Raw genomic sequence first — 288,358 nt, 5'->3', positions numbered from 1 at the left:
GCTTTATCTCTGAAGGAAGCCTGTCCTACATACTCCTGATTCAATAAAAGGGATGTAGCTTGTGTTACACTTGCCCTCACATGGGTTAAGAACTACTCAAGGTCATTTCAAAGCTTGCTTGAGTCCTCAAAGTCAGGCAGTGGTTCTTGTATTCTTTCTGTAGCTCTACTTCCTGAACACAGTGGCAGGCAGGCCATGGGAATAAATGTTTATTTGTTGCTGAATAAATATCTTAGAAAACCCAGTCAACCCTAATTTCCTCCACATGGATGCTTTTATTTTTCTGCCTAAAGACAAGTGTTTCCTCAGTGGACTTTATAACAGAGAAACAAAACTGATTTTGAAAAAAGTGCAATAAAGCAACTATGAATACAAAGGTATATATCATAATATGAATTGGAGGGGATTAATTACATTTTTTTCAAGAAATATTTGCCTGTGGCTTAGAGCTCCGTTTGGTATTTTCTAAACTGTACTAGCATCATGTTTCCTTATCCCAGAGTAATAGTGGTCAGGAGTAGCATGAATAAATTAAATCTCTAAATAATGAGTCCCAAATCCCTACCCTCTTTTTAATGTTTCAGGAGTGCCATCACACAGAGTGACACTGAATGGATGGAGTTTCTCTCTCCTCTCTCCCCATTATTATCTCATGGAAATTTTAATGAGAAAAAGAAGTCTAACCTCATCATTAGTCTCCACTCTCATCCTAAACAGGCATAGTAGGCGATCAAGAATCAACTCCTTCATATTCCTTTTTAGCATAATATTTTCCTAAAACAAGCAAAGAGACCCGTCAGCACCCATTTCTAGGAATATTTGCACAGTCTATAAGGTGTTGTCTTAGGCACTGGACATGCAGTCTCAGCAAGTTAAAGGACCTAGACAATTGCTTGCTGTGTTCTAGGGAAATACATTCGTTACACATGGGTTGCTTTCAGGGGAGATGATTCAGACATACTGGGTTTCTGTTGGAATGAGCTGTAGCGTTTTTTGCTGCCTAATTTCTGGCTCTCTGTTTCAGGCCAAAGGACCACTCTCTTCCTGGTTAGCTACCTCTCAGAAGTTTACCACTCATCTTCCATGTCATTACCTATTAAGATAGCCACCATGAAAAAATAGAAAATCAAAGTGTTGATGAAGATGTAGAGAAATTAGAACACTTGGACACTGATGATGGAAATATAAAAGGGTACAGTTGCTACAGAAACAGTATGGATTTCCTTAAAAAATTAAAAATAAATGATCATATGATTTGGCAATTCACTTCAGGAATATTACTTCCAAAATTGAATGTAGGACCTCAAGGAGATATCTGTACATCCATATTCACAGCAACATTATTCACAATGTCCAAAAGTTAGAGGCAACCCAAGTGTCCATAGACAAACAGATGGATAAATAAAATATATATACATTCAATGAAATATCATGCAATCTTTAACAGGAAGGAAATTCTGACATTTGCCACAATATAGATGAGACCTGAGGACATTATGCTAAATGAAATAAGCCAGTCAGAAAACAACAAACACTGTAAGATTCCACTTATATGATGTACCTAATTAGTCAAATTCAGAGATAGAAAGTAGAATGGTAGTGACCAGGGGCTGGGGAAGGAGGGGAAATGAGTAGAGTTTCTGTTTTGCCTGAAAGAGTTCTGAAAATGGATGGAGCTGATGGCAGCACAACAGTACAAATTTACTTTATGCCACTGACCTGTGCACTTAAAGTGGTTACGATGGTAAAATGTGTGTTGTAGCCCTGGCTGGCGTAGCTTTGTGGATTGAGCGCGGGCTGGGAACCAAAGTGTCCCAGGTTCGATTCCCAGCCAGGGTACATTCCTGGGTTGCAGGCCATAACCCCCAGCAACCGCACATTGATGTCTCTCTCTCTCCCTCTCTCTCTCCCTCTCTCCCTCTCTCTCTCTCTCTCTCCCTCTCTCTCCCCTTCTCCCTCCCTCTCTTCCCTCTCTAAAAATAAATAAATAAAATCTTTAAAAAAATTAAAAAATGTGTTGTGTGTATTTTAACACAATTTCCAAAAAAAAAAGGATTAAAGTTTATCACTGATCCAGAGTGGGTCTAGGATTGAGTAGAAGTATCAAGACAGCGTGGCTGGTCTACGGAGTCAACAAACAGGGCACATATCTCACCAATCCCTTTCCACTGCCCATGACAAACATTGTTAGTCAGTCATTCCAATACCCTTTCCTCCTGAGCCCAGAAGCAACATCATAACCATTCTTAACACAGGCTACTAGCAAACCATTTGACTTGGTATGTCAGCTTTGCTGGCATAGGAGAAAATTGTGAATATCTTCGAAATCCATGCCAGAGCAAAGGAGGGTATGATAATATAAAACTTTACAAGACAGGAAAAATCAACATGGACTTGATATACTAAGAAAAATTTCTTTTTCAGCACTGTCTCAAAAAGTCCTGAAATAACTGAAATCAAAGCATTGGCTTTGGCCAATTTGAACCCACATAACCCAGGTTCAGGTCTCTATAAATGAATCAGAACTCTTTGAAGGAGAATTGATGTCAAGTTTTGGGACAGGAAAATTCAGAATGGATCTAGGATATCCTATTGTTGCCAGAGAGCAAAGATGATTTAGAAAACCACTGATCAGTGCTTAAAAGGACAAAAGACAAACTTGGGGACAGGGCTCCTACTGCCCAAGATATACCCACGTCAGCATAAAGTCATCATCATCATCATCATCTAGAACACACACAAAAGTGGAAAAAGTTAACATAGTAGGGATATAAAACAAAAATGATAATTTTGTTGCTTTTATTAAGTTATAAGGTATTGACTCCATAGCCAATCTCTTTCTTTTCTATTTAATACAAAAACACTGTTAAGCATTGGTTCTGTCAAGTAGGAATGAGAACCTGTTTCTATCCATATGAGCAGGGAAGATTGGGCAATGTAAGTGGGTTGAGCAGTTGATTAAAAATTAAAGCTATCCTGTGAACACGATCGGCTCTGTGACCTCATGTCATACTATAGCAGGGAACAAGTAAAGTCTATCAGTTCATTAATGATTATATTATACACAATAAACAATAAAAAGAGAACCCAATGGTGTGTTTTCAGATGATAAATTAGCTGAATGCCATGCCCACTCTCCAAGAGAGTGCAAGGACCCACTCCCTCAGCCCTTAGGGGAAATAACCTCTAGATGACCCTACTAACAAGATGCTAAGACGTAAGTAAAGTGCCAGTTATACCAAAGAGGTCAACATATAGTGACAGAAAAATGAGGCAGGTTCATGCCATGTGTTCACAATTTCTAATAAAAACAACAACAATACTGAATTTCAAAAAAAAAATCTTTTTGAGGGATAGGGTTATAAATTTTCCGTGATCTAAATAGAACACTGTAATAAATGGCACTTGAACCGCTGGACTATGCAACCTATATCCTGACCTGAAATCAAAGGGCTAACAATGTAGAACTTGCAGCCTCACAGGGTCTTTTCTTTCAGGGTATGGCAAAGTTTCCAAAATCCTAGGAAGATGTGAATTTTGTATCACGTAGACTTACTAAGGCAGAGTAAAAACTGGACCTCAGGAATAGGTAAGAATAAAGATAAAACATAGGTTTTTAAATTATTGAATTAGTTGAATATATTTTTTGCCTTTCAAGGTATTTAGTTTATTTAAGGAAATCTGATATATTTTATTATGATTTTTAATCAAATGTTTAAAAGAGTCAGGTTGTAATCACTGTAAACAATTTAAATTTTTTTCTGTGTTAAATCCATAAATTTTGATGACTTTGTTGAATAAGTAGTATGTGACTATTTGAGAAGTGTCAACAATTGCATTTAAAGAAATACTGCTTAATAAATTCCTAAGATCCTAAACTGGACATTGAACAATGCACAAATGATCATGAGTATTCCTCCCTAAGCACAACTGTCCATTGGACACTGAAGACCATCGAAAGGATAAAAACCAATTTGCCATCCCAGGAGACTCAGGAACATTTTTTTTAAAAGATTGTTGTTCAAGTAAAGATATCACATGCTCAATCTTTTCTATACAAATGGTGTTAATTTCTCTAATTTGGTGTAACTTGACTTTTGGATCACCCTTCCAGGGGTGGTGAAAGTTTTTGCTTCCTCAATTCCACTGCCAACCCAGAAATGTCAATTCCATACCTTTGGGCTCATCTGTTTTTCCTCCTGGGTTATCATCTTTTGTGGAATCCTTCAAGGTTCCATATTCCTTTTCCATCTTAGCTGCTTCTTGCTTGGTACTATCTGTTTCTTCATGACTCTGCATTGATGGCGCTGGAATCAGATTGTGCACTGATGTTATAACCCTACTCTGTTATCTATTTGTTAATTCCTAATGTAGAAATAAACTTTATTGAAAAGATGCAGAAACACTTTTTGAGCTGAAAGAGATCTCAGTGATTATCTACTCCAACTCCCTACTCCCATTTCACAGAAGAGGAAACTGATGCCCAGAGATGAGAAAGGTCAAAGTCACCTACTGAGTTAGCAGAAGAGCTGGGCCAACCCACTGGCTTTCTGGATTTTGGTGTAGTGCTCTTTCTCTTTTGCCACACTGTGTCATTAGAGTGTAAATTATTTTCCTTACTTTAATTAATATAGGCAATCAAGTGGGATATGTCAGGTCCCAAAGTAAATTTGAGTCTTGATTCCAAATGCAAATAAGTCTACAGTTGCCCAACCTCTCCTTTATGTTGTATTTTTTAAAGAACAGTTTATTACTCATAGAAGCAGCTAAGATTTGGGACTATAGCAGCTGTGTGGGCCTATGGCCACCTTCTAAGAATCTTCAATCAAGGTGCACATTGATTTTCAGTACTGCTTGGGACCAGATTTCTGTGCTGAGACTAGCCTCAAAGTAACCAAGGTTGTAGCTACTTAAATCTATGACTGGATGCCAGATTTTAAAACTTTTAAAAGTCTAAAATTCTTTATCAATGCTTATTGAAAGTTCATTATTTATCACTCAAAAGGGATGTTGTGCTAAAAGCTAAAAAAATCATTAAATAAGTCATACCTGGGAAAAGCTTGCTTATATTGTCAGTAAAATTTTTTTCTAGCTTGCTCTTGGTCTGAAGAGCAATCGTTTCATCCAAGTTTTCTGGAAGGAAGAGGGGAAGAAATATAATTTTAGTTTCTGAAAGATGATATCAAACTTCTACTAAAAATGTTTACATTTCACCAGAAGTATCGCAATAGCAATTCCACAATATTAACACTGCCAATAAGATGCTTTGACACAGATTTTATTTCTAGGAATCATAGATTCTCAGGGTAAAAAAGAATACTACTTGAGATCCTCAAGTTAAGCCTCCTACTCAGTTAACTGCAGAAGTTCCTTCCATATTTTTGTGGCCACTGCTAGAACATGCCCAGGGTTGAAACTTCTAGTGGATACCTGTGGTTTTGGCCTCCTCCACACCTTCCCATAACTACACCTTGATTTCCTGTTGGAGAACCCAGAGCTCTCTCATTCTCAGCACATTTAGTTCAAGTAGGGGCTGAATTAGCCATACCTGGCTCCTCAGTGTCTTCCATCCCCTGGGCTGCAGTGATTGGTTCAAGGAGAATAAACTGACTGAAGCCAGGCCAATGAAAGTCAGTGGTAGAACCTTTGGGAGAAAGAGGCTCTCTTTCCCTGTAGAACTGTTGTAGTGTGAGAATGTGAGATTGGGGTCATGCTAGCCATATTTTTCCTATAAGGAAACAGCTTGTCTGGAATAATTTAACATATGAAAAGTCAAAGCTGTGAGATGGAGAAGGATAGGCTCCTCACATGTTGCTGGGCTTCACAAACCTGAAGCCAGACCATCCCCAAACCTGGAATTTTCAGTTACATGAGACAATTAAATTTTCTTTTTGTTTAAGCCAAAAAGTTGGAATTTCCATCATTTAGGGTTCTCATTAATTCATGAGGCACCCAGTTCTATTGTTAGGTAGTCTTAGGCAGTGTTAATAATTTCCCTATTCTATCAGGATGAAATCTGTATCCTTGTCTTTGTTCTAACTTTGTGCTAACTTTGGCCTAACTAGACATGGGTCTAGACGGTAAACCGCCTCAAGGGAGACAATGCATTAAAATCCACACTCTTTGTATTCAGTTATTCAACCAGCCACATTCATCTCACTAATAGGGCTGGGTTTTCCTGCTATTTGCACACAAGCATTTATTTGCAATTAATATGTAAAGAATCCATTATTATGGATTGTGTTATTTCTCCTTCAGTAAACTTCTCCTTCTATCCTACAGCATGACTCTTTTGAAGAGATGCATTCTGTTTTATTTCAGGTAATATGTTGGTATATTTCCTTCCAATTTTCTATACATACATTCATTTTTTTACCACCAAGATTGAGGTTACATTTTAAATGGCTTTAAGTATTCAACAGCATATCATGAACATTTCCTCCTGTCATTAATCTTTATAAACAATAATTATATTGCATATGTAATAAACATACAATTATTAAACACACAAATATTTAAAAGTACAGTTTAAATAGTCTAACATAAGAATAACTAACTAATTTATTTTAGATGTTCCCTCTTATGGAGTATCTAGGTTATTTCCATTGTCTTGTTCCTATAAACAGTGCTGTCCAATAGAACTTTCTGCAATGATGGAAATAGTTAGTTTTTTATTGTTCAACAATGGTAGCCACCAGGTACATGTGGCAACTGGGCACTTAAAATACACCTAGTGTAAATGAAAAACTGGGTTTTAAATTTCGTTTAATTTTGATTACTTACAATTTTAATAGCAACATGTTGTTAATGATTGCCATATGCACAGCACAGCCATAAACAGTAGTGGAAATATCCACCTTGTTTATAAGCCTTGTGACATCTCTAATTTACTTCTATAGGATAAATGACTAAAATTTGGAAGTTCTGAGTCATGGAATATTGGTATGAAACAATGACTGGTTCGAAACAATGTCTTTGATCTACTGTTAATTGAGTAAGTAGGCCGAGAAGCACTGTGAATCCATTTTTTGTTAAACAAAAGAAAAGGAGAAATGACCTAGGTATACATGTGTGCCTACACACACACACACACAGAAAATATCTGGAAAGACCTGAACCAAAATGTTACATCACTGCCGGTATTGAGTGATTTTTTAATTTCCTTTTTTGCACTGAAAGATTTTTTTAAATAAATATGCTCTTTTATAATCAGAAAAAAATTGTAAAACTCTTTTTAAGTAGAAAAAAGGGAGTTCATACAGAATAATTCTACTTTGTCCCACGAGATGTTCTCTTCTATTTGTTTCTCCCTCCCTCACCCGAGATCAAAGGACTGTGAAGGCGTCTTGCCCAAAGGACATCAGGGGTGAGTGGTATTTGTTGATTAACTAAACCATGCAGGAAAATAAAAGACTTGAAAACAACAACAACAACTTACATGCAGTATCAAAAAACATCCAAGCTTATTTATAAAGTTCCAGGAATCAAGGATAGAAAAACGTTTTCTGTGAAGGGCCAGATAGTAAAGGAAGGTTTTTGGCTTTCAGGCCATAGGGTCTCAACTATTCAACTCTTCCACTGTACCACAAAAGCAGCCATGGATACTGAAACAAGCGTGAATGGCTACGTTGCAATAAAACTTCATTTACTAACACTGAAACAAGAGTTTTACATCATTTTCTTGTGTCACAAAATACTATTCTTGTTTTTATTTTTTCCAACTGCTTGAAAATATAAAAGCCGTTCTTTGCTTGGGTGCTATACAAAAACAGGCGATGCACCGGAGTTGGTCATGGGCAGGAGTTCACTGGCCCCGCTGCAGATAACCAAATCCATTACTGATACAGAAACTGAGGCATTGGCCTTCAGCCACATGACAAAGCTGGTCTCAGACAGAACTTCTGGTGCCCAGTCCAGTGTTCTTTCCTCCTTATCACCTACAGACCTCACTGGTTAAAATCAAGACTCTTTTAGTCCCAACATTCAAATACAATTGAAAAAAAAAGTCCGATTTTAATAAAATTGTCTCTGTCATGGAGATTATTAGAAACTATTAGCAAGACAAAATATAACAAATATGAAATGTTTGTACTCAAGCTGGATCAATAAAGATTAAAAGCTGAAAACTTTTGTTTAATTGTATTTGTATGTATTACCAAACTGGGCAATTCTGGTTACCCAGAGGATTCAGGGTATTTTGGCATAAATTATCAGATTACTGAAGTAATTACTACCAAATCCCTACCTCCCTTTGGATGATGAAAACTAAAACAGTGAAAACAAAACAGACAGGACTCTCACCCAAGTAGGAGACTCCTTCTTCTGGAGATATAGTGCCATACTTGACCATCATCTTCACAAAGTCAATCAGCGTTTTCATGATGGTAATCAGTGTTTCTTTCTCTTTTGCCTCTTTTTCTATATAGAAAGACAAAAATTTTTTTTTAAAAAAACTAGTGGAGTACAGCTTTACCTTTCAATGTCAGTTGATGAAGTAGAGCATCTTATTGAAATATTTCTCCCCACATTTATACTTAAAACCACTTGTATTTAATGTACAAAAAGCCTAAGACTTGATTGGGGCAATGTACAGGTATACTAAACTTTCCTAAAGTGGATAATTATTACTTCCCCCAAAAGATTTATTTGAATCTGAAATGCTTTATTAGTGGAGTAGATGACGGAGACAGTTTATGACCAAAGACAATGTGAACTCGAAAGGAACGTCAGGAGATCGGTGACCCAACAACTTTCCTCCACTCAGGCTGTACATGTGGGGAGGCAAGATCTAAGACTTCCGGCAAGATGGAGGAATAGGTGGTCGCACCGTACCTCCTCGTACAACCAAGATTAGAAAACCAATAATTTACAACAATAATTTACTATCAGAATAACACCCAGATCCGGCAGAGGATTTATCTGAATGGAAGTCGGGCAGCCAAGAAGTTGAAGTAGACGCGTTCATCTGGACCGGTAGGAGAGGACGAGCCGGCGGGCACGGGGCTGGCTCAGGTCGGCGGCGCGCGCGGAGGTCGGGGGAAGGTTTGGCGCGAAATCGGCGCAAAAGCCATCGGGTGCGTAAGAAGGCAGCGGTGATCCCTGAGTACGCAAGCTGCGGCTGGCAGACCCAGAGGGGCAGCGATTGTGGACCAGGGCAGAACTCGCGGCCCAGAAGCCCAGACAAGGGTCTGAGTCCAGGGGAACGGAACTACCACCATCGTTTTCTCCCGCCCAGCTCCCGCCCCGCCCCCACATATAACGTCACAATCTAGCGACCGGGTGCCCAGCCCCGGTGAGCACCTAAGGCTCCGCCCCCCACCGTAACAAGAGCAACCAGACCAAAAAAAAAAAAAAAAAAAGGAGAGACAGGGGGAAAAAAAAAACCATGTTTTCAACAGAGCAAATCAGTCCCCCAGGACTCATCCTTTTGAGCGACCAAGAATTAGCCAATCTATCAGATGCGCAGTTCAAAACACTGGTGATCAGAAAGCTCACGGAACTGGTTGATTTTGGACGAAATTTAGATGAAAGAATGCAGAATACCATAAAACAGATGCAGGAAGACACGCAGAGGAGAGCCAATAGTGAAAGGAAGGAATATGAGTCTCAAAACAATACAGTGGACCAGAAGGAAGATAGAATCAACCAAGCAGGAAAGCAGGATGAAATAAGAATTCAAAAAATTGAGGAAAAGATTAAGAGCATCCAAGACACCTTTAAACGTTCCAATATCCGAATTATAGGGGTACCAGAATCGGAAGGGGAAAAGCAACAGATTGAGCACGTATTTGAACAAATAATAAAGGAGAACTTCCCTAATCTGGCAAAGGGAACAGTCTTCCAAGAAATCCAAGAAGCTCAGAGAGCCCCAAAGAAGTTGGACCCAAGAAGAAACACACCAAGGCACATCATCATTACATTAGCCAAGGTAAAAACGAAGGAGAGAATCCTAGAAGCAGCAAGAGGTAAGGGGACAATCACCTACAAAGGAGTTCCCATCAGACTGTCAGCTGATTTCTCAAAAGAGACCTTACAGGCAAGAAGGGGCTGGAAAGAAATATTCCAAGTCATGAAAGACAAGGACCTACATCCCAGATTGCTCTATCCAGCAAAGCTTTCATTTACAATGGAAGGGCAGATAAAGTGCTTCTCAGATAAGGTCAAGTTAAAGGAGTTCATCATCACCAAGCCCTTATTTTATGAAATGCTAAAGGGACTTATCTAAGAAAAGAAGATAAAGAAAAGATATGTATAGTAAAAGGACAGCAAACTCACAAATATCAACAACCACACCTAAAGCAAAACCAAAAGAAACTAAGTAAACAATTAGAACAGGAACAGAACCACAGAAATGGAGGGCACATGGAGGGTTAGCAGCAGGAGGGTGGGAGGAGGAGAGAGGGGGAAAAGGTATAGAGAATAAGTAGCATAGAATGTACGTTGAAAATAGATAGGGGGAGGGCAAGAATAGTACGGGAAATGTAGAAACTAAAGAACTCATAAATATGACACATGGACATGAACTAAAGGGGGAAATGTGGGTGGGAGGGGGTACAGGGTGGAGGGGAGAGAAGGGGGGAAATGGGACAACTGTAATAGCATAATCAATAAAATATATTAAAAAAAAAGAACAGCTGCTTTCATTAATCAAGCTTAATATTTTAAATAAACACACACATATCTTTATTTTTAAAATGTAAAGTTTATTCTAACAGTTGTATATATTTCTTTCTACACTGTATTTCATTTGAAAGAATATATGTATACACTAAAAATATTGCAATAGTACAAAAGTAAGTAAGAGTCAAAGTAACATTCTCCTCCACCTCGGGGCTCCTACTCCCTGGGGGTAACCACTAGTAAGAGTTTCTTGGGAGCTTTTCATATTTGACACACTGTTCTGCATCTTGGTGTGACAAGATGGCCAATGATTCCATAGGAGTTCAGTAGATGTATTAATTCCAAAAGCAGAAAAGAATCTATTTCCACTTTTGAAGAGAAAAACTATGATGCTAGAGAGCTCATTTCCCCTATTCTTTTAGCTGCTATGAAGGATTTTCTCTACTCACTTTTAGCCTTTCCCCCATCTTTTCACCCTCCCCACACTTGAGGTTAGTAGCCAATAGGTATCAGTCTACACTTCTCTACCAATGGAGATTGGACATCTTTCTATTTTCTGCTCCCCTGGAACAGTGGAAGGCAGGGACCTGAGAAAAGCACTGGATCTGCAGACTCTCACTATCCCTGGAATTGGCTGTTTCAAGAGCTAGACTGAGGAGCGAGAGCGAGTAAGCCCATTGTGGGCTCTCATACTAAGCTACATTCCACAGCCTCATCTTTATCAGTATCAGAGATATTTTGGTTTTCTACCTGCTTTATTATTTCTCAATTGGTTCAGACCTTGAGTAAGAAAGATAGGCACTATCAAAGATGTCAGTGTAAGTATTTAAATTAAAAGTCTACAGATATAAAGGCAATATGGAATGGGGTCAAAGAACCTAAAAGATTAAAAACAAATAAAATGAGGAACACTCCATACAATGGAATCTTTAAAATACCATAAAAGTCACAAGGTTGGGAGAGAGAAAAGGTAGGAGGAAGAAGTGTGGGGAGATCTCTTGAAAAGGGGCTGGTAAATAACTTCAGCCATCCTATTAGTTACTCAAGGTCACCTCCATATAAGTATTTGGTATCATGCTGATGGTCTTCACTGACAAGAAGTGAGTCACCAGGATGACAGAGGTTCTCAGCTGGGCATCTGCCAGCCAGTGGGGCAAGATGGCTCAGAACAGACCCTCAGGATTACAAACCTTGCAGACACCAGTAGAGGGGCTGGTGCCGTCTGGCCACTGTCTGGAATTTAAAGACAAGGGATGTTGTTTAGTAATGAAAGTTCACTCTAAGGTCACTTCCTGGGGAAATATTGTTACATTTACAGAAACCTTTATTACAAATGCTCAGTCCAAGCCTGAATCTTTGAATAGGAAGAGGAAGAGCCATTGAGGCAGTGCAGGCCATCTGTGTGGACAGTATCAACAACAGAAACTTTGCCCAATGGTATCCTCCTCATAGATCAACCAAAAGTAGAGGAACTGAAGTCTTCAGTTAACTCATTTTGATACACATGTAAGAGAAAAGAGCAAGGCACATTAAGGACTTTGTTTTGAAAAAACATTATCATTTTCCAAGTGTGTTTTGAGCTCCTGACCTCCTTTAGTCCAATGTTTATTTCACTGTGAATCATTTGAAAGGGGAAGCTAAAAATATCTAAAAAGCAAAATTCTGAATCATTTAAAAATAATCAGTTATGGTCCACACACTGTTCCCACTAAGAAAAAAATGAATAAAAGCTTTAAAAAATATTTGCAATAAGAGTTGAGGCTGAACTGGGTCAGACAGGGACACTGATTCACCTCCCGCCCGCACCAGGTTCGCTCCAGTACCACGACCGCACACGTGCTCAGTAACTGTTTGCTGAGCAAATACATAAGCCATCTGTCAACAAGAGGATTAAATTGTCCAGAAACTCTGCCTTTCCTGACTACCCTTTTCTCAATATTTCCATGACTCGTACACTTTAGAAAACATGTATGTGAACTGTTGTTCCCCAGGTCACGATATATGTCATCGAGGATTCCATCTAGATACTGAAAACAGGAAGAGAAAGCCACCCACACATTTCCTGGAATTACTGTTTCTGTTCCACATGGTCAGAAAACAGTTTTTACCTGAATCGATGCTTTTCAGCAGTGCATAGAAGTTTGGGAAATACTGCAGTTCTTCAAAGTTGTCTTCACTGTAGGTTTTAGTTCTCCTTTCTAAGCCATTTGTCAAGGTTAAGGTGTTAGATACGGTTTCATCATTTTCTCCATTAGCAAAACCATCCTGAATTGCTGCCATTGGAGTCTCCGGTGGGAATTTAAAAATCAATAAAAAATAAACATTTTGTTAGAACTAATGACACTCCAGCTTGGTTCTTTCCTCTCTCCTGCCCTTGACTGTAGGAATACCTCCTCCTCCGCCTGCTCTGCAGGATCAAACTAGAAACATGAAAAAGTCATTGGGACATAGAGACTGAAGACCCTGGATCCTGCTCAGCAGAGAAGTAGGGAATTTCTAGGTTTCTGCTCTGACCGAGTTCCCCTCCATCAGTTCTCATGAGTGTTTCCTGGTAAAATTGCCTCTCACCAAGCTGGGGTGGGGCTGGGGAAATTTGAGTTCACAGACTCTTACTAAGAAAGATGGTGCAAGGTATAGGAAATCTTGTCAGAGTACCTAAAACTAGTAGAGCAGTCACACCATGGAGGTTTCTGCGTAACATTTTAAGGACTGTCTTGTCTAGAAGGGTGCACAAGACTCCTTTACCTAGACCTGACCCATGTCTGGGGTTCTCATATTAATGACCCATTCTCCACTCAGTGAACTAAACAGAAGTTTATAAGCTTTTTTTTCTTCTTTCTTTTACTTTTCTTCCATTCAATCAATCAGTAGCCCTTTGGTCCTACTTTCAAAATTTATCCCAAATTTGTACATTTCTCTTTTTCTCCTTACCCAACTCTAGCCCATGCTGCCTTTACCTCTTACCTTTTAACTGCTACACCACCCACCTACAAACTATTCCTCACACTGCATCTTCCACATTTGTATCCAGAGTAGTCTTTTTAAAAAACTAATCATGTAACTCCTTTGCTTATAATCTTTTAATGTTTTTCCATCATTATGATAAAGATCAGAATCCGTAACAGGCTCATAAGGCCCTGCCCGGCCTGGCCTGCCCTGGCCTGGGTCCACTTCCCAGTCTCATCTCTCATTGCTCTCCCTCCACAGTGCCAGCCTGCGCTTGTTTTAGTTACTTGGATACTCCATATGTCCTTCTTTACATGCTGCCTTTCCTGGTCACGAGTTGAGTCATTCAGCTTTCAGTTTTCAACTCAAGTCACTTCCTCAGGGAAGCCTTCCTTGAGCCTAAGGCCAGGATAGGTTCCTTTTTTTATAAGGACTCATAGAACCATGTTTCTTTCCTCAGAGCACTTAATGCAGTTGTAGTTAGAATACATGACTATTTGAAGACCATCTACCTCTTCCATTAGATCTTAAGCTTCTTGAGAGCAGGGGTTGTGTCTTTTTAAATGGGCATTATATCCCCAGTGCTTGTACACAATTGGTACCTCAATAAATATTTATTAAAGAATGTTTCATTTGCATTGATGCATTTAGATAACATGAGTGAACAGGTGAAGAACATGGATATTTTAGAGATTGGAAACAAGGAGTACATACTTGGAGTGAAAAAAAGTGAAAATTGTTATGTCAGTTTCAGTTCAGACTTGTAAGCTTGAGTGAAAGTCATAAGTTCTTTGACAAACCTAGAAAGATTTTTACAGTGGGTAGATCTTCAAAAACTGTTTAAAAAGATGGCAGCTCATGGGAATTGGAGGTAAGGGAGAACGAAGGAGAGGTTTCAGACTACCTACTAACAAGAAACCAGACCCATTTTCTGTGTTCTAGCCTCCTCTAAGGCAGGGGTATAGAAGCTTATATAGATGTTTTCCTTGTATTTGGGGTAGGATGTTGAAGGGAATATGAAGCCATGGGGTGTGGGTGCTCTGGTGGAGAAAAACCAAAGAAGAGGTGAGGAGTTTGATATCTTCCTATCATTAGCTCCATCTAGAGTTTTAAAGAGAATTGAAGAAAGAGACAAAGATTTCAGAGCAAAGGGCTCCAGCAAGGAAAAGGAAGAATGAATGACTGGTCTAAGTAAAGGAACACAGACAGACCTCTGAGCCAGTGAAAGAAGGCAGGAGAAGGTGAGAGAGCACAGGGTAGAGCAGAGGCAGCATCAGGCAGCTACCTCTGGGGAATAGAAATGCTGGTATGGCAGAAGATCAAATCAACCTGGCTTCTAGATTTTTTTAAATCTGGGGGTACATATAACGATATCCACAGTGAACAGGAGTTGGATACCAAAAAAGCTTGGAAATATTTAGTTTCATTACACTAGGATTATACAAATAGTTATGTGAAATATCCATTTTACATAATATCATGTTATTACACTGCAGGGTATAAGATGTAACCTTTATTTTTAATATAATATCACACATATGTCTAAATTATTGTCAAAGTAGAGTTCATTTATATCTTTTAACTTACTAGTACTTCATCAATATTTAAGTTGGCTAAAAATGTCACATAACCCAAATCTTCTTTGGCTCCAAGTGAGGTACTGATTATATACAGATCGTGTTAATTATATACAAACACAAGTATACACACACAAACTCATGGCCATGCACATGTATGTATACATATGTACATAGCATATTCATGTACATTCACATATACATACCACTTTCTCTGGTATTTTTCCAGTCTGACTCTCAGTCTTGCTTGTGGGTTTATTGGCTCTCTCCTCATAACTGTTGGCTTCCTTAGAGATTAATTTTTGTAAAACCTCTGCCACTTCATCTTCCAGTGTGTGTGCCTGACTTTCTGTGATCTGTTATAAAGAGTCAAAACATATGGTAAAAAAAAATCTAGACTAAACTGTAGTTGAACACATTTTTAGAAGACAAGAGTACCATATTTTTCGGACCATAAGATGCAGCTAGGTTTTAGAAGTAGAAAATAGGATAAAAGTTTTGAAGCAAAAAATGTGGTAAAATATTTAATAACATAAATAACATAATATTTCACCAATATAAATGTAAACAGAACTCAACAGCAGCATTAACAACCATTATTCCTCCTAAATGTGAGGGGTGGGGGGGTGCATCTTATAGTCCAAAAAATTTTATGGTGTTTTCTGATCTCTCTTCTGGACAACCCTTGTTTATGCCTCCCCACAGGTAGGCCTTCACAGTGAGTGACCGGCACTCCTGGGATGAAGTATCTTGGGCTCATGGTACAAGTAGTCAGGCTTGTCTGTTGAAACCCACAGAACACTTACTTTGAGACACTTCTTGACCATTATTTCTCAATCCTCAGCTGCAAGTCAGATAACCTGGAAACCTACAAATTCGGCACCCTACTAAAGCCTGCCAGGGCTGTGTAGGACTGGGGAGCCAAGCTGAAGCAGGCTCAAATTGGATTGCTTTGTTTCCCAAACATAGCATGCCTTTGTTCATGTTATTTCCTTCTCCTCTCACAATGTCTTTTACTTAAGCTGGTTAAACCCTAAGCATCCTTCTAAGCTCACTTCAAACACCTCCTCCTCTGAAGATTTTCCTTATAGCTCAACTGGATATAATCCATCCTCTGACAAACTAAACTGATCTTCTGGTTCTTATGCTGCTTCCATTGTATGCATGTGTGTAATTGTCTAATTCCTCTGATAGACTATAAATTTCTAGAGGGAAAGAACAGTGCCTAGTATAAAGGAGATGCATTATAAACATTTGGCTATTTGAAGCGAATGACTTGGCTTCATAGCATACTCCAAACTGTACTACGGATTTGGTTTATTCTCATGCATATGACTCACTAGACCAAGATTCAGAAGTTTAGAGACGATCTTGTCAAATACTCCTCTGTCATTTTCCTCGTAAATCCTGGTAGCAATTTTCTGGACGATGTCTTCAGCGGTTAAAGGAGTTCCATCTAGTTGATGAAGGCCATCTGGATCATCTAGGCAGAGCAATCACAATTTCACATCCTGGTGAAAACATATATCTATTTCTCGGATCATGTGAAATTTCTAATCTATACCTTGCTCTTGTATACTTAGATATGCTTGGAATATATTTATAGTGGTGCTTGGCCCACATAAACTCTTGGTTTGAAATAAAGTTTGACTTCAAGTGAAGAACCTAGGATGACAGTGGAAATTCTGAGAGCCTCTTAAGTAATTATAAGAGGCAGAAAAATCTGAAGTCAATATTACTAATAATACAAACAATATTATACTTTTTATTTTTATAGTATGCCATATTTATCTAATATACCATATTGTTTACAGCACCCTTTTATATATTATATAATGATATTCCATTTCCATGTAAGGAGTAGATTAGTAGTATCCACATATGTACTTCATTTGCAGGCAAATTCCTGGGCTGAGAGTGGGGGCACCTGCTTCACACTCAGAGTATGTACTGAAGGTTTTATGACTTACCTGGAATAAGTGTTTACTTCTAAGTGAACATGTGCCAGAGTGCCTTTATATAAAGCAGCTTAATGTGACAAGCCTCTTTCTCCAGAGAATAGGGAACTTATTTTATGTGCCTGGAATTTAAACTTTTAAAATGTGACAACCGATCTGCACAAAACGGTATGTAAATCTGTGTAAATCTCTGCAGAGAATATTGCAGATATGTATCCTTCCCTTTCCTGGGAATACTTTTCGCAGCATCACTTCAGGGAAGGGAGGAGGTGACAGGGTTGGTGACAGGAAGCGTTGTACCTCATCCATGGAGAACTCCCAGCAGTTTGCTCGTTCATTTGCTTTTCCAGTCTATATCACATGGAGCAGTATATTCATATGTGCAAGTCTGTGAGGCACTTAACTGCCCTTGCCACCTCTAGGCAGATTGCAAAAATGAGAATTTTAGCCCCAGTGATGTGTATTGTTATCTATGTATCATTGGATCACTGTAGAAGAATATTATAAGAGTATCTATTTCATGGGTTGGTAAGGATGAGATGAAATAAGATGTAAAAGCACCTTTTCAATTACAAAGTACTTTGTGAAAGTTATTGTCATATTAATAACAGATAGTGAATTTGTACCTGAAATCAAGGAACTGTAATTATCTTCTAGAGAAAATAAACATTGAATCCCTGGCCAAATTCTGCCCAAATAATGTTGACCATATTCACTTAAAGAAGGAAGAACCTAGTATTTCTTTTCTAATGCTGCCCTTTTCTTTCATGGTTTCTGGGGACTTGAGCAAGAAATTTTGTTCTTGGTCTGTCCAGATTTTATGGAGATGAAAGTATATGAAGCTTCAGGCAGACTATTTTCTTGTTTGGAAAGAAGCTGAGGAAAATAAGTAGGGGGAGTATGCCCAGAGGACAGGACGTTTTCTGGCAGTGTATTGGAATAGATGAGCTGTTGACCACCCCATGAACTCTGACCCCTTTGAGCCCTGTAAATGCCAGTCAACCATGAACACAAAAGCCCTAATAAAGATTCCGTGAAATCAGTTTCCCTCCTGGCTGACTTAAAATTGGGTTTATCATCTGTTTTGTTTGTTTGCTTATTTATTTGTTTTTCAGGAGCACAGACCCATTATCAGTTAGGTCTGCTTTTTCCCACTTGTGGGCTGAAGGCCAGACTCTTGGGAACTAGTGGAGCAGAAACTGCCCAGGTCTATGCAGAGGCGGAAGAATATATTCTTCTTTCCACTTATCCCTCAGGATCTGAAAAAGGAAGACTATTGGTAGTCTTCCTTTTTCAGTTGTGATCCTGAGGGATAAGTGGGAAGGAAAACAAATAACTGAGATGACTGTTTTTCAGTTCATTTACTTCTCATCAGGGAGATCATTAGCAACACTCAAGAAATAGCCTCTTTCTTCTGCTGCACTGCTGTATTGTTTGAGCCAGGAGCTTAGGCCTCCCCTAGCAGAGCTTTGCTAGATGAGGTTAATAATTGAGCAGTTGGACCTTGCTCCTCGCCTTCTACTGATTTCCCCTGGCTCCTCTAAAGTGGACAGAATACCCAGAATGATCTCTCCGACATTCATGAAGGGATAGTTCACCCTCCTGTGCAGACCATTAAGGGAAAGCCAAACATGAGGCCAACATTTGTAACTTTCTTTAAGCAGCTATAACATTCTAAGTGAATACAAAAGGACCATGTTCTGCCTGGTTATGTTTTGCCCAGTTATGTTTTGAATCTCCAGCATCTAATATGGCATTTGACATTCACTTGCTCAATCCATTTTCATAAAAGTCTTAATGTGGGCCAAAACTGGAAATAGAGTGATGAATAGTTTAGTCATGGTCCCTAAGTACACCAAGCTTATTTTCTAGTTCAGCGATTTTCAACTGGTGTGCCACAGAATTTTTAAAACATGCAATACCTGACTATTTAGACAGGGACACTGACCTCCTTTCCCTTAGACTATCAAATAAAAAAATGACAACAGCCAATACAACAATAGCCATTGGGTATAAATGAACCAAAGTTATACTTAATTTTTCTTGTCAGATAGACAAAAAATATAACATATTTTTGGGTTTGCTGCAGAATTTTAGTAATTAGTTTATATGTGCCATGAGATGAAAAAGGTTGAAAATCACTATCTAGTTCATAGTCTGGTACATAGTAAATGCTCAACGAACATTTGTTTGGTGAATGTACACAGAGGCCTGAAAGCACTATTGCATAAAATAAACTTGGAAAATATCCTGAATCTTACATACTGCAGAACACACTGAAAAGGAGAATTAATGGCCCCTGTAGCCCATTTGGCGGTTTCCTAAAGATGTGAAACACCCTATAATACAGTATAGTATAGTATTACTATACTATAAGGCCATAGTAATCAAAACAACATGACACTGGCACAAAAACAGACACATAAATCAATGGAACAAAATAGAGATCCCAGAAATAAACCCACACCTTTATAGTCAATTAATATTTGACAGAGGAAGCAAGCACATACGATGAGTTAAAGCTAGTTTATTCAATAAATAGTATTGGGAAAACTTGGACAGATATGTGAAAAAATAAAACTAGATCATCTTCTTACACAACACAGAAGAATAAATTCAAAATAAATGAAACATTTAAATGTTAGACCTGAAACCATAAAAATTATAGAAGAAAACATAAGCAGCAAAATCCCAGACATTGCTCATAGCAATATTTTATCATATATATCTCCCAAGGCAAGGGAAACAATAGAAAAAATAAACAAATGGGACTTCATCACACTAAAAAGTTTTTGCACAGCAAAGGAAATCATCAATAAAATAAAATGACAGCCTACAGAATGAGAGAATATATTTGCTGATATATCTGCTAAAGGGTTAAATCCCAAATTTATAAAGAACTTACAAAACTCAACACCAAGAAAACAAACAACCCAATTAAAAAATGGGCAAAGGACCTGAATAGACACTTCTCCAAAGAGGACATAAAGATGGCCAACAGATATATGAGAAGATGCTCAACATCACTAATTGTCAGAGAAATGCAAATTAAAACCACAATGAGATACTATCTCATGCCTGTCAGAATGCCTATCATCAATAAATCAACAAACAGCAAGTGCTGACAAAGATATGGAGAAAAAAGGAACACTTTTGCACTCTTGGTTGGAATGCAGATTGGTGGAGTCACGGTGGACATAAAGAAATTAAAAATGGATTTGCCTTTTGACCCAGAGACCCTACTTCTGGGAATATAGCCCAGAGAACTCAAAACACTAATTCGAAAGAACATGAGCACCCTGTGTTCATTGTAGTGTTATTTACAATTGCTAGGATATGGAAGGAGCCTAAGTGTCCATCAGTAGATGAGTGGATAAAACAACTATGAGACATTTACACTATGGAATATTACTTGCCCATAAAAGAGAAGAAAATTTTACTTTTTTGAGACAGTATGGATGGACCTGGAGAACATTATGATAAGTGAAATAAGCCAGTCAAAGAAAGACAAATACCATATTATTTCACTCATATGTGAAACCTAATGAACAAACTGAACTAACAAGGAAAACTGGGACAGACTCATAGATGGACAGCAAAATGACAGCTAGTAGGAGGGAGGTTAGTGGGTGGAGGGATTGAGCAAAAAGGTAAAAGTTCTCATGGACATGGACAATGGTGTGGTGGTTGATGAGGAGAGGGGATATAAGGGGGCTAAATGGTAATTGGAAAAATACAGTAAAAATTAAATAACAAAAAGAAACAGAAAAAATTTGACAGATACAGGATGTAAAATTGATAAGATTGGTGGATTATAATTTGAGAGGCGAGGAAAAAGAGAAATAGTTTGATTTCTAGATTTCTGTCTTGAAAAACTGCATTGCCCTAACTGGTGTGACTCAGTTGGTTGGGTATTATCCCACAAAACAAAAGGTCACTGGTTTGATTCCCAATCAGAGCACATGCCCAGGTTGTGGGTTTGGTCCCTGGTCAGGATGCCTGTAAGAGGCAACTGATCAATGTTTCTCTTTCACAGTGATGTTTCTCTCCTTCTCTTTCTCCATCCCTTCCCCTGTCTCTGAGAATAAATAAATAAAATCTTTAAAATAAAAAGAACAATTGCACAGTAGTAGTGTCTTTCTTAGAGAAAGAGCACTTTAAGAGGGCTAGGTTGTAAGATGTACAGATATGAGATTAATCTTAGCCATGTTAAGTTTGAGCTGCTTCTGAGACTTCTAAAGCAAGTTATTAAGTAAGTAGACTGACATATGTGTCTACATAGCTGAGGTCTGCCCAGAAAAAGTCCATCCATTGTTAACATAACAAGAATGGTTTGCGCCTCACCTGGATAATTTGATGTTTCGTCAAAAACTCTGCAAGAGATATGATGCAGTAGCAGATGTGTTGTAATGATAAAGCTCTTAATCACCAATTGGCCATAGCTGTGGCCTTCTGAACAATCTGAATAGTTCCCATGGAGGAATGTTCAATTTAATGCAAAATTCGATGCAGATTAGTTGCTGTACTTGCTCAGTCATTTTGAATGTGATAGCCACCAGTTCACATGCTCAATGGTGTTTACTGAGTCCATTGACTAGTAGAGTGAAGTTGTCATTGTTTACACATGAGCAATCTAGTCCACTCTCTTTGGTTGCCAGCTTACATCGATGTCACACAAACCATTCTCATTATATTAACAATGGCTGCATTCTTTCTGGATAGACCTCATTGTATCTGTATATATGTATGTATGTATGTATGTATGTATGTATCTATAGCTCAGAAAAGTCTATACTAATGATATGTTACAGCAGGATAGAGATGGTAACTGAAGCCATGAAAAGGTTAGAATGACCTAGGGAGAAAGGCTATAGCTAGAAAGAGAACCCTGAACAGAGAGTAATGGGTATTTCACCTTTGGGAAGTGGGTGTTTTGTTGATTCAATCATTTGAGAATTATAATATTTTGTTGGTACTAATAGTTAAAATATTACATCTTAAATAGCATAAAATATAGATTTAAATTTTTTTTCAAAGCATCAGTAAAGGGACCTTTAATGAAAAAATAGAATTTGGACTTCTGTGGAGCTGGGGCTTTGTATACTGTTAGTAAATTTGGGCTTTTTCTCAGTTTTGGACCTGACTAATCCATGATTATGAGTCTATTTTTTAAGGTATAGTACTTTCTCCTCACCCATAATTGGAAATGCCAAATTAGACAAACAGGTAGCAATTATTTTCCTCATTTACCTTGAAATTTCTGGTCCAGTCCACTCTTAGTTGAATCATAATCGTCAATTAGTCTTCGATTTTTGGTTGAATCAACATCTTCCATGTTCAATTTATTATCATATGGGGAACTTCTTATGGATTGTCTTTCTTTTTCAATTTTTTCCTTTTCTGTTATTGCCTTTAGCAGGTTCAAGTTATCAACAAAGGAATAATTGCTTTCACTTGGCTTGTTTTCTGAAAGAAAAGCCCCCAAACCCAAAACATTCATTTTAGTTAAGGTTTTCATAGCCTACATCATGTAAATTAATATCAATATACTTTCTTTTTACCTGGAGAGTATGTTTGTTTAATCTTGTCTGCTTCTGCTTCAGCAATCTGTGAAACAAACAGGAGATAGACCTGGTTTTAAATCATTGCTCTACCACTTACCAAATATGACAGCTAAATGATTTAATCTCCATGGGATTTGGTTTTCTTGTTTGTAAACTATAGATAATAATTTCTATATCAAAGTATTGTCATAAGGATTAAATGAGGTAAAAAAGAGCAGATGGTCTATAACTATTAATCCTCTTCTCCTACAATATTGGTGAAAAGTAAATCCCTGATAAATCAAGCAATCCTACAATAGAGTGGATGTGATGTGGACCTCACTGGGTTATTATACAGTCAACTCTATAATACAGATACTACATAGATATTATGAAAATTGTATTTCCCATCCTAGTTTCTGTCAATTTATCATTAATCTCCTGAAGTCTGTGAATTCAAAATGGCTAAAATGTCACAGCATAATTACATTAAATTATAGCAACTAAAATAAATAGAAATAGCATGTATATTTTTTATTTTTGACTTACCTGTTCATTCAGAGGTCTTTCTGCACTTAATTCTCTATTATGTACAGGCTTGTCTAGAATAAACATACAAATATAAATTTAATTGTGCATCGGAAAGACATAATATGTCTCCTAAGAAATAAAATTTTCACAAAGAAAAACAAATATTAGCAGACATATTTTGGATAACCATGAAACAAAATTATGTATTAACAAATATTATTAAGATTATACAATAACAATGAGCATCATGTTATCTTGCTTATTGTCCTGTTTATTTCCTGAGTTAACTGAATTACACTTTTTTTCTTACCAGAAACTAACATATAGTTCTACCACTTGGCTTTCCAGCTGTTTTCAACTAGACAGACCATAATTTGGATTGGTATTATAAGCACATTAAAAGCTTTTAACATATACTGTACCTGTTATGAACAGAGTATCTGAGAAAGATTGTTAAGGCAACTAGAAAAAAAAAAGCCTCTTTATTAGGCAGAAAAGCCACCCTCTCCCAATTTCAAAACAAAATCTTTCAAAACAATCCAGATTATTGCTCCATTATACAAAAAGTGAGGGAAGAGATATGTCTCTAAATTCGAAATGATTTCTCTGTCAATATGCACTGATCTGATCTGATCAGAAAAAGAGGCAAGGTGATTTACAGCTCACGTATATTGCCCAGCTTCGCCTTTTCGTGGCGAATAAAGGGGAGGTGGGAAGGAAAGTGGCCACGTACCTTGGATGCCTCCCGGTTTGGGGAAAGCTTGAATCGGGCTGCTGTGGACCACCAACACCAGAATCCAAGTGCCGGTCCACAGGAACCCCATTCTTCGCTCCTGGCTTCAGAAACAGCCTGGCGCCGGGGTCCCGGGGCTGTAGCTTTTGTTATGAATGAAAAAGAGGACTAACGACAGGAAGAGCAAGAGCGCGGAGGGCGGGCGAGGGGAGGGAGAGTGGTGGGAACCCTGTGGCGCGCGGAGCTGGACGCGGCTCCGGAGGGAAGGTTAGCAAGGCTCCGGGCTCTGAGTCCGGTCTTCAGGTGCAAGGGAGCGCTGTCCGCCCCTTGGGTGCTGAAGTTCCTGTGACGAGAAGCCGGCCGCGGATCCGCTAGGGCGTAGCCTCACTCCCTCTCTCCTGGAGAGGAAGTGAGGAAGGAAGCGCATGCTCCCTGCAAGGCAGAGGCGGGAAAGGATGGCGTCAGCGGCTCCGACGCTACTCCAATCTCCTGGGAAAGGGATGAGGGGGAGGGTGGCAGATCGGCTAGCGTACTTTCTGTGCCGCAGTCCCAGGGCTGCGCCTTGCAGCTGATCCAGGGCTGATCCAGGGCTGATTCAGGGTCACCTGGATCACCGAGAGCTTGGACATCATCGTGCTAATTCCCCAAGTAAACGCTACTTCAAGGACCAAATGCCTTTTCTGCCCGTGCACCTGTCAAGGAAAGCTAGGTAACCTGTGTGAAGGGTTCTGCTTTGGGATTATTCTGGGATATCTGCACCAGAATCCCTTTCCATTGCACCTTCTACTGAAAGGTAAATATAATCCCTAGAAAGCCCTGCTTTTTGTAATTGGGTTGACGTATCAAGGGTCTCTTGGTGCACTTATTTGTGTCTCAGTTCCATGGAGTTCTTTTAATGGGAAAATCAAGAAGCATTCTTTCTGATAGATTGCTGCAACACACTCTCAGTTTCCTAGATGCTGAAACAACTTAAAAAAAATCATTGCCTGTTCCCCTAGAGCGAATAGCCTCACATTCCTGGATAGCTGGTCAGCAAGGGCCAGTTTTATTCTAAAATTACCCATTCTCACCAAGGGAGACAGCTGCCCCTTCCCCACCACCACCATCTAAAAGTAAACAACAACAATAACAACAACAACAACAACAAAACAAACAGCTACACTTCTGTAAAATTCTTCCCCAGGACTCAATTTTGCCTAAAAACCTGGTTGTTTCAGGGGACCTTGAAGAGAGGGGACAGTAATGAAAAAGCATTTTTGATCATAATTAGGTCAAGGAGGTACTCCCTGTGTTTTGAAAATATTCCCAGAAACCTAAGATTATTATGTAATAAAGGGCATTTAAAGATGAAAGCAAGGAACACTGCTGTGAGCAGGGTGCTGAATAAGCTCTTTAGTCTAATTTTGAAACTACTTGGACACTTTCCTTTGGACTGTAGCATGCTGGGAACCAGACTGAATAACAATGAAAAGAGAAGGATTCAGCACAATCAGGCCTTTGATTTCTGCACCCCTGCTTTCCAAGGAGCAAGTCAGTCATTCAAGTAACTAAAAACAAATAAAAAACAAACTAACAAACAAATCTCCCTCCTCCTGGAGGTTGTTGAGTTTGGAAATCACTCATGTACTTCCTTTAAGAACCTAAAGAGTACTTTTTATTGATTATGCTCTTACAATTGTCCCAATTTTCCCCTTTTGCCCCCCCTCTACCTAACATCCCCCAATATCCTCCAGTGAAACCTTCCCCTTTGTCCATGAGCCATGCATATAGTTTCTTTGGCAACTCCATTTCCTATATTTGCTCTTAACATCCCCCTGACTATTCTGTAACTACCAATTTGTACTTCTTAATCCCTTCACTTTTCCCCCATTTCCCTAGACTCCCATCCCTACTGACTACCATCCCAATGTTCTCCATATCTGTTATTCTGTTTCTGTTCTGCTTTTTTGCTTAGTTTGTTTTATAGATTAAATTGTTAGTAGATATGTATTTATTGCCATTTTAATGTTCATACTTTTGATCTTCTTTTTCTTAGATAAGCACCTTCAACATTTCATGTAATAATGGTTTGGTACTGATGAACTCCTTCAGTTTTTTTTCTTGTCTGGGAAACTCTTTATCTGCCCTTCAATTTTAAATGATAGCTTTGCTAGATACAGTAATCTAGGTTGTAGGTCCTTGCTTTTTATCACTCTGAATACTTCTCATCGATCCCTTCTATCCTGAAGTTTCTTTTGAGAAATGAACTGACGGTCTTATGTGGATGCCACTGTAGGTAACTAACTGCTTTTCTCTTGCTGCTTTTGAGATTCTCTCTTATCTTTAACCTTTGGCATTTTAATTGTGATGTGCCATGAAGTGATCCTCTTTGCATCTATCTTGATTGGGACTCCCTTTGCTTCCTGGACTTGCATGTCTATTTCCTTCACCAAATTATGGATGTTTTCTTTCATTAATTTTTAGAATATGTTTTACATTTCTTGCTTTCTCTCCTTCTTCCAGCACCACCAGGGTGGGAATGTTGGTATTCTTGAAGTTGTCGCAGAGTATCCTTACACTATGCTCATTTTTTTGGATTCTTTTTTCTTCTTGTTGTTCTGTTTGGTTGTCTTTTGTTTCCTTATGTTCCAAATCATTGATTTCATTCTCAGCATCATCCGCCTTACTATTGTTTCCCTGTAAATTCTTCTTTAACTTAATTAGTGAACACTTTGTTTCTGACTGGATCTTTTTTATGCTGTTGAGGTCCTCACTAAGTTCCTTGAGCATCCTTATAACCAATGTTTTGAACTCTGCATCTGATAGATTGCTTATCTCCATTTTGTTTAGTTCTTTTTCTGGAGTTTTAATCAGTTCTTTTATTTGGGCCATGTTTTTTTGTCTCCTCATTTTAGCAGCCTCCCTGAGTTTGTTTCTATGTATTAGGTCAAGCTGCTATGACTCCCTATCTTGGTAGTATGGCCTAATATAGTAGGTGTCCTATAGGGTACAGTGGCACACCCTCTCCTATCACCCTAGCTGGGTACCTGAGGTGTGCCCTTTGTGTGGGCTGAATAAATCCTTCTCTTGCAGTCAAGCTTTGATTGATATTAGCAGGTCAATGGGAACAATTTACCCAGGCCAGTCAGCTGCAAGGACTGGCTGTGACCACTGATCACCAACCTCCCCCCTCCACAGAGGATCAGTTGTGCAGGGGCAGAGTTGTGGTGCTCTGATGTGGTCTGTCACTGTCCAATGGGTGCAAAGGCTCTGCAGTTTCCTGGGTGGTGCAGGCCAAGGTCAGCTCCCACCTGTATTTTGCCTGGGGCCATCCTTCCTGGGCTATAAAGGAATCTGATATGGCTGCTATTTGTGCTTGGTTTAGAGATTCCCAGGCTAAGCAAAGCTGTGCATTTAGGCTGGCTGGTGCTTGTGCTGGGCCTGAGGCTACTTAACAAGAGGTATGGGGACTTGGGACTCACTGAGGCCAGCTGTTGCTTGTTTGGGAGGATTTGGAAAGTTGTGAAACATGAGCCAAGACCTGTAATTCATATGGAAAAGTCTCTGTTAACAGCTTGAGTGTGCCCATAATTTGGGTGGAATGGAGTCTTAGGGGATCTCCAGGGGATCTAAATGGTATTAGCCAGGTCAATGGAGTCTCAGATATGGCACCTAACTGCTGGCAATGTGGCTCCATGGGGGGAAGGCTCAGAAAAAGAACAGTGGCCTCTGCCTGCCTTTCTGTCTTGGAGAAAGCTGTCCCCGAGCTCTTGCCTTGATGCCAGACACTTCTTTCCTGTGTGCTACTGGTGCCTTTCAAGCTGCTACCCTGAGAGAGTGAGTCTGAGTAAGTCCGTGTATGAGTTCTTTAAAAGGAACTGCTTGACTACTCCAGAAATTTCTTCTACTGACTCAGTCCCCACTGGTTTCTGCAGCCAGAAGTTATGGGGACTTATATTAATGGCACAGGTACCCTGGGTTAGGGGACCTGGAGGGGCTGGTGTAGGACAGGACTCCTTGATCCCTAGATATTCCTCCTGAATTTTTAGAGTACTTTTCCTAAAGATTTTACTTACTTTTCAGAGAGAGAGAGTGGGGCGGGGGGAGGGAGGGAGAAAGAGAGGGACAGAAACATCAATGTGTGGTTGCCTCTCACACGTTACCATGGGGGATCTGGCCAGCAACCCAGGCATGTGACCTGACTGGGAATCAAACCAGCAACACTGGTTCTCAGACCAGCACTCAGTCTACTGAGCCACACCAGCCAGGGCTTAGAGTACCTTTCATCTAACAGTACTTCAAACACACAATTGTTTCTTGGCAGGGATAATATAGCATTATTATCTCAGTATAATGCATTAAAAATTTTTAATCGGTGGTAGGTGGGGGGTGAGTAGGGCAGGGGAGAGTAATGGGGACACCTGTAATTGAACAATTAAGAAAATTTAAAAAATTTAAAAATAAAAAAAATTTAATCATAACTGAAAATTCCAGCTAAGTTAAGAGCAGATTTCCAGTATCCTCTTCTTTAAAACAGACATGGTAGGCTGTGTTTACCTCACAATGTTATTGTGGAGATTGAATGGATACACATTTAGATCAAGTAATTTTAATGCCATGAATATTTTGACACAGACTTTAAAAAATATCATGAAATGGTTTCAGCTTTTAAGAAACATTACCAAATATCATGTGAAGTAGTCATTCACTGATTCTGAGACTCTATCACTGACCTAATCTCTCAGCCTTTCTCCATTCTTTATCCTGTTCCTGACTCAATTCTACCCTCAATATATGTTTGAAGTTGGGAGAAGCAGCTCAGGACAGAAAGAGGTAAAGCATGGTTGTTGAGGACGTTGCATTGCTTGTCAACAATAAAAAAAAAAAGGTATTTGACTTTTCTCTGCCATTTGGACTGAAATTGACTGTGTTAAATGGACAGTAAATCTAGGAACATTTTATGTTTCTGATAATATGAGCTGTGGAGCACTGAGTAAACATAAGGCATGAATTAGTTTACATTCCTCAGTCTTAAGCATGATTTTGCTGAATTCAGTATGGGTCTATGAGGGGAGTACTCCTAAGTCTTACTTATTCACTCATTCATGTAATAGATGTTTATTGAGCAATTTAAATGTACCAGATATTGAGATAATTTCTGGGTATACAAAGACAACTAAGATATGATCACTGGTTTTATAATCTGATAGAGAGAAAAGACTGTGATTATAACAATAACAACAATAACCACAACTATTTACTAAATAGGTTTCATGTGCTACACTCTTATCTCATTGAAATATGAATGAACAAATAAGCACAAGAATGTATTATGGGTTCCCTGTTGTATGTGCAAAGTTGAGGTTGGGTGCAAAAATTAAATGAACAATCAGGAAAGGTTTCAAAGAAAAGATACCTCTTTTCTTAATAATGAAAAGATTAAAATATTTGATTATTGTATGTAAGCACACTATAAATGTTGAGTGATATAAAAATATATGTTGTGCCCTGGCTGGTGTAGCTCAGTGGATTGAGCACGGACTACAAAGCGAAGTGTCGTAGGTTCGATTCCCAGTCAGGGTACATGCCTGGGTTGCAGGCCATGGACCCCCAGCAACCGCACATTGATGTGTGTGTCTCTCTTTCTATCTCCCTCCCTTTCCTCTTTAAAAATAAATAAATAAAATCTTTAAAAAGTATATGTTGTAATTGTAAGACAAGAGTCATCGACACAGATCAGATGACCATGAAACAGACAACATGCATGCCCAGTGAGTTGCAGCTGCTTGCAGAGGCATTGGCACGCTTATAGGTTGGTTGTCATTTCCTTATTCATTAGTGAAGGTACCTTTTGAGCTGAATTTTGAAGACTTATTTGAAAGACATTGCTATTTATTATATAAAATATTGTTATATGAATTATTATTGCCTATTTTTTAAAAATATAGAATGCTTCACAAATTTGCATGCCATCCTTGCACAGGGGCCATGCTAATCTTCTCTGTATCATTCATATTTTAGTGTATGTGCTGCTGAAGTGAGCACTTGTTGTACATTTTATCATTACAAAATTTCAAACACAAAAGTAGAGAATATATTGAAATGTACTTTCACGAATTCACTACCCAACTTCAATAATCGTTAACTCATGTGACCATTCTTTTTATTTTATATTTCCAACCACTTTGCACTCCCAATGGATTATTTACCCATAAAAATCCCAAATTTCATATCACTTCGTCCATAAGTATGTCAGCATGTTTACCTAAAAGATAAGGATTCTTTTTTCCCAACATTACTGGAATATCTTTATCATACTTCATAATAATAATAGTACCTTATTTTCATCAAATGTCCAGTCAGAGTTTAAATTTCCCTGCTTGCATTACAAATATTTTTACAGTTGGTTCGCTTGGGCCAGAATCTGAAGAAGGCCAGGCATCTCATTCGGACGGCCTGTGCAGGACACACGTGGGTGTAAGACTGGGAAGGCGGATGCTGCCAGGTTTCTCTGACTTCCCAGACAATTTACTTCTGCGGAATACTGTGCACATGTCCAATATAGCATGTATCCCCATGTGCTTTTTGTACATGCCTCTTTTCTTCTTATTTCAAAAATAATAAATATACATCAAAGGAAAAATTCTGAAAATACAGATGGGCAAAAAGGAAAAAGTCATCTGATAGAGATAACCATTGCTAACTTTTGATGTATGCAGTTTTGGTGCATGTTTTTTTTTCTAAATAATATTTGGTACATGTAGCTACAAAATTGTATCTCTGACTGTAATTATCTGCTTACACCCTACTTACACATCTAGCTATCTATCCCGCTAAACTGTGACCTTCTCCAAGGAAAGGATCTTGTCTTAGTCATCTTTCATTTTTCAGCCCTTCTTACAGCATCTGGAAATCCATTTGCTTAAATCAATGAAGTGACAGAGGATTGCCTGTTTACCTTTGGTCTTCAAATGCTAAGATTATTATGGCTGTGCCACAGAGGAGGATCATCACAGTCTTGCAGTGCCAGGAGCTGCCAGCTCCTTAGAGAACTATTAGCCACTCTGCTGGTGTGATTCTCCATGGAATACCTTATTAGCAGGGCTCAGTCCTTTACATACATATCTTTGCTAAGAAGCCACGTTTTCAGGAAGGTGGACTGTCTCAGGTTGCCCTTTCCTGGGAAGCAGACTCTGAAGTGGAGATTAGCATGCAGGGAGTTTATTACGGTATCCTCTTGAATAAACAACTATGAAAGGGAAAAAGACTGGGAAAGATGCAGGATTTGGCAGAGAAGGAAGTTAAGCTGCAACATAGTTTTAATGGAAGCTTTAGCCAATCTGTTCTGAGTAGAAGAAGCTAGAGGCGTAGGCATTTATACCCTTGCATAGATCAGTCATTGGATGTAGGTCTTCCCAGGAAAGAGTCATAACCTTGGATGAAGGCGTTCTTTTCAGCAGCTGGGGAAACACGTTCTTCTGTCCTGAAGTGAGATCTGAGCAGTGCCTCCCAAAGTTTAGCACACACACCCTGACCCCCTTGTTTAAAGTTGTAACCCCTGCACCTGCACTTCCCTCCTCTCCCCTGCCTTATGTTTATTTCTCCATTGCACTTGACACCTAATATACCATCCATTCACTTACTGATTTTGTTTTTATCTTTCTCCCCAATTAGACTGTGAAAATTTTTTTTACCAAATCTATATTCTTGTTTTGTTCATATCATGATTAAATATTAACATCTTAAGTTAGGGCACAGGTGCTCCTGACTGACCCTCTTTTATTTGCTCTCACTGATGTCACTGTCACTGCTGCTGTCACTCTCTCTGTCACAGGTCAATGCAGTTAGGTTAGATTGTACGATGTTTGTGGGCAGGAATTTTTGTCTATTTACCCTTTTGTTGCTGCATTTTGAGCATCTAGAATAGTGTCTGACATATAGTAAGTGCTCAACACATATTGGTGCCTGGGATATGCCTTAAAATACCCCAGAAAAAAAATATACAGTTGCATAAATAGAAAAATAGAGTTGCCCATTAGTTGATAATTATTGAACCTGGGTAATGAGTACTCACAAATTTAATATATTATCCTCTCAAATTTTATATGTAACTGAAATTTTTCATAATAAAAAGCTTTAAAATTTTTAATTAATTTATTTATTTTTAAAGATTTTATTTATTTATTTTTTAGAGAGGGAAGGGAGGGAGAAAGAGAGAGAGAGAGAAACATCAATGTGCAGTTGCTGGGGGCCGTGGCCTGCAACCTAAGCATATGCCCTGACTGGGAATCGAACTTGCAACATTTTGGTTCGCAGCCCGTGCTCAATCCACTGAGCTACGCCAGCCAGGGCTTAAAAATTTTTATTTTAAATTTAGTGCTCACAAATGGAGAGAGTAATAAGAGAGACTTTTTCTTTTTTTGCTCCCAAAGATATTCTGAAAATACAATGATACATCTTCCTCAGTGGCACAAAAATCAGTATCTTCACTCTGGGGCTCTGAAGCCCGTCCTCCAGCCACCTGGTAGGCATGCTGCTGCCATAGGGGACTCTGAGTGACTTCGCTGCCGTGCCCCTGCAGGGTTAATGGTGTAATTTCATTTTTCTTCTCCCAGGAGGCCAATATTTTACAGACGCTGGAGAATTAGGCCATCTTTTTTTTTTTTTTTTTGCTAGACACTGCATAGATGCAATTAGACAGGACTAATGCATTCTGAGAAACTAAGAGTGATTACTGAACCTCCCCTCCTGTCAGTCATGGAACAGTGGGTGGAAGGAGACTGTGTGGGAGTGCTCACCTCTCCCAAGGTGGAGGGCAAGTTGACTCACAGGAGGGGGTAGAGAGGAGGGGGAGCAGTTACCTCTTCTCTGCTGACTGTTCCCCAAACAAATCCCCAAGAAAGGCCCTGACTGGTATGGCTTCTGCAGCCTCTCTGACCTTATTTCCTCCCCTCACCCCCAGGTCCCTGAGCTCCCACTGCACTGGCCTCTGCTGCTCCTGACATGGTCAGACCTGCCCTTGTGTTGGCACCTTGACAGTGACCTCCTCCTCTGCATGTAATAGTCTCCACATGGCTCATCCCCCCACCTTCTCCAAGCCTTAGCTCAAGTGTCACCTTCTCAGTGATGAATTATTTACAACTGCACCCACTTCTACCACCCCTGCACTCACCACCCCATTATCTTGCTCTACTTCTTTATTATTCCTTGCCACTTATCTCTTTCAAGTATATGATTTATTTATCGATTTCTCCTGAGTGCCTACAGTAATGCCTGGCACACAAATAGTGATTGAGAAAGTGGAATAATAAATAAAGCTCAGACTGCTGTGTTTCTCAGTGTCCACATGTTAAGATTCTAAAAGTCAGTCCTGGTTTTAACTGTTACTGTCAAATCTCTCTGTTTCCATTCCTCTTGCCCTAAACCTCCATTTCTCCAGTTCATAGTTTAAAACAACCATGACTGGTCTTTTAAAAATATGTCTGATCACAGGTAAGGGCGAAGCCACGTGGAAGGTGCAGTACCCTGTGCCTACTTACAGCTGGGAGCTATGTTACCAGCCAAGCAAGGCCTGAGAGCTGTGTAAGAGGGCTGCTGACAGGGACTGTAGCCTTCAGTAGAGGATGCAGCCAAGAAAATATTGGGTTGGCCAAAAAGTCCATATAGTTTTTTCCTTATAATAAAAGATACATTTTTCATTTTCACCAATAACTTCATTGATTTGGATATTTTGAGTATGTCAGCTATCTCCTGTGTGGTATAATATTAATTGTTCTCAATTAATATCTTGATTTGATCACTATCAGCTTCAACTGGTCTACCCGATTATTGAGCATCTTCTAGAAAGAAATCTCCAGCACAAAACTTTGCAAACCACTTTTGATGCATTTCATCAGTCACAGCATCTTCTCCATACACTGCACAATATTTTTTGTGTGTTTCTGTTGCATTTTTACCTTTCTTGAAGTAAAGCATAATGTGCTGAAAATGTTGCATATTTTCTTCCATCATCAATATTAAAATACCTACACAAAAGTTTACCAATTTTGATGTTTTTTTAAATGCACACTGATATGACAGCTGTCACAATACAATCTAGCAAAGTTGTTTTGAATGAAGTTCCAGACAACTAAGCACTACTAGAATCATCTTATGGGAAAACAAAACAAAACAAAACAAAATTTTTGGCCAACCCAATATATCTATTGTCCAGGTATTTGAGTCATTTTTCCTTTTTGTTCAATGTCTGGTGATTTTGGAGGTAGGAGGAGGAGGGTGTAAGGGGAGACAAGTGGTAATGGAAAAAATATACAATAAAATTTTTTTTAATCTAAAAAAATAATAAGCTCCTGACTCCACTCTCCTCCATTCTCATCTCCTACCAGTGCCACCCTGTGGCTGAATTCATCCAGAAAGCAGAGGGCAAGGGAGCAGCTGATGCTGTCCTTGGGAGTCAGCCTTCTGGGCACAGGGTGGGTGGACAACGGATCCGGAGGGAGGGGGGAGATTAAAGATACCACTTTTTACCTCCTTTCATGCAGTTTATATCATTCCTAGAATATGACAAGCTTTCTCTCAACTGGGACTTTTTTACTTGCTCTTTCTTCTGCCTGAGTGCTTCTTCACACAGCTAGCTGCTGTCATCCTGGTAAATGACCCCTCCTCAAACAGGCCTTCCCTGGTCAATGTCCTTGTGGAAATCAGCTGTAACTGGGGTTCAAAACAAACACACACAAAAAAAGAATTGTCCAAAGAGTTTTTCAAGAGATATTTGAATACATTAAGGAATATAAATAATTTTTAGCAATTCTGAATTCCATGAAAAAGGACAGTTGTTATTAAGTTCTACAGTGTATGACAAAAATGAACACCCAAATATTATTGAATATTGTATGCATTTCACAGAACATTTTTCTTTTACAAATAAAATTTTAAATATATATCTAAATATTTAATTTCTATACTCCTGTATAATGTTTCATGCACATAAATTCACAAATCAGGAAAAATCTCTTATTATATTATGATTCCTACATTGACATCACAAAATATGACAACTTTAACCATCTATAAAAGTTAGAACCATTATATTGTTTTTCAATTTATAGAGGGAGAGGAAGGGAGGGAGAAGGAGAGGGAGAGAAGCATCGATCAGTTGCCTCTCATGTGCCCTTGGTGTGCAGGAAGACACCCAGCACACTGAGCCACACCAGTCAGGGCAGGAGCATTATATGCTTGAAATTTCAGGAGAGGTCAACAGACACCAGTAGGAAAAAAGGAACTTGTTCTGAATTTCCTGATGTGCTAATCTTGTACTGTTCCTAGTCCAGTTGCCTCTCTTGTCCTCTCCATGCAAAGATGTCCATTTCATTTTTGGTGTTTCTTATCACTCAGGTGATTTGGGAAGCAGAAGTACCTCATCAGATTCTCTCAACAGTTAGTGGCAAATGAAAAATAAATGGCTCTTTTACGCTCTTTTGTTCAAGCCATTGTTCTACTACTCAAAAGACAGATTTACTGTGAAGCCAATGAAACTTCTCAAGCTTGTAGAAGCCTCTTTCCAGGTCTGGAGAAAAGCCCTAGCTCTTGTTCACATAGCCATATACTTTTGTAAAACTTGAAATAAGTGTTTAAAATACAACTGGTTAAGACCTTTGTCTTTGCACTCCCAAATTCGTACCAAAATTCCTCTCCTGTTGACTACTGAGTGAATGGCCATGGCCATTTCTGGAAGTCAGATACAATTGAGTTGGTGATACACTGGGTTTGGTGGGATATTTTAAGTGATCCATAGTCACTCCTATATAAAGTTATTGCTAGTCTTCCCGATATAGCAATGGATTCCAGGAACACACCTACTGCCAGCTGTGCCAGTGGATCTGGCGTTTCAGAATGAAGGTGCATAGATAGAGGTCCTATCACAATATGAGTGTGTCCTACAGATTCTGTCAACAAAGTATGTCAATAGTGGATGAGACACAAAGTCATAGTTATGATGAAATAACTTGGGGATGATCAATGTGGGTACAAAGTACAATGTGAAGAGCATGCAAATGCACTAAATACTTCGACTGGTGTGGCTCAGTTGGTTAGGCATCATCTGGCAAAGTAAGGATTGCCTGTTCAATCCCCCAGTCAGGGCACATGCCTGCATTTCAGGTTTGGTCTGCAGTCGGGGCACATATGAAAATCAACCAGTCAATATTTCTCTCTCATGTCGATCTTTTTCTCTCTGTCCCTTCCTCTCTCCTCTAAAATCAACAAACATATTAAAATAATTTTTTAAAAAGACATAGAAATGTTGAAAGTAAAAAGATGGAACCATACTGAGCCTGAGCTGGCATGTAGAAGTGTAAGGTTATAAATGGAAGATTCAGCTCCCCATGCTTAGTCAAAATAGAAGCTCTCTCTTTTCAGTAATATACTTGATAATGCTGCATAAACAGTTTTAAATACATACCTTTTATTACCACACAACAGATTTTTTCACAATCCCTGTGTTTATGGACATAAAATAAATCTGTAGTAGTCCTAAGTGTTTGTGTATGTGTGTGTGAGAGAAAATGTATATTTCAAGATCCCAACAATCCAAAATAAAAAACAAGCTTTGATCATCATGCCATTGAAAAGATTGACTATGGAAACTGATACTAAATTTCCATAGCCAATTTCCTCTATGGAAATTGATACTAAAAAAACAATGTCATGTGAAAAACTTGCAGCCCAAACATATGGGGAAGAAAGATAGTATACAGGCATGTCACACAGTTAATGAAAATGTTATGTATTTTTTGGTATTTGTCAGCTTCTCAAAATCTGTAATTTGTCATAACTTTTTGCTCATCCAAGTAAATATTCACCTTTGGGTATATACAAATACCACAATTTACTATTTTTATTTCTTTTTTTAAAAGAAGGCCTCAAAAATTGTATAAGCTTCAGGCATCCCTCCTGCCTAAAAACTGGTTTCTTCTCTGCCCATATGTCTATGAATGAACTGTAGATAATAAATTAAAGTCAAACCATTTGTTTTATTTAAAATATGCAATTAAACAGGTTTCACAGTTGAATAGGCTACATCACTCTGAGAACTGAGCTTAGCACAGTTCCTCTGAAAGGGTGAGTCTCTGACCCATCCCTTCAGAAAAATATTCAGTCTTTCACGTAGATTTGCAAATATGAAATTCTTTGCACTAACTGATGAAGCCATGCCCAGAGCCTCTTAGAATTCTCGGTTATGTCGTGCTCATCAGATTGATGAGGGCAAACGGTGAACAGTGACGATGGTGCAGCAGGTTACTTCCTCTGTATTCATACTTAGAATGCCTACCGAAGCTGGGTAGGTTCATGTTACCTCTCTCTTATTTGCCCAGAATTGGTTTTCACATTGTTAAGTGTGACAATCTTAGAAGCAGAAAACCCATTTTTAAAGCACACAAATTCTTCCTTTTTATTTTTTATTTATCTTTATTTATTTTTATTTTTTAGAAAGAGGGGAAGTGAGGGAGAGAGAGAAGAAGAGAAATATTGATGTGTAAGAGAAACAGCAATTGGCTACTTCTTGCATGCCCCCAACTGGGGACCTGGCCTGCCACCCAGGCATGTGCCCTGACCAGAAATCTAACTAGCAACCTTTCAGTTCATAGGCTGGCACTCAACTCACTGAGTCACACCAGCCAGAACAATTTTTCCTTTTTATTAAAAAAAAATTTAAATCTTTTATTTATTTATTTTTTGACAGAGGGGAAGGGAAGGAGAAAGAGAGGGAGAGAAACACAATGTGTGGTTGCCTGTCAGGCACCCTCTACTGGGGACTTGACCCACACCCAGGCATGTGCTCTAGATTGGGAATCGAACCGACAACCCTTTGATTCTCAAGTGGGCACTCAATCACTGAGCCACACCAACTAGGGCCAATTCTTCCTTTTAAAATAAAACACAGAACCACTAGCATTGAGCATTAGAAGATCCAGCTGTAGGTTGGCAGGAAACCTGAGTAAACACAGCGGGCCTAACTCTGCCCTTTACATTTCGGATTTCTCTGGGTCTCATTTTCAGAGGCTTGACTTCTCTGAAAGCTTTATGTGTGAACAAGAACCCCCATGTGTTTTGGTTAAGAATTAGGAGCATGGGCACTGGAGTGAGAAACGTGGAGACCCCACTCCACCACTCACTGACTGGGAGACCATTGGCAGAGTTCTCAAACTCTCTATACTCCATTCAGTCAGTATTCTAGCAAAGGGTTGTTTATATTTGTATTTACATTTATATATTAATGAGCAAATACTGGAAATACACTAGACAAGACAGATGCAGCTTCTGCCTGCGTGATGCTGCCACTTTTGGGGTGATACAAATAATAACTCAGTAAATAAAGGTAGAGAAGACTGGTGCCTTCTTCTCTTCTTTGCAGCCCCCAGTAAACCTTCTGCACGCAGCTCTACACTAGAGTCTGTTTTCAGAGAATGGGAATGAATACAATAAAATATATAGAGAGGATAACTATAGATTGTGGTAGGTGAAGGAGCTCACTTAAGTGTGTATGTGTCTGGGAAAACTCTGGGGGCTGGGGTTGCACCAGGGCGGTTAACTCAGACAGCGGCTCATGTATATGTGAGCCAAGGAGGAGAAATGAAATCCCAGAGGAAATAGGGTGATGCCATAGAGAACAGGGAAAAGCCATTTTATCTAGGATAATAACTGGTAACCACCTCTCCTAGAAATAAGTATTTTTAACATTTTAATATATTTTATTTCAATATATTAATTTTCAATGTGATTAATGCTAGGAGAAAAGATAAGTTAATTCATGTACAGTTTGATTACAACTATAAAAATATACTTAGAGAAAGAAGGACTAGAGAGGAATGTAATAATATGCTAACAGGTTATATGAATAAAAATATGTGACTTCTTTTCTCTACTTCAAAAAATGTCTGCTACCTAATAGTTTAGTGAGAAAAATTAACATAAGCTTTTAAAAAGAACCTATTCGGTGAAGCAATCCTCAAAGAAAAGTTCTAGAATTACCATGCCAGTGTACTGACCTCGTAAGGACCTGCCAAAACAATCCTACCTCTTTCCGTTCATGTGACTTTGGACATCACTTTGTAGGATTGGGTTTACACGGAAAGTACTCTTGAAATAACAGAAGGTACTTATTTCCTCCCTGACATTCTATAACAGAAGGTACTTATTTCTTCCCTGTAGCCTATGTAACAATAAGGAAATACTGCCACCAAGTGGGTGGTAGAATTTAGTTTTGGTTCCTGTTGCTTTAATTCTACGTAGGAAGTCAGACTAAGATAGACCAGACGAAGGGTGTGTGTGTCTGGGGAAACTCCAGGGGTTTGGGTTGAACCCGGAGGATTAACACAGAGATTTGCTCATGTATGTGTGAGCCAAGCAGGAAAGATGAAACCCCAAGTAGGAGAGAAGGTAAAGCAAAAATCTTCAAACGACTGAACTGTGTATCTAGCCATACTGAGTAATATGTCCTGAGTAATCATGGATGTGCAAAGATTTAATGTGGCTATTTATCATGTTTTTTTTTTCATAACAAGAAAAACAAGAATGTAAATGTCCAATTACTGAGGATTAATTGAATAAATAATAATACATCTCTACAATTAATTACTCTTTGACTTTTAAAGTGATACTAAAAATGTGTAGTGACAAAGAATGATGTCACTACATACGATATGTAGTTGACCCTTCAACGTTAGGGGTGCTAACCCTGCGCAGTCAAAAATCCACATACAACTTGTGATTCCCCAAAGACTTAACGTTGGTATCTGAGGGGGATTGGTTACAGGACCCCCTGCAGATACCAAAATCCTGGGTGCGCAGGCCCCTTATACGTGGTGTAGGAAATGCATGCAGCCAGGCCTCTGTATCCTGGGAGTTCCCAATAATGGATCAAAGATGCTGTTTCAATCTGTAGTTGATTGACTTCTCTGATGTGAAACCCAGGAATATAGTGGGCAGACTATATAGTTACTGAAAAAAAATCTGCATATAGGTAGACCTGTGCAGTTCAAACCCATGTTATTCCATGGCCAAATGTATTTTTTATTGAATAATGCAGGTCACAAAGTAGCATATATCATACACAGCTAAAACACCACAAGGGTATACATCAAAATGCTAATAATAACTATAATAATTTATATATATGTTTAGGGCTTACTATAATATGTGCTAAGCAGATTAAAATAGTTATCTTGGACCCACCTATTCCTCTCTTCTTCAGTTTAATCCTTCTAATGTTTTCCTCTCCTTCCATTCCTAGCTTTCTTGGGCCCTGGACCTCTTTAGCAGGCTGGTCATGCATATGGAGTCCAGAAGGATCTCTCTAAATCATTAAATAAAACATATTGCATTAAATAAGAAAAAATTACAGTGAAATACAGTTATTAAAATAACTCAGAACCAAATTTGTGACATAGTAATGTGTATGTATAGTATAGATATATTGTATGTAATATCTTTCTATATACTTTATTAATGCATCAAATAAAATATAGTAGAAAGTATAGTAATAATTTCTGAGTAGAGATATTAGTAAAAACTATTCAAGATAATTGCAACAACTGTGATATATGAAAATATTTGTGATTTCTGTTGCTGACAAAGTCACCGTGTTTTGTTGGCTGTATTCATAGTTTAAGTAAATTTTAAATTGCAGTGAAAACACAGTGACAATAAAGATGTATTTGTTCCTATGTCTGTAAGACATAGGCTGAGAGCTCCTGCCCTTCAGTCTGTTTTGCAGCAGCTGCCAGATCATGTCGTTCCCTTCTCAAAACCTTAAAGAGCTTTCCATCTCACTTAAGGTCCTCGCCCCAAGGAGATCTGCTCCGTAGTGTCCTTTCCGCTCTCATTTCCCACAGTTTCCTACCAGTACCCTCCTTGTTCATTGCCCTCCAGCCACACGCCTTCTGTGCAGTTCCTCGAAGACAAGCCAACCACGGCCCTGACTTTTGCTCTTGCCATTCTCTTTCCCAGAGCATTCTTCTCTCAGACAATGACAGGACTTGCTGCCTTATGTCAGGGGTGGATATTTTCCATACAGGGACAGACGGTAAATATTTCAGGTTTTGGGGGCCATATCATTTCTATAGCAACTCTGCTGCAATAGTGCCAAAGCAACCATGGACAACATATAAATGAATGGGTGTGGATGTGTTTCAATAAATCTTTACGTTTAGACACAGAAATTTTGAATTATATGTAATTTTCACAGGGTATGAAATTATTATCTTTCCAATTTTGTTTTTGCATTTTGATTATGTTATCTCCTTCATCAGCTATCCTAGCCATCTACAAACCTGACAACTTTTATGTTTTCTTCCAAACCTTTCAGAGTAAGGCAGAGAGGGGGGCTGACTCCGTATGACTCCTAAGGTAGCTGAAGCACCCCCAATCCACCTTTGTGAGATAAATCCTGTAGGAGAGGCTTTAGGTGAGGGTAACAGGGAAGTCTCTCCACATTAGAACTGGGAGTGGAGGAAAGGGGGACTTCAGATACTTCAACTAAATACCAACAGCTGAGACAGTCAAAGCACATTCTTAAAGAGGGAAATGCCTACTATTGATATTAATATGTCTGAAGAGAAGATGTGTCAATCATAAGATGCAAAGGAGAATCCATGAGGCAAATGTTGACCTTACCCAGCCTTATGTCAAGCCTCCTGATAGAATATCTCTTTTGAGAGCTAGCTAATTGAATCTAACAAACTCCCTTTGTTCTGATTCCAGACTCATACCAACCCTTTCTGTGAAGATTCAGTTTCTCCTGTAAGGAATCCACAGGGAGAGCATGGGCTGGTCAGCTTGGCTCCACTGTCTGCGCCACCAGCCTGTCACATTTCTCAGTGAAAATGAATAAAATGATGTCTGTTCCAACAAAGTATATGTTCATCAAGAAAGTATATAAACTAGTAAATTCATACATTGCAGTACTTCTTAGCAGGAAAAATATAACAAATAAACAAAAATCCCTGCCCTCCAGAAGCCCTGGATTCAGCAGTGAGGACCGGCCCTCACTGAAGAAGACTGGAATTAAGCATTCCGATCACATTGCTGTGTTAAGTGAAGTTCTATGGTAGTGTTTGCTTGAGAGGGCTCAGTGATGCGGACGCCGTTTCTGCTGATGTGACTAAGAGAAAGGAAGCAGATCATAGCTTCATTATAAATTTCTGCTGAAGTCTCCAAACACACAAGTAAAAGGAGAGGCCATTTTTTGAACACTTAGTTCATAATAAGTGTTCAATAAATTGTGTTTTGATTACTTTCACCAGTACTCTCACTAGGCTTTCTAGTGTCTCCTTAGTGGTACAGATGCATTGGTTAGGTGAAATTTAATACTTTTTTTGGTTATTATCATTAAATTTGACCTGAAACACTTAACATAGCACTTATTCTGTGCTAGGCAGTGTCCTAGGTGTTTTACATGTGTTAATTTATTTAATTCTTACAAGAACTCATCAGATACGTGGTACTATCACCCCCATCTCACAGGTTAGAAAACTAGAGTGTGGCATGGTTTATTTGCTCAAGATCAAGTAATTGGCAAATGATAGATCTGGTTTTGAACCTAACATATTTCACTAGTCTTTGTGTTACTTGTCTGCCACTTGGGATTGTGTTCATTAGAAATACCAGGGAAAACCTTCATCAGCCTATTAAATCAGAACCTCCAGGAGTAGGACCCATAATCTGAGACTTTAACAGGTTTTCCAGGTGATACTTCTCCAATGAGCCCAGCATCAGCCAATGGGCTGACATGAAGGAACTAGGGCTCTGGTTCCTCTTGCTTCCTATTGCCACTGTTGCTCAGGCAACCATCACGGCACAGGTGTTGCCTGTGTATGTGCATCACTTCTTTAGAATGGGTATTAGAAGCTTGGTGAAAATCCCACAGACAATAATGAAACACTATTGTAGAAATTCTGCAACACTGATGCTTTTGATGGTACAGAGAGTGATATGGTGTGGAAACACCCAGCACTGACAATTCTAATTTAAAGAGTGATTCGGAGGAGTTGAAGTCTGAGTAAAAGTGGGTTTTAGGAAATTCTCACCAATTAATTTTGCCTATGTTTTCTTTTTTTTTATGTATTGCCAAGAGAGAGGCATTTGATAAAAATCAAAAGATCTTTCAGTAGGTTTAAATATCCTTAGTAATAAGTAAGGAATGTGTCGTAGTTTAATTGGCAGTTTTTGTCCTTTCCTTGTGGTCTATAAAATAATGATACTCTTAGAATCAGTGGCATCTTAGATGAGATGAAATACAAAAAAAGTGTCTCTAATCTTTTAGAATTACCCTTTGGTTCCTGGTGAATGAATGAGATATCTAAGTTCCTTCTCAGGAGACTTGGGTTCTCACTTAGGAAAAAAAAACCAGAACAGCAAATGACAAAGAGAAAAGAAATGCTGTAAACCCAGAAGAGTAGGTAGTAGGCTCTATAATATTCCTTCATCTCCACCCCTTTCTTCCACATACTTTCAATTTGGTTGTGGTGTTTGAGATGGGGCTGGGACAGGGGGAAGTTGAAGGTAGGAATAACACAGGCATATTTCAGAAATATTGTGGGTTTGGTTCCAGACCTCTGCAATAAATGCGAGTCATAATATTGCTGGTGTAAGGTCTTGTCTTCAATTTGTAAAAGCAAACAAGCAAAAAAACAAAAAAACCCAAAACAAAAAAAAAACACCCTGCAACATCTGTGAAGCACAGTAAAATGAAGCTCCATAAAACAAGGTATGCCTGTAACTTGGTCTTCCACCCACCTTGATTCAACTGAGGGTCTCTGTGTCCCAATTTTCTATTCCTAGCTCTGAGAAGATTCTGATTGGCTCAGCCAGCCTAACCGTTGGTTCATTTGAACAGGTATATAACCTTGATCCATCCTGCTGCTGCAAGCCTCAGTGGGAGTCAGATGGGACAAACTTGGTCAGTAAGGCTTCCCCCTTAAGCAGAAAAGGTAGATGGAGGCAATTTCAAAGAAGGGAGCATGATTTGGATTGGTAAGCCAATATATGTCTATTATATTTGTCATAATTAATTACTAATCTGTAGCTCTTGATACCATTATCATAATGTTTGTGACAGTGTGGTTTTTAAATTTTTTCCTACTTCATTGGATTCTCAGCTCTTAGAAGGCAAGATTTTAGCATTGTATGGCTTCAATGTGCTCTGTTTCCTCATGTACATAAAGGGGTTCATAAAAGCATCTAGGTAGTTAGGTGGTGGCAAGCATTAAAGAGAATGTGCTCAGTAAACATTACTATAAATATCCTTATCTCAGCTTCTTCAGTCTCCCCATTCTCCACATACCAATAATGAGTGGCTCTCAATTTTTTTTGTTGTGTATGTAGTTGAATTGAATTCTCAGTAGGTAAGTCATGAATGGCTTTTGCCTTAGGGTTATGTGGAATCACTTCTTTCCTAAGGATAATTCTAATTGTTCCCTCTCTCCCAATTCTCTCACCATTCCCTTAATGATGTCACAGATTAATCTTTCTAAGTCACAGCTCTTATATATTGTATAATAATTATTTGTTTACATATCTTTGATGTGTACTGAATAGGTCCCTGAAGTCAAAGAAGATATTTTTCTGCCTGGCATGAAGGAGTTCAATATTAAACCATATCTGAAGATTCAGTTTTGAGCTCATGTTCTAGCAGAACTATACACAGATATCCAAGCTATAAAGTGTCAAGAAATACTGTCCTAAACTTGGAAATAGGCAAAATAAGTTATTGGATGTACTTTCAGTAGATTGTTGGGCATTGGCTACAGGAAATTTATGGATTATCTGATTCTATTTGATTGATTGTTAGGCTATTTTAAAGTCCTGTAGGAGTAGAAGTTAAATTTTAGAAAACTGATGGAAGTACAAATAATTCATGTTCCTAATAGTGCAAATGAGCTTTGTCAGGTAAAGGACATGAATCTCTGTAAATCAAATTCTTCTTTGAACTAGTTTTAACATGTCACTGGTTTTTTTAATTAATGAGTTGAATAAACTCTGTAACACAATTTCATTTTATATTTGCATGGGAGTATCTACCACTTTTCACTCTTTGAAAAAGTACACTTTAATAGAAATAATATGATAAATCCTATAATGGAAGCACAAATATTTGTGGAAATATAAGGTGGGATCAATTTATTCGGTATCATGGGGGAGGGACGATTTCAATTAGGAGGTGATTTTTAAAGCTGAGATTTGAACACAGAGTTCAAGGGAGAAAGGGAGGAAAAACTGCAGAATCTGTCTATTTGCCTCCCCTCCCCCCACTGCTTAAAGGCAAATAAGTCTTAGAACTACCACTGGCTCCGTACCAAGCACTTTTAAAGGTGGGGAGATCTCGAGGGTACATCGTCTGACACTGTTGTAGGATGATGGAAGTCATCGTCAGCTCCAAGATCAAGCAGGGTCTCTGATCCCTTTACATCCTCTTTACATGTCCCAGCACACACTCCAGGTAGGCTTATTCAGAATGGAAAGAACCCACTGAAGTGCTTGTTTTTAAAACAAATTTAGACATGGTAGTTGCATTCCTGTTTGGAATTTTGTATATGACTATATGGAAATAAATGTATTTTAAAAAGTGAAACATATTCTATAAGCCCCTTATATCTGCCCTTAAAATTTAACCGCAACAGGAAATCTGACATAGGTTATAAAATATTAATCATGAACGTGGTGTCCTAGTTTCTTAATTAAATCTCTTCATAAACTTAAAGGCCTATATTTAAAATTTTAAAGTATTTTTTCTCAATCTAAAAGCAATTAAAATTTATCTACTCATTGTAGAAAAATTGGAAACTGCAAAAAGGTTAAAATTAAACTTGTTCATAATTCTACCAACCAGACATGATAACTGTCATATACCTTCAGATATTTTTCTTAGTACACACACACACACACACACACACACACATATGCACGAGTGCACATGCACACTGTTTCTTTTTAGTTAACAAAAATGTTATTTTTTATTAAGGTAAAATTCATATAACAAAAGTAGCCACTTTTTAAATTTTTTAAGCATTTTATTTATTTTTAGAGAAGGGAAGGGAGAAAGAAAGAGAGGGAGAAAAACATCAATGTGCAGTTGCCTCTGGAGCACCCCCTACTGAGGGCCTGCCCCTCAACCCAGGCATGTGCTCTGTCTGGGAATTAAACCAGCAACCTCCTGGTTCTCAGGCTGGTGCTCAGTCCACTGAGCCACAGCAGCTAGGGCAAAAGTAGTTACTTTAAAGGGAAAAAAGTTTCCATCATCACATAAAGATAGCCAGTATCCATTAAAGAGTCACTCTCCATTCCCTCCTCCCCCAGCCCTTGGCAACCACCAATCTCTTTTCCGACTCTATTCTATGCTAGGTTTTCATATAAATGGAAGCAAACAATATGCAACCTTTTATGTCTGGTTTCTTTCACTGAGCATACTTTTTCTGAGGTTTCTTTATGTTAGAGCATGTGTCAATATTTCATTCTTCATCCTGACTGAGTAATATTCTCTTGGGTGTATATATGGTATGTATTATGAAAGAGCATAATACAACCATGAAATGTAAAGATCTGATTGGCTTTATTAAGTGACTCACAAATTAGGCAGCATCCTATCTAGCACCTGGAAGGGTGCACTGATGAGTTGTACAAAAGGTAAGGTTTTTGCAGGCAGGAAGAGGATGGAACTAAGACATTTAGAGTAGTTTATTTTAGGTGAGATCACCTTCCCTTTGGTGAAAGCAAAAGTTTTATCAGACAGATCACCTCTTGAGGGTTGATCAGAAAATTCTAGACTGTTTGGTTTAAAATTCCAATCTTGGGAGAGGCTGAAACTACAATTGGGTTAGTTTATTAAGTTTTGGATTGGTGACATGGCTTAGCAAGTGACTCCTTTTATTTTTGAAGTGAACATATCCTCAAGATTTTATTGGCACATAATGAAACAGAATATGAAGCTTAGAAGTGGACCACTTGGCCCTTTCTCTTCCTGTCTCCTCCCAGCTCAGAAAGCTCTCATCTCCTAACAGCCAGCATCCTCTTAGACCTGCAGCTGGCTCAACGCGTTCAAGCCTCAGCACATCTTTGTAGTTTTAGTCTTTTCCCAGAAAATTGGCTTAGTCTGCCCATAATAGCCATTCTGCTTCCTGTTATAACACCACTTTCCCTGCACAATCCTTGCCCATCTTGCACTGTGTTACTTTGTGAGGTTGAACAAAAGAAAAGAAAGGATTATTTTGGAGCAGGACGGCTGGAAGGGTTTTTCTTGTCATGCACATTGCGTCTTCTTTCTATAGGTGGTCCAGGGTGGGGTGGAGGGAATGAAGCCCCATGTAACAGATTACCTTTCTGGTGCTTGACCAGAACATTTCAGACTGGATGACTTAGATTATGTTTCTGGCAGAAGATGAAACTGCAATTAGATCAAGTATTAAATCTAGATATGGAATTATGGACTTTTAGCACAAGTGACACCATTTTGGGCCTATAGTTTTTCTCTTTAACAATAGCAGATTCATTATATTCTCTAAGTCTAGGAATGGATTAACTACTTACTCTCTACTTAAAATTTTATTTTTTTCATGCACCATACCAGCAAAACTAATTCATTTCTCCAGAGGCATAGAATGGTCTGTTTACTACTTAGCAGACTGTACCTAGCTTTGGTAATTGTTAAAGAGAAAACCACAGGCTCCAAAAGGCCTACACTAAAGATTCACAATTATAGGAAACAGTACCTGTTCTTGCTAATACGTCCTGATAAAAATTCACCTCAAGGAGTTTCAAAGCAATGTAATTGATTCCAGACCATGTCCCCGGACTCTCTGATGCCAGGGGGCACAATGACGCAGCCTTATCTTTCCTATACATTCCTTCCATTTGATGTAAAACAGTTAATGATTAAAAATGTATGTACCCTAATTCACACTTCTGCCAGACCACTTTTTTTGCTTATCCCTCTCCTCTGCCTGTTACCAGTCCACAGTCTGCATGCCTGACATTTCAAAAGGCCAAAGCTCAGAACATCAGGGCTTGGAGGAAGTAAATGTTTATTGATAGAGAAGACACCAACTGAGAGAGAAAATGGGAGCCCTAATCCTCAAATCCATTTTAAAAGTACAGAGTTTAGGCTTCTTCAGTGTCAGGGGAAGGGAAAATAGGAGGGGTTGTTTCTGTAAAATCTCCAGTCCCAAGCGGGATTCCTCTAATGATCAGCGTGTGTAAAGCAGGAGCTGTCAGCCTGAAAGCCGTGGGCACAGCAGGCCCAACAAGACGAGTCAGAGAGACCAAGCACCTCACTCTGTTACATTCGTATAAAGTGCTCCTGACTTTTCCAAAGTGGTCCAATTTGGGAGCAGTGTTTCAAGGCTTCCTGAAGTTCTACTCCTGGCTTATAACATTCTTTTTAAAATTTTCAGAGATTCAGGTTCTTTTCATTGACAGCATAAAGGGCACAGTAGCCACCTTTTAAAGAAAATTTCCAGAAATTGCTGTAGAGTTCATCTTCAGCTACCATCTCATTTTTTCAGAACTTAATCAATGACCAAGTAGCAACATAGTAGGCTGGGAAATGTAGTCTTTATTCCAGACATTCATTTTCCAGCCAAAAACTGGAGATTTTCATTAGGAGAAACAGATAATGAAGAAGGCAATCAGCAATTGTCATCCAGACACAGTCCCGGCTTCTAGACAGAGGAGGGGAATGCCTATATGAGTGTATAACATAATTGACACTGGGCAAAGCTCTCCAGGGACAGTGGTTTCTGAACTGAAATTTGAAGGCTGTGGTGGTGGTGGTGTGATGGTGGTGAGGGAGTTTCCAGATGGGAAGTAGTGAGTTTCCAGAGGTTTGAAAGATCAAAGTAATTACTAGTACTTCAGTGTGATTGCAACATATATTAGAGGTCAGGAATACCAAAAAATGAAGTTGGAAAAGTAAGCAGGGGTCAGGTCATGTTATGTCTGGTCCACTCTACATAACAATTATTTAAATGATAAAGTATTTTAAAAATTACTTGCCACTTAACCTCCCACTTAAATGGGCTTATGACACCACTAAACCTTGATGTTTAAGGAACTCAGTTATATTTGTAGAGCATCCTGTTTCTCACAGCGCAATCATAAATAGTGCCTACAAAGATAGGAAACATTTGCTACAATTCTTTTAAGATGGTCAGTCTTCTCAGGTCCTAGCAACAAAAGAATCCAACTAGAGAAAAATGCACTTTGTTCATCTGCTTACAAGATTCATAAAGATTCATTCCTCCTCCCTACCCTGAAAAAATGTTTAAGAATTTCCCTGTGTATAATGCATCCATATTAGAGACAAAAAGCCAAAGGCTTAAGGGGTGAGTTAAGTAACTAAGATTCTGAGGTGTAGTCACCAATAAGGCAGTAATTTGATGTTAGAAGAGAAAGACATCACAGAAAATATGTAAACTGTTCACCCTATAAGTTGTATTCTTAATTAAAACAAGGGAAAAATAATGAATCAGAGTCCATAGAGATGATCAGAGGTAGAGTCTGGGTCTGTGATAAACACAATTTGCAAAGATGACTATGACAGTTTTTCCTGTATCTCTTTGCAGTGTGACTTTTCTGTTCCTCCCATTGAAAGATGGAATTTGTTTCCCTAGGCCTTGAATCTTAGCAGACCCTGTGACTTATTTTGACCAAGACACGTGATAGAGGTGATTCTATGTATTACCTTCAAGACTGAGCCTGAGACTGCTTTGAAAGTCAATCTAGGCTTATGGAGGATGGGAGGCTACAGGGTGGGGAACCAAGGCATCCCAGCAAGCATTAACCACCAGCCATGAGCCTATCTTGCACCTTCCACCCCAAGCTGCCACTGCAGATGAATGCAGCTGTGTGAGTGAGCCCAAGTGAAACCAGCAGAGGAACTCCCTACCCAACCCACAGAGCAAAAGAAGTAATAGATCATTGTTCTTTTAAGTCACTAAGTTTCAGAGTGGTTTGTTACCTAGCAATAAATAAATGAAATAGAGTCATTCCTATGACCCAGAAGCAATGAAGGCATTGCTATTATATCAATTTCAGGCTTAGTTAATAGACTTTGCAAAATGAACTGGTAATAGGGAGTCAGGGCTTTCATTGCTATCTACCCAAGAAAATAGCAGGTACATTGTTAAATATCTGTAAGAAGTGGTAAGGTTTCCACAACCAGAAGAAATATTTTTAAAACATGGATAGTAGACCCATCACAAAAACAAATGGACTCACTTGGGAAATTCAATGTTTAAAACATAGAGAGAGCTTAACAGTAAAGAATGGATAACAACAGAAACATTAAAGATCAGCATTATGACACTCTAGATTTATGAGTAGAAATTCCAGTATCTTCTGTAGGTAAGGATAGGAATGACCCAAATGGTGCTACTTGACACTTGATACTATCCTTGACTTCCGTGGTATGCTAGTCAGCCTCCAGGGTGGCCCCCAGTAATATCATTCCCTGGTATTCACTCTCTCAGGGAATATTCTCCCAAATGAAGTTATGGCTGGCCTGTGTCTCCATAAAATATGGTGGAAGTGATAGTGTGCGACTCCTGAGGCTGGGTGATAAAAAGCATGGCAAGTTCCACCTCGGTCTCTCTCTTGGATCACTTGCTCTCAGGGAAGCCAGCTGTTATGTCATGAGGTCACTTGTGCAGCACTTTGGAGAGGACCACAAAGTGAGGAACTGCGGCCTCCAGACAAACGCCAGGATCGCCTTGCCAGCCATGAGAGCGTGCCATCTTGGAAGCTGGTCTTTTAGTTTCAGTCAGTCCTTTGGATGACTGCAGCTCTGGCTGACATTTCTCCTTTTAGATGGGGTTATTGAGGTTACAGTTTATTTATAAGACTCACTAAGTCCAATTCGATGATTTCTAGTACATTTACAGAGTTGTGCAGCCACGACCACAATCTAATTTTAGAACATTTCCACTGTGCCTGTGCCTAAAGAAACCCCATGCCCATTAGTAATTACTTCCCATTCCACCATCAGTTCCCAACAACCACTAATCTGTTTTGTGTGTCAATAGATTTGCTTTTCAGAAAACTTAATCCAATTAGAATAGTATAATGTGTGGTCTTTTGTTTTTATTCGGTATCTAGCTGACATTTTGACTGAAACCTCAAGAGAGACTCTGAACTAGAATCTCCCAGCTAAGCTACTACTGAATTCTCGATGCACAAAAACTGCGAGAAATAAATGTTTATTGTTAATTGTAGCCTGCTTACTTGTGGGGTAATTTGTTACACAGCAATAGATAACTAGTGCACATGGGTATGTGATCACTGCTTGGGAAGAAACTAACTCCCTCTGACATGCGGTGTCCCAGTAAACTCAGCCCAAGAGGTACCATGTGTGCTACTGTTAAAACTTGTGGATACGAAAAATGCACGCCTTACAATTGTATTGGCATGTTTTGTTAAGGACACAAAATTGACTTTTTTTCTAATAAAAAAGCCATTTTCAGATCAAAAGAAAGAAACTTCACTTTATTTTTACGTCCATGAGAAAGGTTTAAGGAACAAGGAAGAAATGAAATTGTGGATACTTAACATGTGGCTTAGCATCCTGGTTGGGTGGGCTACCAAAGAAACTTGCCATATTAGTCTGGAATGAGTTTTGTTTGATTAAATTAGACAATAAAAGGCTCATCTCATCTATAATTTCAAGAGACTTCACTAGCCAGTTGCAGCCTTGGGATATCGAGTGATCAAGAAGTCATTTAAAGGATTCATGAGGGAAGAGGGAACAGGTGTATGGGGGCTTCAGGTTTTTTGAGTTGATACCAAAAGAAGGAAGAGACTTAAATTTCATAGCTGTGTGAACAGGTCAGAAGTTCATGGAATGCTGTAAAATGAGAGTCAGTTGTGAAATAGTTTAAATAACATGGAATTAATCTTCTGAACAATCTGACCTCAATTTCTTGTTTGATGATGATTTTGACTCAGTTTCTAATGCAGGGAAGTTTGAAGAGTAAGAAATTCATCTAGAATTCAGTAGTAGCAATGTTTTCCAAGATTTGAGAATATTTAAGTTTGGAGGGTAAAGATTAAAATCTTTGTAACACTTTGAAAGTGTTCATTTTTAATTATGCAGTGATTATTCACTAAAACATTAGTTACTATAACAGTTTTTTCAAGCCATTTAATGTGCATTAATAGTTTGTAAAATATTTGCCTTTAAGTGTAAGCATGATGTTGGAATTTCTTCAAACTTATTTTTGCTGTATGTTTTGTTCCAGTTTTTACTGAAATGTTTGCCTACATGTATTAAACCTTTTGTGTAAAGGTATTTTATTTTATTCTATTTAACTACTTGATTTATACAATTTTTACTGAAATATGTTGTATTTATAGAAATTCTCTCAAATGTATTTGACACTGTGGTTTGCTTTTTAGTTGCTAGTACCAGTATTTGCCTTCATGGTACATCACGCACAGCATGGGTTCATTTACCCATCATTTGTGTGTGTGTGTATTGTTGTGTGCCATATTTTCACTATATATTTCTTTTAGCTGTGTGGCTTAGTACCTTTAATCACAGTTAATAGGCTATAATTAAATACATAGAACCTCTGATTTCCTACAGCCCAATATATTGTACATAGTATGCTATATTAACATGATCATGCAATACTTTGGGGACTCAAGACTTGGAAAATTTTAGTTTAAGTAATAGCTAATAAGCTTAGTAATCAATGTACGTAAAAGCTATTGTTCCAGGAATTGAAGGTGTGATTCACCCTGACTCCAAGAGACCATAAGCAGTTCCACCTTTGTGCCTCAGGGGGACTGCAAGCAATTCCAGATGATATCTGAGCCATTGTACTCTGGGGTGAGATGACCACTGCCCAAGACACAGCTAAAGACCACCCAAGGTGAGAATACTGCAGTTTTTTAATCCAATTAACTTTTCCCTGAATTCCAGACTCCTTACCAACACTTTGTTCTCCTTATAAAAAGGACCATTTTAAAATGGAATTTAAGACAGTAGACGTTAGGGCATGAACCTGCCGTCTTCTCAGATTGCTGGCCATCTGAATAAAGTGCCCCCAAAGATTCAATCTCTGTCTCAGCTTATTGGGTTCGGTATGTGACAGGCAGCACGGATGCTTGTTTTTTTTTTTTTTTTTCTGGTTTCAAAACCCCTGTAAACCCACTTAAACATTTTTACAGATATAAATAAATACATGTATAATCAAAGGCACTTAATTTTTTTTTAATTTATAGATTTTAGAGACGGAGAGAGAGAAATAAAAATTTGTTGTTCTACATATTTATGCATTCACTGGTTGATTTTTGTATGTGCTCTGATGTGAGGCATCGAATGCCTCCCACAATGTTGGCATACCTGGATGACGACGCTCTAACCAACTGAGCTACTCAGCCAGGGCCTTGAAAGTTATTTTGCCCCAAAATTTTTTCTTTCAAAATTGGGTGCTCCCACTCACATTCAATCTTGTATGTCAGCAAATAAAGTTCTATGATTCAGGCACTGGGTTGACAGAAAAATGAGATACTGATCCTGACTTGAAACATCTAAAACCCTAGTGGAAGAAACAGACACAAACCAATAGTTACATTGTTATGTGATACATCGTTTCAACAGGAGGAAGTCTAAAGGTGTCTGGGGGTAGACAAAAAAAGCTTTGCTGAATAGGGTACTTTTAAACTAAATTGTGGTTTGTCAGGTCCAGAGGCAGAGGAAGGGCATTCCACACAGAGCAAAGAGCAGGAACCAGGGCAAGGAAGCAAAGAGAACACAGCATGCTCCGGAAACAACAAACAGCTCAGAGGGGCTGGAGCATAGAGGCCAGAAGGGAACAGCTGCAGATGACAAGATAAGGCTGAAACCAGAATGAACAGGTTTTTCAGCCAAGCTAAGGAGTTCAGATTTTAACCTGTAGGGAGTCGGGATTTTAAGCGGAGGAATTTTTCCTTTCAAAGGCTTCTCTGGCTGCAGTGCGGTAGATGAACTGGAAAGCAAGAGATGGAAGGCAAACTAGTTAGGAGGCTATATGGTAATTAAGTGAGAAAGGATGAGGTCTGAAATGTAGAGAAATGGCAGTGGGGATCATGAGAGGCATGGATTAGAGACTTCGAAAAGGGGTCCTTAGATATGGGCAAGAAAGAGAAAGGAACCAAAAGTGGCTCCGTGGTTTTTAGGCTGGGTGACTCCGGGAAGAGTTACGCCACTAACTGAAAAGGAAAATGCCCCATGTCACCAGGATGATCTCTGACTCCTTCTCCTTTCCTCTGAACAGATTACCGGTTCCGGCCAGGCCTTTGCCTCCAATCTTCCCCGCCCTTCTAAGTGTGCTGCAAAGTCATCTTCCTAAAGCAGTTTTGATTGTATAAACTCGCAGAATGAAATCTAAGCTTCTTAGCGGGGCATTCAACACTCTGCACGTTCAGGCAGGCCACAAGCTAACTCTTGGGTACCTTGATCTCCTTAACTATCATTTCCCCTCCCCACCTCAAATATCAATCTAATCTTTTAACACATCCTGTCAAAAATATTCTTCCTTTTCTGTGGTGCGAAGACTGTTGTGTTTCAATCATAAAACTTGGCGTTCTGTGTTGTTTTGCAGGTAATTGTACCTTGGTATCTTTTCTACTCCTTTGCCCCATTGACTTACACACAATATAGGATAAAAAATTGTGATGAATTGACCTGCAGCCGGGATCTGAACCCCGTTTAGCAGACAGTCAGAAAAACTGAGGTGATTCTGCGAATCCATGACATCACGCATGAAAAGCCCCCCCCCCCCCCGAGGAATCACACGTCTCTAGGGGGCCCTTTCTCCGTCTAGAACAACTGTCACAAAGGTGGGAGCAAAATAATTTGCTGTCAGGGATGTACGGCATCTCCAAGTTTCAAGATGCCTATATTGTTTATATAAAATATCTTACGCACGGTACTATGAAAAAGCCGTGAGGGATCTAAGGTTTCCTGAGGTGGAATTTCCCGGTGGTGGATATCCTTCTGAGGTCAACTGCACTGACCATCACACAGTGTACTTCGGAGTAGATTCAACACAGCAAAACACTCTCACCGGTGTTTCCGCAGAAGTTAGAGAACAGCGTGACCCCGAGCGGCCTCCGTCCCGCCCACGTCCAGCCCCCGCCCCCAGCGGCCACCGAGAGGAGGCTCCGAGGGAACTCCCGCAAGTCTGCGCGCGCAGTCCCCGGCCCAGGAACCGCACAGTGAGCGCAATTGCCTTGGAAACCACTGCGCGCATGCGCAAACTCGGGGCTGGGAATTAGGGCTGAGCTAAAAGCCTAGCGGCGGGAGGAGGGTTTTACTCTCCCTCTTGACCGTTGCGCCCAGCTTCTTCGGGCGGAGCGTCCCTTCCAGCACGCGCCGGGCTCGCGCATTCCCTCCGGCTCTCCCCCGCCTCACACGCACCCTTGCCCTCCTCCCGCATTTGTGCGCCGGTGCAGCAGGCAGTGGGAGCATCCGGGCATTCCGCAGCCGTGCGGAGATCCGGGCGGCGTCGGCGGTTGAAGAGCTCTCATGGGAGGGACAGGGCAGGGGAAGGCGAAAGGGGAGTGAGGCGATAAGCCGGCCGCTGCGCGGTGGGTCCCGAGGGAGGCGGAGGGAGAAGCGCTCTCGCGGCCGGAGGAGGGCCGACGCGGGGCTCGTCGAGCCTCTCGGTGCATTCTCCTGGCCAGCCAGGGCTCCGGACATGCATCTGCATCAGGTCCTTACCGGCGCTGTCAACCCTGGAGACAACTGCTACTCCGTGGGCAGCGTCGGGGATGTCCCTTTCACGGTGAGCGGCGTCCGGGAGCCCGAGGGGGAGAGACCGGGGTCTGAACTCGGGGGTCGACACCCCCTGTCCCGGGCCCACACTTCCCCCGGAGGTAGAGGGGGTGGGCTGCGAGGTGTTGGTGGGCCCCACCTGCTCTTTCTCTCTGCAGCCCAATTAAGGGGGGAGGGGACGTGGGATTGTGAGTCCTGCGGCTGGTGTAGGAAATTACCCTTCCAGGGAAAGGATTAGGAATCCATTCCTCTGTCCGCCCACAGTAAACGGGGCCCCGGGAGTGACTAGACGGGAAGGTTCCTCTCCTAGGGCGGCCCCGCTCTGCGGGAGGAAGAGGATTGCAACCGCTGAAACCCCAGATCGCCAGTTTCGCACCTGCTCTAGGCGTGGAGACCAAGTGACTTAGTCTTGTCTCGGAGAGTGGAGGCGACACTGCTGCGCTTGGCTCCCCTTGCCCGCTGTGTTAGGGTATCGAGGAGACGTTGAAGCCTGCGGCTTTAAACCCATCCCAACCCTGTGTCTCTTGATATGCAGAATGCTAATTCCAACAAGAAAATAGAAAAATTTATTCTCTGCCCCTGAAAAATTTAGAATGTAAATGTTCGCGTGACTTTGGCTTGGAGGGCTCTTATTTATCACGAGATCACAGTTTGGTAACCTTCCTAGGTAATATTTTAATCCATTTGCAAGGTAGGCTGGTTTGTTTTTAAGCTAAGGCAATGTAAAATTTCATGACATGCTTTTCTTGTTTGTGCGAGTACGGTAACAGGTTAGAAGCTCTTTAAAACCTAAATGAAATAGGTATGTTTCTCAAGGAGCGTGGATGCATCCTTTCTGAGAACGGGATGTTGTTAGTATAGCTAATTCAAACCGAGCTGTAGAGGTTTCACCCATAGACTCCCTTTAGCCTGAGTTCCTTTATTTATGTTAAATTTATACATGGTCCTCTTTAGAAGGAACTGTAGGCAGTGAGACCTTGATGAAATACACATTGTTATTGATAACTGTCTGCCTGATAAAATTGGAAGCAGCATAATGGTAGGCTTTTTTTTTTAGATAAGGGAAACACTTTGATCTGATGTCTGCTTTCCAACAGCATGTTTCTAAAGCTGCAGAAATAAGAAAGCTCCAGCAAAACTGCACAATCATTATGTAGCACAATCATTCTGGAACAGAATTTATCTGTCATTGTGATACATTAAAAATAACTACAGGATTGCTTTTTGGCCATTTTAATTTTAAGTGTAATGAACTTGGCTTTGTTCCAGTTGAGAATGAACATACAATTTGCCTGACTTTTATCGTTATACCTTTATCAATGGTGTCATCTGTGTTTTGTGTACATGTGACTTAAAAGACCCATCTAGTATTGAGCTTGGACTTCAACTGTGTAGAGAATACTGGGGCACAGAGAAATTTCCCACTCCCCCAGTTGTGTAGGTGGGGAAGAAGTTCCTCAGGGTTAGAAAAGCAGACTTCCTCCATGAAGGAACAAATCTGGAACTGTGGGTAATGGGTTTTTCTCACACTATCATGGTGGTGGTAGTTGCCTGTTTTCATTTAAAGTGGAATGGTGTCTCACTGCAGGACTGGTAAAGAGCGCTCAAATGGGTTGAGATGCAGTCTGGAAAGGCCAGTGCAGGAACTATGAGTGCTGCGCAGGTATAGTTATGCTGGAGGCCACCCATAACCAGGTTTTTGGAATCATTTTCATATCTTTTTCTACCTCCCTAATTCATACCTGTCACCAAGTCTAGCTGACTCTCTGCAGTGACTCTCAGATTTACCCCCTTTCATGTCCTTAGTTACTACCTTTTTATAGAACCTTATTTATATTATTTAATGAGACAGCTTCCAAACTGGTTTTCGTGACACTACCTGCTCACTTCAGTTCATCCTTTACACAGCTGCTGGGATGATTTTTTTTCAATACCATTTCACCATGTCATTCTGGGCTCAGGAATATGTAGTTGTTCCTAATTCTATGAAATTTAAACTTGTCAGATATTCTTCAATCTTTGACTTTATATTTGATTATATGTACTTAATCATCTTGATCCTACTGCTTAGACATACTAATTTCTTACTCCAGCCTTCATTTTTATGTTGCAACAAGAGAATCTTGGCTTCTTAATTTCCCAAATATGACTCAAAATCACCTGGTTTAGGATGCCTACCTGTTGATACTGGTTATTTGGCCCTTTGGCATTATAAACCCATTCTTATTTTAATAATCTTAGTTTTAAGTACACTGATCCAGTTATAATTTTGTCTTGAACTAGATAGGACTTTCTGGACTCTATGAAGAAAATATTTGTTTGAAAAGAAATAAGAACAAACTGTTTTTAAGCACTCTAGAATTAACTAGAGTGCTAAATAATTAAATAACATTAATTATTTAATGCCTATATTAGTAGAAGAAGAATTTTTTATTTTTTATTTTTATTATTTTTTTTTACAAAAAGTAAAGCTCCTTTACATAGAACATGACATTTAATTTGTAAGTACAGCAATCAGATGGTAAAACTTTAGTTCTGGGTCAGAGGACAGAAAATGGGACCAGCCAGGTCTGGAATGGAAGTCTTCGACTTCTCATCTGGTGAGCTTTTTTCTGTTGTATGTTTCTTTCCTGTCAGAGTTCTTGCTCTGAAGGGAGGGGTGTGTGTGTGTGTGTGTGTGTGTGTAAGGCCAAGACATGGCTGTTGTAGGTAGAAGACTTTTTGTAGCTAGCCAGTGGTTCTTAGCCAATGATAACCTGATTCCCTTTTCAAAATAGGGTAGATCATTTATTTAGGAGTCTATAAATGGAAAGTTTTGGAAAAGGAATTGTTCTAAACAGATTTTGAAGTGTTCATGACATTCGTAATTGAAAAACAGTGTTATATATATTGCACTGTGCCTGGTGGGTGGTGTGATTCGTGGTGAATGACTGCTTGGTTATGTCACTGTGGTCCAGTGTGTTCTGTGTTGACATGGTGGTGCAGTTTATACTGGACAGTCCTAGTGATGTGTATACTTTAGTGGTAACGTGAGTTATGATGGTTTTCACTTAAGTTTTGGCAGTTAGCAGTTTTTTAAAAACAATTGTGATTTTATAAATATAGTGTATGTATCACCTTTTGAATACTGTTATTCTGCAAAAGTCAGGTCCCAGATAGTTCAAGGAGATGATCTTCTACCACGTATGAGCTTCTGTATTTTATTTTGCCATTGAGACATTTCCAACTACTTTCTTACAGATAAGTGAGTTTCAAGGCTTAATGCAACAAATACTCCTTATTTATGTTATTTTCTGAAAAACATAGTCCTTAGATTTATTAATTAAAATAATGATGGTACATGATGATTATTAATCTAATTTAAAATTTTTACCATTTGGCCTTAAGGGGTGCAGACTGTATTTTCAGGCAGATAGGGGCAGTAACAACTTACTTCACTGAAGTAACATCTTACTTCAGTCCGATATGAATTAAACACATTGGTCAAAGTTTACAAAAATTAGTCATTTCCACTCTCAGGGAGCTTATAATACACTGGCAGAAATAAGAAAAAGATGTACATAATTATAATGTAAGGCAGATGAAAGATCACATGTAGTTGGGAAGATAAAATGTTTCACAGAAGATTGACATTTGGAAAGACAGTAGTGTTAGGCCTTTCTGGATAGCAAAACCAACAAAAGCCAAGGAATGGTGTGATATAAAGGATAAATTATTGGGTATAATGGTGTGATGTGAAGGATAAGTTTCTTCACAAAAGTGCTTTAAATAAATAGAGCTTCTTTATTAAATAGCAAACACCCTTAGATTGTTGAAAAATATAATTTGCGAGCATGACCCATAGCTTTTTAGGAAAATTTTTCTATATTCTGACATTTCTTGACTTTTATTGTTGGTTTTATTTTTCTTAAAGTCACCAGATTATAATGAATGACAAAAACTTTAAAAGTTAGAAGATAATGTTATATGACCTCTTTTTCTGGCACTTAGATATATTTTAATTCTATCATATAGCATAATAACATTCCAGTCTTAGAATTATGGCAGCACCTAACTTTGAAAATGATCAGCCTGTTTATACATTTAGGAAATATTGAACTCATAGGTGTGTGAGGCTCTGTGGGGATAAGAAAAATAAAAGGAACACAGAAAACTTAGTCTTGATTTCAGGGAATTTATTAAAGAAGTGTAGGAACCTGGTAAAATACTAGGAGAATTAAGACTTGCACTTAACACAGCAGGCCAGCTGTGCAGTATTGTGAGACATTTAAATCCTGTTGGGAATTCAGGAGGAATAATAGATTGCTTGTGGCCAGGGAAACTGGGGAGATGGACAGAAAAATGCTTCTGTATTGGCTGGTTGTCCGTAGGTGTCACAACTCCCAGAACTATTGTCAGCCTATGCTGAGAGTAAAGCAGAAGATGGAAGTCAAGAACTTAGAATGGTCTTGTTTACCAAGAGAAATTGGCCCGTTTTTTCCCTGGAGAGTAGCTTCTTGTTTATTTAAATAGGTTTTTTTATTTTTTTATTTTTTTTTTTAGAGTTTGTGGGCTTGTATTTGGTGTCAGCCTGTAGGTGTACTGGATGGGGCAAAAGTAGGTATATAGTTGTGAGAACGTGAAACAGAGTTTATTCTTACTTATTTTCCATAGGAACAATAGTAAACCTACCTTTACTCCACCCTGTATATGAGGTCATATAAGTTCTTCCTTATGTCCTCCTGTAGCTGGTTAATTAGCCTTCCTACTTACAGTGAGAAGACTCCTAGAAGCTACCCAGAAACTCTGGTATAGTCCTGAATAATGCTTCCCCAGAAATGGGAGGTCAGAGACCTACTACTTATGTAACCTTGGCTAAATCACTTAAACTTTTTTAAGTTTTTCATTTATAAATTAGGTTCTCTTTACATGTCCAGACCTCAAATGAGTGTTATACCAACTTCTTTTAAGATTTGTAAGGGGCAAGAGAGAAAATGGGCCAGAAACATAAAGTGGATGTGGTGAAGTTATAAATTTGGAGTCTACTGTGTATTTCCCCTCCACTTGTATGTACAACACAGGTGGCAAACACAAGGCCCGTGGGCCGAATCCTGCCCTCCACCTTGTTTTATCTGGCCTGGCACCTTGTTTCTACTGGACAGTAGTGCTGAGCTCTCTCTTAACTGTTAAGGAATAGTTTCATTTATACAGTCCTAAAATTACATTCGGCCCTTTTGAAGGCAACCATGAGGCTGATGTGGCCCCTGGTGAAAATGAATTTGACATCCCTGACACATTGGACAATATTGTTGGTGAGACTTTATAGTCAGCCTGACTTCCTTTCTGGCTCAGGGGATAAGCCATACACAGTGTTTGTGAAATAGTGGGTCTTTGGACTCACAGTCAAGAAGAAGGCTCCTGTTTATGATTGTATCCTCAGCATCTGGTTACTGGTGGCTTCCTGGGGCTGTCACATGCAGTATGGAGTGGGAGATGGGACCAATGTAATGGTATTCAGGTTCTCTACTCTCTAAATGTATTTACTCCTTTACTTTTCTGTCCTTAGGATTTGGGGTATTTGAAAGATGACTTTAGAAATTATCAGTATCTTAACTTGGATCTTGGGAAATTTTGAGCACAAATCAGAGTCTTAGTTTGCTTTTTTTTTCTCTTTTAATCCTCTCCTGAGGACATGCTCATTGATTTTGATGAGAAAGGATGGGAGAGGGAGAGAGGAGAGAGACATCCATTGAGAGAAACATTGATTGGTTGCCTTATACATGCCTGACCAGGGACTGAATCTGCAACCCAGGCATATGCCCTGATGGGGAATTGAACCCGTGACCTTTTGGTTTAGGGATGATGCCACAACCAAGCCACACTGGCCAGGGCAGAGTTTCAGTTTTTAATCATCAAAAAGAACACAGGATGTTGGGTTACAAGTGCAGTGACAGAGTGGAAAAAGTCATATGCCTGACAAATTTAATTTTTTTCTATGATAGAAAAGCAATATTTAAAAAGGGATGATAATAATAGAGAATACCTGAAATTCAGATTTAGTAAGGCTCTTCTAACTTGTAGGTGGTTTTTTAAAGCAAGTTTGGAAGCCAGGTATTTTCATAGAAGTTCTCGAGTTTCTGATCTTTGAGTTTGGGGAGTTCTTTTGCATTATAGTTTTCCTTTGGAACCTTAATTCATGGTGTAGCAGGATAGGATCTGTTGTTGAGGAAGCAGGTACAACTTAGGTAGTATGACTTTATTTTCTTTCTTTTAGATATAGCTCATGTAACCCCGGGACTTGATGTGTACACGTGAAACTAGTTGTCTGTACTTGTCACTCTCAAACCTTCTCATTTCATGATTGCTAAGGGCTCCTTGACCACTCTCCTTTACACTTGTCCTAATATCTAAAAAAACATGATGGTTGCCTTATATTCCTGTGACAGGGAAGTACATATGTATAAAGAGGTCAATGAATATGAGAGTGAGATTCCTTTAAACACTGTACTATATGGTAATTTGGTTGGATGATTTGAAAGCCATAAATAATGTCCTTTTAACTTATCATTGGAGATATGTTCCTTTTAGGCCCCTTTCTCTAAACATTGAGCCCTCTAAGGAATATATCATTTACTGTAATTCATACTAAGTCATGATATTTGCATTTTGTGATTTTAGGAAAAAACCCAGGAAACCTGAGTGCGCATTATGCAAAGAGGCATAGGTGGACCCCTGAAAAAAATACATGGAAGTTTTGGCTTAGACTCAGTTCAAAGATACACCTAGCTTATATGGTAAAATGCCAACAGTTTCTTTGGAGTAATGACTTTGGTTTTGTGATATGCTAGCAACTTCCCCACATGTTGTCTGGCTTTGACTGTATTGTAGTTATGAGGATCTAATAGGAAGGAGATACTCAAATTATTATCACCTACTTTACCCATAGCATCTTCCCTCATTCCTTTTATGTGGATGGATTGTGTTTCCAGCAAAGGCCAGTTCCTCCACTTGTATTAGTGATTTTGCTCCCTATGGGACATTTGGCAATGTTTGGAGGCTATTTTATCATAACGGAGTTGGCAGGGAGGACTGGCATCTAGCAGCAAAAGGCCAGAAGTCTTGGTAAATGTCATACAAGGCAAAAGACAGCCCCCTCCCCCCATGAAGAATTACTCAGCCCCAAATGTAAATATTCTCAAAGTTGTGAAAAACCCTGATATACCCTAGTTCCCATCCCTTCTTATTGTCTCAAGGGCATTGCCCTAGGAGTTTCTCCTTTTTTCTCCTGTAAAATTGCTCTTTCTTCTTTATTGAAATACTTTCTTCATGTAGCTTTCCTGGTTTTCCTCTGCTTCCCTTAACTGCTCCTCAGCCGGATTCCAGATTTCCATATCTAGCTGTTTCTTTGACATCTCCTTCTTGAGTGTCTAATAGCTACCTCAGAGTGCCCATCCTCATAACATTCTCCTCCTCCAGCCTTTTCTAGATCAGCAAATGGCTACTTCATTTTTTCCAGTTCCTTTGATATCTTCCACTCTTTTTAAATTTACATCCCATATCTAACACTGGCAGATGATGTTGGCTATACCTTAAAAATGCATCTAGAATTGGACCAGTTCTTATCATCTGCACTGCTACCACTGTGGTCCAAAACACCATCATCTCTTTCCAGGGCTATGGCATTCGGCTCTTAACAGGTCTCCTTGCCTTGTCTGTCTTTAGTTTGATCCTTCTCTAGTTTATTCTCAACCTAATATAGCCAGAATGATTCTATTAAAATAACAATCATAAGCTACTTTATGACAGGGACATATTCTGAGAAATATGCCACTTGATTTTGTTATTGTGCTATCATCTTATAGTATACTTAGATAAACCTAGATGGCATAGCCTACTACACACTCAGGCTATATGGTGTAGCCTGTTGTTCCTAGGCAACAAACCTGTACATGTGTTACTGTATAAAGCAGTAGGAGATTAAATCAAGCACATGGGAAATTGGTACAATTGAGATGCAGTAAACACAGATGTATAAGGCTGCTGCCAGCGTAAATGGAATCCTATTGTACACAAATTTTTTTATAAATATACTCTAACAATAAAAAGTATATATAGTAAGTATATAAATCAGTAGCATAGTTTATCATCATCAAGTATTACATACTATGTAATCTTATGTGCTGTACTTGTATATGACTGGCAGTGTAGCGGGTTTGTTTACTCCAGCATCAATACAAATACGCGAGTACTCTGTTGAGCTGTGACATTAAGACCATGGATGCAACATCACTAGGCAACAGAATTTTTCAGTTCCATCATAATATTACAAGACCATAGTCATATATTTGGTCTGTTACTGACTGAAACATTATATGGCTCATGACTGTATAAATCAAATCTTTTTAGTTTCTTATTCAAAACTTTCAGACACTTTTTTTTACACTCAGAAAAAAGACCTGTATGCCTTCAGTGCCCTTCATTGCTATTTCTTTAGCACCTAGAACAAAAATGTGTGGGGTCCAAAAAAAATACCCAATAAATTAATAAATGTAAAGGGCACTTGGAGTAATATACAACATTCTTAGGGTAAAAATAGTGACCACTTTTATAAGGCTATTTTTGATAGTATCTGTTGCTATAGATTGATGATGTTAGTCCATATTTGGATAAATGAATTTTATAGGATGGGGGCAGAGAGATCTGATATAAGTCAGGTGTAGAAGCTTTTCTGGTCTGGTTTAATCCAAGGATGGGGTATGTGAAGGTATTGAGAGGAATTGACAGACTCTGTGCCCATTAAGCAGTTCTCAAATTTTCCTCCATTAAGATTTTGAAAAACTTCAGTCACAGGGGTGTCCAACCTGCGAGTAAAGTTAAGAGGGAAAGAGCAAAATGAATCCAAACAATATAGAAAGAAAAAAATAAGAATAAGTTAATGAAATGGAAAATATATACAATACAGAAGAGTAAAGTTAGAAGTAGGTTTATTTTAAAAGATTAATAAAGTTGATAAACTTCTGTTGAAGAAAACAAGGAGTCACAAATAACCAATGGCAGTAATGAGAAAAGAAGCAACACAATACAGGTTGCTGTAAACTATTTTAAACTAATAAATTTGGAAATCTACACAAAAGAATAAGTTTTTGGAAATATAATGACCCAAATTTCATTAACAAAAAGTAAAGATAAATATTCTCAAATTGGTAGTGTAAGCCTCCTGTGTGAGCCCTTGGTCCAATTCACCAGAATGTTAAAAAGGGTTATCTCTGGATTGTACCTAACAGATGATTTTGTCTTTCATCTACATTTTTCAAATTATCTATAAGGGCATGTGTTACTTTTTAAATTTTGAGGGGGAAGAAAAGGACTGGGAACTTTAAGTTCTAGTTTTAATTCTGCCACAGGTCTAGCTATATGACTTTGATTAAATCATTTAATACCTGGATATAAGATTCCTTTAGTAGATCCAAACTGTAAAATCATTTCATTTCATGTACCAATTTAATATAAACAGAATCAATCCTACCACTACAAAAAACACACAAATTGTTTCTATATACTAACCACATACAACTGGACTATTAAATACTGCTAGAAAGAAGGGCTACAGTTCAGTTATTCTATAACTATAACCAAAGTCATCACTTTGGTACATGGTCTCCGATTTAACTAGTTTATAGTTTATACCAATAAGCTTATACCAATTGCATGAGCAATTCCAGGGCCAGCTGAAATAAACCATTTCCTCTTGTACAGCAGTTCACATTTAATAGCTGGTTTGCCTTACGGGTATGCACAATGCGTAGGCACTCATATTTTTGAATAAAAGATAACCAGGAAGTTTGGCTAATTGAAATTATGCTGGAAAATGGAAACTCCTTTTCAGTTTCCTTTTCACTTTCTGTATATCAACGTTGTTTGAATTGTGAGGTTTTTAGAATGCAGATATTAATAGTTTTTTCAAACAAAAAACTTGAATTCTTTAGAGCATTTTTTGGGGGGAGGGTTTTTTTTTATTTTTATTTTTTAAAGATTTTATTTATTTATTTTTAGAGAGGGAAGGGAGGGAGGGAGGGAGAGGGAGAGAAACATCAATGTGCGGTTGCTGGGGGTTATGGCCTGCAACCCAGGAATGTACCCTGGCTGGGAATCGAACCTGGGACACTTTGGTTCCCAGCCCGCGCTCAATCCACTGAGCTACGCCAGCCAGGGCTGAGGGGGGTTTATTTTTAAAAGCCAAATTGGGCTTTTGATTATATAAAAATTTTCCCAGCATAAAATTGTGATAGCCATGTTTGAATGCTCCATGTGTATGTGGATTGGCACATTCTTAAAATTACTTTCCCAAGAATATTCCTCTGGCTGACTTCAGTTTACCACCAAGTGGGAAAGCCATTGCTTCAATCATGTCTTTGTCGGGCTCCTCAATGAGCAATTCCAGGGCCAGCTGAGCTGATTGTTAAAACATGTAAAACATGTAACCTTTAAAATACAGAATCACTATGCTCCATCTCGAACTTTTTATGTGCCAGCAGCAGGGGTGTCCCACCTTTTGATATCTCTGGCCCACACACCAAAAGAAGAACAGTTGTCTTGGGCCACACATTGAATGCACAAACACTAATGGAAACAAAGAAACCTCATAAACTTTTAAGTAAATTTATGATTTTGTGTAAATTTATGGTAACTTGTTGAGACAAATGCTTAGCTCGTTCCAGTCTTTTTATATATGCATTTATGGATGTAAGTTTTTTAAAAAAAATTTATGTATTTATTTTTAGAGAGGGAAGGTAGGGAGAAAGAGAGAGAGAAACATCAATGTTTGGTCGCTGGGGGCCGTGGCCTGCAACCCAGGCTAGTGCCCTGACTGGGAATCGAACCTGTGATGCTTTGGTTCACAGCCCGCGCTCAATCCACTGAGCTACACCAGCCAGGGCTGGATGTAAGTTTTATATTCTTCAGACCTACATACTGCATATCTGCATACCACAAAGTAAATTTTTAAATCACTAAGTCAAATAACTTAGAAGTATGTTTCTACTGTAGAAATTACAACATGCATTCTTCATTTACCATGTGACTTACCAAAGTTTGGTGAGGGTTTATAAACTTACCAGACAATAGAATGCTTTGCATTGTTTTTTCACGCTCTTCCTGCCTATAATCTATCCTTCTGTGTGTGTTTATTTATAAACCCTGTAAGACACCATTATTTTACATAGTGCTTATTTAGATTTACGTACATACAGTATTTACTGTTACTTTGCTCTTCTACGTCTCTCACACTCCATTTGGGATTATTTTCTCCCTGGAGAACCTTTAGAATTTCCTTTGTGTGGATTGGTTGGTGTTGTAATGTCACCTTTTGCTTGTCTGAGAATGCCTGTATTTTGTTATATTCTCGAAAGACATTTTTGCTAGGTCAAGGATGGCAGTGTTTTCTTTTCAGCACCTTGATATCAGTCCTTTGTCTACTGACCTCTACTGTTTCTGTTGAGAAGTCAGTTGCCAGCCTATTTTTTAAAAGTTGTACTTTATTTTCTGTAGCTGCTTTTAACATTTTTTTCCTTGACTTTCAGGAGTTTTACTATGTTGTTCCTAGGCATGCATATTCTTTTTTCAGTCCTGTTTGGGACTTCTGAGATTTTTAAATCTGTGAATTGATGTATTTCATCAAATCTGGAAAATTTTCAGCTAATATGTCTTCAGTTATTGCCTCTGCACCATTGACCTTATGAGACTAATATTGTCAGTCACTGCTTAATAACATTTTGCTCATCAACTGCATATATGCAGGTGGTGTCATAAGTTCATAATGGAACTGAAAAATTCCTTGTGTCATAGCTGTCCTAACTTTGTAGTGCAGCACATGGCTTATGAATTTGTGGTGATGCTGGAGTAAAGAAACCTGCACTGCCAGTGGTATAAGAGTATGATACATACAATTATATACAGTCCATAATACTTGATAATAACCATGCTACTGGTTTATATACTTCCTATTCTGTTGTAATTTTAGAGGGTGCCCTTTCTACTTACAAAAAAAAGGCTTGCTTGCTCTAAACAGTCTGCTGTGCTACACTGGCAGCAGCCTCCTGTGTCTTGTGTTCACTGCTTCTTTTGATTGCATCATTTTCTCTCTTTGTTTTAATCTTGTGCTGTTCTGTGCAGTGACATGGGTACAGGCTTGTAGTCTAGGAGTGATAAACTGAACCATACAGCCTAGGCATGCAGTAGGCTAGAACATCCAGGTTTGTGTAAGTGCACTGGCTGTATTAAACATGTATTAGACTTTCTTACTCTGTTTCTGTGTCTAGTACCTTCTCCTTTGTATTTTGTTTTATCCTCTGCAGCATTCTGGATGGTTTCATCTAATCCATTTGCTAATCCTATCTTCAGGCATGTCTAATTTGCTTTATGGTACTTACTGTACTGACTAGTGCTAGGCATTGGTTTTTGTTTGTTTTTTTTGTAGATGCCCTTTAGGTTGAGAATGTATTCTTCTTTCTTTTTTTGAGGAAAGTTTTTATCATGAAAGGATCTTGAATATTGTCAAATGTTCTTTATCAATTGATATACTCATGTGGATTTTCTTCTTTAGACTGTTAATTTGGTGAACTACATTGATTTTTGCAAATTGAATCACTTTTTATTAATAGTATAAGCCCTGCTTGGTTATGATGTGTATTATCTTTTTTACATACGGCTGGGTTTGATTTGCTTGTATTTTTTGCTTGTATTTTATTGAGCATTTTTGTGTTAGTGTTCATTGAGGATATTGATCAATAGTTTTTTCCCTTTTTAAGTTGGTTTTGGTATCATTGTAATATTGGTTTCATAAAATGAGTTTTGAAGTATTTCTTCCAGTTCTGTTCTCTGTCAGGGATCATGAGGAATGGGTGTCATTTATTCTGTGAATGTTAGAATTTGCCAATGAAACCATCTGGGCCTGGAATTTTCTTTTTTAGGTTTTTAACTACACATTTGATTTCTCTCATAGTTAAAGATTATTTAGATAATATATTTCATATTCATTGTATTTTTATAGTTTCTTTTTTGGCAGAATTAATCATTTTCATCTATTGTCTCATTTATGGGTATAGAGATGTTTATAGTATTTCATTGTTATTCTTTTAATGCCAGAAACTTTAGTACTGATGTTCCTTTCTTTTTTGTTGATATTGGTAATTTGTGTCTTTTTTTCTTTGCCTTGCAGGAAGTTTATATGTTTTATTGACCTTTTCTAAAGAACAAGATTTTGACTTCATTCATATTCACTATTGTTTTTGTTTTCAATTTCATTGATTTCTGCTCTGATCTTTATTAACTTCCTGCCTTCTGCATGCTTTTAATTTGCTTTGCTCTTCTTTTCTAACTAAGATGAAGATGAGATTATTGATTTAAGAGTGTTCACCATGTTCACCTACATATTTTTATGAGAATTTTTATACTAGGCACTTTAATGTCTTTGATAATTTTTTTCTTTTAATATATCTTATTGGTTATGATATTACAGTTGTCCCAATTTTTCCCCTTTGCTTCCCTCCACCTGATACCCTCACTCCCTCCAGCGGTCTTCTGCTTAGTTCATGTCCATGGGTTGTGCATATAGGTTCTTTGGCTACTCCATTTCCTAGAGTGTTCTTAACATCCCCCTGTCTATTCTGTACTTACCAATTTGCACTTCTTAATCCCTGCATCTTTACCCCCATTCTCTCCCATCCACCTCCAACTAATAACCCTCCAAACGATCTCCATATCTATTATTCTATTTCTGTTCTGCTTGTTTGCCTAGGCTGTTCTTTAGATTCAGTTGTTGGTGGTTGTGAATTTATTGCCATCTTATTTTACTTTTATGTTATTAACCTTTTTTAAAAAAAAGATTTTAGTTATTTTCAGAGAGTGGGAAGGGAGGGAGAAAGAGTGGGAGAGCAACATTGATGTGCAAGAGAAACATCAGTTGGTTGCCTCTGACACACCCTCTACTGACCTCCTGGCACACAACCCAGACTTGTGCTCTGAACAGGAATCAAAACTGTGACCTTTTAATTTGTGGACTGGCACTCAGTCCACAGAGCCACACCAGTCAGGGCATTTATTGCCATTTTAATGTTTGTAATTTTGATTTTCTTCTTTTTCTTAAATAAGTCCCTTTAACATTTCATATAATAAGGGCTTGATGATGATGAACTCCTTGAGCTTTACCTTGTCTGGGAAGCACTTTAACTACTCCTCCATTCCAAACGATAGCTTTGCTGGATAGAGTAATCTAGGTTGTAGGTCCTTGCTTTTCATCACTTTGAGTACTTCCTGCCAATCTCTTTTTGCCTGCAAAGTTTCTTTTGAGTAATCAGCAGACAGTCGGATGGGCACTCCTTTGTAGGTGACTGTCCTCTTATCTCTTGCTGCTTCCAGAATTCTCTCCTTCATTTTAATTTTGGGTAATGTAATGATGTGCCTTGGTGTGTTCTTCCTTGGGTCCAACTTCTTTGGGACTCTGAGCTTTCTGGACTTCCTGGAAGTCTGTTTCCTTTGCCAGATTGGGGAAGTTCTCCTTCATTATTTGTTCAAATAAGTGTTCAATTTCTTGCTCTTCCTCTTCTTCTTCTGGCACCCCAATAATACGGATATTGGAACGTTTAAAGATGTCCTGGAGATTCCTAAGCCTTTCCTCATTTTTTTGAATTCTTGTTTCTTCATTCTTTTCTGATTGTATGTTTTTTTCTTCCTTCTGGTCCACTCCATTGATTCGAGACCTAGTTTTCTTTCCATCACTATTGGTTCCCTGTACATTTTTCTTTTCATTTAGTGTAGCCTTCATTTTTTCATCTAATTTGTGACCAAAATCAACCAATTCTGTGAGCATCCTGATCACCAGTGTTTTGAACTGTGCATCTGATAGGTTGGCTATCTCTTGGTTGCTCAGTTGTATTTGCTCTGGAGCTTTGATCTGTTCTTTCATTTGAGCCTTTTTTTTTTTTTTGGGTCTGGTCTCGCCTGTTCTGTAGTGAGGGGTGGAGCCTTAGGTGTTCACCAGGGTGGGGCAACCCAGTTGCTGGGTTGTGACGCTGTCTGTGGGGGCGAGGTCTGAGAGGGAGCAATGGTGCTTGCTTGCTCTCTGTTGGATTTCAGTCCTCTCTGCCACTTCCCACAAGCAAATTGGGCCCTTCTGGTGCTGGTTCCTGGGTTGGTGGGCTTGTGTATGTTCTAGGACCCCGTGGGTCTCTCCAGTGAACTTTCCTGTGAGGCTGGGAGTCTCTCCTGGCACCTCAACCCCCACAAGTGTTTTCAATTAGTGCTTTTAGGCTTTATTTCCCAGTGCTGGGGCCCTGGGTTGCACTGTGTGGTCTCGCTGCCCATTTTCACCTGGTTAATCTGCGCACGAATGTGTGACTACGGACAGCCAGCTCCCTTGCATGTCTCACTAGGTCTGCTCATTGCCTCCACATGCCCACGCCCACACCCACTTCTGGGATCTGCCACTGGGGTCTGCCAGCCATCACTTTTTCCTGCCGAGACCCCTCTTCACTGGCTGCCGACTCCGCCCCTCTTATTGGTCTGGATGACTGGTTGTCGGGACTTCTGTACAATTCAATTTTCTGTTGTGGTTGTTTTTTTCCTTTCTAAATTTTTGTTGTCCTTAATTTTGGTTGTGTGAGGAGGCACAGTGTGTCCACCTATGCTTCTCTCTTGGCTGGAAGTCTCCCCATTAGCTTTTTAAACTGGTGGTTTTAATTTCAAGTGTGCCTGGCTGGTATGGCTCAGTGGATTGAGTACCAGCCTGTGAACCAAGAGGTCCCTGGTTCGATTCCCAATCAGGGCACATCCCTGAGTTGCAGGCCATGTCTGCATTTGGTCTGCAGTTGGGGGGTGTGCAAGAGGCAACCGATGCTGTATCTCTCATGCAGTGATATTTCTTTCCCTTTCTTTGTCCCTTCTTCCCCCCATCTCTAAAAAGAAATAAATAAAAATATTTTCAAATTGCACATGGTACTTAATAGTAGCCTTATTTCTGAATATGCATGACTTCTCAGCTTAACTCTTTCTGCTGACTCTGGTTGTTTTGGTGTAAGTTCCCCAGCGTGGTTTTTGATTGGCGTATCTCATCTTTTCCAGCTGGCTGTTAGCCACTGGTCATTATTCTGGACCGCCATTGCCTCCTGTCACCTGTGAGTAAAGAAGAGTCACAAGATTAAAAAAACAACGCTAAATCGAACTCTATATGAATAGTGCACACTGGGTTATTTAATCTTTTCTCAGACCTTTTTGAAACAAATTTGTGCAACCTTATAATTTTATAACTTAAAAGGAGTCTGAGCAGTGATCTAGTCAGTCTTTCCTTTGACTGGTGAAGGAGAGATCTATAGAGAGATTATGATTTTCCTGTTGTTATAGTCAGGGTTAACACCTCTAGAGTCTCTGGAATGTATTCTTTTCATTATATTGAATGTATTGAAACTTTAATTACAATTTAATATTTTAATTGCATTATTTGGGAAATACTTTTTTGAACACTGTCAGGAATGTTGTCCTCAAAATATGAACACTTAGGTTAAATGATTTTCTGAAAATATGCAGTAGTTACAAAATAATTGGTAGTTGTCATAAACATTATATATTAATATTGCTATATATTACATAATATGTGTACTATTTAAAATTTTTTCAAATGTAAAATGTATTAAGAAGGAACTAAGAAACAATGAGTCACTTATTTTATGTTTCTAATAATGTTCAAAAAGTGTTCATTTAATTTCTTTAAAGTAGCTATTTTAAAAAGTAGTGTTTTACTTTATTATTCTCCATGAGGCAAATTGTTATATACTCTAAGCTTTAGAGAAAATGTTAGAGGCTGAAAGGTGGCTCTAGGTTTTTATACATGTTACCTAGTCCGTGGGGCTTATTTTTACCAATGTGACTATGCTTTCCTTTAGAAATTTGTGATAGTTAATTTTTTGAGTGGTTTATTCTTAGCACTGACATATTTATAAGAGATGATTTTTGGTTTCCACTCCCAGGCCTACCTTTTAATGAGAAGGTAGGCCAGCTGGACACAGAGCTGGTTTTGTAATGGTTAATTAGAGCAAATTAATTAATTATTACATTTCTCTTTACAAGGTCTCATTTTCCCTTCAGATGATACTAGCATGAGTAAATTAAAAACATGTTTTGTTCAAAGACACAGAAATAGGCTTAGTCTGGACTGCTGGTGGCTGTGTTTTGTGTGTATGTTTTTTTTTTTTAATCTTAGCATTTAGAATTTGTTATAGCTCTATTTTGTTAGTAAATTATCCAATTTGGCTAGTTTTTGACTCATAATAAGATAGTTCTTTTTTAAATTTTAAGTTTTAATTTTAAAGAAAGATCTATTTTTTTTAGAACATTTGCTTTTTTGGGGTTGTTGGGCAGAAATTAAAAATAATTTTGTCTCTTACCACTTAATCACAACCACTTGTAATATATTTTAAAAAATTTTGTTTTTTTCTGGTCATAGATTTTTGTTTTTACATATTATTAAGCTTTGTTTTATGTTTTACTCAGCATACCACTTGCAGCTTTGCTTTTTTCTCCTGCTACTTGTAAGCAGTTACTTTTGCAAATCCTGATATGAGTTGTTTTCTAAAAGAAATAGTCCCCTTGGTTACCACACAAGTAGTCTTTATTAGATTAAGTCTGACAATTCTCCACCTGTTGTTAATTTAGGTTAATGTTTTTGCTGTAAGCTTTTTGAATACTAATTAGCTTCTGATTTATTTATTTTGCTCATTCAGCATTCTTGAATCATCTCAGTAAAGTGTATTCTTAGTTATGTGGAAAGAAGAGCTGCTTATTTAATTACTACCCTCCCCCCTTTTCTCATTATAGTGAGGACATATCTGAATGACAGTTTTACTTATTTTTTGGGGGGGCTGGTGGTGATGGGTAGAAGTTGATAAGGGTTTGACTTTGTGAAGAAAATTAGAGTAAGACAACTTGTTAGCTATTTGTGACAAAGAATGATTTCCATAAAGACCTCTTAAATAATTTAGAACAGGGGTGTCAAATTCATTTTCATCATTGGGGCCACATCAGCCTTGCGGTTGCCTTCAAAGGGCCAAAATAATTTTAGGACTGTATAAATGTAACTACTCCTTAACTCTTAAGAAGCTGAAATTAGCCCTGAATGGCGTAGTTCAGTGGATTGAGTGCAGGCTGTGAACCAAAGTGCCGCAGGTTCGGTTCCCAGCCAGGGTACATGCCTGGGTTGCAGGCCACAGCCCCCAGCAACCGCACATTGATGTTTCTTTCTCTTTCTCTATCTCCCCTCCCTTCCCTCTCTAAAAATAAACAAATAAATAAATAAAATCTTAAAAAAAAGGCTGAAATTACATTTAGCCCTTTGAAGGCAACCATGAAGCTGATGTGACCCCTGGTGAAAATGAGTTTGACACCCTCGATTTAAATAACAAGACTAAAGACCCAGTTAAAAACAGACCAATAACATGAATAATGCAGTTTGCAGAAAAGTAAATATAAATGGCTGATAAATAATGAAAAGGTGCTCAACATTCTTCCTAGTAAAAATAAAAATGAAAACAACAGGGAGCTGCCAGGTTTTGTTGGATTGGAAATATTGAAAGGTGTGGTAATGATCAGGTTTAGTGAGAAAGTGGAAAAATAGACACTTTTATATACATGGGAAGTGTGATCTTTTTGGAGGCCAGTTTACAGTTGTTACTAAATTTTAATCACTCACCAAGCAAATTATATCTTAGAATTTATCCTATGGTATACTTGTATACATATGCATAGTATCAGTAATGCATAATATATTTTAAATATAGATGTTTATTGAAGCATTTTTTTCCTTCGATGATAAAAGACTGGAAACAACCTAACTTAATTATGACAGAACCACAAAATAGAATATTATGCAATAATTAAGAAGGATGAGGTAGTTCCTTCTTTGCTGATATGGAAGGATTTCATGATATATTAATTAAGTGGGAAAAAGCTGCAGAATTGTGTGTAGCATAATCCCTTTATGCTACAAAAAGATTTATACATAGATACACTTGTATGTACACTAAACATTTCAGGAAGGGTTCATAGGTAACTTTTAAGTGATTGCTCCTTCAGAATGAGGAAGTCAAGTTAAATTTAGTTTTAAAATTTAGTACATGTGTTTTTCTCTATAAAAAACCTTGTTACCAAAAACATAAAATTAAACATTTAAAATGACTTATTTACTTTGTAGGTGGCTTTAATGGATAAGTAATATATGAAAGCTCTAGATTAATACAGAAACCTATTTGTCTATTTTATTTATTGATTGATTTGTATTTATTGATTTGGGGGGGAGAAAGAAAAAACATTGATTTGTTGTTCCACTCATTTATGTATTCATTGATTGATTCTTGTATGTGCCCTGACCAGGGATTGCTGATGCTCTAACCAGTTGAGTTACTCAGCAGGGGCTAGGAGTTAATTTTTAATTCTGAGAGCATCATAGCAGTTAGAATTTTAATTAGGTGACTAAAATTAAGAGAGGGAAACAATATTGGAAAGTTTTTGTTAATCTGTGCTTTGTTTTCTTGGTTCTAGGATTTTCGTAGGTCTGCATTGGCTTTCCAAAAGTATTTTCTCAAGATAACTTGGTATAAACCAAGTAACCATTAAAGCCCACATAACCCTGTCTTCTCTTTAGCTTTTTGTTTATGAAAAGAGGAAAGATCATAGCAGAAATGAAGAATTTAAATGAATATGTGATTAACCAATAAGAAGAACAAAAATCTGAGCAATATAAAACCTATAGAAGATGGTCATTATTTAAGTGGATAAAACAGTGTAAAGAAACCTGTATTTGCGTCCCAGCACATGGTTACTTTGTTACTTTGATTAAACCATATGAACTTTTATTTACTTATATTAAAGTGGGATTAATAACCAACTTCTAAGATTGAAAGAAAGACTGGGAATGCATAGTACAATACCTGTTACCCAGTAGGCTTTTAATAAGTACTACTTTTTAGTAGTTATTTTTCTCTTAACATATGCCCTCTTTTGTAGAAGAGTGAACATAGTTACATGAATCAAATCTCTGTCTCAGGGAGGGTGGGAGTTTAACAGTAAAACTTGGAAGACTACACCGTGTTATAGTAGACAAACCTCTCAACATACTTTATACCTCGTGATTCATCAGTGCTTTTCTTTTAAATTTAGCCATCAGTCAGCGGTTCTCAATGATCTCAAACTTTGACCCTGAAACTACCAGGATGTTAAAACATCCAGCTACTTCTTAGAAAATGCCGATATAATTGTCTGTATTCTGAATTCTTACAGGAAAAGTCATGTTTCTGTAAGATTTAAAAAAGGTTTTTATTTTCTTTACACTTTAATTTATCTAAGACTTAAAGTAAATTTGATAAAGTAGAACAGTGCTTGTAGAATGTGAGTATTGTTTGCTTTTCTGAAAGTGGTGTAGTCAAGGCAGTTACATATAAAACTGAAGTTAGAGGAGACAGAGTGTGTTATGCCTGTTTGGATATGCTTAGTCATTGATCATAGAAACATTAAACACTTTGGAGATGGCAACGATATCTTTATTAAGGTAATGATAGTATGCTAAATCAGAGTACTTTATGACTTCAGAAGATATTTAATCTTTTTCATCAAGTGTAGCATTTTAATGAGGTAAAAGAAAATGGTTACTTTGTTTTTCAGCCTCAGCTAATTGGCAAGGCTCTTTTAATGAAGTTTTGGGTATCATAACTAAAAACAAAAGAATCTTGGTAATAACAAACACTCAAGTTTTAGCTCCCATATAGTTATTGTGAGATAATGTGACACACTCTGTCTAAGGAAGAGCTTATCTTAGACAAACCAATAATGAGATCCGTGGACCCAAGGGAAACGAGTACATTCTCGTGACTTTATATATAATTTCCAGGACTTCAGACCATCTGTGAGTTATACCCATTACACTCTCGGTTGTTAGATTCAGTGCTCAAAGTGGGGATAACATCTCTTTTTCCTAATAGGATGGATTTGGTCTCTAACTGTAAGGCTAAAACAAATGAGGATTAATATTTTTAAAGTGTGTCATTGATTTTTAAACTCATAGTACAGGATTGTCTCTTAGTTATGAGTTATTGTTTGCTAGTTATTCATTCTTTATCATCATAGAAAGCTCAGTCCTTATACAATAGAAACCCTTCCACATGAATGGAAGGAAAGGGTGTTTTTGTGACTCTCCTTCTCTTGGTCTTCCTGTGTGTTTGGGCCGAGCTCCTTATGTTTGGGATAAAATGTTTTATAGGCCAGTACTGTTAGGAATGCAAGATACTTTCATGGTGCAGTGGCACAAGGGCAGTTCTACCAGGAACCTTGAGGAGGACAACCTGGTTAAGGCATTCCATTTGCTCCAGAAAAGTCTTGGTTGGTCCCCCTTTTCCTGCTCCCCTCTGATGATCCTGTGGCCTGTTTTCCACATGTTGAGTAGTTAGTTTATCCTCCGTTAAGTCAAAGATATTTCATTTATCTAGTACAAGGGAGCCCACATCCCATATTCTCTGGGGTCATTTTAGTATTTACTTTTTACTCTGTGAACACTCTCTTTCTTCTGCACAATTCATTCATTCTTCCTCTGGTTAAACTGAGTTCTGAAAAAGAAGGATGGAACAAATTTGCTTTTGACCAAAAATTGAGACAATGGTAATCTCTTTAGTAATTATAGATTTTGTATAAACCTTTGCAACCATTGGTCTTTACTGAGTGCTTACTTTGGGCAAGGTGCTGTGGTAAATATCTTAGGATTGCATAGTTGAACATGGACCTACTAGCACTAACAAGACATCAATGGAATAGAAGTGGGGTGTTGCATGGAAAAAGCAGGGGCTTTATTATGAAACAAATGTATCTTCCTATGAACTTGGGCAAATTACTTATCCTTTCTGAGCCTCAGTTTCTCCATCTTTAAAACAGGGCCTGTTAAGACATAATATTCATAAAGACCCTAGCAGACTGCCTGATCATAACAGGTATTCAATAAATGGTAAATTATTAAGAAATGCTTTAGTAGATTCCCTTCTGGTAGGTCTTCTAAATCCATGATACTGTTAGACTACAAAAATCAGCCAAAATCTCTCTTTTTATAGCTACTGTCATAGACTTGGCCAAATTAGGTTATGTCAGCTGTCTGAATTCCATGTTCTTTGACCAAGTTTCTAGGTACTTAGGCTTCTGGAGCCAGACGTTAGGAAGATTTTGAATTATTTATTAGTTATACAGATATTTACTGCGGGCTGCTTATGTGCTAGGTGCTAGGACTACAATGGTAAACAAGGACATGGTCCTTGTTCTTATGGACCTTTCAGTACTGGGAATCAGGCAGACACTAAACACATGTTTATATAAATCACTGCAGTCTTATGAGCCTTCAGTTATAGAATGCATGTGACTCAGTACTATGAGTCCCCTGTTCTTCCACACTTGGGTTATTAGTGCCTTAGTCTCTTTAAAGAAGATAAAGAATAGTATTCTTCTGTATTTTTGCAAGCTCTTAGTGTGAAATAGTTTAGGGGATTCTGTTCTAGCCATGACCCTGGATATTATATAAAATGGCAGGCATCATCTAACTGTAGTTTAGCAGGAAACCAGTACCAGACATAATTGTTTCATTATGATGGTAATCACCAGTTTGATAAGGGATTTGAGACCATTTTCGACTGTTGGTCTCTAAATTTTCATTAGCTGCATAATATTCCAGTGTAAAGCTATATACAAATTTATTTAACCACTCCCCTACTGATGGGTGGTATGATTATTTTCAGTTTTTGCTACCGTAAATAATGAGTCAGCAAAAATCCTTTTATATATTTTTTGGCAAACTTTTGTAAGTATGCTTATAGAGTGAAGTAGGGATTTATTTGCTCAGAGGGTGTATTGTATTTAAGTTTTGATAGATTATTTGCCAAATTCTTTTATCCATGACAATTCTGATTTAGTAAGTTTGGGGTGGGACCAAGCAATTTGTATATTTAACAAGTTCCCAATTTTGGCAATTTTGATGCAGCCAGGTTTGAGAACTATTGCAGGATCTGAAAAATGGTAAGATTCCCTACAGGTAGGGAGTATGATGCATCTCTTCTGGAAAAAAATCTGGCAATTATGAATATCTAGGGAAGTGTGAACATCCTTTTTAATGACTGAACAATAAGAGCCTCTCTGTCTATAGTAACAGTTGCTAATGATGGTCCATTTTTAGAGAAGCAAGTATACTAATAACTGGAATATTTTATGTCTTTTGAGAAGTAATGTCAGGGGATAGAAAATAAGAATTGTAAGGACCTGAGTTTGAACAGCTTCTACTTACTAACTATGAGATCTTGGGCAAATGAACGAACTTGAATCTTTATATTACAGTGATAATGAACATATCTTCCAAATTTGCTGCAAAGATTTAAACAGGGTTATATAACATTTATTGAGGCCCTTCTGTCTTCTGCCAGTATTTTTGACCTGGCAGTTTGTTATAGTTGTGATTGGTGATTCACTTGTTCATTTTCCCATTAGACACTGAGACCATATTTTGTGGTTTGTATTCCCAGTCCCTGGCCCAGGCTTGGAATATTGTGCATTGTTTTGTTTCTTAATTGAATGATACATGGTAAGTACTATGTGGATAGATTATCTGATTTAATTTGTTACCATTACCCTAAGAGTTAAGTATTCTTTATTCCATTTTACCATAAGAGAAAATGCTCAGAGTAACTTGCTTAAGATCACACAGTATCTCAGAACCATAATTAAAAACCCTGTGTGTGTAATTCCAAACCAGATGAAGTTGGTGCTCCTTCCATCATCCACTTTGCTGAGATAATGCTATAACACTTTGGAAATTGTGAAATGTTCAAGGGTAGTGTTATTTTGATAATATAGTTTTAAAGATTAACAGCCATATGTGGATCTCCTTCAGGGCACAGGTCACTGACTTAGGTGTCTGGGCGTGTCAGACCTGATTATTGAGTATCAATATTTTGTAGGGCATTACCATATTGCTGTTGTAGAACTAGTGAGAAAAAATATCTTGTAAGTTTTGTACTTATGTTGCTTTTAATGCAGCTTTTTCACTTGAGAATTAGATTGTTAGGTTGCTTTGAATATTTAATCATAAGGTGACTTCGGAAGAAAAAGAAAAATGTTTGCCAACTTCTGTCCCATATGTCATCATAAAATTCACAGAGTTTCAAAACAGGAATTGCATGCACCAAAATGTTTGGCAATAGGAAGAAATATGTGGTTTTACTCATTATAATTATGTTGAACAAGGGAATTTTTCCAGGACCTAATTTGTGTTTTACTTTATTTTCCAGACCATATAGCTCTATTTGCCAACATTTTATATAGATCGGTTTTTTATTTTCTTTGACTTTTTTTTTTGGTGTGTGTGAAACCACTTTGGGTTGGTTTCCTCTCTTTCTCTTGTTTGGTAAGATGGTGGGGAGGGAGCAGGCAGGCCGCATCGTGGATTCACTTAGGTGGTTGATGAGTTTAAGTTTAGTGTTTGCCTCAGTGCATGTAATTCTGTCTCAGGGTTTCATGTCTAGCTCTTTAAGCCATGTAGAATTGTGTTGGAAAATGCATCTGATTTCTATCTTTCTCAAGACTGGTTTGAACCCTGGGAACACAGTCCCAGCCTTCTATGCCTTAGTACTTTCAGATGGAGGTTTTATTCTTTAGGGTTTACTGAGATGAGCTTTGGAGAGAAGCTCTAAACAGAATGATTTATAACCTGCAGGACAGAGGCTGTAGTGTTTAAGAAATGAAGAACACTTCTCCCATTAGTAGTAGTCGTTGAATGATAATGTGTGGGGTGTCATTACCCCATTTTTATGTGATTTTTAATGTTATTATTTAGAAATTGATATTCTTAACATTTTTACATTTATTTTTTCAGAATGTGTCAAAGTATACATTATAATGGCAACAAAATCTAAGCTGAATTATTATATAATAATAATTAAAAAGTTACATATCTTACATATTATAAAACTTTTCTTTTCTTAGGCGTATGGATCAGGCTGTGATATTGTTATTTTGGCCAGTGACTTTGAATGTGTGCAGATCATTCCTGGTGCTAAGCATGGAAACATCCAGGTCAGCTGTGTGGAGTGCTCTAACCAACATGGAAGAGTAAGGGATTTAGTTACTTTATTTAATATCTTTTAATATATTTAATGGTTTCAGAATATTCTTACCCTTTTCTTCAAGTTTTGCCCACAATTTCCTATTAATATACCTTGCTTAAGTGGCTGTTGATAGGAGTGGGTGCAGTGACAGGTTGTACACAAATAGTAAAAAGCCATTAAGCTGATGATGTGATAATTAATTGTACAGCTGTAGTCTATCTTGAAAGATCTGTGGGCCTCGCAGTCCTGTGGGTACTCACATTCTGCCAGTTAATAATTCTAGCAGCTATTAAACCACTGGCAGGGAAGTAAACTTTTCTCTACCTGACATCTCTTATCACTCCCAAATTATAATAACATTAAATTTGTATTAAGAAATTTAGCAAGTTGTTAGAGTCTACTATAATATTTGTCATATGACATGTACTTTATAAAGTTTCTATTAATTAAATGCAAGTTTATTTGTTGAGTGAAGAATCTTAAAGTTCATTCCTTCACACTTTAAAAGTTTATTTTGAAATAGTTCAAATTTCATCATATATACCCCTCCTCCAAAATTTCAAGCATAATGTACATCAAATTTTGGCTTTATATAGTAAATATAGCATATTGTATACTCCAGCAGTTCAGTACGGCTGATATTGTGTGGTAGAGTTGAATGGCTCTACAAGAGTATGAAAATGAGATTTTTCCTGTAATATAATAACTTAAACAGTCTTAGTGTTGTAGAAATTATTCTTTACGAGTAATAACAAATTTTTTCAAGGATATGTTAAATCATAATACTCATGGTGATAAATAGTGATCATGCAAGTTTATGTCAGATAGTGAGCTATTATACACTTTCTACTGTTCCACCCTGCTGCTTATATCAAGCTTTAATAGTTGAATAAATGTACCATAATATGACAGTCTGGTGATATAATTGACCTGGTATTGAAACACTGAATTTCCAGGTGTTTTCTGAAACTTTTTTGTTGCTTTTCTCATTTTTTTTCTCATTGTTTTCCTTAAGCAGGCATTGTTAACTTTTCAGGGAACACTGAGAGTGTCATCTTTCTTTCATTAATTTTTTATTGCTCATCTCCCTAGGCCAAGCAAGGTAGCTTTAAACCTACCTCGAGATGTATGATAGTTGTCAGAGATGAATTTTAGTAAATTATGTATTTTCTGTGATAAACACAATAAACGAATCTCTGGGAGCAAAGTTAAAAAAAATATATGTAAGAACTTTACGTTCATAACTATGTTTCTACTTTCCTTACTGGGTTGAAAGTAAAGAAGGCAAAATTGTGATATGTTTGATATATTGTCTTTTATTTCTCTCCTTTTTTATTTCCGTTATTCCCAGCCCTTGTGACAAACTTTCACACTTACAACCTTATGTTAGCCAGCTACAGTTGTTTATTCATTCATTGACATGTTGAATGTGATCATTCATAACACTTTTGGCTTATTACCCCAGGTAGGCATTTTAAGTAGCTTCCCCCAACCATTGTGGATGAAAAGTTTTTACCCTAGCAAAGAATGTTAGATGTTGAGTAGCAGTTGAAATCACTTCCTGGTGTGAGAGTACCCTGAAATTACAGTAGATCTTTTTGGCTAGCTTTAAATGAATATATACCTTACTCAGTTTCATAGGTTAACTGATAGGTCCAGAGGTGTGAAAAGGGATGATTTTTGGTCTGTTCCCTGTAGTTAATTCCCTCATGCTAAGATGAGGATGAACTGGGAAATGGCTTTCGAGGAATCAGAAAGCAGGCTCTGGTAGTTTCTAGGAGCACAGGGATTTATGTGCCCTCTTATCAGGTATATGACCTAGAGCACGTTTACCCGGGCCCCCAGATCCCAGCAGAGTCCAGTGGAGATGTCTGCCGCACTCTTTCTTCTCTAGTTGCAGCCTGTGTCTGTCTGATTTCTCCGTAGTCCATTTTCCCTGTTCCTTCTTTTAGATGGTTTGCCCAGTTGCTATTTTTGTTTGCTTATATAATTAATGTCATTTTGTTTGATATATTTTTAATACTGTTACTCTTTGATGTCTTTTTCTACTTCTCATGGTTTTTATATTACATTCACTGGACTATAAAGTTTCTGACACATGTACCTTTGAAATGTATTTTTGTTAATAAAGTTATTTCTATGTTAAAATAAAACTTCTTATAGAAAATTATGATTTCTTTGAATAGGTCAACCTTGTATTTGATGTGTGAATTAAAACCTGCTGAATTTTTGCTAACAGAAAAGACATTCTTGAATTCATTACTTTTCCAGTTTTGTGTCTGGAAGGGAATAAACCATGACTACTGTATTAGGATTTTATTGTATGTAATTAGTTTATACATTATTGTGAAAAGAAGGTTATTTTTATTTTTTCTTTTCCTAAACATTAATGCTTTGTTTATTCTTTTTTTAGATTGCAGCTTCATATGGTAATGCTGTTTGTATTTTTGAGCCCTTGGGCATAAATTCTCATAAGAGAAATTGTGTAAGTATTAAATGATAGTACACAACTTTCAGAATAAAGTTTAGAATCAAGTTGTTAGCAATAAAGGGCCTCTTAGGAGCTGATGCTGAAGGTGGTCTGGAATGTCTGTCAACTTGGTCTGATGCTTGTGGTAAGACCTTTTCCATTCCATATATCCCTAGGCCTTCTGGAAACTCGGTTTTTTGGAATATTACTAATTGAGATTTACCGTGTTAATCCTCTCTGATATCACTCCAGCCACACTGGCATTATTACTGTTCTTAGAACAGTTATTCTCCTATTTTAGGGACTTTGCTTTGGTTGTTCTTTTCTGTGGAATGTTCTTTCTTTAGAGGATAGCTGAAGCTCCTGCTACTTTGTCTTTGCTCAATAATATCTTCCTAGTGGGTTCTTCCTTGATCACTCTTTTAAAACTTGTCACCATTGTCTACAACCTTTATTTTAAGCCCCATCCTTCCACTTTTAACATTTTTCCATAGCACTTACCTTGTTTTTTAATTGTAAGCTTCATGAAGGTAGGGAGCTTTGTTTCTTTTGTTCACTGGGGCATCCCAAGTACTTAGGATGTTTCTGGAACATACTAGACTCATAAATATTTGTTGAATGAAGGAGTTAGGAGCCTCGGTAAATTCACTTACTAGCTAAGTGGTCTAGCATATCACATTGAGAAACATTAAGATTCATTCTTTGTGCTGTGTTTTGTTTTACCTTACTTCATATTCAGAATATCCCATATGGTTAGAATTATTAGCCCCTTTAAAAATCACTACATGAATTAGAACTCCACCATCACTCACAAATAGTCAAAACTGCCAATGTGAAATTTTGAATGCCAGGAGTATGTATTACCAGTAATTTTTTGAAAAAAAAAAATATATATTTAAAAAAAGATTTATTTTTAGAGAGAGGGAAGGGAAGGAAAGAGAGGGAGGGAAACATCAATGTGTGGTTGCCTCTCATGTGCCCCCTACTGGGGACCTGGCCCGCACCCCAGGCATGTACTGTGACTGTGATTTGAACCTGGTGCCCTTTTGGTTTGTAGGCCCATGCTCAGTCCACTGAGCTACATCAGCCAGGGCTGAAAAAGAATATTCTTAAGTACATGAAAGCAAGTGGTGTTTATGTTTCGTAAGATATATGATTTGATTTCTTTTTACACTTCCAAAAATTATAATTAAAATATTAGTCTTTGCCCTGTGATAGTATTATGAAATGTATTGCAAATTTTAGAATGCTTATAAGTCACCTAGAGTGACTTAAAAATTCAGTCTACAGGTCTCATTTCTCAAATTTCTGCTATGTATTTGGTCCACAGATTATACTCAAAGTAATATTAAAGGAAAGCATATTAGGGATGTTTATAGTTTTAGGAATGATTTAATTATTATTTTGAAATAGATCTGTTGAACAGTATTTAAAATTCTATTGTGACTGTTCAGCAGTGGTATAAAAATAACATTTTTGGATAATAAAATTCAAGTTTCGCAGTTATATTTTTTAATAGGTCTTATTTATTTATTTTTAGAGAGAGGGGACGGGAGGGAGAAAGAGAAGGAGAGAAACATTGATCAGTTGCCTCTCACATGCCCCCAACTGGGGACCTGGACCACAACCCAGGCATGTGCCCTGACTGGGAATAAAACCAGTGACGTTTTGGTTTGCAGGCTGGCACCTAATCCACTGAGCCACACCAACCAGGGCTGCAGTCATATTTTAAAATTCTGTCTGTAGATAGTCAGAAACCTTGAATAAATTATTTAATTGTTAAATATTCTAAAGATATTATAAAGAGAGAGGGGATTGCCACTTACTGTTACTGTCCAAGCTGTTAATGTACAACTTGCCTAAGGTCACATAGATTTATGTTGCAGAATACTTTCACAAAAGGCCGTTTTACATTTATATACTATAAAGAAATATCTAAAATTCTTTTTACATGATATTCTATTTCATGGAAAAGTCCTTTTGACTTTTTAAACTTCGCATTTATTTCTATTTATTTCTACTTTTTAGAACAAAAATAGAAAAAAAGGATGGAAATTATTCAAATAAATAAATATAGGTCAGGTTTGTGGATTTTATATGTTATATAACATATAGACTTTTATATGTCATATAAAAGTCTAATTTATTGACTTTTGGGGAGGTATATCTAGTTTTATTATAGACATTGAACTTCTTTCTAAGGTGCATTTATTTTGTTTCTATAAACACTTATTGAATATTTGTGTACTAGCCATTAAAAACACTAAAGACATAATTTCTGCGCTAGAGTAGTAATTTCATGGGAGAATCAGGTGTGTATGAATGAATACTAATTCAGAGTGACCAGTGAGGTGACTGTTTAGCTAGATCTTGATGTACATATAGGAGTTTGCAGGTGGAGAAGAGAGGACAAGATATTTTAAGTATAAGAATGTATGAATAGACATGGAAGGAAGCCTGAAATAAGTTTTGTTTAGGCATGGCAAGTAGCTTGATAAGGTACAATGAAAGTAAGTGGAACCATTGGAAGTTTTTTTAAAAAAATAGTACTTTGAAAATAATAGTGCAAAATTTCATCTTTGTTTTAGGTCATGCGGTCTTAAATTGAAGAAAATGATGAAATAGTAGTGTTTGTGGAAATTATTTTAAAAGCATATTTTTTTCTTTGTTCTTTCTCTTTGTATGTTTCAGCAACTCAAGTGTCAGTGGCTTAAAACTGGGCAGTTTTTTTTGAGTTCCGTGACATACAATTTAGCATGGGACCCTCAAGGTATTCAGTGATTTTATTTAGAAATTTTGAAAAGTAAATCATTTGTTTTAAATGTATGATTACAATGTGATATAGTCTCCTATAGTAAGAAAATGATTAACAGTATATTTCCTTTTTGCTATTGTACTTTTTTTCTCCTTGGTATACACTGCTTTATACAGTGCTGAATTTACTACTAATTCTGTGCTTTCCTCCTCTGCCTTTGAATGTTTTACTTTCCAAACAGTGATGATTTGTTTTTTTAGTGAACATTTGCTGCATTTTACCCTTAACTGTTTTTATTAAGAAAGAAAATCAGAAATTAAACAGGAGCTTTCCCCAAAAGCGCTATCCCATTTTGTTATTTGTATTTCAGGAAGCTATTGTCCTTAATTTTGAAAGATTAGAAACCTCTAATGATAATGATTTCCCCCCCTTTTACATTCACAATTAATGAAGGGTAATTTTTATATTCCAAGTAGAAAAACAAATTTTGTTAATTTTTTGTTATGTCTTACATCCTAACAACATTCTATGTAGTATTTTTTTGGCTTTTTAAATTCTACTTTTTATTTTAGTTAAAAAAAAAAGATTTACCTGATACATAATAGCTGTTTGCCAATAAAGCTTTTCTTTTTTGTTCTCGAGTTTCTCCCCAGAACTACTCTTTCTTGTCTAGGGATTCTTAGAACTTTTAAATGGGTATACCCCAAGTGTTCTGCATAGACAATAGTGCTTATTTTCACTGTATAGTTTAGAAGCCCATATGTGTGTTCTCTCTCTGGATAATCTTTGCTTCTTCACCAGAACATTCTTTAATTTTCAGATAACAGATTGTTGACAGCAACTGATTTTATTCAGTTGTGGGCTCCTCCGGGAGGTGACATTCCAGAAGAAGAGGAAGAAATTGATAATAAAATTCCTCCTGTTTTAAGTGATTGGAAGTGCATCTGGCAGTGCAAGTTAGTGTCTAATTCTGTTGTTATGTTTATTCATTTTTTTAAAAAGTTCCTTAAAATATGTTCCCTTTCATAATCATCTTTATTTTTTGATGGTACCATTGCATTTAGAAGCATACAACACAGAATTTTTCTAACCGAAACTTATTATAATATCTTTGCTCAATTTGTGTTATAGTTGATTGTGTAAGAAAAGGACAAAAATATTTTATAGTATAACCTCAGGACTTGGATTGTCATAGTTGGCACATAGGAATTACTCACTAAGGGAAGAGATGTGGCTGGTGATGGTGCAGGCGTGGGGGGGGCCTGATGAAAGTTGCCAGCCACTCTTATGAGTGGAAGGATAGTTGAACTGTTAGCAATGTGGATTATGTGAAGGGGACAAGTTAGCCAGGGAAAATGATGAGCTTAGTTTTTGACTTATTTAGGATGTTGGCAAGACTTGTAGGTGGAGATACTTATACATGTTAACTGCACTCCTTTTTGGATCCCCAAAGGGAACTTTAGATTAGTTTTAATTAATGTTTATTTTTAGGGAGGTAAAATATTTTATTTTTAAAGAGTTGAAAACACTCTTTTTCTGGTGATGTTAATAATTGTATTTTGACCATTTATATGTACAGTGTTCCAAATTTTTAAAATGTTAACTGTTTAACTTTCTTTTTTTAGAACCTCAGTATCTGTACACTTGATGGAATGGTCCCCTGATGGTGAATATTTTGCTACTGCTGGAAAGGTAAAGGACTAAACAAAACATAAACAAAAGAAACAAACAATTAAAAATGTTCTTATTCATTCTTATTTTCAATTTTTTCATCTGTAAAATTGGAATAATCTTACTCTGCAAAGCTGGCCTGAGGAATAGTGATAAATTTGTATATAAGATCAGGTATATTTCCCGTAGGTAGTAGGCACTTGGGAAATAATGGCTATTATTATTCTTATTTGACCTTTTAGAAAAAGTCTTTTTTTTAAGATTTTATTTATTTATTTTTAGAGAAGGAAGGGAGGGAGAAAGAGAGAAACATGAATGTGCAGTTGCTGGGGGTCATGGCCTGCAACCCAGGCGTGTACCCTGACTGGGAATCGAACCTGCGACACTTTGGTTCGTTCCCTGTGCTCAATCCACTGAGCTATGCCAGACAGGGCTAGAAAAAGTCTTTTTTTAAAAAAATAATTTTGTTTCAAAATATCATACATTCATAATTTAAAAAGTAAAACAGTACCACTGGAATTACAATGGAAAGAAGCACTCCCTTCTTCCTGGAGGGAGTTGTCAAATTGCATACTTTGGTACTTCCTTCCATGTTCCTAAATAACTTGTTTTTGCTCCAGTTCCTTCATTCTTTTTCATTTATTTTTAGGAATCATCCCCTTTCTTCCCACCAAGGGAGCTGAGACTTCAGTTCCCTAGCTGACGATTCCAACCCAACTCTTCTTCTAGTACATACATACACATATCTCTTCTCTTCATATATTCCTGTTGTAGATAGCACATAGTTTTCTGTAAATCAGTATTTATCATTCACATTATTGATTGTGCAATATTATTATTCACAAGATAATTATTTTGGTATGAATAATCACTTTGTTTTTCTATTTGCTTAGTTTTCTTTATACCTGATTCATCTCCTAGACAGTTTTTGAATCTTCTCTCATTTACAGTCTCACATAGGAAGTATCTTGGAGATGTGTGCTCCCTTTGCTCCATTTGGCTTTAGTTGCTCTCTGAGTATAAAATAGCAGAACTGTAATTTTGGAATTTTCTTTTAGTGATCTCAGGAGATTATCTTTGCCTATCTTCTTTGTTAAATTCCCAGTTTTGTAGCTTCCTTTATTTTCCTCTTTCCTTGTTTTGATGGAGATACCATCTAGTAGTTTCCTTACAAATGCTGACTGGGAAAAAACATTTTGAGGACTTGTAAATGTGAACAAATATATCTTCTGCTTTTATAGCTTGATATGGCTGGGCAGAGAATTGGGTTGAAAATATTTTTCCCCTCAGAATTTTGTAAGTCATGGTTCTGTTGCCTTTTAGCTTCCAGTGTTGCCATTTGAGGAGTAGAGTGCCATTGTGACCATACTCCCCCATCTTCAGCTTGTAGGGGTTTTAAGACTCTTCCCCTCTCCCTGATGTTCTGAAATTTCATGATGATGCCATGGTATGGGAAGTCCTCTATAAATATTTTAGAATATATCTTAAGGAATAATGACTTTTTTTGTGCAGATAATTGATGGGCCTGTTCAGTCTGAAAGTTCATGTCCTTCAGTTCAGGGGGATTATTTTATATTATTTCCTTTCTTTCATGTCGTCTTTTCTCTTGGATCTCCCCTTAATCAGATGTGAATCCTTCCATACTGATCCTCTAATTTATGTTTTTCCCTTCTCTCATTTCTATCTTTTCATCTTTTAATTAAAAATTATTTTCATTTCTTTATGTTTTTGTTTAATTTCTAGGGGATTTTTCATCTTCCACTTCCATAATTATTTCCTACTATTTTTAATTTTCCAGAGTTTTTTCCCTTATACTGTGAATACTCCTTTTCCAATTATAAATATTTCATAAATATATAAAATATAATTAAACAAATATACATGTCCCTATTATCCAATTCAAGACAAAGAATATAAAACTAACGGATTCCTTATCTTCCTGCTTACATTTCTTTCTTCCCCTCCCACTCAGGCAACCAGAATCCCAAATTTTATGTTTTATTTCATTATCTTTTTTTAATAGTGTCTTATGTATGAATTATCAAATAATATAATGTTTAGTTTTGCATAGTTTTGAACTTATAAAAATGACACCATACAGTTTTTGAAATACAGCTTTAAGATAGTAAAAATATATTTGTGATAATAGTCATAATGTACTTTTATATTAATGCATTCAGTAACAAAAAATTACATTTAAAAATCACAGTTTAAAGTTAAATCGTATTGTTGTTAGGGAATTAAAGTTCCATATTACACTTTATAAGATGAGGATAGGTGTTCTAAGAACACCAGGATTTACCCAAGGCCTTTGACTTAATCTCTAGTTGTAGAATACTCAACTGTTTTGTGGCTGAGTAATTACTTGCAGAGAGGTAGTTGCTCAACAGTTGATGACATCACAAACAGGAAGAATATACAACATTACAGGCAGACTATAATTGTATAGCAGTTTAGCAGTTAACTAAGTAATAACTCACAGTTTTGAAGTACTGAAGAGTGTACGAACTATTTTGAGATACCTGTAGAACTATAATGTCATACTAAGACATCTGTGATTTTTATTAGAAATAAAGTCACAAGTACAGCTCATATTACTTTGGTTTACTTATATCATAACTGAAGTTTAGCATGAGTAATTTCATAATTAGCAGTTATAAAACTAGAAAAGTAATTGTTGTTTTCCCCTCTCAAAGTCATGGTAATTTTGGGTCTTAGTTTTCTTAATTTCTGAAGAAGCAGACCCTGAAATAAAGATTCAAGTATAAGTAATTAACTTGAGGAATTACCACAAAGAAATATACTGGATTTGAGGCTGGGAGGTGAAGGTGCTTAGTAAAGAGTATATCATCACGCAGGTGATTAATAAGCTTAAATCTCCAGGTAACTCTGGGAGCCAGTGTTCCTCACAACAGTATGTTCCTCAGACATGTTCTTCACACACACGAGTCATTGATTGAGGGCTGGTGGGGCAGCACGTTAATTCTTAGCACTCGCACAACTCCTAGAAAAAAGCTCAGTTAGAACTAAAATGCCAAGGCACGAGGGGATACAGTTATTGTATTTTATATCTTGAATTTTGTCCACTGGCCTCACATCTTTACCATCTACACTGTTATAATCTGGTTGAAGCCACCATCATTTATCACTTGTATTATTGTGTTACATTCTTAATTGGTCTCCCAACTTTAGCTGTGTTCCTATACAGTGTATTTTCAAACCATCAACTGAAGTGATCTTTTAAAAATATAAGTCAAGGCCATCATTCAAGATGGCAGTGTAGGTAAACATGGCCTGCCTCTTTGCACAACCACACTGAAATTACAACTAAACTACAGAACAACCATTATTCAGTTATTCAGAACCACCAGATATGGAGCTCAATGGAAGTCCTTCAACTACGGAATTAAAAAGAAACCACATCGAGACTGGTAGGAGGGTTGGAGACACAGAATGGGCTGGCCCCACAATCACATGTGGTAGGTAAAAATCAGGGGGATATCTGGGGAGCAAGGGGTCCCAGTCCCACATCAGGCCACCCCCAGCCCAGGGTTCCAGTGCCAGGAAGATAAGTCCCCATAACTTCTGGCTGTAAAAACACGTGGGGATTGAGGCTGTGGAAGATGATTGCTAGAGTCCCAAGCAGTTCCTCTTAAAGGGCCAGAACACAGACTTACCTAGACTTGCTCCCTCTGAGCTGTAGTATGGGAGCAGCAGATTTAAAGGCACCAGAGGCACATGGGGAGGAACTGAAGTGTGTATCATCAGGGTGAGAGTTGAGGGACAGCTTCCTTACAGACATAAATGCTGGCAGAAGCTGGTGTTTCTTTCATGAGCCCTCCTACAACCGACTGGACAGGTGGGCATTACATTGAGACTCCATCAACCTGGCTCACACTGTTTGCTCCACCCTGGTGATTCCCCAAATCTTCACCCCACCCAACTTTCAGGCCCACCCAAGATGTTTCTAGTGGCTTTTCCAGATGAATGGTTTGTTTTGCCTGATGCTTCAGATTCTCCTAAATTCTCTTAAACAAGCAGTATCTGGCTTCAGTGAGCCCTGTGCCTATTGCTAAGTGGCCCCAGGCCTGGCACTAGCAGTAGCTGGCCTTGGTTCACAGCTTGGACTTGCTTGGGTACCTCTAAGCCCAGCACAAGTAGCAGCCAACTGCAGATTGTTGTATAGCTTATGTCAGGTGGCCCTGGACAGAACACAGGAGGTGGCTGAGCTTTGCCTGTGCCTCCATGGAGGGCCTAGAGCCTGTGCACCCAGTGGACAGCTATAGACTATGTCAGAGCACCATCATCCAACCACCTCCATAAGTGATACACTCAAGGAGCAAACTCAGTGGGCACCAGAGTCCTGCTGAAGTAAGTTCTGCTCTGAGGAGTTGGCCCCCACATAGCTGATCCTCAATGGTGGTTGGAGGTTGGTGGTCAGTGGTGACAGCCAGTCCTTGGACCTGATTGGCCTGGGTAAGTCGCTCCCAATGACCTGTCGACAGCAATCAAGGCTCAACTGCAAGAGGGGGGTGTACACAGCTCACATGGTGGGCGCACCTTGAGTACCTAGCTTGGGTGATAGGGGAGGCTGTGCCACTGGACCCTACATAGGCCACTTACTACATTAGGCCACTCCTCAAAGCCAGGGAGTTGTAGCAGTTCTAGCTACTAACATAGAAACAAACACACGGCTGCCAAAATGAGACAAAGAAGCATGACCCAAACGAAAGAACAGAACAAAACTCTAGAAAAAACCTAAACAAAATGGAGACTAGCAATCTACTAGATGCAAAGTTCAAAATACTGATTATAAGGATGCTAGTGTAACCTTTAGCTGAAGGTTACATTAGCTGAAAAAACAATTTACAGGGGCTCAACAGTAGAGTGGATGGATGGCGCCTAGAATCAAATCAGTGATATAGAATCAGCAAAAAGCACTCAATCAGAACAACAAGAAGAAAAAAGAATCCAAAAAAAGTGAGCATACTATAAGGAGCCTTTGGGACAACTTTAAGCGTACCAACATTCCCACCATGGGGGGGCCAGAAGGAGGAGAGAAAGTAAGAAATTTAAAACATATTTAAAAATAATAAAAGAAAACTCTAATTTGGTGAAGGAAATAGACAGGCAAGTCCAGGAAGCACAGGGAGTCCCATTCAAGATGGACACAAAGAGGCCCACACTATGGCACATTACAATTAAAATACCAAAGGTTAAAGATAAAGAGAGAATCTTAAAAGCAAGAGAAAAGCAGTTAGCTACAAGGGTAGCTCCTATAAGAATGTCAGCTGATTTCTCTAAAGAAACTTTGCAGGCTAGAAGGGATTGGAAATACTGAAAGTGATGAAAAGAAAGAACCTACAACCAAGATGACTGTAACCAGCAAAGCTGTCATTTAGAATCAAAGTACAAATAGCTTCCCACGCAAGAAAGGGCTAAAGGAGTTCATCTCCTCCAAAATAGTGTTATTTGAAATGTTAAAAATGTCATCTTTGAGAAGAACAAGATAAAAAATATGAACAATAAAATGGGAGTAAATACATGTCCATAATTGAATCTAAAAAACAAAATAAATGAATAGGAACAGAAAAAGAATCACAGATACAGAGAACATTTTGATGGTTGCCAGATGGATGGAGGGTCGGGATGGGCAAAAAAGGTAAAGCGATTAAGAAGTACAAATCGGTTGTTACAGAATAATCATGGGGATGTAAAGTACAGCATAGGGAATATAGTAGCCAAAGATACATATGCATGTCCCATGGACATGGACAGTGGTGTGAGGATTGGCTGAGGGAATGGGGGGTCTGGGTGGAGGGAGCCAAAAGGGGAAAAATTGAGACAACTGTAATAGCATAAAAAATATAATTTAAATTCAAAACAGTTGCCCTGGCTGGCATGACTCAGTGAGTTGAGCTTCAGCTAGCAAATCAAAGTGTCACTAGTTTGATTCCCAGTCAGACCACATGCCTGGGTTGAAGGCCAGGTCACCAGTTTGGGGCAGGTGAGAGAAAACAGAATACTGTTTCTTCCCCACTCTTTCTCCCTCCATTTCCCTCTCTCTAAAAGTAAGTAAAAGTCTTAAAAAACATAAGTCAAATCATGTCATGCCTTAGTTCAGAACTGTGAAAAGTTTTCCCATTTCATTTAGTAGAATTTTCTGAAGTCTTTCTGATGGCTTACCAGGAGCCATACTTAAACCATACCTCCCATTACTTCTTTAACCCATATCTCCTGCTACTCTCTTGCTGACTTGGCTCCAAGCGCATGCTCATTGTTTTTTCTGAACAGAGTTTGTTGTTCCCTCTACCTAAAAGACTCCTCCCAGAGACCTGCATGGCCTTTTTTACTTAACTTCTTAAATGTCCCCATCTCAGTGAGGCTCTCCCTAAGCACCCCTTTCAAAATTGCATCCCACCTCCCACTGTCCCAGTTTCTGTTCCCTTTGACTGATTTGATTTCACTCATAACACTTAACACTAGGAGTCTGTGTTAGTTTTTGATATGGCATAAATTACCACAAATTTAGCTGATTAAAACCACACATTTATTTCCTAAGCCTTTATGGGTTAGATGTCTGGGCATGGCATAGCTGAGTGCTATGATCAAGGATTCCAAAGGCTACAATAAAGGTATCACCTGGGCTGAATTCTAACCTTGAGGCTTGACTAGGGCAGAAGACTCTTTCAGGTTGTTGGCAGAATATTTCTTTGTATGGCTGGGGCTTGGTGTTTGCTGTCTGTTGGCTGGAACCCCCTTCAGGCCCTGGAGGCTGTCTGTAGTTCCTTGCTGTGTGGGCGTCCTCTCCCTGTCCCCTTTCCTCTGCTCTACTTCTTGCTCTCCCTATTCCCCTCTTTCTTCCCTTCCCTTCTTCCCCCTCACAAATAATAGAGCTATTCAAACAGTTTGGCAAGACAGAAAGTAGGGAGCCAGAGGGAAATAGAAAATAAATACAGATTAAAGTAAATGAATTAGGAGAAAAAATTAAATTAGATTTTAAAAACAAAACAGTGAAAATTTTGATAAGCCAGTTTAGTCACCTACAAATAAAGATTGGATAGAATGTAGAGATGCAGGCAGAATTTTTCATAGTGTTTGAAATGTAAGGTTAATAAAGGAGAAACTTACCAGAATCATAAAAAAAAACGAAGCAACCACCTTTAATCTTTGGTTGGAGTGTTGTCCCGATTTGCCAAGGTTGTGGGCTTGATCCCCAGTCAGGTCAGGGCACATATAAGCATCAATCAATCGGTGCATAAATAAAGTGGAACAACAAAAATCGATATATAAAAAAAAATAAAAACAGCAACCTAGCATCCCATTACTCCTAAAACTTGACCGTGAAAATACCTACCTACAGATTTGTTTTTTTTGTTACCCGTATTTCTTAGGGTTACCATATAGTCATGAATGATTAGTAAAGTTAGTCCTGTGATTTAATGAGTCCATATTAGGTAAAACCATGGTGATTTAGTATAGTGTGACCAGAAAGTGGCTCTAGATTCATACTGGGATGCAGCTTTATAGTATTCCTGGTTAATCATTGCGCCGACATCAGTTTAGATATTGTCATGTGTACCGTGCATCATTTGAAGCTTGTTTTACTACCCTTTTCCAAGTAACATCAATAGCACTATGATTATGGGCAGGTATTATATATACTTAAGTTTTCCTTAAAACAGATATTTTAATATGTATGTTGTCTGATATCCTTTTTATCATGAACTAACTTACCAAAGAAGATGTATTTCAGAATTCTAGCAATCCGTAAGGCATACAAGAATCTATTACAGTTGTATTCACGTCATGATAGACCTTCTAATAAATAATATATTATTTTGTATATATATGTGTATATATACATATAAGTATATATGTATATGTGTATATATTCTTACATATATAATTTGTCTTGGTTTGACAGTGTATTTTTTAGTGAAAACCAACCTGAAATTAACAACCTTCATATGTTTGGCAAATGTTTTTTTGAACACCACCATGTATGCTGAACTGTTCCATGTGCAATCTTACGATGAAGAGGACAGGATTCCCATGATGGAACTTAACTTGAGGAAAGACAGAGAAAACATTGTATATTAATAAGTGCTATCAAGAAAATTAACACAGGATCATGTAGTAGTGTGGCTTAATGTTGGTTAGAATGGGTGAACTTTAGAGAGATTTTTCTGGGGATATGTCTTTAAACAGAACTGAATAATAGGAAGAAGAAAACTAAAGTTTAGAGGAAAGAGTTCTTTTGGCCAAGGGAATACACTGAGTGTAAATGTTAGCAGGGCTTATTAAAGAACAACAGAAAGCTGAAGTATAGTGGCTAGGTCAAAGTTTCACATACTTTCAGGTTACGATATTGTGTAGGATAATATAGGAGCTTCCTAGAGAGGTCAGAGTTAGAGATAGGGAGTTTGAATTCATTAGCTGAAAGACAGTGTTTAAAGTTATGGAGCTGGGTGAAATTAATGATGGAGAAAATGTACAATGGAAAAGATAGTGAAGCTTAGGATGAAGTCCGAGAATCCTTGAAAATTAAAAAGTGGTGAGCCCTGGCTGGTGTGGCTCAGTGGATTGAGTGCCAGCCTGTGAGCCAAAGGGGTTGCTGGTTTGATTCCCAGTCTACAGCACGTGTCTGGGTTCGGGGCCAGGTCCCCAGTAGGGGGCTGCGAGAGGCAACCACACATTGATGTTTCTCTTCCTCTCTTACTCCCTCCCCCTTTCTAAAAAAAAAAGTAAAATTTTTTAAAAAGTGGGGAAAAAGGCATGAAGTGTACAAAGGATGCTGAGAGTGAGGCCCATTGAGGAGGAAAATCTGGAGAATGTGATATTAGAGAAATTAGAAGGAAAAAATTCAAAACGGAGGGAATAGTTATAATTCTGTCAAGTGATCTACTGTGCATGGGAGAACAGCTTGAACATGCGTAGAAAGGATAGGCCTACCTATTTGGCATAAATTACAATATAAACTAACTACTTTTAGAGTCATAGGATTCTAGTGATCTTAGAGGTCATAGAAAGAGTTCAACAGCTGGCCAGGATTTCCCTCATACATTCTTAATGTTTTTGATGATCTCCCTTTGTTTACCTCAGCTGTGAATCACAGCTGCCTGAACTTTGAGACTATTTTAGGATATCTGTTGACAAGGCCATTTGGTGCTTTAAAAACAATTAATTACTCATGAAAGATGAACAGTATTCACTGAACATCCTTTGAATATTTGAACTTCTGTCCTTAATGAATCTGAAAGATGCCTTTGTACTTCAAACAGAAGTAAATAATGATACTAAAAGCACATCCTCTTGCATCGGACAACTAGATTTTAAGTGCCTTAAAGGCAGTTCTGTTTGGATACTCCATCTCCTCTCTTTGAGTTTTTATTGCACACAACCTTAAGGATTGATTATTGAGTATTTTTCTTTCATTGTATTAGTCATGTTTACCTAAGCTTCTTACATTCAGTTCTCCTAAGAGCTAAGTGTTTCATAGTTCTTATGAAAAGATAAGAATGCCTTACTGGTAAACATCCTTTGGGGGTTCATAAAATGTATCATGGATTTAAAAAGCTTATTTCCTCACGTTTTTTGTTCAGATACCATATCTAATTAAGATCCTCCTGATAAAAAGAATAGAGATTAATTTTGTAATGTTGGCATTCCTCCCCTCCATCTGTTCTGCTTCTGTTAATAAAGTCAAGTTTGTCTGACTTGATGAGACAGATGGTAACTGTGAACTACCACTAGAAGGCATTTCCCACCACCTCTGCTACACATGGCAGGGTTTCAGTTCGTGTTGTGGGACTTAAATCCAGCTACCTTCAGGATTTTGAGTCTTATTGAGCACTTTCAGTGGTGATTTATAAGTGTGGTACATTAAATTTTTCTTGGATCTAAGAGTATTTTCACTTTTTTCTGACCTTAAAGTTTTACTTAGGAAAGAACCTTTTATCTCCACAAGATACATGATTAAATCTTTGCATCAAGAATTATTTTGGGGTCAGTTTGATTGCTAGGTGTTTATTTAAATTCTGTTTGTGTTACAAAGTTTATATCTGAACACTTTCTGTAACAGTTGGTTATTTTGTAAAATTTGAAAGTGATTTAAAATATTGTTTGCTCCAAAAACATTTTTCTTGATCTCCCTTTGTTTACCTCTATAATAGAGGATTACCCTTTTCAGTGAAAAACTAGGCTTTTAAGAGCTAGGATGAGAAAACTTTTGGGGTAGGGTGATTTTATCAGAAGGGAAAGGAGAAGGCCACAGAATGTTCCCAGAAGTTTTTCCTCTTCAACTGCTTCTCTATTCTTATATTGTGTTTTGGTTATTTCAGGATTAGGTTATCAACCTTTTCTCCCCCTTTAAAATGAAAATATATTTACTTTTTAAAAAATACAATATGTGTTTATTATAAAAAACACGCAGAGAAAGTGAAAACCTCTACCAAATGAAGCCCTACACCCAGTAGAAAAAATGGCCACTGTTTTTTATTTAGTGCATATTTTTTCAGACTTTTTGATGCCTTTGTAAACCAGGTAGAAGTGTGTATGTGTGTATACACATACTGCAGTGAAAGCGTATTCTTGAATCTGCTTTCTTCACCTAATACAGCATATATAGATAGATTGTAGTATCAGTATATCTGTATTCTAAAAGTGATACAATTTTCCATTATATGAATCAATATACCATATTCTAACTTAACCAGACAACTATTAATGAACATTAAGGTTCCAATTTTTTCTATTGCTATTAAAAAAGAACAACCTGGTACATTAATCATGTGCTATTTCATTTTTATAATTAACTTTATTGAGGTACAATTAACATACAATGTATTTTTAAGTGTGAAGTTACATGAGTTTTGACAAATTTATAGACCCACATAATTACCACTAACATCAAGTTGTAGGCCATTTCAGTCATCTCAGAAGGTTTCCGTTAACCTCTTCCCAACTAACTCTCATTTTCATCCCTTGTGCCAGATCGTAACTACTCTGCTTTCTATCATTGTTGATTTGAGTTTCTATCGTTGTCTCTCTAGAGTTTCAAATGAATGAGATTGCATAGTATATACTTTTTTGTGTGTGGCTTCTTGCACTTACTGTAATGTTTTGAGATTCACCTGTGGTCTGTGCATCGGTATTTTTATTGCTGAGTTATAGTCCATTATATGGATATATCACAATAAGTGTACACATTTTCCTTCTTTAAAATATTTTATTTATTTATTTTTAGAAAGGGAGAGAAACATCAGTCAGTTGCCTCTTGCATATGCCCCAGCAGGGGTCTGGCCTGTAACCCAGGCATGTGCCCTGACTGGGAACTGAACCAGTGATCTTTTGCTTTGCAGGACAATGCTCAACCAACTGAACTATGTGGGTCAGGGCCCCATTTACCATTTTTAAGAAAAAGATTATTGATTTTAGAGAGAGAGTGAACAAGGGAGAGAGAGAGACAGACAGAAAGAGATAGAGAAACATTGATTTGTTGTTCCACTTATTTATGTACAAGGTGGGGGCCCAAAAAGCTGGAATTATCGTCTGGAGGGTGGGCCCCATGTATTACAGGCTTCCCCTGGTAGATGAGTGTTCTAGGAACCCATCTGTATCAGTGTACCAGCTGGCATTGTGAGAGGCTGCATTCGGCTTTGGTGAAATTTTTGAAGACTCTTTAAACACATTTTCCTGTTTCATAATGCGTGATTTACAGGGCACTTGTCCACAGTACACTGAGTGTTAACAGTGTTTGACCAAAAATGGCATAACCCCCGTGCCCCACCCTCCCTTTTCATCTGATATTGGCCCAAGTGACTTTGTTTGTTTCCTAAGATGAAAAATGTCCTCAAAGGGAAACATTTTGCCAGTGTGCAAGAGGTGGAACAAAAATGGCAGAAGCACTAAAAGGCATCAAAATCAACACGTTCAGAAGCTTTTGAACAGTGGAAAAAATCTTTTGATGGGTGTATTGCATCAAATAGAGAGTACTTAAAAGGTGACTGAAGTTTAAACATGTAAAAATACATACACAATTTTTAAATAAATAAATTCTAGTTTTGGGGGGTTCCCCCTCATATTTGTTAGTTGCTTCCTATATGTGTCCTTCCTGATCAGGGATCATACCCACAATTTTGGCATATCAGTATAATGCTCTAACCTACTGACTACCTGGCCAGAACTATCTATTTACCTTTTGATGGACACTTGGGTTGTTTGGAGTTTTAGGCTAAAAGGAATAAAGCTACTATGGCCATTTACTTGGAAGTCTTTTTGTAGACATTTATTTTAATTTCTAATGGGCAAAAAAATACCTGATGGTCATATAGTATTTTACCAAAAAAGTGTCAAACCCTTCTAAAGTTATGTCATTTGCATGCCCACCAGCAACTGAATAATTTTAGTTACTGTATTTTCTTGCCAACATTTGGTATCATCAGCCTTTTTAACATTAGCCATTCTATAGTTGTGTAGTTGTGTCTTCTTGTGGTTTTAGTATGCATTTCCCTGATTTTCCAGTGATGTTGAGCATGTGTTTATTGGCTTTTTGTATAATTTCTTTTGTAAAATGTTTATTTCATCTTTTTCCTGTTTAAAAAAATTGGGTTTCCTCATTATTGGGTTGTAAGAGTTTTTTGGTATATTTTTGTGTAATTGAAAGGTCAGTGCATTGCAGATGTTTTCTTTGCTGTGACTTGCCTTTTTATTTTTTTTTTAACAGTGTGTTTGTCATGCAGAAGTGTTAATTTTGAAGAGGTCTGCCTTACTAATTTTTTTGTATTGGTTTATGCGTTTTGTGTCCTAGGTCTAAGAAATCTTTGTATACCTCAGAGTCACAAAGATATTATATTATGCTTTTTTAGAATCTTTATAGTTTTGAGTTTTACATTTTGAAGTAGTGTTTTTTAGTATTTGATTTGAAGTTCATTTTTTCCCAAATGGATATCAAGACACTAGAGTGGCATTCTCAATTGAATTTCCTTCAACTTTGTTGAAAATCAATTTTTTATATGTGTTTGGATCTGTTCTGGCCTTTCTGTTTTGTTCCATTGATCTCTATATCTATCCTCATGCTAATAATATGCTGTCTTGATTACTGTAGCTTTGTAGTAAGTTTTGAAATTGAGTAGTGTAAGTCCTATAACTTTGTTCTTTTTTTCCAAATATCTTTGGTATATCAGTCCTTGGATTTACATACAAATTTTAGAATAAGTTGTCAGTTTCTATGAGAAAGCCTACTGTGATTTTTGATTATGTTTACATTGAACCTTTATAGATCAATTGGGGAAGGATTGACATTAGTAACATTTGGCCTTTGGATCCATACTTATTAAAAGATTTTATTTATTTATTTATTTGAGGAGAAAGAGAGGGAGAGAAACATCGATGTGAGAGGGAAACTTTGATCAGTTGCCCCTTGTACATGCCCCCACTGGGGACAGAACCGGCAACCCAGGCATGTGCCCTGACTGGAAATTGTACCAGCGACCTTTCGCTTTGCAGGATGACACTCTACACACCAGTCAGGGCCAGATCCGTATTTGTTTAGATCGTTTTTCTCTTAGTAATGTTCAATTTTTACTGCGTATGTCTTGTACATAAATTACTAAGTCTATCTTTTTAATGTAAAATATATTTAAACAAATTACATTTCCAGTTATTGCTAACAGAGAAATAGAATTTATGTTTGGATTTTGATTGTTAGTCATGTGACTTTATCAGTTTTAGCTTTTTTAAGTAGACTTCTTAGGATTTTATGAATAAAGACAATTTTGATTCTTCCTTTCTAATATCTATGCCTTCTGTTTTTTCCCTTTACCTAATTTATTTCATGTTCTTAAGACCTCTAGTATAATATTGAATAGAATTGATGGGTGCAAACATCCTTGTATTGCTCCCAGTTTTATGGGAAAAGCATTGAGTCTTTCACACTTCTTTGTTAAGTTGTAGGTTTATGTAGATGTTCTTGAACCAGTTGAGAATGTTCTTTTCTATTGTAAGTTTCCTGAGAACTTTTTTCTTTCCATAAATTAATGTTTATTTTTGTCAAATGCTTATGCTACATTTGCGGTTGACCCTTGAACAACATGGGTTCAGACTGCATGGGTCCACTTATACGCAGATGTTTTTCAGTAACTGTACAGTTGGCCCTTTGTTTCCCCAGCTCTCACATGCACAGATTCAATGAACTGCAGATCGAAAACAGTGTATTTTCTTTTTTTCCCCCCTAATTAATATACATGGCTTTTATTGCATCTTTAAAATATTACAAATCTGAGGAGTCATTCAGCATCTTGCTATTTCTGTAGCTGGACAGTATATTTTCAGTCTGCATTTGGGATTCTGCTAGTGTGCCTAGAACCAATACTCTGCAAATACCAAGGAACGACTGAGGTTTTGGGAGGGTCAAAAGTTATACATGGATTTTTGACTATGTCAGGGGGGAAATATTGGCACCCTAACTTGCCGGGGGTGAATATTGGCACCTTGAACAACATAACCCACATGTTGTTCAAGGTCAACTGTATTGAGATAATTGTATAGATTTTCTTTTTTACTCTGTTAATATGATGAATTACAGTGATTATTTTTCAAATGTTAAACCCACTTTGCTTTGCTAGAATAAACTCCACCTGGTCATGATTTTTTTAAAAAAATGTACTGTTGGGTTAGGTTTGCTAATAAGTTATTAAAGATGTTTGAATCTATGTTCATGAAAAATATTCATTTACAGTTTTCTTATGTTTTTGTGTGGTTTTGTACTGGTCTTACACAATGAATTTCTTTCCTCAATGATCTGAAACAATCTGGGTAGGACTGGTGCTGTTTCTTCCTTAAATGTTTGGTGAAATTTATCAATGGAACCATTTGGGCTCAGGGTTTTAGTTGTACTTTTATTTATTTTTATTATTTTTTAATGATAAGATCTTAAATTGTAAATTAAATATCTTTAATAGATGTAAAACTATTCAGGTTTTGTATTTCCTCCTTTGTCAGTTTCCAAAATTGTCTTTTGAGGAATTTGTCCATTTAGCCTAAATTGTTGAATTTATTGGGATAAAATTTTTCATAATATTCCCTCATTATTATTTTATGTTTGTAGGATCTACAGTCATGTCCCCTCTCTCATTCTTGTTAATGATAATTTTCTTTTCTCTCTAAATAGTTTTGATCACTCTAGATAATTAATTTTATCGATTTTCCAAAAAAGCTTTTGAATTAATTGATTTTTTAATTTTTTTGTATTTTATTTCATTGGTTTTCATTTTTCCTTACATCTACTTACTGTGGATTGTTTGTTCTTTTATTTGCTTGCTTCAGGTAAAAGCTTAGACCATTGATTTAAGACTATTCTTTGTCGATGTAAGCACTTCAAGGTGTACCTATCCTTCTAAGCACTAATGTAGGTGCAAGCCCCAAATTTTGGTATTTTGCTTTAAATTTCTTTCAGTTTGACATTCTTTAAAATTTCCCTTGTAATTTAAAGGTTTAACTTTCAGATATTTGGGAATTTTCTAGCTGTCTTTCCGTTAATGATTTCTACTTGACTTTGTGGTTTTTTGAGTTTTAGGCAGTAACAGAGGAAGTGGGGCTGCTTCCTTTGGGGAGGGAATGGGAGAAGGGGTTAGAATGTCACCACTTGTGAAGGCTCTCTACCTATGCTTTATGGCTCCTGAAGGGTTCTGAGGTACCTCTGGGGTTTGGATGGTATGTAGTATGAAGCATTGCCATAAATTGTGCAGTAAATTGGGTTAGATTAAAATGATGCTAAGGTGAAGAAGATATGTGGAGGAAAGCATCCTGTATGTTCATTAAGTGGTTGTCTCAGAGTAAATACTTAAAGAGGTTTGCTGTATAATTCAAATATCCAAATAAATGAAACATTATTGGAAACAAAAATTGTGCAGTATACATTGAGAATGAGTGCCTGGAAGAAAAAAAAGGTTTATCTAGTCTAGATAAAAGTATTTATACCTGTACACACTTTTTAGTAATACATAATTTCATTGTTTCTTAGAGATTGATAATTTTGCATAAATGATAACATTTTATTATTTTCCTGAATGCACTTTTTACCATTGAGGATAAAGTTCTGTAAAGTAGATAATGCCTGTTAAATAAGATATAATTACATAAGCCTCTAACAAAATTGTTAGAACTAAGTAAAATGACAAAGTGAGTGCCTGTTGTTTTACCTGTAAATATCTTAAGTGGGCATAGAGGTGATTCCTGACAGCTGCCTACTTGCCTTTCATCATTTAGAGATCAGAAAACTGTGGCCCATCAGCTATGAATGATTGTACATTTTTAAAGGGTTGTAAGATAAAAATCAAGAAGAATTTGTGTCCACAATGGCTAACTTACTATCTGGCCCTTTACAGGAAAACTTTGCCGATTCCCAACTTAAAAAGGGTTTGCTTCACCCTTATAAGTCTCTTCAAAAAGGAAAGGATGACATCAGTGACTCATAACATGGCATCTTTCTTATTCTTTATCTTATCCAAGGGGCCGGCACCTGGTTTCAGAATCTTTCTTTTACAATTACTCATGTCTGTTTAAATGGTGGAATTTGGCATCAGCCTCTAGAGAAAATCCCCACTATGCAGAGAAGATTGATAATGAGTAAAAATGGTCCATGTATTTTTCAAGAATAATATTCTGTAGAATAATAAATACCATTTTAGATTTGATTTTGTACTATATACATATAGTACACAATAATTTTGTAGTATATATATATAGATCATGTGTTTTTACATATAGCTTAATTTTTAAAGCTTCTTCAAACCACTTAAATATTGAATTGCATATGTACAAGTTAACTTAATGCTGACATATATTTTTGCAGGATGATTGTCTGTTGAAAGTCTGGTATCCTATGACTGGATGGAAGTCTTCAATTATACCTCAGGATCATCATGAAGTGAAAAGGAGACAGGCGTCGACCCAATTTTCCTTTGTTTATTTGGCACATCCTCGAACTGTGACAGGTTTTTCATGGCGTAAAACTAGCAAGTATATGCCCAGGTTAGATAAATGTAGAATGTAACTTCCGTTTGTATCCTTACATTTTTTATAACAGGACTTTTATAACAAAGTCCTTCTACTGCATTGACATGGTGGCAATTAAGAGCATAGGCTCTGGTGTCAACTGCTCAAATTCTGATCCTGCTGCTGTTGTTACTAGCTTCACGGCTTTTGACTAAATTTTTGAAGTTCTCTATGCCTCAGTTTTTCTTGCTGTAGAATGGGGATAGTAATAGTACCTACCTCAGGGAGTTGTGAGACTATAATATGTTAGTGCATGTGAATGCTCAGTGCAGGCCTTTGTACATAGTATGTACTCAGGCAGTATTAACTGCTGTTGTTAGTAGTAGCTGCAGTAGTTGAAGATTCTAGAAAGGAAATGTTTACAACTAACAGGAAAGCGTACATGGAGGGGAAGTAAAACAAATAAACTGTCCAGTAGTACACATGGTGGGAAAGCATGTCATATACAGTGAATAAAGTGACCAGATTTTTCTCAGGGCTATCAACAGAACTTTCTCTAAGGATTTATTATTGTAAGTTTTTTCTCATTGTTACTGTATCTTTTGAAAGTATTTAGAACATTAAATAAACTACGGAACAGCTCATACAAATGATTCCTGTATTACATATACAGTTCTGTAAAAGCTTGTTTAGACATCTACATTCATTCTTGAAGGAGGATTATTTCATCTGCTAAATATATCTGAGAAATGATTATAGCTAATAGGAGATACAGCACACATTATAGAGGTGTTCAGTCAATGATAACATGGGGAATTTTTACATTTTTGGAATCGAGTGACCTCGTGGCGCAATGGCAGCACATCTGACTCCATTTTTGGAATCTAAAGAAAAGGTTTATTCTTCCTAAGTCATTGGCATCTATTGAAAACATTTGCAAAACAGCTTACTTTTGACTGACTGAGAGTCTGTGTAAGCATTTTTTAAAAGGTAGAGTTTTTTTTTTTTACGACAAGGAGTTAAGTCACTTCAGCTGCTTGATGCTATGACATTTTTGCCTATTTTAACTTAATGGAAATTGTAATTTGAAATGATATTCTTTTTACAGTTTTATTATGAAGATACTCATTTGTTTACCTATTTCTAATCATTTAGATTATAAGAAGGATGATGCAAAATGATACAACTACTGCCCTAAGCCATATAGTTTAGTTACTTCTAGTGATCTTTTACTATGGTGTTTCTGTAATTTGCAGTAGTTAGGTTTTCTTTTGCTGTTTGATTTGTTCAGGATATACTAATATTCCTCTAGACTCTAGTTTTCAAGCAGCACATGTGCAATCTGGAATTCATTTCTGTTTCCTTGGTCAAGACCATTTCTAATTTTTATGATATTCACAGCAATACTGTACTGTATGATGACCTCAGGCTCTTGAATTGACCACTCTTTTTCCATACAGTGTGATTTCTAAAGCAATTGGAAGCATACTATACGTCATTTAGCTTAGCTGTTCAAAGCATGATTTTTTTTAAAGATTTTATTTATTTATTTTTAGAGAGGGAAGGGAGGGAGATAGAGAGAGAAACATCAATGTGTGGTTGCTGGGGGTCATGGCCTGCAACCCAGGCATGTACCCTGACTGGGAATCGAACCTGCGACACTTTGGTTCACAGCCTGCACTCAATCCACTGAGCTATGCCAGCCAGGGCTGAAAGCATGATTTTAATGCATTAAGGTGAATGTCAGGGACAGATAGGTTGTTCCTGTTTTTATGGCAACTGATTGCAGCCCTATCTATATCCAACCACTCACCTTACAAGTATGAGCAGGTAATAAATGGGGTTTGATGAAAGTGTGAAATAGTGCAAATCCATTCCATTATTGGAAATATAAATATACATAGGTCATACTGTTACTTTTGCACTAATGTCATCTTTATACGTGAAGAGCCAGATACTAATAGCCTTTAATTAATCAATGGTATTGATATTCAGAGTCACTTTTGCCTATTTCTCTTTGTCATTAGAGGTTCTGTCTGTAACGTGTTGTTAACTTCATGCCATGATGGTGTCTGCCGGCTCTGGGCAGAAACCTTATTACCAGAAGACTGTCTTTTGGGTGAGCAGATTTGTGAGACCACCACTTCCAGCATTGCCAGCAACCTTACCCATGCTGGAAAACACAAAGACAGAATACAACACGCTCTTGAGGTACAATATTATTTAAGATGTTAAATGAATTTTGAAGATCTGTGTCTCTGGTGGGAATTTGTAAACTAGGATGCAGATAATGCACAATGGTACATGTAATGATAAAGCTAATAGCAAAGAAATCTCACATATTTTACACTTGTTAAATTACTCATTTTATGCCCCTTAGAAGCTAAATACACATAAGTAATGATCTCAGACATGTAGTCTAGGTAAATAGTATAATTTTAATTCTTTCATTATGTGTATCAAATGTGAAAGTCTATAGGAGTAAGCAGCTTTGGTTAGTAAAACATGTGAATGTTGTTTTACATTTTCTTGAAATTGGTTGCAATTGAAAATATTTTGCTTGTTTATGAGGATTAAATTTTATTTTTATTCTACTTAAAAATGACTAATTTGATTCTTAAGAATAAAGATGTTAGGATATCAGATGTATGTGAACTTACATAATTGCTTTATAGTTTCCACTGTTGAACATTTTGCAAGTGAAGTAATTTTCCCAACTTCTAAATGCAATACATATGAAATACATGTGCTTTCTAAGAAATTGGATTATTTATTATATTGCATAAACTGTTGAATCCATTATGATTAGGGAATAAAATGAGAAAAATACATTATTGGAAGTTATCAGAAATTTATTTTGGTAAACCTGTATTACTAATATTCTTAATTTTTCTTGTGACTGTTTTTATTACACAAAGAATATATGCTTATTCTAAAATTTGATTAGGAAAAAGAAAGAAATAGGAAATTTATAATCCCACTATTCCAGTTATGTGTATATGTGTATTTGTCTTTTTTTACAAGATTGACATCCTATTTTAAATTAATGGTTTATAACTTGCTTTTTAAACTTAGTGTGTTATTTCTCTACATGGCTAATTATACATAAAGCATACATTTACATGAACAGTTTAGTGATTTCAGACAAAATGGTTCTGCTGTTTCAGTAAGCTGAGATACTACTTGGGTGGGCTAAGGATGTTGTCCTTAAAAATTTTATGTAAAGTAGGCCTGCCCTGAAACTAGTTGTGATTGGGTACTATTTTACGTTCTTTTCTCAACATTGGAAGCATAAATGAAATTAAAAGCAGAAGCTAGAACAGTTAAAATTATATTTTGTTATGATATTGATTGACATTTAGTGGGACAAAGTGCTCAATTAACTACATGGTTACAGTCATACCTATGTAGCATATGTTTACCTTATATATGAGCTTTTAGAGACTAAGGGGTTTTAGACTTTGTATCCTCCTTGATATCTACTATATTGCTTTTTAAGTGCTTGTTAATTTGAATTACTAACTGCTATTTAAAATAAAAGAAAAATATAAGTAAATGTATAATCAGTGATTTGACAAATTTTTACATGCACTTTAATAATATTATCAATAATGTTAAAATTGTTTTTAACAGTAAAAGCCCAGTTATCTGACCTAAAAGCTATTTTGCTTTCTCACATCCTTTCTTATGAAACTTCTAGCTGCATTCCTAGGAGAAAATAAGCAGCCAATATTACACCAGCTGTGCCAATCTAATTAAAACTAATGATAAATGTCAAAGATGGAGTGAAAATAATTTGATGAGCAGTTTGGAGCAGGAGGTTTCTAATATCCATCTTAACCCTATTGTCAAAGAAATAAGCAATTCTATAGCAGGGAGACTAGCCTCAGAGGACACACCATAGAACTGATACTGTTTTCCATAAAGGACCTGATGTGTTACTTTAATGGAGAAAGACTTGAGATGATGCTACGTTTTATTTGATTGAATGTGAGGAACAAAGGAAAAGAATGGGAAATTATTATAAAGCATGATATTGGAAGTGGGTTGAGTGATAGAATAAAGAAGTGCTGTGAGGCAGGATTATATAGAAAAAAAATCACGCCGAAGTTGATAGGACCCCAAGTCAAAATAGTTAAGATGATCATGTATGTTAGTAGAGAATTTTTATTGTATAGACATATCTCAATTTTAAAAAATTCCATTGGTCAACACTATTCTGAGGTCTTTCCTGGCTAGGTTCCCATTGTTATTCTGTATATTTGTACCCTCTTTACAATAGAGGTCATATTTTAGACTGTTTGGCTGACTGCCTAGTTCTAAGTGCGAATTTTGAGGAGAAATATTCTTCCTGGTAGGAAGATTTGGGAATTTCTAATTCTCAGTACTGGGATGTCCTGAAAAAACTGGACTTTGAACTCCTCATCGTAATAGGGGTTTTTATAGATGGTATTAATAAGTATCTTTGAGCAGCTACTTCTGCCTTGAACTATAAAATATGAAAGAACTATGGAGAATATATTTGGAGTGCTCTGTAGTTATGAGAATTTCCTTTGAAATGATCAGGTTTTACAGAGAGAAAAATCATAAAACCCTTCATAATTGAAAGTACTTGGATTGGCACTAGTTGGATTTAGTAATTGTTTTTCTTTTTTAGACAATACACCATTTGAAAAATTTAAGAAAAGGACAAAGAAGGTCTTCTGTTCTTATAACTCACACTGAATTAGTGCCTGATCAGATGACAACGCATGAAGTTCAAAGACACATTTCCCACCATGCAAATGCACTGTGCCATTTTCACATTGCAGCAAGCATCAATCCTGCCGCAGGTAAAGGATAGTACTGTTTTCTTTCTTATAAATATGCAGAAATAAGATAAATAAATAGAAGGGTGGGACTACTTTTATAACCTGTATTTTTAATGTTAGTATTCCATGTTTTCTTTAAAATACTTCTTGATTGGACTAGGAATATATAATATAAGGTACCATATTCTTAAATATGAACTGTGTGATTTGCAGGGAAGTATTTTTGAATACCTTTGTCTGTCTGTCTAGAATATAGTGAGGATTCTAATAAAGTGAGCTCTACTTGAACCTGGGAACACAAGTGGTGGTGGCCTGGTTCATTAGTGTGATTTCCCTCCCTTTTATACTGCACTGTTATTCTTTCTTCTCAACTCTTCTTTATAACTTTACCTAAATATACTTTTGCATAGTTTTTCTTATATCTCGTATATCTTGTTTTCTACTCTCAGAAACTTTCTTGTTTTCCCTGAAGGAAAAATATTTTTTTTCTACCTTTGATGTTTTCTTTTTGCTCTTTTTGCCCTGTGTGGTTGAGAAATAATTTTGATGTAGGTCCAGTGTTGGCAAAAGCATATTTGAAAGCTTATTTAAGGGCATTTGTAGGGAACCAGTTTGTTTTGATCTGGCAAATGTGACTCAGCTCTGCGTGGAAAACCTACAGAAGTGAGGTGGTGGGCAGAAGCCAGACCTTCAAACTGAGTTTTCCCGTGGGAGTCAGGCCTAGAAAATGCATACAGACTGTTATGGCTTGCTCTTGCTAAAACTCCGTCACTCTGGTCTGAAAAAATAAATGTGTATTGTCTATCTTCAAGGTAATTTCCAAAGCCTATATGAATTTTCCCAAGGACAGAGCTATCAACTGGCTGCCTATCCCTTCTGCATATGTTATTTTCATTTCCTTGATTATACCTAAAAATTTAGACAATAATATTCTAGATAATAAATAATAAATCACTCTTTGATGTAAGACCTGAGTAAAACAATAAAAGCCTGTCTAGGCAAGGGTTGGGGTGCTCTCCTCTTGAGAGAGTGGCCGTGCTGTCCCCCTTTTCTCCATGAGATTGCTGTATTTATTCTCGTCTTCAGTCACAACAGGCAGGACACTGCGGGCCGGAGTCCACCCTAGGCATTGTTTTCTTTCTGTGTGATAAACATGTGAGAAGGCCTCTAAATTTCATTACACTATGTAGAACTGTAGTTACATAAAGTTATAGCCATGTTTTATTTTCTTAAAATTATTTATTTATTTATTTTTAGAGAGAGGGGAAGGGAAGGAGAAAGAGAGGAAGAGAAACATCATGTGTGGTTGCCTCTCACGTGCCCCCACTAGGGACCTGGCCTGCAACCCAGGCATGTGCCCTGACTGGGAATTGAACAGGTGACCCTTTGGTTCGCAGCCTGTGCTCAATCCACTGAGCTACACCAGCCAGGGCTATAGCCATATTCTATTGAAAGGAAGTCTATTGCTTCAGAGTGCGAAAGATTTTATTTTTAAAAGTTTGGTTGTAAAAAGGATGTTCAGTAAATGCAGATTCAAATGGATGGTCTTTAGAACAGTTCTTCCCATGTTAGCAGTGGCTCTAGATATATGCTGTCCCTTATGGTAGTCATTAGCCACGTACAGCTGTTTGAGCGCTTGAAATGGGCTAGTCCAAACTGAGATATGCTGTAAGATGCACCCTGGATTTCTAAGACTTAGTACAATAAAAGAATGTAGATCTCTCATTAATAATTTCATTTAATTTTCTTACATGTTGCAGTGATAATATTGTACATATATTGTGTGAAATAAAATGTATACTTAAAATTAAGTTTACCTCTTTCTTTTTACCTTTTATAATGTGGCTACCAAAATAAAAATTTCCTGTGTGCTTTACATTTGTGCTTTGCTTTATATTTCTATTGGACAGTGCTGTACTATCCAATTAAATGTTGTTTTGCTTATATTATCCTTTCTGATCTAAAATCTTAATTGTATTCTAAGGTTGCATTTATAATATTAACTTGTCAAAATGTTGGTGGTTTGAGATTTTTATAAGTTTTTAACCTTTTTAAAAGAACCTTGAGTTACTGTGATGAAAATGTAACTTTAAACAAAATGCAGTTAGTGATAGTATGCAGAAAACTCAACACATACTAGAAAGCTTGTTTTTTTAACTGTATACACTATTATCAAACGGAATAGGATTATAAAACTGTTCTCTGTGGATATTCTATCATATCATTTGAGTCTAAGAACTGGATATGTCCATCATTTTGAAAAAATATGTAACATTATGCATTTGTAGATACTGTATGTAATTACAATATTTTGGTTGATGAAATTGATTGCTAAATGCAAATAACTTTGTACTGTAGGATTCTTCTTCCCCTTTCTTTTCAGGAAAGTTTATGAACCCATAGTAAAGCCAGAGCACAGTACAACAAATACCCATATACTCTTCACCCAAGTTCACCAGTTAACATCTCAACGTGTGTGTTTTTGTTCTACCTCTTCTTCCCATGTATATGTGTGTCTTTGTTCCCTTCTCCCTGATTTTTGGCTGAGCCATTTGAAAGGAAAGTTGTCACCAACATTATCCTTTGTCCCTAACCATTTTACAGCGTTACATAAATATTTCAAAATGTGTCTTCTAACAATACAGGAGTTGCCTCCTTAACTGTAGTACTGTTATCATATGCAAGGAACATGGATAAAATAATGTAATCTAACACATAGTTTATATTAAAGTATAGGTTCTTTTTCATGCATTTGATTTTCATTTCTCTTTAAACTCCTCTACTCAAGAATAGTCCCTCTTTCTCAGTTGTTAAAAATCATCTCTTAGGCTCAAAAAAATCACCCCTAAGAATGTCTTGCAGCCTGAATATTTGATTTAGGTTAAACATTTTTAACAAGAATATTACATAGGTACATAGGGGATGTACTGGTTTATAGGGTTAACTTATAAGTCTTCTTATATATGGTTTCTTTTTTCACTTTAATCTGGAAAGCAGGACTGCCATCCAGGAGTTGGAAAGAAAGAACAACCTTGAGCTTTATTTAACACTGATATTTACTAATAGAACACTATTAGAGTAGTATGTGCATTTTATCTTTAGGTTTTCACTTCTTTTTACAGGGGACAATGTTTTGTTTTTCCTTTCTGTTGAATTGAGTATGTATAATATACACTGGGATTAAGGAGATTAATGTTTCTGAGTTATATTATTTTACATGAGCTAATCTAGTTCATGAATTTCAGTTATCCCAGATGGAGAAAACCTGCTGTCCTTAAAAGTTTGCGCCTAGGTCCTGTGTTCTTTCTCATCATTATGTTCTCCCACATTTATAGGAAAGTTTCAAATAATCAGAATAGTTGGAAGAATAGTACAGTGAACACTCAGTTCCTCCACTGTGATTCAACCATTGCAGTCATTTTACCACAGTTGCTTTATTCTCTGTGTGTGTACACACATACACATTTGTGTGTGTATGCATGTGTACTCACATGTGTATGTGGGCATTGTGTGTAAAATTTTAATTTTTTCAGAGTAAGTGATACATATCATGTTATACTGTTATATGTAAGTGATATATACTACTCTTATATACTGTAGCAGGTATTTCCTAAGAGTAAGGAAATTCTGTTATATAATCACAACATCATTATTATACTTAAGAAAATTAGAATTCCATAATCTCTAATATTCAGTTCATACTTAAATTTAAATTTCTCCAGGTATCTCAAAGTGTATTTTGTAATTGCTTTTCTGTTTAGCTTTCTGTTCCCCTGTACCCAAGCCAGGATTCAGTAAAGGTTTGTGCATTGGGTGTATTTGGTTTTTAAATTAGTAATTTAACTCCATATAAGTCTATGTCATTCGTTCTTAATTTTATATTTATCATTAAAATCAGTTAAAGTTTTTACAAATCTTGCTAGAGTTATGTTTACTTGTTGTTTAGCACTTTTTCTGTGTAAGTATAGAATTGGTCTTTATAAGCACCTGTAATATTGTTAAAGACATTAAAATTTCATATTGAAACTTAGGATTTTTTTTTGTTTTCACAGATATTCCAAATGCCTTGGTGGGCACTGTGTTTAACATTGATGATGGAAATGGGGGCTTTGTAGTTCATTGGTTAAACAACAAGGAATTTCATTTTACATCATCTACTGAAATATTTATGCAGCAGTTACGAAAACTTTCTGAAAAGCAGCTAGAGCATGAAAGTGATGATAGAGAAGATGAGGAGCGTTCACAGGAAGAAAGAGAGAGGGGTTTACATATGAAACTAGACCATGGTTAGTATCTTGCACTCAGGTTTTTCTTTTTTTCAGGGTAACAAGTTTTCGTAGTGCCACTTTCAGTTTGTAATTTTTCCTTCCTACTCTCCTTCCTCTTGACTTTCTGATTTATTCTGCAAATACTTACTGACCATCTACTGAGAGCCATCTGTCATTTAACTCTAAGTGCTTTGTTATAAAGTATTGCTTTAGGTAATGTATTACTTTGGAAGCCATATCCTGTATGGGGGAATGGGTTTTGCCAATGGTAATAATGATAGTGTGAATTAAATTTTGATTTTATCCAAAAGTAAGAACTATAGTAACTCTAAGTTCAAACCAGAAAATAGTTTTTTATTTTTCTTGACTATAAATTAGAAAAGGAATTTATAGTTTCTAAAGGCAGTATGCTGTTTATTTACAGGTCTAATATGTAAATGAATTTTTATAGTATTATTGGTATGTGCTAATAAATTTGTATGTATTGATACATTTATTTTCTGATTCAGAGTTATCCCTAGACAGAGAATCTGAGGCAGGTACAGGATCGTCAGAACATGAAGATGGAGAACGAGAGGGAAGTCCTAGAACCTGTTCTCAACCTAGTGCACCAATGCCACTGCCGACTGTCCTGCTTGACCGGAAGATTGAAATGCTGCTGACTGAGTGGAATAAGAATCCTGACATGCTTTTTACTATACACCCTGTAGATGGTACCTTTCTAGTGTGGCACATAAAATATTTGGATGAATATAATCCTGGAATATTTAGACAAGTCCAGGTATATTTTATTAATAAAGCAATTAGTACAGTTATATATTTATAAAAGGAAGCAGATAATATACAGATTTAGCAGGTTTTCAGAATTACTCAATGGTTTTGTTTTTGATAAGAAACTGAGAAGAGAACACTTATATTGCTACCAAAATTTGTGATCAATGACCACAAATTTTACAAACCTGTTTAATTCCAAGTAAGATGAATTTGAACTGTGATACTGAATATTTTAATATTGGCGTTTTGATATGTTTTGCAATATTTAAACTAAGAAACTACCCTAAAAATGTGATTCAGGATAAGCTCCCCTTCCCCCACCTCCTGAGTTTATTAACTGAATATAGCTAGCTTTATCTGTTATCTTTTTGAATTTTAGATTTGTGGTTGTGGTCATTTATATGTGTACGCAAGGCATTTGAACGTTTTTTTCTTTAGTCTTCTCTTACACTGTGACTAGTGATATAATACATAAATACCGGAAAGGATTAGACCGTAAAAGTTTGAAAATGATACTGTTTGATAGGAAGTTGAGATTTGGCATTTTGAAAATAAAAGTATTTTTGGAATACTTTTTTGAGAGACACACTGCTTACACTGAATCATATAATTGTGTTTTTCAGGTTTCTTTTTCTTCTCGGATTCCTGTTGCATTTCCTTCTGGTGATGCAAGCTCTCTTAGTAAAAATATCATGATGTATGCCTGTGTGAATGCTACAAAAGAGTATCACCCTGCTCCGTTACACCAGGAGATGGTGGCCATGGGCAGTCCTTACAGACCACAGCCACACAGCAGATCGCACAGCACAAATGTGAACATTCTTGCTCCCACAGTGATGATGGTCTCTAAACATATAGATGGGTCTCTAAACCAGTGGGCAGTCACTTTTGCTGATAAGTCTGCCTTTACCAATGTTCTAACTGTGTCTCACAAATTTAGATACTGTGGTCATCGATTTCACCTCAATGACCTGGCATGTCATTCAGTTTTACCACTGTTACTGACATCATCTCATCATAATGCTTTATTGACTCCTGAATCAGATTGTCAGTGGGACTCAGTCAATACATTAAGTAAATTAATGGATCCTGTGAAACATATAAAAGGTTCCTCGAAACAACCTCTTAGGAATGCAGCCACACGCACATTTCATGACCCAAATGCAATCTATAGTGAACTTATCCTATGGCGTGTAGACCCAATAGGACCTTTGTCATACACTGGGGGAGTATCAGAATTGGCTCGAATCAACTCCTTACACACTTCAGCCTTCTCTAATGTAGCTTGGCTTCCAACTCTTATTCCCAGCTATTGTCTTGGTAAGTTCATTTTAACTGTGAACTTAATGTAACCTTTAACCTATTTGTCACCCACAAAATTATTTATATTTGTCATTATTAGAAGGATTTTACATAAGTATTCAGAATGTAGGCACCAGATTTATGTTTAGAATTTCTAGACATCTGTTTTTAATCTTTTTCCTTATAATGTATTTTCTGTTGCAGTTTTTTGCTAATAAATTTGTATCCATTTATTATGTCTGTTTAATTACAATTCTTGACCATGAATATGCCTAAAAAGAATAGTGTGAATATTTGTTTCTTGTGCTTTAACCAGTAGTAAAAATAAACTACATTATAATGCAAAATGTTTCCTTTCTCAGGTACATATTGTAATTCTGCAAGTGCTTGTTTTGTTGCTTCTGATGGCAAAAATCTTAGACTCTATCAAGCTGTGGTAGATGCAAGGAAATTACTAGATGAACTGTCAGATCCAGAATCTTCAGTAAGTATTTACTAACTTTTATTAATATAACTAAGCTGATAAAGAATTCTCCTTTACTTCGTCTAAGGTCTATGTTGGTGGTTAGGGAGTGAGCATGTGTTCTGGGATCTGTGTGACAAATTTATTTTTTTAAATTTGTGTCTGAAGCACATGAATCAGAATTATAGTTTACGTAACACACAAATTCATTTTACATTTAAAGAAAAATTTTTCTTTTTCTAAAATAGAACAATTTCTTCTTGACATTTTTTACTTTCTAGTTTGATTCTGTTAATCTTTCTCTGCTCAAAAAAGATTTTAAGGCAGCTTTACCAAGGTCTGTGCTTAGGTTAGAACACTTGAACTTTCTGAGCTTGATTCATTATTTAAAAAAATGTTATGGGTAGAATATGTTATCAGTGGGAAGCAGTATCTCATTTTGGTAGTTCTGTATCTGAACTGAAAGTTAAGTATATTATTAGTTAATATTCAGATTTGAATAGTGAAGTTTTTATTTATCATTTTATTTACCTAAAAACATGCCTCTTTATAAAACAACTGTTCTAATAAAGATCTTATCAATATTGAAAACCAAAGATTGTTTTTAAGTGTCTGCTTTGTGCCTCTTGGTGTGCAGGGGATACAGAGCATAAGTTTAAGTGTCTGCCCTTAAGGAGCTTTTAATTTAGTTGAGGAGAGAAATTTTTAATAAGAGGCTAAATAATAGTTTAAGACAGAAGAAGAGGTGTCTGAGGATGGTTTGTAATAAATTTTCAAAAGATGGAACTGGAATTATTTCATAAGTTAGAGCCTAGAGATATCAGTTTAGGGTAGGCATAGAAGTCTTTGTTAAGGACAGTATTTGGGTTCGTTTGTGATGGATGGGTAAGATTTAGAAAGACACATTCTTTGTCTTTGCCTGAGTGAGAGTGAAAGACAAATTCTTTGACTTGGCCCTGAAAGTAAGTGTGGATATAGGAAAATGCATGTATAAATAAGGCTTATTCCAGAAACCAGTGGGAAAACCAGTTGTACTAGAGCCAGCAGTTTGTCACAGAGAAAGTCTAGCAGACTTTCTGATGAGTTGGAAGATACTTGAAAGATCACCTAGTTGAACCAGCTGTCTGATGGTGATTCCCCTCTACCGCATTCCTGCCCATCTGTCACCTGGCTTCCAAGATGGGAAGCTCAACTCTAAAGGCATCTCATTCTGTCTTTGAAGTGCCCTCACTATTATATCAAAATTACATTTGTATTCCTTAAATTTTATTTGTTAGCCCTGGTTCCATTTAGAATAAGTCTAATATTCCTTACATATGAGAGCACCTCAGATATTGGAAGACGACCCTTGTACCCTTGAATTTCTGTTTTTTTGTCTGACCTTGGTTAGATTTCTTCTTAGGAGGTTTCAGTTCATCTGTACTCTAGGCCTTGTAAAATCACTAGAATATAGCAGTATTATAACCTCTTTCATTAGATACTACTATGTTTTGGCAGTCACATCATTTTTTTTTTAAGGGAGAGGATAAGGGAGGGAGTGGAGCATTGATGTGAGAAACATTGATCAGTTGCCTCTTGGCACGCGCCCTGATTGGGACTGAACCTGCAACCTAGGTGTGTGCCCTGACTGGACATCAAACCAGTGACGTTGCGCTTTGTAGAACAATGCCCCACCCACTGACCGACACCTATCAGGGCTCACCACATTTTTTGTATGTAATTGATTCATATTGAGCTGACTCTTAAATATCCTGAAGGTTTTCTTTTTCTTTTTTGGCCAGTAAGCCATTCTATGTTTGTGCATTTGAGTTTGGGGCCCGAATGTAGGCCTGTTTCCTCTGGTACATTTCGTTTTGCTAGGCTCAACCTAACAATGCAACTTTTTAGTATATTTTTGAATCCAGATTCTGATATTTGTCATTGTTGAATGACTTACAGGGCCAGCCTGTTTTAATGAATGTTGTGTCTGCATCTTTACCTAAGTCAGTTATTACTGTATAAACAGGACAGGCATGAAAGAAAGAGTCCAGTAGTGTACATTTGAAAATTTTCTCCATTTTTATTGTCTGGAATATTGTCTGGAGGATTTCCATGAGGCAGCTTGTTATGTACTTTGCTATAACAAAATATACCCTGTCTGCTAAATCTTCTACAGTGAAAAAAGGAAGTCAGATATGTGTGCTGTGATTGTTTTAATAGTAAGCGATTGTATGTAACCTGATCTCTTCTGATGACTAAACATTGTACTAAATAGACATCAAGCATTTTTAGTTTTCCTTTTTGAAAATTGGAACACTTGCCTGTTTTTAGTCTTTTGGCTTTGACATTCCCTATGATTTTTCAGAAAACATCCTCTCTTGTTCATTGATCCCATTTGTGAAAGTTCCCTAACCTGGTCACTATTTTTCCAGAAAATATAAATTCACTTGGAGCAGTTAGACACGTTCTTGGGATTTCTTTATTTACCTTGGTGTTTTACTTCCATCTTACTAATGTACTTTCTTTCTTAAACCTTCCATTTTTTTAAACATTAAGAAGTGATACTTATTCACTGCAGAAAATTTTTGGTTCTTTCTACTTTTGCAAGCTAAATTCTTGAAATAGAAGATCAGAGACAATTGGACTTTTTTAATATTAAACCATCAGCCTCTGTTAATAATCTTATCTTTTCCTTATCTCTATACTTTGAAAACAATAATTCATTCAATGTCTTAGTTAATTTTTAAATAAGCTTTTAATTTTAGAATAGTTTTAGATTTACAGAAAAGTAACAAATATAGTAGAGTTCCCAGAATACCCCACAGCCAGCTTCCCCTATTGTAAACATCTTATTTTTCCAGGATACATTTGTCACAACTAAGAAGCCATAATTGATATGATACCATTAATTAACTCCAGACATTATTAAGACTTAACTGATTTTTCCACTAATGCCCTTTATGTGTTCCAGGATCTTATCCAAAAAAACACATTATGCTTAGTCATCATGTCTCCTTAGTTTTCTCTGATCTGTAAAAGTTTCATCAGTTTTCTTGCTCATGACTTTGACAGTTTTGAGTAGCACTGGTTACACATTTTATAGAATTTTCTCTCGATTTGAGTTTGTCTGCTATTTTTGTCGTGGTTAGGCTGTATTTATGAGTTCTGGGGAATACTACAGATATGCTGTACCCTTCTTACCACATTATATGATAGGTACATGCTATCAACATGAATTATCTCTGATGATATTAACCTTGATCATTGTGCCAAAGTAGTGTTTGCCAGGTTTTTCCACTATAAAGTTAATTTCCTGCTCCCTACCCGCTCCCTACCCTTTCATGCTCTATGCTTTGGAAATTGTTATGCCACTATGCACAGCCCACACTGAATGGAAGAGGGGGAATTAGGCTCCACCTTTGGTGGGGGCATAAACTTTTAATCTCATTATCTCTATAATCATGTTTAAGTCTACTGTCTGGCTTTTTTTTTTTTTTTTTTTGGCCCCTGTATGCCCGCATCTGTATTTTTCCCCTTCTTTTTTGTCTCTTTTTGAATATAGTATTATGCCTCTGTTTTATACCCATATAGGTTTATTAAACTACACACTTTGTTTATGTTTTTAGAGGTTTGTCTAGGGCTTATAGTATTCATCTTTAACTTACCATAATTTATTTTCAGATAATAATATATCACTTCATATGTAATTTAAACACCTTACAACACTATCCTTTCATTAACTCCATCTCCTTCTTTTATAGTTTTTAGCATACAAGTCTTAGACGTAGTTTTTTAAAACAATTTTAAGTGGTACTGTATTTTTTATTTTAGTGTGCATTTGTTCATTGTCAGAATGTAGAAATATAATTGATTTTTGTATGTTTATGTTCTATTCTGCAACTTTGCTGAACTCACATATTAGTTGTAGTTTTTTTTCTTGTAGATTTCTTGGGATTTTTCTACATAGACAATCATATGTAAATAGGAACAGTTTTATTTCTTCCTTTCCAATCCTTATGCCTCTTATTTCTATTTCTTAATTTATTGCACTGACTAGACTTTCCAGCACTGTGTTGAATAATAGTGGTGAGAATGGACGTCTTTGTCTTGTTCCCGATTTTGGAGGGGAAGCATTCAGTCTTTCACTATCAATATAAATTTAACTGTAGATTTTTTGTAGAGGCTCTTTATCAAGTTGAGGAAGTTCAGTTCTGTTTTTTTTCTTTTTGATTAAGCATTGAATTTTCTTAAATGCTTTTTCTGTATCGCTTGGCATGATTCATAATTTTTTTCTTTAATTTTCACATGGTGAATACATTAATTGATTTTCAAATATTGAGCCGGCCTTGCATTTCTGACACACACACACACTACTTGGTCATGGTGTATAATTCTTTCTATATATTGCTCAGTTCTATTTGCTAATATTTGTTGTGCCTATATTCATGAAGGATATTGGTCTTCAGTTGTCTTATTTTTGTACAGTATTCTTGTCTGGTTTTGGGATCAGGTTAATACGATTTCATAAAATGAATTAAGAAGTGTTCCCGCTTCTGTTTTCTGGAAGAAATTATATGTAATAGGCATTAATTCTTTAAATGTTTAATGGAATTCCCCAGTGAAACTGTCTAGTTTAGAGATTTCTTTTTTTGGGAGTTTTAAAATTATGACTCAGTTTCTTTAATTGGGCTTTCCATAGGGCTATTCAAATGACCTATTTCACAATCATGAGTTGTAGCAGTTAGTATTTTTGAATAATTGGTCCCTTTTATCTAAGTTACCAAATTTATGCAGATAAAATTTACATAGTATGCCTTTATTAACATTTTGGTGTTTGCAGGGTCTGTAGTGATACCCGCTATTTCATTCCTAATACCAGTAATTAGTGTCTTCTGTCTTATCTTAATCTGTCTTAGATGAGGAAACTCTTATTTCCAAGACAGAAGAAACACAGATTCCTATTTGATATTGTATTGTTGTGTAATAATGCCAGTTCAGTCATAATAAGTAATACTTGGAACCTAAATTGTAATGGTTATACCATCAATATTTGTCACAGCAGGGAAATTGGTGAAAAAAAGAAACAATTAAGGGGATGTGTGCTAACTCCTGTGTCTGTAGAATGTAGTCATAAAGCCAACATTTGATAATCATGGCTTTCTTTTCCTACCCCCAAATCCTATGTTCCCTTATGCTTTTTTTTAGCCCCTTGGGTATTTTGTTGTTTTTTCCATTTTAAACCTGGTAGAGGGGCCTAGACATTCCCAGGGGATCCAGGTTCTTTGAGGTCCTGTCTTTTTTGAGTTGCTTCTGTTTCTGATCAATTTTTAAAATAGGTTACAGGAATACCAAGAATTTCTTGAGTTTCAGACACAGTCTTTCTTGTCCTCATTTTGTAGTAGTGAACTAGGATCAATCACTCTGACCAGCCACTCCTCTCTGCATGTTGGTTAAATAGCTTGAGTTCAGAATAGTCAGGGGCCAGTCTCAGCTTTCAGTATAATGGACCTCTGACCATGCTCCCTGATAGAAATACTTGGGGTTTTTTTAGAGCCCAAGATTGTGGGGACAGGAATAAAAAATTCTGTAGGTGGGTTATTCGGGGTTACTTCCACCTCTGTCCTTTGGCTTGCAGACCTAGCTGTGGAGGAAATGGCATCTTTTGATCACTGGTTTAAGACATATACCTGCAGCATGGAGGACAGCACCCCAACACAGAGGGTATTATTCCCCACCTGGTGCTGTAATTTCAGTAGGCATTCTGTTCTGTTAGGCCAGCTGCTTCCAGGTGAAAAGCCACTTGATTAAGCCCAAGCAAGTTTTGTAGGGTTAGACCTAGTGCCATACTTCTTCCACATGGGCTGGAAATACAGTGAGTGAGGTATTCACCTCAGGTGAAAATCTCACAGGAGTGCCAAAAAAGTATCAAGATAAATACTATTTTAATGCAGCCTTTTAGACAGTCAAAATTAAAGCAAAAAGTCCATGATGAACAAAATGCCAACATTTTAAATAAAGACAGTATCTAACAGTATCATGATGAACTGTGTCAGATTCTGAGGCAAAAGGAAGAATATTTATCCTATAATCATGTTTCTGTATTTTTTAATAGGTTAATTTTTACCTAGAACATTAAAGTAGTTGAAAAGTATTGCAAGTTGAAAGTAAGTATATTAAAACTGACAACATTATTTTAAGTTTCAATATTTATACCAAAACCAGAATTCATTATAATTTTTACTTTTTTGGTATTACTGAAAGCAAACTCTTCAGGAATTTTATCACAATGTCTGTCTTGGAGCTTTAAGGTTGCAAATTGAAGAAGACATGTTAAAAGGTTTATGTAAGCACTATTGATTTTTCTAACTGCTTAGTTAATTTTAAGAAATGATAATAAGACTGCATGTAACAAGTTGAAGTATTTCTTTGACTATTTGAATTGTTACTGTCAATCAGTTAATTTAAAGGGACCTTTAATGTGTGTGGTGCTGTATCATATTGACAGTAGATTCATAAACTGTTGATTATTAACATTTTGTGTTTTTATTTACAGAAACTTATTGGAGAAGTATTTAATATTGTGAGCCAACAGTCTACTGCTCGACCTGGCTGCATTATTGAACTTGATGCAATAACCAACCAAGTAAAAACATGCTTGTGAATTGGTGATATTAATATACTTTATCGCAGTGTTTTATATTTCATTCTCAACATAATCTCTTGTTTGGTACTAAATACAGTAGCAAACTTCTCTTAATTCTCATAGTGAAAAATCTAATGATTTAGGAATTCTTCTTCTCCAGTTGAATTGTATCTATGGTCATATTTTCTTGTTTAAAGATTATCTGCTTCAGTTGGGGAAGCCATGAAGTAAGATACAGTACTGCTGCATAGATGCTTGTTTGTGGTTTCTCCTTTATTATTACTCAGTTCAGCTCAGTACAGGGTGACTTCGTCTTTAGGGTGTTAGTGTTGTTAGGCTGAGTATTAGATATTTTTACGAGGTCCATTAAAACACAGATGAAAATAAGGTCAAAATATACATTTACTTTCTAGCCACAGGTCTTTTGTGTGGCCAGTGTTCTTCCCCAGCTGCCACTGAGGAAGTGAGGACCCTTCTCCCTATAGGTAGTTTGTAAGTTCATTCTAGCTGTCAGGATATTTGTTTCTTTAGGATCATGTTTATGAATTAAGAGATACAACTAATATAGTCATCCTAAATATTAAAAAAAGATCACCTTGGTGAGGAAGTTACTCATATTTTCAAGCAAGGGGTTGAAGAAAGAGCCAGTCATATTTAGAAACAACTGTAGAGTTATGTCATTTTTTTTTTACCATGGTGCCTTGCACATTTTGAGGGGAAAATATAATAATTTTCACCAATGTAGAGAAATTATCACTTCAGTTCTTGGCAACAGATCTGTGGATGCTAGACTCAAATTACTAATGCCTCCTAGGAAGTCCTCAATTTTTCTGTTCCTTAGTACAATGCCTTTTTTACACATTCACCGTGTGATTCCTTTTTCTATTCCATAGGGGTATGATAGGAGAGTGGGTTGCCTTCATTTCCACAGATGTCTTAATCTTTAATGGAGTGGTTATTAAATTCATCTCCCACTTTAGCACATTCTTTACTCTTTACCACAGGATGTTAATGCAGCATATTAAATATTGTGAATTGATGATAGTCATTAGCATTCTGCTTTTCACTTCATACTTGCTCACAATTTTTCCCACCTAGTACTGGCTAGCTTTAACACGTGGGCTGGTAAACTGGAAGCACTGATAAATAACTTAAGCTTTATAAATGGTAAACTTTAAAAGTCACTCTAGGTTTGTGCCCAATGTACTGTACGATATGACTTCTATATCTATAAAGACAGCACTCTTTTCTTTTTATTTCCTTTTTTTTCCACTTTACTCTTTTTTCTGGGCAAGGGACCTTTTACACTACAACATAAAAAGATTTTTTTTTCATATTTCTACTTTGCAATCTATGGGGTGGCTATCTAATTGTCTTGGCACACTTCCATAATAGGCTTTTGTTTGGATTTAGCCTTTCCTTGATTTTCTGTTCATTTTTTGTGATTCTAAGTCACCATTTGTGATTGTCTTTATTATTCTCTAGTCTAAAAACATGATTATGTAGCATAGCAGCTTACAGGGATGCTTCATCCACCTTTCTAGAAACTATAGCTACCTGTGAGTACATTTCTCCAGAGATGTACCATCCTCACTGGCTGTTTTAGGGTTCCCTATAATTCCCACCAGACAGATTTATTGGGAATATGTACTGTACTTTGAGAACCTTTCTGGTTTTTGTTTATTTTGAATGGAATTATGAAAACCAAAGGAATCCTATACTAGTGTGCCTTACATGGTTAGCTTTGCCTTTTCTAGCCAGGCATGAGACCCAGTACTTAAGAGCTCAGACTAGTATTGTTCACTTGACTGTGTTTTGTTTTTGTTTTTTGAGAAACAAATCTGTTGGTTTGTTTTTATTACAATTCCTCATCTTTGCTATTGGTTTTAGCATCTTTGAAAGTATTTTCTCTGCCCAGGTAATTCTAATGTTTTTTTTTTCTTTTTCTGTTGCTTTTTTCCCCTCTTCAATTAGTAGATCAAGAGTAGAATTTGTTAGAGAGATTTATTTCTTCTGCATTAGTGTTCTTGGGGTGGAGGTATGTGGGGGATAAAGAATTTCTAAAATTAAAAACTTCCTTTTTTTCATATTTGTAGTGTGGTTCAAATACACAATTGCTTCACGTGTTTCAAGAAGACTTTATTATAGGATATAGACCACATAAGGAAGATTTGGAGAAAAAGGAAACAGAAGTATTTTTTCAGCCATCACAAGGTACTTTTAAAAAATAGTCTTGAGTTTACTTACCTTAATATTAAAAAAAAGAGCTTCAGAAAGTTTTTCGAGTATAGATCTTTATAACACAAGTCATCATTCTCGTAACTTTTAGCAAATATACCAGTTCTTTCAGAATTGCTTGTTTGTAGATTTGGAGGGCATGTGGCTGAAATTACATTTTGAAAGACAGTTTCATTGGCAACATAGACTTCTGTTAAGAAATATTATTTATAGTACTACTCAGCTATAAAAAAAAGAAGGAAATCCTACCCTTTGTGACAGCATGAATAAGCCAGTCAGAGAAAAGACAGTCTCATATGAATTCACTCATATGTGGAATCTAATGTACAAAATAAACCTAACAAACAAAACAGAAACAGACTCATAGATACAGAGAACAGACTGACAGCTGTCAGAGGAGAGTGAGGTTGTGGGCACAACTAGATGTTCTAGGCTCATCTTGTAGATATCCTTTATAAGAATGGAGTCATTGAGCCCTGACTGGTGTAGCTCAGTGGACTGAACATGGGCCTGTGGACCAAGGGGTTGCAGGTTTGATTCCCAGTCAGGGCACGTGCTGGGTTTACAGGCCAGGTCCCCAGTAGGGGGTACATGAGAGGCAACCACACATTGATGTTTCTTTCCCTCTCTATCTCCTTCCCTTCCCTTCTCTCTAAAAATAAGTAAATAAAATCTTAAAAAAAAAAAAAAAGAATGGAGTCATTGCTCCAAACTCTTTCTTTCATTGGGGAATGGGATTTGGAGACCACAGTCTGGGCCCAAGCACTGCTCATTGCCACTGAGTTGTCATTGTGGATTTTCACTGTTAAGGAAACTTTTGTTGTCCTGTGTAGATATCATTTTCATATATGAAGAGTACAATTTACATACATGACTAACAGGGAAAATTATGTCCTTAAATAAATTTGTCTTTTCTTGAAAGAAATGCATAAAATTTCTAAGAAGTCTTTTCTGCTCTATTACCACTGCCTCTCCCCCATGAATTTTTTAAAAAAATATTTTCATATAGGAAAATAAGATAGATGTTAATGCATTTTTCCTTGTAATTGCTAATTTTTCAAATAAGAAGTTAATGCCCAGATACACAAAGGGGTGTCCAGTGAGACTGGCTTGACTCTTTTACTGTCCCTCCCTCTCTTGCTCTCTGTATGTCTGTCTTTCCTGTCTTTCTCTTCCTTTCTGTCCTTCTCTGTCTTCTTATTCTTCTTTTCCTTTTTTTCTTGTGTGCCCTCTCCTCCTCATTTGGTATTTTTGTGAATTAAATATATATAAATATATATATCAATGTTTTTTAATAGATTGTATTCATTTTTATTCTCTGATGCTCATATTGACCCATCTTTGGCCAGTAGGTGTCCCTTCATGCTGGCTTTTATATACTTTTGACATAGCCCCATTGGTCTTTGATAGCCACCTGACTTTTGGCACAAAAATTATATAAAACTACTTCCAAATGTCTATTCCTCCCTTTCCCTCCCAACTTTTAGACATATTAAAGATGTTTTTAAAAAGTGTCTTTTCTTTTAATCCTACAGGAACATTAACTTAAATATTCTTTTCCTTTGAACAATAGGCTATCGCCCACCACCATTTTCAGAAAAGTTTTTTCTAGTAGTAATCGAAAAGGACAGCAATAATTACTCTATTCTCCATATGTGGCACCTTCATCTTAAATCTGTACAGCCATGTTTAGGTAAGTAATTTTTATGTAGTGATATTGTGAAATTTTACATTATTGAATATGTTTTAGGTTACTTAATTCTTTAAAATGAAGATCTAATGAACTATAAGTTGGGGAATCAAAATATGTATATGCCAGACTTTTAATTAACAATGTCATAAATAATGGAACAGATTAATCTGAAAAACACTATGGATACATTAGACATTAAAAAACTCACAAAAGCTTGATTTACTTATTTTTTCCATCAGTACTTAAATGTTTATTATGATTGTTCTAGATACTGTGTCTATAAGTCAGTTTTGTTATAGAATTAATACCTACTTTTCTGTTGATTAATACATAATGCCTTCAGATACAGGGTACATTAGCTTTTGTATCACTAAGAGAAGCAGATTTGCTATTTAGAAAAATATGGTCGAACATCTGAATTGACGTTCATAAGTAGAACTGTTTTGGTAGCACATTGGGAACTGCAACACTGATAAAAAAAATACTTCAGTCATGCTTTTGCTATACACATATATATTACTCCCTTAACAAAGTAGAAAATCTATTGGATGAAGCAAAGGAATTGATCATAGATGTTACTTTCTGAGAGATAATTCTTAAAATGAAGAACTCCATAGATAGCTGTATCAAACTGAATTTCCTTTAAACTATTTAACTCAAAATATTTGAGTTAGTAAAATACTTGATTCTTATAATTATATAATTTAACTGATTTTATACATATTAAACATTACATGAACTAATCATATATATATATTTTCTTTTTGTAATCCAAATTATTACAAAATTGTGTAAGTAGCAGTTCTAACTGGGCCATGAACTGGTGTTAGCAAAACCAAATGATTTGATGGCTAGTAGAACCTAATCTTCTTCTTCTTTTTTTTAAAAGATTTTGTTTATTTATTTTTTAGAGAGGAAAGGGAGGGAGAAAGAGAGAGAGAGAGAGAGAGAGAGAGAGAGAGAGAGAGAGAGAGGGAGGGAGAGAGAGAGAGAGAAACATCAGTGTGCGGTTGCTGAGGGCCATGGCCTGCAACCCAGGCATGTACCCTGACTGGGAATCAAACCTGTGACACTTTGGTTCGCAGCCTGCACTCAATCCACTGAGCTACGCCAGCCAGGGAACCTAATCTTCTTGAGGCAGCAGGAATCCAACAATTATTTCAAAGCCTTTGGAGTTAATTCTTGGCATTACATGTTGTTTCACAGAAATGCAAGAGGAGAGGGGTCTAAAAGCAGCTTGTCCGGAAGAGAACTCTTAACTCAGCAGAGAATATAGTATTCTCTAGAGTTGAGCACAGAGCTGAGAATGCTTCTGAAAAGATTAATAGAGGTAGTAGCAGATCTTTGTGGTAGGACAGGAGTCATGTGATACCTTCTGTCCCCAGTGCTGATGAGTGAAGTGTCCCACTGCTATTTTCCTAAGGCCAGGCTGCTATAGAGTTGCTTGCTCACCCTGTTTGTGATAATAGTATATGATCTCTAACAATAAGATTTCAATAGAGTCAAACAAATAGTATGCTCTTTTCAACAATGATAGAAGCACCTATCTTTTTGTTCTAACATTTGAGGCAGATTTAACATAGTGTATATTGCTATTTACAGCTAATACTTGAGTTTATCAGTGTGTTTACAGTTCTGGCAGAGTTTCAAATCATAGGTTTAAATTTAGATGGGGAAGGAACATGTTGAGTGACTTCTAGGTGTGCCAGGCATTGAGATAAGGTGCATTATATATGTGATATAGATACTATCCGCCCTTTACTAATGGAACAAGATTAAATAACTTGATTAAGTCCTGCCTCTAGCTTGTCACAAAACCAAGTTTCAAAATCATATCTCTGGCTCTAAAGCCTTTGCTTTTTTTCTGCTCTTACTTTCTTTTTTGGCATGACATGTATATCAGAAAATTGCCTATTTTACAGGGAGAGAAGTGTAGTTCAATCTTTATTTCTGATGAGGTAATAGCCAGAGATGGTGAAGAGCGTTGCCTAATGCACTAGATAAGGAAACATGTCTACTTAGTGATGGAGCCAGGAGTAGTGCTTCTGTCTTTTGACTACCTATTCAAGTTTGTAGTCTTGTTCCATTTTACAAAAAAAGTTTTCATATTTCTTCTGGAGTGATCTGCCATTATAAAATAGAGTGACATGTTTAACTTCCACCAACAGCAAAAGGGAATTGATTATTGTCTCTTTGGCATTTTGGAACTTCTTTAAATGTTAAATAAGATGTTAATAAGACCTCATCCTTGCCTTTGGTGAATTCATAGTTGAAGGTGGAGAGATAGGCACACAAATCAATAAACAGAACACATAATATCCCTCACATGTAGCAGAAGCACAGGTAACTGAATCTGCTTAGAGATGTACATTTCACTTCCGTGTGAAAGGTTGAAACTCTTTGGAAGAACATCAGAGTCAGTGTTCCTTACAAAGCCAATAGACGAATACTATCTTGAATTTGATTAGAACTTTCATTTTTTGTATTTGTTCTTGAAATCATTATTTTATATTAGCACTTAATATTCAACAGGCTGGTATTTTAGTATCTTCTTTGCCGCTACTGACTATGTGATCTAAAATCATTAAGTTTTCCAAGTTTAAATTTCTTTATCCATTAAGTGAGATAGTACCTTGTTATTCTCAAACTTTGACTCATGACTTACCTGTTTTAGCAACACCTGGGCTGCTTATTAATGTAGATTTCTAGGATATACCCCAAAATAACTGAATCAGTGTCTCTGTGGTTAGGTCCAGGAACCCATATATTAGTAAGTTCCTCAAGGTTTTATATGTTTTAAATGTTGAAAACATTGGACTGTATAACTTAAGGGTTTTTTTTTTCTAGTTTTTTAAAAATTATTTTTTATTGATTATGCTATTGCAGTTGTCCTGATTTTTCCTTCTTTGTCCTCCTCCATCCCCATCCCCTCAGGTAATCATCCCACCATTGTTTATGCCCATGGGTCATGCATATAAGTTCTTTGGCTGCTCAATTCCCTATACTGTACTTTACATCCCCATGGCTATTCTGTAGCTACCTATTTGTACTTCTTAATCCCCTTGCCTCTTCACTCATTCCCCTACACCCTTTCCCATCTGGCAACCATCAGAGTGCTCTCTGTACCCATGATTCTGTCTCTGTTCTTCTTGTTTGCTTACTTTGTTTTTAAGACTCAATTATTGATAGATATGTATTTATTGCCATTTTATTATTTATAGTTTGGTCTTCTTTTTCTTAAATAAGTCTCTTTAACATTTCATATGATAATGGTTTGGTGATGATAAACTCCTTTATTTTTTTCTTGTCTGGGAAGCTCTTTATCTGCTCTTTGGTTCTAGATGATAGCTTTATTGGGTACAACAGTCTTGGCTGTAGGTCCCTGCTTTTCATGACTTTGAATATTTCTTGCCAGTCCCTTCTAGACTGCAAAGTTTCTTTTGAGAAATCAGCAGACAGTCTTAAGGGAGCTTGCCTGGAGGTAGTAACTAACTTCTTTTCTCTTGCTGCATTTAAGATTCTCTCTTTATCTTTAACCTTTGGCATTTTAATTATGTTGTGTCTTGGAGTGGGGATCTTTGCATCCATCTTGTTTGGGACTCTCTGTGCTTCCTGGACTTGCATGTCTATATCCTTCACAAAATTAGGGAAATTTTCTTTCACTATTTTTTGAAATAGATTTCCAATTTCTTGTTTTTTCTCTTCTTCTTCTGGCACCCCTATGATGCGAATGTTGGACTTACTGAAGTTGTCCCAAAGGCTGTTTATGCTATACTCATTTTACTGGATTCTTTTTTCTTCTTGTTGTTCTGATTTGTTTTCTTTTGCTTGCTTATGTTCCAAATCATTGATTTGATTCTTGGCTTCATCCACTCGACCATTATTTCCCTGTAAATTGTTCTTTTAAAAAAATAATTTATTTTTAGAGAGAAAGGAAGGAAGGGAGACAGAGAGGGAGAGAAACACCCATGTGCCAGAGATGCTCGATTGGTTGCTTCTCGCATGCCTCCATCTGGGCACTTGGCCTCCAACCCAGGCCATGTACCTTGTCTGGGAATTGAACCAGTGACCTTTGGGTTCGCAGGCCAGCACTCAATCCACAGAGCCATACCAGCCAGGGCAGTAAATTGTTCTTTATTTCAATTAGTATATCCTTTATTTCTGACTGGATCTTTCTTATGCTGTTAAGTTCCTCACTAAGTTCCTTGAGCATCCTTATAACCAGTGCTTTGAACTCTGCATCTAATAGATAGCTTATCTCCATTTTGTTTAGCTTTTTCTGGAGTTTTCATATGCTCTTTCATTTAGGCCATGTTTCTTTGTCTCCTTATTTTGGCAGCCTCCCTGTGTTTGTTTCTATGTATTAGGTAGAGCTTCTTTGATTCCGTGTCTTGGTAGTGTGGCCTAATGTATTAGGTGTCCTGTAGGGTCCAGTGGCACAGCTTTGCCTATCACTCAAGGTGGGTACTCAAGGTGCGCCCACCAGGTGAGCTGTGTACACTCTCCGCTTGTAGTGAGCTTTAGTTGTTTTTGGTAGGTCAGTGGGAAGGATTTTCCCAGGCCAGTCAGCTGCAAGGATTGGCTCTGAGCACTGACCATCAACCTCTGCCCTCTGTGGAGGATCAGCTGTGCAGGGGCAGGGTGGTGGTGCTCCAACGTGGTCTGTAGCCGTCCACTGGGTGTGATGGCCCTGGGGTTTCCAGGGTGGTGCAGGGCAACGTCAGCCCCCACCTGTGTTTTCCCCAGGGCCACTCAGCCGGAGCTGTAAAGCAACCTGAGATGGCTGCTACTTGTACTTGGCTTAGAGATTCCCAGACAAAGCCAAGCTGTGAATCTAGGCTGGCTGCTGCTAGTGCCAAGCCTAGGGCTTGTGGGGGCCAGCTGTTGCTTGAGAGGATTTAGGAAGTTGTGCAGCATGATCCAAGACCAGCCTTTTATATAAAAAAACCACTTGGGTGGACCCATAAGTTAGGTGGGGTGGAATCTCTGGGGATATCCATGTCACATCAAACAGTATTAACCAGGTTGATGTAGTCTCAGATATGGCACCAATCTGATGACTCTGTGGGGGGCAGTGTTTAGGAAAGGTACAATGGCCTCTTTTCACCTTTATGCCAGATACTTCAGTTCCTCCCTGTATGTCACTGATGCCCTTCATGCTGCTACCCGGGTGCTGGAGCTCAGAGGGAGTGAGACTGAGTGGGTGAGTTTGTGTTGGTTCTTTAAGAGGAACTGCCTGGGGCTCCAACAGTTTCTTCCACCAACTCAACACCCACTAGGTTTTGCAGTCAAATGTTGTGGGGACTTTTCTTCCTGCCACTGGAACCCTGGGCTGAGGGTCGTAGTGTATAGCTGGAACTCCTTGCATCCGAGATATCCCTCCCTATTTTTATCCACTTCCCTTGGGTGAGGGACCAGCTTGTTCCACATCTTCTCCCCTCCTACTAGTCTGGGTGGATGTGGTTTCTTCAATTTTGTAGTTGTCAGACTTCCATTCAACTTTATTTCTGATGATTCTGAGTGATGGTTGTTCTATATTTTAGTTGTAATTTTGATGTGGTTTTGCGAGGAGGTGAATGAGCCATGTCTGCCTATGCTTCTATCTTGACTGGAAGTCTTTTAGTTTTTACATGTTGTGATTCTTCACTGACAGTGTTGCTGTAATGGAGATGCTAAGAAAGAGTGAAAGAGTTTTAAATTTTTTTAAAAAAATTATCAAGGTAGCTGAGCAAAATCTGAAAATAACCTTTTTTCCAAAGTACTTTTAAGAAACCATGTTTCTTAAATAGTAAAATTTTCTTGCTTCACGTGTATAATGATGATAGTAATTATATTTCATAATTTTGTAATATATTTAAAGCTAAAGCTTCAGAAGGTGTTTCATCGGAGAATCTACTTTCAGTCCCTGGACATAAGAATGTAGAGTCTTCTCCAGAAACCTCTCCCAGTGTGAGCCCCATGCCGCATTCTTCATCAATTGCCAATCTTCAAACTGCTAGTAAACTTATTCTAAGTTCTAGACTGGTGTATAGCCAGCCTCTTGATCTTCCAGAGGGAGTTGAAGTAATAAGAGCAACACCGTCAGCAGGTAAGGTAACTTTAAGACCAAGCAATTGTAGCTCAGAGTGATTTTCAATGGCTATAATGCACGAACTCTTCTAAAATGTGCTATGTTGACAGTTGAAGTAAAGATTTATTTTCTATCTGTTTAAAAACATGTCTTTGTAAGAAATATTTTCCATGATAAATCTAATCAGTTTGACAGAAAATGTTGTAAATATTTTAATGTGAGGTTTCTTGCCTGCACTATGATTTCCTGTAAATAGGAATACTATGATGGCACAATTGTAAAGAACAAATACGCTAATTTGCAAATCATTGAAGCTTATTATTTTTTTAACTTTCTTTTTTTATTTTTTTAAAGATTTTATCTATTTATTTTTTAGAGAGGAAAGGGAGGGAGAAAGAGAGAGAGAGAAACATCAATGTACAGTTGCTGGGGGCCATGGCCTGCAACCCAGGCATGTGCCCTGACTGGGAATCGAACCTGCGACACTTTGGTTCACAGCCTGCGCTCAATCCACTGAGCTACACCAGCCAGGGCAAAGCTTATTTTTTTTTTAAATCAAGGCTTATTATCCACATTATGCTAATTGTGTCTCATTTTCATTATGTATGTTTGAACTATAGTTGTCAGATACTTTGGTGAAAAAATGTAGGATACAAAACTATAGTTAGTCTAGTTTAGAATGCTACTGACTTTTAACAAGAAGGATAAAGTAGTTTGGAGGGCACAGCTGGAAGACAAATTTTAAATGATCTGTCGTTTATGGAATTGTAATAGAGGAGTTCCTAGGATAGTATTTTTGGGGAACTGAAATTAGAGGTTCAAGACTATTTCAGTTACTGGTGAATGATTTTGAATATGAGTATTCTCTTATTTATTCCTAAGACAGGGTTGAATTGAATCAGAGTTGGAAAGATCATATTAAGAGTTTACTGTGGGTGGGGAAGTGGGAGGGGGAGAGAAGGGGAAAAGGTACAGAGAATAAGTAGAATAGATGGTAAGTAGAAAATAGACAGGGGGAGGTTAAGAATAGTATAGGAAATGTAGAAGCCAAAGAACTTATATGTATGACCCATGGACATGAACTAAAGGGGAGGAATGCGGGTGGGAGGGGGTGTGTAGGGCAGAGGAGAAAAAAGGGGGGGGGGAATGGGACAACTGTAACAGCATAATCAATAAAATATCTTTTTAAAATTTACTCTGGGCTTTTGTGGCAGGTGCAGATCTAGGTCAGTTTTTTGATCTTTTTTTTTTTTTTTTAAAGGGAGAATTTTTTTTTTTAAGATTTTTTATTTATTTATTCTTAGGGAGGGAAGGGGGGGAGAGAGAGGGGGGGGGAGGAGAGAGAGAGAGAGAGAGAGGGAGAGAAACATTAATGTGCGGTTGCTGGGGATTATGGCCTGCAACCCAGGCATGTACCCTGGCTGGGAATCGAACCTGGGATACTTTGGTTCCCAGCCCGCGCTCAATCCACTGAGCTACGCCAGCCAGGGCTAGTTTTTTGATCTTTAAAAATATTTGGTAAATTTGGGATAAACTCAAATAAGTTTGTTGGCATTAATAATAATAAGTTATTTTTCAGGAGCTTTATGAAAATACTTTCAGATATATTATTTGACAGTAACACTTCAAAAGAAGCAGTAACATGATTCCTATTATTTAGATGGAATATGCTCAGATGTTTAAGTGGCTTCCACTGTTAAGAAGGTATCAGTGGACCGGAACTGGAATGCAGGTCTTCTGACCCTAGTCTTAATTGCTACTATCCCTATATTATTACATCTATACTATTATATCACTATTACATATCTCAAATATAAGATGATAGATGGGCAATGTTAGTCTTTGGCAGCCAGGAATAAATATGAGGGTTCTGGTTCAGTACTAAGACAGCATGAATTAAAACAGGTAAAAAGAGTAAGATCTAATGGTCTGAAAAAACTTTTCATAGGGGCAGATTTAGGGTCTGGATTATTTGAAAGGAGGTTAGGGACATTGAAAGGGCAAATTGTAAAGATTACTTAAGGAACTGTGATGAAAGTGATAAAAGATAGAGAAAGAAAGTCCAGTGAGGCATGCTGTGGTGAAGGCATATAAAAATTACAGCAGATACCAGATGCATTATTAAGGGTTGACTTGAATTTTAATGAAATATTTGCTACATTTATGCCTAATTACCTAAAAAAATTAAGTGATTATTATTGTGTATTTTGATTTCACCAGTGGGCTCTTCAATACTTCCATAGATACCTTGGTCAATGGACATTTAGTGTCAGACACTAGTTAAGGAGTGTACTACAGAGTAATTCTGAAGAAGTTCACAGTGACTTTGGACTTCCATTCCAGAATTTGATTACTAGCATATTATTTTGTGCTTCTGTTATTTGACTGTATGCTTTTTGTTTTTTAAGGTCACCTGAGTTCTTCTTCAATTTATCCAGTGTGCCTTGCACCTTATTTAGTAGTTACAACTTGTTCTGACAATAAAGTACGCTTCTGGAAAGTGTAGTATGGAAACCAACCTACAATGGGAAAGCGATGAGAAGGAAACCTACCACTGGAGGAGATGGCCCTTGATGAATGATGAAGGAGAAGATAATAGCAGTACAGTGAGCATTGTGGGAAGACCAGTTGCTGTTAGCTGTTCATATACAGGTCGCCTTGCAGTGGCTTACAAACAACCCCTCCAGCACAATGGTTTTGTTTCCAAAGAATTTTCCATGCATGTTTGCATATTTGAATGCGAATCTACAGGAGGGTCAGAGTGGGTTTTAGAACAAACAATTCATCTTGATGACTTGGTCAAGGTTGGGAGTGTACTTGATTCAAGAATCAGTGTCGACAGTAATCTGTTTGTGTACAGCAAATCGGATGCCTTTTTGAGCAAGGATAGATATCTTATTCCTAATATCAAGCATTTGGTACATTTGGATTGGGTATCAAAAGAAGATGGCTCCCACATTCTCACAGTGGGGGTTGGTGCTAATATCTTCATGTATGGGCGGCTTTCAGGAATCGTGACTGAACAAACCAACAGTAAGGATGGAGTAGCTGTCATTACTTTACCACTAGGTGGTAGTATCAAGCAGGGAGTTAGGTCAAGATGGGTTCTTCTTAGATCTATAGATTTGGTATCTTCTGTTGATGGTACACCTTCACTGCCTGTCTCTCTCTCTTGGGTAAGAGATGGAATATTGGTGGTAGGAATGGATTGTGAAATGCACGTATATGCACAGTGGAAGCATGCTGTCAAATTTGGAGACACTGAAGTTAATAGTCCTGATGTAGAAGAGACTGCAATACAAGATCATTCTGCTTTTAAATCTAATATGTTGTCAAGAAAAAGTATTGTGGAAGGAACAGTTGTTGCTGATGACGTTTTTTGTTCACCAGCTGTAGTTCAAGATGGTGGCTTATTTGAGGCTGCACATGTACTTTCCCCAACTCTCCCACAATATCATCCAACTCAACTGTTGGAATTGATGGATTTAGGAAAAGTTCGCAGGGCTAAAGCTATTCTCTCCCATTTAGTAAAATGTATTGCGGGTGAGGTTGCAATAGTTAGAGATGCTGATGCTGGAGAAGGAACTAAGCGACATCTTTCTCGAACCATTAGTGTAAGTGGCAGTACAGCAAAGGATACAGTCACCGTAGGAAAAGATGGCACTCGAGATTATACTGAGATAGATTCTATTCCTCCACTACCATTATATGCATTGCTGGCTGCAGATCAAGATACAACCTACAGAATTTCAGAAGAAAGTACAAAAATAAAACAGAGCTACGAAGATCATACTGAAAGTCAACCAGAGGATCAGTATTCAGAACTGTTCCAAGTACAGGATATAACAACAGATGATATAGATTTAGAGCCAGAAAAGAGAGAAAACAAGTCAAAAGTAATAAATCTTTCCCAGTATGGACCAGCTTACTTTGGCCAAGAACATGCTAGGGTATTGTCAAGTCATCTCATGCACTCGAGTCTGCCAGGCCTTACCCGTTTGGAGCAGATGTTCCTTGTAGCTTTGGCCGATACAGTGGCTACCACCAGTACTGAGCTTGATGAAAGCAGAGATAAGAGTTACTCAGGTAAGTATTCTCACTAAAAATTTATAAAGTTATCTTTAATAGGACTGTTTGTATTACCTACGTAGTGAATTACATATTAAATTGCAGTCTTTCTTTAAACCTTGCAGGGAAAAGACCCTTTAATAGACAGTTGCTATTACGTTACATGATTAGTTGTGAACGAACAGGCAATTGGGGTAGGCCATGACTTACGACTTCATGGATTCATGGTATCTGTGTGCATTCCTCCATGAGTTTTATATTGAAATGTTTGAATGATTTTTGGATATAGTCTTATGCTTTTTCAGATAGATTTTTATGGTTTATTTATTTATTTGCTTTTAGTCATAATGACCATTTGTTAATTTTACTATTAAACCATGAGGCTTATAGGTACTTCATGAGCTCAACTTGTTCATCTTACCATTTCTAGGTATAAATAATCTTTACAATTACCAAATTTTCTACAAAAAGTCTCTTAAGGAGGTTTTCATATATTTTAATATAATGTGTATCATGCGTAATTCATTCTGTAACCAGAAGATTTTTGGCTGCCTCTTGAAACTAGATTTCGTTCTCTTTTATGCAAATAGTTGAAGGTAATGGTTCTGATTGTAAATGATGGTGTTAGCAAAGGAAACTAAAAACTATTGATCATTCATTCAATAAACATTGTGGAAGAGTGAACAATTACTATGTGCCAGGTGTTTATGCACTTTATCATACTTAGTTATCATAACAGTCTTCTAGTAGGTAGCTATTATTGTATTTAATTTTACAGATGAAGACACTGATCCTTAGGAGAGTTAAGTGCCTTAGCTAAGACAACACAGGTAGTAAGTGGCAGAACTGGTGTTCATATGTGGACAAGTAGTTGCCGTCAAGCCTGTACTTTTAACTGTTCCACAAAATTTCCAAATTTGAGGAAAAAAGATCATTCTTCAAAACACCTGGAGTATATATCTTTATAGAGATTGATACTCTTATAATATATTCCCAGAATTTTTCCCTCTGTAGATTAAAATGTCTAGAGACCTTGGTGTCCAAATGTGGCTCAGGATGGCTGTTAATGTGGCCCAACACAAAATTGTAAATTTACTTAAAACATTATGAGAGTGTTTTTTGTGATTGTGTGTCATAATGTATTTAATGTGTGGCCCAAGACAACTCTTCTTCTTCTTCCAGTGTGACCCAGAGACATGAAAAGGTTGGACCAACCCTGCCTTGGAGGGTTTTGCTGATGACCTGTTTTCTAACCATGTTAATTTTTTAAAAATCCTAATTATTATGAGTTTGTTTGCAATAGAGCAACATTCTTCTCAGAATAACCTTAAGCCTTTGGTGTAAACTTAATATATATTGCAGGTTTTGCTCTGAGATATTAAGAAAGTAGGCATGCCACAGTCCATGAAAAAGAGTTTAAAATTCCTGATATAAAACTATATCATTGACTATACAATATAAAAATGGCTCATCCTGGTCACAGTGGACTTTCATAAGGTAGATAAGGCAGGAATGAATGTCTCCATTTCACAGGTGGGGAACTGAAGCTCAGAGATTAAATAAGTTCACATCTCAGTAAATGGATTCTAAGTAAATGAATTCTTCCATTTGTTCAGGTGAGACAATTTAGAGGCATTCTTGGCTCTGCTTTCTCTCACACCCCATATCCAGTCCACTGACAAATGCAGTCAGTTCTACTATATCTAGAATCCAGTCATTTCTCATCACCCCTCCTGTTACCAAGTCACTGTCACCTCCTGCCTAATTATTAACAAAGTTTCCTAAACTGCTTCATCCTTGTCACCTTGTTCTGTGTGAAGAACATAGGAACCAGTGATTATTCTAAAACAAAGTCACGTTAAATCTCTCCTCTGCTCAGCACATGCCAGTGGATGCCTACTTCACTTTAGAATAAAAGTCAAATCCGTACAGTGGTCTACAAGGCCCTCTGTGATCTGTGCTTATTTCCACTCTGCTACACTGGCATCTTTGCTGTCCCACAAACACACGAAGCACAGTTCCTGTCTCAGGGTCTTTGCACAAGATGTTTCCTTTGTGTAGAATGCTTTTCTTCTGGATTTACACGTTTTCATTCCCTTACCTCCTCAAATTTCTGCTGCGATGTCATCTTACCGAATGTTCTTCCCTGGTTACCCTATATAAAATAGAACTAACTTCAGTATTCCTGTTCTCTCAACCCTGCTTTATTTCTCTCCATAGCATTGATTTCTACTAGACATGTTATCTGTTTGTTTGCCTCGGTCTCCTAAAGTGTAAGCCCCATGAGAGTATGCACTTTGCCTTCTTCACTGCCAAATCCCCAGTACCTAAACTGTGCTTTGCATGTAGTAGGTGCTTAATTTGTTGAATGAATGAATGAATGAATGAATATAGCTAATGGGAAGTAGAGCTGGAACTTGAACTTTGACAATTCAAAAGTTTTATTTTCGTCCAGACAATGTTATTCGAGTCAATAGTCTGAGTACTTTCTAACTCATTGACTGGGCTAGGTGCTATCAATACTTTTAATGTATTTATCTAATAGTGGCTATTATTTTGATTAAACTTACTACACTTTCATACCTTTTTAACTAAGGGTAGATTTCTGGAATCGAGGTTATGGTTCAACTGTGTAACACTAGCCTGGGGAATTAAATTTCAGATCTTCGATAGTACTACTATATTTCAGTTGAGCTAAACAGCCTACAAAATATTACCTATTTAATTATATAATAAATGATTTTACTTGGTTATATTGTTTCTGTCTTTACATCTCATCTGAATTTATGCAGGGTATATTTTTCTAAATTGTACCTACCTTACTACAGTTAATATATTTTTATTGGCTTTTGAGATTTTTTCTTATTTATTATGCGCAGCTATAAATACTGTTACCTGTATTAATAGGTAATTATATTTCCCCAACCATTTTTAATGAGTTTTAGAATTTATATATTTTTGTAAAGGTTTCTTAATAAAGATATTAAAGTATTCACAGTGGAATACACTCAAAATTTTCTGATACATTCTGTGTAAATTATCATTACTAAATTTATTTTCTAACATTTAAAAAAATTTTTTTAAAGATTTTTATTTTTTAGAGAGGGAAGGGAGGGAGAAAGAGAGAGAGAGAGAAACATCAATGTGGGGTTGCTGGGGGTCATGGTCTGCAACCCAGGCATGTGCCCTGACTGGGAATTGAACCTGAGACACTTTGGTTTGCAGCCTGCGCTCAATCCACTGAGCTACGCCAGCCAGGGCTCTATTTTCTAACTTTTGATTGGTTTGTGACCTGTTGCATTCCTTTTTCCTTAAACATACTTTCTGTTTACATTACAGGAAGAGACACCTTAGATGAGTGTGGTTTGAGATACCTCTTAGCTATGCGCTTGCACACATGCCTTTTGACTTCACTGCCTCCTTTATACCGAGTACAGCTACTTCATCAAGGTATTTAACTATGTGTTCAAACCTTTGCACAACTGTTAGTATAGAGGTGGTGTATTTGCATTTGTGTGTAAGCATGAGGTAAATCATATGCATACCTCACTAGACTCACTAGACTCACTAGACTTAAGACCTTCCTGTCACATAGTACCCACTTACCATTTTTCTTTGTGTCTTTCAGCTCTGTTCTGTGACTTTGCTCATCTTTTTCAGTTTCTCAGACTTTACTCAATAAAGTTGTAGTAGCTTGGCAGTAAACCTGATATTCCTGACATTGTTACCCAATGTGGTCCTGAATTTCTTTGACATCTAATGCCTTTTCTTTTAAAATTCTGTAAATTTGCCCTACGTGTTATTATTTATTTTAATATAGGCATTGCATTCTAAGTTATTTATTCACAAGCAAAGCTGATGTTTCAGGACTATCTGCTGTATAGTAATCTAGCATGCTCCCTGCATACTGCCACACACACTGCTTTGAGACAAAGATTTATATCAACTCTATTATGTATAGATTAAAAAATTGAAACTAGACTTTAAAGTGACATGCCCAGAATATAGGGCTATTCATTAATGCAGGTGGAATTAGAATTCCAGTGCAGTGCAGTTTTCATTAGACTGTGTTCTTCTGAAACCAGCATTTTGGATATAGCCCCGTGAAGTACGTGTTAGTATTGGAGGACTTAGCATACCTGGCTTTACAGTTTATTGTTCTTTTTTTAAGAGGTTTTCTTTTTAAGATTTTTATTCATTTATTTATTTTTAGACAGAGGGGAATTGGAGAAAGAGGGTGAGAGAAACATCAACGTGCATTTGCCTCTCATGCGCCCCCCCACTAGGGACCTGGCCTACAACCCACGCATGTGCCCTGACTGGGAATTGAACCAGCTACCCTTTGGTTTGCAGGCTGGCGCTCAATCCACTGAGCCATACCAGCCAGGGCTGCTTATTATTCTTATCCCCAGTACCCAGTATTTTCAATAAATGCTCTTTGCAAATAATGATTTTATATGGTAGTCAAATATTCTGTCATGTGTCTAAACTCTATTTCATCTATTCAGTTATTTGTTTTTGAAACAAATTTTTCTTTTTTTCTATTTGACTTATCACTGTAATAATTCACCTTACAGCCTTGCATATAAATATTTATGTATATATCTGATTATTTCCACATGTTGGTTTTCTTGTGGTGGGGTTATTGAATTGAAGGGCTTGAAAATTCTTAACTCTTGATAAGTAGCACCACAGTCTGAAAGATTGTGCTAGTTTACTTACTAGGGTCCGTGCTTGATGATGCCAGATCTTAACCTGTTGCCAATACTTCATTACCATTTTAAACAATCTGTGCCACTTGGATAGATTTTAAAAAATGGTGTCTTGATGTTCTTTTAAATTGTAGTTTTAAATCATAATTAGCTGGTACTTAATGACAATTGTATGTTGCCTAGGGAGATTTAAAACACCTTAAATTTCTAAAGCTTTGGCAAATTCCATTTTACCCTGATACAGTTAAAAGATTGGAGATGAGAAGGGACTAGTATTGTAGGTAATGGTTCTGGGAACATTTTTCAGGGAAAAGGTAAGTGGCCAATATATAGATAGAAAAGCCAAGAAGAACAGAGATACACTGCAAAGAAAACTTGCCAATGGTAGGCAAATAAAAATGAGTGCCTCTTGGTGCCGCTGTTCTTCCTTTGTAATACCTTTTTTCACCTGGAATAGTAGGTTTCCAAATGCACTCACTGCTCTTAATCTTGCTCTCTGAGCTTAATTCCTTTGACGTGACTATGTGTATTTTCAGAAATTTAATCAGTCAAATTTCATTTAAGGGTTTAGGCTATAATATATTGCTATTATTCTTTTATAGTATGAAGCTATAGCAAAAGTATGCATTTGTATTGCTATATAATAGCAATTTCTAAAGCAGTGTGTCAGTTATTTAATAATTATCTCTTCAATCAGACAAAGATTTAAATAGTGAGAAATTAATCTGTCTTTTAGATTCTGAAAAACTACCAATTGATGTTATTAAAATTTGTCCATTTTTCCCCCTTAAATTTATAGTGGCAGTCAAGGTTTGATGCACTAGTTTTGTGATGATTTCAAAACAGGTGTATATAAATGTTAGCAATGGGAAATTTAAAAGACAAGATAATATTATTCAGAATGGTCATAATAGATTTTTCCTTCTATACTTTCTAAAAGAATTATTTGGAAGCAGTAATTATTAGAAAAGCTTTAAACTACATGTAAAATTTGTGTAGTAGTTGTTATGAAAAAATTATATGTGGTGATACAGATGGCCTTACTGAGAGGCCTGTGTTGTACAGTGACTGTCACTGACCCCCGACATTTCTTTGTTTACAAAATGGGTTCACATAGATGGCTACTTTGATGGACCTGTCTTCTTTCCTAGGCTTGCCAGGGTTTTCCCAGCATTCTCACTACCTATTACCACTCTCTGTGGTCCACTCCCCTAATGCGTCCTCTTCACCTGCTCTAAGTGGAGTAATAAAGTGTTTTTAGTAGTTAACTCTTGATAAACTCATTTGTACTTCCAAGTCTGATGGTGTCCCTAAACCCATTTTGTTGCTTCTAAATACAGCCTAAATACCCTGTCAGCCTTCTGTTCTACCAGGGCAAAAAAGAGTTTGTGTATCTCATCAGTATTAGACAGCTTTAAAGTACTTTAAATCAAGGCTAAATGCAGAAGAACATGCCCTCTTGACTGTTATTCCCTGGAAGTCGCATGAAGTTTTGAGCTTCCTCTAAAGTGATATTTAGTTCTTGTCCAGAGGGATGAATAGGGCAGTTTTGAGCATGCAGCACTAAAGGATATGGTCCATGGTGGCCTGGGTTGGGGGTAATAGGCAGAAAACTGTACTTGAACAACAGTTAAAAAAATAAATCATTCAAAACAACAACAACAAAAACCAAACAAACAAAAGGATATGGTCCACTAGCAAGTGGAAATCTGAAACACCCCACCCAAGCACATGGACAAAATACTTCGATTGACCAAAGCTTTCACTGTTGATAAGTTTGATGTGTGCACACAGGAATGGCTTGATATTCAAATACCTTTCTTTCCAATGTATAAGTTTTAGTGTTTCTGCTTTTGCAGGGGAACAAAAGCAAGTATGTTTGGGGAAAAGATAGAGATTTTGATTTTGTGTATCTTGTCACTTATCTGATATTTATAAGCTTATATGGTATAAAATCCTGAATGATGAAAGACTTCTTTTCTTCTTTGCTTTCTGCCTGAAAATTCTTTCCAGAGTGAATGAATACATGACTATGCAAAAAATTGTTTGTATTTCTAATTTAGGTGTGTCTACTTGTCATTTTGCCTGGGCTTTTCACTCTGAGGCTGAGGAAGAACTGATCAATAGGATTCCTGCAATTCAGAGAGGAGACCCTCAGTGGTCTGAGTTAAGAGCTATGGGAATAGGTTGGTGGGTCAGGAATATTAACACTCTTCGAAGATGCATTGAAAAGGTAACTTTACTGCATTGGATTTGAACTTAAAAAAAGTCTTGAAGGAGAAAAGATAGTATCTTCCAGAAAACTTGTACTGGGGAATTAGTTTGTATGTCTTGAATCTAGAAAATTTCTTAAAATGTTTTTGATATTCCAAACTTGACTTTTATAAAATGATGTACAGTATATCAGTTGTCTTTTGCTATATATATACTGAGGTTATAATATTTATGGAATAGCAGCATTTCCTGCTCTGTTGATAATGTGTTCTAAGTTAAGAAACTACAAAAATCTAAATTTAGAAAGTAAATTTAAATTCTTGTCAGTTACATATATTACATAGAAAAATCATTCTTTTTATATAAAGGATTTTCTGCATGGCTAGGTTAATAAACAGCAAACTTCCTGTGCATACTTGAAATAACATTCAATAAAAAGTTTTGATTTGTGTACACCTGAAGGATATATCTATGGCAGCAAATGAAACATGCTATACTTTTTTTTAAGATTGGTTTTTGGAATCAGTTTTCTGATAGATTCCCTTTAGGAAAAAATTGTTAAAAAATGTGTTAGTGGAATCTGAAAGTTCTTTCAGTTGCAGAAACTGTTACTGAGTACCTACTGTATGCTGGGTTTGGTGCTAGTTGCTTTTCATAAATTGTTTCATCTTCTCATCAGCCCCATCTCCATTTTTCACCTGATGGAACTAAGACTCCCAGAGGCTGGGTATCCAGCCCAAATTCTCATCTATTACAAATGTTAGATTTAGTCTGTGCCCTTTTTGCTCTGTCAGGGTTAGGAAAGTGGGTTACTTTGGGGAGTCCATTGAAATTCCCAAAGTACAGTCAATGATAACTATATTTTCAAAGTATGAATGTATTTCTCCCAAGAGGAATTTATTCCTCTATAATAGTAGTTCTCAAATTCTATGGCCTCTTCTTGTTCATTAGTGTCCTGTGATTTGAAGTGTGAGTATAAACGTGTCATTTTCCTACTACATGTAAGGCAGCCAGTAAGATATCCACATTTCTTCTCTCAAAATAGGCACAAATATCAGAAGGAATTTTTCTCACACCAACCAAGAAATGTAGTGCCTTGTGTATGGAGAAAGTTAATTGTTATAGTATATAAATAACACAGTATCTGCATGAAATTTTTTATGTCCCAAAGCAGTGGAAACAAAGAGGGTGTATTTTGTCTGAAATGTTTCAGATTTTGCCTACAAAGATCTCTTTAATTTCTTGTCAGTGAAGTGTTGTTATAATTAAATAATTTTGATATATACACATGATTTATTTCTACAAATAATTTATCTCTTAAAATTAAGTCAAAAGGATATGTATTTTTTTGCCTTGAGATTGATATTATAAATTCTTAGCAGAAAGTGAATAACAATTATTAAACATTGGAATACTAAGGAAAGTGATTGAAGGCAGAGAAAATACTAAAAAGAAGGAAGAGAAATAAAAGAGTATTGAGAAAAAAGCATGTTTGTGGTGCGTTTTTAGGTATCTTTCCCCTCTTTCCCAAGTCTCAGTAGTTCCTGTTTGACCCGTCAGTGTGAGCTAATAAAACATCCACTGTTTCTTAGTATCATGCTTCTCAACTAGTGATTCACACAGGTTGCCTCAGTATCTTTGAGAAATAAGACATGGTCTATTTGATATTATGTTCAAAACAATATAATTATATATGTTATATGTGTTATATATATGTTATATATGTTACTGACTTAATTTTTAGACTTACAATGAGTTGATTGGTTCTATATATAATCAGCAGCTTTGGTTATATGTCTCAAAGGAGGTTATCAGTTATAATACAGGAGAATTATAGGCTCATTAAGAGTTTTTCTCATGAAATTTCTAAAAACTAAAATTTGTAAGCCCTTCAAAATAATAGAACTTCAACCCACTGTATTTTAATTGCATGCCAGAGAGAATGAATTAGTCCTTCAGAATTGTCAAAATTTGATTGGAAAATACCAGAAATGTATGCTTTTATAAAAGTACATTTTAAAAAAACAACTAGAACTTTTATTTTTGTCTGTAATTTTGTAAATATGTGTGTGTATAATTGATATTTATTCACAGATGTTTGTATCAGTATTAGCTGAAAGCTTTAAATTGTGAAATCACAGACACCATAGAAGTTAACATTTTAACTTTCATAAAACATTAAGAAATGTAATATGTTTAATTTTCAAGAAAAAAGTCAGGTACTAAATATTTATTCTTCCCTCTTTATTGTTTCCTATGTTGGACAGTTTTGTTACTACCAGGGTTCTGATTCCTTTTCTATCCCTTACTGTGTGACCTTAGGCAATTCACTTAACCTCTCTGTGTCTCAGTTACCTCATATGAAATGGGGATAATAGTACCTCATGGATTGTGGTGATTCAATAAGATAAGTGAAAGGTGCTTATTTTTATTATTTTTATTATTACTGGCATGCAAACAGTTGTCTTTAGGAGCATGCATTGTAAGACACTAGAGAGTGCAGGATAGAGCCCAGTTTTCCCATCGCCATAGTTTCTGTGAGCCATAGAAATAGTAGGGAAGCATTACTTGTTTAAGTGGTTGTAATTGTTTAATCAAAAGGTTAATTTAATAGGATATTTTATTGTTTAGGTTGCCAAAGCTTCTTTTCAAAGGAACAGTGATGCATTGGATGCTGCATTATTCTACCTTGCAATGAAGAAGAAAGCAGTGGTGTGGGGTCTGTTTAGGTAAGTTGCCTCAATATTCAACATGATTTAATTGAATGAAGATTGTGCTGTGAATTAGAAACCTAATACTTTTGAAAGCATTTAAATGTATAAACTCAATCAAATCAACTTACTTTTTTGGGCTTTGCTTCCTTTATCTGCAAAAAATGGACACAGTATTCTTTCAGTTTACCTAAAGAGTGGGATGTTGTTTTCAAAAAAAAAGTTGATAAAAGTACTTTGGAAAGTAAAAAATGCTTTGCTTCCTATTTATGTGTAGATAAGGTAACAGGTTTTCCTTATTAGAAGCGAAGAAAAAGCTTGATAATAATAAGCACCTAAAGTTATTGTTCTTTTGTTAGATGGGTGTTTGAGGTTTTTATCTTTCATTTTCACACATTCTATGAAGGATTCAAAATATTTAAAATTTGATTTAACCACTGATGTTTCTGATCTGGTTCCCAGGTCACAGCATGATGAAAAGATGACAACGTTTTTCAGCCATAATTTTAATGAAGATAGATGGCGTAAAGCCGCTTTAAAAAATGCTTTCTCTTTACTTGGAAAACAACGCTTTGAACAATCTGCTGCCTTTTTCTTGTTAGCTGGTTCACTGAAAGATGCCATAGAGGTATAAATAAAATATGCTATGTGATACTTGTAAGAGATTGAAAACCTGAAAGGGTTGTGGAGGAGATTGTAATTTTTTGTGATACGTTTGTAAGGACAGAGAATAACTATGGAAGCCACTGAACTTCAGTAGTGGCACTGTGAAAAATGAAATTATAAATAAATTCAAGTGAGAAGCATGAGAAAAATTTGATAGAGGGGCTATTTCATTTTAAGTTAAATATATGCCTATTAAGTATAAATATATGAAACAATGGCAAAATGGGTTATGAATATCTTCTTCCTGGCCATCTTGTGATTCTGAACTATTTAAAGTAAATATAGGTTGCAACCTCCTTATTTGGAGTAGAAAGGCAAATACTTTACGTTCTTTATCCTCTAAATGTAATCCATACATACGGAACTGAAATTGAAATTTGTACTGTTTTGTAATGTAGTTCTAGATATTGGAAAATAAGTGTAAACAGGTAAAACTTTGCATTTTTTTATATAGAATCTGTCATCTGGTTAAGAGCCTAATTACAGATGTTTCTCTTTATTTATGCTGTCTTCCTGTTAGAGTACTTACTGTCATTGTGAATAATCCAAATGGGTGAAGGAAAAATAGAACCGTAAATAATGCATGATAGAAGAAATAGGAAGTAACCAACAAAGTGAAAGTATTTAATATTTAATGTTAGCCATATTTATAGAATTATCTCAGGTGTATGGACTTTTTAAAACCACACAAATGTTTTTAATTTTAAAATGGGAAGTTTAGCGTACTTGGGCAAAGAAGAGATATGTTGATTGACTGAGAGATGCTCATATTACCTAAATGACCTGAAAATCTCAAGATATGTAGTTACATTAGAATATAAACTTAGAGGGAGTAAAATGGAATATGTGGCTTCATTTTATACGTTATTTGCTATATAAGTAGAAGTTTATTTAAAATAGTGATAATTATGTTTATATGGGAATACATGTGAAATTAAGAGGAACTGATGTCATAATAGGCATTCAATTTAAAAATGAATGGTACTCATTTAAACTGAGCCAAGTCTAAGATGATATTGATATATGTTCTTTAATGCTTATTTTAGAAATAATTTTTCTAGGCTAGAAGCTAAGTTCAGATTTCTTACTCTTCTTCCTGTTCCTTTAGTCTCCTTTCAGGCAGTCATTTAACTACCCCTCAACCTCTGCAACCCCTCCTTACACTGTTCAGTACAAATGGTAGGTAATCTCAGGATATTGGTGGGATATTTTATGTCTCTAGATAATTATTTCTTAATATTAAAATTTATAGGTATGTCTTGAAAAAATGGAAGATATTCAGCTAGCCATGGTTATTGCCCGTTTATATGAATCTGAATTTGAGACTTCATCAACTTATATATCCATCCTAAATCAGAAGGTTTTGGGCTGCCAAAAGAATGGCTCAGGATTTGATTGCGAAAGATTACACCCTGATCCTTTCCTGCGTAGTCTTGCCTATTGGGTGATGAAAGATTACACCCGAGCCTTGGACACATTATTGGAACAAACACCAAAGGAGGATGATCATCATCAAGGTAGGCTATTTTGTAAGTTTTTCTTTTATTGTTTTCAATGTATTCATTTCCTTTTCCTTTTATTTTTTAAAAGATTTTATTTATTTTTAAAGAGGGGAAGGGAGGAAGAAAGGGAGAGAAACATTAGTGTGTGGTTGCTTCTCACATGCCCCCTACTGGGGACCTGGCCCACAGCCCAGGCATGTGCACTGACTGGGAATCGAACTGGTGACCTTTGGTTTGCAGGCCAGCACTCAGTCCACTGAGCCACATCAGCCAGGGCTCTTTTTCTCTTTTAAAAGAAGATAGTTTCTGAGCCAAAGTTCACTTAGATCAAAAAAAAAATCATCACTAGATTTTACTTTACAACTAGAAATTATCAAAATGTTGTGTATGGCTAAAGGATTACTCATTTATGGTTTATAACTGAATATATAATTTTGTTTCCATAGTTTGAATGGTACTATGAGGACTTCACACACATTTTTACTCTTACAGATAGATCAAAGTTTATAAAATAGGATTTTTATGCTATTCTAATTTCATATCTGTTGAACCGAGGCATTATACAGCTCTTTTCATTTAATTATATAACCAGCTTTTCTTGTCTTTATAGAAGAGATTTTGGCTATTACACACATTGGTTTAGTGCATGGGCCTAGAAAAACTTTATTCTTAGGTGCTAAACTTTCTTTATTCTTCTTTATCCTGAATAATTTAGATTTTTTAAGCATCTGGAGGATATTGTCAGATTGTTGGCAATACATTAATTTAGATAATGGAAACTTCTAAGTACTTATCAATAGAATAGTTAAATAAATTATAATATATCCAGAGAATAGAAACAATACCATTAAAAATGAGGTAAATGGATGTGTTAATATGTGCTGTATTATTAAGTGAAAAAAGCAAGATGCCGAGCATTTTACATACATGTGTCACACACACACAACATGAACGGGCACTCCCAGTGTGTGGCCTCCCTCTCCTTTTCTTGTTTCTTGGAACAAATCAGAAGAAACTAAATATTGGTCACTGTTTAACTTTTGAGAATAGGAGTAGAGAGAGTTAAGCTTTTACTTTTTATTTTGTACTTTGTGTAGTTATAATTTTCTAGCCTTATGTTTTTATTACTTATATTTAAATGTTAAAAGAGCTAACATGGAAGAGATTAGGACCCAATTTTTACTTTCTTCTTTATGAAGAAGAAATATAATATTTTAATATTTAAAGGAAAAACATTTAGAAGAAAAATAAATATCTGAGGTACACAGGTAATTTTTAAAGAAGGAAGGCTCAGCTTATTTCTTAATGTTTTCCAGGTTAATTTAAAAACATGTATTCTGGAATATTTCAAATATGTATAAAAGAATGAATAATATAATGAAAATCTGTGACTTAATCCTCTAGCTTCAGTAGTTACTGACATAACCATATTTACTCTATCCTTTCCACCCCTTCCCATTCTCAACATAGATTCATTTTAAAGCAGATTCCGACATATCATTTCATCTGTAAATATTTCAACATATGCCTCTCTAAAAAAGTGACTCTTAAAAAACATAACATATACTATTATAAAGAAATTCTGTTAGTAGTCATTAAACACAGTGTTCGGATTTCCCTGGTTGTCTCATAAGATGTTATACAGTTGATTTGTTTGAATGAAGATACAAAACGAGGCCTATATATTGTGATTGGCTATATCTAGTTTAATTTGTAGTTTTTTTCCTCCTTTCTCCCTCCCCCCGCCCTTGCGATTAATTTGTTTAAGAAGTCAGGTTGTTAATCCTGTAGTTTCTTGTATTTTGGGTTTTGCTGATTGTGTCCCTGTTGTGTCATTTAACATGTTTCTTTTTCCTGTGTTCTATTTCCTAGAAATTAGCAGGTAAGATTCTAGAAGCTTTTACCAGATTTTTGGGCAGAAATATTTCTTAGGTGGCATTCATCCCCCTTAGGGGGACTTGTAATATCCATTTGTTTTACTTTTTGTGGTGTTAACAGCCATCAATGATCATTGCCTAGGTTTTTTATTTCATCAGTGGTTGTAAAATGATGTTCTAATTATGTCATTTTATCCTCTCTTTTGAGTTGGAATACTTCTTTAGAGTACTGTCTCTCTTAGCAACTGTTTGATTACACTGATGTCTAGTAGTATATATTGTGGAGGGGATATTTTTATCAGTTTTCAAAATAGTAGTTTTGTTCCCTAGCATCCTATGAAACTGACCACTTAGGTTTTATATTTTTAAGGTTATTTTGAACTCACAGATTTAGATAGAAGTGTGTTTTAATCCACTGCAGGTTGTTGTTATTGATGCTCAGATTATCCCATCCATAACCAACATGAGCTTCTTCACGTTTTTGTATGCTTTTGACATTATTCCTTGATAGTTTCTCTGCTTTCTAGTTTGGCAAGATGTTTCAGGCTCATTTTGTACATTTCCTGCCCTAGACCTGGAAATGGCCATTCCTCCAAAGAATCCTGGGTCCTTTGATATACAGAATAATTAAATTTTAGAGACCACAGCCTGGACATAGGAAATAATTAAATTTTAGAGACCGCTATTGGTTTTTTTTTATCATTTCTAGGCCATTTCGATGCATAGAGCTGAGAAATATGTTTCCCGGAGAGTTCATGAGTTCACACTGAAATTTCACATTGAAATACAGATTACAGTGTTCTTTTTCCTTAGATTTAAAATTTGTGTCTTATCACAAAAAGCTTGATTTCTCATCACATTAACATAATTATCTGTTCCTTAATATGCATATAGTAGTTTCAGAATGCAAATATTTTTCATAACAGTGTTACTGAGAACAGTTAAAGTTTTTTTCTTTTTTTGCAGTTTTTGTTTCTATGACATATCCCACTAAGGATGTGTAGTTAAATTACTTATTTTAAGGTCACTTTATATTTCCTCTCTGTGGTTAATATTACCCAGTTGGTACACAAAATTATTTCTTTAATTTTGCTTTTGCATGAATTTTTTAAAAAATTGATTGCTGGGAAGAGGGGTGTAAAGGGATTAAATGGCAATGAAAAAATATAATAAAGATTAAATTTTTAAAAAAGGTATTGTTACAAGGAAAAAATCTGGAGGAATATACACTGAAATAATAACAGATGTTTTGAGGATTAAAAAAGTTATTTAAAATATCAACATAATTTAAAAATAAAATATATGAGACCAAAGTATTTTCAAAGAAATTTGGCTTCTTTCCTGACCTCTCTGCTTCATTCCCCATTCCGTTTTTAGGGAACCCATTAAAAAACTTTTTGTATGCTTTTCTTCCATTCAAAAAATACAAGTTTGTGTGCATGTATTTGTGTTTGTATGTTCTCTCCACTTTCTCAGATACAAGGTAGTTTACAATGTGACATTTTTTGTAACTTATTTTACTTAATACATCCTGGACATCACTCCATAGCAGCACATAGGGAATTTTTTTTTGGTTCAGCTGTGTAGTTTTACTGATTATGTAGATGCACCATATTTTAATAACTTATCCTAGGTTCATATTTAAGTATCCTTCATTTTGAGAAAATGCTGACATTTTATTCTTTTAAATATAAACACACATTAACACAGTACCTTGTGATTCTGTCTACTTGGTTTCTATAGTTATCATCAAATCTTGTAACCCAGTGGTGTTTAGTTTCTACAACTACCTTCGAACTCATCCTTTGCTTATTCGAAGAAACCTTGCCTCCCCTGAAGGAACTTTGGCAACCTTAGGTCTCAAAACTGAAAAAAACTTTGTTGATAAAATTAACCTCATAGAAAGAAAATTATTTTTTACCACTGCAAATGCTCATTTTAAAGTTGGATGTCCTGTTTTAGCCTTGGAGGTACTCTCCAAAATTCCCAAAGTTACCAAATCATCTGCTTTATCTGCAAGAAAAGATCAACCTGAATTTATTTCTAAAAAGATGGGTGATGTACATTCAGAATCAAAAACTCTGAGTGATGACAGAGGAAGTTCTGGCATCGATTTGTCAAATGTAAGTTCATTACAGTTTGATTGGAGTCAGCCAGTAGTAAAAGTTGATGAGGAACCTCTTAGTCTGGATTGGGACGAAGATCATGACAGTGCCTTAGAAGAAGAGGAAGAAGATACAGATGGTTTAGTAATGAAAAGTACAGGTGCCAAGGATAAAGACAGACAAGAAGATCAGAAAACATCAGACCATAGTATGTTATTGACTCCTCAGGAAGACAGTTGTCTTGACGGTAACACTGAAGTTGATGTGATTGCTGAACAACTAAAATTCAGAGCTTGTTTAAAGATCCTTATGACTGAACTGAGAACGTTGGCTACAGGTTATGAAGTAGATGGAGGAAAACTCAGATTTCAACTTTATAACTGGCTTGAAAAGGAAATTGCTGCCTTGCATGAGATATGTAATCATGAAACAGTTATTAAAGAGTATGTCAGTAGAACTTATCCTAAGGTAGAGAGTGATCTTCTGGATCAGGAAGAAATGGTGGACAAACCAGATATTGATTCCTATGAGCGCCACCAAATAGAAAGACGAAGGTTGCAGGCTAAACGGGAGCATGCAGAAAGACGGAAGATGTGGTTGCAGAAAAACCAAGATCTCCTGAGAGTGTTTCTTAGTTACTGTAGCCTTCATGGGGCCCAAGGTGGTGGTCTGGCCTCAGTAAGGATGGAACTCAAATTTTTATTACAAGAATCACAGCAGGTATGAACTTCAGTTTTGTTTACAGTCTTGGTTATTTTGACAATTTCAGTAGCTCTTCCAGTTACAGCTATAAAGCTCCTTTTTTACTAGTTAATCTAAATACGTTCAACTATTTATAGGTGGCAGATATATATAATCTGCATGGGTCTTTTTTAGACTTAAGTTTTGGGAATTAGGAATAGGCTTCAAAGACTGAGACTACATCTATGCCATACTCATCTTTATCTTCTGTATTTAGCATAGTACCCAGTACCTTGTGGGTGATCGATAAAGCTTTGTAGACTGGGGGAGTAAGTACAGGAATCTACTTGTTACATTCAGATATTAATCAGTATTTTTATCAGATAACTATTAATTGTTTTTTTCTCCTTCATTTTAACTACTTTGAAAAAAATAATCTCTTACCTACAGGAAACTACAGTGAAACAGCTCCAGTCTCCATTACCATTACCTACTACCCTACCTCTGCTTTCAGCAAGTATTGCATCGACAAAAACAGTCATAGCTAATCCTGTATTATACTTAAATAATCACATCCATGATATACTTTATACTATTGCTCAGATGAAAACACCGCCTCACCCCAGTATTGGAGATGTGAAGGTAATATAAATTTTATGATCATTTGATACTGTACATGCTGAGAAGGTAAATATGTTATACTTGTCTTCCAGTCTGAACTTAGAGGAAATGTTTCAAAGTGCTCTTATGTGCTACTTGTTCACTCCTGATCAATTCAAGACTATTTGTCCAAAGAATGTAATTTAAAATTAAGTGTTCTTACTTCTAGAAAAGTTGTCTTCCTTTAAGATAGGCAAATACTCTTTTGATAATAATATTAATTTTCTAGATAACATTCTTGTCACTTATTCCTTTAGACCCTCCATTCCCCTTAGGTGAACCATTAAGTTAGAAATTTATGACTGTTTGCTTTTATGCTAGCATACTGTTAAATACAAGTACAAAGGGCTGTCTTTGAGATAACCATGGTTGATCAGAAGTAGTCCCAGAAAAAGTATCCTTGAACTATTTCCCTGACGATTGTGTTTATTGTGCAGCAGTTGGGGGCAATCAGAATTTTGGCAGCGTAATTCCTCAAAATTAAACCTATACTCTGTTTTGAAAGCTTACAAATAGGTAGAGTCTAATAACCCTAGAGAGCTTGGCAGGATCTGAGCGTTGATCTGACTTTTACTGCGCTAGCCTAAGTGTATTTGTAAAGTGCTTTTTCCAGTTCTAGTGGCCAATGTCATTTCATGTCCCCAACATTTTTTTTAATTTTTATTTTTTGAAAGTTGTGTTCAGTCTCTGGTTGTACATTCTTCTGAAGGCCCCAAGATTTTTACTAGTCATGTCAACCTATTAGAGATTTCTAATCCATAGCATAAATGAATCCATTTCAGTATTTTAGCAGAGATTACTAAATTATTTCCTAGGTTAATACAGACATACAGAAATGCATTAATGGCCCTGGCTGGCGTAGCTCAGTGGATTGAGCGCGGGCTGAGAACCAAAGTGTCGCAGGTTCGATTCCCAGTCAGGGTACCTGCCTGGGTCGCAGGCCATGACCCCCAGCAACCGTGCATTGATGTTTCTCTCTCTCTTTTTCTCCCTCCTTTCTCTCTCTAAAAATAAATAAATAAAATATTAAAAAAAGAAATGCATTAATGCATATAATTGTAAGTAAGCATTTCCAATTTTTAGAAATTTGGATAAGGCTTACAAAGAGTATGAAACTTTTTCTGAAGTCCCTTCAGATTTTAAGATTTTTATGAGTCTGAAGATGTTGATTCAGTATGGCATTTTAGGATGTGGTTTTTATATTATGTTAATAATTTTTAAAGTTTGTAAATTAAAAATTATAAGACTATGCACTACTTATAACTGCTAAGTAAATTATTTACTTCTGGAAAGTCAGCCATTTCAGAGAGTGATTGGTATATTTTGTAAACATTTAATTCATTCTTATTGATAAGATCAAGTCTTTATTTTCATCAAGGGGAATTTCACAAAGGAAGTTTAAAAGCTTTGAAAAGTGTACTTATTTTGTTCTGTTATATTTTTTGCATATTGCATTTTAAGGTATTTGCTAGCAAGCTGAGTTAACTAGCTTTGTTGTGGGCATGCATAGAAGTTGGATGAGTCTTATTTTTGAAGTTTTCAAGTACCGTTAGTAGTCTCATATAGGAAAATCTAGTCTTGCAATATTGCTAGTTTCCTGAGTATTTTCTGATTTTTAAGATATTACTATTGTGTAGAAATGTTAGTACAGAATGTAATTGTGGCTGTTTTGGTTTTAGGTGCACACACTTCATTCATTAGCAGCATCACTTTCTGCATCAATTTACCAAGCATTATGTGACAGTCATAGCTACAGGTAAAAAAAAAATCACCCCTAATAGTATGAATACAGCATAAATATTCAGCTATTCCAGAGTTATATTAAGGTTCTACTTCCTAAGGACTGAAAAATCTTTAAATATCACTGGCATGTTTAATTTAATAAATGAGAGAGAATGAAAAAAAATAATTACGTGTTTAATTTAGACATCATTTATTAACAAGAGAGACACACAGAAAATGACAAATAGTAATGGAAATTACCATTATCACCATCTTTTTGTTTTCAAGACGAGGAGTGTTCACTATCCAAAATAATTTATAAAATTAAGTCTTCTAATTTTTTTCCTTAGGAAATATTTCTTTTAGCATTGGATTAACTTCTGTTTATTTAACTGATTTTAAGTTGAAAGAGGAAGTACTTTGGAAAAATGAAAAGGTACATTCCTAACATTGAATTATTAAAACCAATTTTACTTATCTCATTTACATATAATATAGAAGTCTTTGGAAGTGGTGTCAAATAGAAGAAATGGTTTGACTTTTTAAGTGTCAAATTGCTTTCATAGGAGCATACTTTCATTTTAGTGACTAGGGCTATGTAGGTAGTAAGAAATTGAATCACTTAGAAAGATGATCCAAATTTAAATGAATTATATTAAGTGAAAATTTGTAATATACATAGAATTACATTAAATTTATATTAAATATGTCTAGATCTTTTTTCTTGTAAATTCAGCAGCCTTTTGTGGAAACATTTGTTTTGATATTGTGTAAGGAATTACTTTCTGTAAGTGTCCTGCATTCTGATTTTAGCCTTATGAGGCCATGTCTAAGTATTCCACAGTCTTGGAAATGTAAGTAAGAAAAAAACTTCTTTAGTTGACTGTGGTCATCTTAAAGCTTACAGACAACTTGTTTGTTATGAATCCCTGGTTAAAATAGCACCAAGTGAGCATTCAAATAAATTTTTTTAAATGTACTTTTTCTAGTCCTTAGGCTTTGATTAACTCTCCAGAGAATCAGCTTTACTTTTGCTTTTGTATTTTCTTCAACTCTACAAAGATGAGGGAAGTAATTATTTAGGCACACTTTGGCTTTAGAATTAGGTATTTCTAAAATATCCTCCATGTTTTAGTTGGTATTTTAATTCAGGGTTAAGCTTTTACAACTTTGCAAGAGCTGAGAAATGCAACAAGATACTACCCTGAAACTTCCCACTATACCCTAGTACCAGCAGCAGTCAATTTACCTCAGAGTTCAAAAAAAAAAAAAAAAAAGAAGGCTGTAGAAAAGATATTAAAATATGAAGTGGCATCTGGAAAAGATGTTAAAAGACTAAATAAATGTTGTTTGCCTAACATAGTAAAATTTGGAATTTTGTTATTTTGTTTTTGAAAAATCAAATATTTGCAACTAATGTCAACTTTCTAAAATAAATTCTTATTAGAGCAATGAATTGATTTTTAAGAATTTTTTATTATGATTATCTAAAATAAATATGTATAAAGTCCAATTGCTTACTGCCTGTGTTAGGATGATAAATAGCTGAACTCTTCTATTTATTTTAGCAGTCAGACGGAAGGAAATCAGTTTACAGGAATGGCATACCAAGGACTCCTTCTAAGTGATCGTCGAAGACTAAGGACAGAAAGCATTGAAGAACATGCAACACCAAACTCTTCTCCTGCTCAGTGGCCTGGTGAGATTTCTTTTCAATTCAGATTTGGCAATTCCTTTTTAAAAAGCTACCAACTAGTTTCCTGAATGTTGTTTTTTAAAGATTTGGTGAAATATTTTTGTTTTTAATAACGTTTTCTGCCACAGTTAAGTACTTAAGTACTGTAATGTCATCTGAAGACTCAGAAAGTTGAGGCTTCAAAGGGCAAGATTTCCTTCATAAAGAACATACTGTCTTCCTTATCCTTGGAAATTCTTTCTTTTTAAATTATATTTTATTGAGTATGCTATTATAAATGTCCCAATTTTCCCCTTTGCTGCCCTCCACCCAGCTCCCCCCACCTCTCTCAGGCAATCTCCCACTATTGTTCATGTCCATGGGTCATGCGTGTAAGTTCTTTGGCTACTCCATTTCCTATACTTTACATCCCCATGACTATTCTGTAACTACCTATTTGTACTTTTTAATCCCCTCACCTCTTCACCCATTCTCCCATACCTCCCTTCCATGTGGCGACCATCGGAACCTCTGTATTCATGATTCTGTGTCTGTTCTTGTTTTATTTTAGTTGTAATTTTGATGTGGTTGTCGAAGAGGCAAGCCATGTCTCCCTAAGCTGCTATGTTGACTGGAAGTCCTCATCCTTAGAAATTCTAGGGTCATAGAGAGCAATATTACAGAGATATTCTCAGAAATACGTTAGAATACAATTATTCTTGAGTATAAATTTATATGATAGGAGTGACCATTCTGTGGAACACATATCCTGCTGTCGCCTGATCCCTCTTTTCTCTGGTTAGCTCTTCTTCTCATTGTCCACATTTCAAACTTTCCTTACTCTCTTAATACCCTCTTCTGGTCTGCCATGTCATTTAAATTTTATCATACTTGTGTTATAACTCTAAGTTTACATGTTAATGATCATTGTGAAGAAGGGCAGGAGAAAGAAATGATAAACTCAGTGTGTAATTAATTCATTTATAAATACATTTATAGAAACATTGTTTCATTTTAGCTTTTATTGAAATAATTTCAGACTTTATAAAAAGTTATAAAAATCATACAGATTTCTCTGTAACCTTCCACCCAGAATCCCTAAATGTTAACATTATACCATATTGCTTTTTCTTTTTTTTTCTTTTAATCATTGTTCAAGTACAGTTTTCTTCCTTTTACTCCCAATCCAGCCCACCCATCAAACCCTCCCTACTTCCCTCCCATTACCACCCTCCCCCTAGTTTTTGTCCGTGTGTCCTTTAAATTTGTTCCTGTAAACCCTTCCCATTCTCCCCTGAAATTCCCTCTTCTCTCCCCTGTGGTCACTGTCAGCCTGTCTATTTCAGTGTCTTTGGTTATATTTTGCTTGTTTCTTTGTTTTGTTGTTTAGGTTCCTGTTAAAGGTGAGATCATATGGTATTTGTCTTTCACTGCCTGGCTTGTTTCGCTTAGCATAATGCTTTCCAGCTCCATCCAAGCTGTTGCCAAGGGTAGGAGCTCCTTCTTTCTTTCTGCTGCATAGAATTCCATTGTGTAAATGTACCATAGTTTTTTTGATCCATTCATTTACTGATGGGCATCTAGGTTGCTTCCAGCATCTAGCTATTGTAAATTGTGCTGCTATGAACATCAGGGTGCAAAGGTTCTTTTGCATTGGTGTTTTAGTGTTCTTAGGATAAAGTCCCAGCAGTGGAATTGCTGGGTCAAAAGGCAGATCCATTTTTAGTTTTCTGAGGAGGTTCCATACTGTTTTCCATAGTGGTTGTACCAGTCTGCAGTCCCACCAAAAGTGCACTAGGGACCCCTTTTCTCCACAACCTCTCCAACACTTGTTGTTTGTTGCTTTGTTTATGATGGCCATTCTGACTAGTGTGAAGTGGTATCTCATTGTGGTTTTAATTTGCATCTGTCTGATAGCTAGCGATATTGAACATTGTTTCATGTGTCTTTGGATTTTCTGTATGTCCTCCTTGGAGAAGTGTCTGTTCAAGTTCTTTGCCCATTTTTTAATTGGATTCCTTGTCTTCTTAGAGTGTAGTCATGTAAATTCTTTATATATTTTGGAGAGTAAACCCTTGTCTGAGGTATCATTGGCAAATATGTTTTCCCATACAGTTGGTTCTCCTTTTATTTTGATACTGTTTTCTTTAGCTGTGCAGAAGCTTTTAATTTTGATGAAGTCCCATTTGTTTATTCTTTCCTTTATGTCCCTTGCTCTAGGGGACAAGTCAGTAAAAAAGTTTCTTCGTGAAATATCTGAGATTTTCCTACCTACATTCTCCTCTAGGACTTTAATGGTATCACGTTTTATATTTAAGTCTTTTATCCACCTTGAATTTATTTTTGTATAAGGTGTAAGTTGGTGCTCGAGTTTCATTTTTTTGCACGTGGCTTCCAGTTCTCCCAACACCATTTGTTGAAGAGGCTATTTTTATTCCATTTTATGTTGCTGCCTCCTTTGTCAAATATTAATTGACCATAGAGGCTTGGGTTTATTTCTGGGCTCTCTGTTCTGTTCCATTGGTCCATGTGCCTGTTCTTATGCCAGTACCAGGCTGTTTTGATTACAGTGGCCTTGTAGTATAGTTTAGTGTCAGGTATTGTGATCCCTCCTATTTTACTCTTCTTTCTCAAAATTGCAGCAGCTATTCGGGGTCGTTTATGGTTCCATATAAATTTTTGAAGTGTTTGTTCTATGTCTGTGAAATAAGACATTGGTACTTTAATAGGAATTGCATTGAATGTGTAAATTGCTTTGGGTAGTATGGACATTTTGATGATATTAACTCTTCCAATCCATGAACACGGTATATGTTTCCATTTGTTTGTGTCTTCCTTGATTTCTTTCCTCAGTGTTATGTAGTTTTCTAAATATAGGTCTTTTACCTCTTTGGTTAGGTTTATTCCTAGATATTTTATTTTTCTTTTTGCTATTTCAAATGGGATTTTTTCCTTGATTTCTGCTTCTGCTGTTTCATTGTTGGTGTACAGAAATGCCTTTGATTTCTGGATATTGACTTTGTATCCCGCTGTTTTGCCAAATTCATTTATTAGATCAAGCAGTTTTTTGGTGGAGTCTATAGGATTTTCTATGTACACTATCATGTCATCTGCAAACAGTGACAGTTTTGTTTCCTCCTTTCCAATTTGGATGCCTTTTATTTCTTTTGCTTGTCTGATCGCTGTGGCTAAAACTTCCAGTACTATATTGAATAGAAGTGGTGAAAGTGGACATCCTTGTCTTGTTCCTGATCTTAGTAGAAAAGATTTTAATTTTTGCCCATTGAGTATGATGTTGGCTGTAGGTCTCTCATATATGGTCTTTATTATGTTGAGGAATGCTCCCTCTATTCCCACTTTGCTGAGTGTTTTTATCATAAATGGGTGCTGTACCTTATCAAATGCTTTTTCTGCATCTATTGATATGATCATGTGGTTTTTGTCTTTGCTTTTGTTTATGTGATGTATTACATTTACTGATTTGTGAATATTGTACCATCCTTGCATCCCTGGAATGAGTCCCACTTCGTCATGGTGTATGATCTTTTTAATGTATTGTTGGATGCGGTTTGCCAGTATTTTGTTGAGGATTTTAGCATCCATGTTCATCAGCGATATTGGCCTGAAGTTTTCTTTCTTTGTTGTGTCTTTATCTGGTTTTGGAATTAGGATGATGTTGGCCTCATAAAGAGTTTGGGAGACTCCCATCTTTTTGGAGTTTTTGGAATAGTCTGTGAAGGATAGGGGTTAGCTCTTCCTTAAATGCTTTGTAGAATTCTCCTGTGAAACCATCCATTCCAGGGCTTTTGTGTTGGGAGTTTTTTGATTACTGCTTCAATTTCTTTTGCTGTTATTGGTTTGTTCAGGCTTTCTGCTTCTTTTTCATTGAGTTTTGGAAGATTATATTTTTCTAGAAATTTTTCCATTTCACCTAGGTTTTCAAATTTCTTGGCATACAGTTCTTTGTAGTAATTTCTTACAATCCTTTGTATTTCTGTGGTATCTGTTGTAATCTCTCCTCTTTCATTTCTGATTGTGTTTATTTGGGTCTTCTCTCTTTTTTTCATAGTGAGTCTGCTTAAAGGCTTGTCAATTTTGTTTATCTTTTCCAAGAACCAGCTCTTGGATTCATTGATCCTTAGAATTGTGCTTTTAGTCTCTATGTTATTTAATTCTGCTCTGATCTTGGTTATTTCCTTCCTTCTGATTGCTCGGGGCTGTCCTTGTTGTTGTTCCTCAAGTTCTTGTAGACGTAGGGTTAGGTTGTTTGGAATGTTTCTAACTTTTTTTAGGTGGGCCTGTATCGCTATGAACTTCCCTCTCAGGACTGCCTTGGCCGTGTCCCATAAGTTTTGGGTTGTTGTGAGTTCGTTTTCATTTGTTTCCAGAAACCTTTTGATTTCTTCCCTAATATCATTCTTGACCCATTCATTGTTTAATAGCATGCTATTTAATCTCCATGATTTTGAGTGTTTTGGGTTTTTTTCCTTGGGGTTGGTTTCTAGCTTCAGTCCCTTGTGATCCAAGAAAATGCTTGGTATGATTTCAATTTTCTTGAAATTGTTGAGGCTTGTTTTGTGTCCTATCATGTGGTCTGTCTTTGAAAATGTTACGTGTGCATTTGAAAAGAATGGGTATTTAGCTTCTTTGGGATAGAGGGCCTCTGTATATATCTGTAAAGTCCATTTCCTCAAGGGTATTGTTCAATGCCACAATATCTTTGTTGATATTTTGTTTGGAAGATCTGTCCATTTTTGATAGTGGGGTATTAAAATCCCCCACTATAATTGTGTTGCTGTCCATATCTTTCTTGAAGTCCTCTAAGATTTTCTTTATGTATTTGGGTACTCCTATGTTGGGTGCATATATATTTACAATATTTATGTCTTCTTGGCGGATTCTTCCCTTGAGTATTATGAAGTGACCTTCTGGGTCTTTTTTTATGGACCTTTTTTGGAAGTCTGTTTTGTCTGATATGAGTACTGCTACCCCAGCTTTTTTTTCCTGTCCATTTGCTTGGAAGATTTGTTTCCAGCCCTTCACTTTCAGCCTGTGTAGGTCTTTTATCCTGAGGTGGGTCTCTTGTAGGCAGCATATGTGTGGGTCATTTTTTCTTATCCATTCAGCTATTCTATGTCTTTTGATTGGACCATTTAATCCATTTACATTTAAGGTTATTATTGATAGGTACTTATTCATTGTCTTTTATGTACGTGTGTTCCTCTCTCTCTCTCCTTCTCTCTCTCTCTCTCTCTCTCCCTCTCCCTTCCCTTCCTTAAAGCAGTCCTTTTAGAATCTCTTGCAGAGCTGGTTTGGTGGAGGTGTATTCTTTTAGACTTCTTTTGTCTGGGAAGCTTCTTATTTGGCCTTCTATCTTGATTGAGAGCCTTTCTGGGTAAAGTAGTCTCGGTTGCAGACCTCTGGTTCTCATTACTTGGAATATTTCTTGCCATTCTCTTCTGGCTTGGAGTGTTTCCATTGAAAAGTCAGCTGTTAGCCTTATTGAGGCTCCCCTTGTATGTTACTTCCTGTTTTTCCCTTGCTGCCTTGAATATTCTCTCTTTGTCTTGAAATTTTGCCATTTTAATTATGATGTGTCTTGAGGTGGGCCTCTTTGGATTCCTCTTGATTGTGACTCTCTGTGTTTCCTGGATTTGTGTGACTTTTTCTCTCATGAAATTAGGGAAGTTTTCCTTCATTAGTTTTTCAAATAGGTTTTCTATCCTTTGCTCTTCTTCTCCTTCTGGTATCCCTGTTATATGGATATTATTACGTTTCATTGTTTTGCATTGAAACAATGCACTGTTCCCTTAATCCCTCTTCATGCTTTCTGAGCCTCTTTTCCTTTTCTTGCTCTTTCTGGGTGTTCTTTTCTACTTTGTCCTCTGGCTCGCTAATCGGATCTTCTGCTTCATCAATCCTGCTTTTCACTTCTTCTACTGTGTTCCTCAGTTCAGAAATGGCATTCTTCATTTCCTCTTGGCCCTTGTTGAGAGTTTCTATTTCCTTTTTCATGTTTATATAGTTTGCAGTGAGATCATTGTATCTTCCCTCTAGTTTCTGGTAGAAAGAGTTCATTGAACTCACAATGAACTCATTGTGAACTCATTGTGAGTTCATCGAGCTTCCTGATAATCATTATTTTGAACTCAATATCTGATAGTTGAGTTGCCTCTATTTCATTTAGCATTTTTTCTGAGGCTTCCTCCTTTCCCTTCATTTGGGTATTGTTTCTTTGTTTTCTCATTGTTCATGGGATTCTTCTTGTTAGCCTCTGTTTCTTAAATTGATCTGTTCTGGTTCGCTGTGATTATGATGTGAACTTCTGTGGTAGAATACCTGTGAGATTCAGTGGTGTAGTCTCCTTCGTGTATCCTGGTGTTCATAACTTCCCCCTACTCTTTTTTGTCATCAGTTGGAGGAGTAAGGCAAAATGTTTTAAGACAGCAGGACAGTATACTATGATATTTACATTAGCAGCCAGTAGAGAAGAGATGGGATATCCTTTGGCTACTTATGATGTTAACCGTGATCTTCCACCCCACTAGCCATGTTTTAGAAAGAATGGAAAGAAGGTAAGACTCATTGGGGACAAAAGGATTGTGAGTTGGATCTAGAAAGCTGTGAGGCTGTGGGAGGTCAGATTCTGAGGTAGGGCTGGAATAAAGATTAGTAAATAGGAGTAGTGTCTAAAAGAATAGAGACAACCCTCACAATAATATAGTTCAGGAAATTGCAAAGTGGGCTGAGATCAGGTAGGGTGTTGAGTAGTATTTACAATTGTATGAACTAGGTCTTATTTACAGTAACATTAAAGCAACAATCTTGTGGCAGAATCTATGAGATCTAGATAACAAGAATAAGGAGTATAGAACCTTGAGAGGTGTACTAATGGAACACAGATGAAGGATAGTAAATTATCAACACACTGTGACTGAGATAACAGGGGGAACCTATCAAATGACCATGTAACCAGCCAAGCAAAGAAGATTATACAGAAAGAAAAAGAATACCAAAATACTATTAAAATAAAAAATGTCGGAAAAGTGAGAAAAAGATAATACAAATTTGCAGTAACTTGCAAGCTCAAAAAAAAAGGGAAATAAAAGCAGAAGATGGAGTGCAGGAGAGATAAATTTGGAGTGCAGGGAGTAATACTAGGATCAATGGAAGAGAAACATAAGGGATTGAGAGATATAAAAATATTAAGAATTGAAAAAAAGTCACTTAAAACACAAGATAAAATCAACCAACAACAGCCAAACAAAACAAAACAAAACAAAAAAACCTCTTATTAGTTTCTAACTGGCCAGACCAGTTTTTCTGGTCTTGCTGGCTTCAGCAGGCTTAGGGGCATTTGAAATGCTTATCACTCTCCCCAGTCAAATCTCAGTAAGTCTCTCAGGTACTATCCCCAGGGCCAGCAGGGCGCTTTCCCCAGAGCCCATCTGGCTTTCCCCTACAGGACCCTGGGCGTTCCTGAGAACGCTCTCTGGAACTCACTGCTGCGGTCTCCCGGGCTCCAGGGCCCCACGGCCTCACAGGGCTCCTTCGTCTTTTTGGTTTCATGATGCAAGCTCCCGGGATTGCAAGGAGATGTGCCCTTCCCCCAAACTCCACTGCGGCAGGGGCTATGTTCTCAGGAAGCACCCGAGATTTTTCTGGATTCACGGTGCAATCTCTGGGGGGGTCGTAAAAGGGCGCGCCCATCCACCAAATTTTTGAGTTTCGGGCTCTAGGAACGCACTAAGCGCTGCGTCCCTTCTGGTTTCCCAGCACGAGAGTCAGGATTCCCGAGGTGGTGTGTGCCTCCACAGTTCATCACTGCAGGCTCCAGAAACCTGAGAACACCGTGCCCTTTCCTTGATCAGGGTTATGAGGTCTGGGTTTTCCACCGATCCACACTCCCACCAAGCTGGGGGTGCGGGCGCACCCACACATAGCCCTGGTTGTGCTAGCTGGAGGCACTCACTTCTCCCAGGGCTATGGATGGGTGCTCCCAGCCCCTGCGCGATTGTCTCCCAGTCCAACTGCCCTCTCTGTGCCTTCAAGCCACAAGGTGTCCCCTGGTGTTGCTCAACCCCCGTAGTCCGGGGAGGGAGCATCGACTCTGCTCTTCTGGGTGCCCTGAGGCAGACCCGAGAGCACCGGGCCTGGGACTGCAACCCCACTGGTCCCCGTGCTAATCCCTGGGTCCCTTTTGTCCTGAAGCAGCCTCCTTACCATCTGGTTTTTCAATGATCGCTATAATTTTTGGTGTCCTGTTTTCAAAAATGTTTCGGTAACCTAGGCCATTTACTCTGTTCCTCCACCCATCCGAGAGTTTTCCTTCTCTTCACAGAAGCCGAGAATCACGCTGTCTGGAGCAAAGCTGCCATCTTTCACCCCCCTCCCCACCATATTGCTTTATCATTCATTCCTCCTCTCTCTCGCAATGTCTCGCTCACTTTGTGTGTGTATATATGTGTATTTTTCTGAAATATTTGTAAGTTTTAGACATGATGCCCTTTTAAACCTAAATGTATCAGTCTTTCCTAAAAACAGACATCCTCTTAATATAACCAAATTCAGCATCTTAACATCGATTCAATACTGTAATCTATAGATTTTTTTTCACATTTTACCATTTATCCCATTAAATGTCATGTAACATTTAGTTGCAATTTCTCATGAGTTTCCTCTAATTTGGAATAGTTCCTCATTCTTTGTGTCTCATGAATTTGCCACTTTTGAAGAGAACTAGTCAGTTATCTTTCTGGATGTCCCTCAATTTGGATTTTTCTGATGTTTTCTTAATATTAGATTGAGGGTATGTATTTTTGGCAAGGATCCCACAGAAGGGATACTGTGCCCTTCTCAGTGCACAGTAGCGAGGAGCACATGATGCTGGTTGGCCCTATTACTGGTGTTGCTCACTGATCTCTTGGTAAGGCAGCTTCCGCTGGACTTCTCCTTTGTAAAGTCACTCTTTTTTTTTCTTCGCAAAGTTAGTATTTTTTTCCTTTGCAATGAATAAGTATTTGAATAGACACTTTGAGACTGTGTAAAATATACTTTTACCCACAAATTCTAGCCTGTAGTGATGCTTCTTGCCTGAATCAGCTATTACTGTGGATGTTACTAGATGGTGATTTTCTAATTCTATCATTCCTTCTACTTATTACTTGAAATTATACTGAAGTTGTATGGTAAGGGAGAGCTTTACCTTCTCCTCTTTTTAAATTATTTATTTGCTCATTTCTTATCCCACTATAGAATAATGGGTTCTTGTTTTGTAGGTTATAAGCCATTCCTTCCATTGTTTATTTTGTTGTTCAAATTATGGAAGTATGTATTTCTTATTATATAGGTACATAATTTTGGTTAAATTGCAATTTTGGTATTTTTTTCTGGAGCTTTATGCTGATATACTTTCTATGATATTATATACCCTTGCAGGTGTGAACTCACTTATTAATCTCTTGAGTTCAGCCCAAGATGAAGACCAGCCAAAATTGAACATTTTGTTGTGTGAAGCTGTTGTTGCTGTTTACTTAAGTTTATTGATACATGCTCTTGCCACAAATTCTTCCAATGAATTGTTCCGACTTGCAGCACACCCGTTAAATAATCGAATGTGGGCTGCTGTTTTTGGAGGGGGTGTAAAACTTGTTGTGAAACCTCAAAGACAATCAGAAAATATTTCAGGTAAGATTAATGTATGTAAATGTAAATAATTAACCATTGTTAAAGTAAAAGATTTTAAAAATATTTTAAGAATTTTTATTTTGAAAATCAGTAATGGTTAAAGTATAATCACTTTTTGTAAAGATTTTTATTTATTTATTTTTAGAGAGGGGAAGGGAGGGAGAAAGAGAGGGAGAGAAACATCAATGTGTGGTTGCCTCTCATGCTCCCCCTATTGGGACCTGGTCTGAAACCCAGGCATGTGCCCTGACTGGGGGGTTGAACTGGTGACCCTGTCGTTTGCAGGCCAGCACTCAATCCATTGAGTCATACCTGCCAGGGCAAAAGTATAATTACTTTTGTTGGGATAGTAAATAACTAAACTCATGTTAAAATAAGAAATATATAATAATTTCAGTTGAACAATATTTGATGCCAGGACAAATTTAAGGAAGATAAGAAAGAAAAGAAGTAAAGGAGAGATAAAGATAAGTGAGGAGACAATGTTAAGGAATGAGGCCATGGAAAAGAGATAGTTTTTAATTAGAGAAAAAGATTTTTAAAAATTTTGAATTTTTCTGTTATAGTTATTGTACAATATTAGTTTCAGGTGTACAACCCAGTGATTAGACATTTATATAACTTACAAGTGTTCACCCCAATAAATCTAGAACCAGTCTGATACCATACATAGTTACTACAGTATTATCAACTATATTCCCTATGCTGTACTTTGCATCCCCAGGACTCTCCTTTAACTACCAATTTGTGCTTCTTAATCCCCTTACCTTTTAGAAAGAAGATTTCAGTAAATCCTTCTAAGCTTTATTGGGCATACCAGCAGCTGGCTTCAGATTAAGTTTATGGCCATGTATAAGATAGCTGTTCCATTCATGCACCTTGTTTATTTATTCTTTTTTGGCATGTTTTCTCCCTTGTAGATTAGAATATATTTTTCATCTCGCTTTTTAAGATGGTAGGATATGGGAGATATAGACAAATGCCATAGGAAAGCTTTCCATCTTAGTGTGGAAACAAAGAAATCATCTTAATTCATCCTTAGAAATGGTCATATTACAGATGAACAGTTAGTGGCACAAGTTTAAATGGCATAGGTTCTAACCTGTGTGCTTACTGCCCAAGTGGATTGAAATGAATAGGTCAAGGCAAAGTGAGGGAAGAGAGCTCACCAACTCCCATTGCTTCTACTCCCATTATAGTTAAGAGTCATCACTCTTAAACTTTCTTGTTACTTAGTTGTAGTCCACTTTAAACTTCAAAAAGTTTTCCCCCAAACTCACTTCCATTCCTGAATTTTCCTATTATTTTTTATGGTAATTAATTCATCAAGTTATCCACACTTAAAATCTCTGAGTATGCATTCATATTTGCATTCACTTACTGCCTACTGTCTGCTTTGGAGATATGGAGTGAACAAACCAGACAAATCCCTCACCTTCATGAAACTTACCTCCAGTGGAGATAAAATTAACAAATAAAATTTCAGGTATGATTAGAACTCTGATAAAAAATAAAGCAGAGTAAGTGGAGAAGAAGAGGGGGTGAGGACAGTTTAGTTAGGGTAGACAAAAGACATTGCTGATTAGAGAGCAGAGCCTTAGGGAAGTTATGCTCATACCATGCGGAGCATTCCAGGCAGATGGAGCAATGAGGGCAAAGGTCTAGAGATGGGACTGATTTCCTGGCCTTTTTAGGAACTACAAAGGAGGCCAGAATGGCCATCATTGGGGATGGGGGGTGGGTATTCAGAGATGAAATAAGATAAGTAGCTGGGGGCAAGGTCACTTAGGGTTTCATGGATCATGGTATGGACTTTAGTTCTTCTGAAGAAAGATAGGAAATGTCTGGAGCTTTTTAATCATAGGAGTGACATAGTCTGACTTAGGTTTCAGAATACCCACTCTAGCTGCTGTGTGGAGAATAGATGGTGCAACATGAATAAAAATAGGGGGCTGGGTGGGAGGCTACTGTTGTCCACTTAAAAGATAATTGTGAGACTTCTGGCCAAGATGGAGGCATAGGTAGATACACTGTGCCTCCTGGCACAACCAAGATAGGGACAACAATTTAGAAACAGAATAACAACCAGAACTGACAGAAAATTGATCTGAATGGAAGTCAGACAACCAAGAAGTTAAAATAGACCTGTTCACCCAGACCAGTTGGAGGGGCAGAGTTAGGCAGCCAGTGCAGTTGTGGCACGGAGAGCAGAGAGTGTTGGGACTGGGCGCATAAGGCATCCGGGGCATGCAAGACCGAAGTGGGTGGACCCTGAGTGCGCAAACGGCAGCTGGCAGACTCCAGCTGAGGGATGGCAACCAGCAGACCCAGCGAGGTGGCGATTGTGAAGCAAAGCACTGTGTGCAACCCAGGATCACAGCGCTGGGAAATAGAGCCTTAGGGCACTGATTGAGAATACCTGTGGGGGTTAAGGCATAGGGAGAGACTCCCAGTCTCACAGGAGAGGTCATTGGAAAGTCCCATAGTGTGCACAAGCCCACCCACACGGGAACAGGCACCAGAGGGGCCCCGTTTGCTTGGGGGGGGAAGCAGTGGAAGGGACTGAGGTCCGATGGAGAGCGGAGCAAGTGCCATTGTTCTCTCTCGGACCCCACCCCCACATACATGTCAGAACTCAGCGACTGGGTTGCCGGCCCTGGTGAACACCTAAGGCTCCGCTCCTCATATGTAACAGGTGTGACCAGACCAAAGGGGTGGGGGAAAAGATGGCTCAAACAGAATTGAAAGCCCCAGAGACAGTTTTTTTAAGCGACTGAGAGATAGCCAACCTATCAGAGGCACAGTTCAAAGCACTGGTGATCAGGATGCTCATAGAATTGGTTGATTTTGGTTGCAAATTAGATGAACAAATGAAGGCTACAATAAGTGAAATGAAGAAAAATGCACAGGGAACCAATAGTGATGGAATGAAAGCTGGGCCTCACATCAATGGAGTGGACCAGAAGGAAGAAAAAAACATACAACCAGAAAAGAATGAAGAAACAAGAATTCAAAAAAATGAGGAGAGGCTTAGGAACCTCCAGGTCATCTTGAAATGTTCCAACATCTGAATTATAGGGGTACCAGAAGGAGAAGAGGAAGAGCAACAAGTAGAAAACTTATTTGAACAAATAATAAAGGAGAACTTCCCCATTCTGGCAAAGGAAATGGACTTCCAGGAAGTTCAGGAAGCTCAGAGAGTCCCAAAGAAGTTGGACCCAAGAAGAACACACCAAGGCACATCATAATGACATTAGCCAAGGTAAAAATGAAGGAGAGAATCCTAGAAGCAGCAAGAGATAAGGAGACAGTAACCTACAAAGGAGCTCCCATCAGACTCTGCTGATTTCTCAAAAAGAGACCTTATAGGCAAGAAGGGGCTGGAAAGAAGTATTCCAAGTCATGAAAGGCAAGGACCTACATTCCAGATTGCTCTCTCCAGCAAAGCTTTCATTTAGAATGGAAGGACAGATAAAGTGCTTCTCAGATAAGGCCAAGTTAAAGGAGTTCATCATCACCAAGCCCTTATTCTATGAAATGTTAACGGGACTTATCTAAGAAAAAGAAGATAAACATGTATAGTAAAATGACAGCAAACTCACAATTATGAACAGCCATGCCTAAAACAAAAACAAAGTAAGCAAACAACTAGAACAGGAACAGAACCACCAAAATGGAGATCACATGGAGGGTTAGCAACAGGGGAGTGGGAGGAGGAGAGGGGGAAAGGTAGAGAGAATAAGTAGTATAGATGGTAGGTAGAAAATACACAGGGGGAGGGTAAGAATAGTATGGGAAATGTAGAAACTAAAGAACTTATGACACATGGACATGAACTAAAAGGGGGGAATGTGGGTAGGAGTGGTGTGCAGGGTGGAGGGGAATGAAAAGGGGGAAATGGGACAACTGTAATAGCATAATCAATAACATATTTTAAAAAAAGATAATTGTGGTCCTGGCCAGATGGCTCAGTTGGTTGGAGTGGCACCAAAAGGTTGTGGGTTCAGTCCCTGGTTGGGGCATATACGGGAGGTAACTGATTAATGTTTCTCTCTCACATCGATGTTTCTCTCTCTCTTATTCTCTCTCTCCCCTTTCCTCTTTCTCTAAAATTAATAGCAAAAATATCCTTGAGCAATGATTTAAAAAAAAGATAACCAATAATAAATGAATTTTATCATTTTACAATATATGATCATCATTCTTTATACCTTAAATGTACACAGTAATGCATTCCAATTATTTCTCAGTAAAACTGGAAAAAAGACTGGCAGTACAAATGTTGGCAAGGATATTTAACAACTGGAACTCTCATATTATTGATGAGAATGTAAAATGTACAAGCACTTTGGAAAACAATTTGAAAGGTTTTTTTTAATCTTTACCTGAGGATATGTTTGTTGATTTTAGAGAGAGAGGAAGTGGAGAAGGGGAGAGAGAGAGAGAAACATCGGTCAGTTGCCTCCTGTACACATGGGAGGCTGGATTGAACCCACAGCCTAGGTCTCCTGACAGGGAATCAGACCTGCAGCCTGTTGGTGTATGGGATGATGCTCTAACCAACTGAGCCACCTGGCCAGGGCTAAGAGTTTATAAATTTATCATGTGACCCACTTACCCTGTGTTCAAACAATTTCACTTAATTATTTACATAGAAGAATTGGAACCATAGGTTCACATAAAGTTTTGTAAGTAAATCTTTATACATCTTTATTCATAATGGCTCTAAACCGCAATTAACCCAAATGTCAGTCATTGAGTGGGTTAAAAAAATGAATGAGTAAGCAAAATGTGGTATATACATGTAATGGAGTTACAGCCGTAAAAAGGAATGAAGTACTAATACAAGCCACAACCAACATGAACCTCAAAAATATTATGCTGAGTGGAAGAAGCCAGATACAGAAGTCACATATTGTATGATTCCATTTATATGAAAGATTCAGAATAGGTCCATAGAGACAGAGAGCAGATTAGTGGCTGCCATGGGCTAGAGAGAGGGAGGGAGGGAGAGTAAGTGTCTAATGGTGTGCGTTTTTATTTGGGGTGATAAGAATGCTTTGTGATTAGATAGAGATGGTTGTTGCATAACAGTGGGAATGTACTAAATGCCATTGAATTGTACATATCAAAATGGTTAATTTTATGTAAATTTTACCTCAATTAGAAAAAGGTTAAAGGAGGTTTAGCTTGGGGTATTGAGTGAAAAATGGTCATACTCTGGATATAATGTGGAGTTATTGCTGATTGTTGATGAATTGTGTGGGGTGTGGGAGAAAGAGGAGTTGAGATAGAATTGTCATTTTCTATGGTGGGGAGCTTTAGAATTGGAGTGGGTTGACTTCTACTTTCTGGCTCTCCAGTGTCCAGTGAGTCCTTGAATCCTTTTGATTATTCTTTTATATATTCCTTGTATTGAACACTTTCTCTCAGTCTTAGCACCCACAATACTAGTTCAGGCTCTTCTTATGTCATCTGTCCATATTCCTCTCTAATTGTTCAAGCAAACCATATCTCATCATGTGACTAGCTCAAGACATTTTTGTGAGGATGCCCATAGGGTAAGCTTTGAGCCTCATATCCACAAGCTGGTCCTGGCCCAACTCTACACTGTTACTGCCCTCCCTCCCTGATGCCTGTCTGGCAAAAGTAGTTTTCTCCTTATTTACTGAAACTTTTGGTCCTTATTTCTTTTGTCCCTTTACCTTTTAACACTGAGCCTTGACTCTTCTTTTAAGGCTTGTTTTACATCCTACAAATTCAGTGGATCTTGAACAACATAGCCAGAAATAATTACCCAAGGACTCTCCTTATGACTTTCTGAATATACCATTTATTTAGTACATTACATCTAGAATTACTTTAATCCTTATTCTATATAGCACACAGGCTATTTCATGGAAAGGTAGCCTTTTATGCTGTATCCTCACCTCTGCCAAGATGGCTGGGAAACTGATGCAGGAGGTAGAGTTTAAGATGCATAAACTCTAGATGCAAGTAAGTAATTTATTCTGACCTAAAACATGGTAAAAGTAGGGTGAAAAGAAAGGTTAACTCATCGAATTAATAATGGAAAATAAATGCTTATTTTTTCTTTTTTTATTTAGCACCTCCTGTTCCTTCTGAAGACATAGATAAACACCGGAGGAGATTTAACATGCGAATGCTGGTCCCTGGAAGGCCTGTAAAAGATGCTACACCACCACCAGTGCCTGCAGAAAGACCATCTTACAAAGAAAAATTTATTCCTCCTGAACTTAGTATGTGGGATTATTTTGTTGCAAAGGTAAGGGGTGTGAGAAACATAGGTTTTAAGTGAGTCTGTTTTATTAACTCTTGTACATGTATCACAGGAATGATGGGGCAGTTTCTGGACTGAATCTCTATAGCATAGATGTTTAATCTCTTAAGTCCAGAAACTGAATAGTCATTCAGGAATGATCAGATACTTGATGATGATAAGATACTTGATATGGATGAGACAAATGCAAATGATATGGGATTTTGGTATAAACCAGAAGTCAGTTTATTAACATGTAGCCAGCATCATCATTTTCTAGTGCTTAGAATACTTTATCTACCATCTAGGTTCCCTTCATCTGATTATCATAGTTCCTTTGGTCAGCATGGAATTAGAGCAGAAGAAGATATTTGGGGGTTTTATTGTTACCAGTCCAAAGTCCACTTCAAAAAGGCAAAATTCAAAACATCAGAGTTTAGAGTAAGGAAAGATTTATTGATTGACAAGGTGCCAGCCAAAAAGATGGGAGAGCCCTAACCTCAAATCCATTTTAAGAAAGTACAGAGTTTAGGCTTCTTCAGTGTCAGGGGAAGAGAAAATGGGAGGGACTGTTTCTGTAAAATCTCCAGTCCTGAGCAGGATTCCTCTAATGATCAGCATGTCTAAAGCAGGGGCCGTCAGCCTGAAGGCTGTGGGCACAGCAGGCCCAACAAGACAGAGTCAGAGAGACCAAGCATTTCACAGGTTACATTAGCAGGCTGTGGTGTAGCTCCATGACACATCTGTTTCTCTAAGCAGAGGAAATGTCTCTGGGGATCAGAATCTTCATGGGAACCAGATCCATTGTAGTCCCATTTCATACCATGTTGGGTGCACCTCTTCCTTTCCAGCACTTGCTTTTTTGAGCTCATCATCTATTAACATTCCCCTCTTCATGCGTGTTAACACTGTTGTGACCTCGCTGTGAGTGTACAAGAGGGGATAGATCTCCCACCCTGCCTTCTCCCAATGTTAAGTTAGGGAAAAAATAACCCAATTACATATTTAAAAATAACTTTACCTTTTGTTGCAGCCGTTTCTCCCTTTGTCTGATAGTGGTGTTATATATGATTCTGATGAAAGCATTCATAGTGATGACGAAGAAGATGATGCTTTTCTTTCAGACACACAAATGCAGGAGCACCAAGATCCAAATTCCTATAGGTAAGTAAGGCTTTTCTCTTTTTGCCTTTTCTTTTGTAGAAAATCCTTATATTACTAATTTTAAGTCACATTATCACAGACTTGTACAAGAACTGACTTATGTGTCAGGTTAGAAATTCTGTACCTTTTCAAGTAAATTTCCAGAAAGTACAGTATTTCTTTCCCATCCAGATTCAAAGACTAGCTTATATACAGAGTGCAAACGCAGCATTTTTAATGAGGGAAAAATATGTTATTTATTGTTGTGTTACTAGAACTTTATATATAATTTGTTGGTGTGCTGTTAGATTCCATGTGGCTGTGGTAAATCCTTTTTCATCAGGTAATTCCAGATATTGCAGAAGATACTGTTGTTTATCTTCTATTTTCAAAGACTAAAAAGGTGCCTTTTTAAAATAGTGAGTTGTTAGAAAAGAACTGCTTTTTTCTGTGCAGGAAGACTGGGCTAAACAATCAACAGGGAACATTACTGTGCTTCTCTCATGGTTTTATTTTTCAATTAGGAGAATTTTTTTTTCTCCCTTCAACAGCTGGGCTCTTCTGCATTTGGCAATGGTTAAGCTCATACTTTACAATGTCAAGAATTTTTTCCCCATTGCTGGATTGGAATTCTCTGGTAAGTTTGGAATTTGAAAGTTAATGTTAATAAATACACTAAGTTACTGTCAGCTTTTTCATCTATGGCCATAGCACCCTGAATGCACCCAATCTCATCTGATCTCAGAAGCTAAGCAGGGTCAGGCCTGGTTAGTACTTGGATGGGAGGCCATCAACTTTTCTTTACCAAATCCATATGAAAGAGCATGTGGTGCTAAAAAAAAGGAAATACTGCATTGGAGACTTAAGAGGTCTCATTTATTTTAGGCTCCTGTCTGTGGTTTTAAATAATAGCAAGAATTACTGTCTTCCTAGAAGGTTGAAAGGTAAAGCAAAACCAACAGACTGGAGAAGCTAGACATTTTCTCAGCTCATTTTAGAGAGCTGACTTTCTGCTTTGCTGAAAGCATTAAGAATTCAAATGGTGTTAGATTAACATTTTCAGATCCTTACTGAAAGCATTGAGAATCCAAATGGCATTAGATTAACATTTTTAGATTTATTTGTATTTTCAGAAGTTTTGGTTGTAAATTCAGATTTGATAAATATGTGGATGATCAACATTTTTTATCAAAATAAAATGACATATTCTATCACATTTTAGAGTTGCCTGTAACATCACCATTAGGTATTGCTGTGATTAAAAACTTGGAGCATTGGGAACACATCTTGCAAGAGAAAATGGACCAATTTGAAGGTCCACCTCCTAACTATATCAACACATATCCAACGGACCTTTCTGTAGGAGCTGGACCAGCTATTCTTCGAAATAAGGCTATGCAAGAACCGGAAAATACTCCATTCAAGTAAGAATGCTTTTTTAATGCTGATGAGAGTGTAGCTTCATTTTTAATCTTTCTGGAAGACAGTTTGGCAAAATATGCCAATAGCCTTTAAAACATTCAAAACTTTGAACCTGCAATCCTATTTTTATCATATATGCTAATAATAAAACATCTTGTTAGAAAATTTTTTCCCAGTATAACCTATAATTCAGTAGACATTATATTCAGGGGAAAACCTTTATTAGTCATCATTGTTTTTAAATTTTAGGAGCTCCTACAGAAATCCTTTAAGATAACCTATATATGCAAACAGGTGCTGCTGACCTTTTGTTAGCAATTTAACAGTAAACATAGTACTTTTTATTGATGTTTTGATTGATGCAATGTTTTTATCTGGGCTCCTTTTGATAAATGGCATGTTTTTTTTCCTTGAAACAGCTGGCCATGGTTAAGAAGAGTACTGCTTATAAGCTTGAAGAGCAGGGCCTTTTAGCGTGTTAGGATGTTAGGAATAAGTCTGTGATTATCTTTGTCGGTGGTGTGCTTTAACCAACAGAACCAGCCTAAACTATAATTTAAAAGAGAGTAATAAGAGAGTCATTTGACTCTCAGCTCAATCTGTTCATTCAGAGAACCTGAAGTTAGAGAATTAAGTGCTAGATTTTTAGAAGAACTAAAAATTAAAAGTGAAATAAATTATAAAATTCGGTTAGGCTTAATGCTGTATCTTCTTTACCATAAATAATGGAGGTTTACAAAAAAAAAAGTGTCTGCAAATGTGAAACCCATTTCCTGTAGACTAAAGGAGTGCGCTGTGTTGATTGTTCTCATAGGTCCCGGGATTCCTCTGCGCTTCCAGTCAAACGACTTTGGCACTTCCTTGTTAAACAAGAAATCCTTCAGGAGACATTTATTAGATATATTTTCACTAAGAGAAGAAAGCAGAGTGAGGTATTTTGAAAAAAGAAATTTCTGTTGTAATTTTTGTTAAGTTTTCTTTAACATTTCTAATGAAGTCCATACTTGATTTATTTTGAAATTTACTCTTTTGGTTGGAACTTACCTTTCATACATCATAGGTAATAGTTACCAAACTATAATCAACTTTTTTAAGGTAAAAACTTACAATTATCATTTCATAACAATGAAACGACATAGGTCACTTGATAAATTGTGTATACTCAAGTGGAGGTTGGTGATGCCTTTGTAATAGTTGCCTTTGGACTTTTACATGTGATAAACATGTGATGGGTGGTGTGGGAAATTTAACACATAAACGAGTGCACTCTATTATGATTCTCTGAATGTCACTTCCTGAAAATACAGCACTTTAAACGCATTTTATTTATTTAGCATTTAGAAATGAACAGGATAAACTTCAGAAGCAACAAATTCAGGATGATTTTGTGAGAGAATCAACTACAGAAATACGAAATTCAAAATGAAGGAAGATTGCTTTTACAAAGGGAGGCAGAGACTCTGCATTGCATGGTGGTTTTTAACCTAAATATAAATTAGTAATGTAATAGCATTCTGGATTTGAGAAGAGTCAGGAATTTGGGAGACTGGCATGGTAGAACTAAAGATGATCTCTTCCTCATATTATAAAAGGAGGTTACATAGACTCTTGTAGAGCATTTCACTGTATTTGGCCATTTAATGAGGTAATGGGCAGTTTGGAGCCTGTTCTCAGAGTAGAGTGTCAGATGTGAGTAAAGATTTGGCAAACAAAATTTATGAGAAAAAATGAATTATATTTCACTTAAGAAAGTGAAAACCGAGAGGGGCAGTCTACACGATCCAGTTTCCCAAAGTGAAATACAGAACTGCGTCTCAGTTTTCCCCATCCCTGAAGCAGCAGAGCTACTGAACTCATCCTTTTCCCTAGTCAGCCACCTACCTGGATGGTAATTGTGCCTGGCCCTTGTGAACAGTTTTTATTTTCTCTGTGGATATAAAAATTATGTACTTAAATGAGGAATTAATTAGGGGATTGAACCATAGAGATTTTGGGGTCTTATAAACTTTTCTGATAACAAAAAACCCTAGTGGTATTGACATTATTGATGTAGGATTTGTTAGCGGGATCACAGAACCAAATTAATTTCTTTTATTTAATCCACTGTTTACACTATTTCATATAGTGATGCTGAGTCCACATGCCATACAATAAGATACAGAAATCCAAGAAATAGATTTAAAACAAAAGATACTTGTTTAATTAGGGCTCTCTTATTCACAGAAAGTTCATTGAAGGATTAGTTTCTGTGTATTGAGTTCTTCAAATCACTAAACATAATGACTTATTGAAAATATGTTTTAATTATTCATAAGGTTTGTAGCAGTTTGATTGGGTTGGATCGTCAGAGCCTAAGAGTACTGTGAGAATCCAGGTCCAGGTTGTTTGGACTCTCAGGCTTTTGTCTTGCCCTTTAGGTTCTGTCGTCTCCTCTTGGGTTTCCCTCTTCCTTAATGAAGCCTCTCTCTCTGCGCCCCTTACCTCTTTCCTTCCCTTTTCCTTCTTTATACTCCTCTGTGCTGTTGGGGTCAGCAGCCAATCTGTGTCTTTTTTGCTATTTTTCTGTCAGCTTAGGGTCTCCATGAATAGGGGGACTGAACAGAGATAAATAGAACATTTCTTAAAATGCTGTGTAAGCGTTGGTTGGCTCTAGGGAAGCGAAGAACATGGCTGGGAGTTTGGACGAGAGGAAGAATTTTTATCGTGTACCCTTATGTACATTTTGAACTTTAAATTGTTGAATGAAATCTTGTCCAGTGCTGTCGAATAGAACTTCCTGTGATAATGGAGATTTATATCTGTTCTGTAGACAATATGGTAGACACCAGCCACATAACGGTTATTGAGCAGTTGAAATGTGGATAGTGTGACTGAGGGGCTGAATTTTAAATTTTGTTTCAGTAGCCACATGTGGCCACTGTACTGAACAGCACAGGTGTGCTGAAAAGTTGTCTTCATTAGGGAAAAAAATTTTAAAGATGTTAAGACATCTTTAAGATGTAAACTGGTCACTGAGTCAGAAATGTGCAACATTGTTAAAACTACCCATCTAAAGAGAGTTTAATCTTCTTAATCATTTAATAGGATTTTGGTAATGAATTTGGTAAATTCAGCGAATTATAGTAAAAGTGGCAGACTATCCTAAAAGTGCTAACATGTTGGCTAATTAAACAAAAAAGACAATAAAAGAAAATTCTTCTGAGAAATGCTGAAATTTTAGATGTATTCATATGGAAGTTTTACTCATTGACTATATTAAAGAAGAATATTCCACAAAACAGGTTTTTTGTGAAATCGATAAATGTGGCAAACTCAGGTACTTCATTACAGGCAAACAGGTTGTTAAGCACTTTGTCCCCTGCACACGTTACCATCTTTTCATTGGCAGCTGCCCCAGCCCCAGAGCCGTCTGAAGGCTCGGTCAAGGAACAGGGCCCTATTGGCTTTAAGTGAAACAGTCACTTCAGGGGGTGATAGGAGCAGTGTATTGCACTGGTCAGGCTTCAGAGGTTTCCACAGCAAAGCAGAAGTATTTCTTCTGATCGTCCTCTTCCTGATGACCGTGCCATCAACCAGGGGCAAGTTATTTGTGTGATTTTTTTTTTCCTGTGCCTCATTTTATCAAACATTTATTTACTTACAAGGAGAAAAATCATATGATTAAGTAAATGGTTGATGTGAATTGTAATCCCTGAATTTCTTTTCACAGATATATTTCTTATGAGTAAGAGTGAAATAATAATCAGTACTTTCAATCTGTGTTTAGAAATAAGTAGTTTTAATTTGTATTTGAAAGAAACTCTTACAGGATAAGAATCTGTGTATTATAGAGTGTGTCTGCTAATACAAATAGATTTTACTTTTAGAGATTACAGTTTAAGTTAGAACTTTAAGTTACATAATATACAAATAACTAATTTTTATTTTGAAATACCATTTATATATGTAATAGTCACATTAACTTTAATTTTGCCTGGTTTGGTTTGCTTTGTGTCGTGTGTATCTGATGACATCACATTTTACTCAGTTTAATTTCTTTCATGATTTTTTGCTTTAAAAAAAACCTTGCCAAATTCATTCTTACCATCAAGTGATGGAGTGACCATTTCAGTTTGAAATTTTTTATTCTCTTCATAATTTTGTTTCATGCATGTGTTTTGTGTTCATGGCGCTGTGGTGTTATTTAGTCTGTAGAAGAACATGTGGAGCAGGTCAAACAAAACTACGTAGCAGAAGATTGCCACATCAAGGTAGTATTCCAAACTCTTGTATTTAGCTCATTCTTTAAAGTTCAAGGAGCTAACACCTCATCTCTAATACTAACCATGATGTGCACAACTGGCTAACTAGTCTGAGTACTCATTGCTCCCATATACCTCAGTGACGGATGGTAGCAGATGCCACACTGTGTCTGGCTGGCTCTTCCTGCTGTTGGTGCTTCTCTCTTCTTGCTTTCTATTCCATCTCCATTTCAGTCACTTTTTCTAGTCTGTTCTTAAACATGATTGTTGTCTTTCTTTCTTCTTGGTTCTGCCACTTCTTTCCTTTCTGTCACCTTTGACCGTAAGCCACTGCACCTTCCCCTCATCAAATACCATCATTCCTTTCTATTTTTCTTTCCATCTTCTTATTCCTGTCTTATCACCCTTATTTTAAAATGTTTCATTTCTTTATGTGGCTCCTTTGTCTTTCTATGTCCTTTGTCCTCTACTCATGCCTCTTATAGTATCTTTGCACTCTTTTGGAAGAGGTAAGAGAGACACATTACTGTCATAAGTACTAGTAAAAACTGTGCTGGCTATCTTTTATCACAATTAATTAGTATCCTAGAATCAGACTGGAAATATTTATAATTGGGGTGATTAAAGGGTATCAGAGAAATGAAGCCAATTCCAAAGCTGATTTTCAACACCCTGAAATTACTGGTACCTTTTTACTTGCTGCTGCTGCTGCTGCTACATTTTCTTCTCATCCTCCCTTTAGTGTTGTGGGGTGTGCAGATCTCTGCATGGAGCTCAGCTGTAACAACTGACTTTGCTGATGAATGTTTTGTAGGTTGAAGCCGATCTGGGCTATCCAGGTGGAAAGGCAAAAATCATTCATAAGGAATCCGATATGATTATGGCATTTTCCATTAACAAGGTAAAAGCTTTAGTTATTATAAAGAATGTACTTTTAAAAAATATTTATTTTTAGAGAGGGGGGAAGGGAGAAAGAAGGAAAGAAACTTTGATGTGAGAAACATCAATTGGTTGCCTCTTGGTATGCACCACTGATGGGGACTGAACCTACAATCTAGGCGTGTGCCCTGACTGGGAATCGAACCAGAAAACTTTTGCTTTGTAAGATGATGCCCAACTGAGCCACACTGCTCAGGGCAAGAATATATTTCTTTTTAGTGAAATTGCTTAAATTATTGACTCTACCTTTGCTTTACAGGCAAACTGTAATGAAGTTGTTTTGGCTTCAACACATGATGTACAAGAACTCGATGTTACTTCTCTACTGGCCTGTCAGTCCTACATGTGGATCGGGGAAGAATATGACAGAGAATCCAAAAGGTTTGATTGTCCAATGTAGTCAGTTTTAAATGTAGTTTTCTTCAGAAGGTTAACTGGTTATGTATATGATTTGAATTATCTTGAAACATATATTTGTGTCTATCTTTCATTTGGGTAGGAGACAAACATAATTGGTTTGGCTGCCAATAAAAGGCACTGCTTACATTAATGAGCAAATTATACTCATACTTGTTCTATTAGACCCTGAACTATTCACAGTGTTTGAGTCAGAGTAATCCCCAACACCACAGTCTAATGCTGACAAATCCCACTTTGACATTTAACCCCAAAGAAATGTCAGGAATTACACGATATTCAGTAAATTCAGCTTGCCTGGATAATTAAAGCAAAAAGTGTTATACACAGATTTATTCATTAGACTGATTGAGAATCACATTTACTGAATAATTTCCAGTGTTTCTTACTATCTCCTTATAACCATACCTTTTTTACAGACAAAAATGTAGACAACTTTGCTTTTCAATAAAGCTGTGGACATTCAGAGTGTTTGTGACACTTTCTGATTTGACGGTTCTCCTCCACATTTGCCCTGCCCCCTTTGCTTCTCTCTAGACTCTTGAAAATTGTGTGTGCTTGGGAATGGTGCCGTGATAACCTCGTTCTGTTGTGTTTTCTGTTTTGTCGGTACATAATATGACTAGATCGCAGTACTGCACTTCAGGGTTGACGTGGCCATACAGTATGATATAGCCCATTGTAAAAATCACTCCAACATTTTAATGTAATAATTGGTACCTTACTTTAAGAAATCTTTAAACCCAAATTTCTTTAAAATATATGAATTTGATACATAGGATATCTGTACTTGAGAGCATATAACTTTTTCTATATTTGATATTAAAAATCTGTTAAATGCTTGAAAATAAACATTTGTTCAACTTGTGCAGCAATTAAATTACCACTGAACAACATTTGACTAAATTTGTATTTTGCCTAAAGGGAAAAAGTTAACCAGTAAGAAAATTGGTTATGATTAGGACATGGACCTAAGTTTTTCTCATGGGTATTTATTCATTTTTAAAGAATAAAAAAACATCCTGTATGTACATAAGAAGCTCTGTAATTGGAATTTGGGTTGAGCAAATGGAATGTTCACAATAACACATACATGTCTTTCACAGTTCAGATGATATTGATTATCGTGGTTCCACTACGACTCTTTATCAGCCCAGCACACCCTCCTATTCAGCAAATCAGGCGCATCCACCTTCATCTCTGCCGTGGCTGGGCAGTGGACAGACTAGCACTGGAGCCAGTGTGGTATGTTGTTTACTGTTAGGATGGTTCTCGAGTACGGACTCCCTCAACATGACTTGAAATCACTGTGACCTGGGACTGATCCTGAAGGTTAGGAGCGGTGACCAGTTAGTGGACCATAATAACAATAGCCAGCGTACTGTGGGTTCCTGTGTCAGGTGCAAGCGTTTTCTCACAACCACCCTAGGTGGTAGGTGCTATTATTTTCCCCCCTTATCATTTTATAGATGAGCAAACTGAGAGGTACAGGGTGGTAAAGTGGAGTCAAAGAGGAAGTCATTCCTCCACTCAGTGTGTGAAAAGTGCATCAGTGACATTGCTGTTAGTCACCATAGTTCTGTGAAGACTCTGGAGACACTCCCGAAGTCCTCCGGGTAGGGCATGTGGAGCAGAGTTCCCTTTATCACTACAGGAAGCTGCTTGGGATCTTCCCAGTCCACAGAGGCCAGGGCTCTGCCAGTGCGTGACTGCGCTTCCTCACGCTCTCCCCACCAGTGTCATCTGTTACGTGGTTCAGGAAATCCGCAATAGGGTTTATTTCCATAATTAGCCAGTTGTAAAATAATAAATTTATCAGAGATAGAATTGACCTGAACCATATCCCTCCTCACCTCTTATGCACAAAATAAATTAATTTTTTATTATCCTCTTTTAAAGCTTATGAAAAGGAACCTACATAATGTTAAGAGAATGACTTCACACCCAGTTCATCAGTACTGTAAGTATTGTATTTTATGGTCCAAGGATTGTAAAGAGCCTCTATCATTTTGAAGTTAATTTATAAAATGGAAAATACTGGAACTCTTTCTTTAGCTTGTTTATTTCTTATTCTTTGCTTATCCTCTTGTGGTTCAGATCTCACTGGTGCCCAGGATGGCAGTGTAAGGATGTTTGAATGGACTCGACCTCAGCAACTTGTCTGTTTCCGCCAGGCTGGCAATGCAAGGGTTACCAGATTATATTTTAATTCTCAAGGCAACAAGGTTAGTTCTTGGGGGTTACTGCTAAACTCATCTGAAAATAATTGTGGATATTTATGAGTAAAAGGTTAGTAAAACTCTTATCTAAAAGCAAATTCAGTGACCCTGTATTTAAGCTGAGTAGTTTGTTGGTGTCTGTTTATATATCTCTTCACCTCCCATCAAAAGCATAAATCCACAAAATTTGGTATACATTAATTATTCAATTAAAGATACTAAATACTCTCTGAGGGTAAAGGACTCCATTGACTGTATTGGTGGTGCCCATAAGCACATTCAGGCACCTGAGAGAAACCTTCAGTTTCTTAATAAATTTTACTACAGGTGATTGGGAGAAAACAGTAAAATGGGTGTGGAAAGGTATTTAAAAGGTGACAGGATATTTATAGTATTTGGACTTTCTTGGGAATTATGCAACAGAAACGTGGGGATAGGCAGAATGTTAGTTAAGAGGAGACTAAGGACTCTGCTTTCCATAAATGTTTTACCTTTGATATGGATTCCAAGAAGCTGTGTTTAATGGTTACGCCTTCCTTACAGTGTGGTGTTGCAGATGGAGAGGGTTTTCTGAGTATCTGGCAAGTAAACCAGACGGCAGCAAATCCTAAACCCTACATGGTAAGTGTCCCTCCGCATTCCCAGAGCAAGCAGAGGCCCCTTGTTTGTGAGTGTCTGTTTCAGACGGGGAGTCTCATGGGTGGGTCTGGCGGGGAAGGGACCGGTCTGTACGGCAGCCACAGCCAGGAACCCCTTATTGCCCCACTTTAGGCTGCGGTGGCCCGAGGAGCAAACACCTTGTTTTTCACAGCCCGAAGGATGACCATTATATTTGAAAATTTTCAAGAGCTTTCCCTGTGATGCTCCTACATAGGATACATTTCTTATACTTTTATCCATTTTGAAAACTCTATGTACATGTTCCATGTATAGTTGTCCCTCGGTGTCTATGGGGGATTGGTTTCCAGGACCTCAAAAATCTGTGGATGTTCAAATCCCTTGTGTAAAATGGCATAGTATTTGCATATAATCTACTGTATACTTTAAATTACTTACACTACCTAATGCAATCTGAACTCTTTGTGAATAGTTGTCACACTGTACTGTTTGGGGAATAATGAGAAGGAAAAAAGTCTGTACGTGTTCAATACTGATGCACCCATCTCTGGCCTAATTACATATACACATGAGCAGCAGTGCCCTTTTTTAAAAAATGTTTTTGATATACAGATATCTAGGTCTGACTGTATTTCAGTTTTCTCCAGAATTTTGTTTACTAGATTATAAAATAAACAATCCCAATAGGCCACCTTGTTCATTAACCCAAATCATAGTAAAACACTTGGTGATACAGACAAGCAAATTTTTCCTCGGTGGGGGTGAGGCAGGGAAGAGGTAGAAGATGATGCTGTCCTATGTGGAACTTCTGGCTTCATGTATTTTGATTTTATAGAAAGTCTTGAACCTTTGGGGTTTGGACAGATTCCCAAATACTTAAACATTTTTCTTTCCTAGACTATACACATGTTCTTTTTTTAATTGTTGTTCAAGTACAGTTGTCTGCATTTTCCCTCCACCCCAACACATGTTCTTAGGTATATCAAATATTCCACCTAAATTGGTACACTATAGACTGTATCGTAAAGTCTTCACAGAAATGGAAGTGATCGTAAATCTATCCCGTACCTTCAGTCCAATCTATACTATGATAATTTCAAACAGAAAAATGCCTATTTTATTTTAAAATACCACAATCTCCTCCTCCTGGGTCCTCACTTCCAAACTGCTGTGCATCCAGCTCATCCAACAAGGAAAGTTCTGCCTGGCTTAGCAAACGGTTTCCTACCACGCAGAACTATCCTTAGGAGCTGTTTGCGACAGCCTTCAGCCTCTGGACTGTTTGCAGGACCACTTGTGCTCTTGTTTGTTTAAGTGTTAAAGCTCTCAACTGGGAGGTGAGGGCAGGGAGCACAGAGCTGTTGAAGGAAGGCAGGTGGTTACAAAGTTAATTGGACTTAAGGCCTTCATATTGCAGTCTAATAGCAGGGGGGCATGTAAGAGTTTTCCTCTGCAGGTTGTTATTATGATTTATATTATTATTTAAGGTTTATTAAGCATATTTGAAGTCACTAGCACTAAAATTATTTGATTGGACTCTCACTTAATGAAGCCATTTTAATTATATGAAGTTCACGTACTTGGTATCTTATTCCTTTATTATTGTATTCTGAAAAGTATAACCTTTAACTTCATGTTTTTACCATCCCTTTCCAGTTTAAAAAATTACTGGATTTTAGCCCAATAATATGCAAATAATAGCTAATCCTCTTATTATCAGTTATTTCTTATTCTAGATTTTTAAAAAACTGCTCTTAGCTCATGCATATGGCATATATTAGTAGAACTGTTTTTACTATACTGAATTTTAGATAACGTCAGCTGCACTTTGTTTTCCATAGAACTGGCAGTGCCACAGTAAAGCCACAAGTGACTTTGCGTTCATTACCTCTTCCAGTCTAGTTGCCACATCTGGACAGTCCAATGACAACAGGTACGCCAACAGAGAAGCAAAATAGGAATAAGCAATTTTTAGGCAGATAGGAATTCTTGGATTTCTATTTAGGAGGCCTTTTCCATCCCAGAAATACAAAAACTTTCTTTGTTACGTAATTCTTAGAGTAGTTTTCCTTACCAAAGAGAAAAGCAAAAATTACTCCTAATTTAGTCTGTCAATAAGCATGTGTAATTACGTTAAAGCTATCCAGTCATTTCTTTGTATTGCTATTAATACTGTCATGTTCTTGAGAAGTAAAAAAGCATTTGGCAGCCTGTAGCCATCATTCTCAACATTTTCATTGACCTCTCACTGTTTTCACTGACAACACATGCCTGTGAATAACCCCTGTCAGTTCCCTGCAGTGGTTCCCCTTCGGGCATAGAAGCATCCTTTCTGCTCAGGGAAATCAGTTTCCCTGGAGGGGTAATGCAAAAGAGAAGGGCCTGGGGGCTGAGATGGGGCCGAGACTGTGGGAGACAGAACTGTACAGTGTGAAAAGGTTAAACTCTTAGAAGAGATGTAGCCCCAGTCCCAGCCTCTACCCTCCTCATCTTAGTTGAAAATCACTGCTTCATAAATGTGAGTGAACAAAAAAGATTGAATAAGATATTTGACTTCAAGGCAGTTTGTCCCTAGTGAGGACTTAGAACAATTGTTTATGATGTTGTTTCTGATGTATTTTTGTTATTGTTCTTTGTTTCTTTATAAGAAATGTATGTCTCTGGGACACTTTGATATCACCTGGAAACAGCCTCATTCATGGTGAGTTGTGGTCTTTGATTTGTAATACACTCTGAAGGAATGCTTTCCTGGTTTTGTTTTAACCAGTGAATCCAGTCAGTGTTTTCATGGGTTGACAATGGTTAAGTATTTAGAATGAGTAAGAATCTAAAAGTTAACTGGAGTATCCGGCCACCTTGCTGAGGTAAGCATGCGTGGCCAGAGAAGCCCGGCTAGTCCCGGAGCCGTCTTTGGTTGTGTTCTCTTCCGAAATACGGTGTGGCCAGTAGTGCTACTGACAAGGCCGTGTAAGGAGTAGGTTGCAAAGTGTTCACTGAGCTCGGGAGAAATGAGATCATATTTTAAATAATTAAACTTAACTATAAAGTAAGAGCTAGAAATATGAACAATACCATTTAAATACTACTTATGTTTTAAAAGACAGCATTTTCCAAATTAGTGTCCTGACAGGTCTGTCTTCCACCTCATGCTACTGAGAGAATGCTCCATGCTTCACCCAACAAGTCTGGGTTAAAGCCAGCTGGATGTTCCCTAAAAACAAAGATTTCTCAGTCTTCTACTATGCTGATGTGGATTTTGAAAAGTGTAGTTATTTCCCATTTTTATTTTTCTTAAGTGCTGGGAAAGCATTTATTTCAAAAATGTATTTGGTGCTTAGATGATAAACAGGAAATGAGAGCCAGTAATATTTTACTTTATCATTTTATTTTTGATCGTTTTTTAAGCTCTGAAAAACAAAATGAGATAGTTTCATACGTGTGGACTTTTGAAACATGGAGCAGTGTTGTAAAACAACACTAAAAGAAAGCTGGGGGCGCTATCCTTTATTTCCGTAAGTGTGCTCTACGCAGTACTGCATTGGTGCTCACGTTAGTACTGCTGAGCACTCCTGAGCGCAAGGCACTTCTGAGCCAGGAGTCCCTGCTGCTGACATAAGAGCTCTGAAAGGCCGTCCCACTCAGGTGCCAATATGGAATTTGTGTGTAGCCCTGTGCCAACAGCCGAGGTGTGTGCTGGCTCCTTGCTGGAGCCGAGAATACTCCTTGCCTGGAGCTTGGCTCTGCCCCTCTAAGAAGTCATTTGCTCTGATACAGAAGCCCTGTCTGCTAGTAATTGGTTCAACACTCACCATAGGGCTGTAGGTTTTGACAGGAAGGCCAACATCCCCTTGTCCTTAAGGCTGAGGTATTCCTCGGAGAAAACAGTGTTTCTGATCGGTGGTCAGTTGTCACTGTGCTCAGTGGGGTTTATTGGCTCCCAAGGCCTCAGGATTGAGTCAGTTTGGGGAAGGCGGCAATGTCGTTAGCCCACTGCCGGCCAGAGAACAAGCTGCTTCTCTGCTGGATCTCAAGGTGCCCACAGAAGGTGAATTTACATAATTGAATGACTTGTTTTGATTCATTAGTAGAATAATTCCTTCATATTTTTCCCATTTTTGTTATCTTTCAAGGTTTTGCTGCTTAGTGGGTTATAGCTTTAATTAACATCCAGACTCGTGGGAGTGCTAACTCCTTAACTTGTAGCTGGTCGCTTCCACACTAGAACAGCCACTGAGCCACACCAGCTAGGGCTCTGAGCTGAACTTTTGATGAGGCTGTGTGAATGGGCAGGAACTAGGAGAGGGTAAATACTTGTCATTGGTGGCTGTTGGTGAGGTGGCTGAGTTATGTCATTCAGAAGCTTGGTCACCTCTGCACTTTTGCTTCTACATACTTCTTCTGAGGCAACATAACTTAGTTTGGGCTTAAGGTTTAAACTTTGGGTATGCGTGTCTTATTGAAATTATGGATAATATGTTTTCTGTCATTGCTTCGTATGTTTTTCAATACTTGGATCATGTGATCACAGAAATTAGGATGAAAAAATGTGCCTGTCTTATTTAAATGTGCATTGAAATACTACCAGAATTGCCAAGAGAGAAATGTATTGGGAAAGGCTCTTGTTTTACTTCTTCAGGTTTCACATGCCACGACCATGGTGCCACGGTACTTCAGTATGCGCCAAAACACCAGCTCCTGATATCCGGAGGTAGGAAGGGGTGTGTCTGCATTTTTGACATCAGGCAGAGACAGCTAATTCACACATTCCAGGCACACGACTCAGCCATTAAGGCTCTGGCTCTGGATCCCTGTGAGGAATTTTTTACTACAGGCTCAGCAGAAGGTAACATAAAGGTGAGTCAGTAGGAGAGGTTGTAATTGTATGTTGTCTTTATCTGCTGTCAAGACCGATGGGGAAGAAAAACCCCAAAACTCCCTACTGTGTTCTTCGAAGTGAAGGCATAAAGTGAAGTTTTCTGGAGATATTGACTGTCTCTTACCATCCTTCCTTCCTTGCTTCTGTATGCTTCTTTCTAAACCGTAATAGTTCAGAAAACCAGAGAATTAACTTCATTAGACTTCCAGGTTATTGAAAAGCCTTGAAAAGCTCTATTTTGTGTAAAGTGTAATGAGTTTAATTAATGCATGGATTTTTTAATGCAAATTGGTTTAACTCCTCCATACCTCCTCCCCTCTCCCACCTCTGCCCCCAGTACCTTACTGTTTTATATAGTTAAGGTGAGGTTTTTGCATAAGCGAGATAGTACTGTTCTTTTATATTGCCAGGGCCTAGCTTAGTGTTGAGGACATACTTAACTGAATTAACTTAAATATGTAATTGAATTTATAAATGGGGTAATGTGGTTAATATGAAATCACAAGAAGATGTGAAGAGAGAAATTTGAAAGAAGCAATAAAGTGTAAGGACAGTCAATCATCTATGTGGTATTATTTCTAATTAGATAAGCTGTCAGGAGACCAGTGAATGGGAAAGTTGGGCCAAAGGAACAGGAGATAAAACCATGTTTCTGCTTTTGGCTTCTCTTTGTGACTCACATTTTTTGTTTTCACTCTGTTTTTCTTTTAAACCAGGTTTGGAGATTGACAGGTCATGGTCTAATTCATTCATTTAAAAGTGAACATGCTAAACAGTCCATATTCAGAAACCTTGGGGCTGGAGTCATGCAGATCGACATCATCCCAGGCAATCGGATCTTCTCCTGCGGGGCAGATGGCACTTTGAAGACGAGGGTTTTGCCCAGTGCTTTTAACATCTCTAATAGAATTCTTGACATTCTATAAACTTAAGATTTGGGACTTTATTTTTTATAAACATTTCAATTAAAAAACACACTGCAGTAATTATCAGGCATTTCTGCTTTCCAAGCAGTTAACGCATTGAAAACAATACAGAGAATCTCTGTGTAGAGTTTGCATCTGATTCAAGCTGAGTATTGCCTACACAGGTTGGTAGAATGACCGTGCATGTTCCTTTTATCATGCTGACATACTTAAAAAATCTAACTTAGTGTTCTACGAAGGGTAGCTATTCTTTACAGCATTTACTAAACCTGATTTGGAAAACATTATTAGTAAGTTATAGTAATGAGAAGGACCTTCTGTACCAAATTAAGGAAGAAAATGTTGCTGGTTCAGGTTTTTCTTCCTATTCTTACAATGGATTGAAGCATGCCTCCAGTCTCCTTTGGTGAAGGAAGGATAGTCATAAGGAGTTGGAAGCTCTCGATCACCAGAAACACTTGCTAAGCTATGAAGCAGTGTGCAGTGACTCGTTCCTTGCCCAGAGAGGTCACTTCCATTCTTTCCTGCTGAATATTTTTCCTGTTAGTGTTTAAACTGAGCTAGTACTGTAACTTGCAGATGAGTGCAAATTTAAATGCAGTGTTTTCCTCACGATTTGCACATTCACATTTTTCAAACTGCTAGTTTTTCTATTTAAACATTTGCTTTCTTGTTAGGAATGTAATAATGTGAACATGACATATTTGTAGTTAACCAGAACATGCCAGTTCAGTACTTTTTATTTTCTTATTCCAGTGTAGTGCCTTTTCTTTTCATGTATTCATGGTTAAACACTCACAACATTTGCAGGCTATGTTGAAACTATCTATACCAATAGAACATTTCATATCATAATTAAAATGAATGTTAGGCTTTTTGTGGCCAGTTAATAGTTGATGAGATTGGTGATACTATTTATTACCACAGCCTATTGTATAAACTATGCAGAATTAAATATTATTTGCTTGTAAAATATTAGCCAATGTTGTCATATTTTGCTGTACGTTCTTGGTTTTGACCAAAAATATGTTGAGATATTGAAACCAATGTCTGCGTATTTAAATGTTTACCAGCAAATTGTCTCATCGTGTTAATGAGAATGCTTAATACCTGTGTGATAAACAGTAAAATATAATGAAATAAAAGCACCTTTCTCTGAAGGCAATGTGATGTTCAGGCTGTGAAATACATATGTGAAAGAAAAATAAATGTTATTTGTTAGAGTTTTACCTTAGTTTGGTCTGACATTTTTTTTGATAACATTTTAAACTGTTGAGATCATTTTACATTTGATAAAATATTTAACTTCTGGAAAAAATTTAAGCTGTTAGAGTGTAGTGCATTCATTCATGAATATTTACTGAGTCGTAAGCCATTGTAGGAATTGGAATATTAGTCAGCCGTAAAAATGAAGGAGATCTTATCTTTTGTGACACATGGATGGACCTGGAGAATATTATGCTAAGCGAAATGTAATAAACAAAAACTAGCAAACAAAATAGAAATGTACAGAAAATAGACTGACAGCTGTCAGAGAGGAACTAGGTGAAGGGATTAAGAAAAAAACTCATAGTCACAGACAATAGAATGGTGATTACCAGAGGATGGGGGGTTGGGGAGAGGTAGAAAAGGGTAAAGGGGGCGTTAATGTTGATGGGCGGAGACTTGGGCTGGTGAACATATAATACAATATACAGATAACGTACTACAGAATTGTACCTCGAAACATATATAACTTTATTAGCTAGTGTAACCCTAATAAATTCAATTAAAAAAAATCCCACATCAGGATCCAAAAATAGAACATCAAAAAGAAACTCACTTCACATATAAGGACAACACAGACTGAGTGAAGATATGGAAGAAGATACTCCGTGCAAATTAAAACCAACAGAAAGACCCTGGCTGGCGTAGCTCAGTGGATTGAGTGCAGGCTGCGAACCAAAGTGTCGCAGGTTCCATTCCCAGTCAGGGTACATGCCTGGGTTGCAGGCCATGACCCTCAGCAACCACACATTAATGTTTCTCTCTATCTCCCTCCCTTCCCTCTCTAAAAATAAATAAATTATTTAAAAAATGTAGCTTAAAAAAAACAACAGAAAGCTGGGGTACTTAGACAAAATAGGCTTTAAAACAAATCTTGTAATAAGAGAAAGAAGGGTATTACATAATAAAGGGGTCAATCCAACAAGAGTATGTATGACATTTATAAATATATGCTATGAATGTATAAAGCAAACACTAACAGATTTAAAGGGAAAAGTAAAAAAGCAACATTATAAGAATATGGAATGTTGATCCAAGGTGATGGAGTAGTTAAGTGCAAGCTACACTAACCTCCTAGGGCCAATCTGGAATTATAACTAAATTGTAGAGAAATTATCTAGAATAGCCAACTGAACACTAGTTGGAGAGAAGTGTTATAACCCAGGACAGACAGAAGAAACCACTTCACCACAACAAGACTGGTAGGCAGGGTAGAGGAGGAATGAGAGGGCTGGCTGGGCTCCCATGGGCAGTAGCTGAAGTTCTAGAGGAATATTTCAGCAGCAGGGGGTCCACCTGAGAAGAGTGGGGTCTAAACCCCAAGCTGGGCTCCCCAGCCTAAAGCACCAGAGGTGGAAAGGAACCCAGCTAACATCCAGCTGTGAAAAGCATCAGGAGTACTTCCTATCAAGGAGAGATGGCTAGAGATGCAGAGGGCCTTCTAAAGGGCCAAAGCACACAATTTTATTTGCAGCCACTTACACTGGGCACTGGCAGAGGGAGGACAGAGTGGACTACAGACATTTGAGGAGAGTCTGGGGTTGGTGGTTCTGAGGAAAGAACTGAAGGAAGAACTACCAGGATCCCTGTGCTGAGTCATTCCCCATACTGCAGAAGCCATCTTTCTCAGGCAGAGCACTCCTCTCCAAGTGGCATCAGTGTGAAGGGAAGCAATGACTCTTATCCTGTGGTGCTTAAGCTGGGCTGCTGATTATAACTTGATTAGATTAACAACTGATCAGTTAAACAGCTGATTAGTTTAACAAGGCGGAAAATACAAAGAAGCAGCCAAAATGGGAAGACAAAAAAACAGACCCCAAATGAAAGAAGACAATTCTCCGGAAGAACTAGATAAAATTGGAGGTAAGCAATTTATTAGAGTGTTTAGAGTAATGATTATAAGGATACTCAACAGCATTGAAAAAGACATAGAAACCATAAAAAAAAGGACCAGTCAGAAGTAATGTAATATCAAATGGATAATACACAGGAAGGAATAAACAGCAGATTAGATGAAACAGATGATTGAATCAGTGTTTCAGAAGACAAGGTAGGAAAAAATACCCAGGCAGAGCAGCAAAAAAAAAAATACTAAAAAAAATGAGAACATAAACATTTTGGACAACATGAAGCAAAATAACATCCACATCATGGGAATACCAGGAGAAGAGAGGGAACAAGGAATTGAGAACCTATTTGATGAAGTAATGACTGGAAACTTCCCTAACCTTGTGAAGGAAAAAGACGCACAAGTCCAGGAAGCTCAGAGAGTCCCAAGCAAATCAGACCCAAAGCGGCTTACACCAAGACACATCATGAAGTGACAAGGCTCAAAGACAAGGAGTGAATCCTAAAAGTCACAAGAGAAAAGCAGGTAGTTACATACGAGGGCATACCGATAGACTGGCATCTGATTACTCAACAGAAACATTTCAGGCCAGAAGGCAGTGGTGTGAAATATGCAAGGTGATGAAAAGTAAGGACTTACAATCAAGACTACTTTATCCAGCAAGGCTATCATTTAAAATCAAAGGAGAAATAAGGAGCTTCCCAACCAGAAAAAGCTAAAGGAGTTTAACACCAAACCACTACAGCAACAAATGTTAAAGGGCTTGCTTGAAGAAGGAGGAGGAGAAGGAAGAAAAAAAGGAGGAGGAGGAAGAGAGAGGGGAAAGAAGAAAGAAAAAGGAAAACCATCTAAAATGGCACTAAGTACGTATCTATCAATAATCATTCTAAATGTAAATGGCTTAAATGCTCCAAAGTACATAGGGTAGCTGAATGGATAAGAAAACAAGACCCATATATATGATGCCTCCAAGATACCCATTTCAATAGAAAGATATATAAGATTAAAAGTAAAGGGATGGAAAAAGATACTTCATGCAAATGGAAAGAAAAACAAACCTGGGGCAACAGTACTTATATCCGACAAAATAGACTTTAAAATGAAGGCTATAGTAAGAGACAAGGATACTACATAATGATAAAGGGAACAATCCAACAGGACAAAAACCTAGAAAACATTTATACACCTAGCATAGGAGCACCTAAATATGTAAAGCAAATCTTGATTACATAAAGGGAGAGATAGACAGAAATACAGTCATAGTCAGGGTGTTTTAACACCTCATTGACTTAAATGGAGAGATCTTCTAGACAGAAAATCAACAATTAAGGAGACTGTCACCTTAAATGACACACTAGATCAAATGGATTTAATTGGTATCTTCAGAGCATCTCAACCAAAACAGCAGAATATACATACTTTTCAAGTGCACATGAAAGGTTTTCTGGGATAGACCACATGTTAGGACACGAAACAAGTCTCAGTAAATTTAAGAAGATTGAAACCATATCCAGGCATCTTCTCTGATCAAAATGCTATGAAACTACAAATCAATCACAGGAAGAACACTGGAAAACACACAAAGACATGGAAGCTAAATAACATGTTATTAAACAGCAAATGGGTCAACAATAAGATAGAGGAAGAAATCAGAAAATACCTTGAAAGAAATGAAAATCACGACACAACCATCCAAAATCTGTGGGACACTGGGAAAGGAATCATAAGAGGGAATTCATAACATTATAGGCCTATGTAAAAAAAAAAAAGAAAAAAAAACCCTCAAATAACCAATCTAACTTCACAATCAAACTTGAAAAAGAAAAACAAAGCCCAATGTGAGTAGAAGGAAGGAAATAATGAAGACCAGAACAGAAATAAATGAAATAGTCTTAAAAAAAAGACACAAAAGATCAATGAATCCAAGAGCTGGTTTTTACAAAGATAATGAGATTGATGAATCTTTAACCAGGCTCATCAAAGGGGGAAAAAAGAAGAGAAAACAACCAAATTAAAATCAGAAGTGAAAGAGGAGAAATAACAACTGACACCAAAGAAATACAAACCACTAAGAAAATATTACGAACGAATATGCCAACAAACTGGGCATCCTGGACAAAATGGATAAATTCCTAGAAACACATACAATCTTCAAAAAATAAAACAGGAAGAATTAGAGAATCTGAAGAGATAGGTTACACTTAATGAAATTGAAGCAGTAAAAAAAAAAAGACCCCAAAACTCCCAACATATAAAAGCCCTGGACCAGATGGCTTCACAGGTGAATTTTACCAAACATTTCAAGAACTAATATCTGTCCTCAAACTATTTCACAAAATTCAAGAGGAGGGATGGCTCCCAAACTCATTTTATGAGGTCAGCATTATCCTAACTGCAAAACTAGATAAACACACTACAAAGAAAAATTATAGGCCAATATCCCTGATGAACATAGATGCTAAAATACTCAACAAACTACTAGTAAACTGAATACAGCAATGCATGAAAAAGATTATATACCATGATCAAGGGGGATTTATTCTGGGAATGCAAGGTAGGTACAACACAAATCAATAAATGTGGTTCACTATAGGAAACCTATCCATGTGGAGTGGCAAATGTAGCCCAGCCCTACTAGAAAGCCTGTAGGCGCATGTCAGCACACAGGATGCCAAACCCATGGATCAGCTTTCCCATAGGAAATCAGGCCTGCATTATACCTAGGCTGCTTTGAGGCTTGCTCTTGCTAAAACTCCTTCATCCTGAGTTGAAGCAGCAAATGCTTACTGCATATCTTGAAAGTAACTTCCTGAAATCTGTGCTAATTCTCCCAAGGACAGAATGTAACCAGACCAATTACTATTATCATCCCCTTGCATTTGCAAAATTTTTTCCTTGTTAATCTGTAGGAAGTAATCAGTAACATCCTTTCCTTTGTTATCTGTAAAAGTAATCACCTAAAGCAAACCTGAGCATAAAGAGTGAAAACCTTCTTTGATGTATTATGCTATTAGAAAGCCAATAAAAGCTTGTCAAGGCAAGGGTTGGGACGCTCCCCCCATGAGAGAGTGGCCTGTGACATCCCTTTTTCTCCACAGGACTTCAGTAGTCCATGTGAATTTGTTTTGTCTTATCCATAACACCATGGACACTGCTGACTAGAGTCCACATCATCTGGTGCCTGTAACAGGGACCCAGGGATATGAGCTGTGGTGGACAATACACCAACTTGGTTGGAGAGCACGCATCAGCTCATGTAAGGGCCAACGACACCGAGTGCTTTTTGTAGGGTGTGTTGGATTTCAGAGGAAAAGGGATTTCTTTCAAGGTCATCCTCTCTTGTGACTGCTTTACATCTGCACCCTCTTTAGTAAGCAGGAGCCTTGCTCTCTCTCCCAAGCTTTCACCAGCGATCTTGTGGGCACGGGTCTAGCAATTAAGAGCCACAAGGGTGCTTGCCACTACAAGGTACTGTGAGAGGATAAGCTAGGACATGGACCCAGACAGAACACTAGGTTTCCTGCTAGCTGCAAGCAAAAGTCCACACAACGAGAGGCACACTGTAAAAACACTCACAAGCCCATCCCCATGGCACAACCTCCAAATAGGTCTAGGCTTGGGAGAAAGAGCAAAGACTTTCCCTTTAATCAGCTTTAAAAACAGCAACTAATTGCAGGGCTATTTACAAGCATATCAGCAAATTCTTCCTCTCAAGCCACCTCTTGTGGTCCTTTTGATTTTGCCTTTTCCCTCCATCTGCCTGCATAAGGAAAAGCGAATAGTGAACGAGTATTTCAGTTTTGACCAGACTCCAAAAATTGGTTTCCAGAAGAATTTAGTGTTAGTCACAAGTTTTGTATGAGAGCCTTAGGCACTTGCCAAGTTCCAAAGACAAAAGGTACTTCCTCCCTTTGGCTTGAGAAATCTGGTGTTCTCATGTGAGTTGAAACCTTGTGAGGGTGTCTGGGATCAATTCCCGAGACATGCAGGGGCCTTATAGGGACCTGCAAAGTGACTTAATATAACTTCTGGCTCGTCCAGGAAAGTGCAATATAAAGGTTGGTCACTTAGGGCTTCGAGCTCCCCCCTTGCAGTCCTAAATGCTTGGGGGAGGACCTGAGACCCATAGGCAGTGTTAGGGTACCCAGAATGTCCGGTATCCCCTTCCTGACTGTCTTCCACCAACAGCACATTTTGACCCACTGCATTCTTTTCACTAGCAAGAAGTAGGATTTAAAGGTGTAGACACTGAAAACAAAACTGAAACTGGTTTTGTAATCATCGTGCTCATGGCGGGAGGAATTTCAGAAAAGGTTTTTAATTTACTAAGGAATTTTTTATAAGATTTCTATGAATCCTCTACTATGGGGAACGGGCTCTCTAAGGAACAAGAGCAATGTTTTAAGCTAATTCTGCAGCTTTTTAAGGCTACTGGATGTCTCCCAGATGAGGGATCTTTAGATTTATGGGGAAAAGCAGGGAAGAGAAGCCCTTATAATCAGGAAAGCTTAGACAAAAAGAGAAGGGGCCTGTGTGCGCCAGCCAGGCCCTTCCTGTGGGTCACCCCAGCTGCAGCGGGTGTCACAGCTGTGCCGAATGAGCCCAGCCTGGGCGCTGGCTCTCATGTGCCCACAGCATAGTAGGGTCCAGGTTATGGAACTGGAAAAGGACAAAGGAGCCAAAAAGAATGGGGGAATCTTAGGTAGTCTCTCTGAGAGACAGGAAAGAATAGTTGCTGAGTGTGGGCAGCTCTGGTTGTCAGGCTTCCTGAATTTGAATCCTAATTTCACTGTTTACAGGCTGAGTGGCAGTGGGTGAGTTTCTTAATCTCTTTTAGTCTTGAAAATGGGGATAAAAAGATTTATACTTTATGGGCTTCCCATGAGGATCACATGAGTTGATGCACCTGCAGCCGTGAGTGCAGCACCTGGCATGCAGAAAGCACTCTGCAGACGTGAACCAGGACAGTGACGCTGATGTCACCACTACTGTGGTATTCCTTTTCTAGGCTTTGGAGAAATGAAGAACATATCACGCCTTGTACGCGCAATAACCTTTGACATAGCGACCCCCATCCTCTAGGAGTGGCGGATAAAATATTCTTAAACATAAGCACCATTGGAGGTAGCATGAGCTTAACCCAGGTAAGAACAAATTCAGCTTTCCACTGTGTTTCTCCTTTACTCCCACACTGGAACCACTCACGATAATTTTGACACCAGATATGTGGAGGTTATTTTCCTACACCAACCAATTCTTGGACACCAGCTGGGTGACCAATTCACTCAATTCTGACACCCTACTTAGAGACAGCATAAGATCCCACGGTTAAGGGCTCAGTCCTGCAAGACTGCCCTGCCCTCCTCTCCCGCCACTGCAGATGCTAATCAAAAGTCCTGGTTATCACCTGTGCTTCTGATTGACCAGAGGTTTGCACAGCCTCCTTCTTAGGTTCAGTTAATTTACTAGAGGAGCTCACAGAACCCAGAGAAACATTTTACTTACTATATCATCAGCTTATTATGAAAGGATGTCACTCAGGCAGAGCCAGATGGCAGAGATGCATAGAACAAGATGTGGGGAAAGGATGTGCAGCTTTCACGAGGGTGCCACGTGAGGGTGCCACTCTCCCGCATTTCTGCGCATTCACCAACCCAGGAGCTCTCCAAAACTGGTCCTTTTGGGTTTTTATGGAGGATGCATGCATAGGCATAATTGTTAAATCACTGGCCATTAACAACCTATTCAACCTCCAGACCCTCTTCCTTCCCGAGGTCCAGGGGTGGGACTAAAACTTCCAACCCTCCAATGATATGGTTGGTTACTAGGGGCTTTCCAAAAGCCACTTCATTAACATAAGAAAAGACATCTTTATGACTCTCCTCCCAGGAAATTCTAAAGGTTTTAGGGGTTCTGTGTCATAAATCAGGAGGAAGACCAAACATGTTTCGTATAAATCGCCATATCACACCAGGGCTCAGCAAACCAGCCTGCAGCTCATCTCGGGCCCAGTGCCTGTTTTTGCACAGTCTGCTGGATAACAATGGCCTTTGCATTTTTATATAGTTAAAAAAATAAAAATAAAAGCATTGTGTGACACATGAAAATTTTAAAATTCAAGTTTCAGTGTCCATAAATAAAGTTGTATTGGAATACAGCCATACTCACTCATTTATATATTGTCTGGTTATTTTCAGCTACAACAACAGAGTTAAGTGGTTGCAGCAGTGTGGGCTGCAAAGTCTAAAATATTATTATCAGGCCTTTTGGGGAAAAATATTTTCCAGCAAGCTTGATGTAACCCACCCTTAAATTTCCCCTTAATTTCCAAAGGACCACAAACACTACACAAACTGCAGCTCGGAGCAGCCAATCCAGACACCCCATCCTGCACGGCTCAGTCCCAGTCTTGCCTCGTCCAGGTCCTCACCTTGGTTTAGTGACCTTCTTTTTCTGGGAGTTCAACCTTCATTGGAGCTTGGCAACTTTTATCTTCAAGTCCAGTTTCTGGTCCCCAGCTTTTTCTGTCCTTCTACTGCCGGAGGCGAGAGCCTCTTTTTGTGCTGCTAAGGAGGCCCTAGGCTTCCCCCGCCCTGTAGCTCTCAGTAGTTAATTACTCTCAGCTTTTTCTTGTATTTTTCCAGAGGATCGATCAAGCTTAGCAATAACCACCTGATTTTATTATGCTTTTAGTGTCTTTCTCTCCATAATTCTCAAACACCTGATCCATAATGTTAGCTAATGTATACCCTTCCAGATTATCACCAATGAAAGTTTGGACAGTTGGACAACCTTCTGGTCCCAGTGGTTCTTTGTGGTCAATCTGCTACCAGCCAAGGGGCCCTCATTTGTAAACAGGTGGTGAATGATCCAACTGAGCACCCACCTCAGTGGCATCTTGCTGGGACTATACCTGGTTAGGGTTGCCAAATTTAACAAATATAGATACAGGACTCCCAGTTAAAACTGGGCTTCTAATAAGTGATTTTCTAGTAGAAACATATCCCATACCATATCTGGGACATACTTATACTGAAAATTTTTGTTGTTGTTGTTCTTTATCAGAAATTAAAATTTAGCCAGGCAATCCTGCAACGCGCTGGCTTTCCCAGGCACAAACTGGGATGGAGTTTAGGCAGGTGCCATTAAAGAGTGCTTAGTCCAACACCCGGAGAAGGGAGCAGAAGGAAGCAGGAAGGAAAAGTCAGTCTGCAATGCAGGCCCCGTGACACATGTGGCTGAACCCCGGAGAGCTCTGGCACTAGGAGGGCCTCTTAGAATAGTTGCAAGTTGGGCTCAAGCATCCAGGCCGTCATAGGCACAGAGCAGTCACTGGATGGGGGGATGTGTCCTGGGCGAAGAGTGTCTCTACCGCCGAGGCAACACCAGAATGGGGAGATAGCGCTCCCCGGCACCAGGGGCACAGCGCCTTTCCCAGCAGGGAATCCAGATAGGGTGAGTGCATCACAGTATCCGCTACATTCGTAGAGAGGATTAAAACATTGAGTAGAGGGGATAGATGATGTTTAAGGATATTTCCTCTTGAGCATCCAAGATTAAGTGAAATAATGTGTACAAATTGAAATTGCCTGGACAAGATATGGCACAGAGATGGTCAGCTCCAGGTAGCAGCCACTTTGATGTCTCCAGAACTGTGGGCCTGGGAGGGTCATCCAATGGTGGAGGTAGTGTTTAGAATAACACATGGCACTGGGCACCCAGAGGGGGGTGGTGGGCATCGCTGTGCTGACAGCTTCTTTGCAGGGAGTGTGCTCTGCCTGACTAGGCGGGGTTTGGCATACTCCTCTAGGAACAGCTTTTAAAAGGAATGCCTTTAAAAACATGTTCAACGTGGACTATTTCCACTTGCCAATGACAAAGATCAGATCCTCCTTACTCTGGAAGAGGAAGGGGTGGGGGGAGAACGATCATAAAGTCAGGATACAGTATCTCCTGTTGATGTATGCTGGCACCTAGGCTGTGATGTTGAGTGAATGACCTTCTCTGGCTTCACTTGCTTAGACTGTAACCCGAGAGGGCTGGATCGGGTGTTCCGTGAAGGTCCCGTCTAGTGCTGACCTTCTGTAACCCTGTGGTTCTGTGTGTGGCCTCTTGGCAAATGAGCTTGGGACACTGATGATGCTGGACACAAGAGCTTAGCACTTTTAGAAGTAAGTTTTGGGTTTTTTTTAACATCTTAGAGGCAGTTTAATCACAATTTCTTACGTAGCTCAGTATTTAAGACTGGTCATAGTAGATTGTTTGGAGAGAAAGTAGTGAGGCAGATTAATTTCATTCTTATTTTAATTCTAACAGCGAGTGGCTGTAAGACTGGATATCTTAGCACTGCATGCAAGGTCTGTGTAGTACAATCAGAAAGGCAAGACTTCTATTTTCTTCATGGACTTTTCTTTTTTCTTATATTTTAAGGACAAAAGTCATCAGCAGTACCTGTCTCGGCCGCCTGCTAACAGAGACACTTCTAGAGAAGGTTATGAAGAAGCTCTATAGGCCAAAGCAGCATGTTCTTGAACTGTTTTTTTTTAAAAAAATTATTATTACTCAGGAGCAGTTTCATTGTAAATTTGCTGCACAACTGAGGGACCTTTTTTGTTCTGTTCTGGTGGTGTGAGATGTTAACTACCCAATCAAACCGTCCAGCAGACAGAAGCTGTCGGTGCTGTGTCCCTGACCAGCACGGGAATAAAGCCAGTAGGAACAGCAGGGTCACTCTGGCTTCCTGCAGGAACGAACTATAAAAGTAATGACTACAATTTACCAAGAATTATATTATTTTCAGAGCATTTCTCATTCACATAGAGAAATCAAAGGAGGTTAAGTAATACTATACCCACATTTTACAAGAAACAGAAGTTCAAGGCATTAAGAGGTTGCTCAAATTCATTCAAATCCAATTATATTTTTTTCATTTTTTAGCCCCAAATGTTATGTCCTTTTCAGTTGCCTCATCTATGCCAATACATTAGCAAGTTTTCATTGCACTTATGTCTGTGTATATGCAGTCCTAGTTACTAGTATTACATTTTTCCTATTTTTCCATAGAGAAAACATAGTCTGTATCAGCGAGTTTCTAGTATTTAGAAGGGGCTAGCAAACTGCAAGAGTTTCCATGAAGATGCCACCCTGTGCAATCCCACCACAAGGTTGCTTTGGTTGTTGTTTTACTTTTGAATGTTGCATGTAAATTGCAAAGCATTAAAAATAACAATACACTTGTTTCAACATGTGATTGATGTGTTCAGCAATGATTATTTTATTGACTAATTAGATTAAAGTTAAACAAAATTACAACCCCAAAAGAAACATTCACCATTATTCATTTGTTTTTGAGAATTGTTCAGAGTCTGTGTTTACGGTTTGGAAATGATGACCTTTAATCACATGCTGCACAAGGTCACAGCAGTGGGATGAAAATGGAAAAGCCCTATCACACACACATTTCTCCTTCGATGGTTAATACACACAGTCATAGCCAACATGTCCTCTGCACAGCTGGAAAATGACACCTGGCTCTTCAGGAACTGGCGTGTCTCATTCGACTTTTCCCCTTGTGACCTTGAGGGAAATAAGACTGTCAAGATGCCTAAGATCAGAGCTCAGTCATTTGAAAACTTCCACTCCAGAACTCTTTCTCTGTCCTAACACCTGTCCTCAGTGATGCGATGAGACCATCCCCACCTGCACGGCTTCAATCGGAGGCAGTATCAGTTGAAAGAAAATGCTTTGAAATAGGGTCCAACCTACCTTTGAGGTTGGGGTGGGTGGTTTTACTTACTTTGTAGTGGGAGGCTATCTACTTTAGATGAAAGAAGAATAGAGAATTATCTGGTTTGGTTCTGATGTTGGAAGTGCAGAGTTTTGGAAAGTGCTTTAAAGCAACGTTGGTAATGAGTGACAGCGGAGGCTGTGGAGACGTTATCTGGACTTAAAAGCATTCGGTTGTGCATCTGCGTTAGCAGAGAGCCCAGACCTCTTGTTTCTTTAATCAAGCACTGCTTGCAGGAAAGAATGAGTAAAATCTTAGTTCTTCCTCTCTGTAAAGGCAGACTCCCAACGGTATAAAATTATCCACAAGAACTTGATCAAACTTGGTTGCCCTTTTATTACTCTGCCATAACAAAAACAAAACACGCATCCCACTACAAGCTTCTCCAGTAGTGAGTGTGCAATTCTTTACCCACAACTAGGAGAACCCAGATAGGTCAGATGTCAAGCAAGACTGGGGGTTCTAAAACGTCTTCCTGAAAGGGATACGTGCGAATTTAGTAACTAACCTTTTTGGTTGCTTCCACATATACAGTTAGTGTCACGCATATTACTGTCAGTACAGGGCTGTTGCTATGGAATTATGTTCACATCCAGGTCTTCTGTGTCCAGCGATGCGACACATATATTCAAATACTTTGAAGGAAGACTGGCTTTCATTAGGTACATTGATCTTGAATATGAAACTCTATTTTACTTTTTTACAAAATATGAATCTGAAGAGTATTTTTTAAAAGCTGTGATGACATAACACAAGCAATCTAATTAAAAAGGGGGGCAGAAGTTTTAAATACCCTTCTTTTGAGAACACAACAGAAAATTCCCTCATAGCTGTCTAGGTATTTTCAGTGGAGAGATTTAAATATTTAAATAAGCACACACTCTAACTTTTAAAATGCTTCTATGAATCAGGTATAACGCCAGGACTCAGAGTCAGTGAAAATGGATTTGGCCCCAGGCAAAAAGTTGCAGGAGCGTCTCCCCAGACACACACGTGTTCAGAGAGGGAAATCGTGGAAACATGTTCACATAAGATTTTCCCTCGGTGCCTTCCTGGCTGCAGGGCCCTAGTAGCTTTCTCTAGGTTCCTCTCTACCCTCAGTGGCTCTGCCGGCTGAAGGGCATTTCAAGAACTGAGTTGGCAGGAAATGTAGGTATTGAAGGGTGTTTAGGAACAAGTTAAACTGGATTTTCTCCTGGCTTTCACAGGGACTTGATGCCACCCTGTAAAACTATATTAGAGAAGGACGGTTCACTAACTGCGGTTTGGAAGGCCCCCGGATTCTGTGGTGTCCTCCCACTTCCCTCCATCGGAAGTCTCACACCACTTAAACTGGCTGCCGTGGGGTCTGGAACAGAACAGAATGTAACAGGCTCTGGTGAATCAGCCCTTCCAGGAACCAGGCTCCCTCTGTGTTCTAGGCCAGTGATTTTCAGCCTTTCCCCTCTCATGGCACACGTAAACTAAGTCCTAAAATTCTGCAGCACACCAAAACACATACATTTTTTGCTGGTCTGCCCCCAAAGTGGGTATAATTTTGATTCATTCACACCAGATGGCTATTGTGTTGGCTGTTGTCATTTTTTATTTGACAGTCTCAGGGAAAACAGGTCAATGCTCCAGACTAACTAGTTAGCTATTGCATGTTTTAAAAACTCATGCGGCACACCGGTTGAAAGTTGCTGCTTTGGATCAAGGGTGGGCAGGACTGGCTGTATAGGGCCAGAGGGTCAATGTTTTAGACTTTGAGGGTCACTGCTCAACTTCCCGGCAACGAATCAACTCTGCCTTATAGAGCAAAAGTAGCCATATGCTACCATACCCAAATGCACTGTAACTGTGTTCCCATAAAACTTATTTACAGAAATAGCTGATGGGCTGGCTTTGGCCCGAGGGCCACAGTTGCCCTTCCCAGTTCTAACTAACCACAAATGGTGCCTCTCTTCTGTAAAACTGCCAAGTGCTTCCCATATTCCTAGCCAGCTGTGCCCCGACACACAATGTTTGCTACTCTGACAGTGGGTACATAGCTGTGGTAGAAGAAGCCAGTGAGACCTGAGGACTCAGTTTATACCCACGGAGGCAAATCAGCATGGCAGAATTGATAGGAGTGTGGAAGGGCCTGTTTCTGTTTTATTAGAAAACCTGGGCATGTAGGTGTTGCTGGCTTTTGGTAATCTTGGATCGGCAAGCAGTAGCTGAGGAGGATGGCCATTCTGGTGCGGTGGTGGCAGGCGCAGGTGCAGAGGAAGGGAACAAACTATGGGTAATGCTGTATCTCGGCAGCCTCAACGGGTCCCTGCCACTTCCCAAGGCACCCAGTGCAAGACAGCGCTAAGGAATTCATTGGCTTAAGCAATTGGGCTGATCAACTCAGAGGTAAATCTGCTCAGCACATGGCTAAAAACAAAACAAAATGAAACAAAACCCCCACATATATAAAAGTTGTAAAAGCAGCAATGGCCAAAAATCACAGAATTCCCTATAGGTAGAGAAAACCTTACCCATCCTCTTAGCCAGCTCTTTCACATTACCCACGGGGGCAAGGGGGGCCTGACAGGGAGGGGTAACTTGCCCAGCTAGTTGGTGGAGGAATCACCAAATCTCAGCCATTGTGACTTCCAATCTGTTAATTTCCTTTAAAGAATCTGAATTTAAATGGCACCTACCAACCACATAAACTCTCATGTCATGAAACTATGACAGCTAAGTACCTGGCTACCCTTAATGACAGTTTTCTGTTGGCACATAAATGGTGCCAGGGAAGCCCTGAAGCTTACTGAGGGGAACCGAATGCATCCTGTCACTGGTTTAACGTAGCCGATAAAAACCGCACCGGATAGAGCATTAAATGGCCATCTTCCCAGGAATATAAATGCTCGTCTCTCCTGTTGTATGATAACATGGCAAGAACAGACTGAGTAGTTCTTAAATCAAAGTTTGCATTGATCTGTTTCCCTCCTAACAAATCAAAGGCAAATGTTATCCTCATATCTTTGGTGTCGGTGACGTAGAGGATCCCTCGGGCAATGAAGGCGTTGCCAGCCTTGGATTTGGGGTACGTGGTGTTGATGTGCTGCACCACAGAGAAGGTCCTCTCATCCAGCTGGGCGACGAGGATGCTCGAGCCATCCACACTGGAAGCATAGATAATCCAAAGGCCCTTCTCAGTCCACAGCTAAATTGAAGTATGTCTTGGAATTGGCAAAGAGGTATTTTCGATTAAAATACAAGGCATTTTCAAGCTTCAGAGTTTGGGATGTTTCTTTGCCAAATTCAAATCTGGAATGTGTAAAACAAAGATATGAGTCACCATTTTTGTGGACAAGGGTGGTTTTCATGCTCCTCTATTAAACTGGGGCAGGGCCCACGGTTCTGCATTTCTAGTAAGTTCCCAGGTCATGCCCACTCTGAGCAGCAGGGGTATAAAGGACAGTGACTACATCTCAGTGTCCACCTACTAGCGGTGTGACCCCAGGGAGATTCCTCCATGTCAGGAATCCTCAAGTGTTTGCTGACTCCCAGAAATGCCTCCTCAAAGTCTCCCCCCTCCCCCTTTGCAGGGGCCTCCAAAGGTGATCTGGTCCAGTCTGTTCATTTTATTTGGTTGGCCAAAAAGTCCATTATGGTTTTTTTCTGTAAAATAAAAGACACATTTTTCACTTTCACCAATAACTATATTGATTTGGATATTTGGAGTATGTCCGGCTATCTCCCGCTATTGGCTTCTAGTGGGTAGAGGCCAGGGTAAACATCTTCCAATGCATCAGACAGCCTCAGAGCAAAGAATTATTTGGCCAAAATGTCAATAGTACCAAGAACTTCACAAACCACTTTTGACTGTGATCAATCAGCCACAGAATCTTCTCTGTACACTGCACAGTTTCAGTTGCATTTTTAGCTTTCTTGAAATAACAAAGCATATTATGCTGAAAATGGGTATCTTTTCCCATCTTCAATATTAAAAATGGCTGCACAAAAATTCATCAATTTTGAAGTTTTTAATGCATGCTGATGTGACAAGCTGTCACAATATGATATAACAAAATTGCTTTGAATGAAGTTAAAGACAACTAAACACTACTGCAGCCACTGTACAGAAGAACGTAACAGACTTTTTGGCCAACCTGATACAATTGAAAAAGGAGAAGTGACTGGCCCAGGAATACAAGTAGCTAGCTGAGCCAAAGCTTGAACTTGAATTTCCAACTCCAAGTTTTTGGGGGTCTTTCTCCAGTCTGTGCTGTAATTTTAAGTCAAAAGTTTTACAGCAGCCTAAATTAAGAAGAGTCTCCAGTTGGAAGAGATGTAGCAAGGTCATGGCTGCGAAGTCATGTCTGCTGGGTGACTGGATAAGTGAAGCTACACATGGAACCCCTGCCCACAGCTCCCGGAGTCCATCTGATGTGGCCAACTCCAAATCCAGACCGTATCATAAAGTGAATTTATGATTCAAAAGGTACCTGACTCCAGGAATGAAAATTCAGACATTAGGCTGAAAGAGAAGAGAAACACTAGAGGGTGCTGTTGAGCAGCAGAAGAAGTGGGACGTGTGGGAATCTGCAGATTTGCAATGGACAGTAACCGACTTGAAGCCAGTTGAGAAACCCTGAAGCAGATTTGAAAAGAAACCCAGAGAAGGGGGGTGCTCCAGAAGGCCCTGCCTGCCCATCTCAGCTCACGGGGCTCTTCTTCCTCTGAACGTCTGGAATTCAGGACTGCCATCTTGTCCCTGTCTGGCACTGGAAGGGACCGATTTCGGGCTGTGACTCCTTCTTGCCAGAGGGAGCTCTGGGTTCTGGTTGCAGCCTTTCTCAGATGGGTGAGAAAGCTGCATCTCCAACCACTCATGGTCTCCACCTCTCTGGCTCCAACCTCACTCTCGGTGTCCAGACCAGTAGGGCTGGGACACGGGGCTCATTCATTGCATCCTGCAGTTCACCGAGTCAGCAAACCCTGACTGGCCTTAGACTGTGTGCCAGGCCCCAGGGACATAACGCGATGGACACACAGTTCCGACCCCTAAACAGCTCACGGATGACTAAAGCGCCACAGCAGGTGCTGTCTGGGTTGCGTGAGAAGGCACTGCGGGGCCGAATGACTCACCTCACTATGGTGTTGGAGCCTCCTTTGTGGTAGTAGAGAGCGCTGTTGTAAACCGCATGCCCACAGCCGTGGAAGTAATACGGGAGATGGATGAGCGAGTAACTGCCGTTCAGCAGGGAGGGCTGGTCTTTGAACTCCTTCACTCTGATGCCTGTGGAGGGAAGCCCAGGAAAGGCTGGTACCTGCCCTCTGGTCTGGCAGTCACAGCTTTGGAGCGAGTCAGGGGAGGAAGGGAAAAGGACCGAGGTTGGAGTGAGACATCCTGCAAGGGTCCTTGTCCAGTTGGAAGAGTGTCAGATTCCCAAGCTCAAAGTCCAGATCCCTTCTATGGATTCTGATCTGTCTTTTGGGAGCAGTAGCCACAGAGTCAGCTTTGCTCCTCCCAGGAAAACGTGTCACCCTCTCCCTATCCGACTCCAGATTCTTTATAAAATTTTCTCTCAGACTGACATAGGCCTCTCCCAGGAACAGCAGATACCTAGCAGTTACTCAGTCACCTCCTGCCTCCTCCCGCCCTCCACAGCGTCGGCCACTAATTCACATCATTCCTCTGTCCTTCTGAGCCACAGTAATGCTTCTCAGCTGGTCATCGGGGCAGTCGCTACAGCTGAACCGTTAGCCTTGATGAAATGAAGCCACATACCGCAGCCATTGCTCTGACCGGTGGGTTGGAGGAACAAGGCCGCTGCTACCACGACCAGCAATTCCTGAGCAAACCCCCTTTGGGGCAGAGTGACTAAGGCCATGCTCAGAAGCAGTGTTCCTGTGAGATGGCCCTTCACCTTCTCCCCTGGGCTCTCTGTCCATCAGATGTCTGAGAACGATGACCAAAAAGTACTCTCTTGGAGGGGGGGTGCCAACCTCAGAGACAGATGGGTAGCGCGAAAGACTTTGTCTCTGGCATTTCTACCCCATTATGTTTTGAGGGTGTATGAGGCCATCAGTCATAACACTATGTATGTTGTTTCCTTCTGGATACTTTGCCTAAAATTGGATAAGCTACTCGGGGGGTGCCCTGGTCATGTTCCTGTGACCCGAACAGCAAGGGCTGCCCTCAGTGTGCTCAGAGGAGAAAACTGTCCTGCCCCCCCTTACCCCCCCTGCCCCCCATGCTTTCTAAAATAAAGAGGGATTGTTAGACCCAGTAGCAAGGATTCCGGGAGGACACAGACAGAACCAGCCTGCAGATAGGCAACGGATGAAAACACAAAGACAGCGCGCAGGCACAGGTTATTGCCAAGTGGAAGTACCTGAAAAATGTTCAGTCACCCAGATCCGCTCATCACTCTTGTTAGCAGACTCTCTTATCCAGGTGCCAAATGTCTCCCCAACTTTTAGCACTTGTGTTGCATTTCCAATGGAAGCGATCATGGATTCTACCAAAAGAGGAGGAAAAACAGTTACTGACCCGCCAATAATGACTTTAAGGCATCCAATTTCTGAATTTCAAAATAGGATGCTTTGTTTCTGTACCCGCCTGTGGGGAATGGTGTTCACTGACTTTCTCATCGGCTTTGCCAACCAGGGTATCATCGTTGGGGATAGCACATGTCTCACCTAAAACAACAACAGCAACAATCAGAGCAGCTGCAGCTGGCGCGCTGGGCGTCGTGCAAGTCTATACCTGGTGCTCTTCCCACCTCAGTCCAGACTCTAGGCCCACCAGTGTCCCTTGCAATAGTCCCACCAAGGTTTCTGGTTGCTTGCATTTGAGCAACATCAAGTCATACCCTTCCACATTTCCCTCTTAATTGGTGAGTTCCTAACAAGCTTTCTGTGACCACAGTTGCTAAGATGGTACCATCCCCAGAGGATGTCCATAAAAGGGGAAAGGTGGCCTGAGCCAGCTCGGTCCAGACTCAGCAACCTGAGAGAAGAAGGGGTTTGCTGATGCTTTCCTGGCCTCTCGGGGCAGGTGGTATTATCATGACTGCAACCTTCTAGAAGATTTTCCATTTCAGGGAAGCTGATGCAGAGGTGTGAGGGAGAGCCTCGGGAGGGGGCCCACTTTACCTCCTCTTCCTGGACTGCCAGGGGCAGGCAGCCTGGCCTGACAGGTTTGAGCCCCTCGCCCCATCTGCCCACCTGACCCTTCTTGAAGGTCTCTGGCTCTCAGGTCCTCGATGGGCACCTGATTCACACTTGGTTTGAGGCTGCATCTGAACTGGAATCCATCCTTCACACTTTGTTCTTGTTCCCGTAACAACTGGGCTCAATTCAGACCTTTGGTGAGGAGGTGGCTCAGGGTGGCAGGAGCAGGACAGGAGGGAGGGGGACGTGGCCACTGCAACCAGGACAGGGAGTGAGCTGGCTGGGGGAGGGCCCTGGTCTGGGGCAGGCTGGGGCCCATCGGGCTTTTTGGGGAGGCCAGACCCATTCAGATGGGTTCACATCACCCTGTGGCTGCTGGATAGAAATCAGGACCTCCTCGGCTGAATGTGAAGAAGCTCACAGAATAATTCGTAGAGGTTCCCTTATCAGCCAGGAGGGGGCGGGAGCTGGTTTCTAGCTGGATGCTAGCACTGCGTTTCTCTGAAGTCCTCCTGGCACTCCGGGAGAGCAGTCTCCGCGACCTGAACTGACTCCCCCACGGGTGGTCCTGCTGCCTTTGAGTTTCACCCTGAGTGTCCCCTGAGGAGCTCGGGCTTTGCACAAGAAGGGACAGGGAGACCCTCCTGTTCTTAGTCTGAAGAAAGGCTCTCATTAATTCATGTTGTACCACACTGCATTCTAAAGCTCTGGGGGTGGGAGGAGAGTAAAAAAAAATGGGATTGGAGTAGGAGAGAGGGCCAAGGTCAGTTGTAGGACTGAGGACCCATTTCTGGGGGGCAGGAGCGGGAGATAATGGCCTCTGTTGTTTAAACCTTCACGACTCTGTCTTCATAGCTCTGTGGCCCCCACCCACCTGCCGACCTAGCCTCTCAAGACACTGGCCAGGCGGAGGGGAGTGCTTCTCCAGGCACCCGCCATCACTGGCTGACGGAGCCTGGGGAATTAGACTCCACAAAGCTCAGGTCAGATCCCCCCTTTGCTCATGCAAGAAAGGGCTGACACTAATGGAGGCGGTGGCACCGAATGCCAGCGAAGGAGCAGCTACTGCCAGGGAGAATTGTAATCAGGCTCCATTTATGGGGGTGGGGAGCACGTGCGACATCTTTGAAAGCCCAGATTTGCCCACTCTAACAGCTGAGTGCATGCCCCCAAAATGCCTTCCAGGAAAAACAGTGCACCAAAGAGAAGTAAAGACTGTTTAGGAAAGCGGCTGCAAAATCCACAGCTGGTATGACCGACACACCAGTCAGCCCTCCTGTCCACCGCTGGAGCAATGGCATCAAGTGGCACCTCCTCGCAGCCTAAGTAGGTGAGCAGATCCCAGGTGACTGCCTTTGGGAAGAAGGGCCAGCACCCCCCTAAAAGTATTTTCCATTAGTATGGACCTTGATTTCTAAGTAGTGTTCCATCCTGTGGCCACCCCTATCACAAACTGGCCAAAGAACAAGTTCTGTCAGCCTACCAGAGGTCAGGTGCTCCTTGCCTTCATCTCAAAGCGTGAGTTTCCGCCTCCAAAAGGAAGACGTGTATAGAGAAGGGGTTTTATGGTCAGGCACGCCTGGCTCTGAAGCCCAGCTCTGCCCCTCACTACTGAGTGTTTCAGTTTTGTGCCTGTGAATGGGTGACAATAACAATTCCTATACGCCACCATTGCCAGGAGAATTCAATGGAGTAAGCACTTAGCACTGTGCCTGGGACACTGTTAGCACTCAAAGCGTAGAGGTGGTGGCAGTAGTGCTGCAGTATTGTGGGGGGTTAACCCCCTCGGACTTTCCCATCAACTGCCCCAGCATCAGTCAAGCCCACCATGCTCCAGGAGCCAGCGGTTTAGCCTTCGAGACCAGTTCAGGGGAGGGGGCTGGTGGATTTGGCAAGGAAGACGACCAGTCTGGTGGTTGGGTGGGGAGAAGTGAGGGAAGGCAGTGGGAAGCCCAGTTCTAACCTGCCACCAGTCCTCATCCTGGGGACAGATTACCCAGGCCTCCCACAGATATATAGCAAGGGGGAACTCCCAGGATCAAATCTGGCTTTGGATAAAATCTCCTCCCTCTGTTTAAAAAATCCAGTCACAAAGCCCGAGAGTTGGCACCACTAGTGGAGGAGACAGGTTCCCTGGGGCAGGGATTGGTGACCTGGGCACTGGCCGTTGAACATGTCTGGCTGCCGAGGGGCTTTGGATCTTCTTCCAGGGGACCCTGGGGGACCTGGAGGGCCCGGGGGCCCAGGTGGGCCGGGTGGGCCTGGTGGGCCTGTGTCACCTTTGGCACCTGGAGATAGGGGGGGAGAGAGAGATGGAGAGAGAGAAAAGGGGGGGGGGGAGATTGATTAAAGAGCCATAATCAGAGTTGGGTTTCACACAAAGAAAAAAGAGCACAGTCCCTCCAGGGAGGCTCACGAGCAGCCCCTCCCACAGGTGACTGTGCTCTAGCACTGGCCCATGCAGAGCTGAGGAAGCCCCCGCAGCAAGGGCTGAGTTCCAGCCATGTGCCAGCAACTGCGTTGAGAATTTTATGTCTCCTCGTGGCCACTCTCGACCGCTCTGTGAAGTAGCCTCTCAGTGACTCAGTCTCAGGGAAGTTGAGTGTTTTGCCCAAGGTCACAACCCGAACAGGCTGGACCTCAGCCTCAGGTGTGCGTCACTCCAAAGCTCATCCTATTTCACTGGCCGGTGTCTGGACGCCAACCCTGCCTGCTCAGCAGAATCGCTCAAGGAGCTTCAATACACTTCTTATCCCGGGCTCCCTTCCAGTCCAATTAGATTGGAACTGTAGGGAGGTGGGTTATCTGAATTTTAAAAAAATATTTAAAAATTGTTTTCAATTATAGTTGACATATCATATTAGTTTCAGGTATACAGCATAGTGTTAGATATTTATATAACTTACAAAGTGGTCACCCCGATAAGTCTAGTGCCCATCAGACCACACAGTTATTAAAATATTAGCGACTATATTCCCTATGCGATACTTGCTATCCCCGAGACTGTCTTTATTCATGTGTATGTTTTAAAGTGTCCTACTATGCAGCCAGGTCTGAGAAGACCTGCTCTGTGTGGCAGGGGAAACAAGGAGCTCCTGTCCAGCTTCGAGACCTCGACTGGCCAGCTTAACCCTGTTGAACCTGTTTCTTCACCTCTAACTGAGTCTCATGCTCCCTTGAGAACAGGCTCTTGGGATGACTGAGGTTCCTGGGGTGAATGCCTCACAGCTGGAAGCCCCCACACCTGAAGGCAGCCATTCCTCTAATTTCTGGTGGCCAATGTGGGTACAGGCCTCTGCAGGGGCCGCTGGTTCTGGAGCTTCCGTAGGGATGCCATTAGGCTGGGCTATTCAGCTCTTTGGTGCTGTCCACCTGTCCAGGGCGACATTGATGATCCAAGGTCTCTTCAGCTGCCTCTTCCCAGTCAGACCAAATAAGCCTTTTCAGTCTCTTGAGAGTGGGCAAGCAAGGGTCACTCTGGAGGGGGCAGAGACCTGTAGGCCAGGCAGATGCGATCCAGCACTACTACACCTCCTCTGCTGTCTGACCAGGGGGCACACTCCACTCTGGCCTGGCCCCCGGGAACTGGAGTTCTCTCAGGGAGGCCACTTTTCTGAATGGCTTGTCATCACCCACCCTCCTTGTTCAGCAGTATATGGGAAGGCTGTGTTCTGAATGTACTGACTTCCCACATGACTGAAGTACACATGATCTTATATTTTCAATGTATATTCATGTATATAATCCTGCCAAAGCCCTTCTTAAGTTTTGTGCACTTTGCAGAGCATCCTCCCCTGTTGATGAAACGAAGCTGCTAAATGGAATTTGGTCTCCCCTTGATGCTTTGGTCTTAGCACAGCGTCCAGCAAATAGCAGGTGCTCAGTGAGTTTTCACTGGATGAATGGGCAAATGATTCAGGGTCATTATTCTGGACACCTATCATCTTAGCTTCCTAAGGACAGACGTCATGTCTCACTCGCTTTCAGATTCATAGTCTCAGCTCCTAGCAAAGCCCCCAATCCATAAATGCAGCTCTTTCATATTCAGCAGATATTTACTGAATACATTAATAGGACAGTTATGTTTTTATGATACAAACGATCTCTAAAGTATTGTGCTTTTAAAATTCCTTGCCTCACGACCAGCCACTGTCACCTACTCTTTTCACTACATGACTGTCTTTCTGGGCTCACTGCACCTCCATCTCCTCCCCATAGACACCAACTATCTGCTTTTAAAACCAACTATCTGGGCTAAAAACCGGAAAAAGAAGATCAGCAGCTGTTTGCCCCAATTCTCCATGTCAAAGGCTTAGGATAAGGGCCCATTTTGACTGCAAAGAAAAGGCCTGTGCTTTCCGTCAGTGTATGTTAAATTGCTTGCTGGCGTGTATTGTTTTGGACTGTGCTGTATTTAATAGATATTTGGGAAAAGGAAACTTTTTCCTTCATTCTAATTTAATCCAACCACAATGTTTAGACCTGAATTATTTAACTTCCTTTTGCTTAGGTCCCAGATTTGGTCTTGCCAACATTGGGGTAACACACTCAGTGTTCTTTTTGAAAGCACAGAACTCTGAAACAGGCTACAAGATGGCCACATAAAGCACATGAGGAGAGAAGACCCTGAATAGCCCCTGGGTCATTAAAGCCCAGGCGGGTCTCTGGGCCTGTTCACTCTGGGAGAGGGCCCAAGCGCCAGCCTCTTACCTGTGGGGAGCACGTCATTGGATACATCCCCTTTGTCCCCCTTTTCGCCCTTCTGCCCTGCTGGGCCCTCATTTCCAGTCAAGCCAAGCTCACCAGGGTCTCCCTTTTGCCCTGGAATTCCTGTGGCTCCAGGTAGCCCTGAGAAAAACAGTGACATATTAATTAGCCTATTGAGCAAGGAATTCTGACACACTACTTTGTGATATCATACCATGTACTTTAAAAGTGAAGTGGCTTCAAAAACCAAATAACTAACACAAACTGCCATTTTAGGACAGCAGCATGGCGATTGTTAAAGAACATTTCCAGGAGGCTCTGATGGAATACTCTTAGAGACATTTGGCTGCAACAACTGGCTGAAGAGACGACTGAACCACAAGAGGGACAGTCACAGGAAGAGGAGGAAGGTAAGGCCCGATCAGAAGTCTGATCCCTCCATGCAGGTTGGATGGAGCACCATCAGCGGCTGGCTTGGTGCAGTAATGGTGGGTGACGTCATCTTGCATTATTTGGTTGACTCCTCACAACATATTGGAGTAGAGGCTGGGAACTTATCCTTGCTCTCATTTTTAGAAATTGGAACTAAGGCCAACAGTGGTTATTACTGATGCTGCTACTCGAGCAGCAAAGATGCCCCGACTCCATCACCAATTTCTGTGGCATTCCAGTGCAAAATGCTTTTATTCAAAAGAGCAAATCAAGGAAAGTTGCTCTAGGACAGGCATGAAGATGGGTGGGTACAGTGTGAACGAACTGCAGTGGGTGACATTTCCACTGCAGGGGAGCCATCACAGCGGGACTTGCGGCCCTGCCACACCCAGCTGGAAACGGTCGGGATGTATGCCACGTCCCACCCCAGCACTGCCCTGAGGAAAGCACAGGTGTCTGATCCCTGGGAGAAAGGAAGCAAACGGGATTCGTCTGAGTGGCACAGCTCACTGCCGGTGGGTCGTTTCCAGGCAGCAGCACAGGGAGCGGGGACCCAACCAGAGCCTGGCAACTTTGCTGTGGCGAAGAGACAACAACAAGAGTTTAGGGACACAGAGGTGCCTAGCATTTATGAGAGAGGAGGTAGTTGTGTAGAAAGAGCTGGGGAACTCCAGAACTCGAGTCTTTGGCTGAGTAATGATCTGTGCAGAATGCAAGACAGGGAGAAGAATGGATAGGAAGCACATCACTTCACAACCCTCAGAGCCTGCACAGGGAAAGCGCTCATTCCCACCCGTCGAGGCGGAGTGATCTCAGAAAGGGAATGGATATTGGGTCGAGTCTTGGAAAAGTCTTGTAATAGTGGGGCTAAATTAGCCTGAGAGTCGAGGCTGCCATGGGTCCACTGTAACAGTGCTTAAAAACAAGCTTTGAATGGACTAGGCTGATCTGCAAGTAGTTTAACTGCACGTCAGAATAGAGTCCAAAATTTGAGCCATTCAGTTGAGGTGATGCAGCAAATTAACAATTTAAAAGAAAATCATATGATTACCTCAATGGATGAAGAAAAAGAATTTCATAAAATTTAACACCTATTCTTAAGAAACTTCTCATTAAACTAGGAATAGAGGCAATGTCCTCAACCTGAAAGAGGGCATCTGTGAAAAACCTAACGTCATCCTTAACGGTGAAAGACTGAGTGCTTTCTCCTACGGTCGGGAACAAGACCAGGTATCTACGCTTATCCCTTTCACTTCACACTCTGAGGGAGAAACCAGCCAGTGCAGAAAAGTAAGGCAAATGGAACAAAAGGCAGACACATTGGTCAGGATGAACTAAAATTATCTTTACTTGCATGTGACATGATTGCTTATGTAGAAAACTTCCAGAAATCTATAAAAGAGCTACTCGACCTTATAAGCTCCCAGAGACACGGGGACCCTGAGAGGGGAAGTGATTGCATAACACTGTGCAAGGGCACAGCCAGACAGGGCAATTCACACGATCTCCTATTGCAAGGAGCCTGCTGTTCGTCCCAATGACAGCCTCCTGGAAATACTGCTCAGCAGAGATATTATTCAAAGTGACACGGATTTCAGGTGACAGGAAAGAGCCAGAGGCATGTTTTATAGCAAGCAAAACTTTGATTCCTCCCAGTCTGTAACCAAGTGGGCTGAGGATCCACTGCCTTTCCTAACTGCCCTGTCAGCCCCCATGCCTCTTCTTATAGGCTCTGACTAAGAGACTGCCCATTTGCCCCTCTCCTGTGCCCCTCAGCTGGGACAGTCCCCACTCTCTAGGGGTCATCCTTCTGGCATCACCATAACCCTCTCTCCAGATGTAGATCAAACCTGGACTGCCCCCGCCCTCATCGCCGGCTAGCACCAGAGGAGTCAATATAACTGTCCCAAGGGAGTCACGGGATTCCAGATTGGAAGGTACCTTAGAGGTCAGTTAGATCAACCTTCCATCCAGCCCTAAAAGCCCCTCTGTACTACCCAATCGGCTCTCACAGCTTTCCGGCAACGGGGAGTTTATTGCATTCATATCACCTCACCTCACCTCACCTCACCTCACCTCACCTCACCTCACAGATCATACTCGCATACGCTGCACGGCCACTGAAGGCAGTTTTTCCCTGAAACGTAACTCTGGAGCTGTCAGTACTTTTGCCTTTACTCCAGAGGAATGATACATATTCAAAGTGGTTTTTGTTCTTCCTTATTTGAGGGACCCTGCACAGACAATTCCAAGGAAGACAGCAGCGTGTGACAGAACCTTGAAGTGTTGACCACTGTTAGAAAATGTAGTGACCAAAGAAACATTTGCTAGATTTCAGCCAACCATGAAAAAAGTCTCAGTGAACACCATGAAATTCAGCTGTAGGTGGGAGTCAGAGGCCTTGACTTCCCTGCCACTGGTGATCTCAAGAGGGTGTCATGACAGATGGAGGAGCTGTGACACAGGGAGAGAACGGGAAGAAAAGCAAAAGCCCACCCCCCCCACCCCCCGCCCCACATTGTGGGCATTTGCTCTGCCATAGATTCAGTAACACAGGGAAAATCATGTCTCCCCGGTGGGTCATGGCTCAAAATACATCTCTCCCAACAGCACCGAAAATCCAGTGGTCTGAGCCGTCCCTGCCCCATCAGGACATCCTGCTGGAAAGTGATTTGCTCACTTAAAGGAGCCTTTAATTGGGGACTTCTGCTTGAGAAGATAATCTTTTGTCAGTATTTTAAATAGGCAATTTGGCACATTATCTGTAGGACACAAAAGACGAGTCCGTTGCCATAGAGTCCAGCCAGCAAAATGTATCAAGTACAACTGATACCATTTAAAGGTTTCACATGCCCAGGTTTAGCAAAGCTCAGGGAAATGGTATCTTCTTGTCACTTCAGGGTTTTCTTTCTCAGGCATTTATTCTAGTCACAAAAGCCTTTCTGTATCATCCTATTGTCTCTTCTTTTCTTTTATGCCTACAATTTTCTTTCTCAAAAAGGCCATGTGTGAAACAGGAAAATGTTCACACTGTAATGCAGCTATTGTAAGGCAGCCCCCATGGGGTCGGTGTGTAAACTGAAGATATTAAAGACCTTTGCTTAAAGGTGTATTCTGATACTTATCTGGGCGTGCATGATAATTTTCGAGCTTTTAAAAAAAGGGTGGGCGCACACGGCACATTCCTGGAGCGCGAAGCTCCAGTGATCAGGGACAGGAAGAACCAATATCACTGCCATGTCCATACCACCCAAAGCAATCTATAGATTCGGTGCAATGCCTATCAAGATATCAATGGCATATTTCACAGAACTCAAATATTCCAAAAATTTATACGGAACCACAGACCCAGAATAGCCACAGCAGTCTTGAGGAAGAACAAGCTGGAGGAGCTGCAATACCTGACAGCACACTACACCGCAAGGCCACAGTAATCAAAATGGCATGGTACCGGCATAACAACAGACACTCAGATCAACAGAACAGAGTAGACAGCCCAGAAATACACCCATGCCTTTGCAATCGATTAATATTTGACAAAGGAGGCAAGAACATACAATGGGGTAAAGACGATCTATTCTATAATGGTGAATAAAACACAAACAAACAAACCACAAACCCATATCGCCTTCTTGCACCATACACAAAAAGAAACTCAAAATAAATTAAAGGCTTAAGCGTTAGACTCAAAACCATAAAATTCCTAGAAGAAAACATAGGCGGTAAAATCTTGGACATTTCTTGTAGCAATGTTTTTCTGATATATTTTCTTAGGCAAGGGAAACAAAAGAAAACATAAACAAATGGGATCACATCAAACTAAAAAGTGTTTTCATAGCAAAGGAAACCACCAACAAAATGAAAATACAGCCCACTGTATGGGAGAACATAATTACCAATATACATTTGATAAGGGGCTAATGTCCAAAATTTACAAAGAAGTTACACAACTCAACACCAACCACACAAACAGTCCAATTAAAAATGGACAAAGGACCTGAATAGACACTTCTTCAAAGAGAACAAACGATTGACTGATAAACATATGAAAAGATGCTCAATGTCACTAATTGTCAGAAAAATGCAAATTAAAACCACAATGAGACATCACCTCACACCTGTCAGAATGGCCATCATAGATAAATCAACAAACAAGTGCTGACGAGGATGTGGAGAAAAGGGAACCCTCATGCGCTGTTGGTGGGAATGCAGACTGGTGCAGCCACTGTGGAAAACGGTATGGAGGTTCCTCAAAAAATTAAAAATGGAACTGCCTTATGACCCAGAGATTCCACTTCTGGGAATATATCCAAAGAGACCCCAAACACTAATTTTGAAGAATATATGAACCTCTATGTTGAATGCAGTGTTATTTACAATAGCCAAGATTTGGAAGCAGCCCAAGTGCCTATTGACAGATAAGCTGGGTAAATAAGCTGTGGTGCGTTTACACATGGAATACTACTCAGGCATTGAAAAGAAGGAAATCTTCCTTTTTGTGACAGCATGGATGGACTTGGAGAGTATTATGAAATGAAATAAACCAGTCACAGAAAGACAAATACCATATGATCTCACTTATATGTAGACTCTACTGAACAAAATAAAGTAACAAACAAAATAGAAACAGACTTATAAAAACAGCTGTCAGAGGGAAGGGACCTGAGGGTCCTGGGGAAGCGGGGTAAAAAAGGTAAAGGGATTAAGCAAACAAAAAACAAGCACACACAGACACGGACTACAGGACGGTGTTTCCCCGAGGGACAGGGTGTGGGGGAGGTAGAGGAGGGGAAAGGGGGGTAAACGGTGATGGAAGGAGACTTGACTTGGGGCAGTGAGCACACAATACGACATACAGATGATGTGTTATACACTGGTATACCTGAAACCAACATCATTTTATTTAACCAATGTCACCCCAATACATTAATACAATTTTGAAAAAAGAAACAAAGGGTGGGAGACATTTTGTCTGCATACAGCATGTTTTTGTCTTTGCCCTCTTGTGACCACTGCCTCTGACAAAGCTGCCCTTGATCCCTGTTGATCAAGCTCCCGGCCAGGCCTCGGTGTCAGAAGTGCACTGCTGCCTAATCTCCTTCACCATCAGAGGACCCCTGCGTGGCCCTTTCTACCCCGCCCAGCTGTGCTCACGCTGTCCCCTGGGACTCGGGCATTGTTTGTCCCAGGCTCCCGCAGGCCTGGAGGCAGCACATTCTGCCAGGGGAGAAAGGCCAGACTCAGCCTGCCTGAGGGCTCTGTGCTGTTTTTCTTTCTCACAGCGCCCACTCAAAACAAGCCGTCTTCCCAGCTCTAGAGCCGGGAGGTGTGTGTGGCATTGTAGGCTCAGCTCCAACGTCTTCGCAGCAGGGGGTGAGGAGGATGGCTTATTTTGGGCAGGACCGTCTGTCACAGACTGAGGGGCGGGGGAGGGGGCTGGGGAGTGTCAACAACACCCAGTCCCAAGACTGGGATGAATAAAGAGGATGGTGTTTATTTCTGTTTTTATGAGGACTTGATTTTTAGAGAAGACACTGCAGCATTCACTGCTAAGTGAGAAGGTGAGACAGATGGAGAGAAGGAAAATGTTTGGTTTTGTGGCAACAGAATGTCAAACTTCATAGAAGATGCTTGTTGCAAATGACAACATTTAAGTCTCTTTTAGGTTCAGTTCTTCTCTCCAAATCTAAGTTGGTGTTTTCAAAGAAATATAGGGATTTCCACTTAGATTTCCTTTTGGTCTGAAACCATGTTCCTCCTTGCCCATTTTTGGAAACAATAGCTAACACTGATATAGTACTTTGTGTCCAGCTCTACTCCAGGTACCATATATGTATTATATGAAATGTATACGAGTTTACACACACACACACACACACACACACACTCATTCAATCTTCCTAACAATACTATGAGGTTGACACTATTATTGTCCCCATTATATAGATGAGGAAACCGTGGCACTGAGTGATTCAGTAACGTGCCCCAGGGTGCACACGGCTAGTAAGTGGAAGAGCCAGAACTCAAACCGAGGCATCAGGCTCTGGCCCCATGCTAGTCCTCCACCAAGCTTAGCACGACTAACGTGAGACACTGGGGGTTAACTTTGGCGCTTCCATCTCCTGGAAACAACTCTTAGGCTATAGCTCTGAAACTCTGATTTCATCAGGCTGGTGTATCTCAATAACACATTGTTCTTTCCTTCAAACATGCATCTCATGTTGTGAGTACAGATGTACTTTTAGATTTTTGACTTTAACAATTAGATGGAAAGTTCTAGAACAGGAGCTGCATGTGTTTTGTTTCCTCAGCAGTATTTTGAACCTGTCCAGCAAATACCTACTGACAAACATGTCCACCCTCTTCTGCTCAGTGCTGTCCTTGGCTCACCCAGAGGCTCACTTCTACTGGGTCACTAGATGCTGCTGCTCCTCAGTGCTCTGCCCAGGCTCTCCGTGCGCCCAAGCCCACAGGCCGGTGGTCTCTGATACTCCCTGATGTAGACTCTAGCCCCGTGGTCTCCTCTGACTGCAGATCTATCTGCATCTCCAAGGGCCCTGACATCTCCTGCCCTGATATCTCAATCTCAGCGCATCTGCCCCCAAGGTCCCTACAGTGTCCCTGAACCTCAGTTGGTGCAGGGCTCCCACCTCAGGTCAGGCAGGGCAGAGACCCCACCAAGTCTGTAGGGGTGCCTCCCTCCCCCTTCCTCTGCATATCCACCTGCCACCTCGGAGAGCTGATTTCATCTGCGAATATCACTCCACTGCATTTGCTGTCCATACCCCCACTCACCATCCCTTCAGATAGCCTTTGTCTTTATACTTCTAGAAGGGTGGTTAGCATCCACTTCCCCTGCCTAGGGCAAGGACTCCCTGCTGGGCCCTCAGGGACTCAAGTTCTAACCTCAGCCTTAGAGGAAACTTCTTGTTCTAAGTGCTGACCTTGCTGACCCCAGGAGGCCTCCTTACTGGGAAGGTCTGTGTCTTTGCAGCCGTTTCTATGGGATTTCCAGGAAAGGAGGGTTTGGCCAATCTCGAAAGATAAACAGAATCCAGCACTTTCTCACCCATCCTCGGCACCCTCTCCAAGCCTCCTCTGCCCCGCTGCCTCCTTCAGCAGGGCGATCAGTTCACCAACGAGACCGGGCAGGCCCCTGCTCTGCTGCAAATCCTCCCCATCGTGCTCTGAGTACAAACTATGGTCCTTCAAATGCCCAGGGCTAACCTGATTTAGCCTCTTACCACTTATCCTCTCTGTCTGGCCACCCTGGCTTCCTTGCAGCTTCTCAGACTCCAAGGGCGAGCTGGACTGCCGTGGTCGGCTGAAACCACCTCCCCAGGGCCCCGGGACTTCTGCTCTCACCTCCTCTAGGTGTTCCCCCAAAGCTCCCTTTCCAGGGGGTCTTTTGTGGCTCCCCACTCTATAGTCCCCGTTCACTTCCCACCCCCTCTCCTGGCTCTATTTTTTCTCTTAGCACTTAGCACCAGCTAACAGACAATATATTCTACTTATTCATCTTGTTTATTGTTCATCTGTCCAGATTAGAATGACAGCTTTATGAAGGCAGGGATTTTGTCAGCTTTTTTATTTCTGGATCTCCATCTAGAACAGTACCTGCCACATAAATATGCAACACCTAAATGAGTGACCTTCTTCTTTCCTGCCCTCCCTGGGTGGTGGGCTGCAGGCCAAGCACACCTCTGCAGAACCAGAGATCTATCTCTAACCCTTCTGCAAAACCACACTTTTCCTACCTGTCCCACTCCTGGTGCTAGCACCGTGGCCCCTCCCCTCCTAGCTGCCCTTCATAATACTCAATGCTGAATCCTTACTTACAACTGGGTCACATTTCTGGGGGCTGCCCAGGATAAGCCAATGTCTGCACACAGACGGTCATTATTATTCAATGCTGGTGTTCATTTATAATTATAATTTCTATCTGACATGTAACAATCCAGAACTGCTCTGTAATTCTGGCTGTAATTGCTGGCCTTCTGAGGACCAAGCTGACTCGGGCCAGGTTGCCCATCTTCACAGCGGCTGGCCCCTGGGACCATGAGCATGTAGGTTTTGCGAAGTGGCAGAGCCCCTCAATGACCTTCTCCCTCTCCACTGGCTCTCACTAAAATTGGCATGGAAATATGAGCAAGGGTGTGAGGAGGGGTTACTATGCTGTCTGGAAGATTTTCCTAGCAGCTCTTCCAGCCCAGGACCTGTGCAAGTGAGTTGGAGCAGCAGAGCCAAGAGTTTGAAAATAAATAAGAGGGTGTGGTGGAGCCTCCACCCCACATAGTGGCTGAGTGCCAGGCCTTCCTAGAAGCTTCCTGAGCATTCTCTATTCCCTGCACACAAGCATCCACCATGCATGTGTCAGCTTTCTTCAGTGACTCTACCCAGGCCATCTCCATGACTCCCCAGCATGGAAGCTCAGAACCCTGTAGAACCTGCCACAGCCCACGCCCCAGCCCCCTGCCAGGCCCTGCATGGGCCCCTGCTTCTCTGGTCCCTGGGCACATCTGACACCTCGGTGCTTCTGAGCCTTTGCTCTGGTGATGGCAATGCTGCTGCTCACAGCAGGGCAGAGGGAGTCTCTCAGAGATGCCAGCCACACCTTTATAACCATCCTGCAACTCGTGGACAGGGGACCCTGACGGCTGAGACCCTGTAACCCAAGTGCCAGCCTCAGGGAGGCCTGGGTGCTGCCATTTTATTCAAGCCATTCCAGCTGTTCCTTTAGCCAGGAAATCCAGGAGCTGCCATCACTCAGCTGATTTCCTATCAAACACAGACAGTTTCTGGACAAGAGAAGGGGGTAGGAGGGCAAGGCAGGAGCTGACCCTTGGAGGGACTCGGGCGTGGCATAGCCAGGCATCCCACAGCACATGGAGAGCCCGTCCTAGGGCTCCGGCTCCTCCCCCTTCTGTCTGCCAGTCTGCGTCAGAGTGATCAGTCCCCAGGGAGGCTGCTTGTTGAGTTGGAGCTAAACCACTGTCAGTTCCAGCAAGAATGCCCTGGGCCCCTGAAACACAGCAGCTTGCAGGCAAGAGTTGAACCTGCCTTGCATGCAAAGAGGCAACATGTTTTAGCCACTGGATACACTTCAGCCCATTCAAAATGCAGTAACAGAGACAAACAACGAGGAAAACAATAAAAGTGTTGCCAAAATACCCATTTTTCCTCTCTTTCCATTTGCTCCTTTTTCGCCTTTTGGGCCCTGGGGACCAGGCTGTCCATCCGATCCGTTATGTCCTGGTAAGCCACCAGCGCCTGGAGGTCCTGAGTTGGAACATGGGAAACAGGAACATTTAAAAAATCTCCTCACTGAAGCTAAGGGGGTTTCCTTTGGCCAGTGAGACTGGGCAGGCATCAACCTGTTCCTCCTCCCCTTCCTTCCCTGCCTTTGTGGCCCTCTCTGAGGCAGTAACAGGTGGGCAAAGGTGATGGCAGGTTCTCAAGTGGGAGGGGCAGGAGAGCTCGTGATTGGGGGAGGGAAGGGCAGGGACTCAGTGATGGCCAGGCTGCCTCTAGACTCCTCTGCCTTCCCTACTCCAGTCCCTTCTGAGGGATCCTGGGGAGTTAGCCACCCATATCCATTCCCCCCTCCCCCCACCCCCCGCCAAGAACCAGGAAAACCATGGGCTCTTACCTGGTGGGCCAGGTGGTCCTACAATAGAAAGAGAAATGTAGATGATAAACTATAGGTGGAAGAAAGCGAAGCCAGCTCCACACGCCAGGAACACCTCCCCCTTCTTAAAATGTACTAGCATGCAGCCACCCCATGCCTTTCATTCAGAACTGAACACATCTGCCTGAAAGATTCTTCACATCAGTTCAACACAGACCCATTTGCCAATCAAAATGACTTCTGTTTAAGTTTTGATGGACCAAGAATAAGTTAATTGGTTCAGAAATTAGCCATCTCTCAAGCAATTAACCTAATTAAATGAGGTTGGGTGACAATACAGGTAGGCACTCGTGCAGCCCCCAGCACAGGTAAGCATCAGCAAATGGTGGGCTGCCGTGGTGGGGCCGAGGACTGGCCGTCAGGAGAGCGGTCCCAGGTGCTCCCTGCAGCCAGTCTGTCTCCTCCACGCCGCTGCCGCTGCTGCCGCTGCTGCTGCTGCTGCCGCCACTGCTGCCACCTGCCACCGAGGGGAGCTGACAGCAGAGGCCCACCTGCCCAGCCTCTGTTTTGTGGCATAAAAGAGCCTGAGAAAAACCGAGGGTCTGGATCAGGTAATGAGTACTTTCCTTGGTGTGCAGTCACCCAGAAAATCTAAGGGGGTTTGGATGAATCACTTACACATAATCTAACAAAAAAGATCTTGCTCCCACAAACAGCAGAGTCTTATCAATTACTCTTTTGGAGCATTCAGACAAGCTAATGAGGTGGTAGGAGGAGCAGAGAAGGTCCTTCAGTTTCTCTGGACTCTGTGGAATGACTTCCAATACTGCAGTGGAAAGGTCTTTACATAAATCCAAGCTCGGGGCCTTTCAGAAAAATCACCATTTACTAAGCACTTACTACGTGCACCAAAATTTGCTAAGAAGCAGAAATCTTGGTCCTTGTGTCTGTTATATTTACAACCTACCTGGGGAAGGTAGACCCTTGGAAATCAGAATGAAATATGGACAAGCTACAGAGAAGCAAACCCCAGATGGGCCACTGGGGCAGTTGGGGCCCACGGCTGCCCCGGAAGGTCTGCAGAGAGGGTGAGCCACGAGCTGGGCTACCGAGGAAGCAGTGGGCCTGAGAAGCCTGCAGGGGTGAGGGCTGCACATCCCATGACAGGGACGAGCAGGAGCAGAGGTACAGCCGTGGAACGTGCATGGTTTAGGGTGGTCCAGGAAGAACACTGGTCAAGCTGGTGTGTGGAGGGGCAGATGCAGGGCAGCAGCGCTTGAACGCCAAGCGGAGAGGTGTGGACGGCATCTGTGAGGCACTGGGGAGCTACAGTAGATTCTAAAGGAGGCGGGGAGCAGGGGCAACACCGTGAAGTTTGCGTTTGAGATCTTCCGGGCGGATGGAAGTTGAAGAGAACTTGTCAATAAGATGAGAGAGAGAAAGAGGGAAGAGAGGGTGGGGAGAAAATAGCCAGAAGGTCTTTGTAGTTAAAATTAGCGGCAAGGTTATGGATAAATGTGGTTGGTGACTGTAGAGCTGTAGAGAAAGCTAGGAACTCCAAAGGTATTTCAGCAGAAGAATGAGCAGGGTTGCATGTCCAATTGGGTAGGAGACAAATAAGGTCTAGGGTGCTAAAGGAGAGAGGCTATTTCACACACACAGGGACTCGTGGAAGAATACGTGTTGGAAGGTATGCTTTCAGTATACATAGTCCTACTTTGGACAAACGTAATTTGTTGAAAATGGCGCCAGACTCTGTAGGGTAGTGTAGCCTGTGTCCACAGGACTTTCCACTAGGTGGTGTGCACATCCACTGGCTGGGAATGGGTGATGTGGGCAGCTGACAGAGGTCCACGGAAATCAGCCCATCATCACTCCCAGCTGCGGATGGAGCCAAATTCAGATGTGCAGATTGGTAGGAGAGAAAAGGTAAACAAGAAAGAATGGGCTGTATGTAACAGGCTTCAGAGTGCCCAGGACAGCCTCGTAACCACTGGCCCGCGGCAGATCTGCTGGGCACAGGTCCTGGCCAGAGCTGCGTACCAGGACACGTCAGCCGTGGCCAGGGCTGCCACCGGAGGGAAGTGCTTAGATTTGGATTTCCTGCCAACGATCCCTGGACACCCTGTGACTGCAGTTCTTACTCACTGAGCCCACAGAACCCCCTGGGATGCTTGCTGCAATGCAGCTACCTGGGTCCCATCTGGAGATTCTAATTCGATTTGGATACAGAGTCCCAGGAACCTGCATTTTTACCAAACATGACCGGAGATTGGGATGCAGATGGTCCTGGGTGCCTTCTCGCCTCCCACCTGGTGTGAACATTTTCTGGGAAAAGAATCAGTCACTAACAGTAGATCCTTGAAGGGGTCCCTGACCCTGGAAAGGCTGAGAGCTATTAGTTTTGAGGAAAAAGTAAAATGCCTGGTCCAACCAAATTTTGGGGTTCAGAGTGGTGGGGAGAGGCAGGTGATAGAAGAGGTATCAGGAAAGAGAGGGAGAGATCCAAAGATGTGTGTGTGTGTGTGTAGGGGGTGGTGGGGATGGCATCCAGCAGGTTCCATGCCCTGAAGCTATTGGAGAAGAGAATCTCCGAAGGGAGAGGATGACAGAAAGTCCCAGAGAGCTCAGAGGAGGGTGCTACAGCGACAGCAAGCCTCTGTCCCACTGTCCTTCTTAGGGCGCCAACCGAGCAGCCCACGGGCTCCCTACAGCTGGAAGACACCCCACATGTACAGCAAGCATCACAACAATGTCAGTGTCACGTTATAGACGTGCCGACTGGGCATTCAGAAGCTGTTTCTCAGCTCCTGACCCTCCTCCTTTTCTGAATTACAGACCCCTGAGGAGTGCCTGTGGACAGCGTATCCTACTGATACTGTACCAGGCCTGGTTTCCTGGGCCTGCCGCCAGGGCAGTTGACAAAGCCCCACACTCAGAAGGGGCCCTGTGCTTGCGTGTAATGCTCTGTGGTTGCCATCTAGAAATTCTTAATCATTTTATCTTAGAATTTATGTTTTGTAAATGAAGTTTGATGGGATGACAAAGCTCGTTCCGGGGACTTGGAGCCTCCATGTATATGTGGGGGTCCCCCACCTCCCTGCCGCCCGAGGATGGGCTTGCTCCTGGCTCCCCAGCCCATCAGTGATGGCTGTGCCTCCCATCCCAGTGGGGACACAGCAGGAGTGCAGGCAAGGCTGGAGCTGGGGGTGTGCCCTGCATGCCTGAGTCTGGGGCGGGGCCCCTGTGCCTGTGAGGGTCTATACTTATTAGGGTAGTAACCTGTGCCTCGGAGAGTCCAATATTAAATAGCAAACAAAAAGGCCCCACCATAGCAGGTTGCAAGGGAGACCGTGGAAGAAAGGAGGAAAGCCTTTTTCTTGCTTTTGGAACAAGGGCCCCTGCATTTTTGCCGTGTGCTGGGCCCTGCGAGTGACACAGCTGCTCTGACCACCCCACCCACTCTCCTGGGCAGAGTCCACCAGAATTGGCTGGATGCTCCATAGGAGCTGAGCCCCTTAGATTTTTTCCTCCTTAAAATGTAAAATTGACCCATCACGTACCTAGCTCATAAACTACAGGTCTGGGAATGGCCTTGCACAGGAAAAAAAGAAAAGGCCAGTCTTCAGGGAGAAGAGAGTGAAGCAAGGAGAAGAGAGTCAGACAGACTGAGAGAGGTGCCATGTGGGCCCCTGGGGGCGTCCCACCCTCCTGGGGCCTGGCTGCCGTCCCCTCCTCCCAAATTTCTCTGCAGGTCACCCTTGCCGAGAAGCAAGCTCTGTGTCACCAGACTCAGTTTCACTGTCCTCTTCCTGGGCCCACGGAGACCGTATTTCCCGGCTTCCTTGAGGTGAGGTTGCGGCAGTGTGACTGCTGGGGCTTTGGCCAGTGGGATCCTTGGGTGGGGGTGGGGGGGGGGTACTTCCAGGCCTGGCCTTTTAAGGCACCTTTGGTCCTCTCCTTCCGCCTTGGGAGAAGCCCTGGTGCCTGGTATTGAAATGATGGAGCCACACAATGGCAGCACCTTGGATGCCCTTGAGTCAGCCAAACCCTGCAGGACTTTGTGGGGTGAGAAGTAAGTCTTTTCTGACTTGGGCCACTGAGAGTTTGTGGTTTAGTTGTTACCAGAACATGGGCTAGCCTACCCTGACACATACACCCCTCTATCCTTATAATAATTTGTAACCCCACTCCCGTTTTTTTTTCTTCCCTCAATAAACTCTAGTGGGGTCCTGCTTCTATAAAAGAGAAAAATCGTAATTGAAATAGGAAATACAGGCACCACAGTTATGCGGAATGAAAGGTAAAGAATGTACGAGGCTCAATTCCTGTCTTCAAGGGCAGGCACTGGTCGTTGGCTAAAACTTTCGGCCCCTGGAAACCCCTTCCACCTGGCTCCTCCCACCACGGCCATTCCAAACCATGTGATTATGATCTGGAGGTGCTTGTTTCCATTGCCCTTTGTAGCCTCCCCTTTCACCCAGGACAGTGTTGGAGCAGGTGTTGCATGACCCAGGGCACCTGCCAAGCACAGCGATGATCACAGAGGTCACTGGCAACATGTTTCCCAAAGCCTTGCTGATAAAGGGGGAAAAGGAGCCAGAAATTCCTCAAATAGCAATATTTTAGAAAGTAAGATCTGGTTTTGCTCCTTCAGGAAGAGCTGGTGGAAGGTGCAACTTCACACGCCTGATACTACCAGGCCCAGAGCACGCCCGAGAGCCGAAGTCTGCAGTCCCGATCCTCCCACGTCTCACCCCAGCGAGGGCTCCCGGGCTCAGGGTTCGCACCAGCCACATCTGTAGGGCCAGATGGGAGCCCTGGCCCAAGGAGGGATGGTCTCCCCTGCCCCCTGGAGGCCTTATGTGTGAGGCTCTCCTGCAGGGATGGTCTGAGAGGGCCCAAGCTCTCACACTTGGAGCTGAATAGAACAACCGGCTGGTTTGCTCAGGGTGGCCCGTAGAATGAAACATTATCACCTGCACTCGCTGAGAATGACCTGTCCATCTGTTGCATTGGCTACAGCTTTTAGGTCTCGGTCCCCACCCTCTGAATGTTGGTACGCCCTCTGGAGCCATCCTGCCACCAGCCATTGGGCCAGCCCTAAGGCACCTGACTTGGAAAGGTATCTTTCCTCACATGCTCCCACTAAACAGCAGCTTTGTGTGACAGAGCTGTACACGTGAAACCTACATCATTTTCTTCACTAATGTCACCCCAATAATTCACTAAAAATTTAAAAAAATAAACCGCAGCTTTGATCCAATCCCATTTATTTGGTGCCTCTCAACATTCAATGTTGAGCTACGAGTACGGCAACCTTAAAAAATCAGAGTGGGGATGGCAAATAGGTTTTATTTCAAGTGCCAATTCTAGTCAATTAGTATAGCTCTCTGCAGAGCCAGAAAAGATTCCATGAGCCATGCTCAGCAGCGACTGTGCTCCGTCATTGATGTCTGCCTTGACACAGGATAAGGAGTGGTGACAAGTGTTGTGGCTGGGTTGGAGTCACTTGGCTCAAGGAGAACGAGCAGTTCTGCACAAGCAGGTCAGCAAGGTGATGGCTTAGAGGTTTCTAGCAAGTCCACATGGGGAGGCCTCTGGAAGTGAAGGGCACCCCACAAACCTGCTGCTTCAAGATACCTGCTCTCAGGGGCTCTGAGGAAAACTGGGCTCGGGGGTCAGAAGCATCCAGAAAAGCCTATGTTGTTTGACACACTCCGCACTAGCAAACCCTGCTGAGTACTATAGCTAGTGAATTGCCCTCGTCTTCACCTGAGATGTCACAGGCTGCGCAAAACTTCATGGTATCTGTCCTTGTCCCTGTAGCAACCACAGCTGAGCCCAGGAAAAGGGACAGGAATTCAGTCTCATGGTCACGGCTGGACTAGCCTCCTGTCACAAGTGCCTGCTTTTTCAAAAGACGAACCCAGTATAAAGCCAGATGTTGTTCTCAGGCCCCACGCCGGGGTCTGCCCTGGGGACCCTTCCTGCCCGCACCTGGTCAGGGCCCTGGACTAAGGCTCTCTCTCACCACCCCCCAAGCTGCCAATTCAGTCCCGACACCTTCCCACCCCCCACCCGGCAGCCTGGCACATCCCAAGGCACCATCTCGCTTTGCAACTTGTACTTTTCACACTGAAGTTTTAATGGAAGAGCTTTCTGTGTAAAAGGAGACCCAATTTCAAGCTGGTATGTAAGAAAGGAGAAGGTGCTGGCTTTTGAAAAGCATTTGGAGGTGCCGAAGAATAATCTCCAGTACGGATGCGGTCCCCGCCCGTGATCAATCTCCCCTAAGTGGTCTCAATGGGTCCATCACGCATTCACTGCACGGTGTCCCTCTCCTCCTGTCACTGTAAAAATCAAAAAGGAACAGGCTTTTCCTGTGCCTCTCAATGGGCTTTTGTGTCTATAATTCCACCCATCTGAGCGTTTCTGTAGCACTCATTACTGTCACACGTGGGAACTCTAAAAAGGGACTTCAAGAGATGGAAGAAAAGTGCTTAAGTCACAAGAGTTTCAGAATAAAGGACCAACCTGTTCTGAAGATACTTCATTTTCTGTGAGGGCTGAAATGTGATGGAGTGATTCAATTAGCATTTACGAAGAAGCCCAGGATGACAGCTTTTCTCTCTGAGGCCAAACTAAGCGAATGAGAGTCAGACTTGGACTCAGAGTTCCTCGGGGACGTGCTTTCTCAGCAGCCCACCACCCCCATTAACCACGTACATAAACCCCAGATTTAATCACTCGGCAAACTTGCACTGAGCACCTACTGCACACTGGTAACGTGAGGCACTGGGGAGACCACTGCAGAAAGCGGGGGAGCCTCTGACTACTCAATGGACACGGGCAGGGTTTTTCAGCCTCCGGCAGTGCAGCCCTGGCTGGGAGTCGAGTGTGAATGGCGCCTCCCCAGAGCCTTGGGGCCACAGGCTGATGTGGCCCAACAAGGCTTTGGAGGCGGCATAGTCTTTGGTTACATTGTTAAGTCCATGAGAGTATGTATTCATTCCATAGTAGACTTTTCTTTAATCCTCACCTGAGGAGATTTCTACTGATTTTTTGGAGAGAGAGAAAAGGGGAGAGAGGAAGAAAGACAGAGAGAGAGAGAGAGAGAGCAAAAAAAAGAAAGAAAGAGGGAGAAACATTAAGGTGAGAAAAAAACATCAGTCGGTTGCCTCCTGTGTGCACCCCAACTGGGGATCCAACCTGCAACACAGGTATGTGCCCTAGCCCGGACAGCGCTCCATCTGACTGGGCCACTGGCCAGGGCTCCATCATAGACTTCTAGTGCAAAAACAGTTTTTTATTTTTCCTCAGAGCGCTATGCTCTCTTCAGAGAGGGAGTAAGTGCAATGCCTGGGATCAGCCTCTGCAGGCCCACGGTAGGGTGGGGGGTACACATGAATTCATTGGTCCCAGCTCCTGGAGACAGAAGGTAGGCACCTCTCCCCTCAGGTGAGACGCAGGACTCTGTCAGAGTCAGGTGTAGACAAAGCATATTAAAACCACTCCCCTCCTCCCTGCCCCAACCACCAGCCATTCCCCCCGTGTGCCGAGGCTTGCTCTGCCTGGAGGCTGATTCTCTCCAGTCTGCTTGTCCTTGGATGACTGAGGGGAGGGGGTCAGTGAGTGACCGACTGCCAGTCCCCCCAGCACCCAGCAGGACCCACACAGACCACTCTCCATAAACAGCGTTTTCCTCACTGATTAGCAATTTGCTCCTAGAGCTTCCCATTCATGCTCTGCGGATTGCATATGTATGATGCAGGGAAATCGTTACTTCTGGTAAGAGAACGCTACACTTAGCAAGGTCTTTTTCCTTTCTTTCTTTTCCCTTTAAAACACTGGAACAGGGAAACATCTGTGGCACCAGTTCAAGGCACCACACGTTTCTAATCACCCAAGACCTCATTATTTTCCATGGCTATATTTCTATAGTAATACCAAAAATAATATTTTTCATAATTATGTTACAATTGATTTTCATTCCATTAAAAACATCTGCTAAAAGTAAACCAATACATATTTTTATCACCTATAGTGTTAGTAGGTGTCGTTCGGCCCTGGCCCTTTGGCGAGGACACCTCTGTGCCCTGCGTGCAGCGTGGTCAGCAGCCTGGCCAGCCTACCTGTGAGGCAGATCCCCTTGGTGCTGTTGCACAGGTCCACCATCACTCGGATCTGCAGGGAGAGAGGCAGGGTCAGCGGCAGCACTGCGGGTGAGGGCCCTGCACTTGCCCTTTGTTCGGACAAGAAGAAAGCCATTATAGAAATTCACAAAGTAACTTCGGGAGACTATGCAGAAGTCTAAGGAAAAGTTAACCAAACACAGAAAAGAAACCTTTAACAGATCTGAAGATATGTGATATTAGAAGCTCATGTATCAACCACATCAGCAGGATCTCCTAGATTTCTATCACATTCTGAGAAGACAGAGGATGGTGAAGGAATGGCCAAATTCAACTTTCAAGGAGGTACTGAGCCAGCTCCCCTGAGTCCAAAGGTCTCAACCTGTGAGCCTAACTAAAAATGGTCGATAAGTTTGGTGGTTAGGAGCAAGCCACAAGGTACTTAACCTCTTGACACTTTGGTTTTCTCTGAAAATTCAAATAATACGAGCACGTGTCCTGAGCTCTGTCCCTGGCCCCCAGGGGAGTCATCCTCATGCCACGGGGATGCTGCCTATGCACTGCCGATGGCCACCTGTGGTGGGTGCTCGCTGCAGCCTGGTTTTAGCCTGATCTCTGGTTCCTCCCACGCACTGTGCAGCCCCTGCCCCCCCCCCACACCCATCCTCCACACTGTTCCCAGTGAGCTTCACAAAAACCAAATCTGAGGGGCCAGTCCTGATTCAAACGTGTCTGTGACTCCTCGCTGCTCTAAAGACAGAGCAAAAGTCTTCTTCTCTGGACTCACCTCACACTGCTTCCCCCTCCCTTTTTGTCTGTCCTCTAGTTCCACCCTGCCGCAGTTTGCTCATCTGTAAAATGGAGAGTGTAGTTGTGCTTACTTCTGAGGATTGTTGCGAAGCATAAATAAAACTGTTAGAAGTGAAGGTCCGAGAGCAGTGCCTAGCATGCAGGAAGCGCACACAAAGTGTTTTCCCTGTTGTGGAGGCAGCAGAGTACGTGCACAGAAGCATAGATGCTGAAGCCAAACTGCCTGTGTTCAAATCACGACTGCCATTCAGAGCAGTGTGACCTTGGACAACATACTGAACCTCTCTGTGCCTCAGTGCCCTGGCTGAAGGTCAAGCTCATAGCACCTTCCTTGTAGCATGGGTGTGTGCACTGAATTAGCAAATACACACAACAAGCTCAGAACAGGGCCCAGCACCTGATTTGCCCACTCTATCTATGCTGCTGTTTTGATGGTTCCTTGAATGTACTAAGAAGGACTTAGTCAATTTATCAATTTACCATCCATTAATTTTAAATTTCTAGATACAGCAATTTTTAGGCCCCCAAAATGTGGCATTTCAAAATTGTGGGGAAAAAATATATTAGTTAAGAAATGGAGTAGACATCCTGGGAGAAAATAAAAAGCTGAATCCCTACTTCCCGCCTTATACTAAATAAGTTAATTAAATGATATTGATCAAAAACTTGAAACTAAAAAAGAAACTAGTAAAAGTACCACAGGGAAAACTTGGGGAAAATATTTATAATGGCATTAGACTAGGAAAGACTTTTCTGGGAACAAAACAACCCCCATACTATATATAGAGAGAGGTAGAAGTGATACATTTGACCATCTAATAATTAAAAATTTCTGCAAGAGGAAAATTCTACTAGCAATAACAAAGAAGAAACACACACCTAGAAAAATAATTGCAAAGGGTTTGTATATAAAGAGAGGTTAAAAAGCAATATGTAAAGGAATAAGAAACAAAAAGGAAATGGGCAATGGACCCAAACAGGAAGCTCAAAGAAAGAAGACTGCCCATCTTCACTTAGAGTTAGAGAAATCAGTCCAAATGATGAAAGACTGTTCTCACCTCTTAGGTTCTAAGTGCAAAGACTAACCGAGCACCTATCCCAGGCGTGTCAGGAAAGCAGCACTCCTGTGTCCTACTGAAGGGAGTGCAAAGGGATACTCTCTTTGGAGGGATTTAGGCAACAGCTACTGAAATTTAAATGGATCTGCCTTTCGATCCACCCATTGCGCCCTGGGATTTACTCCACAGGTACACTCACATACGTGTGAGAAGGTGCAAGCACAAAGGTGGTTGCTGCAGGAATGTAGGCGACAGAAGACAGTGAAAAACCCTAAATACTAATCAGGGAGGACTGATTAAACAAAGTGTAGCACAGCCCCACACACAAAAAAAATGGTGTGAAGAGAAACAGAACTTAAATCCACAAGGCTGACAATGAAAGTTCTCCGAGATAAATGGAAAAATGCAAAGTGCGGAGCAGCATATATAACATGCTTCCATTTACAAAAAAAAGTGGTGCATGCACACATGCTTCCATGTGCTTCTTTCTCGCTGCTTTCAAGAGTCTCTCCTTCTTGGGCTGTGCAGACTATTTCTGGAGAGAAAGCTAAAAAGCCTCAAGTGAGGAGGAATGGAGGGCCAAGTGGGAGGGAGCTGTACCGAGAATGATATGCCCTTTTGTTTTACTCAAAATTTTCACTCTTTCAATCACACTCTTTTTTAAAAGAACATGCTTTGATTTGATAGGAGACATTGTTTTGTCTCCTGCCTAGGTTTATTCTGTCTGCTAGGGGCCCCAGGGGAGAACTCTGACTGCATTTACTTTTTGTCAAGTCTGTCAGGAGCTTACTGCAGGCGTTAGAACTTTATTGTGAAATATATCATACACATCACAGATATATAAAATGTGGATGAACAGTTTAAAGATGAATAAGAAAAACAAACATGTATATGCCACCCCCACCTTAAGGATGGGAAACAGGCCTGGGAACACGCAGGTGCCCCTCCCCCAAACACACCCCTCCCTCCCGACCCCAACAACTCTGAGCTGAAGGATGTTGGGCCCCATTTCTTTCTGTTTTATATAGACAAGAACATAAGAGGCTTAGAGAGGTGGCGTCACTTATACAGGTTCGCACCGCCTGGCGCATTGAGGAGCTGGGCTCTGGTCCAGGTTTCCTGGTTCCAGGCCTGCTACCCTATTTACTATGGCTCCGATGACTGTCTGAATGGAACCAGACAGAAGAGATTTCGAGTCATTGTTTTTAGTCATTTTCATAAATGAATGTAATCAGCTGTACCATGGACAAAATTTATTGTCTAAAGATGTATAATTGCCCATTGAAAGGCCCATTAAAGACTTTACAATGCTTCATTTGCTGCCTTGGGGAATTGCAGCAGGAGGAGGAGCTTGAAACAACAGAAACATCAATAGGAAAAATTAGTCTTTCTCTTTTATACTCATAGTGGTCTGAGGTAGGCCCAGGTTCTGTTAAAGAAAAAAAAGATGAAGATTTCATTTCCTGACCTTTTGGCTTCATTTCTATACTAAATGTTAATTAGATATTTACCAAGAAATTGTGTTATTCTTCACTTGGGAATATCACTTGGGAATATTCTTTTAACAAGTGTGGGCTAAGTAAGATTGTATCATGGTGAAACATAAGGTATGAAGAGGTGTGGCCACAAGATAGTCAGAAACATTTACTTCCCTGATAATAATGATTAAGAATTTGGATGAAAATAATAAAATCCAAAATTGAAAGTCACAAAATCTAGTTGCCAAATTAAGATGTCACATTTGGTTCAGAGGACTTTCTAAATCTTTTTTTTTTTTAAATTTTTATTGTTGTTCAAGTACAGTTGTCTTCATTTCCTCCCCTAACCACTACCCTCCCTCACCCATCCCCACTTTCCACTCTCAATCCCGCCCCACTTTGGCTTTGTCCATATATCCTTTAAACATGTTCCTGATGACCTTTCCCCTTTATCCCCTATTATTTCCTCCCTCCTCTCCTATGGTTAATGTCAGTTTGTTCTTTATTTTTTAAGGTTTTTTTTTGTTTTTCTTTTTTAAATTTTATTTATTTATTTTTAGACAGAGGGGAAGAGAGAGAGAAAGAGAGGGAGAGAAACATTAGTGTGTGGTTGCCTCTCACATGGCTCCCACTGGGGACCTGGCCCACAACCCAGGCATGTGCCCTGACTAGGATTTGAACTAGTCACCCTTTGGTTCACAAACTGGTGCTCAATCCACTGAGTCATATCAGCCAAAGCTGTCAGTTTGTTCTTTATTTCAATGTCTCTGGTTATATTTTGCTTGCTTGTTTGTTTTGTTGATTAGCTTCCACTTATAGGTGAGATCATATGGTATTTGTCTTTCAGCGCCTAGCTCATTTCACTTAGCATAATGCTCTCCAGTTCCATTCATGCTGTTGCAAAGGGTAGAGCTCCTTCTTTCTTTCTATTGTGTAGTATTCCATTGTGTAAATGTACAATAGTTTTTTGGTCCATTCATTTTACTGATGGCACTCAGGTTGTTTCCAACACTTGGCTATTGTAAATTGTGCTGCTATGAACATTGGGGTGCATAGGTTTTTTTAAATTGGTGTTTCAGGATTCTTAAGGTATAATCCCAGCAGTGGAATTGCCAGGTCAAAAGGCAGTTCCATTTTTACTCTTCTGAGGAAATTCCATACTGTTTTCCACTGTGGTTGCACCAGTCTGCTTCCCCACCAACAGTGCACTAGGGTTCCCTTTTCTCCACAACCCCACCAGCACTTCTTGTTTGTTGATTTGGTTATGATGGCCATTCTGACACATGTGAGGTGGTATCTTATTGTGGTTTTAATTTACATTTCTCTGATGGCTACTGATGCTGAGCATCCTTTCATATGTCTCTGGGCCCTTTGTATGTCCTCCTTGGAGAAGTGTCTGTTCAGGTCCTTTGCCCATTTTTAAATTGGATTGTGTGTCCTCTTGGAGTGGAGTTGTGTGAGTTCTTTATATATTTTGAAGATCAGACCCCTGTCCAAGGTATCATTGGCAGATACATTTTCTCATACAGTTAGCTCCCTTTTCATTTTGTTGATGTTTTCTTTATCCATGCAGAAGCTTTTAAATTTGATGAGGTCCCATTTTTATCTTTCCTTTATGTCCCTTGCTCTAGGGGACAGACATATTGGTGAAAATATTGCTGTGTGAAATATCTGAGATTTTCATGCCTATGTTTTCCTCTAGGACTGTTATGGTGTCATGACTTATATTTAAGTCTTTTATCCATCTTGAGTTTATTTTTGTGAATGGTGTAAGTTGGTGGCTGAGTGTCATTCTTTTGCAGTGTAGTTGTCCAGATCTCCCAACACCATTTGTTGAAGAAACTATTTTTATTCCATTTTATACCTCTGCATAAATATTAATGTGGACATTAATTGACCTTTGTCAAATATTAATTGACTATAGAGATTTGGGTTTATTTCTGGGCTCTCTATTCTGTTCCATTGATCTATGTGTCTGTTCTTATGCCAGTACCAAACTGTTTTGATTACCATGGCCTTGTTATTAGTTTAATATCAAGTATTATGATCCCTCCTATTTTGTTTTTCTTTCTTAAAACTGCTGCAGCTATTTGGGGTTGTTTATGGTTCCATATAAATTTTTGAAATGTTCTATAGCTGTAAAATATGCCACTTATATGTTAATAGGGATTGTGTTGAATCTATAAATTGTTTTGGGTAGTATGGACACTTGGATGATGTTAAATTCTTTCAATCCATGAACATGGTATATGCTTCTATTTGTTTGTGTCTTCCTTAATCTCTTTCTTCAGTGTTCTGTAGTTTTCTGAGTACAGATCTTTTACCTCCTTGGTTAAGTTTATTCCTAGGTAGTTTATTTTTTTTGATGCTATGTCAAATGGGATTTTTTTCCTGATTTCTGTTTCTGATATTTCATTGTTGATATACAAAAACGCCTTTGATTGCTGATATTGACTTTGTATCACACTATTTTACCAAATTCACTTATTACATAGGGTAGATTTTTGGTGGAGTCTATAGGATTTTCTATGTACACTATCATGTTATCTGCAAACAATGACAGTTTTGCATCCTCCTTTTCAGTTTGGATGCTTTTCATTTATTTTTCTTGTCTAATCATTGTGGCTAGAACTTCCAATACTATGTTGAATAGGAGTGGTAAAAGAGGACATCCTTGTCTTGTTCCTGATTTTAATGGAAAAGCTTTTAGTTTTTGCCCATTGAGTATGATGTTGGCTGTAGGTCTCTCATATATGGCCTTTATTATGTTGAGATATGCTCCCTCAACTCCTACTTTGCTGAGTGTTTTTATCATAAATAGATGTCGTACCTTATCAAATGCTTTTTCCACATCTATTGATATGATTATGTGATTTTTGTCTTTCCTTTTGTTCATGTGATGTATTGCACTTATTGTTCTGCAAATATTGTACCATCCTTGCATCCCTGGGATGCATCCCACTTGATTATGGTGTATGATCTTTATAATGTATTGCTGGATGCAGTTTGGCAATATTTTGTTGAAGATTTTAGCGTCTATGTTCATCAGCAATATTGGCCTGTAGTTTTATTTCTTTGTTGTGTCTTTATGTGGTTTTGGGATTAGGATGACGCTGACTTCATAAAAAGAGTTTGGGAGTCTTTCCTCCTCTTGGGTTTTTTGGAATAGTCTGTGAAGGATAGGGGTTGGCTCTTCCTTAAATGTTTCATAAAATTCTCCTGTGAAACCATCCATTCCAGGGCTTTTGTGTGCTGGGAGGTTCCTTTTTTTTATTACTTCTTTGATTTTACCAGCTGTTATCAGTCTGTTCTGGCTTTCTGCTTCTTCTTCATTCAGTTTTGGAGAATTGTATTTTTCTAGAATTTTTTCCATTTCATCCAGGTTTTCAAATTTCTTGGCACAGAGCTGTTCATAATAATTTCCTATAATCCTTTGTATTCCTGTGGTATCAGTTATAATCTCCCTTGTTTCATTTATTTTTATAAATTTTATTTTAATCATTGTTAAAGTACAGTTTTCTGTCCTTTACTCCCATCCCAGCCCACCCCTATCCCTCCCCACCTCCCTCCCATTTCCACCCCCCCTAGTTTTTGTCCATGTGTCCTTTATACTTGTTCCTGTATAACCTTCCCCCTTTCCCCTGAAATTACCTTGTTTCATTTCTGATTTTGTTTATTTTGGTCCTCTCTCTTTTTTTTCTTGAGGAATTTGCTTAAAGGCTTGTTAATTTTGTTTATCTTTTCAAAGAATCAGCTCCTGGATTTATTGATCTTTTGGATTGTTCTTTTAGCCTCTATGTCATTTAATTCTGCTCGATCTTGGTTATTTCCTTCCTTCTACCTGATCTGGGTTTTGTTTGTTGTTGTTCCTCCAGTTCTTGTAGATGTAGGGTTAGGTTGTTTATTTGCATTGTTTCTATGTTTTTTAAGTAGGCCTGTATTGCTATGAACTTCCCTCTCAGGACTCTTTTCACTGTGTCCCACAAGTTTTGGACTGTTGTATGTTCATTTTCATTTGTTTCCAGGAACTATTTGATTTCTTCCTTGATCTCATTATTAACCCATTCATTGTTTAATACCATATTATTCAATCTCCATGAATTTGAGTGTTTTTGAGTTTTTTCTTGAGGTGGGTTTCTAGTTTCAGGCCCTTGTGGTCCAAGAAAATACTTGATATGATTTCAATTTTCTTGAATTTGTTGAGGCTTGTTTTGTGTCCTATCATGTGGTATATCTTTGAAAATATTCATGTGCACTTGAAAAGAATGTGTATTTTGCTTCTTTGGGATGAAAGGTTCTATTTATATCAGTTAAGTCTATTTTGATCTGGGGCATTGTTCAATGCTACAATATCCTGGTTGCTATTTTGTTTGAAAGATCCATCCATTTTGGACATTGGGGGATTAAAATCCCCTAGTAAAAGTGTGTTGCTGTCTATCTTTCTTGAAGTCCTCTAAGATTTTCCTTATATATTTGGGTGCTCCTATGTTGGGTACATGTATGTTTATAATGTTTATGTCTTTTTGATGGATTCTTCCCTTGAGTACTATGAAGTGTCCTTCTGTGTCTCTTTTTATGGCCTTTGTTTTTAAGTCTATTTTGTCTGATATAAGTATTGCTACCCTGGCTTTTTTTTCCTGTCCATTGGCTTGGAATATTTTTTTCCAACCCTTCACTTTCAGTCTGTATAGGTCTCTTATTCTGATGTGGGTCTCTCGTAGGCAGCATGTGTGGGTCATGCTTTCTTATCCATTCAGCTACCTTATGTCTTTTGATTGGAGCATTTAATCCATTTACATTTAAGGCTATTATTGATAGGTACTTATTCAATGCCATTTTACCTCCTTTGTACCTGTGTTCCTCTCTCACTCTTCATCTTCTTAAAACAGTCCTTTTAGCATATCTTGCAGTGTTGGTTTGGTGGAGGTATATTCTTTGAGCCTTCTTTTGTCTGGGAAACTCTTTATCTCACCTTCATTTTAATTGAGAGCCTTGCTGGGTAGAATAGTCTTGGTTGCAGGCTTTTGCTTTTCATTACTTAGAATATTTCTTGCCCTTCTTTTCTGGTTTCCATTGAGAAGTCAACTGCTAGCCTTATTGGGGCTCCCTTGTATGTTACTTCCTGTTTCTCTCTTGCTGCCTTTAATCTTATCTCTTTATCTTTGAATTTTGCCATTTTAACTATGATGTGTCTTGGAGTGGGTCTCTTTGGGTTCCTCTTCATTGTGATCCTCTGTGCTTCCTGCTTTTGAGTGACCTTTTCTCTCATCAAATTTCTGTCATCAAATTTTTCTCATTACTTTTCAAACAGGTTTTCTATCCCTTGCTCTTCTTCTCCTTCTGGTATCCCTATAATACAGATATTGTTACATTTCATGTTATCCTGACATTTCCTCAACACCTCTTCATTCTTTTTGAGTGCTTCTTCCTTTTCTTGCTTTTTCTGGGAATTTTTTTTCTAACTTGTCCTCCAGCTTTCTGATTCAATCCCCTGCTTCATCTAGTCTGTTTTTGATTCCTTATACTTGTATTCTTCAATTCAGAAATTGTATTCTTCATTTTCTCTTGGCTCTTGTTGATAGCTTCTGTCCTTTTTCATGCTAATATAATTTGCAGTGGGTTCCTCATAGCTTCCTTGTAGTTTTTGGTAATTCTCACTGAGCTCATTTAGCTTCCTTATAAACATGTTTTGAACTCGATATCTGATAGTTTACTCGCCTCTATTTCATTTAGCATTCTTTCTGAGGATTCCTCCTTCCCTTTCATTTGGGGGTTGTTTCTTTGTCTTTCCATTATTTGTGAGACTCTTCTTGTTTGCCTCTGCTTCTTAAATTGATCTGTTTTGACTCCCTGTCTTTGTGGTATGAACTTCTATGGTAGGAGACCTGTGAGATTCAGTAGTGTAGTCTCCTTGATCTCCTAAACTTGATGCTCTTGGGATGCCCTTTATGCCATTTATGTTGGCTCTCTGGATGTGATTGGGTTTTGATTATTGTTGGGTCACTCTTTGGTGGGTCCTTCCCTACAGCTGGTTGACTGAGGGTCACCCTGCCCACAACGTCTTATGTGTTGTTGTGCAGGTGCTGCCAGAATGAAGCCCAAGGAACAAACCCACATCTGCAAATACCTCCCCTCTGCCCCACACTCTCAATATCAACAGCAAATGAACCAGTATTAATAAGGGTGTAAAAAAATAAGACTATTATAAGAAAGGAGAGAAATAAACTATAGTATAAAATCTAGTGACTCAATATGTACAAACCTGCTGGACAAGAAATGAGCATTAAAAAGCTATGCAGGAAAGAAAATATCACAAACCATGGAGAAGACCACAGTTGTAGAGGGCCAAGCAGGATAATGACTGCCAAGGGAGTGGGAAGCAGGCCTCAGATTTAGCACAGCTGTCCCAGGCCACAGAAGATTGCCTGATAGATTGTTGTAAGGAAAGAATAACTTGGCTGCTTGCTATATCACTGTACCAAGAAGGAACAGCAAATGTTCTTAAAAAATATGATGTACCTAGCCTTGTGGTTTGTCTTTCTCATGCTCTACTTCAAATCTTATCAACATATACAGCCTGACTTCACCAATAAACAATTCCCTCCTCTGCATCCCTGAGAAGGGACTCCACCTGACCCCGCTTTGACTCTGTCTCTTTATTTCTCAATCCCCCAAGTCTCCTTCCCTCGGGACCTGACTGATTCAGCCTCGCTGGTCGCGGCAGGTGGTGCCCGAACAGGGACCCGAGTAGGAAGGAACTCCTCAGCCAGAAGACGAGGGGACACTCCCGAGTGGCCACGATACAGTAAGTGGGGAGTGAAAAGGATTTATAGCAATCAGGTGTAAAATGGAGTATTCTGGGTCTGCTCAGCGGTGGCTGTATATACAAATGCTGCACTCCATGTTACTTGCACGGGCACTAAAGTCCCCGCCACACAACTGGAGCAATTCTTAACCTTTGTACAGCAAACTTGTCCTTGGTTTCCTGAAGAAGGCACGGTAAATGAACATATGTGGGCTCTGGTAGGCCTAAAAATTAGAGAGAGATATACAGCAGAAGGGCCCATGTGCATTGCAATCTTTGCTTTCACTTTGTGGACCCTGATTAGGGAAGTTCTAGATCCTGAAAAGGAGGAATGTAGGGTGCAAAAAATAGCAGCTGAAACCTTTGCTACTACTGTAGAGGGATCTACTACTTTGAAAGCAACTGCTTCCCAGCTAGAGCCCGGTGAGGAGCTGCTGCTGCCAGGGTTTGAACAGACAATGCAAGAGGATGAGTCCCCTAATAATTCTGGTAACGAGGACTCAGTGGTAGGATTAGAAAAGCAAATGTCTCAACTATCCTCTCGAGACAGTGCTAAGCTCACTGAAGTACTTTCTCCCACTAACCAGTCACCTTCAGAAGCTCCTCCTCCTTATCATAGTCCAGCAGGACCATCAGAAACTACTCCCTTACAAAAGCCTTTACTAAAAGCTGTGGATCTGAGAGGGGACATATAGGGATTTATGCTATTCCCTGTGTTTGAGAGGCATGATCCACAAAATCCTAACAACAAAGATATCACGAGGTCCTCTCCTTCAGAACTTTAAAAGACTTAAAAGCTGTTTGTAGTATGTATGGGCCAACATCCCCTTTTCCCCTTGTTCTTCTTGATACCATTGGCTCTGAAGCCATGGCACCAAAAGACTGGATTGTATTAGCCAAAGCATGCTTATGCAGGGGGTGGGGTGGAGGAGGGCTGGTATTACCCTGATGTGGAAGTTTGATTGGTATGAAGAGAGCTCACAACAGGCAGACAGGAATCGAAATCATAACATACCTATTACATTTGAAATGCTTACTGGGTCTGGATTATATGAGAATCTGCAGAATCAGCTAGGGTATACCTTACAAATTTACCAACAAATTATGGCATGCGCCACCAAAACTTGGTGCTGCCCTTCTTCCAAAGGAGAAAAATCTCAAGACCTCACCAAAATCTGACAGGGGCCAGAAGAGCCTTATCAGGTTTTGTTTCCTGTCTCCTACAGGCTACTGGACGGTTGGTAGGGGATCCCGAGGTTGGTAATAGATTAGTCAAACAGCTAGCTTTTAAAAACACAAATAAGGTCTGCCAAGCCACCCTAAGGCCATATAAGAAGGGGAATCTTATTGATTTTATTAGAATCTGTGCAGATATTGGCCCCTTCTATATCCAAGGAGTTACTCTTGCAGATGCTCTCAAAGGAACTTTGGAGACAAAAGGTGCTTGCTTCAACTGCAAGCAGAGTGGACACTTTGCTCATGACTGTCCTCAAAAAATGGGAAGAGGCATGCAACCACAAGACAAAAGGGTAACACCCCTGTCACCCCAGCCCTTTGCCCTCACTGCCGCCACTGGGGTAAGCATTGGGCTAATGAGTGCTGCTCTAAAGCTAACACTAAGGTCAGCCCATCCGGGGACCGTTGAGAAACTCCTCATGGGGCCTGGCAAGGCCCCAGCAAAGAATAGGGGCCTTGACACAGGAATTTCAATCTCCCAACTGTCCAGAGCCACCTCAGGGAGTGCCAGATTGGACCTCTGTCCCACCGCCTAACAGGTACTAGCACCTGAGAGGGGTCCTCAAGTCATCCCCACAGGGGTTTTTGGGCCATTGCCCTCTGGCACTGTAGGACTCATTTTAGGGTGAAGCAATCTCACTGCTAAAGGTTTTCAAGTTCTCCCTGAAGTAATAGATGAAAACTATACAGGAGAGTTGAAAGTAATAGCACAGGCCTCTGTTATTATTCAAATATTGCCAGAGACAAGGATAGCACAATTGCTACTCCTCCCTTATAAGGCCATGGGAAAGGTTATTACTGATGAACCTAGAGAGAACAAAGGCTTTGGTTCCTCTGATGCTGCTTTCTGGATACAAATGGTTAAAAAGACACAGCCTCAAATGAACCTTACCATTGAGGGAAAGTCATTTAAAGGTCTCTTAGATACCAGAGCTGATGTTTCCATTATTGCTCAGATTCACTGGCCACAGCATGGTCTCTTCAAGAGGTGTCTACTGATTCACTGTCCATAGGCATGGTCTCTTCAAGAGGTATCTACTGAATTACAGGGTGTAGGACAAATTCAGACTCTTCTGCAAAGCACAAAATTTCTCAAGTGGCAGGATGCCGAAGGGAATTCAGGATGGTTCCAACCCTATGTCCTTCCTTCAACCTGTGTGAATTTATGGGGAAGAGATATATTATATTATTTAGGAGGGGTGTATATCTATACAGCCCTCCTAAAACTGTAACTCAAATTATGTTTAATCAAGGATTGCTGCCTCATCAAGGGCTTGGAGTTAACAACCAAGGTAAGACAATGCCTATTGAGACAGCCCCTTGCCCAAAACACCTGGGACTAGGAATGCAAACTCAACATTCAAATTTAGGGGAGGGGCCCTGGTAAAAGCTCCCCCTCTGGCAACCACGGCTGACCCTATTACCTGGTTGTCAGACACCCCCATGTGGGTGGACCAGTGGCCACCCACACGGGGGAGAAATTAATAGCAGCTCAACAATTAGTAGAAGCACAACTAAAAGCCCACCATATTCAGCCTACTATGAGTTCTTGGAATACTCCTATATTTGTCATTAAAAAGAAATCAGGAAAGTGGCTATTGTTCCAAGGTTTGTGCAAGGTCAATGAGACCATGCAAATTATGGGCCCTTTACAGCCTGGTTTGCCCGCTCCTACAGCAATCCCTTGGGACTATCATCTCATAATCATTGATTTGCAGGATGTGTTTTTTACTATCCTGCTTTCACCTGAAGACTGTCAGTGGTTTGCCTTTTCCGTTCCTTCCATCAGTCAGCAGGCGCCCGTGCAGCATTACTGTTGGAGGGTCCTACCCCACGGCATGACCAACAGTCCAGCTCTTTGTCAAAAGTGTGTGGCATGAGCCCTCCAACCTATTTGTGACAAATACCCAAGACTGATGTTATCCACTATATGGATGATATTTTACTGTCTCATCAAAGTGAGGAGTTACTTCTCTCTTTGTTTCAAGAAGTAGTTCCACAACTAGAAAAGTGGGGCCTAAAAGTAGCCCTGGAAAAGGTGCAGAAACAACACCCATTTTCCTATTTAGTTTATATTACTGAAGGACAATGCATTCATACCCAAAAGCTACAAATCAGACAAGATTCTCTCAAAAACCTCAATGATTTCCAAAAACTACTAGGTAATGTTAATTGGATCTGACCAACATTAAAATTTACTACAGGACAACTCAGTCCACTGTTTAATATTCTTAAAGGAAGCCCTGACTCTTCCCCACTATGGCAACTTGACGAGACTACCCTGCAGGCTCTACAGCTAGTAGAGCAAGCTATTCAAGACTCTTAGGTCACCCAGGTTGACCTGACTCAAGAAGTTTGGGCCCTTATCTTGCCCACACCTTATCTTCCCACTGGGGCTATTTGGCAAACTCAGGGCATTCTAGAATGGCTCCATGCCTCCCACCTCCCCACTAAATCTTTACTCCCTTACCCGGAAGCTGTCTGCTGGTTAATCAGTAAAGGACGATCACTGATGCAAACAATTGTTAGGGCTATAGTCAAATAAAATTGTAGTCCCCTATTCTGCTGCTCAACAACTATAGCTGTGGGAAACCGCAGATTATTGGCAAGTAGCCCTAGCTGCTTATCCGGTCAAATAGATAATCACTACGCTGCTGATAAACTCCTTCGGTTTTCTCAGAGACATCCCTTTATCTTTCCAAGGATTGTAACTTTGACTCCCATTTCAGGGGCAGCTGGTAGTATTCACTGATGGGTCAAGTTCAGGAAAAGCTGGGGTTTATACCCCTCAGCAAACTGGGTTGAAAACACCCCCTATTCATCTGCTCAGCGTGTTGAACTCTATGTTGTCTATATGGCCTTCACTCATTTTGTTGCAGAACCCATCAATATTTTTAGCGACAGTCACTATGTTGTCCATACAGTACGACATATTGAGTCAGCAGTCCTTGGACACATTTTCTCTGAGGAATTGTTCCACCTCTTTACCAAACTATAATCTTTAGTCCACAAGAGAGCCTTTCCCTTTTTTATTGAACATATTTGCTCTCACAGTCAATTACCTGGACCCTTAGCGGAGGGCAATCATAATGCTGACCTGCTAGTCTCTGCTCTTGTGCATACACCTTTGCAAAAAGCCACAGACATGCATGCCCAATTTCATGTTAATGCCACAACCCTTCCAAAAATATTCCCAATTACTAGGGAACAGGCTCGACAGATTGTCAAGCGGTGCCCTCACTGCACTGTGCATCTCCCCTCACCTATCGTCAGGGTCAGTCCTTGCGGACTTTGACCCAACCATCTATGGCAAATAGATGTTACATGAATCCCTGCATTTGGCCGATTGGCATGGGTTCACATATGCATCGATACCTTTTCTCATTTCACATGGGCTTCCTGTCACACTAGAGAAAGCCTTAAAAATGTCATCTCTCACTGTCTCCAGACGTTCTCTGTTATAGGACGCCCTACACAGCTCAAAACTGATAATGCACCTGCATACTGCAGTAGGGTGTTTCAACAGTTTTGTACATACTTTCAAATCACTCATGTCACTGGCATCCCTTACAATTCTCAGGGACAAGCCATTGTAGAGCGAGTTAACAGATCACTTAAAAGCTATGTAGAAAAACAAAAAGGGGGAGACTATACTAATACCCCCCAAAGATAGTTAGGACTAGCCTTATATACTCTTAATTTTTTAAATTGTGATGAGCAAGGGATTACTCCTGCAAAAAAACACCAGTCATTTCCAGTTACCAAGGATCTAGTTTCCAACAAATGGAAGGATCTTGCCACAGGCCAATGGCAGGGTCCTGACCCTATATTAACAAGGGGAAGGAGATATGTGTGTTTATTCCCTAGATCTGCATCTCTGCCTGTTTGGGTCCCGGAGAGACTGGTCCGCATCTGTGATGGAACCCTATAAGCCTCCACTCCCGGATACCCTGTAGAGAAAGATGGAATGGCTCAGGATAAGCCCCAGATGACCCAGGGAGAGGGTGCAGAGGCTGCTGGCCCAAAGCACTGGTCAGGCTGAACCTCCAACATGGGGACAACTGAAGAAACTGACCTGAGCAAGCACAAGGCTTGGTCAACCAGTAATCTGCTCCCCGTGATGCTTCTACCCTGTTTGTAGCCATGTTAGCTGTCATTGCTCCCCAGGTGGGTGTGGGAGTCAATGATCCTTTTTGGGCTTACCTTCCAGAGCCCCCATTGCTGTTCCCAGCCTCCTGGGAAGGACCCTCGATCCTGGTGTTTGTAAATGACACGCATCTCGTGGGGGGTTCTAACTCTAAACATATTGTGCCACAGTCCTATGGGAATTATTTGAATGAGGGATGAGCTAGCAAGACCCCTCTTTGCTTGTCTCCTGACGTACGCCCGGGGTGTGTTTATCCTACAACAGGAATGTAAAATGGCTTATGGGGGGGCGGACATTGCTAACGAAATGGGCCCATGGGACGTTGCCAAATATATTATGACTGTGTCAAAATGGGGTTTTCCTAACACAACTTGAACTGTGAACGATTCTCATTCACCATTTCCTTATTGCCCTAATGGCTCTCAGGGTCACATGGAGTGGATTCCCTCCACAGACTGATTGCGCCGGCATCCTGCCTACGATGAGTAAGGTTTCTGGAACTGGACTCATACTCTATGATTGGAGCCACCCCTTGGATCAGGCTCACCCTAACATTCGGTACTGGGACCCCGGCAGTTTCATTTCCAATATCCTGACCACAACAAAGGGATTTTTCCAAAACAACATTTGGCATCTTGGAGCAGCCCTACACTTCATTAACATGTGTGCAGGAAGTGTATCTGACTTGGGGATCCATTGGGTATATAGGTTGTGGGCCTGTGTTCAACTGCCTTATGTTATCGTAGTAGGGAATATAAATATTACTTTGCAGGACCAAACTTTATCGGTCCTGTGTCATAACTGCAATCTTACTGATTGTGTATCTCGCTACAATCAAAATAAGGCTTTACTGATTCTGCATCAACTTCCTTTCATTATGTTTCCTGTAAATCTGACTGGCCCTTGGTATGCTGACACAGGGCTTCAAGTTCTGGAAGAAATGCAAAAGGCTTTAACCTGCATGCGATGAGCCATTGGGCTCATCATTACAGGAAGCACTGCTCTAATAACACTCACAGCCACTGCTGGCACTGCCACGGTTGCATTGACGCAAAGTATTCATAATGCTGATTTTGTTAATAATTTAGTTCATAATGTGTCAATAGCACTAGGAGTTCAAGAAAATATAGATTTAAAGTTAAAGGCTAAACTTAATACTTTAGAGGCTGCAGCCATTGGCTTAGGAGATAGGGTAGAAGCCTTGACTCTCTGTTCCAAGCTGTAATGCCATCCTCAATACACGTATGTCTGTATAACTCCCGTCCTCTATAATACTTCTGTATGGGACTGGGACAAAGTGAAAAACCATCTAATGGGGATTTAGAGTCACGAAAACATAAGTTTAGACATAAAGCAATTACATTCTGAAATACTGCAGATATAGAATGTGCATCTTTCTGTAATTGACCCTGCTCAAATGGCCCATAATCTGCTACAAGAATTGCAGGGATTTAACTCCTTTAATTTGTTACAGCATTCTTTATGGTATCTCATTGATTTAGGTGGATTGTTGCTAATTATGTTCTGTGCTTTTTCTCTAGTCTGCCAAAAACTGCAAACCCAACTATTCCCTACACGAGTAAAGCTGCATCAGGTGCAACTTGGAAATGAGAAAAGGGGGAGTTGTGGAGAGCCAAGCAGGATAATGCGTGCCAAGGGAGTGGGAAGCAGGCCTCGGGTTCAGCACAGCTGCCCCAGGCCACAGGAGGCTGCCTGATGGTTGTAATGGAAAGAATGACTTGGCTGCTTGCTATATCACTGTACCAAGAAGGAGCAGCAAATGTTCTTAAAAAATATTATGTACCTAGCCTTATGGTTTGTCTTTCTCATGCTCTACTTCAAAGCTTATCAATATATACAGCCTGACTTCATCAATAAACAATTGCCTCCTCTGCATCCCTGAGAAGGGACTCCACCTGACCCCGCTTTGACTCTGTCTCTTTATTTCTCAATCCCCCACGTCGCCTTCCCTCGGGACCAGACAGATCTAGCCGCACTGGTCGTGACAACAGTGGATTTGGTCTCAGTAGCCTCTAGTATTTACCACTGTTTTATCTTTCTGGATCTGTCTCTGGTGATATCAGATGTTGACCCTGTCCAAACTTAGGCAGCCAGTTTGAAACTCCTAGGAATCTACTGTCTGTGGCTGACTCCTTCAGTTAATCTACTTGCTCTGCACTCAGCAGTTAGGCTTAAGCACAGTAGGGCAGAATCCCTCCTGGGGTTGGGGGTTATTGTTTTCCCTCATGTTGCTGCTGCTTGCTTGCTCAACTGGAGGGGCATGGTCTGCCTGAGCAGGATGGGTGCTGTCACGTGGGGATAAACTCAGCACCAGGATCCCAGCAGCTGCTCCCAAAGCCTCTGTCCCAGTCTCTCTTCAGGTGTCTCCAGCCCACTCTGACCCACCTTTGCCAGAGCCCAGGGTAAGTAGCTGCAAATGAAAATGTGCACATTTGCTATTTAAAATGCTCTTTGTGTCTCCAGCCAACCATCTCTGGTAGAGAGCAACCCTGCTGTTTTTCACTGCTGATTGTTATCTGTGTACTTTTTGGGCTAGTTCTCTAGGCTGGGGATCCCAGCTTAGGGTTTAGACCCCACACTTCCCCAGGGGGATTCAACTGGTTGCTTAATTATCCCTCTGGCACTGCTGTCTGTGGGTGCCCAGCCAGTCTTCTCGAGTCTCCACCACACTCCTTACCAGTCAGGTTGTGCTGAAAGCTGATTCTTCTGTCTGTCCAAAGTTATAAGCCTTCTTTCTCATTATTGTTCAGTTGTTTGCCCAGGTGATTTCTCCACAATTTAGTTGTAATTCCAGATTGGTCCTGAGAGGAGGTTACTGTGGCTTCCGTTCACTCTGCTATCCTATGCCTTTCTGGCTTTCTAAGTCTTAATTCAAGATTAGAGAATGGTGAATGCTGGAAGAGGCTTTAGAGCTCATTGTCCTGGGGGCTGTTGGCATGATCCATTTGTCATGACGCCTTGCCTGGAGGCCAGCCCCCCAGCTCTGCTCCGGTTACACTGGCCATTACCATGGGAGGGTCTTTGCTGTGTCTACTATGCTGTGCCCACATTTTTATTTATTTATTTATTTATTATATTTTAAAAGATTTTATTTATTTATTTTTAGGGAGGGAAGGGAGGGGGGGAGAGAGAGAGAGAGAGAGAGGGAGGGAGAGAGAGAAACATCAATGTGCGGTTGCTGGGGGTTATGGCCTGCAACCCAGGAATGTACCCTGGCTGGGAATCGAACCTGGGACACTTTGGTTCCCAGCCCATGCTCAATCCACTGAGCTATGCCAGCCAGGGCACATTTTTATATTTAAAAACATTTTATTTATTGATTTGAGAGAAAGAGAGAAGCATCAATTTGTTCTACTTATTGATGCATTCATTGGTTGATTCTTGTGCCCTGACCAGGGCACAAGACCCCATTCCCCGGGGTCTGGGGAACAGGGATGGAAAGCTGAGGCCCAAAGAAAGCAAGTGCAGTAGCTGGCCTGGGCTCATTTCCTGCTTCCAGAGCTAAGTGTTACTCTCCCCCATGTCTCCTTTTCCATAGCACCTGGACTTTGCCAAAGGAATGATCTGAATTCAATTTGAAATGCTAATTTTTGCTTTAGTTTGAATATGAACGGAGTATTAGATTTTTACTAGTTGAAAATGCATCAGTTTTGAGAAATCTTTTCTATGCAAAAAGTGAAAGGTTTAATTATAAGTACTGAGTTCTCATCAGAATGAATAGAGCTAATGCGGTGAGCTGCCACTGTTCATCGAACACTAAACCTCGCGGTGGCTGGCTGGCTGGCTGCCCTCTTGAGCTCCCTTCCTCTCACATTCCACCCTCAGTACCAGTTCATGAAAAAGAGCACAGACCTGCCCGATGTTGCCAGTTTGCTCTTGTTTGCACGGTGCTAAAACAATGTGTCCTGCCAATGCTCCTCTGAAGTCCCCCAAGTTCAGGCTCTGTCTGCTAGCTGGAACACTGTTTAAATTTTGAGTCACCTGTCAGATCTGACCTATGTATTTGGTAACTTAAATTCCATTTTTTTAGACAGTTACATACTCTTAATCACTCTCCTTGATTAGGCAAATTGCTATTATTACATACATGCAAATTATTCTTTAGAAACAGCTCTGGGCTGCTGATAATCAGCCCATCATTGACCAAAATGCCTTGTACTGCAGAGATGCGGCTATGAATGCGGTGGCCCAGCTGTCTGTACTTGATGGTTAGACTACAGGTGGTGGAGGCGTCCCCCAGGGGGTCTGAAGCTGGGGTCAGCTCACCCCTGGGAAAGGCAGGAATCCTCTCTGGGGCCAAGACATGGTGACAACAATCTGAAAACCCCAACAGGAAGAGGGGTTTGCTGTGAAATTCTGGGATTTCATCCTGGTCCTGCAGCCCCACGGGAAGATCAGCCAAAAAGGCCCAGGCATTTGTGGCTGATCTTCCCACTTGTACCAGTGAGCAAGCCCTGGCCATCCCACCTCATCAGTTGGCCTGGGGGCCTAACGCTCATGTTGGTCCATCTGGCCCAGCCCTGCCGGCCTCCCCCAAAGACCCTGATGCCTGCCGACTGCTGCCTTGTGAGCCCAGCGGCACCGCTGTGCGGCTGGTGGTTGTTGGCATACACTTTTCGGTGTTCCTCTGGCTTCTAACCAGATAGGCTTTTATCGGAAGGGACTGTTTCATCCTTTTTCTGGTGTCCCTTTCACTGATCCATTCCCTTTCCCCCCATTAGAATGACATGAGCATGCAGTAGATACTCAATAAAAACTTCATTGTTAATTTCTCTGTCAGGTGGGAAATGTGTGCCTCCATCAGTGATGTTTCTTTCTGACTGTCAGTAACATTGATTATGGGACCATACTATCAACCATATGGTTAGTTACTTGTTTCTCTTTGTGCTTTTTTGCTTAGGATAATTTTCCTTTGGCAGACACTCCACTTAATCTCTAGAAATTATGAGTTTGGAGATAGTAAGGTTCTCTTGTTGGGACCCTGAGACCTGGCTTTCCTCCTCCTGCCCCACATCCACATTAGTACAAAACCAGAAACCAGGGGTGCACCCTTGGCCTGTGCGGCAAACACAGTATCCTCCTGGGCTTTCTTGAGGAAGGCGCCTGCGTGAGTTCTGCACCCAGGACTCATCAGGGCAGGGTCAGCCAGGCAGAGACAGGGTAAAGGAGACTCAAACATCACTGAAGATGCAGTGCCTCGGGGAAAGCATAGCACTCACCAGCTCCTTTTGCTTTGCTAAGTGGATTAGGGTGGTGCTGGGGCCAACTTGCCCCTCCAAGAAACAGGGGTCAGACTATTTGGCCTAAGGCAGTTGGCTGGCTGAGTAGGGTCCATGTGATTGAACTGGATTGTCAGAGCCCTGGTGCAGCCTGCCAGGGTTCTCCTTCTCACCCTGCCTTAGTCATTACCTGGAGTCACCCAGACAGTGCTAAACAAGTAATTAACGAGTGTTGGTTTGGAGGCCACCCGCCAGCTCTGGCCAGTCCTCTTGCAAACAAAGACTGGGAAGTCACAGAAGCTGAGGCAGCCAGGCTGGGCTCAGGACTCCTCAACAAGCCAAGATGCAGGGGACAGTTCCAGCAAACACCCTCACCCAAGGTCTCCAGCAAAATTACTTAACAGCTGGGATCAGGGTCTGGGGAACAGCCCACTCTGACATTTATGAACACTGGGGACATCCGGAAATGCAGGACAGAAGTCCCTGAAGGACTATGTCCTCCCACAGGTGTGCTTCAGGCTTTTCTTCAGGTTCTGGCCCCAGTCATATAGGGGTGGCGGTGATTGGTGTTGCCAGTTGACCACACAGGACCCTGCACAAGCTCCTCAGCCCCTTGACAACACCCATGGCAATCCTTATTCCAGGGAGCGACTGTGGGGAGAAAATGAAGGAGTCCTTGTATGTGCCCTGACGGGGGAACGAACCTGCAACCTTGATATATGGAGATGACACTCTGACCAACTGAGCTACCCAGCCAGGGTTAAATGAAAGAGTCCTTGTAAAAACAACTGTGTATGTTAATACTGGTGTTATATAAACACGTTTCATGATTTGAATGCAAATCAGCTGATTCTGCTTTTTGAAAGGTCAATGCATACTATTTTATAAAGATATCTAAATAAGGCCTAATTACTAGCTCTGTTTAGCAACTGAATTGAAAATTAACACAGAGTAGGATTTAGAAATAACCAGATACAAATCAGTAAGTGCCCTAACCCAGTAAGTATAAGCCAGCGTTGGTCACTATAACCCCCTCCCTAAACCCTTCCCTTCTCCCACCAAGAGCTCCTCGAGTGCCAAGCAGCCACAGGTTCTTGGCTCGTCCTGTCTGCAACTCAAGAGGCCAATCCCTTTGCCTTCCCTCCTGATCCCTGCTTAGTTGAGAGTCATTGGCAGCAAGGACTCCCGTGGTACCCACTGGCTAACCCAGCTCAGGAACCAAAAGCTCAGAGAAGGCTCAGGACACAGCCCCCTGCTATCTCTTGTGTGGGGGTCTTCCTTCCTGCAGCACAGACGCAAACATGGAGACAGCATGGTGTCTTATCTACTCATATTGAGTCTCATCTGGAGATGATCCTCCCCCGGTCATAGGAAAGAAAATGTCACAGCTAAATATCAAGTTACTAATCTCAAATCTTTGTCTGTGCTTTATTTTTAAGAAGTTGTTTTGTCTCAAATTGCCTATTTTTGAGTCTAGCAATTTTATAACTTATTCTGGCCAACGGCTTCTTAAAGGGGAATGACTGCTTTTATCTCTGTATATTTTAAGCACACACTAATGCAATGGAATAGCTTTCAAGTGGAGTTATGTGTAACTATGAGAAAATACTGTATAGGTGACTATTGAACCTTGAGATCTTGAGGTAGGAAACAACACGCTAAGCAAGAAAGCAAAAGAACCTAAGAGGAAAGGCTTTATAGTTTGGATGACATAAAAATAAAAATGTTCACATATAAACACAAAAAGACCTAGAAACAAAAGTAAAAGACCGATAACACCCAACGCCAAAGAACACAGGCTTTGGAGTCAGATGTTCTGCGTTTGCTCCGAGTTCCAGTTCCTGCAACTCACTGGCTCTGTGACTGCGGACAGGATGCTTAACCTCTCTCAGCCTCAGTGGCCTGTCTGTTAAATGGGACAATATTGTAATGATGATAATAATGGTGACTACCTCACAGGTAGGGACAGTTTTGACATACATACCCAAAGCTCTTAAGGTAGCTTCTGGCAAGTTCTGAGCTCTCAGTAAATGTTAAAAACATTAAGGGAAAAATACGGCTACATGTGTAATATACAAAAAGCTAATAACTTTCCTATAAAAGGGTATTTGCAAATTAGTTAGAAAGATGTTTTTATAAATTAAAAAATAAGCTAAAGCACAAATGAACAAATCTCACACAATGAAAAATTCAAATAATCTATAAACATGAAAAAATATTCCCCCTCACCATAACCAAACACCTGCAGCCCCTCCCTCCATGTTCCAGATCCCACCCATCCCGGAGTCGGAATTGAGCCCTCCTCTTAAACCTCACCCAGCCAAGCCTCTAATCCAGGGGTGTCCCACCTTTTGGTGTCCCTGGACCACACCGGAAGAAGTTGTCTTGGGCCACACATTAAATACACAAACACTAATGAAAACTGATGAGCAAAAAAAGGTTTTAAGTAAATTTTTGATTTTGTGTTGGTCCACATTCATAACCATCCTGGGTGCATCCCTTCTCCCACCCAAGTCTGGCTTAATTCCAGGCCCGAGATTCTCCAATGCAGGATGTATTAGAATCGCCTAGGGAGCAATTGCCATACAGGTTCCCAGGCTCAAACTCCATCAGTTCTGACTCAGATCCGGATCCCGAGTGGAGCCCAGACATCAGCATTTTAAACAGATTCTCCCAGGTTTTTTCTGATGCATGTGGCCCCTACTCACACTTTGAGAAGTTCTACTTGTCCTGTCAAAACAAGGGCCTGTTCCAGCATCTTCCAGGTTCTACACCTTCTCTCTGCCTCTCTCTTCCCTGCCCCTCCTCTCTCCTTCCCGGAAAACTCCTTACAAGCTCAGACCTTGAGAACAGAGCCCTGGCTGATAAAGTGGGGATCTTTTTGTTCTTTTCCTGCCTAGTCTTTTTAAGTTTAAAATAACAAAGTAAAAAGGATCACAGGGTAACCTCTCCATCAGTTACCATGCTACACCAACTTACTCATTTGCAAAATGATTTTTAAATTACAAGTTTTATACATTGCTAACTTACTATTATGGATGCACAATCAGAAAAGAGTTACAAAACTCCTAGTTATTCTCACACCATGTATCATCCTCGTTGTAGTGTCAGTGTGGCTTCCCAGAAAGCCTTCCCTCTCGTCCCAGGTCAGAGGCACTTCGCCCCTGGTCCTGCAGCATCCCTGCACCCCTCCCCTCCTCCCCCCTCCCCTCCCATCAGGGCATTTGTGTCAGGCCACTTGTGCTGCTGCCGACTACTTGTTTGTTCCCACTAACCGAAGCATTTGAGGGTAAGGGAGATTTATGAATCGTGTATTTGTTATAACTGCCTCACAGCACTTAAACGGGAATGACTCTTTTTATCTCTGTATATTTTAAACACGTACTAAATAGCTTTAGTAGCTTTGCAATGGGATGGCTTTCAAATGAAATTATGTGTACCTATGAGAAAATATGTGCCTTCTCATAGTTACACATATAGCCCATATACACATATAGTCACATAGGCCAGAGCCTTCCACATAAAGCTGTGAATGAGTAAATTCTTCATCCCTCAGTGGGAAAGAGAAACAGCCACCTCCCCTTCCTGATTATTCTGGATTCAAACTAGATTTATCTTTTGTTCTTTTTGTGTTTCCTTTGATTTCTTACTTGAGTACTAAACAGACAGTAGGGCCTTTGTGGTACGAGGTTGGAATATGTCATTTCTAGGAGGTCCACCATGTGGAACTTACCCAAGGCTGTGCGTTTCTTCCCCTTGGCAACTAAAGATACCCAACTGAACAACAGCACCCAGCGAAGTAAAATCCACAATGCCTAGCATCCAACGGAAAATTGCCAGTCTTGAAAAGAACCAGGAAAACATAACTCATAATGGGGGGAGGGGGAGATTAAATTAGTTGAAACCCATCCAGAAATGGCCTATACAAAGGAATCAGTAGACAAAGACAATAAAACAGTTATTTAAACTATATTCTCAATGTTCAAGAAGCTAGAGGCAAGATTAAACATGATAAATAGAAACATAAAAATATGAAAAACACTGAATTTTAATTTCTGGAAATGAAAATTACAATGTTTGAGGTGAAAAGTACATTGAATGGGACTAAGAACAGACTGAATATTGCAGAGATTAGTGAATTTCAATACATAGCAATAGAAAGTAGTCAGAATGAAACCATGGAGAAAAAAATTAAAAAAGTGAACAGATTATCTGTGAGCAGTGGGACAACTTCAAGTAACTTAATACACATGTCAACAAGTCTCTGTTTGGCAGAAAGGGCAGAAAAATATTTGAGGAAATAATGGCAGAAAACTTTTCAAAAATTTTAAACTATATTTTATTGACTATGCTATTACAGTTGTCCCCTTCTGCCCAGCACCCACCTTCCCTCCAGCAATCCCCACCTTAGTTCATGTCCACGGGTCATGCATTTAAGTTCTTAAGCTTTTCCATTCCCTATACTATTCTTAACATCCCTCTGTCTATTTTGTACCTACCAATTATGCTTCCCAATCCTTGTACCTTTTCCCCCATTATCTCCCTTCCCCTCCCAGCCGATAACTCTTCAGATGATCTCCATATCTATGATTTTGTTCCTGTTTTAGTTGTTTGATTAGTTTTTTAAAAATTTTTAGATTCAGTTGATAGATGTGAGTTTGTTGCCATTTTAATGTTCGTAATTTTGATTTTCTTCTTTTTCTTAAATAAGTCCCTTTAACATTTCATATAATAAGGGCTTGGTGATGGTGAACTCCTTTCACTTGACCTTATCTGGGAAGCACTTTATCTGCCCTTCCATTCTAAATGATAGAATGGAAGGGCTTTGCTGGATAGAGCAATCTAGGTTGTGGGTCCTTGCTTTTCATCACTTTGAATACTTCTTGCCAATCTATTCTTGCTTCTTGTTTCTTCTTTCTGTTCTGGATGAATGTTTATTTCTTCCTTATGTTCCAAATTGTTGATTTGAATACTGGCTTCCTTCCCTTCACTGTTGGTTCCCTGTGGATTTTTATTTATTTCACTTAGTGTAGCATTCACTTCTTCCTTTATCTTGTTGCCATACTCAATGAATTCTGTGAGCATCCTGATCCCCAGTGTTTTGAACTCTGCATATGATAGGTTGTCTATCTCTGTTTCATTTAGTTCTTTTTTCTGGGGTTTTGTTCTGTTCTTTCATTTGGGCCATATTTCTTTGTCTTCTCAAATTAGCAGCCTCCCTGGGTTTGTTTCTGTGTATTAGGTAGAGCTGCTTTGACTCCCTATAAAAGGCACCTGTAAATTGTATGGGGCAGAGCCTTAGGTATTAGCTAGCACAGAGCAACCTGCTTTACTGCTTTGTGGCTCTGTGTGTGGGGAGGGCTCAGAGAGGGGACAATGCTGCTGTCTGGCTTCTGGAAGTTTGCCCAGCACTTACCCTTTTCCTAGTCACCTCTCCCACTTCTGGTATGCAACTGGCACATTTCCAGCTGTTGCCCTGGTAGTGAATCCCAGGGTGGATGGGATTGCATACATTCTAAGTCCATGTGGGCCCTTTAATCAGACTCTTCTGAGAAACTGGCAGTTTCTTTCTCACCACAACCCCCACTGGTTTTTACAGCCAGAAGTTATGGGGCTTTATCTTCCTGGTGTTGGAACCCTGGGCTATACAGTCTGGCCTGGGGCTGGGATCACTCGCTCCCAAGGTGTCCCTCCCAATTCTTATCCACCACATGTGAATGTGGGACTGCCCATTCTGCTGCTGCCGCCCCTCCATGCCCCACCGCCATCCTTGCTTCTCTGCCCCAAATCTGCATCTCCACCCCTCTTATCCATCTGGATGAATGTGGCCTCTTTAAATGCTTGGTTGTCAGACTTCCATACAGTTTGATTTTCTGGCAGTTCTGGGTGTTATTTGTTTTGAGGTTAGTTGTAATTCTTGTGCTTGCACAAGGAGGCAAAGCATGTCTGTCTACCTACACCTCCACCTTGACCAGAAGTCACCAAACTTTCCAAAGTTTCATGAAATTCATAAACCTGTATCTCCAAAAAGCTCACCAAAACTCAAGCACAAGAAACATGAAGAAAATGATGCTAAGGCAATACCATAATAAAACTGCTTAAAACATGCAACAAAGGGAAAATCCTAGGGGCATTTCTGAAAAGAAAACATTTTCAATTCTATACTCAAGAATGAAAGCAAAGACTTTTCACACACTTGTACATCTACCTGTACCAGTGCTCTAACTAAAATAAATCATCTGCCCTTCAAGCACGTTCCTCCCTCCTCCCAGTCCTTGCTTCTGAAATCCTGCCCATCCTTCCAGGCATGGCTCAAATGCTGCCTCCTTCTCTAAACTGTTCCTGATTGCCCACTGGATTTTATTCTTACTTCTCTGAAGATCCTAGAATCCTTTCCTTTGTGTTGTAAGTGTTTGAGGATTTGCCTTCTCCCTCCCACGAGTCGATGCATTCCCCGGGGGCAGTTGTTCTTCCTCAGCACCCACAGAGGGCACCCACACTGCCCAGAACAGGCACTTAGCGTGTGCTGTATTGACTTACATATTGCTTAGTTGGTACAAGGTTTCTTTTAAACTCCTTTCCAAGATATTTCTGACTGATTCAGATGTACCTATTTATTCATCAGCAAACACTTTATAAGCTGCGCCCTGTGCTTATAAAGGTAAGACAAAAATCTCTGGCATAGAAAACTCACAACACAGTTAACTGATTTAATTTTGTTGTTTATAAAAGAGCTTTTTAAAAAGATTTTATTTATTTATTTTTAGAGAGGGAAGGGAGGGAGAAAGAGAGAGAGAGAGAAACACCAATGTGCGGTTGCTGGGGGTCATGGCCTGCAACCGAGGCATGTGCCCTGACTGGGAATCAAACCTGCGATGCTTTGGCTCGCAGCCTGCGCTCAATCCACTAAGCTGTGCCAGCCAGGGCTTTCTTTCTTTCATTTTTTTTAAAGTTTGGGTTTAATAAGGAGTAGAAAGATTCTTGGTTAGACCCTCCCTGTGTCCAGGGAATGAGCATTCTCAAGTGTAGCATCTCCGCTATTTCCTGGTACACTTCCAACGGGGACCCCTCCCAGACTCTGGTGTGCAGCTGCCAATTCAACATCTTCACTGGGAAATCTAATGGAAATCATGTTAACATGCCTCCAGCTGAACTCCTGGTATTCCCCTCAGTGCTGTTCCATCTGCAGTTCTGCCATGTCAGTTCATGGCAATTCTATCTTTCCACTGCTTGGCCACTAACCTTGAGGTGACTTAACTCCTTTCCCCCTCATTTTGCACCTCACATTAAAGCTGTCAGCAAATTCCATCCACTCCACCATCAGACATATCTAGACCTGTCTACCTTTTATCATCCCTACTGCTACCACCCTGGTCTAAGCTACTCTCTTCTTTTACCTGGATTATTCCAATGACTACATTAATGACCTCTCTGCTTCTACTGCTCACCCTATCCACACACAGGGTCCAGTCTCATCATAGTGAATCTTTGAAAAGGCACGTCAGATCATGATGCTTCTCTGCCTAAAATCCTTTAAAGATTCCCCATAAAGGCCAATATCTTCACAACACCTTGCCAGGTCCTACATAATCTGGTTCCCTTGCTCCTCCTCCCCGCAACATCTTTCTGACCTCCTTTCCTACTACTCCCTCCCACTCACTCTGGCCCAGTCTCCTTGCTGCTCCTTGAGCTCTCCAGACACAGCCTTACCTCAGGGCCTTTGTACTTGCTTATCCTCTACCTGAGTAGCCTTTCCCCTCGTGTCCACGTGGCTCACTTCCTCCTCCTCCAAACTTTTTTCTCAGATGTTACCTTCTCAGTGAGGCCTGCCCCATCCATAGGCCATAACTGCGTCTTCCCTTACCATTCCTTGAACTTCCTCCCTGCTCTATTGTTCTCCATAACACCTACTTCCTTTTAATCGTATAGGTAATTTACTTTGGTTTTTGTCTGCCCCTGCCTGCCCCCAGAACATGAAGTCCAATAGGGTGGGGATTTGTATGTATGGTTCATACTGTTTCTTTTGTACCCACAACAGTGCCTGGGACATAGTAGGTACTCAGTAGCTATATCATGAATGAACGAACGAATGAATGAATCTCTAACAGTTAGAGCAGACCCCTAAGTCAGCCTTACCAATATCTGACACCGTCTCCTATTTGGTGGGTGGCATGAATTCTGAGGAAGGAATTTAAAAAATGCTCCAGGGCCCACCTTCAAAACTCTTAGCATACCAAGAAACTGGATTCAGAAACTGGGCTTAGTTTGTATTTGCACTTGCTGAGTTGTGGATGAATACCATCTGTGAAGAAGTATTCATTCAACACCTCACTAGAGGCACAGCAAAGAACAGTGAGGTATATTTAAAGAGACAGGGTGACTAAAGGTGACAAATTAGAGACCAAAACTATGCTGTGACAGGGTTTTAGTTGTGCCATACAGACAAGTAAGTGCAGAAGGAATTAGGGCAGAAAGGAACGAGTGTTCTGAAGTGAGCTGAGAATCACTTGTCTCTCCAGGCTTCTCATAGAGTCTTCTGAAGCAGGAGTGCTGCCGGAATAATCTTCCCCTAACTGTTAATAACAACACTTCGTGCTCACATTGTTCCCTTCAACAAGCATCTGTAGAGAATTTCTGATTTTTATCTAAGCATTCTTATCCGTACCTTATAGTCAGAAGAGTGTACATAAACCATAGTTAATAACTTGTTCGATGCTGGGGGAATGGACAAAGAATCAAACCATTATGCCCAGACTCTGCCTTGTGGCATTCTTTGCACATAGCAAAACCACTTGTGAAGATGCTTTGTAAACCCACTCCCTGCTCAGCCCCCTCCTCTCTCAGCACAGGGAATAACTGTGAGTGGTTACTCCAGAAAACATTTGGAGGAGGTCCTTCGGGTGAGCCGCTCACCCACAAAATGATTGTTGATGCTGTCAGCACCGGAACAGTGGCTGGACGGAGCCACTGGTCTGGGAAATGTGCCATTCCTCTGGGCTCCAGAAAGATGTGGTCACTGAAAGAATGAATGCGTGAGTTCACATTGGACATAAATAAAAATATCTGGAAAGTATAATTAGTATAATTAAATTCCCAAAATCTGATTCCCAAAATGTAGATATTTTTTCCTTTTAGAGCTATTGACCAGAAATGACAATCTTGGAAGCAACACTCTTTTTAGAGGTCTGTGTGTTTCCCCAGTCACCAGAGATCCCAGACTTCAGGGTCATCCCAGAATCTGCATTTTGTCTGGCAAGTTCTCTTGATTCCATCTCCACTGCATTTATTACCAGACTTCAACATTCCCTGAAGCACAGAAGGGAAGCACTTGAGAAACAGTAAGCTACCACATACTGAATTCTAAGAGTCACGCTAAGAACTTTTCATGGACTATTAAATTGAATCCTTACAATCAACACCTAAGGTCGATACTGCTATGCCCTCTTAAGAATGAGGGAACTGAGACACAGAGAGGTTGACTGACCTGTCAAAGGTTACACAGCTAATGGGGAGCCAGGAGTGAACATATGTAGTATGATTCCAGCACTCATTATAAAGACTTTGGGGTCTGCCTTTTACTTTTCAGGCTTGTAATGACCTCACTCCTGAAGAAGACAAAGTTCTTTTTAGAAGCAGGATGCTCTCTTCTCCCTGAATACACTTGCATTCCTCAGTTCCAACCCCAAAACTTTTCTCATTTCATATTCAGTTTCAAATTCAGCATCCTCACTTCCAAACTAACCTTTCTTCTGTGTTTCCTCAATTTTGTCCATGACACCACCACCCTTCTCAGTGTTGGGTAGGTCTGGACCAGATGGACCATTTCTCTTTCTTATATCCAAATAGTTATCAAGATCAATTCAATGGTCTCTCTTGATACTTTGAGGATATATACCCTCTTCTCCATTTCTGATGCCATCACCTCAGCCACACATGAGTTATCTGTTGCCTGGACTAACGCAATAGTTTTACGTTCTTCTTGCCTCTGGTCTCTCCCCTATCTACTCTTCCCTGAATCACATCACCAAATCAGTCCTATAAAACCACTTTTCTCATGATTCTTCGCCCCCCTAACCCCAGTAAAAGGTCTACAATATTACCAACTGTCCATCACACTTATTTCTTAAAAGTGGAAATTCAAGGCTCTCTCTCACCAGCCAACCTTAGCTCTGTCCCGCCCCCCACCCAGACTCCCCAGTGCAGGAAGGCCTGCTTGGCCTCTTGCTCTTCCAGTCCTGTACAGTTTTCATTCCAGTCCCTAGACCTTGGCTCAAGTTACTACTTATGCTTGGAATGATGCATCCTCCTTGCTTGCCCCAATCTCACCAACCCCGCATTGCCCATTTCAAATTCTGTCTCCTCCACAAAATCTTCCTTCGTCACTTTATAGAGGACTGGTCTTCTCTTTTCTTGACTACCTGATACTCATCACACAACTAAGTCACTATAGAGGGTTCTCTTCTATATGTCTTCCTGTTCAGAGGGATTGATTCCAAGGCCATCAAATGTTATATATAGGAAAAGGACTATTTTGTTTGTTTTGTTTTGCTTCTGAGTGAAAAGGATTCCAGACTCCAACACTCACCCACTTGGTGGTGAATTACTAAAAAGAAAATGGCAACGATTTTGCTGTTGCCAGCTGATCATTTTAGTTGGGTACAGTTAGTTGTCTACAACCCATTCCGAAGTACTTCACAGTTTTTCCATACAGCCCAGGCAGGGTCTCCAAAGTTCTCAGCCCTTGGTGAGCACAAGAATTTTTTCTGAGTGGCAGATGAAGGGGTTACTTCACCTATTGTACTCAGAACAAACTCCACAAATTGCATTTTAAATGATCTTTAGTTAGCCTTGTTGTTTTAACTCTACCTTTCAGTGAAGAAAATTGTGTCTTGAACTCTAGTTAAACTAGAAGTAAATTATATGTACTTAAAGTACAGAGCTGTTAAAATCCTAAGAGCTACATAAAAGCAACTGATGGGCTGAAAAATGCTCCCTTTGTAGCAGAATCACAACCTAAAAGCTTCAGTTTTTCTCACACAACTGTGACATTTCCTCTGCAGATAAAATGCATGTAAATTAAACTTGAATATCAGCTAGATTTGGCCAAGGATTTCTTTTTTGGGGTGGAAGGGGAGGGAAGTTTGAGGGACATAGAGCAAAAACAGAATGTCCTCCCTGCCCCCAGATAAGTGTGTTTTATCAGATCTGAGGACTGTTCTGATAGTTTCCATACAGGTAACCATATCCTAAAGAACATAAGACTCCAAGAAGCAAATTGTTCTCCTATCTTAGAAGTTGTTTTTGCTCTACCTTCCACTTACATTTTGTCAAATTTTCAAATAAAAGCATTCAAAACTTTCTTAGGACTGCCACCAAATAGGACTCAACAGAACTGAACAACAGCAGAGCCTGTCAGAAATGGGGTCGAGGCGACTCTGCTGGCCCTGTCATCAGTGGCCCTGCAGGAGGGGCAGGGGCCTGAGAAGCCCAGACCCACTGAGCAGCCCTGTTGCCATATCAAGGCCAATTCTCTTGTTTTCAATGACAAGACAATTGAGGTGGGGGTGATGCTAATCTAGGCTTTAAGAAACCAAATATTATTCCGAAGCAGCAGTTGGTAGAAGCACTAATGAACAGACAACTTGGCATTCTGAAGGAACTGGAGATAAAGAGTGAACCCAGAAATAAAATGCCAAGGACACAGGGCAAGAAGGGCTAATGATAGGTAGTGATTAATCCTAATGGCAACAATGAACACTTACTAGGGAACCTAACTATACCAGGCACTGTCCTTTACCAACAGCATTTCCCTTAAACCTCCTAACAACTCCATGAGGTGTGGACATATCTCAGTCTTACAGATGAGGAAAGGGAGGCTTGGAGAAGTTAAAAGACTTGCCCAAAGTGACCCAGCTACCGAGCTGGGAGCCCAGGATGTGAGTCCATCTGACTCCCAGGTCCACACTGCTCATACCTCTGGGAAGCATCAGGAAGAGAGGATTTGGCTGGGAACCTAACGGTGAAGGACTCCCAGACCGCTCAAGTTAAGGGCAGGCACACAATAGCTGAAGGCAGCAGCAGCAGCACGTGGAGGTAACCCTGGGCCAGCCCTAGAGAGAGCCCGGGACAAGGGCAACTGCCAGAAGAACCAGCCCTTGGCACTGGAAGGCCCACAATTTGAGAAGTTGTTCTGCAACTTATCCAGAAAGGGCCCTCTGCCCAAGGATCTCCCAGCCTGTGGGCTAGCGCCACTAAGTGGTCAGCTGGTCTAAGGTGTTCTGCCGTCTCCCCAGAGCGTAGTGGCCCTTTCCAAATGTGGCATGTGTTTTTGAGTTCCAAAAGGAAAAACCCATTTTTTCCCCTGGCATAGTGGCAGTGTAGGTTGAAGAAGAGGTAGGGACATCACAGATAAATAGTAGACAATTCACCAAGCCCCTGAAGATCCATCCTGCTCAGGTTGTAAAGGCTAAGCAGGCTTGTTCCTACTGCCTCGCCTCCGCTGTTTTGGCTAGGAAGAGACTAGGGGCTGGTTAACAGCACCAGGACCTGGGAGCAGATGCAAGTGGTTTAACAGTCATTCACGTGGTCCATACAATTGCTCTGTTCTTCCAGGTCCAGATGCTCAGTCTTGACCCACTTGTTCCTTACATATGTTCTCAGAGAATCATGACAACGATGTATATCTACATCGAATGTTTTATTTGCGTGCGTGCAAAATACGTGTTGATGGAGTGTCTGAAGGAAGTGCTAAAGGGTCAGCTCTCTCCTGTCTTCCTCGACACACCATCACGACCTGATACACAAATTAGGTTTATGCATGTGTCCCAAGCTCCAACACCAGACACAATCATAGCAAAGGTGTCACTTCAAGTTCTCTTCCACCCTTAAGTGATGCCAAAAATAGCTTCTGACATGGTAACCTACCACACAGTGACAAGTGCGACATCCCAAGTGCTCATGTGCTCGTGAGCTATGAGGAAGGCCAGGGAAGCCCACCTCCAAGGCCCTGCATTTGGGTTTATGACTGTGGCTGCCCTGTCTTTTTGTGTCTTGCTGTGTCAGACCTCTGATTTGTCACCAGGGCCCACTCCACGCTGCAGGACCTACGGGGTGTGAATTTCTCCCCTTCGACTGAAGGCAACAGATGAGCTCTGAAACAAGGCCTAGATACAGGGTTAATGAGTGGTTAAAGCTTTCCTAACATCGACTGCTCTTGACTTGGGAAGCCAAGCCTATAAGGAGCAAGGCTGGAGGACAGGCTCAGTGCCACAGCCCCCCTCTCAAGTGCAACCACGCTCTCAGGTCAGCGCTGTCTTTGATACGTCATCTTTGGGGAGGCATTAAACCCAGGGTTAACCGATGCGAGGACAATCCTGATTCAGTAGCTTGGGTTCTGCAGAGGAATGGCCCCCAGCGTCCTTCTGCTCCAGTGGACCACAGTCAAGGGTCCACAAACTTCTGTAAAGGACCAGACAGAAAATAGTTTGGATTTTGTGGGCCATTTGGTCTCTGTGACAACTATTCACTTCTGCTGTTTCATGTGAAAGGAACCACAGACAATACATAAACACACGAGCATGTTTGTATGCCAATAAAACTTTCTTTATAGTCACTGAAATTTGAATTTCATATGTTGATGAGTCGTGAAGTATGATTCTTCTTTTGATTTTTTCCCTAATCACTTATAAATGTAAAAACAATCCTTACTTTGTGGGCTGTACAAAAACAAGTGGCAAGCTGGATTGGGCCTGTAGGCCACAGTGTGTCGACCCTGGCACGAAATCCTCAGCTTTTATACCACGTGGAAGTGACCCAGTGCAAGGGGCGGGAGAGGGAGGTAAACCCCGGCATAGCCAGGTTAGGGCCTTCAAGGAAATAGAGCATCCATGCAAATGGGAGCTGTGACTGCGGGTAATGGGATTTTTCCCCTTTTAACAAGATAATGCAGAGATCCACAAACATGTGCCTCATAGCAGTCGTCCTGAAAAGCTCTGTTTGTTGCAATAACGTGTTACTGCTTAGCACAGCTGGACTCTGCTCCCTGAGAACCAGCCTCAGAACTGCAGCACATGCTTCTGGAAACCCACAGTGAAGGGAAATCTCCATCCACTGAAGGTGGAGTTGATTTTTAGAAACAGCCCCCAAAACAAAACAAAACAAAAGCCAAACCAAACACAAAAAAGCCATCTCCACTCAACCAACAATAACGATAACGAGGGCACCTGCGACTGATCCTATCATTACCGGGCTGGAAAATAACAGTGCGGCACGGAGCTGGGGCTGAGCTACATAAAGCCATTTTTGTTCCAAACCACCCATGATCATGGCTGCGACTGCTACCAACTAGACTTGAAGTCCTAACGTGGCCCCTAACGATGTGTTGTTTGGCCAACACACTGTCGGCCAATTAAAAAACATTTTAAAAACATTTTTGTCAATATTTAAAAGGTCAAGTGATTTTACATAAAAAGTCAGATTTTTTTAACTTCTCTTGAAAAAAAATCAAAAGGTCAGGCACACTGGGTTCTCATTCTCACACGGCAACAATCAGCAAGAGCCTCCGTTTAGGTGGAGCACAGGAACCTCGGCCGGCTTCCTACCACGCTCCAGCACCTCCAGCCCGCTGGCAGCTGCCTCAGAACCTTGTGCTTACGGCCTTTTCACTCACTGAAAGAGTAACACAATCACACGGTTCAAAAGTCAAAATAATACACAAAGCTATACAGTGGAAGGCTTGTTCCCACTGTATCCCCACCCTCTCTAAGCAAGCACTTTTGTTCATTTCTTCGTGTATTTTTCCTCTTCTTCCTTACACAAAGTAGTGCAATACATGCTTTTTACTGCTTTGCTTTCCTCACTTGAAATGAGTATACCCCGGGGATTGCTCCAACAGCAGAGCAGAGAGAACGGCCTCCTTATGTTACAGCCACCTCATGTCCCAGGGGGCGGACAGGCCAGCCCGACAAGTCCTGAGGTCGTTAAAAGTCTTTCGCTTTTGCAGATATTGTGCAGTGAACAACTACGTGCTTATGCCATTTCATAGGCAGTAAAGCCTGTTGTGCGGGATAAATCCCCACAAGTGAAAGTGCTGGGTCAGAGGATAAACGTATTTGTAATTTGTTTAGGTGTCGGTAAGTAGCCTTCCTCATAGGCTGCACCCTTTTGCACCCCAAACCGCAATGCAAGTGTATGTCTGTGTCCCTTCCGCATCCTTGGCAGAGAGTGTTTTCAAACTCTTGTGGTTTTGTCATTCTGACAGGTAAAAACTACTCAGGGTCATCGTAATTCCTGTCTGTAAATCAAGAGATCTTTCCTCATGTGTTTAAGAGACATTCGCATTTCTTTTTCTGAGAACTGTGTTCCATTTTCCTACTTGATTCCTATTTCTGTTGCTGATTTTACCCATATTATTCTTGGGCTTTTTCCTTATCATCTTCTAGGAGAGCTTGTATAGACACGGGGAAGATCTGTATATAATGATATGAGCTGCAAATATTTTTCCCCAGTTTGTTATTTACCTTTGTTGATGGTGCATGTTTGTTTCTTCTTGTTGTTATTTGCTATACAGAAGTTTTGTTGTTGTATGTGCATTTAAAGTGTAGTTAAGTTTATTTATTTATTGTTTGCTTCTGGCTTTCAAGTTATAGTTTGAAAGAAAGGCCTTCCCCATTTCAAGATTAAAAACGAGTTGTTCATATTTTCTTCTAGTAATTTTAAAGCTTCATTTCTTAAACTGTAAATTTTCGATCCATTCAGAGCTTGAGTTGCCCTTTGTAAGAAGTAAAATTTTCTTCCTACTGGGTGCTCAACCCTAGTTTCTGTGCAGGATGACAGATTTAACTGTCCTTAAGTGGTAATTAGTTACATTGCCCTTTTAACAAAGTTATTTACAGTTGCCAACCAGTCCCTGGTCAGAATGTGCTAGCCAGAGTTACCATGCTGAGTCGATGTACTTTCAGCCAAAAGCACAGAACTCTGAATTCTGTTAGCTTGGGAAGGCTCATTATGGGTAAATGAGCCATTTTGGAGGACTTTTTAAAATAATGATATTAGTCTCTCTACAGCTTATTTCTTTGTTCCTAGATCTCTAAGGACATGGGACCTCTGATTGTGTCCTCGGGGAAGACCTACTGGTGCTGTTTGAAAGGGGGGTGTAGACTTCAACCTTAACGAGTGTGCGCACCAACTGACCGCCTGCGGACTAAATAGTTCTTTTAGCAACTTCTCTACTAGTGGTGCCCTACAGACAGTTCTTTTTTAAAAACTGTTTCCTCAAGTGAATAATTCTCTGTTCTGAGAAAGTCAGAGTAAAATGAGAAAAATTTGCGAAGGTGAATGGAGAGAATGTTGCCAAGAAAGAAAGAAAGAGAGGGAGAGAAAGAGAGAGGGAGGGAGGGAGGAAGGAAAGAAGAAAGGAAGAAAAGGGCTTTTCAGTAATAAAATTGGTTCCGGTGCCTGAAGCAGAAGCCTCAAGGGGGACCCGGTGAGAGTGCGATGCTTAGGGCAGCTTTCTGTCATCGGGAAGTCGTGCCCTAGCCTTCCTGCTCGTCAGTGGTCACCCACCCCCAGGCTGCACTCCTGACAACTAATTCAGAGTCTCCGGGGGTGGGGTCCATGTGCAGTCATGTTGAAAGCTACCCATACGATTTCAATGTGCAATTGCTGCTCTAGAACCTGCTACTCAAAGTGTGGTCCTCAGACCAGCAGCCTCAGTATCAGTGGGACGTGTTAGAAATGCAGAATCTCAGGCCCCAGCTTAGACCTTCTGAATCAGAATCAGCACTTCAACAAGACCGCTAAGATATTCATAAGCACATTTAAGTTAGAGATGGTCTGGAGTAGCCTTTCTCAAAGTGTGGCACCGGAACCACCTGCATCAAACTCACTGTGTGCTGGGAGGGTGGGGAAATTATGATTTTATGTCTGAGGGTAGAGCCCTGGAATCTACATTTTAATGTGCCAACTGCTTGAAAACTACTCCCAAGAGGAAAGGCAGCATGGAAATTCCCTCAATGGCTTTAAAAAGCCAAAGCATACCCATTGCAAGTGGTGGAGTGGTTAGTTGGTGATAATCTATAAAAGTTTCTTAGCCAGATAAATGTGATTTCTGCTTTCTGACCTGTAATAGAGCAGGTGGTGGTAGTTAAATTTAGCTTTCAGACAGACACTGAAATGAGTCCGTTCTCTTGAGTTAGTGGCTGAACAGGCTACAATTTGGATACACAAGCCTCTACTTTAAAAACAGGATTAAAATGTGAAGTGTTGATGCTCAGGCACATCCTTCCTGGGGGTTCTACAAAAGCCCCTCAAAATGCACTGCAGAGGGATGAGAGAGAGAGAGAGAGAGAGAGAGAGCGAGCAAATTCCCCTAACGACATTTCTTCATTTTACAGAGGTCTGTTTTTGAAATTTTTGCTTAGGTTCAGATTTTTAAATGTTTATGGGTTAAAAAAAATGAAGCCAGGGATAGAAAATTTGATCTTTCAAAAAATGTGTTTGCAGTATGTAGTACTTCCATGTAGTTTTAAAAGCATTTCAGCTCACATAAGATATGTAAAAGCTTCTATGATAACAGAGCGGTAAGTGGATTGATCTTCAAATCCCCAGGGTCCCGAATGCCTCCCCACACTTGACTTGAGGTGGCAGAACTGAAACCGTTGTAATTGCACAGGGCAGTGAGACCTTGTGATGGACGATCCAGTGGAATGGGGAACAGCAATGCGATCTTCATGCGACTGTTAGACAATGGCTGAGTTAAAAATTACCAAAAGAGAAGAAACTTAACACTGGAAAAAAAAGATTTTGGGGGCTTTGCTTTAAAGAATCTCTTTAGATCAGTGTTTCCCGAACCTTTTGGGTTCGAGTGCAGTGGCGCGCCTTTGAAAATATAACGAAAAGGGAGGGATCCTCCCAGATGCGCTGGCTGCAAGGGTTGCTGGAGCTCTACAGGCTCCATGGAACCATCAGCGCTGACACTTTAAGAAAATCGCTTTAGGCCCAGGAGCAAGTTTCTGAGCATCAAGGTCCCAGGTGGTTAGCCAACTTAGGGCTGATTGTTTTCACTTAAACAGAGACAATTAGGTCAGCAATCTCGTGGGGACCAAGGCCAAGTGAAGAACCAGACACTAGATTATGCCAGGAAAAGAATCCCTTTATTGAAGAAGCCCGCATCCTTTCAGATGTGCTGCTTCCCTGCTCGCATGGGCCTCAGTGAGGCAGAGCCCTTCACACCAGAAAGTGAAAACTTTTGTCCAAAGTTAGGAAGAAAAGTAAGGTCTTACAAACACTGCCTATACCCCTCATTCACCTGCAGACTCAACTGGAGTCAGAGGTGGAAGACTTACCCCTTCACCTCTTCCCCACTTAACTGATGAAGACACTGACCCCTGAGGGCTAAAATGATAACCTCAGGGCACTCTCTCCACAACCCCCTGTCACCTGGCCAAGGGAGGAGAGGGCGTGGAGCTCTTCCCCCTACACTGCCCGCCGCCCACCGAGGCAGGGGCGCCCTGGGGAGTCAAGCCCCGCCTACCGGCACCATGGAGTAGGTCATCATCATCAGCATGTCTTGGCTCTCCGCTCGGAGGTGCGGCACTGGCTCCCCGCTTTGGCTGCGCTTATTGCGCGCGGCGCCTACGGGGTCTGAAGGTGGCGCGGGCGCCCAGCGCGGCGCGCGACTCAACTCCTCCAGGAAGGTGCGCAGGGCGCTGTCCTCTCTCTGCTCCCTGGCCCGCTGCTCCTCCAGGGTCCGCAGCGCCGCGCTCAGCCCGCGCCACTGGCAGAGCGCAAACACCGTTCCTGTGGCATTGAGCGCCGAGAGCAGGGCCACGGCGGCCAGGGCGCCGCGCAGCCCCCAGCCTGCGCCCCCGCAGTCTCGCTCCGCGCTTCGGGCCATGTTCTGCGCTCCTCGGGCCAGCGGTCAGGGCTGGGGCGCTTCCCGCCGGGGCAACCTTTATACGCCACGGGCAAGCCGTGGGCTGGTGGCAGCGTCGTGAGTCACGCAGCCCTTTAGCCGGGCTGGTGGGGCAGGTTGGGGACAGTAGCAGTGGCGCCCGAGCAGCCCGGAGGGACAGGAGGGCGGAGATGGGTAGACGGGAGAGAAGCTAGTGGAGACAGCCCGCGGAGGAGGGGTAGACAGGGCTCATGCTCGATGCAGGCCAAGCAAACCAGCAAACACGCCTTTCCCTTCTTTTCCAAACTGCCCTGCCTGTCGGTATTGCCTTGGCTCAGATGGCCAGACAAGGGTCAGACTGAGGGGGAGAGCAGGAATTTGTATTGCCAAGAAGTCGCTGGATTCCTCCCCGTTCCCCACACACTGCCCTCTCTGGAGAGAAGGATCAGCATGCCCCGATGCCAAGGCACATGCCCACTGTTCCTGGAAGGTCTGTGGCTGGGCGGGTCCCAGGCTGCCCACACTCCTCCCACCATCGCAGGGCTCCTGAAGACCCCACTAGATCTTTACCAGGAAGGGGGTGGATAGGGACAGCGAGACAGTTGACATTGGAGGGTTAAGAAGGCCACTGGTCAGAAACAGAGAAGCCCAGCCCTGTCTGGCAATCAGGAGTAGTCTTTGAAGGGAAAGTTCCAGGGTTTGACAGGTCAAGAACATTCCCATAAGACCCATCCCTGGGAGGTGGCTGGGTGATGAGAAAAAAATTCAAGAGTGGGAATCAAGAGGCCTGGTTCTAATCCCATTCTGCCACTGCCCAGCTAGGGGCCTTTGAGCATGTCCCAAGACAGCTGTGGACTGATTCCGAGGAGGTTTCTGGCTGAAGGGCTGGGACTCCAGCCAGCCCCCTTCCGGGCCGCACGTTAGCCTGCCTTGCTTGAGGGGGCAGATGCCTAGTTACTCCTTCACAACCTCCCTTTCCTGTCAGCTCAGATGCCTGCTGTGTTTCAAGGGCCACTGTCCCCCAAACACAGAGTCACTTCTCAGACGCTTTGCTCTCTGTCTTTCTCAGCTTTCTTCGGAATGGTTCTGCCACCCCAGAGCCCCAGGGCCTGCAGGAGGTCCCTGTGGTGCAGGAGGACCCCAACCAGAAGTCGTGATCGCTGTTTCCCCAGCCCATTATCTCAGAGGAGGTGGCCCATGGCGCCAGCTGGAGCTGTCAGAGAACGGACTTTCTCTAGCATAGTGGGTCACAGCTGTTTTTGCACTGAGGGAACCAGTAGGATGATGGGGAAGCAAGCGTGTTAGGACTTAGTGGGAAGAGCTCTGTAACCATCTCCTCCCCAAAGGTGTACGCTCCAATGCTTGTAGGTGGGTTCCACACACCCCCCCACACTCACAAAGGAGGGAGTCCGGTGAGTCTCAGACTTCTCAGCCACTACTCAGTAGTGTGAGCTGGGGTAGAACCTCTGGGGAAGCACAAGAAAACCGAAGTTACTTCTGAGTTCTGTGTCAAGGTCTGGATTCTTGAGTTTTAATAGGAACATTGACCACCTTGAGTGTTCTTAGAAGACCATCTGGACGAGGAGTGATTTGTCCAAGTGGCTGATGAAGGACCCCCACTGTAGGGACATGATGTCTGAAAGGGAAGGGAGATGATACAGACAACCTTGTCTAGTTCCTCCCAACTCTAACATACTGTGACCTAATTGAAAAATTGCCATGTACCCTTACCTCTTGTCATCCAGGCTTAGGGATGCCAATTGTAAGGCTTCTTCCCATTGAGGAGAAGACACAGAGAGACAGGGTTGGGGGTCAGCCTACTGTTAATTCACTAACAGCCTACTGAGCACCTACTATCTGTCGGGCACAAGTGATGGACTTTGGAGGTGTAAGAATGAAGACGAGCAGCTTATAGTGTGGGCAGTTAGAGTCCCCTGGAGCCTCCTGAGCGTCTCTTCATCACAACGTTCATCACAGTTACTCTTGACTGACCCTCTGTCACCAGCAACCACCATCAACAGAACATACAGCTCCTGAGGTTACGGGCCATGTCTTGTTTTGACCCAGACTTCCCCCACACCTGGCACAGTTCCTGGCTTGAAATGGCCATTCAATAATTGCCTGTGGAATGTGTGAGTGAACAAATGAATGTATGAAAGGCTGTTTAGAGAGGGCATTTCTATGTGAAACGTGTGTGGTGATGGTATGACTTAAGAACAAAACTCTGCTTATACCATGTAGGGTAAACGGAGGCAGTCTGGCTTCCTCACCCAGGAAGCAGTTTCCCATAACCTTGAGAATGGCCCTGATAAGTGGTATTCTTATAACCTTGAGACTGGGTCCGAAAAACTGTTCCCATACCCTTGAGTGGGCTCACATGTGTAGTATGAAGCTCTGTTGCAAAATATCTGTTTGCATCCTGATGGCTTTCTTTGTATCTAGTACTTAAGAGGGTAGGGACTCCCTGCTGAGTGCCACACAGGGGGACAGGTGACATGCAGGGGAACACACTGCTTGCAGCATGTGTGGATTGCCCCCCCTTGAATAAAGGCATATCAAGCATCCCCATGACTCCGTGAATATTCTTCCATCTGCCCAAATCTTGTGAACCTGTCTGGCCTTGAACAGTTACAGCACATGTCCACACACCTGGCCCCATCTTTCTTGGAAGGCTGCTTGTCTAACAGGAGACTGAGGGTAGCCTGACACACATACCTGCAAGCCCCTCTGGCTCAGAGTCCAGAGCCAGTAGAAGGAATCAAGTTCCAGTTCCACTTGGAAACCAGCCAGGCTCTGCCCAATGACCTTAGGCTAAGATGCTGCCCCTCTTGGGATGTAGGACTGCAAAGGCTTATGGCACAGACAATGGGCTGGCTGGGTGGAGTGCCTGAGATATTGCACTGGGGCCAAGAGACGGGCAGAATGAGGGCCCCCCAAAAAAGATTCACTTCCTACTGACCCTTCTCTTCGTTACCTCTTCAAGCCTTTCTGTGTAGGATGGTATTTTATAAGGAAGGAGAAGGTGGGACTTGTTAATATGACCTACAATGGAGCTGTATCTTTACTTATCTCTTGCTCTAAAATGGCTGTATTCAAAGAGCTGGCCTTGCTTTTTTCCCTTTTGCCTTTCTCTTCGGTCCTCTGTCTATACCCTCTGTCTTCACCATGCATCAACCTTTCTCCTTCTCTGGCCCATCTCAGGGTTATCCCTGTTTAAGGTCTAGTTCAGAGTCCCCTTCCTCATCAAGCCTTGCCTTCACACCAGCCTCAAGCTCTCCCTGTCCCTGAACTCTGCAAGCCCTAGGGACTTAGAGGCTATGAGCATGGACTTTAGAATCGGAGAGAGCTGAGCTTGAAACCACTTTTTAACTGTGACTTTGGGTATGTTACTCAACTTCTCGAAGGAGACTATAATTGTATATATCTCAAGGGGTTGTGAAGGTTTAATGAGAAAATACATGTAAAACACTTGGCATACAGTAAATGCTCTTGTGTATGGCATGGTCTGAGCTTGCTGACACCCATACCGTTGCCTTGTGCTGTTGACCAATATCTTAGTCTTTCCTGATCTTAGTTCCTTTGTTGGGTTATAGCATGTTTAAAGAAGGACACTCTCTCCACTGCATAGGGATACACCGGCAGGGGCTTGTGCCAAGTAGGAGTATTAAGTTAACTAATTGATTAACAAATCATACTTTGTTGATGCTTTTTAAGGAATAGAACTTTTGAATGCATGGTAAACTTGGTCTGTTGTCTGAATATGGTGGCTCTGAAGTTGGTTATGTGGGGTCCTTCAATCTCTAGTTTCCTAAGCCCCCCAACACTTCTTGAGAGGCAGATATGTCTACATAGGCTGTCCTGCCTAGTACTTATCAGGATGGGCTGATACTTTCCACTTACTATTTTTTTAAAAAGTTAGCTATTAATCTGGCCTGTTTTGTTGACATAGGAGGCTCAACATAGAGTGAGCACATGGAGAGATATCTGAATTACCTTTTCTGGAGACTAAAGAAGCCAAGAACATTGTGTGCAATGTTTACAATGAGAAGTAGTTTTTTCATTAAAAGGCAGGTGCTCCATTTCCACAGGTTAAATAGGATGTTCCTTAAAAAATGATTCCAGCTGGTTAACTTTAGGGCCCTGGAGAATGAAATCCAATTCAAGGATATACTCCAACTTTAATTCTACAGCATTTCTTCCTGATTGTGAAGTGAATAATTTTCATTTACTCTAAGGCCTGGGTATTTTTATTTGGTCCTCTGTGGTGAGGTTGGCAGCTATACTGTGACTTCTGATGGTGCTTTGCTACCTCCCCACCAACCCTGCCTTCTCACCAGTGGAGCGGGAGGAAGTCTCTTTAATGGTTGCCACCATGTACACCTTCCACCCAACCACCTCTGGTTTTAACTCCCCATTTCTACATGTAAACCCCAAGAAGTTTCAAGCCAACCAACCAAAGTCAGCAATTCTCTCTTTTCCTTTGTTCACTCACCCACTCACTCATTCATCCATCTATTCATTTATCCATTATTCAACAAATTGGGTGTTTGCTATCTGCCAGATGCCGCATTAGGAGTGAGGATAGGATGAAGAGCAAAGCCAGACAGCATTCCTGCCTTCCTGAAGCTTACAGTCTAAGTGGGAGATGAGATTAACCCAGGTAACAACAGATATGAAGGTATAATTCTAAATGAGATGATGAGATAAATGCCCTGAAGGAAAAGAGCGTGATTCTGTGAGATCTCACCAGTGAGAAACTTGTCATAGATGTGGGATGTGGGGTTAAGGAAGGCTTCCATGAAGAACTAATGGTGCTTGAGCTGGAAAAAAGATGAGCACTCGTTCAAGAGGTGGAGGTATGGGTGGAAGAGTTGCGAGCAGCAGGGATAGCATGTGCAAGGCCCTATTGCAGGGTGTACTGTGGTTTATTTAAGGGTCCATAAGAAGGCCAATGTGGCTGCAGCATAGAATGCGGATCAGGGAGAACAGAATGAAATGAGGTTGGAGACCGAGTTAGGGGTCAGACTCTGTAGGTGGGACCTCATAGGGTTGGGGTCTTTATTGTGAGATCAATGGGAAACCAGTGAGGGGTTTTAAGTGTGTGTATGGTGGGGAGTGTTGGGAGATGCTGGGTTGGTAGATGACAGATTTTTATTTTCAAAGGTTAACTTTTACTGCCAGGATTTGTAGTGGCTTCTGCCACTGCAGAAACTGTGTGATCCCTCACCTTCACCAAACTGAATTTCAGCCTTTAAACCCACCTTTCCAAATGAAATAAGAAAACACCGAGTTCTAGAAAACACCACTTTGTCTTTTACTGCATATTTAAAAGTAGTTGAAAAATAGAACCATGATTAACATTTAAATGATTTGGCAAATCTTGATACTAGCAGGGTTTCTGAGTAACATCTAGCAGGTATTTGCATTTTTCTGAGAAGTCAGCCTTTGGCACTTTAAGGTGAGAGTGCCAAATCAGGTTATCTCTGGGGCTGGGAATAAGAATAGCTGATACCGCTTCCCTTGTGAGATTTGGTCTAAGTTAGGCAGGTCACAACAGATGTACCCCATCATAGTTTGTAGGCCTTCAAGTCACCCAATCATTCTTAGACATGGAGCTGTCCAAGGTTGTACAGTAGTGTTATTTCAATTCCCCAGTACTCCTCTGTGCTTTCTTTATTTCCTTTGTTTGCAATAAACATACCCCAGCCCCCGGCACCAACCTCACCTCATCCAGCCCTTCTAGTGCATCATAACCAATTGTCGCAGGCTGGGTTCTCTACAACAGATGCTGAGATGGAATCTGGAGTGCAAATTGTTTATTAGGGATCAGCACCTGTGAAAAAAGAAGGAGGAAGCAGGGTTAGGCATAGGCAGAAGTCCAACTCAGTGCAGTCCCTGCAAAGCCTCAGCACAGCTACTGGGGAGCTCTGGATTGGGTATTGCCCATCACAATGTTGTGTGTCAGCTGGAATGACTGGGTCTTCATACCAGTCTCACTCAGTCATGGGGCAGGTGCGGGCTGCCCCCAGAAAGGTGTGATTTTGGACCAGGTGGCTCTGGAAGCTGAGGCACACCTTGACTTCACAGCCTGCAGCTAGGCAGCAAGTCCTTCTTGAAAGCCGGTGGAGGCACATCTCTGTTTACCACATCAACCACCCAGTTAGTGTCAGAGACAGGCCTGCAAATTCCAACATTAGTAAACTTTAAATTGTAACCTTGTCAGACTATGGAAAGAAGCCTTCTTTTTCATCTGGAGTTATGACCATTCAGTAAATAAAAATAGTGATTTTCAGAAACTGAATGAAAATATGAAGAGAAGTTCTATGAGTCTCTTTGAAATGACTAAATCTCTGAATACTGCAAAAGTATTTATAGTAAGTTAATACTGCAAAGCCCCACTTACGAAACTTGAACCACTGTTTTTGAAAGTTCAAAACAAAGCCTTACATTTATAGGCCTTCAGTTTTCAAAGTACTTTCTCATGTCATTTGAGCCCTGTAATAAGCCTGTGAAATGAGCAGCACAAGTCTTACAACAATTTCATGGGTGAGAAAGCAAGGTTGCGGCAGGTTAAGTGACTTGCTCAAGGTCATACTATTGAAACCTCACTAGCATTCATCCATGTGCTCTTCATCAAAAGTGGGAAGCTCCTTATCCTAAATTTTGGGCTAGTTAGGAATGTTCAAGATGATGGACAGGCATTGGAAAAATAGGGCAGGATTCAAAGTGATGAAGTGGAAAGTGGCTTAGAGCAGCACTTGGCTCCAAGGCATAAAAATAAAGGTGGGGCAAGCACTGGATGCTAGAATGTGTAACTTCACAAGGGAGAGGAATCCAGTCCCCAGCCTATTGTTTTATGGGGGTTCAGAGAGAGTGGTGGTGTCAGAACATGATTCCCTGGAGGTCAGGTAGGGGAGCTGTCATCTCTGCATCTCAGAGATGTGTAGAGAACCTGACAGAAAGGTGAACTGGGGGCCAAAGAGGCCAAGACCTTTCCATCCTGGGGATCAGAAGCCAGAATGACAAGCAAGGGAAGATATGTCTCAACCTCTCCAGAGGCTACGTGGGAGGGACAGAAAGGGCTTCCTGCCAGTATTGAGCCTGGAAAGGATGGAAGTCCATCTGCAGAGCCAGTGGACTGAAGCCAGGCCTGGAGGACTGCCCCAGCCAGGGGAGCTCAGGTCAGATACAGACCCTGAACTGAGATGACTTTTTTAAAGGTTTATTTTATTACCATTTGAGAGAAAATGGGGAGAGAGCGGGGAAGAGAGAGAGAGGGAGAGAGAGAGAGAGAGAGAGAGAGAGAGAGAGAGAGAGAGAGAAACACTGATGTGAGAAACATTGATCAGTTGCCTCCTGCAGGCACCTAGACTGGGGATTGAACCTGTAACCTAGGCATGTACCCTGACTGAAATCAAAATGGCAAGGAATTGAACTAGTGACCTTTCTGTTATCCATGGTTATGGGACGATGCTCCAACCAACTGAGGCACACCAGCCAGGGTGAGATGACTTCTTTTTTTAAAGAGACATGCACAGCTCTGATATCGGGCTCTTTCTTTCTTCCTTCTCTTTCTTTTCCTCCCTCCCTTCCCTCCTGTTTCTTCTTTTCTTTCTTTCTTTCTCTCATAAACAGTTAGAAATAAATTATTATGTGTCTAAATATTATTTACCTTCTTTTTTCTTCTAAATTTTATTTTATTTTGGTAAGAATACTTAACATAAGATCTATCTTCTTTACAAATGTGTTAAGTATGTTATATAGCATTGTTGACTGTAGGTACGACGTCACACCGCAGATCATTGTGTCCTTTGATTAGTAACTTCCCATCACCCACACCTGCCCCGAGTCCTGGGCAACCACCATTTCACTCTCTGACTCTATGAATTTGACTGTTTTAGATACCTCCTATAAGTGAAATCATGTCTTTCTATGACTGGCTTATTTCACTTGGCATAATGTTCTCAAGGCTTATCCATGTTGTCTCATACTGCAGAATTTCTTTCTTTTTTTAAAGGCTGAGTAATATTCCATTGCATGGAATATTTTCTTTATCCATTTATTATATCAATGGACATTCGGGAGGTTTTCACATCTTGGTTATTATGAATAGTGCTGCAGTAAGTATGAGAGTGCAGATATCTCTTTAAGATCCTGATTTTCATTCTTTAGGATAAATACCCAGAAGTAGGGATTGTTGAATTACTTGGTAGTTCTATTTTTAATTGTTTGGGGAACCTCTGTACCCTTTTCCATAGCACCTCTACCACTTTATTGTCCCACCAGCAGTGTACAAGGATCCATTTCTCCACATTCTCACCAACATTCCTCGACTTTTTTTTGATAATAGCCATCCTGAGAAGTGTGAGGTGATAGCTTGCACTGTGGTTTGGATTTGCATTCCCCTGGTAATTAGTGATGCTAAACATCTTTTCATGTACCGGTGGAACATTTGTATGTCTACTTTGGAGAAACGTCTATTAAAGTCTTTAGCCCATTTTTAGATTTTTTTTTTGCTATTGAATTGCAGGAGTTTGTTATATATTTTAGAAGAACCACTTATCATATATATAGTTTGCAAATAGTTTTTCCCATTCCATATGTTGTTTCCTTTTCACTCTGTTGATTATTTCTTTTGCTGTGCAGCAGCTTTTTAATCTGATGTAGTCCAGCTTGTCAATCTTTGCTTCCGTTGCTTCTGCTTTTGAAAGGGGGAAGAAGGGGTCAGGTCTTCCTACTCTGCCATCTTGTTGATATCACTCTGAGACGGCTTCTTGAATGGGACAGTGATGCTTTCTTAAAGCTGAACGTGTAAGCATGTGATCTCTAAACTGCCCCTTCTTCTGTGATCATAAGAAGGCACCGGTATCTGGGCACCAGTAGGTATCCTGGCAAAGGGACTTGGCTGGATGGGGGCGAGGCAGTTGTACAGGTGCACAGAGGTCTTTCTCTACTCCCGAAACTGGGGGATATGAGAACACTGGAGAATGAGTTTTCCTCCCAGGGCCTCGAGAAGGGGATAAATGTCTACCGCTTGTGCCTGGCATTGAGCCTGGAGAGCAAACAAAAGAAAACACTACCATAATACCTAAGAAGCCCACTGATACCCTTAGAAGAGGTGTGCATGAAACCAAATCACTGCAGAACAATGATAACTTTACAAATAATAAGGACAATGGGATATAAAGATTCCAGCAGAACACAAAAAGACCTTTTGGAACCAAAAGACAAGATCTGCAGACAAATTAAGTCGATTGAAAAGAGAGAGGTGATACTTAAGCAAAAGGAAGTTAATTCCCAAGCTAAATAAAAGGTCTGAGTCTGCTGATTGCAAAGTTTGGGCAAGTTCTGGGCAAGACAAATGAGTCATAGCTTGGTAAATTCCTGAAGTCTAAGGATAGAAAGAAAATTTTACAATCTGTCAGAAAGAAACTACAAGTTACTTACAGAGAATGAAGGATCACGGGGCATCAACTTCCTCTTCTGTAACACTTAAAGCAGTGATGATTGAGGTGAATCCTTTTGAAGACCAATGAGATAAAAATGTTGCATAATTCTGACACAAGACCTTACTCCTCCGTCAGAGTGAAAGAAATATATCTGAGGATATGTAAGCATTCAAAAATGTCAACCACATCTCCCATTAGAGAGAAAGGTGTTTAAGAAGATCTAACCGAACAATAATGAATGAATCAGCTTAAAGGCTTCAGGGTGGAGGGAAGATGAAAAGGAAGAAGAGTGACGAGCCAGGATTTGTACAATGTATGATTAGTTACATTTGGATGGATAATAATAGATCATTTAGGAATGTGTAATAGAAGTGCTCAAAATAGAAGAGACATTGCAAAGGAAATGGTAATAATAGCCTGGAACCAAAAATACTAAGGGAGAAAGAGGAAGTCAAAATTTTCCATAGGTCTCATGTTGGTGTGTGACAGTAGGAAGTGAGAGCATTCTAAAGTTTCATCCTGCAGGGAAGGAAGGACAGAAGAATAGAGAATTGGGGGAAAATAGTTGGATTCTTACCTTCACATGATGGAAGAAAAGTATGGGTCTGACTATGAGTGACAAAAAGGAGGAGGCAGCCGGGAGAACAGAAGAGCGGAGCTCCCAAGTTAAAAAGAAAAAGAATTGAATAGCAACTTAAGCTAACTAATACATAAAAATGAAGTGGGCGAAGCAGTGAAATAAGAATATGATAAACATTAAGTAAAATAGAAGAAACAAGTCCCTGATGACTTGTTTGATAAGTACAGTGCATACTTTTCCAGGCTAACGCCAATCTTAATTCCCTTCTCTGCAAACTGTGGGTCTCTTCATCCTTCCCTCCTTCCTGACTCTCCTTCCTCTCTTGACTTTCATGACATTACTTTCTTCTGGTTTTCCTCCTCCTTCTCTGACTGCTCCTTTTCAGCCTCCTTCAACTGCCCTTCCACCTTTGTTCACCTCCATTGCCAGCATTCTCCTGGGTTTTACCCTACATCTGCTCTATACAGGCTGTCCTTTGTTGGCTTCATCCACCTCCAAAGTGCCCGAGTTACCACGGATGACTCCCAAACTCTGTCTGCAGCCTAGGCCTCTCTTCTGAGCTCTAGATGCACAGGGCCAACTACCAACAATATAATTCCAGCCGGAGGCCCACAGGGACCTCAAACCCAACATGTTCAAACTTTGTTCACGTCTCCTGCTCCTGTATTCCCTAAAAATAAAACAAAACAAAGACCCTTATCAAGTTGATGGAAGAAAGTACCATATCATTTAATTTTTTATTGTTTTATTAGCGATAGAAATTTTTTTCATATTTTATTATTCACTTGGCATGTGCACGTGTGTGCAAACCCTTGGTTTACTTGATATTACTCATATCCCTTCCTTCCTCCCTGCCCTGTGACAATTTGTGTCCCCATCAAACCTCAACCAGATTATGGCAACACTCTCTCAAGTGATCCTCTTGCTCCCGGTCTGCTAGTTCACGCATCTAAATTCTTCAGTCTGAACAATATGTTTATCACGCAAATATGATCATGTCACTCCCTTGCTTAAAATACTTCAGTGGCTTCCTACTGCCATTAGTGGGAACCTCCATGCCCTCCATGGAGCATGGAACCACCCAGTGCCTGCCATGGTCTGAGTCCTGCTACTCTCACTAGAGTAGAATGTTTCTCACCATTCCACACTTGTGCCTCACATTCCTTTTTCCAGCTTCTGGGAGGTGCCTGCTCTGTCCTTATTCCATGCCATTGCTGTGCTCATCTCTCTGCCTTTTTTCCCTTCTTTATCATTCTTCAAAACCCACCTCTGGTGGACCCTCTAGGGAGCCTTCCTCAACCCTGACCCCACCTCCTTGGGAGGGTAAACGTGCCCCAACTAACCCTCTGCAGTTGCTCCCACTGCAATTGTGTACCCACCTGGTCTGCATCCCATCATTTTATCGTTGCCTTCTAACATGACATCTTGCCAGGCTGCGAGCTCCTCAAGGACAGGCATAAATCTTGTTCATCATTATATTCCCAGAACTTAATGCATGCCTGGCATATAGTAGACACTCAGGTATATTTTTGAATGACTGAATATATGATAAAATGAAATGACATTGCCATAGTTTCTTTCTGAGACCTTCTTCCCTGAACACTGGACTCACTCACTGAAGGGGGGGGGGCATCAAAGTTTCATGCCACCAGTCCCTCTGCCCAGTGAGAGAAGGTGTCCTTGTAAAAACTTTCTTCATCACAGGAGGTGTTTAAAGGGGGTTCTCCATATCTACTTACCTTGTAAAATTTCTCTGCCTTTAGCCTGAGCCTGTTGACTGTCCTGTTGTATTTTTTGAGGGCACAACTTATACTGCTGTCTTTCCCAAAGGCTCTCCCTATTTCACAAGAGGCTACAAGCCTCAATGTTCAAGCAGATGCTGAAAAGGGGCCAAAGTCCCAGGGGCTGATCAATTCTAGAGGGTGTCTCCTTGACACCCCATATCCTTTTTGTTTGCCTTTGCCTGGCTCATGCTGAGTTTGGGGTGCGGTCCTGTGTGTAGGAGCTGTAGCCTCCTAATATAGTGCCTTAGGGTGTCATAGGATGGACTACGGGCTTTGATGGTGAGAGCCAGCACCCTTGGAGTGGGGGGACCAAAGGCAGGAGGCAGGCCAAGGCAGGGACATGATTCAAACTTCTACAGGAGTGTCCTCGTCAGGAAGCCTTCAGAGAAACTGAATCAATAGCATGTATATGTAGATAAATATAGATAGTGTATAGAGGTAGTCTCTTTTTACACGGATACACAGACATTTATTATAGGGAATTGACTCATGTGATTATGGAGGCTGTCAGCATGTGCAGGGTGAGTGGGTAGCTGGAGATCCAGGAAAGCTGAGGGTATGGCTCCAGTCTAAATGCCAGCAGTCTTGAGACCCAAGAAGTACCAATGTTTTAGTTCAAGTTGTAAGGCAGGAAAAAGTAAATGTCCTTGTTCAAAGGCAATGAGATGGGCAGGAAGAATTCTCCCTGACTTGAGGGAGGGTCAGTTTTTCTGTTCTAGTCAGGCCGTCAACTGATTGGATGAGGCCCACCAATAGTGGGGAAGGAAATTTGCTTTACTCAGCCTACTGATTTAAATGTTACTCTCTCACTTCTCGTGAAGATGGAGGTGTAAGTAAAAACAGCTTGCCTCCTCGCACAACCACAACAAAAATGAAAACTAAACTAAAAAACAACTATCACCCAGAATCATCAGAAAATTGAGCTGTATGGAAGTGTGTGAAACCAAGGAATTACAGAAATTACATCCAGACAGGTAGCAGGGGCAGAGATGCAGAGACACAGAACAGGCATTCCCATACCCATGTGTGGTGGGTAAAAATTAGGGACAGATATCTTGGAAGTGAGGGATCCTAGCCCCACACCAGACCACCCAGTCCAGGGTTCCAGTGCCAGGAAGATAAGTCCCCATAACTTCTGGCTGTGAAAACCAGTGGGGATTGGGGTGGCAGAAGAAACTGTGAAATTCTCAGGTATCTCCTCTTAAAGGGTCTGCAACAGACTTAGAACTTACACAGTTTCACTCCCACTGGATTCCAGCACTGGGGCAGCAGCTGGAAAGGCACCAATGGTATACAGGAGAAACTGAAGTGTCTGGCATCAGGATGAGTGCCAGGGACAGCTTCCTCACAGACAAAACTATAGAGGCCAGGCAGCAGCCACAGTACCCTTTCTGAGTACTGCCTGCCACAGAACCACAGAGTGGCAACACCACATCTGAGACTCCATCAACCTGGTTCACACAAGTTGCCCCACCCTAGCAGTTACCTAAGGCTATGCCCCATCCAACTTATAGTTTCTCTTTTCTACAATAGGCTATGCTACTAAGACAGGGAATCAAAGCAGTCCTACCTAATACATAGAAACAAACATAGGGAGGCCGCCAAAATGAGGTGACAAAGAAATACAGCCCAAATGAAAGAACAGAACAAGACTCCAGAAAAAGAATTAAACAAAATGGAGATAAGCAATCACATACAGAGTTCAAAACACTGGTTATTAGGATGCTCAAGGCACTCACTGGGTACTTCAACAGCATAAAAAAGACCCTGGAAGAAATGGAGGTTACACTAAATGAAATAAAGAAAAAATTACAGGGAACCAACAGTGGAGGGGATGAAGCCTAGAATCAAATAAAAGATTTGGAACATAAGGAAGGAAAAAAAAATCAATCAGAACAGCAAGAAGAAAAAAGAGTAACAAAAAACAAGGGTAGGCTAAGGAGCTTCTTGAGCAACTTCAAATGTACCAATATTTGAATCATAGAGGTGCTGGAAGGAGAAGAGAAAGAGCAAGAAAGTGAAGACTTACTTGAAAAAATAATGAAAGAAAACTTCCTCTAATTTGGCAAAGGTAAGAGACATACAAGTCCAGGAAGCACAGAGAATTCCAAACAAGTTGGACCCAAAGAGGACCACACCAAGACACATCATAATTAAAATGCCAAAGGTTAAAGATGCAGAGAGACTCTGCAAAGCAGCAAGAGAAAAGCAGAGTGTTGCCTATAAAGTAGTTCCCATAAGACTGTCAGCTGATTTCTCAAAAGAAACTTCACTGGCTAGAAGGGATTGGCTAAAAGGGATTCAAAATGATGAAAAGCAAGGACCTACAACCTAGATTACTCTATCCAGCAAAGCTATCGTTTAGAATGGGAGGGCAGTTAAAGTGCTTCCCAGACAAGGGAAAGCTAAAGGAGTTTATCATCCTCAAGCCCTTATTATCTAAAATGTTAAAGGGACTTATTTAAGAAAAGGAAGATCAAAACTATGAACATTAAGATGGCAATAAATTCACCACTATCAATGATTGAATCTAAAAAACAAACTAAGCAAACAAGCAGAACAGAAACAGAATCATAGATATGGAGATCATTTGGAGGGTTATCAGTTGGCAGGGGAAAGGGAGAGAGTGGGGGAAAATGTGCAGGGGTTAAGAAGTACAGACTGGTAGTTACAGAATAGACAAGGGGATGTAAACTACAGTATAGGAAATGTAAACACCAAAGAACTTATACACATGACCATGGGCATGAACTAAGTGTGGAGAGGTTGCTGGAGGGAATGGGAGGTACTGGGTGTAGGGTGGCAAAGGGGGAAAATGGCACAACTGTGGTAAAACATTAATAAAATATATTTTTAAAAAACACATATCAAAGATTCAGAGATTAAAAAATTGTTAAAAATGTTAATCTCATTCAAAGCACACACAAACTCCCAGAATAATGTCTGATCAAATATCTGGACATTCCATGGCCCAGTCAAGTTGAAACATAAAATTAATCATCGCAGGGGACAATTGGGGGGCAATAGGTGACCCCTAACTCCAGATTTGTGAAAACACATATGACTCATACACACACAACATATAACACACACACTACCCGCCCTCTAATTCTCTAATTTAGGCTTCCCAGTGAGGGTGGTTCCACCCCCTAAAAGGCATTTTTTAAAATTTGAGACATCTGTCACAATGCTGGGAGTCGGGGTTGCCACTGGCATTTTGTGGACGGGGGCAGAGATGTCAGATGTTCCACAGTGATCAGGACAGTCTGCATCCCCAGAGGCTGTTCTGCATGCTCTTAAAGGTCCCACTGGATGTTGATGTCTGTGAAAATCCCATTTACAATGATCAGTGTCTAGCATCCAACAGCATTTTACACAAAGAATTACTTGCCATTTTAACAAATGTTGAATTTTTCAGAAATCCAAAACTGAGTGAAAGAGGTACATACAGAAGGTACAAAATTGCGTGAAGGAGAGACTTTACTAAGGAGTAATTTTACAGTGACTTTACTGTTCATTATTCTGGACAATCATACTGTGAATGCCAATGCCAATTGCAGTATCTGAGTGGCCCTCTGAGCACGCACAAATCTGTGCAAT

At 39.8% G+C, this 288,358-nt stretch overlaps 3 protein-coding genes and 1 non-coding gene across 4 annotated transcripts in view; 1 reads left to right on the top strand and 3 right to left on the bottom strand.

Annotated features, from left to right (window-relative positions):
• SCG3 (secretogranin III) overlaps positions 1–24,412 on the bottom strand; it is a 40,060-nt gene extending 15,648 nt beyond the window's left edge. The window contains exons 1-10 of the mRNA XM_028508080.2: positions 23,909–24,412; positions 23,194–23,246; positions 22,663–22,708; positions 22,352–22,567; positions 16,484–16,626; positions 15,350–15,499; positions 12,729–12,906; positions 8,302–8,418; positions 5,050–5,133; positions 4,176–4,307 (exon numbers count right to left, since the gene is read on the bottom strand). Coding sequence (XP_028363881.1) covers positions 4,176–4,307; positions 5,050–5,133; positions 8,302–8,418; positions 12,729–12,906; positions 15,350–15,499; positions 16,484–16,626; positions 22,352–22,567; positions 22,663–22,708; positions 23,194–23,246; positions 23,909–23,999 — 1,210 coding nt within the window. The 5' untranslated portion in view covers positions 24,000–24,412. The remainder of the gene's footprint in view (positions 1–4,175; positions 4,308–5,049; positions 5,134–8,301; positions 8,419–12,728; positions 12,907–15,349; positions 15,500–16,483; positions 16,627–22,351; positions 22,568–22,662; positions 22,709–23,193; positions 23,247–23,908) is intronic.
• A 5,413-nt stretch (positions 24,413–29,825) lies between these two features.
• Positions 29,826–29,932, bottom strand: LOC114493556. The gene has a single exon (XR_003684192.1). It is a non-coding gene; the product is annotated as a U6 spliceosomal RNA (small nuclear RNA).
• A 25,303-nt stretch (positions 29,933–55,235) lies between these two features.
• Positions 55,236–191,567, top strand: DMXL2 (Dmx like 2). The gene is given in 45 exon segments (XM_036033486.1): positions 55,236–55,704; positions 80,721–80,846; positions 83,256–83,327; positions 86,004–86,082; positions 86,888–87,023; positions 87,693–87,759; positions 104,594–104,772; positions 106,764–106,947; positions 109,394–109,568; positions 113,600–113,833; positions 114,325–114,596; positions 115,213–115,909; positions 116,254–116,375; positions 122,887–122,976; positions 125,073–125,190; positions 126,788–126,907; positions 132,768–132,995; positions 135,386–135,474; positions 135,476–137,063; positions 140,385–140,495; positions 143,821–143,990; positions 146,603–146,700; positions 147,145–147,310; positions 148,601–148,865; positions 152,471–153,552; positions 153,964–154,155; positions 155,853–155,929; positions 157,464–157,594; positions 167,009–167,257; positions 173,365–173,543; positions 174,571–174,701; positions 175,232–175,317; positions 175,903–176,104; positions 176,917–177,034; positions 180,290–180,352; positions 181,158–181,244; positions 181,542–181,663; positions 182,806–182,944; positions 183,599–183,659; positions 183,797–183,924; positions 184,462–184,539; positions 186,378–186,469; positions 187,185–187,237; positions 189,173–189,390; positions 190,129–191,567. Coding segments are annotated over 45 exon segments (9,171 nt in total). The 5' UTR covers positions 55,236–55,617; the 3' UTR covers positions 190,339–191,567.
• Positions 191,568–204,802: 13,235 nt separating this feature from the next.
• Positions 204,803–273,578, bottom strand: GLDN (gliomedin). Its single transcript, XM_028507914.2, is given in 11 exon segments — positions 204,803–206,409; positions 206,411–206,522; positions 208,347–208,497; positions 209,597–209,722; positions 209,820–209,903; positions 212,531–212,665; positions 215,088–215,225; positions 224,688–224,795; positions 225,166–225,183; positions 233,280–233,331; positions 272,586–273,578. Coding segments are annotated over 11 exon segments (1,653 nt in total). The 5' UTR covers positions 272,949–273,578; the 3' UTR covers positions 204,803–206,043.
• Positions 273,579–288,358: the final 14,780 nt, after the last annotated feature.

This window comes from Phyllostomus discolor, chromosome 1 (assembly GCF_004126475.2).
Source record: "Phyllostomus discolor isolate MPI-MPIP mPhyDis1 chromosome 1, mPhyDis1.pri.v3, whole genome shotgun sequence".
NCBI lineage: Eukaryota > Metazoa > Chordata > Mammalia > Chiroptera > Phyllostomidae > Phyllostomus > Phyllostomus discolor.
Note: the sequence above shows the minus strand (reverse complement) of the source record. Positions and strands in the feature narration are given on the sequence as shown.